The sequence below is a fragment of the Mus musculus genome, chromosome 17 (genome assembly GCF_000001635.26).
Source record: "Mus musculus strain C57BL/6J chromosome 17, GRCm38.p6 C57BL/6J".
Taxonomy (NCBI): Eukaryota; Metazoa; Chordata; class Mammalia; order Rodentia; family Muridae; genus Mus; species Mus musculus.
The window spans coordinates 28584502-28853807 of NC_000083.6; the positions used below are offsets into that span (position 1 = coordinate 28584502).

Here is a 269306-nt window from a genome sequence, read left to right on the forward strand (position 1 = left end):
ATTACTTCTCAGGCACGGAAAATTAGGCCTTGGATCCTTCAGAGATGAAAATCTCCCTCTGGCTTCCTGTTCTCAACTCCTCCAGGCCTGGGCCAGAGTCTCAGCACAGGGCAGAAGCCCTGCAGCAGACAGCTCCTACAGCACTGCAGTGATCCATATGAAGCTGTGTGGCAGGAGACCCAGGTTTCCTTCCCACCGGCAAGCCATTTAACTCTTTGGTGGCTCTCCACTGTTCTCAAGTTGCAGAGCAGTGATGGGGAGAGGAACATAGACCAAACACATGATCAGGAAATTCCTAAGCTCAATTTGACTTCTCATGGGAACCAAAACTCACATTTCCCACAGTGCTCCAGTTGGAACTGGCTCCTAGCTTCAGAAATTTGCCATTTACAGTAACTGTTACGGGATTATGTGGCACTTGTGAGAAACTTGGGGTCTGAAGTATCAGATGGGTCTGCGGGCCTTGGCTTAGGTGACAGTTCACTGTAGCAGATTGGGGCACTACTTCCTGAGGGGCTGTCCTCTCAGGTGACAGAGTATGGGACCTGCCCCACACGTGTATAAGCTACCAACATCCTCAGTACCAGAGGGAAGAATGGCATACAAGCTACTGGAATGGGATCCGATGTCATCACCAGTCCATAGCAGCTGGTTTACAGGAACGACCATAACCACATATTCATTTGCTAATTTTTCAGTTCCTAGTCAGGCCTCCAGGCTAGGCAAGTTTCATGAATGACAACTTGGTACCTGGGCAGCACAGCCCCCTCCCTCACTGTATGTGCCACTCATGGTGGACTCCTAGGGGGTCAGAAGTTTCCAGAAACCGCTCTACTCTCCAGTTCTCTGCAATAATACTGCAGTGATCCAAAGATGCTCCCCCCCCCCTCCCCCCGGTGTGTGGCACACCTGCCTGCAGCCTGCACTGTGTCTGGGGGCAGAACAGTGAATTTCACCAAAACCTTCAGGTTTAGACAATGGCCAGGTAAAGAGAGACTTGCAAGTCAGCTAATCGCTGAGAATTGCCTTTTTGCTCTACAGTAACAGAGACAGAATTCAATCTCAGAACTAACAATTACAGTGCTTACAGCTCTTTAACCAGCTTCACCTTTAAATTCTCAACACCTCTAATATCGCTCATCCTTGAAAATAAGCAGAATAAAAATCAGCGAAACCAATACTCGTCTCACCCTGTTGCATGGTGGCCTTGGACTTGGTGGAATAGACATGGCCATTGTGCCCCAGTCACCTAGTCAATTACCTCTGAGCAGACAAGTACAGGGAGGACCAGGGAGAAGGCTATAGCCCCTGCCCAGCCGTGGATGTGATTCCCAACACTGATAAACAGAAGCCCCTACCCAGGCAGGGTGGTACACACCTAGAACCCTAGCATTTGGTAGATACAGGGTAACTAGGAGTTTCAAGGCCATCTTTGACTGCAAGTGTGACCACCCTAAACGACTGGAGATGCTGTCTCAAAAATTGATCAAAATTCCCCTAAACAGGCCAGAGAGATGGCTCAGAGGTTAAGAGCACTGATTGCTCTCCCTTAAGTCCTGAGTTCAATTCTCAGCACCCACATGGTGGCTCACAACCATCTGTAATGCGATCCGATATCCTCTTTTGGTGTGTCTGAAGACAGCTACATGTACTTACACACACACACAAACTTTAAAAGACAGAGACGAAACCCTAGTATGGCCAGGAGCCGCCTTTAATCCTAGCCCTTGGGAGGCAGAGGCCAGTCTGGTCTACATAGTGAGTTGTAGGACAGCTAGAAAGGAAGACTCTGTCTTAAACCCCTCCAATCCCCCCACAAAGCAAACAAACCTTAAAGTTTCTTTTTTTTTGTTTGTTTTGTTTGTTTGATTGTTTTGTTTGTTTTTTCGAGACAGGGTTTTTCTGTGTAGCCCTGGCTGTCCTGGAACTCACTTTGTAGACCAGGCTGGCCTCGAACTCAGAAATCCACCTGCCTCTGCCTCCCAAATGCTGGGATTAAAGGCGTGTGCCACCACACCCGGCTCAAACCTTAAAGTTTAAAGAGATAATAAAAAGCCTAAATGGCCAATAAATCCACTAAGAAGTTTTGATTTCCCCAGTCCTCCAACATGGTAATTAAAGCAGGACATGGGACATGCCCTCTTCTGGAAACTAATCAGGCACAGCTGGAAACCCAGCACAGTTAGCCAGACCAAGGCTGAGAATGCAGCTCGGAGGCCAAGTTCTAGCCTAGCACATGCCAAGGCCCCAGATGTGATATTGTAGAGATCACTACAGGCCTTTCAAAGCTGTCCTCAACAGCCTACCCCTTCTTGGATGATACCAGAGACCTTAAAGCCACGCTTCCCCTGATTGCTGAGGTGCTCCATCTCTTAGGAATTCACCACAGTGCAAGGAGCAAGTTAGGCATGTAAATAACACACACACACACACACACAACCCCGCAACACTGCCTCCATCCTGCCAGTGGCTCTTAGCTGGAAATTTCTTGTATGTTGGGACCAGTCATTTGTCAGACAGACAGGGTAAACCGAATCCTTCCCAAGCGGATGGACGGCTGTGGGAAGAACGTGGGTCCAAGTGCACACCTGTGAGGAAGCCACATTGGCACTAGCAGTGTTCACTGTCTGGGGCAGGGTCTCCCTGAACCGTAAGCTCCATAGACTCAGCTAAGGGCTAGCCAGCAAGTCTCAGGAATCCTGTTCCCACCCCACAAAGTTGTCACGCTTCTGTATTCTCACACCTGGCCTTTTACGGCAGTGTTCATGTGGTAAATAATCACTGTCTTGAGCCATATCCCCAGCTCCTGAATTGGGGAAAGTTTTCTTACAATTTTTCAAATTACACGTTAATGCCACAATTAAAGAGCTTAGAAACAAGCCGGGCGTGGTGGCACACGCCTTTAATCCCAGCACTAGGGAGGCAGAGGCAGGCGGATTTCTGAGTTCAAGGCCAGCCTGGGCTACACAGAGAAACCCCGTCTCGAAAAACAAAACAAACAAACAAAAAAAAAAAAAGAGAGAAAAGGAAAAAGAGTTAGAGAAACAAAATTACAACCCCCACAAAGGTCAATACCTATGCTACTGTTTCATTGCATATTTAGTTAACTGCTTGGGCAACAAAGAAACCAAACTTGTGGAACCAAGCAGGTTATTAAATACTCTGTTTATTGATCTGCATTTGTGAGGACACAAACATCGCACTCAGTAGAAAGAATATAAAACGTATCAGGGCCTCGGGGGGCCTTATCTTTAACCAGGAGCCAACAGCAGTCCATCAGGGAGACCTGGCCTCTATGGCACCAACTGCTCGGCCAAGCTCAGGAGCCCACAGAAGGGCAGCTTTTGCGCCTGTCTCCTTCCACTCTCCCAGGTTCTCTGGCTCCTCAAGCAGCAAGGAGAAAGCCCTTATCTGGTGGGACTTATGTCTGGAATGAGGTTCCAGGTTCTACCCCCATTAAAATTTCCCATGGAGTCAATGATTAAAACAGACCTGCTGTTGGCTTGTGTTTCTTGGTTAGGTCACCTTAATGTCACTAGGATTTCTATAATCCCACAACTGAGATTTGCTGAGAAGGAGTTTCAGGTAGGTCTGCTATTGCTTTAGATGTCAATACAGTTGACAACCCAGAGTGGATTAAAACTGCTGTAAGATTTCCCTGCCGTTATGTGATGTCATCTGCTCTCTTTATTCTTGATAGGTGCATAGATAACCTGACTTAAAACTCTTTCTACAGGAACAAGTCTGGTTCCAGATAACCAAGCATGAGCCAATGAATGGCTGGCCAGTTCCTCAGGTGAAGTTGATGAGTTACAGGAAGCTGCTTGCTGGTGAGCCAATCATGAGGGTGACTCTCCAGTCTTCCACACAGGAAGGAGGCAGTGGTGCGTTTCAGTGAGCTTGCTTAGGGGAGCCTAGGCTTGCGACTCTGGCTTTCTCCAAGTTAGAAACTGAGCTGTTTCCAGAGTGCTATAATCAAGACCCACTTGGTCCTTGCTAAAATCTGCAAGCAGCTGTCACGTGACCCCAATCCTGTCCTTCTGATGCGTGCACGCTTCACCCCAGGAACATGTAATGTTTAGGTAATCAAGTCTATGAGGGGCCAAGCCTAAAACAAAGTTCACAAAGCCTTTTTGCATTAAGAAGAAAAAGCCTCAAGTACATTTCAATCATCTCAAAATTGATGTTTAAAAACAAAACAGAAACCTTACATTATACAAGGAAATAGCAGCATAGGATGACTCATGTCAAAACCAACAGGAAAACGATTGAGAAAAGTGCCAGCCTCTCCTCCCCTTGGCTCCTCACCCAGGATCTCAAAGGCCTCTGAGAAATGAGAACAGCACAGCCACATGGAGAAACTGAGTCAAGGCCAGAATTCTAGGCAAGGCAGGAAAGCTGTGGATGGAAGCAGAGCTGTCTGGGAAGGCCTTGGAATGTGGGAGGGAACACTCCCTGAACAGGGCAGCTCAGAAACCTTCGTCTCCTGTCTGGATCACCCCAAAGCTCGTTACAAGACAGTCAGTCCATTCAAGCTGAGCAGGCAAAGCTCCAGGAGGGCCTTCTAAATGGGAGGACAGACTGAAATGACTGTTCTTACGGCAACACAGGACACAGAAAAGGACTATTTCACAACACCTGAGGCTCCCAGTAACTGAAATTCACTGGTTCTCTTTTGTCTACATTAAAAACCAGACTCAGCTGGGCGTGGTGGCACACGCCTTTAATCCCAGCACTTGAGAGGCAGAGGCAGGCGGATTTCTGAGTTCGAGGCCAGCCTGGTCTACAAAGTGAGTTCCAGGACAGCCAGGACTACACAGAGAAATCCTGTCTCGAAAAATCAAAACAAAAAAACCAAAAAAAAAAAAAAAAAAAAAAAACAACAAAAAAAACAAAAACCAAAAAAAAAAAAAAAAAAAAAAAAAAAACAAAAACAACAGACTCAAGATTCCAGGAACTTAGTTGTGAGAAGATGAGAGGGATCCAACAATACTTTCAACAGTGATAAAATGGTACCCAAACTGGTTGCTCATCGAAAAATGTAGCATAAAAGTCGCAGGAAAAAAATGTGAGCATAGAAACCACAGATAGAATCCAGGAAGATGATGCAGCCTGGATACAGCGCATTTAATGTCTCTGCTGTTCACAGAATCCACAGCCCTCCCCTCCTCAATCTTGTGCTGGCGGCGGATGTGCACGAGAAAGTGTGACTCTCAGAGTCAGTGAATAAAGAGGATGGATGGGCTCACAGATCTTCACAGCTCTTCTTAGAAAGGGCACTGACAACCTAATAAGATGGCAGGGCAGAGGGTGAGGCTGTTCACACTTTTAGTCTTTGGCAGAGCCCAACCAAGGCCAAATTCACCTAGGATGCCCAATGGCCGTGGGAATTTCCACAGGATCAAGGAAGCAAACCCAAATGAACATGTTGGTTTAAAAAAAAAATAGAAACCCTTGAAAGAAAGAGCTTTGCCCTGAAAAAGGAGAGGGAAGTTTGAGGGGTGGGCTGGAGGGAAGGTCCATATGATGAGCTCTGCTGCAGTGGCAGGACTGGCTTAGGAGTTTAGCCAAGGATGCCGGAGACACTCAGCAGCAGTGGCTCTCTTCTCAGGCATAAGCTCCAACATGGGCAGCAGGAAATCTGTGAAGCCGGCAGCCTCCTCCTGAGGCCACTCATATTTCTCCACCAGAACCTCCAGAAGACCCCAAGGCTTCAACTTGGTGATGTGCTTCAGGTCACCTGTGGGAGACAGCACAGGCTCAGACAGTCCCCACCTCTCATGGTGTGTTCAGGCATCCCAATGGCTCAACCTTCTACAGCTCAATACTCTAGCTGCTTCAAAATGAGGCAATGATTTACAAATAAAAAGCTAACAGCATGACAGACTTGTATAAGATCACCCACACAGCTAGCAGCTTGGCCTCACTCAGAAAGCTCAGTTCAACTGCTCCTTGGGCTGGATCTTTCCCCTTCTACAAATGGTGCTCGGTTCACACCAGCGTTTGTGAGCAAGGCAGCCTCCTAGCACTGAGGTGTGCCTTCAAGCCTGAAGTGACGGTTTTCAGGCTTTTGCTTGGGTCTTGCTTATATTGCCCATATTGACCTTCAAATCCTGGCTTTGGCCTTAGGCAGCTGGGACTGGGTCCTCTTCCCTGCCCGTACAAATAACTTAAAAGCAACCAGTTACTTACTAACAACTTCCCCAGGCAAGTGATAAGAACCTCCAAGTGAGGTGACTGGGGCACCATTGACTTTGCACACAAAAGGACCCTGGAGAGCACCTTTCCACCTTCTAAGGGTGACTCAGCATTGTCACAGCTGAGGAGAAGGCATGAGGCCTGACACACCAGAGCACATAGCTCTCTACATCGAGTGAGATTTATTTTCCATTTCAGTCTCAGCTTTGAGGTGTAAGAAACACAAAACCAAACACAGTTTTAAGTAGGGGTGGGGCACAGATATAAGTTCTAAGACAGCCTGAACACACGGAAGAAACCAACCAAAAGCCAAATAAACCCAAGAGTGTAGCTGAGCGGAGCATTTGTTCACACCATCCAGCACCTGCGAAGCCACACGAGGGTTCAGGGAGTCCTTCCTGCTTTCTGCAGGAGCTAGAGGACATGACCCAGATAGACTTACCTTCTTGTTTTAGACATTTTTATTCCTTTAATGGCTGGGAACAGACAGATTGGTTTTACCTTTTTTGGTGAAAAATTCCTTGGAGTATTTTCCTGCCACAATGAGCTTGCGAGGCACCTTCCCCAGAAGTTCTATGATCAGGGCGATGTGGTCTGCATACAGACATTTCAGAGGAAAGAACAGAGCAGAATGACAGAAGTGACTTTAGACACAGCATACAGAGCGGTGCACATACCATTCTGTAAGGCACTGCATACTTGCTTTCTGACCTAAAGCAGAAGAAACAGACAGTTTATCTAATGCAGGGTCCCCTCCAAAGACAAACACCTCAGCACTGCTCTCTCCACAGTGAGATCAAGAGTCAGCCTTGGTGTGAGAAGCTCTGCTCCCTCAAATTGTGTCCCTGAGCCTGTCTGTCTCTGAGAGCGAGCGAGGAAGTCCTGTGACCATTTCCAACTGTAGCCAAAGGGCCTTGGAAGCCTGCCTATCAGCTCTGCAGCAAGTGCCAGGGGGGCAGAGATAGGGGTGAGACAGCAGTGTCAAGGTGAAGGGAAGCAGCAAACAAGGCTTCCCACGAATAGCTTCAAGGATTAGCTGGTCAACGTGAGACCAAAGCAGAGCACAGTGTTCAGGAAGCCTGAGGCCCACAAGCGTGCTGCCTGACTGTGAGCTTCCTGAGCTTAGCCACACTGCAGCTGCTCTGGAAGCCATAACCAGGATGTAGCAGAGCAAATGCCACGTCAGCATGGCAGACCTCCACAACCGCTAAGTAAAGGACCACCAAGGGAGTGCTGACCAACTGCGAGGAGGGGCAAGCACACCACCGGCACCTTTTACATAGACACTGCACTCCTTAGCTCACACTTTCCCAGGCAAGCACTTCCTTACTGGCTTTGCCTCCTCAGTGCTATGACGACATCCTTGTCCCACCCAGCTTTACGCTGGCTGCATTTCTCCTGTTTTGGGGTCTCATACAAACCTAGAGCAGTACCAGAGGCCTTTGGTGCCAACAAACGATGCCAGTTACAGTGAAAAGCAAAACAGCTACACACAAACAGCTGGCAAACGGGACTCACCTTCATCTCGTGTGTAATCCTCCCCTGAATGAGGCTCAAACAAATAGTCCCCTGTGGCTAGTTCAAAGGCCTAAGGAAGAGACAGCGCATGAAAGTATCAGAGAAACAGAACACAGCTGCAAAGCCTCTGCTATCTGATCCCAAACCTAGACGGCCACTTGAGAAGCATCTCAGATTGCTTCTGAATGACAGCTACAGACCAATAAAATGGGAAAAGGAGAAAAGCCTCCTCAGTCAGCACTGATGTTGGGGCAGCCTGAGGGAAAGGAGAGCACAGAGCACAGCAGAGCGGAGCCGACCAGCAGTGGGCTAACTGCTTCTCACCACACAACACAGCCGCACTTCAACAGACGGAGCGCTCGGAATGCTCTTTAAAACAAATGTTTAGCTGGGCATGGTGGCGCACGCCTTTGATCCCAGCACTCGGGAGGCAGAGGCACGCAGATTTCTGAGTTTGAGGACAGCCTGGTCTACAGAGTGAGTTCCAGGACAGCCAGGACTACACAGAGAAACCCTGTCTCGGCAGGGGAGGGGGGACCCAAACAAAACAAAAAAAAATTTAAAGGAAAGGCGGGAACTTGTTGTGCCTGGCGAGGCAGGACTGCCAAGAATCCGAGTCCACCTTGGGCCGCACAGTCTGGAAAATGTCCTTGTAACCTGGAATGTCTGTAGGATTCTAGCGGGATGCTCTTTACAACAAATGTTTAGCTGCTTGTTTCTTACTAGCTCTCTGGTGACTGTGGGAACAACTTTTAAGAGTTGGCTCTTTCTTTCCCTCCATGTATGTCTCAGGGCTTGGAGTCAGCTTATCAGGTGCCTTTATCCAGAGCTAGGTCATGGGCCTTCAAGACTCTTCTAGCCACCAAGAAATGGTATCTGAGATGAGTCAGATTTCATCATGGCACTCTGTAGCCAGAAATATGTAGCTTGATGACAGTGCTCTCTTCCAGGCCCCAGTTTCTCCCCGTGGCCAGCAGAGGGCGCAGCGGGTGTTGAGAGGCTGCACATAAACCACCCATGAGACAAGCAGCCCCATCCTGCACTGGAATCCTACAGAGTTGGAAACATAATTTACATTCCAGATTACACGGACATTTTCCAGACTATGCAGCCCAAGGTGGACTTGGATTCTTGGCAATCCTTCTGCCTCACCAGGCTTAACAAGTTCCCACCTCTCCTCTGTAAGCCTCTCCTCTTGGCTTACTGCTGGGACTAATAAAACAGCAATTAAAGTGTAAGTGTGCAAACCTGACACACAGGGGAGCTTCCCTGGGAGTGACACTTTCAGCAAGTGTGACACCCCCATGCCCACCAAGCTGTCTTCTCTATGTCTGGTCTTGAATTTGTACAAAGGTATAAAGGGTAACAAAATACCAAGCTAGTGCTTGTAGCCAGTTTGAGTGTGAGTTGACTTGGAAAAGCAGGAACCCAAGGCCACTGTGTAAAACCAAGTGAAGGGACTATGTCCCCAACCTGTGTGGCCTGAGCAGTCAGGGTCTTTCTGAGCACAGAAAGCTTCAACTCAAACTCAAAGCCTAGGTCCACAGGAAAGCACGCCCACTGGCTGATGTTGACAAGCACAGACTGTAACAAAGGGGAAAACTAAATCAAGGCATAAACTCCCCAGCGTAAAGCAGCGACGTGTGGATTCACAGGTGCCCGGGCTTCACACCTGACTGACCCAGACATCTGAGGAGTGGCCCCACTGCAGAGGACAGCATCCTTCCAGTGGCATCCCAAGTCTGCAAACAGGTCAAGGCTATAAGCTCAAGGACAATAGTAACCAATACAGGAAAAAGAATGCCTTTGAACAATGGCTTTCAACCCACCCCACCCCTGCCCTCACCCCACCATGCCACGCCCATGGTTTCTGACATAACACTGAGAGCAGCTGTGTGACACTCTGCTCAGTACTGCATTAGCAAACAGGGAAGGCAGTGGGCAGGGCTCACCATGCATGCTGTGCTCCAGATGTCAGCAGGGGTGTTGTAGCCAGATCCTATCAGGACTTCCAAAGACCGATACTGCCGTGTCTGGATATCTTCAGTGAAATGCTTGTGCTGAGTGAGTCAAGGAGTGGAGATCCTTAATACTCATTTATTTAAAACAGGAAGTAACTAAGGCTTACTTAACGATGGAAACTAAAGCAAGCTGTCTGCAAAACTTATTTAACAACCTGTCTTACTGCTACTCCAGATAACTTAAAATTGAGCCTTAATTTAGTTTAGACATACAGACTTAGGAATAACAATAGCTTTATTAAGAAAATAAAAATAGCCCGGCGTGGTAGCACACACCTTTAATCCCAGCACTCGGGAGGCAGAGGCAGGCAGATTTCTGAGTTCAAGGCCAGCCTGGTCTACAAAGTGAGTTCCAGGACAGCCAGGGTTATACAGAGAAACCCTGTCTCGAAAAACCAAAAAAGAAAAGAAAGGAAAGGAAAAGAAAAGAAAAGAAAAGAAAAGAAAAGAAAAGAAAAGAAAACTATTAGAGCCGGTGTGATGGCACATGCCTTCAATCCTAGCACTTGGGAGAGGCAAAGGAAGGCAAATCTCTGAATTCTACACGGCTAATCTGGTCTACATGGCTAACCAGGCCAGCCATGGTTACAATGAGGCTGTTTCAAAAAGCAAAACAAAGAAACCCAAACCAAGCAAGCAAACAAAAAATATATACAAGTAGAGAAAACAAGAGCCATCAGTGATCAGCAGGTAAGAGCCTGCCAGCAAGCAGAGAGAGAGGGGGAGAGAGGAGAGAGAGACAGAGACAAAGACAGAGACAGAGAGAGCTAGCTTACCCACACTGTCTTCTGCAATTGTTCTCTGACCCACATGCATGTTGTGGCACACTGGTGCACACATGCATGCTCCCATACAATGAACGATCAAAAGTAAACAAGCTCAAACGACAATCAAATGTGTAAAATAAGAGTACAAAAGGCAAAGTCTACAGCCCTGTTAAGACAGACAGCCATCAGAAGTGAGGCGGCGTAGCTCAGGCTGAGGCTTGACATGAGGCTTGGCAAGCAGGGCAGAAGTATTCTTAACCTAAATAAACCTTAAACAAACAGGAGGAGGAGCCCGGCCTTCAGGGCTTTGTTGCGTTTTATCCCTGGATCCCACGCCCTAGAGAGGACCAACTCTGGCAGGCTGTCCTCTGACCGCCCATGCACAGCCTCAAGTCATCTCTCCAATCCCTAGAGTTATTCCTGCTGTTGATTTCTAGTCTTTTTTTTTTTTTTTTTTAAAACATACAGTCTTCTTCTTTTAAAAAAAAGATTTGTTTATTTATTACATGTAAGTACACTGTAGCTGTCTTCAGATGCACCAGAAGAGGGCATCAGATCTCATTATAGATGGTTGTGAGCCACCATGTGGTTGCTGGGATTTGAACTCTGGACCTTCGGAAGAGCAGTCGGGTGCTCTTACCCACTGAGCCATCTCACCAGCCCCTGATTTCTAGTCTTAATTCATTGTAATGCATACATAAAAGTATCTCAACTCATCTATATTGTTAAGGCTTGCTTTGTGTCCTAGTATATGGTATATTTTAGGTACTAGTTCCACGGGCTACTAAGCATATTCATTGTCTTAGTATACGGTCTACTTTAGGTACTAGTTCCACAGGCTAAGAATATACCTTCTGCAGGGTTAGATGTCTGTCAACTGGTCAGGGTGACATATACAGTTTCCCATTACTCTTGTGCTGTTGTTCCCTTGGCCAGTATGAAGGGTCCCCTTCCCCTAATTTTTAAAAGACTTATTTTATTTATATGAATACAGGAACCCTTTATGGATAGTTGTGAGCCACCATGTGGTTACTGGTAACTGAACTCAGGGTTTCTGAAGAACACTTTGTGCTCCTAACCCCTGAGCCATCTCTCCAGTCCCAAGATTTTCCTCTCAAAGTCTATTTTGTCAGATGGCAAATTGGTACACCTACATTCTTTGTGAGTGCCCTCTGCCTGGAACCCCTTCCAAATCACCTTACCTAAGACACCTATCTTTATTGCTGAGTGATCTTGAGGAACAAAGTGACAGTTGCTGCTGTTTGGTCCAACCTGTTTCTCTCACTTTTTTTTTTCTCTATGAAATTCATGTTCATCTGCCATGGTAGCACACCTTTTACCCTAGCACTGCAGAGGCAGAAGCAGGCAGATCTCTATGAGTTCTAATCCAGTCTGGTCTACACTATGACTTCCTGGACAGCCAAGGCTATACAGTGAGACTCTGTCTCAAAGAATTCACATTTTAAAAATTATCTATTTAAGGACAGAGAGACGTTCAGTGGTTTAGAGCACTTGCCACTCTTGTTGGGTTTGGACTCACAACCCAAACTTCTTTAAACTCCAGTTCCAGGGGATCTGATGCCCTGTTCTGGCCTCCTCAGTACACAGAGATACACGAGACACACATCCAAATTCTATGCACACATGTAACTGTGAGTACATGTCGGCATGCCCAGGGAGGTGTGAGGGATGTTAATACTCTGGAGATGAAGCTACAGGCAGTTCTGGTTTGTCCAGTGTGGGTGCTGGGAATCAAATTCTGGTTCTCTGTAAGCAATAATTGTTCTTCACTGTTGAGCCATCTCTCTATGATCTGATCCATGTCTCTAAACTGCAGCATTGAGACCATTAATATTCAGAGTACAAGTCTCAAACGCAGAAATCCTCCTGCCTCTGCCTCTGGAGTGCTGGGGTTAAAGGCATGAACCACCATTGCTGAGCTGTGCTGGGACTTTTGCATGTGGGGCGATATTGTTTATAAATAACTCTTACTCTTTCAGAGGGCGTGTCTGCAATGCCCAAGCAGGACCAGGCTGCTCTGGGGCTAAGGTATCGTGTTTTTTCTCCCTCAACACTAGTTTGATTCCCTGGTGCTTCTCTGGAACTATAGTAATGCCTGGAAGCACTCACTGCCAAAGGGCAGGTCGGCAGGAAGTACCTACTTAATATATTCCTGGTACACAGGTAAGAACCCAGCACAGAGAGTGAAAAATCTACTTAAAGTCAAACCCGTACCTTCCCTAAACCACACACAGGTGTGAACTGATACATAAAAGAAAAAAACAAGGAAGCAAATAAACCCCCAAACCAAACAACAACAACAACAAAACAAAACTCAAGGTGTTTAGAGATCATATAAACTCCCATATTGAATACCGGGTGTTGGCAATTTGAATAAATAACTGAAAAATTGAGAAGCGACCAGGGTGTAGCCAGGTGGGACAGCAGTGTCAACATCAAAGTGGAAGCACTTGACAGTACGTCTGTCTGCTGAATGTGAAAGGGTGAAGACCTTACAGACATCTCAGCAGACACAATGGGAAAGGAGGTACCCAGGGCTAGGGAATGGCTACATTAGGCCTGAGTGGGACCCCAGCACCTACATAGAAGACAGGCAAGAAAGGCACACAGGAGGCTCTCTGGAGATCATAGGCAGGTCAAGCTAGCTGAAAAATGGCCAGCCCCAGGTTCAGTAAGAGACTGAGTTAAAGGAGGACTGCCCAGAAAATAATAAGAAAAATTCCGGGGGTCAGGTATGATGGTACACACCTGTAAGTCTAACAGTTGGGAACTGAGGCACAAGAATGATCTCAAGTTGGACGCAAATAGCATACTGAGAACTCAAGGACAGCCTGGTCAACTGTAAGATTTTATACAGTTGAGTGGTGTTATTGCAGCACCCCTTTAGCCCCAGCACTTGGGAGGCAGAGGCAGGCAAATCTCAGAATTAGAGGCCAGCCTGGTCTACAAAGTGAGTTCCAGAACAGCCAGGGCTATACAGAGAAACCCTGTCTTGAAAAACAAAAACACAAACTAAAGAATCCTAAAACATTTGTGCTAGGGGGTGGTGGAACACACCTTTAATCCCAGTACTTGGGAGGCAGAGACAGGCGGATCTGAGGTTTGAAACCAGCTTGGTACAAAACAACAACAACAACAACAACAACAAAATCCCAACCAACCCAAAAACCACAACTCAAAAAAAAAAAAAAAACCACTTGCATAACTACATATATGATACCAAAGAAAATGGTAATAAAAAGTTCTAATTACATGTTTTTTTGAAGGTAAGTAATGTAATACTTCATCAAAAACTTTTGAAACATAAAAAAGCACCAAGTTCTTTTTTTGTTTGTTTGTTTGTTTGTTTGTTTTTTCGAGACAGGGTTTCTCTGTGCAGCCCTGGCTGTCCTGGAACTCACTCTGTAGACCAGGCTGGCCTCGAACTCAGAAATCCGCCTGCCTCTGCCTCACAAGTGCTGGGATTAAAGGCGTGCGCCACCACTGCCCCAGCAGCACCAAGTTCTTGATGCAGCGACTCCTCACATGAGCTGGCCGGCCGCTGGGCAGCAGTCTCAAGGACGTGGCACAGAGACACTTGCCGTGGATCTGTGTCTCATCAATGCACAGCCAACTCAATCTCCTATCAGTTACTGGTAAACCAAATGTTAACTGAATTTAAAAGGATATATCTTTAAAGCCAATGTCCATGTTGAGGCTGGATGCCAAGGTTATCGGTGAGTGTGGGCAAGCAAGCAGACAGACTGAGGCCAAGAACAGGGAACAGGGTGGGGGCAGGGTGCTTTTGACCCCCCCCCCCATATTATACGATACTTTGGTAAATAAATCAAACGTTCCGAGGGCATTAGCGAGTCAGCCTGGAGTGAGTGACTTACCACCCAGCAGGCGTTCCCGAGGTCTGCGATCTTCACTTGGAGCTTCTCTGCATTTTTTGGCTCAAGGGGATTAATAAGAAAATTTCCAGCAGAGAATTTTCCTACAGACAACAGCCATTATCAGTAAAAGAGTTTAAATGAACATAAGACACAAGATACCCAAAGGGCAACCAAGGTCTCCAGGGTGAGAATCTGTCGTCGTCCCTCCCACCCCCCCAAGCAATCTCCAATGAAGCTCTTTCTAAGGCTCGCTCAAGTTTCTAGAGTACAAAGTCCCTGCATACACAACGCTTGGCTGGAGTGCATCTAAAGTTATCCACAGATTTACACACTGGAAGTAACCTGGACAACTGCTACCAGGAGATGTAGCTCAAAGGTAGAGTCCCTGCCCAGAGTAGAGTCTGTCTACCCCATCCCCACCCATCACTGTAAATAAAAAACACCTGTCTCCCCACCAAAACCCTAAACCAGACACCAGCGTAAAAATGCAGTTTTACGAAAATCCTGGCAGTCACTTGTCTAGAAAAGCCCGCACAGTGCAGAGAGGAGCTGGGGGGCCGCTGTGGTACCTTTGCTGTCCAGGGCTCCATTGGGCTCCTGCTCATCCCCAGAAGGTGTATCTGCCCGAATGCTCTCCTCCAGCTGGGTGATGTCCTGTCGGGTGAGTGACTGCTCTGCAGAGGATTGGCACACCATGGTCTCAGAGGCCGTGGGTGTGCAAGAGTCTGTGTCTTGAGATGGACTGCTGTCTCCATTTGAAGAGTTTAGGAAACTAGGTTCCTGCTTCAAAGTGTGGACATCACAGTCATTAGCATTATGCAGATCCTCTTTATGCCTCAGTGTCTCATTATTACTGTTCTCAGGGTAATTAACGACTCCAATCACTCCATTGCAATTAATCTCTGGCGCACCACCCTCTCCACCACGCTCCGTGAGTGTCTGGTCCTGGCCAATGGAATTTGACTCTTCTAAGAACAAACAGAAAAGGATGCATGTGTGTATGTGCTAGTGAGCAGCAGGACAATTCTCACATCATCAAAACACTCTCCTGAGCTTATCCTGAGTGGCAGAAAAACAAGACTAACACAACAGCCCTCTACCACCTCCTGATGGAAGGACAAAGACCTCATCTTTACCCAGTGGCTACAAAGTCTTATCTCCACTTCTGAGGAGAAAGCACCAAGTTACCCTGCAGTGTCTACCAGCTGCCTCCATTAGAGCAATGTGAACTCTTACAGGACACCCCCAGAGATGAGCTGCATACATGAAAGCAAACATTACAAACAAGATAACCCAGTGTCAAGTGTGCCATCAAGTCACTGCTGCAATGCTCTTTTATACCAAGTTTCTCTTGGGTCATTTTATTAGGTGGGTTCTCTGTCAGGGGTCTGTCAACAGGACTCTCTGATTCTTCTTGCTTGTTAGGTCTTTTTTGCCCAGGGCCCGACTCTTTCTCCATTTCCTCAATTTCCTGCATTCGCTTCTCTAGTAATTCTGCCTGGCGCTTCTGCTTCTTCTTCAATTTCTTCTTCTTATTCTTTGACATTTTGTCAGCCTGGGCGGAGATTACAAACAGATAAAGCCTTCAGGTGGCTAATCCATTAACCCTGGTTGGAGACAACTGTTAACTTTAATTATTTCCTAATCAAATTCCACTCTTTCCCTAGTATTTCATTAATGTAAAATCATCAGATTTTCTATGAAACTCAACACAAAGGACAGTAACAACAGGCCTTCATCTTCTGTGGTCTGTGGGCCTGGTACTCAGACGCCTCGCTTACAGAAGCCTCAGCAGCACAAACTCGCTGAAGACATGAGGACATTTATTGGAGAAAAATCACAGAAGCGCAGGAAATAGTCTTTTTTTTGTTTGGTTTCCAAACTCTAAACAAGCTATGACTTCACATCACCCCGTGCCCGGCGCCCAGAGAGCAGAAGTGAACACAGGAGCACTGTGTCATACTTACTGGCTTAGGCTGTGGAGCAGTGCTGACTGAAAAGGAAGGAGACAAAGCAGGTGAGAGTGCTGACAGGCAGGAGGAAGGCGGCAGGCTCAGAAAGACACTGCCAGAAGAGGGTGTCCCTCCCCACACAGCCTACATTCTCTCTAAGTGACACCCAGGAAGCTGCATTATTTTTAAAGAAAACAATCAATATACAGGAAGTAGCTAAACTTTAAGTGGTTTTGTGTTCTAAAGACAGTCTCAGGGGGTGGGTATGGGGGACTTTTGGGATAGCATTGAAAATGTAAACGAGGAAAATACCTAATTAAAAAAAAAAAAAAGATAGTCTCGATGGGCAGTGGTGGTGCACGCCTTTAATCCCAGCACTTGGGAGGCAGAGGCAGGTGGATTTCTGAGTTTGAGGCCAGCCTGGTCTACAGAGTGAGTTCCAGGACAGGCAGGGCTACACAGAGAAACCCTGTCTCAACCCCCACTGCTCCCTGCTTTAAAAAAAAAAAAAAAAAGACAGGGTCTCAATATGTGGAGCTGGCTGGCCTCAATCTCAGAATCACTTGCCTCTGCTGAAATGAAAGCATGTGCCGTCCTCCCAGTTGAGGGCAGAACGTTCTCTCCACCCGCACGGTCTATCATGGGTCTCACAGCTATGCCAGCCCCGAGAGAGGATTCCCACCTCTCCACCATGCCCTTTGGCACCCATGTGGCTTTGTGCACACTGTGCATGTATGTTGAGAACTGAGAACCTCTGTGGAGTTGGCTCTACTTCCAACTTTACCTGGGTTCTAGGGATCAAATGCTGCTCACCACTTTGCACAGCAATGCCTTTACCTGCTAGCTTACTGCCAGCTTTAAAGGGGAAGGTAGGTGATAGATATAAAGAGCTAAACAGTCACCACGTGGCATGTTGTGGGGAACAGTTTATCGTAGATGTTTCATCATCCCTCCAAAAGCACTAACTGTGGTTTAAAGCATGATATAAAAACCCACCCTCTTCTCATCTTACAAAACTGAACTCTAGTCACCACCTTTCATCTCCTGTGTTCTTTCAATGAAGTACCAATTAAAGGCCCAATAATTAAGGACTGCACTGCCGAGGGAAAGCAGCACAGCAGCTGTCAGAACCACTGAGCATAGCGCCACTTGCTTCGCCCGGCTGCACCACGGGAGTCCAACTCCCACAGTTCCTAACTGGGCCAAGGTCTCCTCGATAAACACAATCCAGCAGCACTTGCTACTTGACAGTGTCAGTAGGTGAGCATGTGTGAGCACCAAGAGGCAAACCACAGCCAGCCACCCAGGGAGCACCCAGTGTCATACAGCTACAATCTAGGCCCCGGGGAGCCTAAGACAGAAAGATCAGGCATTCAAATTCAGCCTGGCCTACATACTGTATAAGAAGACATCCTAAAAAATGAAAATGACAGTGGTCAGAAGCCTGGTTTAGCAGGCAAAGACAGATGCTGCCTCAGTACCTTGGTCTGACCCCCAGGAACCACGTGGCAGAGAAAACTAACTCCTGAAAGCTGTCCTAACACCCACATATACTGAGCTACATGCCCCTACAAAGGAGTCAATCAAATGGAAAAGCCCATCAAATAAAAACACTCTAAAACAATAATGTAAGTCAGCTATTTTACTATATCGAATACTTTTTATCTAAAAAAATAACAACTGTTCATTTTCTTCCCATTTGGAAGAAATACCAGTCTCTTTAATGTTGTTACTATCTCTAAAATAATCAGTGAGTACAATTCTGCTGTTTTGTGAACAAATGAAAACAGAAATTCCTCCTGAGGGTCTGACTCAAGCAAAGCACCCCATGTACCTGCAGACCCCGATGGTGGGGGAGCTCCTGAGCGCTGCCACTCTGTGGCCTCTGCAGCCAGCCTTCGAATGTACTGCTCATTCACAGACAACAAGATGTTCTCTGGTTTGATGTCCGTGTGGATGATCCGGCACTTGGTGTGTAAGTAATCCAGGCCCTGTAGCACCTAAGTGAGAATAAAGCAGGAGCTTCAGTAACACACGGTCCAAGCCTGCTGGGAAAGGAAGAGTCACAACGCACAGAGAGAGGGTTCGCAGGTGCAGCTGGCCCAGCAGCGAAGAGCATTGGGTTCTTCTTCCAGAAGACCCAGGCTCAATTCCCAGCAACCATATGACAGCTCACAAGCACCTTAAACTCCAGCTTAAGGGAATGCTCATCTGGACTCTGCCTATGCATGACGTAGACATGGAGGCAAACACCACACAGACATAAGAAAAAAACAAACTAAAACAAAAGCCCACAATGCCAAGTTTTCTTGTCTCCACACTCGCATGCAGACAATTTCCAAGTGAGTCACTTCCCAGCCCGATCCTCAGTCTGTGTTTTGTCAGGAGAAAACACCGGAGGTTTTTAAATAAAGATACCATCAGCCAGGTGTAGTGGTGAAACCCTCTAATCCCAGCACCCAGGAGGCAGAAGCAAACTTAAGTTCTGGGGCAGCGTGGTCTACATAACATAGTTAGATACTTCTCAAAGAGGCAGGCAATAGAGGGGAGGGGTATCCCACATAGCAATAACCAACATACATACTTGCTGAATAATTTTTTTGACACAAGGCAGCGGAAGCCCCTGATAGTTGGACTTGATGATCCACTTGAGTAGATGATGCCCCAAAACCTCAAACACCATGCAGATATCTAGGAGTTCATTAAGGAAAAAAAAAAAAAAAAAAAAAAAAGAGGCCCAAGGAAGCAGGTAGACTCCAGCATCAACAGTCTTTTCAGTCACAGAACTACTTTAAAAAAGTTGGTTTAGGGGGCTGGTGAGATGGCTCAGTGGGTAAGAGCACCCGACTGCTCTTCCAAAGGTCCGAAGTTCAAATCCCAGCAACCACATGGCGGCTCACAACCACCCATAATGAGATCTGGTGCCCTCTTCTGGTGCGTCTGAAGACAGCTACAGTGTACTTACATATAATAAATAAATAAATAAATAAATAAATCTTTAAAAAAAAAAAAGAAAAGAAAATTTAAAAAAAAAAAAAAAGTTGGTTTAGGAGGAGAAAACACACTCAGAAGGTGGAAGGAAAGATCAGTCTAGTCGTCCCCTCAGAGTCAGGTTCCCCTCAGAATATCGGGCTTGTGTGTGTGTGTAACATGACCACTCACACAGGCTCAACATGAAGAACAAAGAAGATGCAAAACTTAACTGAAAGGTGAAGGTGGCAAGCTCTCTGCCTGTGGTAGAGTGGAACATACCTAGTGTTTGCGAGGGAAGTACCTCGGCACTGGACTAACCCTCCCTGAGAATTTAAAAACAGATCCCTGACTCGCTTTATACAGACACTCCATGCATCGATCTTAATGCCTGCGTGCTGCCTACCCACGGTCTCTTCATGTGGCCCAGACTGGGTGGAGAAGCACCACCACTCTGCAGGCCATTGGGTTAGCATCCTACTTTAGGGTCAAAGTTAACATAAAGAGTTTGAGGAGAGGCAGCACACGTTTACTAGAGAACACCAAGGCCAAGTAATAAACTGCCACAGTGGGAGAACATGGCGCCTGTGGACTCAGCCTCCGGAGAGACCTGTAGGCGACCTATGAGACCAGTGTCATACAAAGCATGTCACCTTCACAGCGGGCAGCATCTCAGTGATAAGCCTGATGGATCTGCTCACAGGTGCTGATACAGCACGATAAAGAACACACATCCCTCAAGGTACAATAGACAAAACTGACAAACCCGAGAAAGCAACCACAGACCTAAATTAAGGGATCCGACAGGTGGGCTCTTTTTTTTGAGACAGGGTTTCTCTGTGTAGCCCTGGCAGTCTTGGAACTCCCTCTGTAGACCAGGCTGGCCTCGAACTCAGAAATCCGGCTGCCTCTGCCTCCCAAGTGCTGGGATTAAAGGCGTGCGCCATCACTGCCTAGTGGGCTCTTATTTGCCTGATTCAAACAGACAAACTTAAACAGATGATGGCAGGCACTGGGCAACAGGGGCAGGAGTCCCTCAGGAGGAAGGTCTTGAGACTCTAGGTAGACTCTCAGTTGTGAATCTAGGCATCCCAGGTGGAAAAACAACAAGGTACCAAAGGGAAAGCTAGACCACCATGGTGGATATTTGCCGATGTCCCTTTTAAGTATTCACGAGTGCCCACGTACCAGGCACAGAAGCATCAGGAAGGATGGGAAGAGGACAGTAACCAGCTTCTGCTCAAGGGCTGCAACTATGCACTCACGCACGCAAAACCAGAGAGAAAGCCAGGCGGGGTGACGCACGCCTTTAATCCCAGCAGTAGGGAGGCAGAGGCAGCAGACGTCTGAGTTTTGAGGCCAGCCTGGTCTACAGAGTGAGTTCCAGGACAGCCAGGGCTACACAGAGAAACCCTGTCTCGAGAAAACAAAACAAAACAAACAGCAGCAACAACAAAAAAGCTCTTAAAGGATACGTGTTCCATTAACGCCTGATATTTTAAAGTCATCTAGTAGTTGAACAACCATTTCTCCATTTGGATCATTCGGGTCTGAGTTGCGAACCTGTGTTGGGAGGAAGCCATATTTTAGCACAAGTGAAGTAGTACAGTCAGTCCTCAAGTAAACAGGGAGGAGCAGGCTGTCTGAGCCTCTTTCCCACACTGCTGTTACTACAACCCACCATAAAAAATGAAAAGAAAGGCTTTGGGTAAGATAAACTTGTGTTGAGGTATATTTATGACTCCTAATAGCAGCAAAATTAGTCATGAAGTAGAAACAAAAATAACTGCATTGTTGGGGAGGGTCAGCACACCATAAGGAACTGCGTTCAAGGACCGCTGTGTTAGGAAAGCTGAGAACTACTGCTCTATGCTGTGTCTTTTTTTTTTGTTGTTGTTGTTTTTTTCCCCCCTTTTATTGGCTATTTTCTTTATTTACATTTCAAATGTTATCCCCTTTCCCAGTTTCCCCCCAGGAAACCCCCATCCCTTCCTCCCCCTCATGCTATGTCTCCTTATAGACAGTTTCAACTATGTAGCCTTGACTAGCCTTGAGTTTGCTACATAAATCTGGCTGGCTTCAAACTCAGAGATTCACATATCTCTGCCTCCCAAGTGCTGGGACTAAAGGTGTACACCAATTACCACGCCAGGCAGGCTACATTTTAAAAAAATAAAGTAGGTATCACAAACTTGCATAACTTCTCTTGACCAGAGTGTGAAAGTCATTCATAGTATTGTATGTGGCACATAAAACATACTCAATAAAGTCCTGCCTTCCTTGAAATAATAGTGTATGCAGATTGTAAGACAGATCTAACTACTAAATATATCAATCCCTACAAGATGAAGGAAACATATAAATAACTTCACTTTCCTTTGTGGCCCAAAGAAGCCTCTAAGCCTGCAGGAACCCTACTCTATGTGATGCTGAGATCCAACGCCTGGCCAGGGCACCACATCCAAGGGTGACCTTAAACTCACCGATTTCAGCAGCCGGATTTCATCTAGTGCTGTTTCTGTGTAATGCTCAGCACTTTTAACTACTTTCATTGCTACAAACTTCTTTCCCCTAAAAAAAGACAGTTCAGATTAAATTATCCAACCTTTACCCTCATAGTTAAGACTTAGTATTGAATGGAGACATTCCTTGTGGCTACCTTGTGGCCAAATGGAGCCACTTCCAGCGGACACTGCACACCTAGGAGTGGCAAAAACCAGACAGATGGAGCTAACAGAACCTGTGCCAGGTAAACTCAGACACTGAATGTCTTCTATGAATTAAATGTCCACCTTCTGTCCATGGAGACAGAACTTTATACCACATGGTTAAGAAAATGGTATAATAAAATAAATTTGCATTAGTTGGTCTAATTACCTGGAAATTTAATGCTATTCTAGACAATTCTGAGTTTCTATTATATGCCATTAATTAAATATTTGTGCAGCCTTGAGCTTGGCAGTTCATGTGCTTTACTGACACTATATTCAGTCCCTGGACTCTGGGGCAGAGATGTAACTCATCAGTAGTACAGCACTGGACAGCCAACCATGCTTCTGTTAGGAAGTCATGTCATAATGAGACCCATTCTGTACAATTAGCATGTAAATGCTAATTACTAAGAAAGAAAGAAAGAAAGAAAGAAAGAAAGAGAGAGAGAGAGAGAAATTTTTAAAAAGGTAATCAGACAGAGCTAACAGGTTGAAATTTAGACAAAACATCAAGGATCATCCATTTTCCCCCAGGCCATGTAAACTTACTGAATATCCCATGATAACCACACTGTGGAAAAGTGTCCCCAGCCCAATTTTCGAATCACATGGTATCTCCCGTTAAATAGATCTCCAATTTTCACAAGATGATAACCTCCTGAAAGAAATAGGGAGAGAGACAGCTAATAATGCAGTCAGAGGAACCAAGAGAAGAAGCCCCCACTCACCCTGCATCCTGTCTGTCAGCAGGCATGCACCATGTACAATAAATACCCTCTTTCTTGTAAGATCAGTTCAATGGGAGCCTCTTCCAGGGTCACTCAGCTTGGTGAGGAATGACTTGGTGAGGAGTTACACAGGGTACGTGATATTCTGAGTTAGCCTGTGGTCATAGGTTACCACAATGCTGGCCTCTCAAAACCCAAAACATCCACTATCAAAACCAAACAATCTACACTTGTTATCTCAAAAATTCAGACAAAATAATAGCCAATACAATTATAAAAAGATCTGTTTTGGGCTGGTGAGATGGCTCAGTGGGTAAGAGTACCTGACTGCTCTTCTAAAGGTTCGGAGTTCAAATCCCAGCAACCACATGATGGCTCACAACCATCTGTAACAAGATCTGATGCCCTCTTCTGGAGTGTCTGAAGACAGCTACAGTGTACTTACATATAATAAATAAATCTTTAAAAAAAAAAAAAGATCTGTTCTTCTCAATGTAGGTAGCACAGTGAGCTCTTGGCCAGCCACACAGTGACACCCATCCCCCAACCACCCCGAAAAAGAAAAAGGAAAAAAAAAAAAGAAGCAAACAGAAAGTCTGCCTCAGGTACATAGACAATGCATGTCAACATTTATCTATGCCTGTAGGGGAAAAGGTCCAAGCTCGACTAGACGGCAAAGCAGAACCTCTACAAGTCTGTCCTGAAAACTCACTGCAACAGGAAGACAGCTGGGGCCTGCTGGCCCAGTTATACATATCTCAGTAGCCATCACCAGGACAAAAAGGGATTACAATGGCTAAAAACAAAAAACACAACACCTCTCCCTGATAGCCAGGGCTGTTACACAGAGACCAAAACCAAATCTGTATGCCAGCTGAGTGTGGTAACACACACCTGTTATCCCAACACACTCACAGACTGTGCTTACACAGCAAGCTCTGGTAGCTGTTCACCATACCTCTGAAATGTTCATAAGTGAACATATACTTTCAACTTCCAAAGAGGAAAAAGGATTTTTCTTTCCTTCTTTTTTTTAATGAATTTTAGTTAGTTACTACATAGCTCATAGCTCTGGCTGTTCTGAAACTCACTCTATAGATCAGAATGGCCTCGAACTTATATAGATCTACCTGTCTCTGACTCCTAAGTGCTACGATTGAACGTGTAAGTCACCCTGGTCAGTCTGGAAAAAGGGACTGAGTGCAGGGTAGTAACTCCAGGCTCTGGTGAGACCTAGCACTGTCAACAAGTTTAAAACCTTAATATAACCCAACTAAGAGCAAACCCCATTTCCTGCATTTTGATCACAGGACAGAGCTGACAGGTAGCATCAGAGCCGCGCTACTGGTGATGATGACCATGCACTGAACGGGAAGCACACACCTTTACAGTAGTCATTGGGGTCTTCCTGCTCGTCATCGTCAGACCCTAGAATCTCCTCCTCCTGCTCTGGGATGTCGCTCTCGGAGTGGGGTGCAGAGCCTCGGTGCTGAGTTTCAGGCCTAAGAAACAATAACATGTTCACTCCATATAGACAGGGGAAAAAAAAGAAGAGCTTAAGAAAAGTTATTGGCAGACCCCAACATCAATATCAGAGGTAGCCTCAGAAAGTGGTAGTTAGTATGCCCATAATAACTGAGAGCTGATAAATATATTAAAGTATCAATATTCAAACATAATTGCTGAGAAAACCACTATTTTCTTCACCTTGCAGTTTAAAAAAAAATATTTATTTTTACACACTCCAGAAACAAATTTGTTTCCTGACAGTGCCTGTTAGTGCACGCGCTCCCCTGTGCTGTGCTCAGATGGTGTGCATGCTCTCCTCTCCTGTCCTGTGTAGAGGGCTCCCTGTACTGTGCTCAGATGGTGTGCACTCTCCTCTCCTCCCCTGTGTAGAGGGCTCCCTGTGCTGTGCTCAGATGGTGTGCATGCTCTCCTCTCCTCCCCTGTGTAGAGGGCTCCCTGTGCTGTGCTCAGATGGTGTGCACGCTCTCCTCTCCTCTCCTGTCCTGTGTAGAGGGCTCCCTGTGCTGTGCTCAGATGGTGTGCACGCTCTCCTCTCCTCTCCTGTCTTGTGTAGAGGGCTCCCTGTGCTGTGCTCAGATGGTGTGCACACTCTCCTCTCCTGTGTAGAGGGCTCCCTGTGCTGTGCTCAGATGGTGTGCACGCTCTCCTCTCCTGTCCTGTGTAGAGGGCTCCCTGTGCTGTGCTCAGATGGTGTGCACACTCTCCTCTCCTGTGTAGAGGGCTCCCTGTGCTGTGCTCACTGACAGACATGCACACACTCCCCCTCCTTTCACTCAGTCATCTGCATCTACACACTTTTTAAAAAAGATTTATTTATTTATTTATTTATTACATGTAAGTACACTGTAGCTGTCTTCAGACACCAGAAGAGGGAGTCAGATCTCAACGGGTGGTTGTGAGCCACCATGTGGTTGCTGGGATTTGAACTTCGGACCTTCAGGAAAGCAGTCACCCACTGAGCCATCTCACCAGCCCGAATCTACACTCTTTATCAGTCATGTTTCAAAAACAGGAACTAAATGAAGATCCCCTCAAATCTTTATTTTAGCTTTTTACTTGACTGTCAGTATACAAAATGTATTGATCTGTGACCTTGTAGCCTCCTGAGTCTAAAAGAGGGAGGGCTAAACCTGGAAATCTTAATAATCTTGCCTCAGCCTCCCTCCAGAGTGCTGGGAATATAGGACTCATGGAAGTCTAGGTGCTAAATGTTTTGTGAGCTTATCTCACTAAGTACTTGGGCCCCTTTGAGAGCTGGACACTGTTCAGTTTGGGGGAATTGTTTATATTTCATTAAGAGTTCAATCCTCAGCCAGGCGTGGTGGCGCACGCCTTTAATCCCAGCACTCGGGAGGCAGAGGCAGGCGGATTTCTGAGTTCGAGGTCAGCCTGGCCTACAAGGTGAGCTCCAGGACAGCCAGGGCTACACAGAGAAACCCTGTCTCGAAAAACAAACAAACAAACAAACAAACAAACAAACAGTTCAATCCTCTTAGTTGTGTGACTCTCCAGGAGCTGTCTTGCTAGACTGAGCTCTCACTACATCCTCTTTAGCTTCCTGCTTCTCCTCCTTAGAGCTGTCTCCCTATATTCCAGTTACAAATCTCACAGCTCCTTCACTGTTTCTATGATACCCACTGCCTCCCATCTCCTTTCTATCACATGATATACATTCTCCATCCATCCATCCATCCATCCATCCATCCATCCATCCATCCACCCACCCACCCACCCACCTACCTATCATGTATACAGCATTCTTTATCCATCCATTCATCTACCTACCTACCTACCTACCTACCTACCTACCTATCTATCATGTATACAGTGTTCTGCCTGCATGTACGCCTGCAGGTCAGAAGAAGGCAACCTACCTACCTACCTACCTACCTACCTACCTATCTATCATGTATACAGTGTTCTGCCTGCATGTACGCCTGCAGGTCAGAAGAAGGCAACAGATCTCATCACTGCCATGGTTGTGAGTCACCATGTGGTTGCTGGGAATTGAATTCAGGACCACTTAACCGCCGAGCAACCTCTGCAGCTCCTGTCTTAAATTCTAAAACCACTCATGATTTTTAATAATGCCTCCACATTACACCAAAGAACACCACACAATTAAGAAAAGCTCACACATACCACATACCCAAACAGTGGTAATGAAGTATATTAAACAACAAACCCGCTCCATTTTTTTTGTTTGTTTTTGTTTTTTGAGACAGGGTTTCTGTGTGTAGCCCTGGCTGTCCTCGAACTCAGAAATCCATCTGCTCTGCCTCCCAAGTGCTGGGATTAAAGGCATGCGCCACCACTGCCAGGTCCCACTCCATTTTCTTTTTTTTTTTTTTTTCTTTTTTTTTTTTTTAAATATTTATTTATTTATTATACATAAGTACACTGTAGCTGTCCTCAGACACTCCAGAAGAGGGAGTCAGATCTCGTTACGGATGGTTGTGAGCCACCATGTGGTTGCTGGGATTTGAACTCCGGACCTTTGGAAGAGCAGTCGGGTGCTCTTACCCACTGAGCCATCTCACCAGCCCCCACTCCATTTTCTTATTACTTCGAAACAATAACCAGAGAGAATAAAACAGTTCCCTTTCAGGAGTGGAGGGCAGGCTGGGGAAGGCTTGGGAAGGAGGATCTGAGCACTTTACTACTTCCTTCAGCTAATTCCCAACGACATTCTACATACATATCCTAATTCCCACAAATAAATATAGTTTCTCTCAAAGAAACTTCTCTGTGGAACAGATAGAGACCATTTCAGAATTGGAACTGATGGACCGGCAGACTGAGTGGAGAGCAGCCCACCCAAGATCCACAACACAAGACTTGCACCTATGGCTCAAGTGGAGACCATGGCTCAAGTGGAGAAAAGGAGTCTGCTGTGAAACTGCATCTCCTAAAATGCCAGTTATAACCATGAAGTCTCATCAACATGGTACCTAAACAAGACTTGACAAAGACATCACCATGCTAACATGGAAGGGGGACGTCTCACGGGGCCTCACCCCTTAACAAGAATGGTAGGCAACTAAGGAATGCAGAGCCCTTCTCCACTGATAGCCCTTTGACTGGCTACTTAATATCAACCATCAGCCCTGAAACCTTAACATACATATACATACATATGAGTAACACTGTATGTATATATGTAGTGTGTATGTGCAACAACAACTAAAGAGAAAGGACATGAATTTAAGATAGTAAGGGCAGAGTGTACATGGGAGGAGTTGGAGGAAGAAAACGGAAGGGGAAAAATCATATTTCAGATTTCTTTTTTTTAAAAAAAGATTTATTTATTATATGTAAGTACACTGTGGCTGCCTTCAGACCCACCAAAAGAGGGCATTAGATCTCATTACAGATGGTTGCTAGCCACCATTTGGTTGCTGGGATTTGAACTCAGGACCTCTGGAAGAGCAGTCAGTGCTCTTAACCGATGAGCCATCTCTCCAGCCCATATTTCAGATTTCAAAAATAAAAACTCTTGAGCTGGTCGTGGTGGCACACACCTTTAATCCCAGCACTCGGGAGGCAGAGGCAGGCGGATTTCTGAGTTCAAGGCCAGCCTGATCTACAAAGTGAGTTCCAGGACAGCCAGGGCTACACAGAAAAACCCTGTCTTGAAAAAAAAAAAAAAAAAAAAAAAAAAAAAAAAACCAAACCAAAAAACCTCTTAAAGTAATCAAGAACATATTAATTCAATTAATTTGGGGTACAATTCTCCAACTGTACACTCCCAAGTCGAATATAACCTGAGGACTACTGAAAACCATGGAGCCTTGCACTCAGGCTATCTGGTGCTGGTACTTACAATAAGTAATCTAATGAAATAAGCAAACGACAATTTGGATTGGAAACACCACACATTATAGACATATTGTTTTTAAAGGAAGTAGGTGCACACCCAGTATGTCTATCTTCCAGGCCCACTGAAAGAGCCTAGAGACAACAGAGCTCTGGTTTCTGTATCAGTAAGGCAGTTCTTTAGAGATCTGAGAGATTACTATCTGGGCCAGGAAAGGCATGCGGTGAGCTAAGACAGCTAGTTAAGAAGAGTTGAAAGGCTAGAGAAACAGGACTAAATTGAAGGTTTGAATCATGCACATAGAAATACTGTGAAGGATGTGGGCATGCCATGCTCTGTGCCCACTTACTCTGACAAGGCTTTGAGCTTAATCTTGTCAATTCTTGCAGTAATGATAGTATCATGGTCCTGAAAGGGTGACACCATTCTGCTTAAGTCGTTAAGAGTGCTGTCATGACCTCTACAACTTTTAAATGATACAACAACAACAAAAAATTACCACATAGTCAACTTTACTCATTTAAGACACAGAACAGGGCCGGGCAGTGGTGGCAGACGCCTTTAATCCCAGCACTTGGGAGGCAGAGGCAGACGGATTTCTGAGTTGGAGGCCAGCCTGGTCTACAAAGTGAGTTCCAGGACAGCCAGGATAAACCAAAAAAAAAAAAAAAAAAAAAAGACACAGAACAGGAAACCACCCAAATGATCACGAAAAGGTGAATCAGGGCAACAAAAGATACCAATGTCAGGGTCTCTGTTCACTAAAAGACAGCAAACATATTACACGAGGTTACAGAACCTGCCGTAAGCTACTGCCCTAGAGAAAGATGGGGGCATTCCAAAGAATGAGGAAAACTCCTGAAGCCTTTGTTCTTCTTTGTCATAGGTGTTCATAGATGCATGTGCTGACAAAAACTTTTTATACTTCACACACATACACCCACATCCACATATCCAGAGAGAGAGAGATGGTAGGGAAAATGTCAGCAATTAGTTTGAATATGAGAAATTATAGGCATTCATAATCAAGAAATTTAAATACTGAGATGCTATTTTTCACATATCAGAATGTAAAAATGAGCAACATTTTCTTTTGTATGCATGCCAACACCCAAGTGTGACTGGGGACATCCATAGCAGATGTGTAGAGATCAGAAGGCAGCTTTCAGGAGCTGGGTCTCTATGGGGACAGATCTCAGGCCAGCATGGATGGCATAAGTGCTTTCACCTGCTGAGCCATCTTCCCAGCCCAAACAGGTTTTCACAGGAAGCATGCACTGACTCAGGCTATACTTCAAAACATGACAATCCTTAATCAATCACAAATATTAGTGTGATGGTTTGTATATGTTTGGCCCAGGGAGTGGCACTATTAGAAGGTGTGGCCCTATTGGAGTAGGTGTGTCACTGTGGGCATGGGAGTAGCCCTCATCCTAGCTATATGGAAGGCAGAACTCTCAGCTCCTCCTGCACCATGCCTGCCTGGTTGCTGTCCCGTTCCCATCTTGATGATAATGGACTGACCCTCTGAACCTGTAAGCCAACCCCAATGAAATGTTGTCCTTTATAAGATTTGCATTGGTCATGGTGTCTGTTCACAGCAGTACAACTCTAACTAAGACAATTAGACATAGGGCTGGCGAGATGGCTCAGTGGATAAGAACGCCGACTAATATTCCGAAGGTCCCCCGGAGTTCAAATCCCAGCAACCACATGGTGGCTCACAACCATCCGTAACAAAATCTGATGCCCTCTTCTAGAGTATCTGAGGACAGCTACAGTGTACTTACATATAATAAATAAATACATCTTTAAAAAATAAAACAATTAGACATTACGCTAAGACAGTTAGACATTATGCTCAATTGAGGATCAATCACAGTGGCCATTGCTCACAACGTCTTACCCAGCTTCACTTCACTGGTGAGTAAACCCATCTCTCTGCACTCTACTACACAGGCCTGTGTGTGTGGAGTCAGCTTTGCCACGTGCCTCCGACAATTCCTCTCCCATTCGCTCTTTCCTCCGCACTTGCTCTCCCCACATCTAGAATCTTGGTCTCAGGAGGGAAGGCCTGGCTTTGCTGGCTGTCATGCCTGTGTGACCAGACCAGCACTACTGTACAGGAGGCACTGTGTTCGCCTCTTCAGCTGCTCCATCCATACCAATCTTTTATTGAAGCAGGGTCTCATTAGGTAGTGCCCCCACCCCCCACCCCGTGTGTGTGTGTGTGTGTCTGTCTGTCTGTCTGGAACTCACCATGTAGACCAGGTTATTCTCAGATTCAGGAGGTTGCGGCCCCTGTGTTCTGAATATGAGGCCTATCATCCTCTTATCCAAGTCCATCCTGTTCAGCCCTCACCTAGCTTCCCCATGGTGCCTGACTGTGAGGGTGGCTGAGCCATCAGCAGAGCTCTCAAGAGTAGTGTTTTTTTAGAAGGACCAGGTTTAGCCGAGTGTGGTGGCGCTCGCCTTTAATCCCAGCACTCGGGAGGCAGAGGCAGGCGGATTTCTGAGTTCGAGGCCAGCCTGGTCTACAAAGTGAGCTCCAGGACAGCCAGGGCTATACAGAGAAACCCTGTCTTGAAAAAACCAAAAAAAAAAAAAAAAAGAGTAGTGTTTTTTTAGAAGGACCAGGTTTAGCCGGGCGTGGTGGCGCACGCCTTTAATCCCAGCACTCGGGAGGCAGAGGCAGGCGGATTTCTGAGTTCGAGGCCAGCCTGGTCTACAAAGTGAGTGCCAGGACAGCCAGGGCTACACAGAGAAACCCTGTCTCAAAAAAACCAAAAAAAAAAAAAAGGAAAAAAAAAAAAAAAAAAAAAAGAAGGACCAGGTTTGCTAAAGCACAGTAGCTAAAAGGCAGATGCAGGAGCACCGCAGGGGGGGCTTGGTGTTACAGGCAGGCCTCAGCTCACAAGCCGCAGTCCTGGTCCTAGTTTATCAGAACCCCACGACTTGGGCAAAGTCCACTTTATGAATTTCTCTGTTGACCTGAGGATATGGCTCAGTTAACAGAGTCATCTTAACCTGTACAAAGTCCTGGATTCCATCTCCAACACTACATAAAACCAGGCATGATGGATGCATGTAGTTTTCACGCCAGCCTGGGATACAGGAAGCCATTTCAAAATACAAACACAAAGTTCTCTGTCCCGGTCATCTTAGGCAGAAATACCCATCTCTCACTGAATTTATGAAAAAGTGATAATCAAGCTATGGTTTAATAGGTTTGGCCCCTACAGACTCATGCTTGAATGCTTGGCCCATCTCATAGGGAGTGGCACTACTAGGAGGTGTGGCCTTGTTTGAAGGAAATGTCACTGTGGGGGCAGGCTTTGAGATCCCCCAGTGCTCAAGCTCCAAATGAGCGGCAGTCTCCTGCTGCCTTTGGATCAGCTCCTGCTGCAGCACCATGTCTGCCTGCACGCTTCTCACGATGATGATGATACTCAGAACCTCTAAAACTGTAAGCCAGCCCCATTTAAATATTTTCCTTTGTGAGAGTTGTCTTGGTCATGGCGTTTCTTCATAGCAATAGAATCCTAAGAGACAGTCAGTGTGCAAACAACCTGTAGCAGTGTGTGTAGGAAATAGGAAAGGGAATATGCAAACATTCATCCACTCACTCTTAGTAGTGTACACAGCTATGCCAGCACTTTTCTAGACACAGAAGCTACAGCCAGGAACAGAAGAGAGTGTGCTTCACTGTGTGCACAACTCCCCATGAGAAGAACTAAGAAGCCCTCATGTATCTGAAGCCACCATCTCCTATCTTGACTTCCACAGGCAAAGTGCAGATTCCCATTAAGGTCCTACTGTCCAGAAAAATCCACGTTCTTGTAGGATAGTGGCCAAGATGGGCTACAGAGGCGGGCTGAGTGGGTGAAGGACAAGCATGCACACACTATTTTAACAGCATTGCAACATTTAAGGAAGGAAGTGCTGAATTTTACCTGAATAATTTCAAAATGGAGGTTCTATAGGGGAAGCTGACATTCAGACCAAGGAGCTGATTTAGAGTGTGCTTTGGAGGTCACAGTAATTCCCTGAGGTTTCAAAAGACAGGCTACAAATTTAGAAGGAAGCTGGAGAGGTGGCTTTGTAGTTAAACACTGGCTGCTCTTGCAGAAGACCTCGATTTTTCCCCCAGTACCTACATGGTGGCTCACAACCATCTGTAACTCCAGTTCCAGGGGATCCGATCCCTTTCTTCTGGCCTCTACGGGTGAATGCACATGATGTGCAGATATAATGCAGGCAAAACACCCTTACATAATACAATAATACACATGTCTCCAGCTCAGTGCTGGGCAGGCTTCCTTGTACATGCCACCTACAGACCTGAGCACCCACATTTGACACTGCATTGGAAGCAGACAGGTGGTAACTTCCAGTTACTCTACAAAACCCAGATTCTAGCTGTCACCTTTCATTGTTTCCTTTCTAACAGGAGAAAATCTTATTTACTTTGGCATTTTAACAGGTTGGGGCTTCAGTTAATTTGACAAGCCTGGATCTCATATAGAAACATCCATGTAAGCAAAATGTGCTAACATATTAACCTGTTAAATAAGGAAACATTTCTGACAAGAGTTCTTGAGATGCAATTTAAAAGCACACACTTAAATTTAATAAACCCATACAATTAAAATTACAAGTCAACCCTGAAAACTTCAGAAATGAAAACGGGGTGGGCCTAGTAATCGCAAGGCCCTCAGCTCTGCAAGGGCAGAGGGGGAAAAGAGAGAAAGAGAGAAAGAAAAAGACTAAAAAACAAGCAAACAAACCAAAACCAAATAAATAAATAAATAAATAAATAAATGAGCAAGGTAATTGGCAGAAGTGAAAATTAGCCAATTGGGGGAAGGAGGATCACTTTGTGTTAAAAACTTAAGTTCAAAAGCCTTTAAGTAGATGAGAAATATAAATTATTCCACATGACAAAGAACATACCATTTACAAACAGCTCTTAAGAGCAAGAAAAAGAGCTAAGTAGAGCATGCCTTTAGTCCCAGCACTTGGCAGGCAGAGGCAAAGGAATCTCTTGAGTTCAAGGCCCAGCCTGGTCTACAAAGCAAGTTCCAGGACAGCCAGGGCCACTGTCTCAAAAAACCAAAACCAAGTAAATAAATACACAAATGAAACTCATGTTTGCTAACAGATACGAAGCTAGAGCGGCCCACTTCCTGGAACTCCGGGGGCTACTGCCACGTCTCAGTCCACATGTAAAACTTAATGAAGAAAGCCCACTGTAAAGCACACAGGAAGGAGGCAGCGCGCGCACTGACAGCACCGACTTGCAGGGGCGCGTGAATGGCTCTACTTCCTACTAGGCAGTGCTAGGAACCTTTATGCATTCTTCCTTTATAAAGCTTCAGTGCAGCAATTTATACTAAAGAAAATAAAAAATGTCACTCCCAGCTTGGAGCTTCCTAGCTCAATCACACAATCAGATCTGCACAACAACTATAAGATTATTTAATCACAAGCATCGAGAAAACTGCAGTCCCAGCTAACCTCCAAGCTAACTATTGACATGAGTGTTCGATGCTGGACTCCATACCATCTAAAAGTCATGAGCTGCTGGAGTCTAGAAGCTTAGGGCAGACAGGAAGGCGGCAGGCCCTGCTGCACACACTGGGATCAGAATGCTCACAGGCGAGGTGCGTCACAGGTGGACCTCGAAGAAGCCCCTCCCCTCAGGCTCTAGCTTATCTGTCCCAACACAACAGGACGCACCATCTAGCCATGTGGCCACAGAGCACAGGACAGCACGCCCAACCCAGGTCCCAGTCCTAGCTTCACAGACCTCTTAATCACCCAAAGCAAAACTGATCACTATACAACTAGTTAACATCAGAATAAATAGAAAATGTCTATTTTCTATTAGGATATGGTGGTACACACCTTCAGTCCCAGCACAGAAGCAGGCCTGAGGTCAAGGAAAGCCTAATTTACACAGTAAATTCCAGGACAGCCAGGCCTATAAGAGAACCTGACCACCCTTACCCAAAACAAACAAATAAACAAACAGAAAACAAAAACAGAAAGGACAGAAGGATCTAAAACAGTAGGGTGGAGAAGAAATTGTTCAAGTTAGGCAAGGTCACTTCCCTTAACCTCACAGCACAAAGACCCAAAGGGACTGTGTTGTGGAGGCAGGAGCCCTAGAAGCCAGCTCTAGGACTATGGCACACTGCTCCAAGTGCCTAGGTTCTGGTTTTACAGGCAATCCACAGCATTGAGACAACCCACCCCTTTATAATACACATGGCTATATTATAGTGGAGCCCTTGAGAAGACTCTATGCCTGTACCAGTCAACACTTTCTTGTACTGCTCAGTCCTGACTACCTGTCATTGTGGCTGAGTGACTCAACATAGATATGAAGTCCAAGTCAGCCTACAATCAGAACTCAAAGTCAGACCTGCCTTACTCACAAGACCACACTATGGAAGGCCTTCCTAACAACCGCATGGGAACCTACACCTTTGTCAGAAAAATAGCAAATAAGTTGTCAGGAATGCAGTCAGGAACAGAGTCAAGATGGGGCTTCTGACACAATTTTTCTTTTTTGTTTGGTTTTTTTAAAAGGGTTTCTCTGTGTAGCCTTTGCTGTCCAGGAACTCACTCTGTAGACCAGTGTCTTAGTCAGGGTTTCTATTCCTGCACAAACATTGTGACTAAGAAGCAGTTGGGGAGGAAAGGGTTTATTCAGCTTACAACTCCACATTGCTGTTCATCACCAAAGGAAGTCAGGACTGGAACTCAGGCAGGTCAGGAAGCAGGAGCTGATGCAGAGACCATGGAGGGATGTTCTTTACTGGCTTGCTTCCCCTGGCTTGCTCAGCTTGCTTTCTTTAGAACCAATACTACCAGCCCAGAGATGGTCCCACCCACAAGGGGCCTTTCCCCCTTGATCACTAATTGAGAAAATGCCTTCCAGCTGGATCTCTTGGAGGCATTTCCCCAACTGATGCTCCTTTCTCTGTGATAACTCCAGCGGTGTCAAGTTGACACAAAACTAGCCAGTACAACCAGGTTGGCCTCAAACTCAAAAATCCACCTGCCTCTGCCTCTCAAGGGCTGGGATTAAAGGTGTGTGCCACCACTGCCCGGCTTCTGGCACAAAACTCTTAACAAATTAATTAATCAGAAAATTCAACTACTTGAAAAGCGGTTGGAGAAACGAGGGGGAAGTAAAATTATATTCAGTAAAATAAGGGTAAGAACAGAAATAACTAAGAACACAGACAACTCTAAGCTACCTGCAGTAGTGAGCAGAAGAGTACCTAACACTAAGGACGTTTGTCTGCTTTTAAAACAAGTATATGCAGGCAGGTGAGATGGCTCGGTAGGTCTGGGCTCTTGCTACCAGGCTTGAGGCACCAAGTTCAATGCCTGGAACCTACACGGGGAAGGACAGAGCTAACTTCTAAATGTTGATCTCTGACATATACATTCACATGCACAGTGTATGTTCACCCTAGACCATATGAAGCATTGAATATCTGCTAAGTATGTGACATCTACACATATTCACCTGCCACACAACAGTCCGATTCACCCTAATATCTAAATAAGATTCCATGTCTTACATCAGACAGACCAAAATACAGGTGATTAGCCAGCTGAGCGTGATAGCACAAGACCAGTAATCGTGTCACTGTGGAGGCTGAGGCAGGAAGATCACCCCAAGCTCAAGACCAGCGTAGGCTACATAGTGAGACTCTTATCAAAACCCTTTTAACCAAGTGTGACGGTGCAGGCCTTCAATCCCAGCACTCCAGAGACAGAGGCAGGCAGATCTCTAGTCCACAGAGGGCGTTCCAGGAGAGCCAGGGCTACATGGAGAAAAACCAAAATTAAAATAAGAGGGGAAAAAAACCCTTTTAAGTGTTATTAATAAAACCATTTCCTCCTTCCATCAGAAAATGTAAAACACTCATATGGCTTCCCCACGGAGTGCTGAAATCCCAGCTGCTGCTAGGACAGCTCTGCCGTTTCTATCAACCATTCAACAGAGGATTCAAACCGAGTTCTAGACATCCCTAAATGGATAACCATCCCAGGAACCTGCGCACTCTCACACCTGCCCACACCTCAGCGCTCACTCACACACACTAGAAAATGGAGAAGAGGAGAAGTCGGCACTTTATCAAAGAAGTCACTGCACGGCCTCCCCCAAAAAACTTCAGGGAGTCTCCTAAGCAACACCACCCACTCCACCCCGGTACAGTCGCGCAGCAGGGTGACCTAGGAAGACTTCTAATGTGTGGCAGAGCAGTGCAGACCCAGCTTGATAATACAAAACACCAAATAAATGGGAAAACACAGAAAACAGTTCCTCTGAAACAGAGTGCTAAGCAGAGAACTCTCTAAGTCCACCCGGAGGAACCTCTGCAACTAAATGTTAGTACAAGATCCTTCGTAAAGCTAACTTCTAAGCTCACAATGGCAGTGAGCCTGCAGTGGTGGCACATGCCCCTTAATCCCAGGATTCTCAGAGCCAAAAACAAGAGGATAAATTCAAGGCCAACCTGGTCTACATAGGGAGTTCCAGGTCAGCCAAGGCTATCTCAAAAAACAAAGACGTTGGTGGGAATGGTAGCAGCTAAGCTCACTTGAATAAGCCTCCACCCAGCGTTTCTATCAGACTGTGCCCTCTTTTGTGCACACACACCCCCAACACCACTAAACCACTATTACACATCAAATCGGGCAAGTGTAGCACTAGGCCCACCAAGCCGGAATCACCCAACCGGCACCAGCAATTTGACTCTGGACATTACTCCGACGTTACTGCTCTGAGGACCTGATAGTACGGCCCGCCGGTAATGCATAACTTAGCCGGCACACCGAGTGGACAGCAACGCCACAGAGTCTCCCAGACTTAGGAAGCAGAGTAATCAGGCGCGAGGAAGACTCCCGGCCGTCCTCCTCTACCCAAGCGAGCGTGTGGTTGGCAGGGCCAAGGGTAAACAGGGAAAATTCATTCAACAATTTCCCGATGGCGTAGCGTGCGGACAGACGTAGGAGGCAAGTTAAGACGCTGCGGAGCACGGAAGGAAGAGCAGAGTTCACAGACAGGCAGGTAATGATTGCCAGCTCCGGCTGCCGGGCCACACCTGGGCCTCCTCGATGGAGTTGGCGAGTGGTGCCGGGCAGGCTCCGGGTCTTTCCAGCAGACCCGAGCCTGGAGACCCAGCTACCTTCCACATGATTCCCGGAGGGCGAATCACACAGCGGCCCAGTAACCATGTGGCGGGGAGGGGTTGGGGGGGAACCGCCCGAAGCGCACAACCCGGTAGGGGGAGGAGGTCCCCGAGGAAACGCAAAGGGCGGGATGTTGGGGTACAAGACTCACTTCCTTTGGGCTTTGTCCTTCTTGGCCTTGGTCCTTTTCTTTCGGGCCTGGAGCGCGAGCACTGCGGGAGAGAGGGATGGATGAAGGGCCGATGTAAGTGGGAGGCGGGGAGCGGCGCGAGCACGCAGGGCGACCGGGCCTGAGGCTGCGGGCCGAGCGCGGGGCGGGCTGCTCGGGGTGCACAGCGGCTGCCAGGCCCGGCGCGCCCAAAGAGGCTCGGGCCGGCCATGAGGCCTCGCCGCCCCGGCCTGGGGGCTGCGGAGCGAGGGGCGGGGACGGCGGGCGCCGGAGGACGCCGCAGCCGAGGGGCGAGAGGCAAGAGTGACGCCGCTTCAGGGGGCCGCGACAGTGGCCAGAGAGGCGCCTGGCGCCCAGTCGGGGACCGCCGTGGCTCCTCGTGGCGGAGGCCGCTCCGCCGCTCACCTTTCCGCTCCATGGCGAGACCGGTAACCGCCAGGCGCCTGCGCACTCGAGTGACGCCGACTCGGGCTCCCGCCGCGGCCCAAATCCCAGCTCTTCCTCCCGGCGCGCGCCGGCCCCGCCTCCGGGCCCGCCCGACCACGCCCCACACGGCGTCGCGCGCCTGCGTGGTGAACACAGAGCCTACCACCTGCTCCGGGGTGTACGAGAGTGGAGGGCAAGGGACCGAGGGATCCTGAATGGGAAGCTGGTTTTAGTGTCCCGCCATAAAGCGCGCGGCTTGAAGTTCTTACCTCCTGAGGAAAGGCAGGGCTCCGCAGTCAGTCGGGATTTGCCTCAGTTTCCCCGGCCTGCAAAACTGCTTAACCCAAACATATCCCAGTTCCTGTCTGAGCTGTTGTAAGGGCCAATTAAGACATTAAAGAAAATGGGAAATTAAATTGTATGTGGATACACACAGAACAAAGGCTGGAAGGAGGGAACGTGTGCCTCTGTCCTCTTCTAAAGATAAAACCTTGGGCCAGCAGCCCATGCCTTTAATCCCAGCACTCCAGAAGCAGGTGTATCTTTATGAGTTCCAGGCCAGCAAGGCATATATAATGAGATCCTGACCCAAAATAAATCAATAAGAACTGGATGGGGGGGCGGTATGGGGGACTTTTGGGATAGCATTGGAAATGTAACTGAGGAAAATACGTAATAAAAAAATATTAAAAAAAAAAAAAAGAACTGGATCAGAAGCTGGGCAGTGGTGGTGCACGCCTTTAATCCCAGCACTTGGAAAGCAGAGGCAGGCAGATTTCTGAGTTCGAGGCCAGCCTGGTCTACAGAGTGAGTTCCAAGACAGCCAGGGCTACACAGAGACACCCTGTCTCGAAAAACCAAAAAAGAAAAAAGAAAAAAAGAAAAGAACTGGACCAGAAGACAGCTCAGCAAGTAAAGGTGCCTTAAGGACCTGAATTCAAATCCAAATAGGGCCAATTCCCACAGGTCTCTCTCTGACTTGCACACAGGACCCATGGCACATGCAACAACCCCTCACCCATAAGTAAGCTAAACAATTATTTTAAGTAAAAGCAAACACTTCTAAAGGGAATTTTCTAGCTGCAAGTTGAAAGCCTTAAAGGAAGGGTGTGAATGGGAATTCTGTTTTCTCCTTGAAGAACTCTCTTCATCGTAGGACTTACCGGGTGTTTCCATACTGTCAAGTGCATGATCTTATTAGATGCTGATGTCAACTTCAGGCCAAGGTAGTTATTATCCCCATTACAGAAAGATGAGAACGTGGAAAGGATTGTGTGCTCAGAATCTTGCTGTCCCAACCCAATGATTCAGGCATCAAAACTCCTATAGTAAAGTAGAATCAGCAGGCATTTATGAGAGAGATGGGGGAGGAACATGAGGCTCTCTAGACCCCAGTATTTCTTCCAAAACATAGACTGTGGGTACTGCTGTGGAGATTTATAGTAGGCACTGAAATTCGCAATTGGAATTGTATACTTTTCATGTGTTTCAGAACTCTCCTTTAGATCTTTTTTGTGATTTTCTTTTTGTTGTTTTGTTTGTCTGTTTGGGGGGTTTTTGGTTTGTTTTGTTTTGTTTTTGTTTTGAGACAGGGTTTCTCTGTGTAGTCCTGGCTGTCCTAGAACTCACTCTGTAGACCAGGCTGGCCTGGAACTCAGAAATCGGCCTGCCTCTGCCTCCTAAGTGCTGGGATTAAAGGCGTGCGCTACCAACACCCGGCTCCACTGAAGCCTTTTCAAGTGGCGTGCATATGTCTATATTCCAGCTGGCTAGGGTAGGGGCTCAAAAACCCAGCTCTATAAGAAGTGGGACTTGGGGGCTGGTGAGATGGCTCAGCAGGTAAGATGTCTCTAAGAGCACCCAACTGCTCTTCTGAAGGTCCTGAGTTCAAATCCCAACAACCACATTGTGGCTCACATCCATCCGTAAGGAGATCCGACTCCCTCTTCTGGAGTGTCTGAAGACAGCTACAGTGTACTTACATAAAATAAATAAATAAATCTTTTAAAAAAAAGAAGAAGAAGAAGAAGAAGTGGGACTTGGGCTGGGGAGTTGGCTCAGTGCGTAAAGTTCTAGCCTGGCATTTGGATCCCCAGAACCCATATAACTGCTGTGTAGGCGAGGTGGCGTGCTGGAGACAAAGGATCTTGGAGCAAGCTGGCTAAATGAGCTGGCAAGCTCCTGGTTCAGTGAGAGACCCTACCTCAATGATCTAGAGAATGCTTAAGGAAGATGTCCAGTGTAAAAGCTCAGGCCTTCGCCGGCACAGGCACAGAGACACACTGTGCTTGCACACACAAGGGAACACATACATGCAAAACGGAGGAAGAGGAGGAGGTTGGAGGGAAGACAGGTCAGTAATCAATTGGTTGGGAAAGGAGGGTGAGCACACAGGAGCACAGACCAAGCCTGGGGGCCCAGGCACAACCTCCTTAGCAAAGCAGGAAAATCTGTCCCAGCAAGGAGGAGGCCACCACACTTGGTTTGATGTAGGTGTTGAGAAATGTGTAGGATTTTCATAGGTGGGGAAGGAGATGTCAAGCATTCCTGAAAGAAAAAATCAATTGAGCAAAAGGGCCCAGGTTGGAAAACTGTGGGTGGAGACTGGGGCCAAGAGTGACTGCGAGTATGAAGTAGGCAGGGGTGGGAGGATGGGTTTGCTAAGTTGGAGATTCAGATCACAGCATCTGCTGTACAGAACCTGAATGATGGCATTGCTGGGTTTATTGTGAAAGAGGCAGGCACTTGTTAGCCAAAGAAAACTGCTTTCTACTTTAAACTTGGGACTCAACGGGTAATAGGATCAGAAAACACCTGATGTCCTAGAGTATGAGACTGTGCTAGCCTGGGGAACTCACCCCTGGCTGGGGGGAGCCAATGAAATTCTGAGTAACTGTGTTGTTGACATGGGTCCAGCCATATCAAAGGGTTCTGATGTCTCAGACCTATGGAAACAGCAAAGCCTTCCCCAGATGGGGTTTTTAAAGGGATGGCAAAGGTATACACATGCACACATGCTCGAGTGCACGCGCGCGCGCGCGCGCGCACGCACACGCACACACACACACACACACACACACACACATTACACGTTCCAATTTTACTATAGTTACATCAGAAAAGAAACAGTCAACTTGCTGTGACTCAGCCTTCCCTTCCTCTGGTCGTACAAGTGTGCTGGATTGACCAGTGTCTGGAACAACAGAAAGCCACAAGGTGGTATCACCTTGAACCACAGCTTCCTCCGCCCCAGTGTTTATACCCCAAGACTGCTCCCTTACAGAGCTCTTCCCTGAGACTAGCTAACTAACCCTGGCTGTTCAAAATTAGCACTCTTTGTTTTCAGTTGCATAGTAGATGCCTTCCATCCTAATGAACACAGCCTGCCTGATCCCAGTTTTTCTTTGTGTGGGTGCCTGTCATTTCTTCATTGCTAAGTCACCCCAGTCAGGTTTTCAGGATCAAGCCAATCCCTAGAGTGGGTGGGTAAAATGATGACCAGGGGGCTAGAAAGATGGCTCAGAGGTTAAGGGCCCTTGCTGCTCCTGCAGAGATCCGGAGTTTGGTTCCCAGCATCCTGTAGGGCAGCTCATGCCTGCCACCAGTTTCAGGTGCTGCCCCCTGGCCGCCTCACACACATGAATACTCCAAGTGCTTGCTGCATCAGCAAGGAAAGTCCTTGCATCGTGTGGTGACTTGGTCACCTCTCGTTGCCCTTCGAGTCTTGCTGACCACCTGTTCAGCAAGAACAACTCAGTTCAGAATCTCTTCCAGTGGCCGTATAAAAGTCACTGAACTGGGGGCTGAAGAGATGGCTCAGTGGTTAAGAGCACCAATTGCTCTTCCAAAGGTCCTGAGTTCAAATCCTAGCAACCACATGGAAAAAGTCACTGAACTGATTTTTCAGAATTGGTCATCTTCTCACACACACACACACACACACACACACACACACACATTTTTCCCTATTCCCTCAGCATAATTAGGGTCTTGGTGTCTGTGTCTCCAGACTTTTTCTGACATTTTTATGAATGTTCATGTAAGTTTCTACCTTCATCTCCTATCCTAAATAAAGCTGGTTCCATCTCTGCCTTTTTTTTTTTTTTTTTTTTTTGAGACAGAGTTTCTCTATGTAGCCCTGGATGTCCTAGAATTCACTCTGTAGACCAGGCTGGCCCTTGAACTCCGAGATCCACCAGCTTCTGCCTCCCAAATGTTGGGATTAAAGGCATACACTGCCACCCACCTGGCTTCTGCTTCTTAATTTATATAAGTAAACCATCATAGATTCCTGTTCTCTTCACCACCAATTCAGAAAGGTTGCCTTTTCTGGAGTTGACCTCTCTGGAAAAGATTCAACAGTAGTAGCTATGGGGGCTGAGGAGGTGTTTCTGTGGATAAAGTACCTAGCAAGCAGGATGACCTGAGTTCCTTAGAATTGAGGTGGTGCCTGTAAGCCCAGCCTTGGGCAGGGAAGGACAGGAAGACGAGAAGTTCAAGGTCATCCTTGGCCACAGAGCCATTCAAGGCTAGCCTGTGCTACTTGAAACCCTGTCTCAAAGAGTGGTGGCTCTCTCTCTCTCTCTCTCTCTCTCTCTCTCTTTTCTTTTTTTGGTATCCATTGCCTCTTGGGTCCACGTGCTTCCTCCCCCTTTTTTTCTGCAAGTCTTTTTAAGAGTGGAATTATTCAGACAGCAAAAGCCATCATATTTTTGGCTGCTCATGGGCGGTGTCAGAATTTAATTTCTGAAAAACATCCCATTCTTCTTGAAGTAACACACTTGCAAAGGCTGTTCTTGTAGTCTTCCCCCAATACTGCTGAGGCAGTTTCTAAATCTGATCACTTAAACCTGAAGGTGTGTCCTCCAGTCTAACCCTGTCCTTTTCCTTGTTCCTGCTCTCTTGAGATAGGGTCCTGATAGGGCTATGAAGCCCAGGCTGGCCTCAAACTCCTCACCATCCTCCTGCCTGTGCTTCATGGCTGTGCTTCTGCAGTACTAGGGTTATAAGTGTGTGCCACCACACCCAGCTACATTTTCTATCTCTTTTTGTTTTGCGTTTTGACTGAGGATCTTACTAACTAGCCTTGTTTGGCCTTGAACTCACAGAGTCTGCCTCTTCCTATTCAGGGCTGAGACTAAGGCAAAAGCCATGCCTGGCTTGCGTTCTTTCATCTTGAAGGTGACAGAATATTACACTAAATACAAACTAAATCCAAAGTGGCAAGTCCCCTACGGCGTCCCTCCATCCTACTAGATAACAAAAGCAACAAAGAAACCAAAGCTATACCAAGATGCTTTCTGCTGACAGGAAAGACTCACTGCGTAGATGGAGGTCCCTAAAGGAAACTTTTCTTGCCTTTGTGATAGTTTTGTGAACATAAGGATAACAGAAGATAAATAAATCAATGGAGGGATGGAGGTTCGGATAGGGTTAAGGAAGCCAACAAGAGATGCTGAGGTGTCAAGGGCCCAGCATCAACTTGAGTTTTCACCCCACACAGATCTAGAGGGACAGGGGAAAGGGCCATCTCTAGAACCCCGAGGAAGCCTGTGTTAGTTTGCTGGAGTCACTAGAGTAAGCCAGGGCTATGGTGTCGGCAGCAGAAGAGTCCTGAAGCTACACCCATGGGAAGCTCTTTCTGAAGCAGGTGCTGACAGGGTTGGGTCCGCCAGAGAGCTGGGTAGGAGAGTCTCTCAGCTCCTTCCCTTCCCTCCTCTGTCTCAATCCAGGACAGAGCTGTGATAGTAAGAAAGGGCCCCTGATTACAAAAAAGATATGCTAAACACATTCCTGTGGGAATGTAGCCTAACAGAGCTCTGGGTTTCATCCCCATGAGCCCGGTGTGGTGGTACATGCCTGTGAGCCCAGCACGTGCAGCTGGAGGCAGCAGGCTCATCAATTCAAGGTTGCCCTCTGCTACATAGCACATTTGAGGTCAGCTTGGGCTACGTGAAATCCTGGGAGTGGGTGTGGGTGTGTGCACAGAGAGGCGGAGAGAGAGAGAGATAAAGTCTTGTGCCCCTCCCTTTGCCCATCCTGACTACTGAAACGGTAGTCCCCAAGGAACTGGAATTTCCCCAGGAATCTGATGCTGGGAGAAGGAACCACCTGGTAACAGCTAGAGGGGAATTTATTTCCCCGGAAAACATTTTCACAGGGTCCTGACAACCTTGCAGGAGAGACTGGAGCCCAGACAGCACTGGGTCAGTGATGGGCGGGGCCAAGCTCTAACCTGACTATACTCTGACCTGGCCACATTCTGACCTGGACTGCTTAGCTATGCAGCTATGTGTACCCCATGACCTCCATTAAGCCTCACATCAGAGCCCCAAAGATGGACTTGGGGGTCACTGGGCCTCTCTGTTTCTCGTTTCAGTGTGGCCACATTGAATGAACCTTCCCTTTTCTGTTTTTCACTTGGCTTATCTCTTTTCATTGGCTGTTGAGGATGGGTAGCTGAGACTGGCTTGCTGGGGCTGCCAGTGCCTGGCTCTGTTCTAACAACTCCAGGAATGATAACAGCTGTGCCCTTTTATAAGCACCGCAGGGGAGCGAACATCCAGTGTCTTTCTCCTCTCCTGCTCTCCAGAACTGGCTCCCACTGCTGAAACCCATCTAAAGTTAGGAGGGGGTGTACCCTATTACCAGGGTGGAGAGCAGTGTAGGCTAGGGGAGACTAGCCAGTCAAGCCTGTCCTGGAGGTGGCTACACCCAAAGCAGCTCATGGGGAATGAGCTTTGGTGAAGGGTTGGAGGCATGGAAGAGGGGAAGATGGAGGAATAAAGGCCTTGGTCCGGTGGGGTGGGAGTGGAGGGACAAGAAGAGACAGTAGAAAGGGGTGCGGAGGCTGCAGACTGTGGTGCCCCACAGCACCTCTGGGAGGCAGCAGAGGGTGTTGCCCAGTTACCTGAGCTAACCACACCCTGCTCTTAGGGTTTTCACGTTTGTTTTGATTGGGAATGAAGCCTGCTAGGGAAGTGAGGTCCAAGGTTCCATCTCCAATTACAGATGGAATGAGGCCTCCCTAGTGGGAGGAGTTGCCTGGTAATCTAGATGGTGGGTGTTAGAAAGGTCTATCACTGGGCTGACAAGATTGCTGCTGAGCCTGACCACCCAGGAATCCATACGGTAGGAGAGAACCAACTCCCACAAGTTGTTCTCTGAGCCCTACATACCATGGTGTATGTCCCCTCAATATATATATATATATATAAACTGAAAAGGGCCACTAGGGAACTCTGCAGGACTGATCGGCAACCACTTTGCTGTCAATACGTTCTGGTTTTTTGTTTGTTTGTTTTGTTTTGTTTTTCGAGACAGGGTTTCTCTGTATAGCCCTGGCTGTCCTGGAACTCACTTTGTAGACCAGGCTGGCCTCGAACTCAGAAATCCACCTGCCTCTGCCTCCCGAGTGCTGGGATTAAAGGCGTGTGCCACCATGCCCGGCAATTTTGTTTTTGTTTTTGTTTTGTTTTTTTTGTCAATGCGTTCTGATCAGATTTGCTCCTTATCTTGGCTTGGGAATAACTGACCAGAGAGCAAGCTGAACCTGTTTATCTTCCAGGGAGGAGAGCCCCCCTTTGTTTGACGATGCTTGGGATGGTCCTGAAGCTTGTGTTCAGTGTGGAGGGTCAACCAAGGACTTTACACATACTATACCGATGAGAAGCACACCCACATTCCAATCATTTCCATGTTGTTGTTTTATAAGACAGAGTTTCTCTGTGTAGTCCCAGCTGTATAGTCCTAGAACCCCCCTCTTGCTTTGTAGAGCAGGCTAGCCTCAAGCTCACAGAAATCTGCCTGCCTCTGCTTTCCTAGCGCTGAGATTAAAGATGTGCCCCATTGGGCTTTAATTCCTTCAGTAGTCGCAGGGGCATTGTCAAGTCAGCTTAGGACACTCACAGAGATGTCCCACCTGGCTTGCATATTTGGGCTCTGAGTTCTACCTGCTATGCAATGTTAGATTTATTTTCCTTTTTTTTTTTTTTTTTTTATGGTTTTTCGAGACAGGGTTTCTCTATATAGCCCTGGCTGTCCTGGAACTCAGTTTGTAGACCAGGCTGACCTCAAATTATTTTCCTTTCTTATTTTCAAATCATTTCTGCCATGTGTCAAATGTTTAAACTCCAGGCATTGGACTAAGGGCTGTGAGCAGCTGACAAGAAAAGCATGATGATGGTGCCTGCCCTTAGTCCCAGCTTGGGAGGCAGAGGCAGAGGCAGAGGGATCTCTGAGTTCAATCAAGACCAGCCTGATCTGTGGAGTGAGTTCCAGGATAGCCAGGGTTACACAGAGACACCCTGTCTGGAAAAACTGCAAAGAGAAAAACAGAAAAACACGGTGGCCTATCTCTGCTTCTCAACATCTTTTTTACTAAACTCTTTTTTCTTTGTTTTTTTTTTTGTTTTGTTTTGTTTTGTTTTTTTCTTTTGGTTTTTCGAGACAGGGTTTCTCTGTGTAGCTCTGGCTGTCCTAGAACTCACTCTGTAGACCAGGCTGGCCTCAAACTCAGAAATCTGCCTGCCTCTGCCTCCCAAGTGCTGGGACTAAAGGCGTGCGCCACCACCACCCAGCATCAGTACTAGTTTTTTAATGTGTGTGTGTGTGTGTGTGTGTGTGTGTGTGTGTTCAGAGGGCAGATTGTGGGAATTGGTTGTCTTCTTCCACCATGCAGGTCTTGGGAATTGAACTCAAACCTTCAGGCTTGGTGACAAACTTCTCTACCCTCTAAGCCACATTGTCAACCCCTACCTATTCTAGTTCTTTTAGGACTCTAGCTGGGTATTGTGCCCCAAGTCACAATCTTCTAAAACAGGTTTCAGTGACCATCACCTGACAACTCCAAGAGGCCCTTGTTGAATTGTGTTGCAAATCCATGACTAGGAGCCCCAGACTTGTAAACAGGATTTACCCAGTTACCAAAACTCGTTTTCCCAACCCAGTCACCAGTCCTGTGTTCCTGCACTGAGCAGTCTTGTTGTTTTCACCATCCTAGGAGGCCTTCGGTGAGCACTGTGGAGATGAAAGACGAGGGCGTGTGCCCCAGTAGCTGCTCGTGTGCACTGGGGCCACACAGGTACCTATGTACTGATTTAAGATTGGGGGATGGTTTTGTCAGTAACATGTTTGCCTTGCAAGCAGAAGGATCTGTGTTCAATCCCATCCCCAGAATCCACGTTTTGTTTGTCTGTTTGAGTGTTGAAGGAATACCTCAGTCCATAAGAGTGTGGCTGCTCGGGCTGGTGAGATGGCTCAGGGGGTAAGAGCACCTGACTGCTCTTCCAAAGGTCTGAAGTTCAAATCCCAGCAACCACATGGTGGCTCACAACCACCTGTAACAGAGATCTGATGCCCTCTTCTGGTGTGTCTGAAGACAGCTACAGTGTACTTACATATAATAAATAAATAAGTTTAAAAAAAAAAAAAGGACCTGAGTTCAAATCCCAGCAACCACATGGTGGCTCACAACCATCCGTAATGAGATCTGATGCCCTCTTCTGGTGCATCTGATGAAATAATAATAAATAAATCTAAAAAAAAACGCTGTTCTTCCAGGAGACCTGGGTTTGATTCCCACACCTCTACTCACAACCATCAAGGACTCTAGTTTCAGGGAATCCAATGCCCTCTCCTGACCTCCATGGTTTTCAGCCACACATGTGGTGCACAGACATATATGCAGCTAAAAGACCCATACACATAAAATAAGAAGAAAGAGGGAGGGAGGGGGAAGGAGGATGAGGAGGATAAAAAGGAGGAGGAAGAAGATGGAAAGGAGGAGGAAGAGGAGGAGGAGGAAGAGGAGGAGAAGAAGAAAAAGGGAGATGGTTCAGCAGTGAAGAGCACTGACTTTGTGGGGGCTGTTGACTGTTCTTCCAGAGGTCCTGAGTTCAATTCCCAGCAACCACATGGTGGCTCACAACCATCTGTAATGGGATCTGATGTCCTCTTCTGGTGTGTCTGAAGACAGCTACAGTGTACTCATATTTATAAATAAATAAATCTTAAGCAGAAGAAGAGGAGGAGGAGGAGGAAGAAAGCTGGAAGTGATACACACTTGTAATGCCAGCTCTAGGAAGGAAGAGACAGATGAACTCCTGGGGCCCACAGGCCGGCCAGCTGCACCTACTTAATGAATTCCAGGCCAGTGAGAAAATCTGTCTCAAGCAAACAGGGTTGGAAAGTACCTGTGGCCAGAGGTATCAAAGGCATCTTTTCCCAAAAGGAGAAGTCTCACAGAGTGAGGCTCTAATAGTTGGAGTACAAACTAAGTAGAAATTCTTAGTGACATTTGCGCACAGTCCTGTCTGAGACTCTTCCTCTGGATAAAAGGACAGTTGCCTTCATAGCCCTGACTCACGGACAGGCAGTGGGCAGTGAGCATACACAGTGTCTATACAGAGTCTATGCCATCCTATGCAAACAGGACCTGTCTTTAGTCCCAACCCTTCCCCTTCCCCTCTTGGTGACACAAGCCTTCATTTTTACCTGCCCAGAAGTGTGGACTCACCTTGAACCCCTGCTACAGTAAACAGTGGGTCAGATGGAGGGCTGCGGAGGCAGTGTTTACCCCTTAGAAGGAAGGCTTGGGGATACTCACCCTAAGTCACTGTAGTTTTGTATGCCTTGCACTCAGTCTTAGAAAAGTGTTTACTCCAGAGCTTGGCATGTGGTAAAGGGTCATTGTTTTGGCCTGCACGTAAGTCTTAGGAGAGGGCTGTGGGGGAAACTAGTGCACCAGCAGAGTGGGGGTAGGGGGAGCATCCTTTCCAACACTGTCTTGTGTGTATCCTGTATAACATGTGCAAGGCCATCACAGAGGCTCAGCTTCTGAGAAAGAATGGAAACCAGTGGATGCACCTCAGTGTATGTGGTCTTTAAGGACTTCACTGGTATCTGTGGTCCCCATTCCACATTTTCTGTAAGTCTTTTACAGAAGAGGCTTCTCCAGCAAGGGGCCCCAGAGTCCTGTCCTACCTCCCTGGTTCCTCATTCCCCTTCTCTTTGACACTTGTCAAATGCACTTGTCAGGGCATCCAGCAGCCTAGTCCGAGTGCTATGCTGTCCCTCCCCCAGAGCATGACCTCCTCCAGAGAAAACATTCACTCTGGGAAACCCCAGAAAAGTGTACAGCTCTGCACATGCCCAGCGCCAACATGTACCTTGGGTGAAGACATCTGATGTCACAGCTGGGCCGGGAGGGGAGATGCAGACTGGGGAGTCCTAAGAAGCTGGAGAGAGTTAAGAGGATGCCACAGTTTCTGCTGACTCCCTGGCATCTTAAATTCACTAGGGGAGGAGAGGATTTTGGGAAAAGCCTGCAGACCTGGAGCTGCAGAGAGAGCTTAGGGTAGGTGCAGCAGGTTCCCAGGTGGCTTTTCTTAACCTCTATGAGAGAAATGTATATAGGGTGAGTACTCACTTGTTTTTAAGTGTGTGTGTGTGTGTGTGTGTGTGTACGTGTACATATGACTTGTTCCATCCACCCTCTTTGCTTTTTTTGAGACAGGGTCTCTCATTAGCCTGAAAGTCTCAGGCAGGTTAAGACTAGCTAGTCAGACCCAGGAATCCTCCTGTTTCCTCTTCCCGGCATTGGGATCAAATGTGAGCCACCTTTTTTTTTTTTTTTTTTTTCCAACATGGATTCTGGAAATCAAACTCGGGACCTTGTGCTGACTGGGCCATTTCCTTAGCTCGTTTGTTACTATCCATAAAGATAACTGTGTACATAGGTATCTGTACACCGGTGTGTAGGTGCATTTGTGTGCTTGGGTGTGTGTAGAGGCAGGAAGACAACTGTGGCTGTCCTACTGTAAGTACCATCCATGCACCTTCACTCTCACTGGCCTGGAACTCACTGAGTAGGGCTAGGCTGGCGGGCCAGGACATCCCAGAAAAGCAGCCTACTATGTATGCCTCCTTGGGGCTGGGATGACAGGCCCGGGGCCACCACTCCCAGGAAGCCCTTCCTTCGCTGCCATTTGTAACTGTTGCCAGTTCTCTCTATCCTGTATCTCTAATTCTAGGGGTAGTACCTAGCACACAGTAGGGGTTCAGGATGCTGAGAGAACATGATAAAAGAAGGAATCTGGTGACTTGGGCTCTGCTGTGGTGTGGCTGTTCTCTGAGAGACAGAGAAACATGGGCTCATGTGTTGGGTTCTGCTGTGGTGTGGCTGTTCTCTGAGAGACAGAGAAACATGGGCTCATGTGTTGGGTTCTGCTGTGGTGTGGCTGTTCTCTGAGAGACAGAGAAACATGGGCTCATGTGTTGGGTTCTGCTGTGGTGTGGCTGTTCTCTGAGAGACAGAGAAACATGGGCTCATGTGTTGGAAGCTTGTTCCCTGTGGTGGTTTGAATATATTTGGCCTATGGCAAGTAGCACTATTAGAATGTGAGGCCTTGTTGGAGGAAGTGCATCACTCTGGGGGTGGCTTTCAGGTCTCCTATGCTCAAGGTGTTGCCCAGTGTGGCTCACAGTCACCTCCTGCTGCCTGTGGGTTGAGATATAGAACTCTCAGCTCCTTCTCCAGCACCATGCCTGCCTGCGTGTTGCCATGCTTCCCACCTTGATGACAATGGACTAAACCTCTGAACCTATAAGCCAGCCCCAATTAAATGTTGCTTTGGTTATGGTGTCTGTTCATAGCAATAAATCCCAAACTAAGACAGTCCCCAAGATAAAGATAGAGTGGACCCTTTAAAACAGTTGGATGCCAACCTTCCTAACCTGCAGCCCTTAAATACAGTACCTCATGTTGTGTTGACCCCAACCATAACATTATCTTGTTGCTTCATAACTTCATAGCTGTAATTTTGCTACTGTTACGAATTGTAAGGTAAATATCCAGTATGAAGGGCATCTAATATGCGACCCTGTGAAAGGACCAGTCAACACTCCCTGAAAAGGGCTTGCAACCCACAAGTTGAAAACCTTCCCTTTAGGAATTAGGATAGTTCTCAAGGGACCTGAACTTCTTCAAGAGTGAGTTGTTGTGAGGGCTGGTGAGATGGCTCAGTGGGTAAGAGTACTGACTGCTCTTCCAAAGGCCATGAGTTCAAATCCAAGCAACCTCATGGTGCTCACAAACATCTGTAATGAGATCTGACGGCCTCTTCTGGTGTGTCTGAGGACAGCTACAGTGTACTTATATAGCCGGGCGTGGTGGTACACACCTTTAATTCCAGCACTTGGGAGGCAGAGGCAGGCGGATTTCTGAGTTTGAGGCCAGCCTGGTCTACAACGTGTGTTCCAGGACAGCCAGGGCTATACAGAGAAACCCTGTCTCAGAAAAACAATAAATAAATAAATAAATAAATAAACCTTTTTAAAAAACGAGTGAGTTCTCTGTCTTCTTTCTGGAGATGTGGCTCTTCCTTCCACACAAGATCCCTCTAAAGTGGCATCCCATACATATAGACCCTCCTCAGACAGCAGGGCAGTGAAGGTACCCAATCTTAGGACTGTGACCCCCCCAACCCCCGTATCACTAGCTAAGTAAATGTCCCTAGAAAACCTGCTTCAGATATGACATTACAGAAACGTAAAACTAATATATATCCTACCTCCTCAGAGTGATTATCTTTTTTAGGCAGGCTTTCTGTATTAGGTAGGGTTCTCTAGAACGGAACTGATAGAGCACGTGCATACACACACACACACACACACACACACACACACACACACACACACACACACACAGAGGACTTATTAGATTGGCTTGGCTTTCCTGGCAGGGCAGGGTGGGCTAACAGTGGCTGTGTATCTGCTGGTGCTGTTTAGTTCAGAATCCGGGGCTGAAGGCCTGAGAATTCCTAGAGTCTGTCCCTGTGGGAAGCCAAGGAAGCTGGAGTCTGGAGGTGACAGAGGCTGGCGGCACAGCCCATAGACTCGCCCAGGAGGTGAAAAGCAGGCAGCAACACCTCTTGGCATCTGGGCTGTCGGCTGTAGGCTTCTGTGCACTCTAAGGGTAGGGCTCCCCTCAGTTAGTTCTCTCTGGAGAAGCCCCAGAGGCGCATTCCTAGATTCTCTCACGTTGACAATCAACATTGTGTAACCAGGGTAGCCTACAACCAGCCAAGTGGTCTGGGCTGTTTCCCAACAGACCCTCCTGAGAGTTAGGATCACTGGGGTATGTATGTTCAGGGAGACACTAGACGTGACTTCTAGTCACAGGGTGGCCTTCTGAGTCACCACAGCTGGAGGTACAGTGCGTGGAATAGATGCCCACCAAGCACTTGTGTAACAACTGAACACATATGTTGTGTCTGTGATCAGGGATGTGTGTGTGACTGTATGTCTACAAATGCATGTGACCACATCCATGGAGGTCAGAGGAAGGTCCTGGGTGTCTCACCTCCCTCAATCTGAAACTTGTCATGTTTTGGCTAGGCTGGTGGCCCGTCTAAGGAGTACCACCAATCTTCCTGTCTCCCAGGGCTGGGGTTTCATGTGTAAGGTGGCATGCCCAGCTTTTTTCACGGGTGCTGGGGGATCTGAACTTAGGCCTTGGTGCTTGGGTAGCAGCTCTCTTCTCTGAGCCACCTCCATAGCCCAAGGCATCTTTCATCTGACAATAAGAGAAACAGAGAACCCAGCCATGAGGAGTCATGTTTATCGACTGGAAGTAAAATGTAAGGTTTGGTATGTCTGTATATCATAGGTCTGTAATTCTCTTCTCGGCTTAAGTTATTTTTAATAGAGAAACAAGAAAACTTTAGATGGATTTGAATAAAACTAGGATGGCCTTTCCTAGTCCTCAGGTAGGTTTGTATCTATCAGTTTTAAACTTTTATCTATTTCTTCTCGATGTGTATGTATGCCTGCTTGTCTGAATGAATAGCAGCTGTGTGGAGTGCCGCTGGAGAGCGCATCAGATTCTCTGGGATTGGAGTTACATGCACTGCGAGCCACCCAATGTGGGTGCTGGGAACTGAACCTGGGTCCTCTGCAAGAGCAGTCAGTGTTCTAAACTGCTGAGCTGTCCATCTCTCCACCCATCACACACTTTAAGTCTGGCTCACCAGAAATCCTGGCTTCAGGTTGGCTTGGGATGCCTGTAAGAAAGAGCAGCTGTAGACATACTAGAGAGAGTCTAGTCATGTCGCCATTCCTTCCTGTTAGTGCCACCAAATAACCGTGACACCAGCAGAAGGGAAGAGTGGCAGTAAAAGCCCTCTGCTCAACAGGTGCCAGGGTCCCAGGCCTGCAACCTGGCTGCATCTGGATGGTGAGAACTCTTCCATGTCAGCTCCAACTCACCTGGGTTTCCTTTTGCTGGCTCCCTTGAAGAGTCCCTCCCATCTGACATTTCCACAGGGTGAGGGATACAAAGAAAAGCAGGTGAGATCTCAGTGTTAAGTACAGTCCCATATTTTATTCAAGTCTCATGTCTCTGGAGAAAGGGAGGCAGAGCTGAGAGGAGGAACTCAGAGACAAGCTGGCACAGTTCCCAGAGAGTACGTGCAGGGAGGCCTTCACTGGAAATCTGTTGAAGATGCAATCTGCAAAGCCTGAAGACAGAACCCAGAGACAACTGCCAACCTTGAGTCACATAGCCTGGGCATATGATGGGCATGTGATCCCAGAATCCAATAAGAAGGAAGTCAGCAAGTGGAGGGGTCACAGAGCCAGGACCGGTGGCTTGTACCCAGTCTAGATGTCATGCCAAGTAGGGCAGGAGGGATTTGCCAAGATACTCAGCCTGCATTTTGCAGTCACCTACCAAGGATCCTTATTGTTTTAGGGAGAATTGGGGTAATTATGTGGCTTTCTCTTTTCTGGGCGTGTCTGAGGTGGAGCTCTAGACTGGGAGTTTGAAGAACCAAAGCGATAAGCAGTGAAGTAGTTCCGCCAGGGGCTCTGAGACCTTGTCCTGGTCTTCCTCTCTCTCTCTGGCTCTGGCTCTGGCTCTGTCTCTGGCTCTGGCTCTGGCTCTGGCTCCAGCTCTGGCTCTTCCTCTGTCTCTGGCTCTGTCTGGGCATCTGTCTCAAGCTCCGACTCTAGTTCCAGCTCAGGTTTGGCTTGGATCTCAGAATCCAGCTCAGATCCAGGGTCCAGCTCTGACTGGTCCAAGTCCAAGTCTAGGTCCAGATTGAGGTCCATCCCACTGCTCTGTTCAAAAGACAGCATGGGATCCAGTTCCAGGTCAAACTCCAAGTCATCCTTACCAGGCTTCAGGTTCTTGGTGAAGCCTGGACTTGCATGCTGGGAGCCTTCTATGATGGCCTTCCCCGTTTTGAGTCTTAGGTTGCTCAGATTGCCATTCTGAAACACACACACACACATTTGGAAGGGTTAAAACCTAAAAATTGCCAGGTGTGGTGGCACACGCCTTTAATCCCAGCACTTGTGAGGCAGAGGCAGGCAGATTTCTGAGTCCGTGGCCAGCCTGGTCTACAGAGTGAGTTCCAGGACAGTCAGGGCTACACAGAGAAACCCTGTCTTGGAAAAAAAAAAAAACCCTAAAAACTTCACTTCCAAGTAGGCAAGCCTGACAACCATGGGTTATTGTTGCCTCGTCTGCTGCAGGTCTGCTCCGGGCCTTAGTCATTCGCTCTTCTTTGGGTTTAGTCAAAGCCTAACTTCTGCTCTCTTGGGCCTTTCTAGCTAGACTGGGTATTACAAGATATCTTGTCTTTTTGATCTCAGTTGCCAACCCCCAACACAATCCTGACATCTAAGGCGCTGTAAGGCTGTGCGTGTAGCCTGGCCTCTCTGCCTTCACTAGTATCTCTCCAGCTGCGGTGCCCACTCTTGATTCCAGCCTTCCTGAGGCCAGGAACGGCCTGACTACACTCGTCTCTTGAGCTTTGCCTCCCTCATTCATCTCCATCTTGTCCGTGTACACGTGTTCTAGATGCAGAGCAAAGATGGACAGCAGGGCTCCCAGCTTCCTCTGTGAGCCGACTGCCCCCTCACATACAAACCTATCCCTAGCTAGACTCTAAGTTCCTTGATATAGAGCACAGCCTGTTCTACATGTCCCCAGTATCGGATATGTGAGTCTCACATAGCAGGTGCCCCCAAGACATGAAGTCATATTGCAGGAACAGTGTGCAATGTTCCCTCCTTCTCCCTTCTGAAATACCTGTCCTTCTTCCTTCTGTTATTTTGTGGGGTCTTTGCTGTCTCTTCGGCCTCGGCTGGCTTTTTAAACATCACAAGCATTGATCCTAGGCTCATTTCCTTTCCACCTATACTTTCCCTATAGGGCATTCTATATAGGTCCCTAATTTTGTTGCCATCTGTATGGCCCTGAGTCTCAGGCTCCCAAGCTTCCTGGATGTGCAGGTCCATCTATCCTTCCACCGTCTCAAATTCATCTGTATGTTTGTCAGTAACTTGAGCTTAATATAAAATAAAGCTTACTTTTCCTCGAGTCTCCTCCTTAATTGTCGGGCTGGGGGACAGTTTAATGTAAGTCCTGAAAGGAATGTCAGGTGAGCAGAAGGGTGCTTGTTAGAGACCCCTGGCCATATGTCCACTGGAAGCCACAGTAATGCCTGTCCTTAGTGCCCATACACCAGAAGCTTCTCCCATCCACCCAGGAACAAGGCCACAGCCGTCACTCAGCTCACCTGGTCCTGGGGACTCTGACTTACATAACAGGAAATAATAGGAAAGAAAGAGTTGTAACATAGAAAACAGTGGATGAGTGTTAGTTTCATGAATTACAGAAACTATTACACCTATTGGTGATCATGAGTTAGGGATCATGAGCTGATGTCACTGGACTCCTTAACCAAATGTTCAGATGTATTATAGTAATGCTACTCAGAACAGTGGGGTACTGAGGGAAAAACAAAGCAACAGCAACCCCAAGCCACATGCGTTTTCATTAAATACTTCTATGAAAAGAGTTTCTCAAGCCCGAAAAAGGGGAACTTACTCAAAGGAGCGTGTATATGTGTGTGACCTTCAAGACTGATTTTGGAATTGATAACCAGCTGTCAAGAGGATTCTTAAATTTATTTTTTTCCATCTAAGTTTTGTGTGTGTGTGCACACACACACACAGTCCAGTGTAGGTCAGAATACAACTTCTGGGAGTATGTTGGTTGGTTCTCTCCTTCCACCATGTGGAGTTGGGCAGTGGTGGCGCACGCCTTTAATCCCAGCACTTGGGAGGCAGAGGCAGGTGGATTTCTGAGTTCGAGGCCAGCCTGGTCTACAAAGTGAGTTCCAGGACAGCCAGGGCTATACAGAGAAACCCTGTCTTGAAAAACCAAAAAAGAAAGAAAGAAAGAAAGAAAGAAAGAAAGAAAGAAAGAAAGAAAGAAAGAAAGAAAGAAAGAAAGAAAGAAAGAAAGAGAAAAAGAAAAGGAAAAAGAAAAAGGGAGAGAAAAAGAAAAGGAAGAGGAAAAGGACGTCCACCTTCTTTACACCCTTTCCTTTAGCCCCCTTAGGCATGCCATGGCGTTAGGCTCTAAGGCTCGCTCCCTTATGCTAGCAGTGGGCATCAATTCATTTAACCTGAATTTGAATCATGTCTAAGTCTTTCCCTGGGGAGTCAAGCATCACAACAGTGCCTGTATCCACTGAGGCATCTTGCCTGACCTCAGGAGAATTCTTGCTTTCAGGTGGGGGTGAGGCTGAACAGCCCTGAGGTTTATAAACAAGAGTAGATTATAGAGCAGACCAGAAGCACCATGTTCAATTCTTATTGAAAGGGAGAAAACTGTTCTAGGAGAACAAAGGCGCATAACCTGTAACACATCTCATCAAAGCCAGGGAAGGAGATCATGAAGAAGAGCTGTGTTCTGTAAGTCTGTATTGTTCACTACTCTGAGTAGTTTAAAAACACATATTATGGTAGCACTTTTCTTCTTCCTCTTCCTTCTCCTCCTCCTCCTCCTTCTTCTTCTTTTTCTGAGACATGGTTTCTCTGCATAGCCCTGGCTGTCCTGGAACTCACTCTGTAGACCAGGCTGGCCTCGAACTCAGAAATCTGCCTGCCTCTGCCCGAGTGCTGGGATTAAAGGAGTGCGCCACTACGCCCGGCTTGGTAGCACTTTTCTTGTTGTAAAAATGCAAACAGTATTAAAATCTAGTAGGTCAAAAACAAAAGAGTTGACTGAGAAGCGATTTCTGACTGTTGGGTACCACTGGGTGCCTTTCTGTGTTTCACTTTCTTGTAGACTCTCATCTGGGAAGCCCAGAGCCCATCAAGTCTTTACTCAGGGTAAGGAATGGTTCAAACTGCTGATGTGTGTGTCTCCCTCTTTAGCATGATCATAAGTGAGTCTTTTTTTTTTTTGAGACAGGGTTTCTCTGTGTAGCCCCCTGGCTGTCCTGGAACTCACTCTGTAGGCCAGGCTGGCCTCGAACTCAGAAATCTGCCTGCCTCTGCCTCCTGAGTGCTGGAATTAAAGGCGTGCGCCACCACTGCCAGGGCAAGTGAGTCCTTCTTTACAGTGTAAATAATAGCCAAAGGCCTGGGAGAGCAGATGTGTCTTAGAAGACTCATCAGACTTAGGACTCAATCCAGAGGTGCTGGTTGGGGATGCTCTAAAGTCTGTCTAGCGGAGAATTTCATATGCCTAGTAACTGGTGTGACACTAACCATAGGACGAGGTGCCTGAGGCATCTGCTGGCTGGGGATGGGTCCTGGATGGGACACCCAGACACTGTAGCATAGGGGGGCCCTTGAACGCTCAGGTCTCTGCTGTTTAGCAGCTGATCCCAGGACAAGCTTACAGATTCAGGCACAGGTGCAGCCCAGCCTTTCTTGGACATCCTTCATCTGCACATCAGACACTCCCCTCTCCCTACTTCTCCCCAAGCCCTGACAGTCCACATTATCCAACCTTGTCTGACTCTGAGTAGGTTTCCTGTATCACTGTCTCGGTCTCATCCATACTTAAGTCTGAAGGCTCAGAGAACTTCCTGGACAAGGCAAACAGCACGGCGTCATGGAGGCTGAGGAAGAGCTGGGCCTTCGTGATGCCTTCATCAAAGAAATCATTCTTCTCAAACGACTTGACCACAGAGGCTACAGACCAAGCCCAAACACACAGGTGTCAGCGCCTGAGAGGAGAGCCCCTGGGACACAAGACACACACTCACTTCCAGGGTAAAGGGCAACTCACTGTGACACCCTGAAATGAGGACCAAAATGTTGGCATTGTAGAAAGCATTGCACATCTGCAGGGAGAGCGAGAGAGGGTGGAGTCAGAGAGCTACATGCATGCCAGAAACAGCCACCAACTAGCAGCAGGGGTGGGGGTGAGGGGTGGTGGTGGTGGTGTCTGACTCCTCATCAGGTGTTCACTGCTGGGGGGGGAGGTGTTGTATTTCTTCCTGCTTCTGAGTACTACGGCTGGGGACACAGAAACCGAGCAGGGCATCTCACAGTGAGTGGGAAGTGACGGGGAAGGCTGCTCACAATTCCAAGCCGGGGAGACTTTTTCCATGATGAGAGTGTCTGCATGAGGAAGCCTCTGGGTAGATGGGCAATGATACTCTTGGGAACAGTCTAGAGAGTGGATACAAAGAGCTATCCTCCCTAAAAAGTTGTATATTTACTCATGTACATGTGTGAGAGTCTGTGTGTCTGCAATGTGTGCCTGGTACCCATAAAGGCTAGAGAGGGTATTAAATCCCCTGGAGTTGCAGACAGGTGTGAGCCAGATCCTCTGTAAGAGAAGCCACCAGTGCTGAAAACTGCTGAGCCATCTCTCCAGTCCATGTTTATTATTTTAGGGTAAGTGGAATATAATAATTTCCTCCAACAGGAGTATACAGAACCATTACAGAAGAATGAGGAAGCCTGGACCTTTAGGACATAGATGCAGACCATGAGTCTCATAGCTGTAAGACAAAGGATCCTGGTTTGCCTCCATCAGAAAGCCATCTGTACAGGCCAAGTGTAGGTGCCAGAATTCAAGGTTCCTCTGTAAGAATGGGAGGCAAGAGACGGGTGCTGGGCACTGTTCTACAGAGCAGGTGAGAGCCAGGAAAAGCCAGATGCCAGATGTTCTGAAGCACCAAGTCTTCAACACAGGGGCTGTTCTTGGGGCTGCTGGGAGAACTGAAGGCAAAGGTGTGTGTGCTCAGCATGGTCCTGCAGGGAGCGTTTGAGAATGTGGGTTAAGCAACTCTAAAGTTACTATAGTACAAGACTAGAAGGCGGCAATGCAGCCCAGCTGAATGGCCTGGGTGAAAAGTTCCCAGAAGGAAACAGCATCAAATACGTCTGAATTTAAACTGTGGGTGTGAGCCAGGCAGTGTGGGGCACACATAGATCCCAGCACTTGGAAGACTGAGGCAGGTAGATCTCTGTGTGAGTTCCAAGCCAGCTGCTATGTCTACATAGTAAGTTCCAGACCAGAAAAAAAGAGGAGCCAGATGCCCTTAAGAAAAGCCTACTTCTTCAGGAGTGTGAAGGCTTCAAGTCAGAAGAGGACATGACCATCAAAGGAGCAGGGCAGGTCCCTGAGAGCTGGGAGGGAGTGTCCCACATGTTTAAACTGGGCCATCATGAACAGGGGTGGAACCAAGGTGTGTCTGACAGAAGAAGGCATTAAACAGCAAAGCCAGCTCAGTAACCATGCGGCTCTGCTTCTACTCTGTAGCAGAAGCAGAGACTTCTGAGGGAACCGCCAGAGTCACAGCAACAAAGAAGAGACCGGGAGGAGGGGAGACCCTGCTGGTGCCTGACAGATCTACAGGGTCAGATTTGAAGTGTCATTTCTTCTAACTTCCAGGCTGAGCACTGCCTGAAGCAGAGCAGCTGACTAGTGGAAGAAATCTTGGTGACCATTTCGTTTTCTGTAGAGCTTTGTCACTGCAAAGGTCTGTAGCTGTCCTGGGAGTTCCACAGTGGGCGGGACATAGCCACTGCCTCTGCGATGTTAAGAAGCACCTCCTCTGTCCCCAGTTTCTTGAGAAATGATGAATGACTCAGGACTAGGGAACTAACTGCTCTGGTTCAACAAATCAGAGCTGGCTTATTTCCTTCTCATTCTGATTGATTTTAAACTACCTTCAGTGTCCCCATCTCTAGAGACTGAGCAATCCCACGATGCAAAGAACCACACTGGTGTGTGTGTGTGGGGGGGGGGGGGTTAGTGTAAGTTGTAGGAGGAGTCAGAGCCTAGAGCCAGGCCTCCTTGGTACTTACCTGCCTTAGTATAACCAAAGCCCGATTATCCACATAGTGCACCATGGAAAAGTCCAGAATGATGGTATGGGTGTTGTTCTGCACACTCGTATCCGAGTAAGGCATGATAATGGATCTGGATCGGCTCTGTGCTAAGCTTTCTGAGGCCTCGGGCGGTGGCAGTGGACTGTTTCTTGGGGGGCTGTTGGGTAGCCAGGCTTTCTCTGTGTCCTCGTAGCTCTGCACTATATTTCTCTGTGATGTGGAAGACACTGTGTAGGGAATCTGTTCCTCAGAAGTGACTTGGCTGCTGTCCCCGCTGCCCAGGTAGGAGCAGCGGATCAGGTTGATGGATGAGTCCTGCTCCTGTCTGTTTTCATATCGCTCTGTGTAGACAACCTGGGACATCAGAGGAGAGTGGGACCTTGATGAAGCTCAGGCAGGGCTGTAGTCCCTGTCCTCCTAGCCTGCTGTGTTCCCTCTGAAGCTCTACCTCATCGTTCCTTATGCGCTTGGCTGTCCCACTAGCACTTGAAGCAACAGAGATTGGAGTTTCTCATCTTCCCTACTCCCTGGTACCTTCCTACCAACTGTGTGTCACATTAGTCTGTGAGCCAGACTTGAAATCACCTTCACTCTATTCACATCCATTACTCCTGGGTCCCAATGAGTCTCTAGTATTTATTACTACTTCCTGTAAAGTGCTTTCTCTCTTCTTTTTACATGTATGTATGTATGTATGTATGTATGTATGTGCCTATATGCATTATACAGTATATACAATCAGGCCAAATACATCACATGTATATAGGAGGCCAAAAAAGGATGACAGATCACTTTGAATTGTAGTTATAGGTAGTTGAGCCTCCTTCTGTGGACTTCAGCAGCATGTAGCCATTCACCATGTGGTGCCTCTGGCTTTCTAAGTTCATGCCACTCTCTCGATCCAAAGTTTTATGTGCTGTTAGAAGCCAGACATATTCTTCTGAGTATAATCAGAAGATGGTGCTACTCATACTCTATGGTACATTACTATTCCTATTAATAACTTCAAGTTGGGCTGGAGAGACAGCTCAGTAGTTACGAGCACCTGCTACTCTTGCAGAGGATTGGAGTTTAGTTCCTAGCATCCATCTCAGGTGCTTCACAGTCACCTAAAACTCCAGCTCCAGGGGATCTGATGCTCTTCTAACCTGTGTGAGCATCTGCAGACACTCACACACACATGCACACATAGACATGCATGCATACATATACATTTATACACATTATATATATATTTATACACATACATACACAAATATGTATGTACATATACACACATACATATACAAATAAAAAATCTAAAAAATCAAATGGTACCATTATTTACCATCTTGAAAGGAAAAAAAATTAAAATTATAATATGCTTGGATATTATACAAAGATCAGAAATGTAAAAGATAGTTACTTTTTTTTTTCCGAGACAGGGTTTCTCTGTGCAGTCCTGGCTGTCCTGGGACTCACTCTTTAGACTAGGCTGACCTTGAACTCAGAAATCCACCTGCCTCTGCTTCCCAAGTGCTGGGATACAGGCTTGCGCCACCACCGCCCGGCTAGATAGTTATTTTATTATTGAAACTATGCATTATATTTATGTCACATTAATGGAGAGCTGCCTCCCTAATTTGAGTTAAACCCCATGAAGTTTCAAAACCATCTTACACATTCTGGGTGCTGAGGAGGCAAGCAGCACAAGCTTACTTAGCATGGCATGGCAATTCCAGGATTTGGGGTGGGAAAGAGGATGTACTCTGAGCTTGAGGCCAGCCTAGACTAGATTATGATACATTGTCTCAAACAAGTTGGGTGTGATGGCATCCCAGAATCTGGGAGGCAGAGCCAATCGAGTTCAAAGGCAGAGTCAGGAGGGTCAAGAGTTCAAGGTCAGAGAGGTATGTTGTACAGGCCTTTGCTTCCAGCGCTTAAGAGGAGAAAGCAGACGGATCTCAGTGAGTTCATGGCCAACCTGGGTTACATAGTGAGTTCCAGGCCAGCCAGAGCTACATAGTGAGACCCTGCAAAATATATATATATATATATGTGTGTGTGTGTGTGTGTGTGTGTGTGTGTGTATACATATATATATATATATATACATACAACACACAAATGTGCCTGCAGATATATATATATATATAAAAGATGTATATGTGTTTCAATCAAACCCACTCCAGATTCTTACCTCTTCAATTCCCCTTCTATCCCTCACATCAATCTTAAACTCAAATGGCTCTCTCATTCTTTCCATATTAAGAGTCTAAGCCGGGCGTGGTGGCACATGCCTTTAATCCCAACACTTGGGAGGCAGAGGCAGAGGCAGGTGGATTTCTGAGTTCGAGGCCAGCCTGGTCTTCAGAGTGAGTTCCAGGACAGCCAGGGCTACACAGAGAAACCCTGTCTCGAAAAAAACCAAAAAAAAAAAAAAAAAAAGTCTATCTAGGGTTATATCTGCATGTGTGTGACCCTCACAGTTTACCTAGTGTTAATATCTACATATGCATGCCTCTCACAGTCTAACTAGTGTTATATCTGCATGTGTGTGGCCCTCACAGTCTAACTAGTATTGTGTCTGTATGTGCATTGGTGTATGTGGAATGGACTGGGTTTTTTTGTTTGTTTATTTGTTTTTGTAAAGGGATAGCTAGTTGATTTTAAAGAAAAGGGGCGGTGGAAAGCCAGGTGGTAGTGGTACATGCCTTTAATCCCAAAACTCATGAAGCAGAGACAGGCAGATCTCTGTGAATTTGAAACCAGGCTGGGGGTTGCGGTATAGGGGACTTTCCGGATAGTATTTGAAATGTAAATGAAGAAAATATCTAATAAAAAATTAAAAAAAAAAAAAGCCAGGCGTGGTGGCACACACCTTTAATCCCAGCACTCGGGAGGCAGAGGCAGGCAGATTTCTGAGTTCAAGGCCAGCCTGGTCTACAAAGTGAGCTCCAGGACAGCCAGGGCTATACAGAGAAATCCTGTCTCAAACAAAACAAAACAAAAAAAAATTGAAAAAAACAAAACCAAAACCAGGCTGACTTATATAGTGAGTTCTGGACAGCCAGGGCTACATGGAGACTTAAAAACAAACAAACAGAAAAAAAGAAGGAAGGAAGGAAGGAAGGAAGGAAGGAAAGAAAGAGAGAGAGAGAAAGAAGAGAAAGGAAGGAAGGGAGAAAGGGAGGGAGGGAGGGAGGAAGGAAGAAAGGAAAAAAGGAAGGAAGGGAGGGAAGGAGGGAGGAAGGAAGAAGGGAAAGAAGGAAGGGAGGGAGGGAGGGAGGGAGGGAGGGAGGAAGGAGAAGAACGGGACAGGAGAGATGTGGAGACGAGGCTCACCCTGATCTCTGGCTCCAGTTCTTCACAGTCACAGAAACACCTACAAAGTTTGTTTTCTGCTATACTGGTCTCACTTTCATGAAACAGAGTATAAATTTCTTCTTCTTTAAGGGGCAACTTCACCATATTGACCTGGGAGACAGAAGAGGGGTCTCACACAAAGACAGGGCAGAAAGGGAAACCCAAGGATGTAGAGGATGCCTGGGGGGCAAGTAGGCCCTCACCTCTTTTAACACCTTTTGCTTTAGATGGTACACGTTAACAAACGTGATGGAGCTGCAACACTGAAAGATTTTCACCCCAGGGATGAGAATCACCTGCAAGACACGGTACAAGGCCCCCGCTCTTTTACGGAGAAAGAACCACACAGCCTTATCATTTTTTAAATTGTTTGTTTGTATGTTTGTTTTGTTTTCTGAGACAGGGTCTCACTATGTAGCCCTGACTGCCCTGGAACTTGCTCTTGCTCTGTAGACCAGGCTGGCCTCAAACTCACAGAAATCTGCCTGCCTCTACTTCCCATGCTGGGATTAAAAGTGTGAGCCACCTCCACCACCAGAACTACACTGCTTTCATGGTTCCTCAAGAACCTCTGTCCTTAGTGGGTTGAAGTCTAGAAAAATAGCTTGCTCTCCATCCCACCCCTGCTCTGTGTGTGTGTGTGTGTTATCTGTCTCTGTCTGTCTGTCTGTCTATCTGTGTCTCTCTTTCTTTCCAGGGTTTTACTATGTGCTTTAGCTAGCTTGGAACTGGAGTTAGATCTCTGGCCTTGAACCTGGAGATGCATAGGTCCCTGCTTAGCCCTGCCTGCAGAGTGCTGTGGTGAGAGGTGAACACACCCACACACCTGGCACCCCTTCTTTTTGTACTCTTCCATTCCTCACTCTATCTTCTGAGTCACAGTGAGAGGTTGGAGGGCCCTCTGCTGGCTGCAGGGGTGTAAGGAACCTGTCCCTTGGAGCCTCAAGTCTCCTATCCCCTGTGGAGTGGGCTGCAGTGCTTCAAAGTGGCTGCTTCTCTAACCCCAATTCCCATGAGTATGTATGTATGTTTTATGTATGTTTGTATGTATGTGCATGTACTGCATGTGTGTGGGCACCCGGGTGTGCAAGCACACTGAGGTGTAAGAGGTGCATGTGGAAAGTCAGAGGATAAGGTCAAGTGTCTTCCTCAATTGTTGTCACTGTTTACCGAAGCAGGGCCTCTCACTGAAACCCAGCGATCTATGACTCATTTCGTCCAGATACCCAGCTTGTCCTGGGATGTCTTCTCTCTGCCTCCCAAGTACTGAGACTCCAGGGGTTCTGAGGAGGTGGACTGCTCACACATGCATGGAATGGCTTTATCCACTGAGTCATCTTCCCCATCCCTGGGCTGGCTCTTACCTCCCGGTAGTCATTAACATTTCTGTAAATGTTGGTATTGGGGATCTGACCCAAGACGAGGATCTTGGTTCTGGAAGGAAATGTACTTGTCTTAGGTCCCTGTGCCCTTGCCTTGCACGGCTGTCCAGCACCGACCAGAGGCTGAGTACCTGTGCGAGCGAATAGTGATGACAAAGAAAGTGAAGGCCAGTGAGATGAGCAGTCCAACGTCGAGTCCCAGGAGAATCGCAGAGGAGAATGTCACCATCCAAATGATCTTGTGGGAAAGGGATGGAGGGGGGAAAAGACCTTGAAAATGAGCAGAATGGAGAGGTGCCAGGCCCACCTCAGACAGCTGGGCCTAGAGGCTGCCTACATGTTCTCTGATGGATTCTTTTTTTTTTTTTAATTTATTTATTTTGGTGTTTCAAGACAGGGTTTCTCTGTGTAGCCCTTGCTGTCCTGGAACTCACTCTGTAGACCAGGCTGCCCTGGAACTCAGAAATCCACCTGCCTCTGCCTCCCAAGTACTGGGATTAAAGGCTTGCACCACCACTGCCCGGCTCTCTGATGAATTCTTGATCATCTCTCCCTTTATTTCTTTCTCACAATATCAATGTCCCCGTGTACAAAATAGAGACAATGTTATCTACCTTGTCAGATGGCAGGTGGGTTGACATGAGGACTCAGAACTCACTGAATGATAGTCAAACATTTGTAATAGTTAGTATAACTATTTATTTATTTTATAATAAAGGCAGGTTTATTGGGAAGCTGTTCTCAGGTAGGCAAGTTCACTGGCCCCACGGATCAAGGCCAGGGAACTGGCCATGGGGAAGGGTGTGTGTGTGAGCTTCTGCTCCCCTCACACCCAGATTGCAGCCACTCGAGGCGTCTGTACTCACACATTCGTACTGGTCCTGCCTCCACAAACTGGGTAAGTTGTAAATGGCTTCAAGGTAGGGCACCACATTGCTTAAGATGATCCCAGCCAGCACAGCCTGTAGGGGAAAGACAAACTGCCTCATTCTCCCTTCATGGACAAATTTCCCAAGTCCTCTCAAAGGAACCACAAAAACTAGCCTTGCCTCTAGAAATCCCCATGGGTTTGTCTCCTATGAACAGCACACCCAGACCCTGACACACTGCACTAATAAAAGCTCTTCCCACTTTTCTCCACTACTCTAGTGTGTCAAGTCTAACAGGCAGGGCTTTGCCAAGGTCAGAGCTGATTGAGCCAGGACACTAGCTGAGCCTGTTTGTGCTTGCTTTCCGAATGCCCAGTACAACAATACAGACACAGAGGGTCAGTAGAAGCCAGCCCAGCAGCGTAGACAAAGTCAGGCGTGACTTCTTCTCACCATTTTTTTTTAAATAAATTAATTTTACCTAATCTTTTAAAAAAAGATTTGTTTATTCATGTGTTTTTACATAGACAAGCACTTTGTCCTTCAGACACAGTAGAAGAGGGAATTAGATCCTATTACAGAGGAGCCACCATGTGGTTGCAGGGACCTGAACAGGACTTGTAAGAGCAGCCAGTGCTCCTGACCACTGAGCCATCTCTCTAGACACCCTGCAGCCAAACTTTAAACAATGTTAGAAAGGTGTGGTGGGACAGACAACACCTCAATTTCATGGGGGTTTGGAGAATCCTCCCACCCCACCCCGACTTCCCACTTCTCTCTCTCTCTCTCTCCCTCCCTCCCTCCCCTCCTCCTCCTTCTCTCTCTCTCCCTCCTCCTCCTCCTCCTCCTCCTCCTCCTCTTCCTCCTCCTCCTCCTCTTCCTCCTCCTCCTCCTCCTCCTCCTCCTCCTTCTTCTTCTCTCTCTCTCTCTCTCTCTCTCTCTCTCTCTCTCTCTCTCGCTCTCTCTCTCTCTCTCGCTCTCTCTTTCTTTCCTCTTCGTTTTGTTATGGTTCTTGTTTTTCCAAACAAACAAGGTTTTCCTCTGTAGCCCTGGCTGTCTCGGAATTCACACCATATACCAGGCTGGCCTCACACTGAGACCTGCTTTTGCCTCCCAGGTGCTGGGATTAAAAGCATGCACCAAGGGCTGGAGAGATGGCTCAGCAGTTAAGAGCACTGACTGCTCTTCCAAAGGTCCTGCGTTCAAATCCCAGCAACCACATGGTGGCTCACAACCATCTGCAATGAGATCTGACTCCCTCTTCTGGAGTGTCTGAAGACAGCAACAGTGTACTTACATATAATAAATAAATAAATCTTAAAAAAAAAAAAAGCATGCACCACCACCTGACTGGATTTTCCTGAGGCAGGAAATATCTACAGGGAACACATCTCATCATAAAGCCATGTACAATAGAGCTGTTCTTTCTAAATATTAAGGTAAGACATTCATTTTATTAAAAAATAATTACAGGGGCTGGAGAGATAACTCAGTGGTTAAGAGCACTGACTGCTCTTCCAGAGGTCCTGAGTTCAATTCCCAGCAACCACATGGTGGCTCACAGCCATCTGTAATGGAATTCGATGCCCTCTTCTGTTATGTCTGAAGGCAGCTATAGTGTACTCATATAAATAAAATAAACAAATAAAAATACAATAATTACAATCCTACATAATTTTATTTTACTTTTTTAAAGATTTATTTTCATGTAGCTGTCAGCAGGCTCCAGCAATCCTCTAGCCTCTGGCCACCTCCTTGCAGCCCTGGGTCACAGGTGCGTGTAGCCACAGCTGGCTCTTACATGGGGGCTGGGTATCTGAACTTGGGTTCCCATGCTTCTACAATAGGCACTCTGTTTGTTTGTTTGTTTGTTTTTTGAGACAGGGTTTCTCTGTGTAGCCCTGACTGTCCTGGAACTCACTCTGTAGACCAGGCTGGCCTCGAACTCAGAAATCCACCTGCCTCTGCCTCCCAAGTGCTGGGATTAAAGGCGTGCAGCACCACGCCCAGCCCATCTTTCTTTTAAGATTTATTCATTTTTATGTATATGAGTGTTTGCCTGCATGTATGTATATCACATGTATGCAGTGCCTGAGAGGCCAGAAGAGGGCCCCAAATCCCTTGGAACTAGAGTCATAGACTGTTGTGAGCCCCAATAGGTACTGGTACTCAATCCTCGGGGCTCCCCTGGAGAGCAGCCGGTGCCCTTAAGCACTGACCCACTTCTCCAGCCCTGCCCACCTCATGCTGTCTGTCCCGACTCCCTCCCTCCCACTTACGTTAGGCAGATTGTGGAAGAAGCTTTCCATCTTCACCATCAGCAGCAGCATCACACCTGCGCCTACCAGAGAGGCAAACTGAGGAGACAGAGCTGGTTGAGGAGACGTCAGACACGTGCTGGTCCCTGTCTGCAGCTGTGGCCATCTGCATGCTGAGACGCCTTTTTTTTTTCTCTCTCTCTCAAGAAGAGTTGGGGGTTCAGCACATGTGCCTTTTAGGATCTTAGTGAAGTATTCGACACACAGTAGGTACTTCATGAGTGTCATTTGAATGCTGTCTGGGGTGGGGGTGGGGTCAGTTTTCCCTAGAATCCTTATTGTCACAGTTTGGGACTTTGAATCTCCTAAGATATAGCTTATGCGTCTCAGCTTTCAAACCTTTAGCCTCTCCTCACACAAGTCAGAAGCTCTACCGGCAAGCAGACACCTTGCTGACAGCCCCAAGTCCCTTCCATTCTACTTCCTGTGTAATAAACGTCCCCACCTGTTTGTGTGTCGCTGGCACTTTGACAGCTTCCTATCTTCAGTGGGGTTTCATCTTTTCCTTGTTTGGTATTCGAGACAGGATCTCATAATGTAGCCCTGGCAGTCCTAGAACTCATCTACTATGTACACCAGCTTGGTCTTGAACTCATACACATCTGCTTGGCTCTGCTTCCTGAGTGTGCTGGGATTTAAGGCCTGTATACCTATGCCTGATTTATATATATATACATACACACATATATGTATATATTTCATCTTTTTAAAGGTTATATCTATTTTATGTGTATGACTACCTGCCTGCCTGTGTGTCTGCACACTATGCCCATGCCCATGCCTGGCGCCTAAGAAGCCCTGAGCTGGAGTTACAGATGGTTGTGAGCTACCTGACATGGGTACAAGGAATCAAGCCCACATCCTCCACGAGAGCAGCAAGTGCTCTTAACCACCGAGCCACCTCCCCAGCCCCACAGGAGAGCTGGAGGTAAGTGCTGGGATTACAGGATGGCTACCACATACCCCCTACTTTTAAAAACAGAAATCTGAGCAAAAACTAAGATGAGCACAGAATCTAAACTCTTCCCAGAGGCTCCTGACTAACTAGAACATTACAAGTTCAATCCAGATGGAGAGCTTCTACAAACAGACATGAGACAGCCATTTGGACAGATGTGCATCTCTCTCCTTATGTTTCTTTTTTTCTTTCTTTCTTTTTTTTTTTCTCTTTTCTTTTTTTTTGGTTTTTTGAGACAGGGTTTCTCTGTATAGCCCTGGCTGTCCTGGAACTCACTTTGTAGACCAGGCTGGCCTCGAACTCAGAAATCCGCCTGCCTCTGCCTCCCGAGTGCTGGGATTAAAGGTGTGCGCCACCACTGCCCGGCAGGATTCCTTTTCAACACACCTGCTGTCTTCCTCCAGATTTGTCCTGGATAGTCGTCCTGGACAAACTACCGGTGAACACACAGCATTTGAAAAAGGAGCTGAGCAAGTTGCAAAGACCGATGGCTATTAAATCCTGCAAAGAAACAGCAGAGCCTTTGAGCCCCCTTTTTGTTGAGGAAGCTGATTTTGAACTGCAAGTACACTGTTTTTGAAGTGACATTAGGGTTCTTACACCCTTCTAATAATACTTGGATGTAGCCTCGAGGAGTACCCAGGGAGGGCCAATCCGATTTTCCAAATTAAATTGCATCTCTGCCCTCAATTCTGGTAAGGGACATTCCTTCTGAAAGTAATAAAACTGACTCTTGCCTTATTCCTTTCTCATGACCCCTTAGACTCAGAGAGAGCCCAATGCTGGCCTTCTCTTCCCCCCACACTAACCTAAATGTCTGGCTAGAATACCGCTTGGTCCTGTGTCCCTCTTGAGTTCTAGGGAAAGGACCACTTTCAGAGTAGTTAGAGATTTTTTTTTTCTAAAAAATAAACGCAAAAACCAAAAGGCAAGGCATTATGGTAAAGCCTGTCATAAGCAGCCTGGTTTGTATGTACTGTTTCATGTGACCTGTGTCCCAGCATTCATCTGGCTTCTGAGGCCATAGGGACGGAAGACAGAGGCTCTGCTAGCTTGGCAGCACCATGCCATATGTTATCATTCGCTATCATCATTGTTTGAGACAGGGTCTCTTGTAGCCCAGGCTGGTCTTTAACTCCTGAGCCTGCCTCTACTTGCTGAGTTCTGGGATAACAAGCATGTGTCACCCCACCTGGTTATCCCTTCACCTCTCCGCACCACATCCATTCTAGGGGAATAATACTTGTGTGAACTCAAGAAGGTTCAAGGTTACACATACTCCACGTCTCGTGTGATTACAGCACAAGTCATGGTCCGACAACTCTGTTGAAAGAGGGATGTTGGTGGGAGGTTCACATCAGAGAACAGTCATATCAGTTAACAAGACACATGGCCCTCACCTGGTTGGAATTGGTTCTGTAGTTATGGAAGTTGGCAATCTTCTTGCCCAGAGATATAAGCAGAAAGGAGCTCACAAAAGATAAAGACAAGGCTTGTAAAACAACTCTGCTAAGAATGCCGAACTCTGGATTCTCAGGGAACACGAAGCTGTAACATTAGAGTGGAATCACTGCTGGCATAGGATGTCACATACTGCACCTCTCCCTCTCAGTCCTTATGCCAGGCTGACCTCACATCCCTCCCCCACCTTTTTTATCCCTTCTTAACAAATAAAGGGCAAACAGAGCAATGGAGGCAGCAGCTTGTCAAAACAGCCAACGAACCAAGCCAAGTGAACATCCTTGGTGGTTCTCTGCTCCTTGTTCCCACCTTAGAGTCCTCTCTGTAAAGTACCAGGTGTGAGTGGAGAAAACTGCTTCTGCTGCTGAGGACATTCTGGAGTGTGTGCTCCAGGCCCACCCTACACCTACAATGCTTTAGAGCTGAAAGGCTCACAAGTCCCCGTCTAGTTCCACTTTCAGGACAGGGTCTCCTCAGGGCCCTTCACTCAGGCACACACAAATTCCACACACACTTTCTCCCTTACAGGTTTTGCTCGTTTGCTTGGTTTTTGTTTTTTACTTTTTGGATCAGAATCTCAGGTAGCCCAGGCTGATCTGGAGTTCTAGACCTCCCCAAGGCTGGCCCTACAGCTGTATGCCATCTTGCCTGGCCCACTGAACTGTCCACTTTAAAGAATGAATTTTGTGGTATGTTACCAAGATAATAAAAGGGTGTTACAGATAACTTTATACTAATATATTTGATAATTCCAAATAAATGGATAAATACTTTGAATGATTCAAATTAACCAAGTGTTCTCCTGGAGAGAGAGATCACCTAAAGCAGATAGACACAATGGTCACACCGTGTGATGGTGGTGATGTCAACTTCAATGATCTGGAGTCACCTGGGAGATGAGCCTCTGGGCATCCCTGAGGGTTGCCTTCATTGCATTAACAAAGGTGGGCAGACTTGCCCACTGTGGTGCTGCTGTTCCCGCGTGGGGACCCAGGACTGTGAGTGCAGAAGGGAGCTAAGCATGATGCACTCCTCAGCCTCTGCTTCCTGACACAGAATGCTGTGCCCAGGTGCTTCAAGCCCTGCCACCTTGACCCCCCTCCAGCATGAGACACTGGATGCTTGCAGTGTGAGCTGGAGGACAAGCTGGGTATAAAATGGGTATAAACATTTGCCAGGAGGATCAGGAGTCAATGCCAGGCTTAAAGCTTTGGCTACCTAAGATCACATCTCAAAAACAAACTAAAAAAATAGCACAATAAAAACAGAGTTATGGGCTGGAGAGATGGCTCAGTGGTTAAGAGCACTGACTGCTCTTTCAGAGGTCCTGAGTTCAAATCCCAGCAACCACATGGTGGCTCACAACTATCTGTAATGAGATCTGACTCCCTCTTCTGGGGTGTCTGAAGACAGCTACAGTGTACTCACATATAATAAATAAATAAATCTTTAAAGAAAACAACAACAACAAAAACCCCACCAGAGTTATAGTTAAGAACCTGCCCACAGTGGTACCTTCAGGCCTATATAACTTCACTGGTAGATTCAAGTACATAAGGAAGAAATTAGGCCAGTTTTCTAGAAACGTCCTGAAACTGAAGATTCTAAGGAAAAGACCACCCCAGGCCAAGGTTTCTCTCACTAAAACAGAAGAAATCTGATAAAGGCGCATAATGACAATGACCAGCACTGCACTGGCTTCATCTCGGGACTTAACCTTCAAATGTCACGCATGCACGGTAGGAGGAGACCAAAAAGGAAAGGAAATGCTGATGGTTTGGGAGGGAGCGTCTATAAATATATCTTATCTGTAAGATGTCTTATATATATCTTCATGCTAACACAATCCTTTAAAGCTATTTCAGAAGTATGCTCCATCTTTCATTCCTTTGGATAACTTTCTAAGTCTTGGGAATGTCTTCTAAGGTTTTTACAGATTGTTTGCTATTTGCAATTCCTATCTTTCGAATTCCACTTCTGCTTCCCCATCATCAACCATGTGTGCCTGTGTGTGTCTTTCTGTGTATGTATGTGTGTGTAGTGTGTACCAGTGTGTATGTACAAGTGTGTGTATGTACGTGTAGTGTGGATGTGTGTGTTGTGTGCATGTGGTGTGGCTATATGTTTGTATGTAATGTGTGTGTCTATGTGTGCAAGTGTATATGTTTATGTATATATGTGCATTGTGTGTACATGTATATATGTATCTGTCTATATTGTATGTGTGTGTACATGTGACTGTGTATGTGCATATGTGTATGTGTATATGTGTCGTGTGTGTGTGTGTTCAAAATGCTTGTTTTCATTATTTTTTATCATTTCACTAAACAGACAAATGCACATGACTGCATGTTTGGATGCCATTCCAGAAAACAATAAAAAGATCCACAATGAGACCAGCTCTATACTAACACATGTAGGAATGCTGTTGTTGTGGTAGACTTTCCTATAGAGCAAATAATAGCTTAACTAATTTAAGAGACAATAGCTTATCTAATTGCTCAGTGGTTAAGGACACTGACTGCTCTTCCAGAGGTCCTGAGTCCAATCCCAGCAACCACATGGTGGCTCACGACCATCTGTAATGGGATCTGATACCCTCTTCTGCTGTGTCTGAAGACAGCCACAGTGTACTCATATACATAAAATAAGTAAATTCTTGGGAGGCAGAGGCAGGCAGATCTCTGTGAGTCTGAGGCCAGCCTGGTCTACAGAGGGAGTTCCAGGACAGCCAGGGCTACAAAGAGAAACCCTGTCTTGAAAGAGAGAGAGAGAGAAAGAAAGAGAGAGAGAGAGAGAGAGAGAGAGAGAGAGAGAGAGAAAACACACACACATTGCCACCAGACTTTTCCTTGTACCCTGCCCCCCCCAAATTGTATAGAGGTGGTATCTGAGCATGTCTCTGTTATTGTATAGCCCCCCCAACATTGTATAGAGGTGGTATCTGATCACATCTCTGCTATTAAATAGAATGCCAGATGCATTCTTCGGCTCTCACTGCATTTCACAGGAAACAGTTAGGATACAGGCACGGTTCAACATGATCATATCAAACAGCCCCCCTGTTATCTTGGAGCTCAGCCAACATCCCCAAGGCTTTGGGACTCCCCTGTGTGCAGTGTGGAGTCATAAGCAGTATTCTTCAGAAGTCTGCTTGTGGGTTATAACACTGCTGTCTAGTCCTTTCTAATTAAACTCAAAATTGGCAACTGTCCAGCGGTAGCAAGAGTCATGTGACAGATGAAACAGAATGCAGAGGAACCGTGAGTTCCTCAGAGCTGCCTCTCAAAGATAACCTACCCAATTAAGAGGAAAATGGTGTTCAATGGCAGAGTGCTTGCTTAACCTGCATGAGGCCCTAGCTTCAATCCCAGCACAGTCTAAAGACGAAGAAAAGGAGGGAGAGGGATGGGGGAGCAGCTGAAACCCACAATCAAGTAGGCAACGCAAAGCAACAGTTCTCTTCTGAACACCGAATCCTGTGTTTCCTAGCAGGGGCACTAGAGAACATCTCTCATCCCATCTCTTTGTTGTTTTACTTGGGGTCGGGGTATCTCATTCAGCCCAGGCTAGCCTCATGATTGATATGTAGCCAGGGCTAGCCTTTTAACTCCTGATCCTCTTGCTTCCACCCCCAAATGCTGGGATTACATGTGGGCACTACATGCCTGGCCTTGTTATTCTGCTCTTGAAAGTTAACCAGAAAGGGGGGGGGGGCCTCTGTGATACCCATAATACCTACAGAAAAAAAGAATCAAGTCTCTGGTGTTATGGGTACTCAGCAGATGTCTGACAAGCTGGCAGGCCCGTGTAAGGAAGTGACAGAGGGTGAGTGTCATGGTTTGTATACTCTTGGACCAGGGAGTGGCACCATTTGGAGGTGTGGCCTTGTTGGAATAGGTGTGACCAGTTTGGAATAAGTGTGTCACTGTGGGTGTGGGCTTAAGACCCTCACCCTAGGTGCCTGGGAAGTCAGTCTTAGCAGCCTTTGGATGAGGACGTAGAACTCTCCTCAGCTCTGCCTGCACCAGGCCTGTCTGGATGCTGCCATGCTCCCACCTTGATGATAATGGACTGAACCTCTGAACGTGTAAGCCAGCCCCAATTAAATGTTGTTTTTTATAAGATTTGCCTTGGTCATGGTGTCTGTTCACAGCAGTAAAACCCTAACTAAGACAGTGAATAAGGAAGAGACAAGGCGCCGTGGCAGCCGCTTCGTGGTCACAAACCTCTGGGTTCTATACTTGATCCTACCCACAAAGCTAGGAACTGGACCTGTGTGCTGAGTGAACTTTGCAGTAGCCAAACAGTCCTAGAAAAGACTGTGAGCCAGGTTGTGTGGGGAGAGGCTGAGAGAGAACAACTGGTAGTCATGCGGGCACATGCCTGTCCCCCCAGCCCTGGGGAAGCCGAGCCAGGAGATTGAGGCTGAGCCACCTACAGCAAGACCCTGCTACAAAAATAAAGGAAAAGCAATATTGAAAAGTGGAGTGATGCCCCGTGGTGATGCACACCTTTAAATCCCAGCATTTGGGAGGCAGAGGAAGGTAGATCTCTGAGTTCAGGGCCAGCCTGGTCTAGAGAGTGAGTCCAGGACAGTTAGAGCTGCACAGAGAAATCCTGTCTTGAAAAAACAAAAAGCAAACCAAACCCAAAAGCAACAGAGGAGGGAAGTGTGACGGCTGACCTGTATGGAATCATGTTCATCAGCATCTTGCTGTTTTCTGTGGCCATGGTTATCTTGCTTGTAAGTAAGCTGAAGCCAAGAATCTGACAGGAGACAAAAGGAAACGAGTGAGATTAATACAGAGCGAGGGCTCAGAGGCTCTCGCATGACAGTAAATGAAATGAGGGCCGTCCTGACAAGAGAGGGACCATCTGTTTCCATTCTCCAAACTCCTTTTGGCATTGGAACCAAAGCCATAGCTGCTTTGGTCTCTGATACATGGTTGGGATCAGAGGGATGCGGGTGTGTGTGTGTGTGGGGTGATGTCCAGGAGCCCACAGGACAGCTGGCCAATCAGAGCTCTAGGTTCAGTGAGAGTCTCTGTCTCCAAAGAACAAAGAGACACAGAGGAGGCCAGGGCTACAGGGAAGCTTAGGGTTTAAGAGCACCTGTTTGTTCTTCTAGAGGACCCAAATTCCGTTCCCAGCACCCACATCAGGTGGCTCAGAACCACCTGTGACTGCTGCTCCAGGGGACCCAAATCCTCCTCTGGCCTCTGAAGGCATTCATATGTACATACTCCTCTCATGCCTACATACGCAGAGGATTTTTGAAAATCTTTTAAAATTCAAAAGAAAAGTCAAGGTAGAGAGCAACAGAGGAGGAGACCTGATGTCTGCCTCTGGTCTCGACATGTACCTACATGGGCAAGCTCTCTCTAACATACATGTGTCCACACAGCCACTCCATACACAATACATGTGTAAAAAGTAAACATTTGGGTAGAGACCACTGGTACAGCCCAGTGACTACATTTAGTAATAGTTTACTGCAGACTTGGAAACTGGGAAAGCAATAGATCTTCAATGTTCACAATGAAAAGATAATCACTAGGCTATGTGTTTGTGGGCTGGCCACGGGCTTTGTATCTGCAATCCCAGAATTTGTGGGTAGGTTGAGAGTTAGAGGCCAGCTTGAGCTGTCTAGTGAGACTCTGTTTCAAAACTAAACCAAAACAAAGGAACAACAACAAAAAAAAAGATATTCCTGTGTGGTAACAGGTGTTGACTAGCTTAATGGACTATAACTATGGCATGCCAAAGATCTCCTTGTACAAGCAAATATATAACATCCCAATTGTCAAGCTTACTTGAGCAAACCCCAAATTTTTATAAAACAAAAACATATGACTGGCCGGACGGTGGTGGCGCACGCCTTTAATCCCAGCACTTGGGGGCCAGGGGTAGGCGGATTTCTGAGTTCAAGACCAGTCTGATCTACAGAGTGAGTTCCAGGACAGCCAGGGCTACACAGAGAAACCCTGTCTTGAAAAACAAACAAACCAACCCATATGACTGACTCAGCAGGTCAAACATTTGCTGAGTGCTGGGCTAACAACCTGATCTGCCCCCTGGACCCACAGAGGAGGGAGAGGGGCAACATCACCAAATCCTTCTCTGACTTTCACATGTACACTCTAGAACTTATGCTTTTGTCTGTGGCATACACATATGAATAATAAATTAAATTTAAAAATAAAATATAAACAAAAGCATTTCATAGTCACATGACTGAAGCTCCACTACTTAAGAAGCAAAGGCAGGAGGATTGTCATGAATTTGAGGACAGTCTGGGCTATATAGTGAGACTCCATCTTAAAATACCAGTGAGAGACAGAGAGAGAGACAGAGACACACAGAATTTTATCAAATCGTTTAATTCGTAATACTGTATTCTGGGAACTGGACAGCGCGCTCAGTGGGTAAGAGCACTGCTGATCTTGCAGAGGACCTGGGTTCAATTCCCAGCACCCATGCGGCAGCTCAAGACCATCTGTAACTCTGTTTCCAGGGGACCTGACCTCTTCTGACTCCTCGGGTACTAGGCATGCATGTGGTATCATACATACATGCAAGAAAATACCATTCACATAAAATTAAATAACTCTTTAACAAAAACATTCTATCAGTTTTGATCTGATTCACTGTTTCCTTACATTTCTGTTTGAAGAGGTTTATGTTATTTTTGTTTACGTGTCTGTGTGCATGCCATATGTGTGGAGGTGTGTCCATGGAGCCAGGAAAGGGCATCTGATGCCTAAGCTGATGCTGGGTTATGAGCCTCCAAGGTAGGTCCTGGGAACTGAACTCAGATCCTCTGGAAGTAGCAACCACATCCCCCAAGACAGAGTCCCTGGCTGTCCTGGAACGCTGTAGACCAGGCAGGCCTCTGCCTTCCATGTGCTACCCTCAGTACTTGGATAGTGCTCTCTGTCGTCCTAGGTCCCACCTACCAGCAGCAGCTCCATGGGGAACTCGATAGGGTAGCGGTTGAAGGTAATGCGGATGCACTTGTTGATTCTCAGAGCCACCACAGAGGTGATGAACAGCAGGATGCTGGTAGAGTTCGCTTTGGGGAGAGCTATGCAGTAGTTAATTATGTTCTGAAAGAAGAAAATATTGCAGAGGCTTCCTTAGGGATGTCACAGCTGCTGAAATCTAGAATAGGACATTCTTCTCAGATTAAAGAGTGAAGAAGAGCTTCAGGCCCAACTGCATCCCAGCTGGATTCCACTAGAACACTGAGTGCAGGTGTGGGGGCCATGCGTGAGGGGCATGTGGTTTTTATTCATATTAGGAATCAAACCTAGGGTTTCACTCATGTTAGGAAAGTGCTCTTCCACTGAACGACATCCCCAGCCCTTTTCTAGTTTTTTCTTTTGAAACAAGCTCTCATTAAGTTGCCCAGACTGTGTCTGTAGCTTCCATTCCCCTACCTGGGCGGCCTTGTCTGGTCTCAGTGAGGATGTGCCTAGCCCTGCAGTCTTGCTGTGCTACAGTGAGGGGGTACCTTGGGGGGTGGGGGGACTTCACCCTCTCAAAAGGGAAGGGATGGGGAGGCTATGTGAGGAGTGGCTGGGAGGAGGGAGGGGGCCGTGATCAGGATCATGAATGAGGGAAAAAGTTGCCTTGGCTGGCGCTGAGCTCATCTCAGAGCCCAAACAGGCTTTGAACCTGAGACCTTCCTGCCTCAGCCTCCCAGGTAGGTTAGATTACCAGTATGAGTCACCAAACTTGGCTTAATACGTTTTGTTTTTTAAATAAGGCAGTAATGTTGAATAAGGAGAGAATAGACCCTATATGTTTTATTGTAAGAGAAAGGACCCAAGAATCTGTTACGGGGGTTGGAGGTTGAAACAGTCTCCTATATAGTCCTGGCTGGCCTGGAACTCACTATATAGAACAGACTGGCCTCAAAATTCCCGATTCACCTGCCTTGCCCCTGAGGTAAGGGTCTGTCTTACTTACTGTCTACTCTTCCTTTCAGGCCACGCACGTCCTTTAGTGAACTTCTGTTGCATTTTTGCATTCAGGGGCTATTACACCCTCTGTATATTTAGGACACAAGCTTGCTATCTGGCATGTGATAGGGAGAATTATGAAATAGTAACTTTATAACAAAATTTAATTTAGTATGTGTGTGTATACACAACTTTTGGGAGTCCATTCCCTCCTAGCAGGCAGGCTACAGGGATGGGGCTTATCATAGCACACAAGCTGGTAGTCAACTTCACTAGCTGAGCCATGGCCCTGGCTCTGTTGCTAAATTTTTGTTTGTTTTGTTTTGTTTTGTTTTGTTTTTTTCAGACAGGATTTCTCTGTGTAGCCCTAGCTGTCCTGGAACTCACTGGCCTCAAACTCAGAGATCCACCTGCCTCTGCCTCCTGAGTGCTAGGATTTAAATTTGGCCCCATGACCAAATTTTAATGTAAGCCATCTAGTTTAAAAGGCTAAACTGAAGTGATCATTACATCTGAGCACAAGCTCCAACTGGCTTCTGCTGTTGACTAAGACCCTACATTTATAGGAGATGGAGTTCCTTCTAGGACCTCTTATCCTTCTGCATCAGGGAGAATTGTGTCCACTTGGGCCCACTTTTCTTTGAAGGCCAGAGGAGTGTGTAAACTCTGGGAGAGGCTTGAGGTTACTCACGTAGATGAAGGAGATGGGCCCAGCATGGAAACTGACCATAATCCCCAAGATGCATGTCATCTGGGCCAGTATGATGTGCAGGGCCACAGCTGCTAGATAAGCGCTGGTTGCAGCCTCTGGAAGATATGTGGCCATGAAGCCCATGCCCAACATACCCATTGACAGCTGTGGGGGGTTGGGAAGAAAAGAAAAAACAAAGAGGTGGGGCATTATGTTGGCTAGCTTTATGTCAGCTTGACACAGGCTCCAGTCACTTGAGAGACGGGAGCCTCAATTGAGAAAATGACTCCATAAGATCAGGTTGTAGGCAAGTCTGTGGGGCATTTTCTTAGTTAATGATTGATAGGGGAGGGCCCAGGTTACTGTGGATGGTGCCACCTTGGATGGTGGTGCTGAGTTCTATAGGAAAGCAGGCTGAGCAAGCCATGAGGAGCAAGCCAGTAAGCAGCACCCCTCCATGGCCTCTGCATCAGCTCCTGCCCCCAGGTTCCTGCTCTGCTTGAGTTCCTGCCTTTCACTGCTTTTAATGATGAATATGGGACTGTGAGTGAAACAAACCCTGCCCTCCCAAAGTTACAGCTGTCATGGTGTTTTATCATTTTATCATTGTTGGGGTCACCACTCTCAGTCAATCAGGGCTGTTTTTGTTTTGTTTTGTTTTGTTTTTTTCTGGGACAGGGTTTCTCTGTGTAGCCCTGGCTGTCCTGGAACTCACTTTGTAGACCAGGCTGGCCTCGAACTAAAAAATCTGCCTGCCTCTGCCTCCCAAGTGCTAGGATTAAAGGCGTGCGCCACCACCGCCCTGCTAAATTAGTTTGTCCTTTTTTTTTTTTTTTTGAGACATTGTTTCTCTGTATTGGGCTGGTTTTTTCTTTCTTTCTTTCTTTCTTTCTTTCTTTTTTTTTTTTTGCACAACTTTTATTTTTTTTAATATTTATTTACTTATTTATTATATGTAAATACACTGTAGCTGTCTTCAGACACTCCAGAAGAGGGCATCAGGGTTGTGAGCCACCATGTGGTTGCTGGGATTTGAACTCAGGACCTTTGGAAGAGCAGTCGGCGCTCTTAACTGCTGAGCCATCTCACCAGCTCCGGACTGGTTTTTTCAATGCATACCTCAAGACTGATCAATCAAGGATGTAGTTCAGACTCGGGAGCTGAACTGAAATGTCCAAGTAGAATCCTATAGAGCCTTTTCAGCCTGAAATCCATAAACATCTATGCCAAGTTAGATCTACCGATCAGGATTTAGGGCTGGGGACATCCTTAGGACCAGGACTTTGTTGTACATTTACCCTGCTCTCAGTGGTTGGAGTGTCCATGTCTTAACTTGCCAACCAGGATATAAATGTCAGCTTGGTAAGTAGGATGTCAACTCCAAGGGAGGTCTGGGATCTTAAACTTTACTTAGCCCCTACTCAAAATTGAAGTTTTACTCCAAATGGCTTATGTTGGTTCGGGTGTCTCTCTTGTCGGAGCCCACCCTGGGGCAGCCTATCATATACACAGGTGCAGAAAGTGCTACCTGGCAGGTGGTTCAGATTCAAGCTTATTGTAGCCAAAAGTACTGACTTTAATTGTGATTGGTTTCCAAGAACACCAAAGACCAGAACACAACAGAATATGCAATCACCAGGGCCTGAGACATTTTCCTAGTAACAGCACATGAAAAAAACTCCTTATAACATTAGTAACAGCACAAGATGCCTGACTAGTCAGGCAACAGTTACCTAGGCCTTAACAATCACAGCAGTAGTAACCCTAGGTCAGCAGTCGCACCAACTGGACTCTCCAGCCACCTTATAGCCTCTGTTCAAAAAAGATCCCCAAGCAGAAGGTCAGAGGCACCGACACCATCTTCCCAGGCTCTCTTCCCCAGGGAATCGGGCTCCTTGGGTGCTGAGTCAGAAGCTCCCAACATGCCCCACCCCACATCTTTCTTTCTCTTCTGAAACACCAGCAGCTATTAGGTGGCTTCACTCTCAGTCCTCTAGAGGGACACAGAGGAAACAGCCACAGAAGGCTGAAAGGGATACAGAAGGCTCGTTTTGAGTTGGAGCCCTTCTCATCACAGTGGAAAAGACAACATGGAGGAGCTAAGATGCAGAATATGGTGTGACGGTGCCCACCTGCAGCTCCAGCACGCAGGAGGACCAGGAGTTCAAGATCATCTCTGATTACATAGTGGGTTTAAGAGTAGCCCATTCCAAATGCTGACACCATTGCATACACTAACAAGATTTTGCTGAAAGGACCCAGATATAGCTCTCTCTTGTGAGACTATGCCGGGGCCTAGCAAACACAGAAGTGGATACTCACAGTCAGCTATTGGATGGGTCACACGGCCCCTAATGGAGGAGCTAGAGAAATTACCCAAGGAGCTATAGGGAACTGCAACCCTATAGGTGGAACAACATTATGAACTAACCAGTACCCCGGAGCTCTTAACTCTAGCTGCATATGTATCAAAAGATGGCCTAGTCGGCCATCACTGCAAAGAGAGGCCCATTGGACTTGCAAACTTTATATGCCCCAGTACAGGGGAATGCCAGGGCCAAAAAGGGGGAGTGGGTGGGTAGGGGATTGGGGGGGTGGGTATGCGGGACCTTTGGGATAGCATTGAAAATGTAAACGAGGAAAATACCAAATAATAATAATAATAAAAAAAAGAGTAGCCCAGGCCACGTGAGACCCATAACAACCACGTATGCAAACAAATGCCACACCAGTCTTCCTGGCCTCATGACTCCTGTGTACTAAGAGTGATACAAGAACCACCAGGTGGTGGTGGCACACGCCTTTAATCCCAGCACTAGGGAGGCAGAGGCAGGCTGATCTTTTTAGTTTGAGGCCAGCCTGGTCTACAAAGGTTACAGGACATCCAAGGCTATACAGAAAAACCTTGTTTCAAAAAACAAAACAAAGAGAAACCCTGTCTCATAAAACCAAAAGAAGGAGGAGGAGGAAGAGGAAGGGGAAGAAGAAGAGGAGGAGGTGAAGAAGAAAAAGATGAAGACAATGAAGATGATGAAGACAAAGAAGACAAAGAGGATGAAGATGAAGACTATGATGAAGATAATGAAGATAAAGAAGATGAAAAAGACTGTGAAGATGAAGACTAAGGTGAAGAAGATGAAGACAAAGATGACAAAGATGAAGATGTGAAGATGATGAAGACCAAGATAAAGACAAAGAAGACAAAGATGAAGAAAACAAAGAAGATGTTGAAGATAGAGAAAAAAGACAAGACAAAGAAGGAGGAGGAGGAGGGAAGGAAGGAATAAAAGAAAGAAAGATAGATTGATTCAATGTGGCAAGCAGAGGCAGGTGGATCTCTGTGAGTTCAAGGCCAGCTTGTTCTACGTATGGAGTTCCAAGACAGAGACCTTGTGATTCTGTGGAACTTTAAGTCTTTGGCATACCACTGACTCATCTTTCCAGTCCAAATCTCCCTTTCTGTTCTTAACATTTTTCAAAAGACACTTTTGTGTGTGTGTGTGTGTGTGTGTGTGTGTGTGTGTGTATGTGTATCTGTGTGTGTATGTGTCCAAGCATACACCGGGTTGAGGAAGCCAGAAGAAGGTATCAGAACCCAGGAACTGGAATCACAGCTGGCTGAGAGCTGCCTGCCATGGGTGCTGGGAACTGAACTCTTAGCCTCTGCGAGAACAGCAGCACTTTTACCTGCTGAGCACCTCCTGTACTTTCAGGGTTTTTTTGTTTTTGTTTTTTGTGTTTTTGTTTTTTTGAGACAGGGTTTCTCTGTATAGCCCTGGCTGTCCTGGAACTCACTTTGTAGACCAGGCTGGCCTTGAACTCAGAAATCCGCCTGCCTCTGCCTCCCGAGTGCTGGGATTAAAGGCGTGCACCACCACGCCCGGCTACAGGCTTTCAGTTTTGAAGGGTCTTTCTAGGTTTCTCAGTTTGCCTTTGAACTCACTCTGTAGGCTGCGTAGGCCTTGGGCTGTGTACCATGTATGTGCCTAGTGCCTGATGTGGGCAGAAGTGGGCTTCAGTTCTCCTGGAGCTAGAGATACACATGGCTGGGAGCCGCCATGTGGGTGCTGGCAATTGAACCTGGATCTTCTGCAAGAGCAGCCAGTGCTCTCAGCAGCTGAGCCACCTCTCCAGTCTCTGGACTGATTTTGTTGCTGTGTATTTAAGGTGTGGTTCTGTATGTGTGCAATGGATGCAGGTGGCTTGTAGCCATGGAGCATACAAGAGGACATGATCCCACGAAAATGGTGTCACGGGCTGGGCCTCAGTCACTCTCATTATTTCGCTGCCAAGGTGTTCTTGTGTACACAGAACCAGGCCCTCTGGTTACGGTTCATGGGCTGTCTGTGCTCATTCATAAGCCCCTCTTTTCCACTGGAATTTCCAAGAAGAAACCTGCTGTTGTTTGAGGTGCTTTCCCTTTGTAGGGAAAATGCTTTTCTTTCCTGCTTAAGAGATATTTTCTCCTCCTTGCCTTTCATTTTCCTAAGTTTATCATTTATCTCCATATGGGTTTTTACTGTTTTTCTACTTAGAGTTTTGTCAGCCTGTGAAATCTGCACATTTGTGTATATTAATGTGGGGGTTATATAGTTATCATTTTATAAAATACTTCAACTAGGTCCTCATCTATTCATATAAAGTCTCATTATGTGACCCAGGCTGGTCTCCAACTCTTGGGCTCAGGTTATCCTCCTGTCTTGGTCTCCCTAGTAGCTAGGACCAGAGACATGTGGCCCTCTGAGAGGGATGTTAAGGTGCCAGCCTATTTTGTACACAGAGATTACCTCCATGACGTGTACAGTGTAGTAGGCTCTTGCTGAGTATTCCACGTCAAGTTTTTCATTTAATCCTCTCAAGAGCACTATTTCCACCTTATACACTGAGAGCTGAGGCTCACTGACGTGTAATCATTTCCCTCTGCACTCAGCCCGTAGGGGTTAGCGCCATCCATGGGGGCAGCTTGTCCTTTGTGGACTTGCAGGAGAGCCTGCTGATGAAAGGTAGTCCCGGAGGGATCAGTGAGAATCAGTTGAGAGGACAGGGAAGTCAGCCTGAGAGAACGGCTTGGGTGTGATAGGGGAGCTTGAGGAGGTGAGCTCTCAAAGGATGCTAAGGACACCACTGAGAAAATGTGGAGATTTGTGAGCTGCTATATTCCTGTCCTCTCATTATTGTAGGATCTAACTCTACCCAGGCTCTCTGATGCTTATCAAGCCCAAACTCAGCTTGTGAGGCCACAAGTCTTTCACCTTCTTCTCCAAAGACCAGAAAAGGTGATTTTGTTTGATTGGTTTGTTTGTTTGTTTTTGTTTTTGTTTTCTGAGACAGGGTTTTTCTGTGTAGAGAGACTCTGTCTCAGAAGCTGTCCTGGAACTCACTCTGTAGACCAGGCTGGCCTCCAACTCAGAAATCCGCCTGCCTCTGCCTCCCAAGTGCTGGGATTAAAGGCGTTCACCACCTCTTGGCTTGAATAAATGATTTTTGGAAGGCAAAATTGAGGAATGGAAGAAGCGCTGATGAGGAAGCTCAGAGGTGAATTCTAAGTCAGTGCTCAGAGAGGAACCTATGCCAGTCCAGACCCATCAGCTGCAGGAGGGGCCTCTTCCGTCTGCTGCCAGTTCTTGGGGCAGGAGTGGGCAGATGGCTCCGCGCCTGTCTACACCCAGCAAAGCAGCAGCAGAGAGCAGAAAGCAGGCATGGCTGCCCCCATGGCACATCATTCTTGCGGGCTGTCTTCTAAATCTTCCACAGCCTTCCCAAACAGTGCCATCAGCTGGGGACCTGGCGTTCACTCACAGGAGTCAAAGCAATTCAGAGGCTCAGTTCCTACCTGTGGGAAGCCACATGTGCCGTTGCAGAGTGGCACTGACTACTGCTGGCCACCACGCATAAGAATGGACAAACAACCAATGTGTACATATGCAGTAAAGTTTTTTGCAAAGACACTGCCTGGCCCAGGCATGATAATGAGGTTCTGTAAGGTACTGAGAGTATAACCAATCAGATGTGAGACATGCAAATGAGGTATGATAATGAGGTTCTGTAAGGTACTGAGAGTATAACCAATCAGATGTGAGACATGCAAATGAGGTATGATAATGAGGTTCTGTAAGGTACTGAGAGAGAGTAGCCAATCAGATGAGGAACATGCAAATGAGGCTTAGTGCATAACCAATCCGGGTGTGAGACACGCCCCTCCTAGGCCTATAAAAGCAGCACCAGTTCTGGGCTCGAAGTCTTTTCGCCTCTACAATCAAGCTCTCCCAATAAACGTGTGCAGAAGGATCTTGTTGCAGCGTCGTTCTTCCTGGCCAGTTGAGCGCGCGCAAGACCTACCTGAATAATCCCAGTCAGGAAAGTTGTAGATGCCACCATACTTAAGGATCTGTTGTAGCTCAAGTAGAATGTGGGGACAGAGAAGTCATCTTTGACAAAAGTTCCCAAGATCAGGTGACCATTGTTGAAGGGTCTATCCTTCAGGACATTGATCATCAGAGCACTCACAAGGAAGAAGGGGCCTAGGAAGAAGTGCAGGAAACAGATTTCAAGTTTAGAGAACCAAAGCACTCTTATGCTCTATTATTATGAATACTATTACCATTACATTACTTGGGTATTACATTACCCAAGTCATCACTGAGAAGGAAGAGAAAGGAGGGACAAGAATGGGGTATCACAGAACTCAGAGCTGGTAGGTCAGGGGTCACACCCCTGTGGGCACAGAGGCTGACACTCATGCACAGATGGCCTGGAGATTACTGTCAGGCTTAGCCACTGTGCCTGCACTTAGACTCTAAGTTACAAGAGGGAGGCAGCCAGGTGTGGTCTACATGGCAAGTTCCAGGCCAGCCAGAGCTGCACAGTGAGACTCTGCTCCTCCCAAAAGAGGGAGGATGGTGAAAGTGCCACCAGAACATCGGAAGACGATAACACCGAATGCTTGCTCCAGCCTAGCCAAATGTATGGTGAGATGCGAGTGGCCTTGAGCAGTGTTTCGTTTTGTCCTCGTGTAACAGGCACACAGGAACAAAGGTGAGCCCTCCCCGTGAGGCTCCCTAGGAATTCGGGAATATGGGAGTAAAACTGTTTTCTTCACATTCAAATGCAAGTCAACACGTGGCATGTTTGAGCCAAGCACGTGAAGATGCCCTCACTGAAGCTGAGCAATACCCCAAGTCTAGAGGTTGGGGATGGTGGCCAGGCTGCAGCCAGTGCTGGAAAAGACATTGAAAAGAACACTTAGTGGTCACTTCAGAGAAGGGAGGAGTAGGGAGCGTCTCAAACAGCCATAAGTCTTCTGATACATGAGCTGTACCTATTCTAGTCACCTCTAAGTTCGTGTGTGGATGGACTCCTGAGTCAGGGAAGTGTCCGTCCTGTGGGTGAGTGTTTCTTTGTTTGTTTGTTTTTTTATTTCTTTTGAGACAGGGTTTCTCTGTGTAGCCCTGGCTGTCCTGGAACTCACTTTGTAGACCAGGCTGACCTCGAACTCAGAAATCCACCTGCCTCTGCCTCCCAAGTGCTAGGATTAAAAGCGTGCACTACCACGTTCTTAACTATTGAACCATTTCATCAGCCCCACAGTTTGAGTTTTAGAGATATTCAAAGAGGAGGATTATCGTGATCAGATTTGGACTTCTGAGCAGTGCTAGACTTGTAAAGACTATGGGGAGACTCTGAGAAAGAATGAATGTACTTTGCACTGTGGGACAGATGTCGGTTTTGGGGGCCAAGGGTTTATTTTAAATGCACTCTAAAAGCTCATGTGGTGAAGCCTTGGCATTCAATGGATGAAGTAGGGGCTTGAGAACATGCCCTTGAGTACATCTTGTCCTTTGCTGTGTCACTCGAGCTAGTGTGCATGCATACATGTGTACATGAGTGCATACATCTGCACGTACATGTGTGCATTCATGGATGTATGTATAAATGTCTGTTCATGTGCATCTTGTGTGTGTGCACATGTATGTTTGCGTGTGTGTGTATATACAAATGTGTCTATTTGTATGTATCTGTATATGTTTGTGTGTGTATGTACACATGTGTCTTGTGGGCGTAGCTCTGTGTGCATGTATACATGGATTGTGTATATGATGTGTATGAATGTGTACATGCACATTTGGATGTGTTTGAGTATGTGTCTGCATGTATGTGCATGTATATATGTGGTGGGTTTTTTTTGGGGGGGGGTTAGAGTTTAGAGACAGGGTTTCTCTGTGTAACTCTGGCTGTCCTGGAACTCACTCTGTAGACCAGGCTGGCCTAGAACTCAGAAATCCACCTGCCTCTGCCTCCCAAGTGCTGGGATTAAAGGCGTGCGCCACCACGCCCGGCTTATATGTGTGTTTTTTTTAAGATTTATTTATTATATGTAAGTACACTGTAGCTGTCCTCAGATACTCCAGAAGAGGGCATCAGATTTTGTTACGGATAGTTGTGAGCCACCATGTGGTTGCTGGGATTTGAACTCGGGACCTTCGGAAGAGCAGTTGGCACTCTTAACCACTGAGCCATCTCTCCAGCCCCTATATGTGGTTTTGTATGTGCATATATATACATGTTTGTCTGTGTGTAAGCATGTACTTGTGTGTTTGTGTGAGCTGCTTTGCTCCACCATGCACTTTAGATCTGTGCCTTGAGACAGGCACAGAAACAATGGATACAAGTGACATGGACTGAAACCTCAAATACTATGTGTGATAGTTTGTATATGCTTGGCCCAAGGAGTGGCCAAGGTGTGGCACTGTTGGAGTAGGTGTGGCACTGTGGGTGTGAGCTTTAAGACCCTCGTTCTAGCTGCCTGGAAGCCAGTCTTCCTAGCAACCTTCAGATGAAGATGTAGAATTCTCAGCTCCTCTTGTGCCATGCTTGCCTGGATGCTGCCAGGTTCCTGCCTGGACGATAATGAACTGAACCTGTGAACCTGTAAGCCAGCCCCAGTTAACTGTTGTCCTTATGAGAGTTGCCTTGGTCATGGTGTCTGTTCACATGGTGTCTGTTCGCAGTAACTCCCTAACTGAGACACCACGAGTCTATGTAAGCTTTCCTCATTTAGGCTGATGGTCTGGGCATTTCCTTACGATGACTGAAAGCTGCCTGGCACTGACTGCTAACAACAAGTGATAACAATGACTCATCTGGCTCCCATGGCTCCAGGGCTGAACTCACCGATGGACATTTGATGACATGATCCAAAAATGACATAAATGACTGAAGAGCAGAAGGCGGCGTAAGTGACGTTGAGGGGAGGAATCAGCTGCCTTGTCAGTAAACTAAGTATCAGGCCTGAAAAGCAAAATCACTTAGTTAAGCAAGGACCATTTGGCTTTAAAAGTTACCTTAAAGGAAAACTGCTAAGAGTGATCAGGTATATGTAGAGACTCCTGGCTTCCAAAGTGCTTTTGTGTTTTAGCTTTGGTTTAAGATGGAGACGCAGATAACCCCGGATGGCTTCAGACTCACTGTGTATCAGAGAGTGACTCTGACCCTTGACCTTCCCTCTCCACCTCCTGACTGCTGGGATTATAGGTGTTGGCCAGTGTGTTGGTTTATGAGTGCTGGAGACTGAGCTCGGGGCTTGTGAAGGCTCCAGACACTTTACCAACCAAGACACAAACCTAGCTCTACACCATAGCTCTCTGACAGACTCACAGACAGGGAAAGGACACAATGCAGCTGTGGGGTCTCTAGCTCCAGATCTTCAAATCGTGCTTATTGCTCTGCAGTCTAAAAGGCCTGAGGACAGACAGACGGGCAAGCAGTGCAGAACATTTGCTGTTCTTTCAGAGGACATAGGTTGGTTCCTAGCACCAATGTTTGGTGGCAGACATCCGCCTTTGACTCCAGTTCCAGGGAATTGAATGTCTCTGGCCTGTAAGGGCACCTGCACTATCATGTACCTTCCCACATATACATACACAGACACACACAGACACACACGCGTACATAAATGAAAGTAATAAAAATAAAATAGGTGACCTTGGGATCTTCTAGGGCCAAAAGCAGAGAAGGGCAGAATCATTTAACTTCAGGTTGCCAGATGCAGTTTGTCTTCTATATGCTAACTACCCCATCTCTTTTTTTTTTTTTTTTTTTTTTTCCCGAGACAGGGTTTCTCTGTGTAGCCCTGGCTGTCCTGGAGCTCACTTTGTAGACCAGGCTGGCCTCGAACTCAGAAATCCGCCTGCCTCTGCCTCCCGAGTGCCGGGATTAAAAGCGTGTGCCACCACACCCGGCAATTTTTTTTTAATATTTATTTATATTATGCATGTGAGTATACTGTCACTCTCTTCAGACACATTGGAAGAGGGCATCAGGTCCCATGACAGATGGTTGCGAGCCCACCATGTGGTTCTGGGAATTGAACTCAGGTCCTCTGGAAGAGCAGTCAATGCTCTTAACTGCCAAGCCATCTCCTCAATCTCTTTTCTAAGTTAGTATTCCTTTATGAGGCCTTAAAACCTACTTCACCATGCTCAACCATTTACCTCTAAGCCCAGCACTGGGGAGGCACAGGCAGATGGATCTCTGTGAGTTCAAAGCCAGCCTGTTCTATATAGTGAGTTCCAGGTCTCTATGTAGAGAGACTTTGTTTAAGAGAAAAACAAACAAACAAACAAACAAACAAACAAACAAACAGAAAACCTACCAAAATACTTACTTATTATTATGGGGTATGTGTCCATGTGTATCTGCATGTGTGTGTGCCATAACATGTATGTGTGTGTAGGTCAGAGGACACCTTCATGGAGCTGGGTCTCTCCTTGAATCTCTCCATGGGTTGTGGGTTGAGCTCAGGTCAGGCAGCAGGCACTCTCCTGTCTTACTGACTGAGCTATATCCCCAGCTCCTCCCCCCTTTTTTAAATCAAGGTTCTATTGATTACAAAAAGTAGAAACTATGCTTAAATTACTTTGTGCAAAATAGTAAACTTATTATGAAGGCTCGAGGGATACTCAACCTCATCAGAAACTAGAATTAAACTAAAAAGGCATCCATCCCGGTCTGTAGTGGCCATTTCCTTCATTCTTGTCTCCAGGATTTCACAAGGCTCAGCCTCTGATTCCAGGAGAAGACGAAGCTATGGATAGATATTCTCACATGTCTCCTGGTCCACAGACATGCAAATTCCTCAAGATTACATATCCTTCATGAAAACTCCAGGGGTGTGCTCACTAGATCCTGGCAAACTGCCTGCCAGATAGATGTTCCCTAGAGACTAGGGCTGAGGTAAGCGTAGTGACTGGGCACTTCCCCAGTGTGCACAGGGCCTGAGTTCAACCTCCTGCATGACTATGTGAGAACGCTAGGCTAGTTGGAACCCAGGAGTAATGAAGCCCAGTGTCTTCACATGGACATATTTCATCTTTGGTTGACTCTCTAGCCTGTTTCCCTGTAGACAGGGAAACATTAGAGCAGCAGTGCTGCCGGGGAGTACTGGTTGTGGTAAAAAGGAGGCCTGTTAGCACATCCATCTTCGGAAAGCCAGAGGCACACCCTGGCTGTGGGGTTCTCTGAGCACAGGGACTCCCACACTTGATTGGTCATTAGTGGAGAAAGAACACTTCAGGGACATTTAAGAGAGGTGCTGACTCCAGAAGCCCAGTGTCCAGTGACAGAGGAATAGGCAAAGGAAGTATGGGTACCTACAGTGGAGGCTTTTCAGCCATCAGGAGTCAAGCTGTGTCATCTGCAGGAAAATGGAGGTCATCAGAGGAAGTGAATTATTACTGTCTCAGAAACACAAATGTGGGCTGTCTACTCTCATGTGTGGTTCCTCGATCTTACATAGGCACATGAAATCATGTATGTACATATGACATGCAAGCACAAGGAGGGCAAGGGGCAAAATGGAGGAGATGTGGGGTCATGGCCAATGAATGGTATGCACTTACATCAAATGTCAGTGTAACACAGTGCCACATACAATCACCACACACAATGAAAGGTTGCAAGAGAGAAAGCTGAACTTTCTTTAAAAAGATATAGCTAGTACACAGTATGGAACCCTTAATAACTTCAGTCTCTCTCTCTCTCTCTCTCTCTCTCTCTCGCTCACACTGTCTCTCTCTCTCCTCTCTCTCTCTCCTCTCTCTCTCTCTCTCCTCTCTCTGTCTCTCTCTGTGTGTGTGTGTTTAAAGAAAGGTGGGGCTGGAGTGAGATTTCCAGGACACAAATCATGATGGAAGGTGAGAGCAGACTCCCTTAGTCATCCTCTAACCTCTTTACAAACAGAATGAGTGAATGAATGAATGAATGAATGAATAAATAAACATTAAGAAAGAAAATTAGGCCAGGCGTGGTGGCGCAAGCCTTTAATCCCAGCACTCGGGAGGCAGAGGCAGGCGGATTTCTGAGTTTGAGGCCAGCCTGGTCTACGGCAGACAGGCAGCTCCTTTGTTGTCCTTCTGTTCACCCAGCACTACTGTTTGCCCCTGAGAGCAGCTGAGGCCCAGTAGGTCAGCTCTGGGCTAAGGCAGCTTGAGATTTGCTCTTACCTTGGGGAACTTGAACAAGACCAACACTTAAACCAGCAAGTAAGTCTCCAAGAAGCCAGTCCTTGAATCGATACAAACATATCCACTCCAGGAAGGGGAAGACTGTGAGCATGCATCTCAGGAACTTGTGCCAGGAGCAGCTGGGAGAAGGAAGAACAGAGACTCAGCAAGGCTCTCCACAGAGACCCCCGACCCCCGGCTAAGGAAAGGTGCAGGGTGTAACCCGCACTCCCTTACAACACATTTCCCATTAGCACAAAGGACGTTTTGACATGTTGGATCAAAATATCCTTTGCTGGAAGACTGATGGTCTTACAAATTGAATTTCAGGATGTTTAGCATCCTGGCTTCTTTCTACCCAATAGAAGATGGTAGCCTGTCTACCCCTGGCCTGGAGAACAAGATACCTCTACATGTTAAGAAATATTCCTGGAGGACAAAACCACCAGCAAGAACCAGCAAGGTATAGCTGGAAAGAACTGAGACGCAATGTCCAGTGTCCAGTTAGTTCTGTGTTTTTGCTGGCAGTTTGGAGAGAGTCAAACCAACTAACCTCTGGTAGAGAATGAACTAGTATCACTGAGTCTTTAATAAGAACAGTGTTTTGGAGATGGGGGAGATGGGTCAGTGGTTAGGGACACTTGTTGCTCTTCCAAGGATAAGTTCATAACACCCACATGGTAGCTTACAACCATCTGTATGTAACTCTAGTCCCAGGGAATCCAATTCTTCTCCTAAAGATTTATTTATTTATTTTATGTATGTGATTACACTGTTGCTGTCTTCAGACACACAAGAAGAGGGCATCAGATCTCCATTACAGATGGTTGTGAGCCACCATGTGGTCATGGGATTTGAGCTCATGACCTCTGAAAGAGCATTCAGTGTTCTTAACCACTGAGCCATCTCTCCAGCCCCAATGCCTTAGTTTTTATATTTATTTATTTATTTATTTATTTATTTGTTTGTTTGCACGTGGGGATATATAGAGGTCAGAGGACAACTTTTAGGAGTCAGTCAGTTCTCTCCTTCTACCATGTGAGTCACTGGGGTTGAACTCCAGGAATTTAAGTACAGTGCTTGTGCGGCATGTGCAGCAAGCGCGGCAAACACTCTACTTGGTAGCTTGTGTCTCCTCTAGGAGCCATCCTGTCCTGCTTCAGGTAACACCTGCATATCATTCTCACATACGCTAATCTAACCAAACACTAACCAGCTGTCTGAATTTGCCTAGGACAGCTAGACTGTTACAGAAACAGAGTTTTGTACTTGAAGAGTTAGCCATATAAAGAAAAGACCGCAGATTTTAAAGGCTATATTATCTGTGGGTCTGTCCTAGGAGCAGTTCTGTTTCCCAGAAGGCAGCTGGGTTGTGTCTGGAGGTGCTTTGGTTCTTATGACTAGCACCCAGTGGTAGAGTCTGCAAGTGACAGACCATTTCTCTATCAGAAGGAAATTTGGGAGTGGGGGACTGGGAATGTGGCTCAGTTGGTAAAGCACACATGAAGCCCCTGGTTAAGTCTCCAGCACCACATATACCAGGCATGCCGTGTATGTGGTGCATGCCTATAATCGCAAACCTCAGGAGGTGGAGGCAGGAGGAGCTCTTCAATATCATCTCTGGATATACAGTGTCTGAAAGAAAGGAAGGGTGGAGGGAGGGAGGGAGGGAGGGAGGGAGGAAGGAAGGAAGGAAGGAAGGAAGGAAGGAAGGAAGGAAGCACCGAAAAGTATGACAATACACTTTGACTCCAGCTCCACAGTCAGAGGCTGGCAATCTCTGAGTTCAAAGCCAGACTGGTTCACAAAGGGTCACAAAGTAAGGATCAAGCAACAAACAAACCCCAGCATGCTGGTGGGAAAAGCAGAGTACAGTAGCACATACCTGCAGTGCCATCGACTAGGGAGGCCGAGGCGGAAGGATCACGGGAGCCCATGCATCAGCCTGGACAGCATAATGACACCCTATCTCAAAACCAGACCAAAATGGAGTCGCTTCAGATCATCTCTGCCAGTGGTTCTCAAGCTCCCTAATGCTGAGGCCCTTTAATATATACAGTTCTTCGTGTGGGCGTAACCCCAACCATAAAACTATTTTGTTGTTGTTTCACAACTGTGATTTGCTACTGTTGTGAATTCTAAAATATCCATGTTTTCTGATGATCTCAGGTGATGCCTGTGAAAGATCAACTATGGGTAGAGGACAACTGACAGAGGGAGACCACACTCTATAGATGCATGAAACCAGTTTGGCTTTAAGTTACATTTTCCCATTCCTAGTTTGGCAGGAACTGGCAGCGGACTAGGATTTTTTTTTTTTTAAAGATTTATTTATTTATTATTATATGTAAGTACACTGTAGGGAGGGAGTCAGATCTCATTACGGATGGTTGTGAGCCACCATGTGGTTGCTGGGATTTGAACTCCAGACCTTCGGAAGAGCAGTCGGGTGCTCTTACCCACTGAGCCATCTCACCAGCCCCTCGGACTAGGATTTTCTTCACAGATGTGTTGGGTTAGATAAGAGATTTGACTATAACAACAAATATAACTGTAGCATGTGCACTGCTAAAGTGTATGATCAGAGAGGAAGTGGTTTCATGTATTTCAACATTTTTAGACTTATTTTATGTGTATAAAAGTATTTTACTTGAATGTGTTTTACCTGTATGTGTAGCATGTGCGTGTAGTGCCCAAGGAGGCCAGAAGAGGGCATTTGGTCCCCTGGACCTGGAGTTATGGATGGTTATGAACCACGGTATGGGTGCTGGGAATTGAACTCAGAGCCTATTTAAGAGTAGCCAGTGCTAGCTGGGCATGGTGGCACACGCCTTTAATCCCAGTACTCGGGAGGCAGAGGCAGGCGGATTTCTGAGTTCAAGGCCAGCCAGGGCTATACAGAGAAACCCTGTCTCGAAAAACCACAAAAAAAAAAAAAAAAGAACAGCCAGTGCTTTTAACTGCTGAGCCACCTGTCCAGCCCCAATCTCGTGTATTCTGTCTGGCATGACCACAAGGATCACTAAGGTACATGAGGCCACATAATTACGAATACCTTCCCCAAGGTCAGAGTCACCTATAGGAGCAGAGCAGAGTTGGGGCGGGAAGCCATGCCTTCTGGTACCGAGCTCAGCATTTTGGCTTCTCTACAATGCTGGGCTTACTGTGGACAGATGCTCCCTTCTGCTCAGAGGTTTGGGAGGAATGCTGGACTGCGATTCAAGGGACTTGCTGGGTTTGAGGAAGGTGTAGAGTCAGAATTAGAGAGAGCAAGCTTGATGCTCCCACCTCAAACCCGGAGCGTGGCACTAGGACAATCTGTTCCTTCACCTGATGCTGCACCCCCTCCTCCACAAGTGCCACTTGGCTAACCCTGTGCAGTCATCGAGGTCTTTGGCATTGGGGAAAATTGGGTCTGAGCTGCACAGGACCAAGAAGGGAGTCAGAGAGACAGGAAACTGGTGCCAATGGGCGAAATGGGAAAGCTTTTAGAGAAAAATTCTGATTTACTGAAGGCATCTTAAGTGAGAACTGTGGGCTGGGGCTCAGCTCAGTATAAGGACCTGGGTCTGCATTCCCAGGACTAGTATAAGAGCCAGATGCACAGTGAACCTGTAACGCCAAGGATCCTTGGGGAGATGCAAAGAAGACACAGGATTCTCAGGAGCCGACCAGACAGCAAGGCTGCATATGCAGTAGCAAACAACAAGGACAGTATCTCTAACAAGGTGGAAGGCAAGATCCAACACCCAAGGTTATTCACACACACACACACATACACACACACACACACACATACACACACACACACACACACACACGTCCAAGGTCTACATTAGACTGTCTCAATTAAAAGACTGAAGAGTGTCAGAGTTGGTGAAAAGATGCAGGGGTGTTTGACATCAAAGAGGGAACAGGGAGTTGCCAAACAACAGGAAGAAAACAAGGAATGAGATAAGATGTTTTTCTGTAGAAAGGAAGAGATGGACTTAAAAGATTATTTTATTTACTAAAAATCTTCCTCAACCAGAAACCCAAAGCCAGTTATCTAGTGTTTACTATTCCTAGACATAAAAAAGAAATCCTTCCTAATCAGGACCAAGGCAGGTGCCACTCTCCTCCCCAGTGTTCAGAGGAGACAGCACAGGCTGGCTGAATAAGTCACCTGTGGCCACACCGCTGGGCAAGAGCGGACACTGGCCTCCAGAGGAAACATCCTGGAAGCAGAACCATGCTTTCAGTGCCCTACTGGCCTACATTTCTGGTTAAAATTCAGAAAAGGCTGGAATGATGCTTTTGAAGTAGAGATATGAAGAGAAAGGAAAATGTAAGCAGTTAAAAGCAAAGATTTCTTTAAAATGTAAGCTGAGCCTTAGAACATCTATAACATTTGTCTCACTTAGACTTTAAATTAAAAAGGAAAAGGGAAAGAGAAAGAACAGAAAGGCCACATGAAGCAGAGTTGGTGACTTGTGTCTCGAGAGGATGCTGGAGCAGGCAGAGGCCAGAGGGGGAAATCGCCTTGGTAATACTTGCTTCTAGGGTAGAGTTACAGAAGATGATCATCTTGCCTGCTTGCACGTGATTCTGAGGATAGAACCCTCAGCCTTGTCCCTGCCTGGGGCCTGGCACCTGTTCTGGTAAGACATTCACTCTTGTTGCCCGAGGCAGAAGGTGGTAGGCAGTGCCATAGAAGCAGAGGGGTCATCAATTTGCACAAGGCAGGACATGAATAAAGGGCACAGAGCAGCTGAAGGCGAGATAGAACTTGGCTATCGACAGTCGCAGGCAAGATGGTGGCAGAGGCCAGGTTTGGGCAAGGACAACTGCAGTAATGACAGCTACTGTCACAATGTCCATCCCATGATTCCTAACCTTAGGTTATTGGAATCTGGAAGTCTTAGGCAGAATTTGAGGTGAATGTGAATTTGGGGGCAAAGAGTCATTATTTCCACTAAATTCTGCCAATGTTTCATATTTTCTTTAGTAAAGGTTGTTTGATTGTTTGTTTAGAGAGATCTTGCTCTGTAGCTGTCTGGCATTCTATGGAGTTTAGGAAGAACTCAGACTTGTGACAATCCTTCTGCCTCATCCTTGATGGTGTTACAGGAATGTGCCACCATTCTTGGCTCCTTCAATTAGGAATATTGATTATAAACTGAATTAGAAGCAATAGAACTGGACATTATAACCAGAATGTTACTACTCCTAGAGGTATCTTGAAATATTGTTTACATTCATTACTTCCTTGAAACTATGGTGGTTACTAGACCCATGTGAAAATTGGGCCTTAAACTCAGAGATCCACCTGTCTTGGCCTCCCAGTAATAGAACTAAAGGCATCTACCACTACTACCTGGCTAACTATATTTTAATATAAGTGTTTTTCCTTCTAATTACATCTATTTTATATATTATGAGATTATTGAGCAGAGAACATGAGTTCAGCTCTCTGCATTCATGTCAATGGCTCACTATCACCTCCATCAATGGCTCCAACTTCGAGGGATCAGAGACCTCTGGCTTCTCCAGGCACCCAAACTCTCTTGCACATACCCATACTCACATATACACAATTATAACTAACTCCGGGCATGCTTTTAGCCCCATTAACATGGGAGGTAGAGTTTGAGGCTAGCCTAGTCTACAAAGTGAGTTCCAGGATAGCCAGGGCTACACAGAGAAACCCTGTCTCGAAAAACCAAAACAAACAAATAAATGAGTACTTCTTTTTTGTTTTTGTTTTTGTTCTTGTTTTCCGAGACAGGGTTTCTCTGTGCAGCCCTGGCTATCCTGGAACTCACTCTGTAGACCAGGCTGGTCTCAAACTCAAAAATCTGCCTGCCTCTGCCTTCCAAGTGCTGGGATTAAAGGCGTGCGCCACGACCGCCCAACAATAAATACTATTCTTGATGTGACATTTAATGGGAAAGTATCCATTCTCTTTAATGGACCATGTGGCTAATGTGGACTATCCATATATTAAAAAATACAGTTGAACCTGACTTTACACAAGGTACTAAACTTAAGTTTAACTTAAATTTAAGAGTGAAAAATGATAGGCCTAGTGGCTCAGGACTGTTAATCTCAGTTAGTTGGAATTCTGAGGCAAGAGGATCACAAGTTCAAAGTCAGCCTAGGCTATAGAGTGAGTTTAAGACCAGCCTGGGCAACTTAGCAAGATCTTGTTTCAATATAAAAAGTAAGAAGAGATTTGTATATAGCTCAGTGGTAGATCATGTGTCATGTGGGTGAGGCCCCAGGATCAATCTCTGACAAAGAGAGAGAAAAAGAACAGCCAAACTATAAAATTCTCAGACTAAAACAGATTGATTTTTTTTTTAAATCAAAGCTAAGACTTTGCAGGAGCTAGGTGTGGCTCAGTGTTAAGAGCACTGGCCATTCTTCCTGAGGCCCAGAGTTTGGTTCCCAGCATACACACGGCAGCTCAGAGCTGCACAAAGAACTGCCATATGACCTGGGAATTCTACCCTTACTCAGGGTCCTGAGAGAATTCAACACCGGGATTGAAATAGATCTGTGTCAGTGATCACAGCAACATTACTCTCAGAGGCCAAAGGAAGGGGACAACCGAGTGTTCGTTAATATGCGGACGGACAGGCAGAGCAGAGCGGGTAGACAGACGCACACCGGATTACTACTCAGCCACAGAAGAGAGGCAGTGTGCCGGCACTTGTTATAATGCCGATGGACTTTGAAAGCAGTGCTAAGTGGAACAAGGCCGACACAGAAGGCAAATGTTGCATGGTTCTGCTGGAATCCAAAGGGCAGGCTCAGAGCTCTGTCTAGAGGAGGCAGACTCACTCAAGGGGACTTCTGTAAGGGTGGGGCGAGAGGTGGGGAGCTGATTGCTTAATGAGTACAGAGTTTCTGTTTGAGGTGATGAAAACTTTTTTTGCAAACCAACTGTGGTGGTAGTTGCATAACAACAATTATGCCACAAAATCCCCACTTAAAATGGTCAAAACAACCAGCTGGATATCATATATACTTTACTACAACCAACAATGACAACAAAGCCCCCCAGCAGCTTGGGGACACAGCTAGTGACAGAGTGCTTCCCTAGTGTATGTCAAATGTGGGTTCAATCCCCAGAACTGGAGAGAAGAAAGTAAAGGAGCTTGACGAGGTGGAGGCAGGAGGCTCAGGACTTCAAGGCTAGCCTGTGCTACACCGTGAGGGCTAGCCTATACTACACCGTGAGCACAAGGCCAGACCCTGTCTCAAGGAAAAAACAAAACGATAAGGCATAGAAATGACCCTATAAAGAAGCACTTCTACCCGTCAGTTTGCTGAGAGGTTCAGAGCCCCACGACAGTGGGGTGGGACTGAGAGGTGATGTGTCACCTTTGTACAAGAGTCTCTCTGTCACCACTGTCTACTCGGTCAGAACTGTCTAAATCTCTGCTGGACGAGTAACAGCAGTTGGCGCTTTATTACATTTATTTAGCGTGGAGAAGACCAGGTGACAACCCTGTAAAGTCAGTTCTCTCCTTCTACCATGTGGGTCCCAGGGGTAGAACTCAGATCCTTAGGCTTTGCAGCAAGCTCCTTTACCCACTGAGCCATTTTGCCTGCCCCAATTGAACAATGGGTTCATTAGGTATCCTCCCCAGATATTGTGTCTATGTTAAGCAGATGTGGCAAGTCTCCCAAAGGTTCAAGTGCAAAGGGCTTGGCTCCACTGGAGGCAATGTTTACAGGTAGTGAGTGAGTAGTGAGGCCTGGGCTGCAGGAGTTCTTCCTCATGCCTGGAGCTAGCTCCTGTGGGGCTAAATTAGCACCAGGAGAACAGGGTTTTGGTTTTTCCTTTAATATATTAACTAACTAATTAATCCATTCATCCATTTCGAGGCAGGGTTTCTCTGTGTGGCCTTTGTCCCCTGGAACTCAATCTGCAGACCAGGCTGAGATCTGCCTGCTTTTGTCTGCTGAGTGCTGGGACCAAAGCTGTGTACCACCACTACATGCGAAGAGCTGGTTCTATAAAGTGAGGCTTTCCTTCCCACTTCTCAGCTAGGTTGTGACACAGCAGGGTGTCCTCACCAGGACACAGGAACCCATAGTCTTTGGACCCAGTGGCTATCAGAATCATAAGCCCAGCAAACCTCCTCATTTAGAAATTACTCAGTCTTGGGTCTTTTGATAGTGCAATATCAGAAAACAGTCTAAAAGTAAATGCCCAAGAAGTTTATAATCAGGGAACCTTGCAAGACACACACACACACACACACACACACACACACACACACACACACACACATATACACACACACACATACATATACACACTGATACACAGAGAGAGAGATACACAAATTCCAGCACTCAGGAGGCAGAGGCAGGCGGATTTCTGAGGTCGAGGCCAGCCTGGTCTACAGAGTGAGTTCCAGGACAGCCAGGGCTACACAGAGAAACCCTGTCTCGAAAAACCAAAAAAAAAAAAAAAAAAAAAAAAAGAGAGAGACACACACACACACAAACTGACACATACACACAGCCAATAAACACACACACACACACAATGGCAAGGTTCTTACAGCAGGAATTCAGAGAAAGAAGACAAAAACAGAGGTGGGCAGCAGAGAGAGGCTGGGTGCATGCGCGCGCGAGCACACGCACCCGCACTGGACGTGGTGCTTGAAAGTGGTGATATCGATGTCCACGTTCCCAGAGGTGGGGCCCTTCTTCCTGTGCTCCTGCTGGAAATTCTCCTCGTTGTACACGCTCCGCTTAACATCGTACACAAAAGGGATTTGTGTGTATCTGTTGCTGAAACTCTGGAGGCTCCTCTCTGTTTGCATTGTTCCTGGATTAGCTGGGAAGACATCAGGGAAAAACAGGTAGCTCCGGGCAGTGGTGGCGCACGTCTTTAATCCCAGCACTTGGGAGGCGAGGCAGGCGGATTTCTGAGTTCGAGGTCAGCCTGGTCTACAGAGTGAGTTTCAGGACAGCCAGGGCTGCACAGAGAAATCTTGAGAAAGCCAAACCAAACTGAACCGGACCAAACGAAACGAACCAAACATGTATTAGGGTCGGTGAGATGGCTCAGTGGTGAAAGCCCGAGGATGCCTACAGGTTGTCCTCTGACTTTACATAGAATATATGATAATGCTTGGCACACACTCTCCCCTCCCCCCAAAACCAATAAATATAAAAAAATATTTAGGGCTGAGTGTGGTAGCATGTGTATATTTAATCCTAGCTCCTGGTAGGCAAAACCAGGTGAATCCCTGTGAGGTCCAGGACAGCTTAGTCTACATAGCAAGTTCCAGGCCAGCCAGCCAGGGCTACATAGAGTGACCCTGTCTTAAAAGAGCTTTAAAACAAAATAAACAAATTTTTAGAAATTTAAATCAATTAGCACTTTTCTTGATTTTTAAAAAAAAATATAATTTTTAAAAAAGATTTATTTATTTATTTATTTATTTATTTATTTATTATATGTAAGTACACTGTAGCTGTCCTCAGACACTCCAGAAGAGGGAGTCAGATCTCGTTACAGATGGTTGTGAGCCACCATGTGGTTGCTGGGATTTGAACTCCTGACCTTCGGAAGAGCAGTCGGGTGCTCTTACCCACTGAGCCATCTCACCAGCCCCAAAAAATATATTTTTATTATTTGTTTTTGTGTATGTGGACAAGTATTGTGTGTGTGTGTCTTTCTGTGGGTATGTTCTTTTTTTTCTTTTTCTTTTTGGTTTTTCAAGACAGGGTTTCTCTGTGCAGGCCTGGCTGTCCTGGAACTCACTCTGTAGACCAGGCTGGCCTTGAACTCAGAAATCTGCCTGCCTCTGCCTCCTGAGTGCTGGGATTAAAGGCATGTGCCACCACTGCCCGGTATGTGGGTATGTTCTTATGTGTGTTTACTGGTGTTCTACAAGGCCAGAAATAGGAGCTGGCATTGGTGGCTGTGAGCTGCCCAGTGCGGTTCCTAGGAGCCACTCTCAGGTCCTCTGCAAGAGCAGTGGGCACTTTTGTCAGCTGAGCCATCTCTCTAGCACCCTTGCCTTTTTTTGAGGTAGGGTGTCTTGTAGTCCAGGTCGGCCTCAAATTCACAATGTCGGCAAGGATAACCTTGAGATCACGGTCTCCCAGCTTCCAGTGCCCCGAGTGGTGGGGCTGCACGCGTGGTCTGCTCTTCCTGCTTTCTTTGTTGCTCAGTCTGGCTCAGACTGATGAGCTCCTGACTGTCTTCCTGACTCAGGTCCCCGGGACGGGAGTCAGAGCTGTGGGCCAACTGTCTGCCCTCAGTATATTTTGAAGGTAAGATAATTCACATATACTGATGATATCTTTGCACAGTTTTTCCGAGACCCTTCCTCACAACCGTTCTGTCTCAGAGTCAAGGGACATGTTATTCTCATTTTCCTAATGGACACAGGTATGGTGGCCTGGCCTGTAATCCCAGTACCATAGCAGCACAAGGATGACAAGTTTGAGATCAGCCTGGCCTACATGGTCAAGACCCTGTCAGAACAATCACGTGAACAAGCAAACCCCAACCCAACTGAACAAACCTCAGAAGTTCTGACAACTTCAGTGTTTACTGTTTACTTAGTGTGTGTGTGTGTGTGTGTGTCCGGTAGGGGTGTATATCTGGTAGGGATTTTTAAGGGGATTCAATCCGTAGCTCTGGCTGGTCTGGAACTTGTTGTGTAGAGCAGGCTGGCCTTGAATACCTCAGAAATCCACCTGCCTCTAACACCCAAGGGCTAGGGTTCAAGGCATTTGCCATCACACCTGGCTTTTATTATTATTATTATTATTGCTTTTAGTACAGGCAACCAGAGCTCACTTTTGCATCAGAGGACCCGCTGGCCTCCTGTTCTTCCTGCCCCACCTTGGAGTACAGTAAATAAGTACCTACCACCATGTCTGAGTAACAATCCCAAATAGGGGACTCAAGAGCTGGCTCAGTTGTTGTTCTGCAAACAAGAAGACCAGGGTTGGCTCCTAGCCCTGACATGGCTGCTCACAGCCATCTGTAATGTCTGTTTCACAGAATCTGATGCTCTCCTCTGACCTCTGCATGTACCAGGCATACATTCATGCATATAGATTAATAAACATAAATAAGTACAGGTTTTCAACAATCCTTTGAATTGGGATCAGCACTGAGGCATCCTGAAGGCAGTCCAGCTGACTTCCTTTATAGCCCACAGCGTGGCCATGTTGGTGCACCCTGACCATTCCCTCCACAGTGCTAAAGGTTGAGGGCGAGGTTGTCTTCTAACTTCTCCATGGAATACAGCAGGAAGATAGCAGCATCTCCCCAGTGGGGAGCCTGGTGTAGGGCGGGGGGGGGGGGGCAGGAAGGACCACCCACGGTCAGCCTACAACCCCCTTCCCCTCACCCCTGGTATCTTCCTGATAACCATCACCTTGTCCTTTCTGACAGGCATAAGGAGTTCCTCAGTGTACCACAGTGATTCAGCATGGCCACAATTCAGGCCCTAGCTCCTCCACGGTAAAACAGAGTCCTGTCTTAAAAGTCACATGACCTAGAGAGATACTGAGGGTCCCAGCCTGGGGAATGGAGAACTCCCTGAGAAGGTGAATTGAGACCGAGTTCAAGTGGGGGGAGGGGAGAATAGGTATTTCAGGGACAGAATTTAGAGATGATATAAGGGAAATAAAATATCTGAGTGACATCAACTTTAAACTGAGAGAGGGAAGGAGGAGGGGGTGGGGGAGGAGAAAGGGGGTAGGTTTAAAAGTGTTCCTAGAGGAGGGCTGGTGAGATGGCTCTGCAGGTTAAGGCCCCTGCCAGCAAGCCTGACAACCGTGGGACCCATGAGGTGAAAGGAGAGACACCAACTTCCACAAGTTTTCCTGGGACCTGCACCGGGCAGTGTGGCCCACATCTATGACCACACACACAAAATAAACAAACTTCAAAAACAAAAACAAAAACCTGTTCCTAGAGGGAGCTGAGTGTGGTGGCACATGCCTCTACCCTCAGCACTTGGGACACAGAGGCAGTGAAGATCAGGGGTTCAAGACCAGCCTGATACACAGAAAGCTTTCAGTCATGAGCTCCTACTTCAAAATAAACAAACAAAACCACAAACCAAATAAAAATAATTTCCTGAGTCAGAATTTCTGGGGCAGTACAAAAGTATGTTTTAAGACGGGGGGGGGGGGGGGGGGGGCGGGGGGGAGCTCAGTATAGTGGCAGCACAGGCGCCTTTAATCCCCGCACTCCAGAGACAGAGGCAGGTGGATCTCTGTGAGTTCCAGGCCAGCCTGGTCTACAGAGTGAGTTCCAGGCCAGCCATAGTGAGAGCCTGTGTACACAGAAAGAGAAGCAGGGGCACAGCAGAGCTGGGGAGCCTGATGTGGAGCAGTCAGTAGGGTGGAGCAGCCTGGAGGCTCCCTGCACTACCCGCTACTTCTCTTACTTGTCTTTATTGTGAGACAGGCTCCCCACAAAGGTGGAGTGTAGTGGGCTTTGGCATCCTCCTCCTCCTGTCCCCAGCTAGCCAATGCTGGGTTATAGGTGTAAGCCACCATCCATGCCTTAATTCTTTTTGATTCTTCCTTCCTGGGCTGGGGACCCATCTGAGGGCCTAACACATGCAGGGCTACTCTACCCTGAGCTGTAGTCCCAGCCTTTATCTTTAAGCAGGCTTTCATTGCTAAAAAACACTTAAAAAAAAATACAAGCACGTTAACACAGCTCTTTTTGCTTCTGCTACCCTCAGCCATCTGTCCATCCATCCATTCACCCACTCACTGATTCGTTTAAAATCTCTATTTGGGATATTTTAAATGCAAAAAAATGTAACCCGATTTATAAAATTTTGACTCAAAGGACCAGAAACCCTCAAAATTAGTTAAGGTACAAGAATATCTTTTACCTAATTAAGTCATCTTTCACATGCTTTCTAAAACCATAAGACAAAATTCACTTCCAATTAAAAAAAAAAAAAAAAAAAAGCACTTGTATTTCCCAACCAAAAACCTCATTGCCTGTGACTCTCAGTTTTGGTGGAGAATGTATTGGGGATGGTCTAGTGGCAGGAGATGCTTGAAGGTGGCAGCCCTCCAGCTGCTGACAGGTCACATAAACACCTTCCCTTAATGCTAGTCAGTGTGATACCAAGCAGGTGTGGTAGAGAGATCCTCATTACTGGGCTGAACAGTGGAGACTTCATGGGGGGACCCAAAGTCCAGCAATAAGGACTAGAAGACAGAGAAGGAGGAGAGGGGACAGAGGGTGGGCTTAAGGCAGAGAGAACAAAATGAGCAGAACAGTAAAGTCTGGAAGCAAAGGGGGCCCTGAGCTGCGGCCTGATGAGGACACAGAGAGTGGAAGTGTGGGGGGCCCACAGTCCAGTTCCTTCAGCTGTGGACATCACAGAGATGCGAATTTTTGAAAGGATCCAGTATGCAAATTCCATGTTGTCTCTTGCCATTTCGGTTTCACGCAGCCTTTCTATAAGGAGAGAGAAGTTCCAGGGACCACCGCTATTCATTCATTCATTCATTCATTCATTCACCCACTCCTTGTGCCTGGGACACTCCTGGCTCTGCAGGTGACCCAAGCAGCCACGCTCTGGGACGCGAGCGGGCTGTCAGCTCCCAGGCGGCAGCCAGAGCTCCGGACCGCTCCCGACCCAGGCTCACCTGGTTTCCGGTGGCCCGCAGGAGCGCAGACGCTGGGGACAGACTCGGCTCCAGCCTGGCTGGCGGCAGCGCTGCGGACGCGGAGGCCGGCAGTTCCGGAGCCGTTGCTGCAGAACCCGCGGGCGTTCCGGCTGTGCGGGTGACGGGCGAGGATGGCATCTGGGCCGAGGAGAAGGGGTCCCTGCTGCCCTCCACATACCCGGATCTTCTAGAAATAGCCACGAGAATAAGATTTCCCCTTTCTCCTGCTCGGTGTAGGCATGGGTGGATGTGGGTTCTTACGGGTCTAACTTTCCCCATTCACTTTTATTAGCTTTCTCGGCTTCTACGGAAGATTCCACTAGGTGGGAATGCAGGGTCGCATTGATCTTGTAGAGACTAGAACCAGGGCCTAAGAAAGCTCAACAGACTTACCTAAATGAGATGCGGTCAGAATGCTCGCCCTAGTAGTTCTCCATACTCTCAGAGGCATGAATTAAGTCTTTAATACCCACCCCCCAATTTTCTTTTAAATTTCTAAACTTTGGATGGCTCTAAAGGGCAAGAGTCGGTCTCAAACCCGAGTGATGGTTTTTGGGGTGTTGCACATACGGTCTCATCACTACACAGCAGAGGCTTGGTCTCCTGGTTTTTCCAAATGCTAGAATTACAGGATTTGTAAATACAAATAAACAAATAAATAAATAAACAAATAAATAAATAAGAAGGGTCCCCTGGTCTTTCCAAATGCTGGAATTACAGGTTGTGTATAAATAAATAAATAAGAGAAAGGTCTCTTGGTCTTTTCAAATGCTGGAATTACAGGTTCTGTACATATAAATAAATAGTATGAAAGGGTCTCCTGGTCTTTCTAAATGCTGGAATTACAGGCTGTGTAAATAGATATATATGTATGCATGTATATGAAGGGTTTTCTGGTCTTTCCAAATGCCGGAATTGCAGGTGGTGTAAATATAAATAAATAAATGAGAAGACCTTCCTGAAATGGAATGACCTACTTGCAGTGTGTGTGTGTACCTTCCCCTTCCAGTAGTGGGTATTGAACCCAGGGCCTTGCAAATGCTGGTCCCCAGCCTGGAAGTGGCCATTCATGATGTCTACCTCTGACCTCGTGCATTGGAACTCCCTGTGGGTCCCTGGAACCTCCTTCTGCCACTTCTGCCTGAAAACATGTAGGAGCGCCTGGAGGGAGAGCCTGGGCTTTGAGGCAAGACTAATATTTGCCTAGGGGGCAGGTTTCACCAGCATCCCGAGGTGAGCCACTTGTCCTTGAGCAGACCGGAATGCGACAGCTTTCTGGACAGGGCCTGTCTGTTCTTTCAAGTTGTTCTTGGAAATTGACGACTCTAGTGAGCAGGTTGCTCGGAGTTCAAAGATCATTTGGCTCTCTTCCCCGACGCTGTCACAGCGGCTTTCCGCCATGGCGCCAGGCATTCGCCCGTGCGACCACAGAGAGGCGCGCGCGCCCCGCGCTGCGGCCTCCACCCTTGGCGCCCCGGGGAGCCCAGTCCCCGAGAGTTCCTGCCTCGGCTCCCCAAGCCGCGTCCCTCTTCTCGCGAGATCTGCCGGCCCTGCGCGCTCTTCTCGCGACCCCCCGCCCCGTGGGCAGGTTCCATATTGGGTAAGATCTGGATTCAGAGCGGGGCCTCCTTGGAGCTGTTCTCGCGAGAGTTCCGCGAGAGGCTCCCGGCCGCTGCCTGTGGGATCGCCGCCACTGGAGCCCAAGCGGGGCGCTGAAGCGCGAGCGGGTGTCTTGCGGCGTCGGCGTGCGCTCCCTCCCCGGGGAGCGGCTGCAGGAGGACCGCGGCGGGAGCAGCCTCGAGCCGTGCAGCCGGCTCCGGCACCTTGCCGACGCTCGTAGGAGCCGCCGCGGCTGACAGGGGCGGCGGGTCGCAGCCTCCACACCTGCGCGGGTGGCGGGCGCGGGGTCCGGTCTGCCGCGGGCGGGCGCAGAGGAGAGCGTGCGGCTGCAGGCAGGAGCCCCCGCTCGGCCACCTCCTCGCCCCGCTGCTGCCGCTGGAAGATGTCGCAGGAGAGGCCCACGTTCTACCGGCAGGAGCTGAACAAGACCATCTGGGAGGTGCCCGAACGATACCAGAACCTGTCCCCGGTGGGCTCGGGCGCCTATGGCTCGGTGTGGTGAGTGTCGCCGGGCCTCGGGTTAGGGGTGGGGTGGGGGGACGCGGTGGAGCAAGCAGGGTGGCCCTGCATGCCTGAGGGCCAGGCCTGTCCCCACAGCTCAGCGATGCGCCCAGCGGCAGGAATTCTCCTCCGGGCGTGTCTGGGGGTGCAGGGGGCAGCTGGAGCGGGACGTGTCCTGCACCCCTCGCCCTGCATACGCAGGTCGGGGGCGAGCCGTGTGCGGGAGCGGGTCAGCTGCGGACGCGGTGGGATGCTTCTCTACCCTGCGCTCTCCCTGCTCCCAAGACTGGCCCTCCCGGGGGTCCTCTGCTGCAGCGCGGCCTCAGGACCCTGCCTCCGGGTACCGCCACTCGGGACGCGGGAGCCCTGCCCCGGGGAGCAGACGAGCTGGGCGGAGCTCCAGCGAGGAGCTGTAGGGCAAAGCCTGACCCGGGGACTGCGGTCACCTGAACGAAACTTGCAAGAGAAAGCGCTCCTTTCCCGGAATTTTTTTTTTTTTCCTTTTTTCTCCCCCTTTTCCCATTTTTGCAAGCCTCCATCGAAAAATCCTGTCTCAGGAAACGTTCCTTTGGGATTCGCACTTGAATTAGCAGCACCCCGAAGAGCTTAAAATACCGACTTTATCTCGGGGACCACGGTGCCAGCTTGCGTGGTGTGTTTCCGATTCGGTTGAAAGCGTATTTCCTTTTCGGGGAGGGAGGGTGGCAGCGCCTTGCAAGGACGCTCCAGCTCGCCGCTTAGTCACATACCACTGCTCATTTCAGTATTGTTTGACAAAACAGTTTTCCATACCGAGCAGAGGGGCGCCCCTCAAGATCAAGAAGGTAGGACTAGAGCTGGAGGTGTAGATAGCTTTTAATTGAAGTAATTCATGGGGGTGCTTTTCTTTTTTTTAAGTCCCTTAGAAGATTTGCGGAGTTTTATCAGCTTGTAAGTACCGAGGTACGTGGTGGTTTTCGGGAGATCCTGGAACATAGGAAACGATGCTTTTTAGCTTTCCTTAACACCGGGTGGGGGAGGGGGGTAGGAGTGGGGGGGGGCCTATTTTAGTTCCACTATGGCTCTCCCTGTCTTGCCTGGAACTCAACAAATTTTGTCTGCCAGCTCTGAGAATAAAGGCTTTTGCTACCATGCATGGCCCTGGGAGCAGGTTTCAGATTAAATTTCTACCATAAAACTTCCACTCCAGAAATGTTCTAAGGAACTTTGAAGGATTCACGCAGTATCTTTTACTATATCTTTTAGAGCTCCCTATCTGATAGTAATCTGATAGATTCAGTAGATGAGCCCTTCCTGTGTTTTAGTGACTTACATGCATTCATGGTTTCCGAAGGAGTCTGGGAAATGGTTTTTGTTTTGGAACAAATTCCAGGCTTCTGGATGTGCTAACCTTTAAGTATGAGTCCTGTGTTACTTAAAGTCATATCGTGAATTTCCTGTTTGGTAGAATCTTCTGGGTAATTGAGATTGTGCAATTGTGTCCAGCAACAGATCACATTGCATTTGCTGGCTCAAGCTGCTTAAGCTATGTTGCAGATGATACCAACTTGGACATCTTTCTCACGAGTCTACAGAATGGCAGTTTACACTTTAAAGGAAATGTCAATAATATCTCTCATGTATTTGTGATTGATCTGTTGCATCATTGTTTCTCTAATAGTTACCAGCTCCTTAAGTATCTCCATTCTTCGTTCCTAATTGGTACAGTACCAGGCGTTTGTTTCCATTTGAATGCTCAGGGAGTGAAGCTCAGGGGCTTCTGGGATGGTGAATTTGCAAGGTTTCCTGTGGACACCACTGTCCTGGCAGAAGAGCCAGCTTCACAGTGAAGTGCCACAGTGAAACCAACTCCACTTCCTCTAGTGCTGCTGTTTTCTGTGTAATATAATTGAGCACAACCTCACAATTAAATAGACTTCTACCAAACAGCTTCTTAAACATAGGTAGTGCTGGCCCAGTGATGGAACGCAGTGGGACAGCCCTGGCCTTGCCTGTGGGAGGCCCTGCATTCCAGCCCCAGCAGCAGTGCACCACACAAAGCAGGTTGCTTGAAATAAGGGCCCAAAAGGTATGCAGCAAAAATCCTGTTTCTGCTCTCAGCCCTGCATGCTGGTCTTCCAGAGACAACCACTGTTTAGTTCCTTGCCTGACATTCCAGAGAGGTGTAGTTTCTAGCGTAGAGATTTACTATGTAGCCTATTGATGAGGAAAAGATAGCTGAAATTGTGTGTGACCCAGCAAATGTCACCTTCAGTTAGATTTGCAAGTGTTAACTTCTCTCAAGTTATTTGAAATTGTGTTTTCAATTAGCTTTTTAGGTGTGACTGAAAAATACTTTTTTGTTTGTTTTTTGAGATGAGCTGTCCTAGAATTCACATTGTAGACCAGACTGGCCTCCAACTCCGATCAGCTGGACTTTGCCTCTCAGAGTGCCTGGATTAAAGACTTGCAACACTACACCTGACTTCTTGAATTTCTTTTTTAATCCACTTTGAGGCCTGTGTTCCCTTTCTTCACCTTCGTTCTCTGAGATAGTTTGATGTTGGGGAATAATGAAGTCCATTTGAATGGATATAATTGAGGGGGATTTAAACTGAGCTCTTGAGAAGAGAGGAGGCTGTTCTACTGGTGACAGTGGAATAAGTCAGGAGGGACCTGAAGTCTCTTCAAAAAAGGAATCTCTGAATTGGACATGATACACTTTGATTTGTAACTTAATTTTTTTCTTTTAAGTTTAAGATTAATTTTAATTTGTATTATGCAGTGAGCGACAGTAACAAAAAACAAGCAGCAAACTGTAGTATTACCAACTGTGACTCAAAGTTGAATGAGAGTCTAGAAATTGAGAATTGGCTTGTTTTTACAAATATCTTTCTTTTTAAAAGTGTAAAGGGAACTAAACTAAGTTCTCTAAGTTTTAAGGAACTGTATTTACTGCCTGAAAAGGGAAACAAGCAAAATCATTAAGACCACATTGTTGCAAAGCATTGATTGTGTGGTTTGGGACATAGGGGAAAATCTTTGTGGTGAATTTAAGGAAATACAAACGGGAACGTCAGTGTCTTTCCTCTGGGGAAAGGGGCTCTCCAGCCCCTTGCTGGACACACTTGGGTACCATGCCTTGGGAGTGAGAATTAAGAATTACTTCTAGATCATTCACAGCTATTTATTCATTAGTCTGGATTACATAACACCAAACTCTGGCTAGAATCAAGGCTAGATTCTTGAGCTAAAAGTACAGAACGAGACAGCTCATTTTGTCATTGGGCTTGTAGAAGAATGGATGGATTTAATGGCTGCATTTTATGGGTTGCTTGCTGTGTTGTAGGCATGGAGATGCTTAGTTTATGATCGGCATGTAGACATGTAACAAACTTGTAGCTAAACATGGTAATTTCTTCTAACTAAATCTGATTTAGCATGCTATATAGGACAAGATTATTCCAGTAAATATAACAAAAATAAATGAAGCTTTTTTTTTTTAAGTATTAATAGCCATTCACCATTAGTTTTAATTAGCCAGGGAAAAAAAATAAAACTCCACAATTAGGTATGACTTTTCACTCTTGACGACCGAGAAGGCTGGGCCTTTACTATTAGTTGTAATAATAGCCGGTCTCTCTTCCTTCCCTTCCTGCCTTTCTTCCTACTTTCCTTCAGGACACAGCCTTCTGGTCTTGAACTCTTGATCCACTTGTCTGAGGCTCTCTAATGCTAGGGTCATAGGAGTGGGCCACCAAGCTGCTTTAGCTGACCTATCTCCCATTTACTGTTTTGTGACTAAAAGTAGACTAGTTAACTGGATGTTACCAGTCTTAATAAGCATTTAGGTTTGAGGCCAACCTAGCCTCACTCAGCAGAGTGAACTCAGTGCCCTTTCTCAAGAAAAACAATAAATAAACAAAAAGTGCCCACCAAATATGATTGGCAAGAGGGTGTGTGTGTGTGTGTGTGTGTGTGTGTGTGTGTGTATGTATGTGTGTGTGTGTGTGTATGTGTTTAGATTTATTTATTGTTATTTGTATGAATGTTTTGTTTGAATGTGTATTTCTACACCACAAAGTGCTTGGTGCCTCTGGAGCCCAGAAGGGGGTATTGGATCCTCTGGACTTGGAGTTACAGAAGGTTGTGAGCCACCAGAAGCCCTTGCCAGTGCTCATAACCACTAAGCATCTCTTCCCCAGCTCCCGGCAATGGTTTGTATGGATGGAGGAGAGTTCAGCTGAGCTAGCTGTAGAGTTTATTTTGTTGAGTTCCGTTTCCCACTCATGATGAGCACTACACCCCAGGCCTCTGAGTTCTGCCACTTTTCAGTTTTGAATATTGAGGAGTATTCTTTTGATTTCTCTTTAATTCAGCCTCAGAGATGATATGTGTTGGCTTTGCCTTCTGTGGACAATGTTGGGAATTGTGCTAAACCCTTAAAGCTTAGGACTCAAATGTCGAGGAGTTCCCTGGATGCTGTCACTTTCGTATTAACTGGCATCTTAATGTGATTCTTTGGTTTATCATGATCTTCATTTAAGGCATTATCAGTCCCTCTCTTTCTAGAGTAGGTGGGTTGCTTTTCCTTCTCTCTCTCTTCTGCATCTTTAGTAACGGAACCCTGGGGGCTGGTGCACACTAACCATGGGATCCAGTGAGCTGCACTCCAGCCTCCAGGCTGGCGTTTTAGCCTAGTTCTGTGGATGAGCTGGGGTTAACAGAAGACCCTGTGCTGTATGACCATCAGCTAGAGCTGAATGGATCTGGGAGCAATCAGAAGGGGGAGGGTTTGCAGCTGCTAGGAATCCTACCTGGTCATATTTGCCTTTGTAAAGACCAACTTCTGTGCTGAAAAAGTAAGCCAAGGTGGGTTGCAGACAGAGCAGAGCTGGGGTCTAGCTCCCTAGCTTTTCATTTCTGTTCCTTAACTGATCGAGGCACTAACTAAACTGTTTGTGGTTTATGTAAGCACAAGAGAGATAAATCATGGCAGGGACTTGACCTATGCCCTGTACTCTTCATCCACAAGTCCAAAAGTGCCAGAGCCAGAATTTTTGTTGAGCTCGGAAATTCAGGGTACTCCACTTCAGCTCTCTAAATAACATGCTTACTTCAAAATTTTTTTTTGTTTTTTTTTTTTGTTTGTTTGTTTGTTGTTGAAGGGTTTTGCTGCCAAAAGGAAGGGATCAAAGAGATTAGCTGCTGAGTTCAGCTGAAAAAGAAAGAGGAGCTGCTGGCAGGCTGAGTGTTTTCTAACATCTTTGACTTCCAGGCTTTTTCTTAATACTTGCTCATATTTTAAGTCACTTGTATCTTCCTCAGAGTATCCGAGCATTTAAAATCACATTTATCTTAATCTTTGGTTCTGTGTCTGTTTTCCATTCCTGCCTTTCCCTCATTGTGTTACTTGGCACTGATGTTTTTGTCTGTAAGACTCCAAGGAATGTTAACTTGAATAGATGTGACCAATACCTGTCTACAGATACCTTGTAACAGCTCTGCTCTGTCCTGTCTTGGCTGTCTTCATGTGCTGCACACTCTCTGGCTCTCTTGCTCTCGCTCGCTCGCTCTCTCTCTCTCTCTCTCGCTCGCTCTATACACGCACACACACATACACACACACACACACATCCCGCCTACACACACTGCTTTATCATCTGGTTGCAGAAAGTAAGTTCCTGAAAACAGGTTCCCATGGCAACATAACAGAAAGGTAATAGAACAAATGTTTATTCTGTCTAGACCTGTTGTCTGACTAACTGTAGACCCTGAACATGTTTGCTCCTGTCACACTGAACAATGTGATTACAGATTTCCTTGTTTCCCTCAAAACCTCCTCCTTGTAGATCTTAGTGGGGTTGCCACTGTGCTTGTGACGTGAAGGAAGCTGTGTGTGTGCCCTACTGCAGGTGTATACTGGTTGTGTCCCCAAGCTTGCAGGCCACAGCTTACCTAAAACAGCAGCAGTTGCTCCTTTGTTGTCATAAGTTCTTTAGCTTAGTATTGGTAGTGTTAAGCGTTGTTTATAAAGTCCAAAGAAAGCAAGGGACCTGGGGAGGTGCCATAGTGCTTGCCGTGAAAGCATGGGGCCGTGACTTGGATCTAGACAGCATGTGAAAGCCGGACACAGCACATGTGTGAGCTCAGTGCTGGGGTGCAGAGACAGGAGGATGGGTGGAGCCTTTGGACTAGCTGGCCAGCTAGCCTAGCCAAGTTAGTGAGGTCCAGATTCAGTGAGAAACCCTTTCTCAAAACACGGTGGAAGGCACCTAAGGTCAACCTCTGACCTACACACATGCACACACAAAAGCAGGAAGAGACCTAGGTTGCTTTGGAAGTCTTTGTAGCTTTTCTTTCTTTCATATTGTTCAGTGTCATCATCTCAAAACTACCTTTATATTTCTAAAGACAGCCCTTCCCCTTTCAAGTGACATTCTAGTAGCTTGTCAAATCTAGGGCAGCTTGATGCCAGGGTATGTATTGGAAATCTGTGTCAGAGAACCATTTCCATCTGGTGATTCAGATCTGGAAAGGATGACATCAGCGTGTGCCCACAAGAGGTCAGAAAACAAAACAAAACCTCTTTTGATGTGTGAAGGCTCTGGGAGGCTGTTTTAGTTAAATGGGGTGTGAGAGTAATTGGTCTTGATCTTGAGCCCTTTGCTCGGATCCACTTGGACCATTGTCATGCTCATAATCAGGCCTTTGCTCTTTCCTGTAACACGCAGCTTGGGGTGTCTGGCTTGTGCGAGTACTGAGTTCATCTTGTATTACTGCATTCCTGTAGCAGATCTAATTTAATTCCCAGAAATAATTTTTTTATTCTTAGTATCTTCAGTAGGTGACTCCTCTTTACCCTTCCCCCTTAAACTTCACTTAGGGCTTTTGCTAGCTCTAACTTCCTTGAACCTAGGTTTAGAAATACATCGTTTAATCTACCAGTTGCCAGTGAAGACTTTAGTTCTTTCTCATCTGTAAAAAAAGAAAGAAAAATCCAACTCCCTAGTAATCATTGTGCAATTCTGATGTTGACATCTTGTGTTGACATAGTTGTGATTACCTGATTGTGTGTGTGTGTATGTGTGTGTGTGTGTGTGTGTGTAAATGTTCTTGCATGTGTGTTTGCATATATGCAAAGACCAGAGGTTAACTTCAGTTATTGTCGACTATCACTTTCTACTTTATTTTTTGATAGTATCTCTCACTGGATCTGGAGTGCATGGATTGCTTAGACTAGCTGGCCAGAGGTCCTCAGGAATCTTCCTGTTTCCAGGCACATCGTCTCCTACCTGTTTTTTGTTGCTGATGTTGTTTGGTTTATGTTGATACTGGGATCAAACTCAGCCTTCATACTTGCTGCTGGAGCACTTTTCTGACTGAACTGTCTCCCCAGTTCTGCCCTTGTGTGATGCTGCAGTCTGGCTTGCTTAGGTTTCTGATTCCTTATGTCGTGTTCTGAGTGCCCTATGGTTGGGTGATCTCTTTTGAAATGAGCGACTCAATGTTAAATGATACTGATACCAGGCAAAAGGTTTAAAAAGTAACAGTGTTATCTGAGATGTTGGAAAAATAGTTGCCTGGTTAAGAACACTGGCTGTTCTTCCAGAGGATCTGGGTTCAATTCCCAGGACCCACATGGCAGCTCACAACTGTCTCTAATTGTAGTCCCAGGGGATCCAACACCCCACACAGACTTACATGCAATACACATGAGAGTTTTAAAAATTGTGATCTGTTTTTTTTTTTTTTTTTTTTTTTTTTTTTTTTTTTTTGGTATCTCTGAACTTCTTTACATCCCCAAACATGGTGTAACATAGGGTTCTTGGTTTGTGCCTGTTCTGAGCAGAGGGTGATACTTTGTTGTGGGTCTGACTGGGTATTATATATTTAACAGCAGTGTTGTCCCCTAATCTTAAGATTTATGACAATTTCCCATTGTGACAGCCAGATTTGTCTTATAAGTGGTGCCTTATGTTGGGGGAGGGTTGGAAATTAGTCACCTTTAATTGAAAACGTTTTACACAACAGTACATATCTAGAATAATTGGTCTTGACTAAAACCTATAGGCTAACTTGAACACTGTACCTGTCAGCAGAGAGGAATGCTACACATGGGGCTTCCTTCAGCATGACCGTCATTATCTTCAGGAGAACATGAGAAAGCATTATCGAGGTCCCAAGCTTACTGTGGTTAGAACCGCTTGCACAGATCGTGTGTTGGCCACGTGGGTAGCTGTATAGTGCTGTGAAGAAACAATGAATGTGAATAACTTTGTTTTCCTTTTGTCGTGATTCCTCTTAGGACTTGTAAATGTTTCTGGAAAGGAAAGCTTATTGAGTATGTTAGCATTAAGTCCAAATCTGAAGGTAGTGCTTTTCCCAGCATCTCTGGTTTTCTTTTCTTGACTTTTTTTTTTTTTTTTTTTTTTTTTTTTGGTTTTTCGAGACAGGGTTTCTCTGTGTAGCCCTGGCTGTCCTGGAAACTTACTCTGTAGAACAGGCTGGGCTCGAACTCAGAAATTCGCCTGCCTCAGCCTCCCGAGTGCTGGGATTGAAGGCGTGTGCCATCATGCCCGGCTATCTCTGGTTTTCTCGCCCTTTTTCTCCTACTGTAATCTTTCAGTAGGTAGCTCTTTTCAGAGTTCAAATATACAGTGTTCAGGCCAGCCAGGACTATATAGTGAGACCCTATCTCAAATAAAATAAAAATGTTAGAAAAGCAAGAGAATTTCATGTGAACACAGAACAAGAAGTAGCAGTGTTACCCATTGACGTGACCAGCTTATGCTTGACACAGTCCAGATATATAAGCCATCCCTGGCTTGGAGCATACCATGCACACTAGCCTGGCTGCAGATCATGGTAGTCTCCTTCTTTCTACCTCTGTCTCTGCTGGGATTACAGGTGTGCACCACTGCTCTTATTTTGAAGGTTCTTGTTAGCATTTTAGTCTTTAAAGTATTAGACAGTTACAGAGGGTGAGTTTTTAGTAATCTGTGGATTCCAGCAGTAACAAAAAAATTAGCTTTATTCTTGACTCAGAGCCTTCCATTTACACTCATATTTTGGTGTTTCCTGAATTAACCATGGTAATGCGTGAAAGGTTCTGGCATGGTAATAAATAATTCTGTATTAGAATTTGTAACTTTTAATATTTAATGCTGTGCTTTATATCTTTATTTCTATGTATATGTGTGCCTGTTCACAAGTTTGTGTGGAAGCTAGAGGTGCAGTCTATCTTCCCTCAGACAGAGTGTCATCAGCCTGGATCTCTAGTTAGGCTAACTGGCCAACAAGTCCCAGGAATCCTCCTCTTCTGTCTCTACACAGTCCTGGAGTTACAGGTACACACCACCACACCCAGCACTTAAGTGTGGTTCTGGGGATAGAACTTGGGTTCTGACAGCCCCACTTTGTGTCGTCCTCATACTTCAAAGTGCTCTGTTGTTCTGATATCCTGTGTTTATCTTTGGGCAGTTTTACTCATCATCGCCATCATCATTTTGCATCATGACTCATTTTTAAGTTTTCTTTTTCTATATATATCCATTTTGGGCACATTGCCGTACAAAAGTACTCTTGGTGGTTGGCACTCCTCTGTTGTGCTAGGAGTGGTGGTACAGACCAGTAATTCCAGTAGTCAAGAGGTTGAGGCAGGATGATTTTGAGTTTGAGGTCAGCGTGGGGCACCTTGTGATAATCTTATATCAAAAGAACTAGGGACATCTAATCTTGTAAATTCCGAGTCCACTGAGATGTACAAGATTTTGTAGCACCCTACCTTCCCTGATTAGTTTTTATTTTTTTAATGATTTGTTTGCTTTCTGTGCAATGGTGTTCTGTTTGCATCATGTGTGTCTTTCTTTCTTTTCCTTTGCTTTGATGAAGTACCCTGACAAAAGTAACGTGCAGGAAAAAGGTTTCTCTTGGCTCACCTCTGAAGAATACAGTCCTTTATGGTGGTGGTGGTGGTGGTGGTGGTGGTGGTGGTGGTGGTGGGGTTAAGGCAACAGGAGCCTAAAGCAGCTGGTCCCAGCCAGTCCACAGTCAGGAAGCAGAGAGTGATGAGGTCATGCTGCTGTTCAGCTCCCTGTTCAGGATCCCAGCCAGGGAATGACTGGGTGTTCCCAGCCCAGTCAGTGTAATAAAGATAATCCCTCACGCCCAGAGGCCTGTCTCCCAGGTGAGTCTAGATCCTGCTCAGTTAACAGCACTAACCATTATAGTGTGTGTGTTTATACACACTTAGGTTTAAGTTTTCGATTTACTGTAGTGAAGAAAATTTGTTGATACCTATCAGACAGTGTTCCAGACTCACCAGCATGTGGAACAGACTGCTTAGAAATAAAGAAACTGATTAGGGAACTATATTCACATAGTGTGGACATAAACCCAGAAGTGGTGGTTGTCTGTGCACTATAGTATTTAGGATGGTTTCATGGAGGAAAAAAGTATTGAGAGTTATTTTGAGAGCTGAGTAGACTAATCAGTACAGCAGGAGAGAATATCATGTAAGTGAACAGATGCCAAGAGGACCAGCCTGACCCCGCTGCGGCTCTCAGCTGTGTTTCACAGTCACTCGGGAGTCAAGATGTAGGTCTACAATTGGACTCAGGTAACTGCTTTCCCTAATAGTTGACTTGTGTTCCTGACTAGCAGAACTTCTGTACAAAGCAGAGAGCTGTTATCTTCACTTATACAGTGGAAGAAACAGTATGCCTTTAATCCCAGCACTCGGGAGGCAGAGGCAGGCGGATTTCTGAGTTGTTCCAGGACAGCCAGGGCTACACAGAGAAACCCTGTCTCAAAAAACCAAAAAAAAAAAAACAAAAACAAAAACAAACCAAAAAACCAAAAAACTTCCTGTTTGAAGTGTTGGCTTGGACTGATTGGAGGAAGAAAGGGCTGCTCTTGTACAGTCGGCTGCAGTTTGTCTGCAGGCACCCCTGTCTTTTTGACTCCCCAGCCTTCTCTATTCTTGAGGTCAGCAGTGATCTGGTTTTGGTATGTGTTTGTTATTTTTGTTTTATGATCAGGTCATGGCTAGGTGCCAAGGATAAAAGATAAACCACAGCTTCTGCTCTCTCACAGACTGGAGTAGGAAACAAGTATGCAGAGGAAAGGTGGTTCTGAGTTCCGTCTTTAAAGGATTAGTTACAATGTACTGCCAACTGTAGTAGTTCTCAGGTTCCATCTAAGGGTTGTAGAATCCATGTACACTTCTAACTTGTAGAAACTACAGGTATCCATAGATTGACAAATCATGGAGGATTTCAAGGACTCTCAGTTACATTTTAATAATCTTCTCTTTTTACTATTACTTCAGAGATATGCTCAACTTGCAGTGTGAGAGAAAGATCTAAAAATACTGAGAGTTTACTACATGGGAAGCCCCATGCTAGAGACTGCAGGCACAGACTTATTTTATAGTTGGATATTCATTTCAACTTGGAGTATTTAAAACTACCTTCTGGGGCTGGAGAGGTGGCTTAGTTGTTCAGAGTTTGAACTGTTCTTGCAGAGGATCCAAGTTTTATTCCAGTAGCTTATAACTGCCTGTGACCTCAGATTCAGACATGGCCTCTACAGACATGGTACTCACATGCACAAGCCCCCACACAGACACAAACAACAGTTTTGGGGTTTTTTGTTTTTTTGTTTTTTGTTTGGAGAGGAAAGGATTTATTCAGCTTACACTTCCACATTGCTGTTCATCACCAAAAGAAGTCAGGACAGGAACTCACACAGGGTAGGAACCTGGAGGCAGAAGCTGATGCAGAGGCCATGGACTGATGCTGCTTACTGGCTTGCTTCCCCTGGCTTGCTCAGCTTGCTTTCTTTTCCTTCTTTTTTTTTATTTTTTTATTTTTTTAATTAGGTATTTTCTTCATTTACATTTCAAATGCTATCCCAAAGGTCCCCCATACCCTCCTCCCCACTTTAGTTTTTAATATAAAGCACATTCAACATACTTACTTGAGCCTCTTCACAGCGTTTTAGGCTAGGCGGGGCTGGTGATTCCTTGTTTTATTCCTTTGGAAACAGATGCGTTAAAGCTTTGTTTGGGATCATCTCCTAGTAAGTGCCAAACTAGAACTCATATTTTGACTACTGGTTTGTTTTTTGTTTGTTTGTTTGTGTGTTTGTTTTTTGTATTGCATGGGGTACATTTAAATTTGCTAATTGGAAATTTCTAGATCAATAAAAGATTTTTTTTTTTTTAAGAAAAAGATTTCTTTTATGTGCATTGATGTTTTGCCTGCATGTATGTCTGTGTGAAGATGTCAGTTCCCCTGGAACTGAAGTTATAGACAATTGTGAGCTACCATGTGGCTGCTGAGAATAGAACCCAGATCCTCTGGAATAGCAGCCAGTGCTCTTAACTGCTGAGCCATCTCTCCAGCCCAATAAAAAGGTTTTTATTATTATTATTATTATTATTTATTTTTTGTATATGAGTACACTGTAGCTATCTTCAGACACACCAGAAGAGGGCATTGGATGGCTGTGAGCCACCACTTGGTTGCTGGGAATTGAACTCAGGACCTCAGGAAGAGCAGTCAGTACTCTTAACCGCTGAGCCATCTCTCCAGCCCAAAAGATTTTTTTAATGTAGAGAAATACATTAGAAATACCAGCTTTGGGCTGGCAAGATGGCTTAGAGGGTAAGAGCACTGACTGCTCTTCCAAAGGTCTTGAGTTCAATTCCCAGCAACCACATGATGGCTCAACTACCCATAATGAGATTTGATGCCCTCTTCTGGTGCATCTGAAGACAGCTACAGTGTACAGTGTATAATAATAAATAAACCTTAAAAAAGAAAAAAAAAAGAAAAAGAAATACTAACTTTGACTTAACATTGGTTATGGAGGTTTGTTTGTTTGTTTGTTTGGGTTTTTGTTTTGTTGTTTTGTTTTTTTTTTTTTGCCCAAAAGAAATCCAAACCAAAAAACCCGGTAAGTTGGAATATTAAGTCATAGTGCTTCTAACACATCTATCCACCCCAGTGTCCTGCCTTAGCAACAGATTACACTGTAGTGTGTGAACACCCGGCTTCCTGGGACAGATGCTGTTGCTGAGCATTGGGAGAGCATCTGCCTGCTTATCATCAGCCTGGAGACGCTCACGTCAGAATTCCAAGTAATTTGGTACTGAGTGCTTGCCATCTTCTCAGTCTTAAAGGTGTATAGAACAAAGTTGGAGAGCAAATTAGAGAACATCTGTAGTCTGAATAAAGAATTAAGATGTCCTGTTGAGGCAGAGCTTAGTTCCTTCCCCTCTACTGAGGACTGTACTTGGTGGCTCAGTTTTCTACTGTGTAGAATGTGGCAGGAATGAGTGGCTGCAGAAGGAATGCTGTAAATGAGATTGTACCTCCTGTGGTGCTTTTTCCCTGGGAACACTGCTGAAGGAGTAGGATATCCAACATCTTGCTTACAGGCTGCTTTGCAGGCCATGTGCATCAGGATAGCTATGAATTCCACCCAACACATGCATAGATGACATCATTCTATCACAGTTCAGGAGGTTGGACACCCCTATTCTAGAGCATAGTTTCTCAGCTCTGATACACTTTGGCATTTGGGGTCAAATAGTTGTTCATAATTCTTGGCTGTTGTATCTCCTGTAGGATGCTTAGCAAGCAGCATCTCTGGACACCACCTACTTGGTGCCAGGAACATTCTTCTCTAAGACTTGGTTGTGACAGTCCAGAATGACTTTTGGATGTCCTCTAGGGAACAAAATCACCCTTTCTTTTCTTTTTTAAAATAGTATTTATTTCATGTATATGAGTACACTGAAGCTCTCTTCAGACACACTAGAAGAGGGTATCAGATCTCATTATAGATGGCTGTGAGCCACCATGTGGTTGCTGGGAATTGAACTCAGGACCTCTGGAAGAGCAGTCAGTGCTCTTAACCACTGAGCCATCTCTCCAGCCCTAAATCACCCTTTCTAAAGAACTTCTAGGGGAAGCCTGCAAAGCAGCCCTGTGGAGAGCCCAAGATGGCAAGCACTACAGCTAAGAGAACCCTTGGAAAAGGATCCTCCAGCCTCAGCAGGTATAAAAGTGACTGTTGGGCTGGAGAGATGTTCAGCAGTTAAGAGCACTGGTTGCTTTTCCAGAGGACCTAAGTTTGGTTCTCCGGGCCCACATGGTAGCTCACACCCATTTGTAACTCCAATTCCAAGGCATGTGACTTCCTCTTTTGACTACTGCATGAACATGGTACACAGATATACATGTAGGTAAAACACGCCTTCCCATGATGAAAATGTAAAAACAATTAGAAGAGACTTGCTATGGTCCATCTCTTCACTGCAGCTTTCGGGGAAATAGCCAGAGCCACCTTGCTAAATAGCTTCCTAGTTCTTGATCCACAACAATAGGAGATAATAAATCAGGTTTAAAGCTCCACATTTTGGGAATATTTGTTACCCAGCACTAGATAATACCCTAAGTGCTATCATAAAATGTCCAGATATTGTATAAGGTAGAAAGTTCTGTACTTCGGGAAGTTAGCTTGTGGAGACATCAGTCCTTGTGTTTACCCATAGTTAGGTTTGTAGCTCAGATTTATACAGAGATGGAGCCTAGGAACTATTGCTATGAAAGCTTTTTCCATGCTGGTAGCTAGACCATAGTAACTTGAGTGTAATATGGTTAGTCTGATATTTTAGATTTATTTGAAGTGAGTTAATTATGATTACTTAAAGAAATATTTGCTATTGAGATTTTGAAACAGCAAAATGGAGAAATGTTTCTAGTGGTACACTGTAATGAGGCTTTGGAAAATAGCCCCTTTTATAAAAGAAGGCACAGTGGGAGGGACATAACACTCAAAAATGCGGTTTATACCTGTGTGGAAATGACCTTATAAAACCCCTGATTGTGCTGGAGTGGTAAAATAAGGGCCTTTACATTTGTCTGAGGCTAGAGGATCCTCTAAAGGCACCTTACCCGTGTGGCTATTGACAGAAGGCCTGGTTACTATCTAGATCTCTGCACAGGGCTGCTACAGTCTTCTCTAGATCAGTGGTTTTCAACAGAGGGGACATTTTGTTCCCTTGGAAACCACATTTTGAAAGGGAGGGGGAATCTGGGTGTCATGGCATGCACTTGTAATCTGAGCACTGGGGCAGCACAGAAGGGCAGATCTTGGGCTTGCCCAGTCCAGCCTACTTGGTAAGTTCTAGGCCAGTGAGAGAAGAGACCCTTTCTCAAGGTACCTTTTCAATTTAAATGAACTAGACAGTGCCAGAATAGTAGTATGTGGCATAGTCACTTGTTGAGTGGATTGTAGATTCCTTTCCTCTGGGCTTTCAGTTTGTTTTTTAGATGGTTTAAGGCTTTTCTAGGAGTGTCTGCTTTTGGAAATTTATAATTTAGAGCAGAATGCATGATTTCTGTTCTTTCCAAATACTGCTCTGATAGGGAGAGGAAGCAGCATGTTAGTGCATAGAGCTCTAGGGCATTAGCAGCCTTTGCTGGAGGGTTTCCAACCCACAAGAACTATGTCTGAGTAACTCCTGCCTGTCTTGTACATGTAAGGTGTATTTTCATGGGAGTGTGTGTCCTCTATGGTAAGAATTAGTATGTTGTAATGAGAGCATGTGATTAGGGAGGAAGCATTAGACGGTCACTGAGCTGGTGCTGCGTTATATGTGCGGACATCTGGTGTGACTGCATCAGTGAGAATATCACAAAAGGCAGATTTGAAAATTACTTGGTAAAATGAAAAATGATTGTGATTTAGGAATGTAGGTTTCAGATTTACATATGGTGATTATGTCCGTGTAAGTATCATTAGAAGGAAATGTAATTGCTACTAACTAGTAGTTTGCACTAAGTTGAAAACACCACTAAGTGACAGAGCAGCAGTGTGAGTCACGTATCTCACTCTACTAATGGCCTCCATGAGAAATGAAAGCTTGTTTTAAGAAAAAAAGAGAGAGAGAAAATGGAAACATACACTGTTCAAAAGAGTGTAACAAGTTTAGGATATATTAGATATTTATGCTGTATGAATACAGTATTTCCCTATGATAGAATCATTTTCTGCTTCTGAAACTTGTTCTTTTGCCCTCAGTACATGAAAGAGTCTTGCTCTTTGCTCCATGTGTGTGAACGGAGAATGTACTAGAATTTTAAAGTCCTGTTGTTGGAATTTCAAGTAGTTTCTAGTTTTCCTGTGACCAGGCTGCAACAGATATGTACTTTGAACCCTATTTTGTTTGTATCTGTGCCGATGTTTTGAGATATGATTTTACTCTGTAGTAGACTGGCTTCTACCATGTCCCATCTGCCTCTGTCTTCCAAGCAGAAGGATTATAGGCATGAACCACTCACTACTACTCCCAGCTTCAGTGTGTGTGTGTGTGTGTGTGTGAGAGAGAGAGAGAGAGAGAGAGAGAGAGAGAGAGAGGAAGGAGATCCTTTTTTAAAGATTTATTTATATGAGTACACTGTCACTATCTTCAGACACACCAGAAGAGAGCATCAGATCCCATTAGAGATGGTTGTGAGCCATGCAGTTGCTGGGAATTGAACTCAGGACCTCTGGAAGAACAAGAAGTCAGGAAAAGAATGAGAGAATGAGAATGAATAAATGAATGAGTATGCATCATTACAGACTTAGACTTGTGGATGTCGGAGGACAACTTGCAGGAGTCAGTTCTCTCTCCTTCCACTGTGTAGGTTTCCGGGGCTGTATTCTCAGGCCTGGCAGTAAGTGCCTTTACCCTCTCATCTTTTCTTTACCTGCTGAACCATTTCACAGGCCTCGGTATATATGGTTTTTTAATCCAGGATTTGGAGAAATGTTTAACTGTCTGTTGGCTGTTTAATTGGTCATTCCTGGTATCTTGTGCATTTTGTTATCCCAGGTAGATAGTAAGTTTTGTGACATCAGCTACCATATTTACTGTTTTCTTTTGTATTCATAAAATAAAATAACATCGCTTGGTGGTAGGGGCACTCACCTTTAATCCAAGGACTGGAGAGGCAGAGGCAGGCGGATCTGTGTGTCCAAGGTTAGCCTGGTCTGCAGAGTGAGTTCCAGGATAGCCAGGGCTACACAGAGAAACCCTGTCCCCCAAAAACAAAACCACAAAAAAAGAAAAAAGAAAGAAGCCCTATAAACCAGGAGTGGTGGCATGTGTCTCTAATCCCAACACACAGTAACTGACAAGAAGGTCATACATTCAAGCCAGTGTAGAAAATTTAGCCAGACACTGTCTCAAAATAAAACAAACATTAGTAAAGGGTATGCGGCTCAGCTTACTGACCAGTATTTGTCTGGTGTGTGTCCAACCCTGAGGGAACTGGGAAGTGCTAATTGAGGAAACTGGGGTTTTGAGCCCTTTGTATCACGATGGTGAGGGAAACAGATGGACTTCTTGTCCTCAACTTGCCCAGGGCAGGTGGCAGTAGGAGTCATTATTAATGTCTGATAATTGAGTTTTACAAAATTTGCTAAACCTGCCATAAAAACTAGTACCTTAGGTTAGATACAGACATTATATTTGTTTTATATATGAGGTTGGTAGAATTTAATTAACTTCCTCAAGAGTTATTAAGTGGCAAAGCTAGTATTAAAACCCTGATAGTCCTCTTCCAGAGCCCAGCCCTTGTTTAACTACCTGGTGGGTGGTAAATAAACATATACTAATCATTGTGATTATTGGGGACTGTAGGGTCCCTGTGCGGCATCTGTCCTCCACTGAGTGGCTAGTGAAGTCAGAGGGTGGAACCTGCCCCTCTTGCTCTGGAGCTGGCTGCAAAAGAGCCTGGGTAGTGATCATAATGGGCAGCTGTTCTGCTATCCAGCTGAGCTGAACTTGTAGGTGTGGCCACATCCTGCTGGCCCTCCCTGCTCCCCACAGGTTCATCCCCAAGGAGAGGACAGAGTTACAAAGGCTGCATGAGGCATGACACTCAGAGTGGAAGTTGAAGAAGCCACATTGTGTGGGGGCCATGGCCATTTCCTCAGTTTCTAACCACACACTGGTAAAGGGAAGGTTGTCTTATGGTCTTATGGAGATAAAGGGTGAAAGACGGAGAGTGCTTGCCTCAGGTGGGTAGGAACCCCTGTGGAGGGGTGACTCTGCCTATATATACTTGAAGAATAAAGATTTAGTTGTGGGGTGGGTGCGGGTAGGCGAGAAGGAACTAGCAGCAGCAGATCCAAATAGTTTACAGAACTGAAAGAAGCCAGCACACCAGAGCAGGCCTGTGGTGGGGGACTACTGATTGGGTGAGCCCTGGGATTGGGTCAACTCATCTGAAACTTAGACAGCGGTAGGAAATGTGCATTTTTATTCTGTATTACAAGAAAATTCCTTGAGTTTAAAATAGTCATTTATTATTTTGAAATTGCACGTCGGAGGGCAGCTTGTAGGACGGATCTTTTCACCTTGTCAAGTTCTTAAGAATTAGGTATCTTCTGGACCGCCCACAGTCCTGCTGCCCAGAAAAGAGATTTCAAGAAAGGATAGGCTTTGGGGGTTTTGTGTTTATAGATGGAATTTAACCCGAAATGACCAGTTGTGTAGTTTTCTCATCCCTGCAACCAAACACCTGAGAGGAGAAAGGAGCCAGGGCTTACGGTCTCCATTTCACAGGGCTCCCCCGTGCTTGCCTCCATCCATACCCTCGAGCAGAGCACGTGGGAGGGCATACCGTGGGCTGTTCTGTACACCTGAGCTGGCAGGAATGGGACAGAAGAGAGGGTGCCCAACCAAACTATCTCCTTCCAGCTAAGCTCTACCACCATAGTGAAAACACTGAAGCTTTTCTCTTTTGTTTAGTATGAGGTGATGTACTGTGTGTTCTTGTGTCGTGGTGTGCGTGTATAGGACAGAGGACATTTTCAAGTTGGTTTTCGCCTTTTACCATTTGAGTTCCTGGAATCAAACTTAGGTTGTCAGGCTTGTACCCTCATCCACTGAGCTATCTGCTTGGGCCCTCCCACCTCCAAAGATTTTAGAATTCTCTCAATCTGGAAATGGCACATCTGTTGTTCCAGTGTTCAGAAGGTGGAGGCAGAAGGATCAGGAATTTAGGATTATCTTCAGCTTGAGAGTGAGTGTAAGGCCAACCTGGATTTACCTAACAGCAAAGTGGTGCTACCAGCTGGGAACCAAGTGTTTAACCCATGCGCCTGTGGAGGATAGTTCACGCTGAACTGTAACACAGCTGTAAAGGAGGTTATAAAGATGAGAAGATGAAAGCCGCCCAGGACCCTCCCCTGAAGAACTCCATCATCAGGAGCTTATGTAGTACAAGTATGTGATGCAGAGAAAGTCCCAGAAAGCCCCATGTCCATTGTAGGATTGACAGGAGGAAGGGGGAGTCTGACCATGCCAAATGCTAGGCCAGAACACTGGCCGTCTGACGTGCTTACCGAGCCCGAGCCCGGTAGTGGGCTTGAGAAGAGCAGCTCCAGCAGGCTGGATTGAAGGATGAATGGAGCTGAGAAGAGCATTGTCTGTCTAGCTGTGCTTCTCAAACTTAGGAACTGTGTGAATCACATTGTCACAATGCAGACTCTGCTCTGTGGGTCAAGATCCTGCCTTCTCAGGGAGCTCCCAGGCAGAGCCAGGACCACTGGTCTACAGAGTGCACTTTGAACAGCATAGGTGTAGGTTAACAGCTCTTGTTTTAGTTAGTGCATGAAGGCTTTGAGAATTGCGCTCTCTTCAGTTTCTGATTTGTAGCTCTAGGATGGTGTGTCCAGGAGTTTCCTTACTAATTAATCCTTGGGTGAAGCTGACGTGAATGGTTCCCATACCTTGAGAATTTGGAGATTATTAAGTTTTGGAGAATTTTTTAAACTGTGAGGAAGATCATCAAAACTAGTTAATGAATATGGAAACTTTCTAGAGCACATTCTGAGACAAGTGAGACATCAGTGTGTAAATAACTCAGTGGTAGAGCACTCGCCTACCCAGGGTTCAGTTCCGTGTGTGTGTGTGTGTGTGTGTGTGTGTGTGTGTGTGTGTGCGTGCGCGCACGCGCGCTCGATGTGTGTCCATGTGTATGTCCCACGTCCCCCTACGTCCCCCTCCTCCCCTTTGTGAGTCAGCAACACGCAGGAGGAATGTTGTTGAGAAGATGTGGGACGGCTCCAAAGCACAGTCTTGGGTTTGATCAGAGGGCATGTGTTCCTTAGAGTAAGAGAGACTATGGAGAGTGTTGGCTGAGGGCATCTGGGGTGCACAGATCCACAGAAGAGATGGAGCTATATGGATCTCCCTTTGCTAGCTTCTGTTCTCTCAAGGAAAGGGAGGGAGAGAAGGGATTGGAAGTTTGAGAGGTGGAAAAGTCATGAGATCTTTTTTCAGAGTAGAGAATGACCTTGTGAGTGGAGTCACTGTTTCAGTGTTTGCAATTATGTTCAGAAGTAAAAACTTAGAAGCAGTCTGATTGTACTTTTTTTTTTTTTTTCAACCGTAGCTAGCCTTGGGTAATTAGGTGGTTGTGGTCACCTAAGGTTAGACTTGATCCAAGGAGAGGGTACAAGGGAGCAGTTAGGAGGTTGAAGACAGGAGAGCTGGAGACACAATTGATGAGGTCAGCAGCCTCGATGCACTCAAGGTAGAGTAGTGAAAGCAAGCCGAACGGTTGGAGGGGCAGTCGGTGCTGGAGAGAGATGGCTGAAATATGGCCCTGCATGAGGTGGAGTTTCCGGAGAGGTCAGGAAACGGGATGTTGGATATGCCCTCCAGCTGGATGATATAGTTGCCAAGAATGTTATCAAAAGTTGGGAGTGGAGGGGTACTTTTCTGATAGGACAGACTTTTGGAGGGTGATGGAAAATTCTAGTCCATAGATAATAGCAACCCTGAAGAAGGGTTGCTAGCAAGGGCTTTTAGAAAACAAATAGAAAGTGATGTCTTGAAGTGCCGTTACCGCGAAGTGCCTGTTCTGTGAGAGAAATGTCTGTGGTATAGCCTCAGAAAGGAGGCTGGGAAATTCCAAGAGTGTTACCACAAATCAAATTGATGGCGAGGATATGTGTAGGTTTGGGGGTAAAAGGAGGACTCCTGAGCAGGACAGACTGGTGTGCAATTGTTCTGCACTAGCCACTGCGATGCTGCACTGGCGTCATGTTGCTGCTCATCCCACCTGTGTTCATTCAGTGGTCACTGTGTGCATCACTGTTGTGAGTGCTTATTCTCCTCTGTCACTCTTCCCACACTTGAGGACTTCCTACTGTTTGTGCTTCAGTCTCTGGGAATTGTCCAGCACTTGGAAGGCTATTCTCCTGGAAGCACCGTAATTTCTGGGGCCTTTACTTTGACCAGCACATAGTCTTTAAGATTATCAGTGTGTTGGCTCCTTGGACAGGCTGCTGCCTGGTTTCATGAAATTTACTAGAAAACAGCCATACCCATTTTATAGGTTCCTATTATTTGGCTGCTTTCAGGCAACAACTACAAGCTGAGGAGTTGTGTCAGGGACCTTACCTGGGCTTTGGAGAGTAAAATGCTACTGTCTGCGCCTCTCTGGAAAATGCTTACCAACTGCTGATATAGACAAAAGAGGCAGAAAGAAGCATCTCAAATAAATAGGTGCCTTCTCTGGGTGGTGGGTGATGAGTCATTATAGTCTTTCTTTTTGTGTCTTGCCACAAATTTAATTTGGAAATGAAATAGCCTGAAAAGTACTAAAAATAGTATTTGGAACACTCTTTTTTTTTGTTTTTGTTTTTGTTTTTTTTGTTTGTTTTTCCAGACAGGGTTTCTCTGTATAGCCCTAGCTGTCCTGGAACTCACTTTGTAGACCAGGCTGGCCTTGAACTCAGAAATTTGCCTGCCTCTGCCTCCCAGGAGGCAGAGGATTAAAGGCATGTGCCACCATGCCCGGCTTAAAATAGTATTTGGAACACTCTTAATGGTGGGTTCTGTTGTTTTCCTTACATCAGTGCTGCTTTTGATACAAAGACGGGGCATCGTGTGGCAGTTAAGAAGCTGTCGAGACCGTTTCAGTCCATCATTCACGCCAAAAGGACCTACCGAGAGTTGCGTCTGCTGAAGCACATGAAACACGAAAATGTGAGTAATTCCTTTTCCTGCACACACTGAAGGCTTTGTATGCAATCCTGCCGGTGGATGCATGTCACACTGTCAGAGTTGGGTTCATGCCGCATGAGGGCTGCAGCTTTGGTGCCATGGGGCTGTCAGATCATCGCGAGGATGACCGAGTGCCTCTTCCCAGAGTTGTACTTTTACTACAGGATCTCAAGAAGCATTTAATTTTCTATTTTTATTTAGTTAGTTTCTGTGTATGTTTGCCTGCTGGGGTTTATGTGAATCATGAGATGCAGTACCCTTGGAGACCAGAAGATGTCAGATCTTTGGAACTGGACTCACAGATGCTTGTGAGCCCCACTGTGGGTGCTGAGAACCAAACCTGGAGGCTCTGCAAGAGTAACCCCCACTCTTTGCTTAGATATTAGTGTTTGGTGTGTTTTGTTTGTTTTGTTTTTTTCTAGACACAGGGTTTTTCTCTGTATAGCCCTGGCTGTCCTGCAACTCACTTTGTAGACCAGGCTGGCATCGAACTCATAGAGACCCACCTGCCTCTGAACTTCAAGTGTTTGAATTAAAGGTGTGAGCCACCACAACTGGCTGTGATTTGTATTTTTAACATGTATGTTTGTTTGTTTGTTTGTTTGTTTGTTTGTTTAAGACAGGGTCCCAGTATGTAGCCCTGATTGGGTTGGAATTACGGAGCCACTCTCCAGCCCTGTATTGCTTTGTATTTTTGAACAAAGCAGGCACGGGGGGAATGAGAAAAGATCAGAATACTTACACTTAATGTAGAAATTATCTCACCTTTCAGTCTATCAATATTATGCAGTGAAGAACAAAGACTTGGGACTGAAGAGATGTCTCAGTGCCTATGCGCATTTGCTGCTCTTGTAGAGGACCCAAGATTGGTTCCCAGCACCTACATTGGGTGATTCACACCTGCCTGTAACTCTGGCTTCATGGGTTCAGTGCCTTCTTCCTCTTCATCCAGGGATACACACACACACACACACACACACACACACGCACTCACGCACACACATGCAGGCACATAGGGGCAGGGGAGAGAAAGACAGACACACACAGAGAAAGAGACACAAAATAAATATTACATAAGGCAGGAATCCCAATTCTTTTTTCTGTCTGATACACTACTGGCTATGTTAACAAATTCTAAAAAGATAGACGGTTTTTTCATGGTATTATGTGACGTGATAAGCAGGTGTTGTGGCACACATCTGTATGAACTTGGGAGGTGGCAGCAGGAAGATCAGGAGTCCAAGTTAGCCTGGGCCATATGAAATGCTATCTGCAAACACCCAAACCCCAGAAAGAAATGATGTTAGCAAATATAAGACAGAAACACAGTCTGGGTAGAAAATCAGGACACTGAGCACATGGGTGTGGCTGCACTTGGAGTTAGTTCTAACTAAAACACTGGAGTGGTACTGTAAGAAGACCACTACTTTCCCACTGTTTGATTTTTATGTGTTCTTGCAGGTGATTGGTCTGTTGGATGTGTTCACACCCGCAAGGTCACTGGAGGAATTCAATGACGTGTGAGTGAATCTTCTGTGTTTGCAGGCTCAGCAAGAGGATGGGGATGAGCAGCCCATGGAACTGCTCAGCAGTATCCAACCTCAGAAGATTATTCTCCACCTATTCTGGTTTCTTGGGGGAGGGATACATAAAGTGAATATTATGTATGGTGCATTAGGACACAGTGTGGCCCATTCAGAGCCAATGATGAGTCCTTACAAAAGTTACACAGAGAGGGAGTATAGGGAATTTTGGTTATAATTGTTTTTCCATAAATGCAAGTCCACATAGGTGTTTCCTTCTTTGATCCCTCCTGATGCCAGGTGATACTGAGGCTACATACTGATACTTAATGACATCTTCCAGTCTGATGCCTTCTAGAAAGCAGAGCCTGGAAGTCCCAGGAACCACAAGTAGAGGCCAGGAGAAATAAAACAGGGACAAAGGGGATGGTAATGCATGGATGTGTTAGTGAGAGCACCTGGCTGGGAACTGCCAGGGTGTAGGAGCCCTACAGAATGCACCTCGGATGGGGCTGTTCTTCTGATTGCAACTAAGGTTTGCTCCATTGTTCATGAATGCTTTGCATGCTGACACACATGTGATGCAAGACAGCAGGTGTCTTGTGCAAATCCAGCCTTCTCACCACCATAGCTTTCCTAGTATGATTAACACCCGTATTAATTATCATCTTGACAGAAGCCAGAATCACCTGATGGGCCTCTGGGCATGCGGGGGGGGGGGGGGGGGGCGGTTGTCTTGACTATTAATTGACAAGGGAAGAGCCATCTAAACTGTGGTTGTGACTGTTCCCTAGGCAGGGCATCTGCAGTTGTGTAAGACAGAAAAGGCAGCAGAGCAGTAGCATCTAGTTCATCTTGCTTGCTGGTGCAGTGTGATGACTGTGTACAGCTGTTTCCCTTAAAATGCTTATGTCAGCTTGTTTATCAAAAGAAGAGGAAAAGACACAGCCCCACCCCACCTAAGTAAGAGACACACTGCGCTGCAGAAGGGGAAACATCTTAAGCACAGCTGTACGTTTGGTCTTGTTAGGATTCTCGAATTCCTAAGTGCAAAGGATGTTTATTGTAAAAGCTAAACTGTAGGTCATCACTGCTCTTCCCTAACTTCTTGTATTACTAAGCCACCTTTCTCTACGACATGACCAAAGAAACTAGCTTATGTAAAGAGAAAAATGGGTTCCTTACCTCCTGGTTTTAAATGTTTCACATCATAGTCAGATGAGCCCATGGCTTCTAGGCTTCTGGTAGAGGTGCCAGGTAGTGGTAGAGAGTGTTGGTATAACAGAAACCACTCATCTCATGGCTAAGAAGCAAAAGAAAGGACGGACCAGGATTTCACAGTCTGCAGTCACACCCCTGATGACTTAAGCCTTGCCATGTTGTGGGAATTTGGAATTTTGGTTTCCTCAAGAAATGCTGTGCTTCACAGAAGTAGTGTATGACTGTTTTTGTTTTAGTCCCGGGTATGGGGATATGGTGCTGCCGTGCAGCAGCTGACTGTGATTTGCCTTGTCCTCTAGCACAGTTTTTTTCCAGCTATAGATAGTTTCTGCAATTGTGTAATGTTTGGAATTCTGGAAACTTTTTACAAAGTATGTAAGTGCTAGGGCCTCAATGCTAGGTTGATGGTGAGTGGTTGTTTAGGAGGGCTGGTTGCAGTTGCTAGTGGCAGTGCTCAAGAAAAACCAGAAGAAAGAAATTAGATTCAGGGATCTCTCTCTCTCCCTCCCACCTTCCCTCTCTCTATCTAGTGATGGGGGTGAGCCCAGGGGATAAAGGGTGGGAAAAAGAACCCACAAAGTAGCAAAGACCGGCTACATTACAAAGACCGGCTACATTATTGCCCAGAGGTTTGGCTGCTTTTGTAGCACCCTTGGAAAGGAAGCCATTGACATGGGGTTGTGTGGGGTTATTGCTCACCATCCACACTATACCAACCTCACTCCTGATGCTCCCAGTGCAAAACCTGCTTCTCTCCATTCTTTCTTTGGAATGTATGCCCACACCATTTGTCTTTTCCAACAGAACAAGCAGACAGATACATTTGCTCTCTTGTGTCATGTCTATAGAAAAGGGAAAAACAAGTGAATGCCAAAGATGGAGCAGGAGAGGAGAGGTGGCAGCGGGAGGGAAGGCAGCTTGGCCCCTGTACAGGAGCTCAACCACATTAGCTCACCTGCAAATGCAAGTTTAGGAAGCAAGTGAAAGGAAGACTGGCAGTGAGTAAGAACAGTGTCCGCCTGTCCTGCAGTCCTGTCTCAGCAGCAGAACAGAGGCTCCACCCACACAGGCTGAGCAGACTACAGAGCCCTGCTGCAGCCGGTGCTTGGAAAAGAGAATGTGGTGGAGTCTAAATGAGAAACAAATGCTGCTGCAGTCTTTTGTGAATTACTTTGAAAAACATTGGAGTTAGGTCTGAGTGTTAACCTAAGTTTTAGTGAGGGTAGACTCTAACAGAAAAAAAAAAAGATTTGTGGACTCCAAGTATTGGGTTTTGCTTTGATTGAGCATTCTGGAATCAAAAGTGGACCTATTTTTGCTACATTAAAAGGGCACTAATGAAGGCTGATGTCTATTTGAATGGTTAAATTTTATTGTCTAGGTTTAACCCACCCACTACCAGCATTTACCCCAGTAAATAAAGTTGTATTCATTTATTACAACTTTAAAGTTAGTCTTTTCAACAAGAGCAGAGGCTTCTGTTTTTACCTCTAGCTGGTTTTTAACAACTTTTTAAAAGATTTATTTTTTTATTGTGTATATCTGTCTGTACACATATGTATGTATGTATGTATGTATCTGGCATGTACATACCTGATGTCTGTGTAGGTCAGGAAAGTATGTCATATCTTCTGCTAGAGTTATAGGTGGTTGTGAGCCACAGTGTGGAGTCCTGTGCAAGAGTAGCCAGTGCTCCTAACCCCTGAGCCCTCCCCAGTCCTAGCTCTTGTTTGAGCAAAGCAGCTCTCAAGTGCTGTCTGGTAGGTACTGTGCCCTAAGTGCTGAGTACCTGCAAGTCAGTTAACATGCTTTCCATGAGAACAGTGGAGAGCCTGTTTCAGTAGGGAGTGTTTCATTGCTGACTGTTTGTGATGTTGATACCAGTGAAAAGGTTAGCACCCTTCCAGAACAGAGCTTATCTCTGTGTTCTCCACATACTATACGTCTTCACACAGGTAACAAGAATAGTGAGTGTAGTGTTGCCGATTGAGCCTCGAAACCATTTGTGTTCACTAAGAAAAAATTGTCGTGCAAACAGCATACTAAGGATTAGAGACTAAGGCTGCCAGATGCATAGCAGGCTCCAGGTCTGCATCTGCACTTCCCATGCTAGTGAGCAAGGTGTGCCACTGGCTTTCCTGTGCTTTCCCGAGCCTGTGCGTTTATGTTTCAGTTACTGCTTTTCCTTTCATCAGATGGCTCACATTTTTGCTTCATCTGAAAGACCACGCGTGTCTTTAAGAAAGGAGCAATGGACTGGCAGTGGACTGTTTTTGCTTGCAAGTCATGGAGGTGGCTTGGGAAGTGAGCACATGGAATTCTGACTGCTGTATAACAGCAGTTGCAGGACAGGTTGCACATTACAGAGACACAAATGGGAGATCATTTGAGCACTTCTCCTGTTGTTCTTAGTTCTTGCCTGTACTGGTCAGTGTACAGGTATCATTGTGTATCCTGAATATTTACAAATGCAGAAAGTTTCAAAAGACTATATTACTTTTTTTTTTTTTTTTTTTTTTTTGGTTTTTTCTGAGACAGGGTTTCTCTGTGTAGCCCTGGCTGTCCTGGAACTCACTCTGTAGACCAGGCTGGCCTCAAACTCAGAAATCTACCTGCCTCTGCCTCCCAAGTGCTGGCATTAAAGGCGTGCACCACCACTGCCTCACAGTCTCCCAAACATTCTTAACCAAGCTGTCTTAGCTGAGTAGGCAGGGGGTACTTTTAGGACTTTTTGGAAATACTTTCTTCAACTTTCAGGAAAGCCAGCTTATATCAGAGTAAGTGGAAATGGGACTTCCTTCCCAACTTACAACTTTTCCTCCTTGATTTTTTTTTCCCTTCCTTTTTTCCTTTTCTTTCTTTGTTTCCTTCACTCATTTATTTGAGACAGGATCTCTCTGTATCCCTGGCTGACCTGGGATTCCCAGAGATCTGCCAGCCTCTGCATCTCTGCTTCATTCACTCTTTATATTTGTTAGTTTATCTTTGTGATGGAATCTCCTGCATCCCAGGATGGCTTCAAAATGACTGTGTAACCAAAAATAGCCTTGAACTCCAGATCCTCATGCATTTTCCTACCTAGTTTATGCAGTGCCGGGAATAGAGCCCTGGGCTGCATGCCGCTGAGCAAGCACTCTACCTCCACCAGCTTAGCCATGCTCATTCCTCTGCTCAGTCCTGAAGAGACAGGAGGAGTCTCGAAGTCTGCTGTGATCTAGCGGATGCACTGCGGGGCACTTAGCAGCTCTCATTTTAATAAAGCTGGAGAGCAGTTGGTCACCAAGCTGGCCTTGCTCCTGTGCAGAGTAAGCTTGGGCACTGTGGTTCAGTTAACTAGAACTGAGGGCATCGAGTCAGCGAATACATTCTGCCAAACACGGTCCTCATCCTTGAGGAAGACAGCAAACATGTTCTCTAATCATTGAGTTTAAATGGCCACATAGTGTGCAGTGTGGTAGGTTTGGGAGACCCAGCATGGTCTGGCTCTGTGCACTCTGACCTTGTGTAACCCACTTTCCACTTGTGTCTCTCTGTCTTTGTATTCTTTCTAATACAGACAACCAGCCACATCCCAGCAAGGCCTCTGCCTGCTCTCCTCACAGCCTGGCCTCTCCACACTTGCTGATTGGTTCCCCTCAGTCCCATACAAGGTTCTCTGGATCAGAACCTTTATTCCTCTCTTGTGCCCTAGCTGGGCTGTGATCTCCAGGCACTATCTGTGCCTTGCTCTGCCTGGTACTTTGCAAATATTGTCACCATATATTTCTGTCTGTTTTCTCCCTTGCCTTGTAACCTCTGTTAGAGTAGGGTGCTTTCCTTTATTCCTAATTGTTAGTGTTTGGAGCAGTAGCAGGCCTACCTGCAGATATTATTTGTAGAAGAAATGAGTGCAAGAACTAACAAGTTCTAGGACAGCCAGGGTTACACAGAGAGAGAGACCTTGTCTTTAAAACACAGAACAGTCAATCAAAAAGCATGTCCCACTCAAGTGGCTAGAACTGTAAAACATGCAGATGGTCTGTGCTATCAGCTGGGTTGTTAGCAGCATCTCAAACTTACAGAGGACTTGAGTGTCAGTCTTGTCAACTGACACAACACTGTGATGTAGACTTAGCATCTCAGGTTGTCAGATGAGGGAACAGATCGAAACCTTTATTGAATAAGAATGTGAACAAAACTGCTTCCTTCTTGGTACTCTGGCTCCATTTCCTGTTACATATCCAAGGCCATACCTGCACCACTGTGTTCTATTGTATTTAAAGCCCAGTGTGCAACTGAGAGCCAATAAGGAAGTAGCCAGTAGGTCAGAGGTCACTGGGGAAAGTAAGGGGCTGGAAGGATTCTCTCTCACTGTGAATGAGGGAGAAGTGTGATCATTGGTTAATTGTCAGCTCCTGCCGCTGTTTTAAGCCCTGTTTAAATCTGGAAGACATGCTCTGCCTTTTCTTAATTACTTTTGGATAGAGCCCATAGTGGTGGAGATGCCAAGCTATAACAAGAGGTTTTTGTTTTGTTTTGAACCTTCTTTGTATTCTGATTTTAAAAAGCCTGGGATGGTGGGAATCTTAACAGTTGGTTGTCACCCAAGTGTGGCTCTGGAGCAGGGCAGTTTGGAGCTCTGAAAATCGTCAATCCTGAGTCCTACTTAGTGCTGGTTAAGAGACAGGTTATTTGTCTCACTTAAGTTTAGAGGATGCCACATCCCAAGTGAGAAGCAAACTGGAATCCAGTCGGGAACGTCGTCGTTTTGGCCTTGAGCTTACAATATAATCTCACTTAATCTTTTAAAGATGAGGTATTGGATAGCTTTCCCACTGCAGTGCACTCCAGCCTTCCTTAAATTATTTTAAGAATTTACTATTTAGTCCAGTGATAATAGCAAGCATGTCTTCTCAAATGCCATTAAGTACACTCACCAGGATCAGATACTGAAGAGACAGACAAGTGGCTCTCTAGTGGTGCCCTTTTCAGATTATCCATTCTGCTTTTATGGTACTGGGGTAGAACATGTGAGGTCATCTGCGTTGTGCTTCTGTATCCTGCTGATTTGAGAAGTGGCTTGCCTCCCATAGACAGTAACTGTGGTGCTTGCTCCTGTCCTATGATGTATGACTTGCTTTTGAACTCCTCCTATATATGAGCTGAAATTTGATACTTTGGTAATAGACTGATCTTGGATCTTGTGGGACCAGCATGGAATTATTAGCTGAAAGAACTCCACCATAAATACTGCTTTCGGTCAACTAGTAGCCCAGGAGGGGAGTGGTGTCTATTTCTGTGCAAGTGACTAATTGTACGTACACGATGGTTTGACCGTCTCATCCTGCTCTTACAAATGTCTGTGATAAAATGGATCAGGAGTGCAGGATCCACCACTTATGTCTCCTAGCTCATCAGAGACAGTTGTGTGTGATAGGAAGGGGGCTGGGAGTGAGTTACATAGGGGCTGTGGAGTCTAACCATTTGCTGGGCCTGTGTGTTTGTGTGATGGTTGCAGATGCGTGTGCACTGTGGTATGGAGGTCAGAGGACAACTTTAGGAATTGAGCTCAGGCTTTCATGGTGAGTGTTACCACCCACAGAGTTCATCTTAGTAGCCCTGCTCTGCATTCCTACATTTATCAGATTATATGCCACTTTGAAGCTAAAAATGCACAGTCCTGAAGCAGGTGTTGGGTTGGCTGCCTCTAAGCCCAGCACTCAGGAGGGAGGCAAAAGAATGTCAAGGGCAGCTCAGGTAAATAGTGAGACCCTGTCTCACTAGCTCCAGGCATGCGGGACCTCAGTTGTAAGAGTTGCTGCCTCACATGCACAAGACACTGGTTCCTCAGCACCACCAAAAAACAAATGACTGGGATAAGGAAAGACAGTCTTACTTCATTCAATTTTGAGGAACTGTTAGGGAAATTGTCCAACTATGGTGACATCTGTAAAATGTTAAACTTGTATGAGTTTATGTATGCATGCCACAGCATGCACGTGGAGGCCAGAGAACACCCTACAGGAGCCATTTCTCTCCTTCCATAGTGTGGGTCCTAGCATGGGCCTCAGGCCATTAGGCTTGGCAGCTGCCTTTGATTATGTTCTTTGGGGGCTTGGAACACCACTCAAATCAAAACTACTTTGATAAAAACACTTCAAAGAGTCTAGTTTACTCTTTGTTTTGTTTTTTGTTTTGGGGGTTTCTCTTTGTATCCCTGGCTGTCCTGGAACCGCTCTGTAGACCAGGCTGGCCTCAAACTCACAAGAGATCTGCCTGCCTCTGCCTCCTGAGAGCTGGGTTTAAAGGAGTGCACCACCACTGCATGGCTACTCTTTATTTTTCTAAAGAAGGTTTTGTGTGTATGATAGAGTATGTGTCTGTATGCACATGAGTGTAGTGCCCACAGAGGCCAGAAAAGAGCATTAGGTCTTCTGGAGCAGGCAGCTCTGAGCTGCCCAACATGGTTTCTGGGAACTGAACTCAAGTCCCCTCAACAGCAGGAAGCACTTTCACTGATAAGCCATTTCTCCAGCCTCTTAATTTACTCTTAAATTATGTGTGAAGTTCACCTTTTCCTTAAGACAAAATTTAGGAAAATGGCTAAAATCTCATTTTTAAAGTCAAAACTAGGCCAAGTCCCTCTAATCTTCATATAGCAGTCAGTCCTCCTGAGCCTCGTGAGGAGAGGACCCCTGCCTGCCCTCACTTACACATGCAGCCCTGGTGCTCTGCTATGCTCTGTCCCATGCTGCTGCTGCAGTAGTAGTGAGAGTTTGTGTGGCTTGAGTTTGAGAGCCTGTTGTCCTGAGTGTACTCATACCCTCATCTCACTCCATAAAGCAGGACGGACACTCAGCATCACACCTGCGGGAGCTCTGGACTGCCTTGCTCCTCCTTCCTTTAAGGGAGAGCAGGATAGTACTCATAAGCCTTTTGCTAGTCATTTTTGAAAGGATTCCACTTTGAAAATCTTAAAACAGCCTGGGGTTTAATGAGGTAAACATAGGATGATGGGATTGCAGATACGTGATCCTTTATTATGTGAGTACAGTTAATCATACTGCAAAAATGAGACAATTGAAGGGCAGGGGGTGTGGCTTAGAGGCCTGAAGCATCAGGTTTGATCTCAAGCACTGTTGTCTTGCTGTGAAAAAACAACTTAGAGAGGAGAGCATTTAATTTGGGGCTTGGTTACAGCTTTAGAGGTAGGATGCTTTCATGGGGTGCAGGGGCTGGGCCTGGTTGGGGTTTTGAAACCTCACAGTTTATCCCAACGACCCCCTCCAATCTTAGTTATGGTTACCATTGCTGTGATGACATGCCATGACCCAAAAGTAAGTTGGGAAGGAAAGGATTTCACTTATAATTTCATATATAAAGCACTGAGGGCAGCGACTTGGAAGCCATGGAGGAATGCTGCTGCTTACTGGCTTGCTCTTCATGGTTTGTTTAGCCTGCTTTCTTACAGAACCCAGAACTACCACTCCAGGGGAGCATGACCCCTGTGGGCTGGGCTCTCCCCGATCAATCACTAATTAAGAAAATGCCTTACATCTAGATCATGTGGAGGCATTTTCTCAACTGAGGCTCCCTCCTCTCTGATGACTCTTGCTTGTGTCAAATTGACACAAAAGTAGCTAATACACCTACTACTCCTTCTCAAACAGTTCCATAACTGAGGACCAAACAAATCTATGAACCATGGGGGCCATTCTCATTCAGACCACCACAGTGGTGCATAGTCCATCATACTAGCACTCAGGAAGTAGAGGCTGGAATCAGAAAGCCAAGGTCATCTTTGACTAAGTTTGAGGTGACCTGGGCCACATAAGACTTGCCTTAGAAAAGAGAAGACAGAGAGAAAGAAGGCACTTACAGTGCACGTGCTTTCTGATAGCGTCCATCCAGGTGTCTCTTCACCTCCGTGCTTTCTTTACAGATCAGGAAAAGGACATAGCAAGTAGGAGTGGTATAAATGTGGAGAGGATAGTGCATGTAGGAAGGCAAGGCTGGTGTGGTACTTCTTAGGCAGTCTTTCCTGCATCGGTATATAACATACATACACACACACACACACACACCCCTTGTGTTTCCAGGTACCTGGTGACCCATCTCATGGGGGCGGACCTGAACAACATCGTGAAGTGCCAGAAGCTGACCGACGACCACGTTCAGTTTCTCATCTACCAGATCCTCCGAGGGCTGAAGGTACAGGCAGTAGCTTTGTCATTTGGGGAAGTGAGTTATCTCTCCCGTGTAGTAAGAACTTAGAAAAGACAGTTTTTCTTATGAAAAACTTTTAAAAGAGTTACAGAATCAACCAACCCTGCTGCTCTTGTATTTCCCAGGCCAGTTTACTAGAAAGCAAATATTGTCCTTCCCTTTGATCCTTTAGTCTGAATATCCAAGAGACTTTTAGCCACATTGAAAAGTTAGTAGCATCCTGATACAACCTGGTATCCAGTCAGTGTGATACTGAGGCTTTAAAATATTCTTCGGGGCTATGAGCTGCTTTTATATTCCTTCTCAGGACTTGAGAGGTAGAAAAAAGAAGGACCACTGTGTGCAGCCTGAGTGCCAGCCACCAAGGCTGTCTGGGGCGGGGGGACCTCTTCAGAACCACCTTTGATGTTTAGCACATTGGAGCCCTTACTGAAGTCATCCTCTAGAAAGAAAATAGGCTGACAACTCCAGTAGGTGGAGTGGGAATTAGAGTTTGTGTAATGGCCCGCTGTGAGCGCGCACAGTGCTTGACTGAGGGGAGAGCACTGCAAGCACTCTAGAGGATATGACACCAAAAAGCTGAAGATGGCTTTCATTCAACCTACTTTCTTCTCTTTTGCAGTATATACATTCGGCTGACATAATTCACAGGGTATGTATTATACCTGACGTGGTAATTATTTTGGTAGTGTGGGTGGGGCTAGAAGAGTGACATCTAGTTCAGATCTCAGCCTTGTAACTGAAATAGTGATTTTCTGCAACCTTGTTCTCAGTGTAGACCTGGTAAAGGAACACTTGCCATTTGCCTGCTCAAGGCTTGGAGTCTGCCTTTCTCTCTGAGAGCTCTTCCACATGTGTGCATCTTTAGGACCTGTAGGGAGCAGACTCTGTGCATTGTTGATAAGCTCTCTCTGCTTGCTTTCCAGGACCTAAAGCCCAGCAACCTAGCTGTGAACGAAGACTGTGAGCTCAAGGTAAGAAAGAAGAGATGGACTGTTTGCTTCTCTTAAGTGTTCCCCAGAATCGTGACCAACCACACTTAAGCCACGACTTGCTATCTAAAAAGTCATTTGTCCTTAGGAATATCAGACTGTGAGACTTGAACTAGGCTGAACAAGCTGTTTAAGTAACTTTGGAAGTAGATGTCGGTATCTTGTTTTCATTTTTAAAAGATAATTAAATTAGAAATGCAACACATTAATTGTAATAAAGGGATATTATAGTCTAAATGTCAGTTAAGCCTTCCTGGAACACTGATAATTAGATAGGTTCCTAAAAGGAAAAATTGCAGATCTCAGAATGATCTAAATAAAACCTAAGTAAATTAAAATTAAGTCTTTAAAAAGTAAGTAGAGGCTGCCCCCTGCCCAGACTGACGAGTCAGCCCTGCTGTCCCGAGCGCCATGTTGGGTTCTTCTAGCGTTGCCGCCATGAAGAAGGTGGTTCAGCAGCTCCGGCTGGAGGCCGGGCTGAACCGCGTGAAGGTTTCCCTGGCAGCTGCAGGCTTGAAGCAGTTCTGTCTGCAGAATGCTCAACATGACCCTCTGCTGACTGGAGGGTCTTCAAGTACAAATCCCTTCAGACCCCAGAAAGTCTGCTCCTTTTTGTAGTCATCTATCTTGAGGTTTCTCAAACCACTTTTCATGAACCAGTGACTATTCAAGAGAGCTAAGTTTGAAGTCTGTACAAAAGCTTCTCTTTAACACGTGCCATAATACACTATCTTCTGCTCGTCAGTCCTTAACATCTACCTCTCTGAATTCCATGGGTTTCTGTCTCACAAGGTTTAACTATTTTATATACACTGGCTGTAGCATACAATAAAGCAGCATACAAAAAAAAAAAAAAAAAGTAAGTAGCTGCCCAAGGAGCTAAAGAGGTCAGCAACCCTATAAGAGGAACAACAATATGTACTAACCAGTACCCCCCAGAGCTTGTGTCGCTAGCTGCATATGTAGCAGAGGATGGCCTAGTCAGCCATCAGTGGGAGGAGAGGCCCCTGGTCTTTCGAAGATTCTATGCCCCAGTACAGGGGAATGCCAGGGCCAGGAAGCGGGAGTGGGTGGGTTGTGGAGCAGGGCAGGGGGAGGATATAGGGAACTTTCGGGATAGCATTTGAAATGTAAATGAAGAAAATATCTAATAAAAAAGAAAAAGAAAAAAAGGAAGTAGCACTATGCTTTTTTATGATTTTATTTATTTATTTATTTATTTATTTATTTATTTATTTATTTATTTATTTATTTATTTTGGATTTGGGTTTTTCAAGGCAGCAGTTCTCTGTGTATCCCTGACTGTCCTAGAACTCACTCTGTAGACCAGGCTGGCCTCAGAAATCCACCTGCCTCTGCCTCCCAAGTGCTGGGATTAAAGGCGTGCGCCACCACTGCCCAGCAATGAATTTTTTGAAATGTCTGCAGGGGGCTAGAGAGATGGCTCATTTCCCAGCAGCTACATGGCTGCTCACAGCCATCTGCATCTAGAGCATCTGATGCCCACTCTTCGTCTCTGTGGACACTGCACAGACTTGGTGCACAGATATCCATGCAGGCAAAACACCCATGTACATGAAATGGAAAAGGAAAAGAAATGTACTTCTTTGTAGAGTGTTGCGGCCGCCAGCAGCTCGCAACATGAACGGTTCGACTGAGAAGGCTACTCGAGCTGTAAGAGAGGAATCTAGACGGGGCGAAAGAAGAAACGGAGCCAAGATAAATTCATTCTGATCAAAGCTCAAATTTTATTGTTGGGACACTAGTTATAAAAGAAGGGGGAGGGGACCCGATTTCCGCCAAATAATCTCTGGTCCAGTAAAAAGGTGCACGTGTGTGGCTCCGCAGGTTCTAGCAGTGGGCGTGACAGAACAGATGAGCGGGAAGCTCCACCCCTGAGCAAGCAGGTTTCAGGCTGGGGGAGGAGAGACTACAGTAGAGTTGTAATGTCCATGTAACCACAGTGATGACATAGTAACCTCCATAGTTTCAAAAGGTTTGAGTGTCCCCTCCTAGTGACCCATGACTCTCACCCTTCATTCAATGCAGGCAGCCACTGACCCAATTCTGACTCTGGATTAATCTTGTTTCGTATAAATGGAACTGTCGAGGGTCATGCACATTACTGAATTGTGTGCTCATCTGTATTGTGTGCTCCAGCATTCCCAGTTGTTCAGCAGTTTCCTTTTCATAAGCACACCAAAGTTTGTACGCTGCTGTCCTATTAGTGAGCACTTGTGGTTCGGAATATAAACCTATTGTGAACATTCCTGTGCACACCCGTGTGGGCATATGTTTTTATCCTTGAGTAAATGGGGGGGGGGGTTGCTTTGCTTGAAGCTTTATTTTTAAAGTTTCTTGGAGTGTTTTATCATGTCATGCATTCTAAGTGAAAACTGGGGTGCCCTCTTTCTGAAAGTGACTTTTCTGCTTTCCTGGTTGTGAGGTAGCAGAACTTGCTGCTCCCATGCCTGACTTCTGCTCTTGCCCTTAGATTCTGGATTTTGGGCTGGCTCGGCACACTGATGATGAGATGACAGGCTACGTGGCTACCAGGTGGTACCGAGCCCCAGAGATCATGCTGAATTGGATGCACTATAACCAGACAGGTACTGACTGCTTCAGTCGCCTCCCCAGATGGGGAAGGGGTGCTCCCTAACATGGCTTTCAGGTGACTTAGCAGCTGGGGCCTTACTTCTTACGTCTTCCGTGTCATTCTTTCTGTGACACTACCTGAGGGGAGTGGTCTCTTAATCCTAACACCTATGTTTCCTGGGAGGATTCACCATTTACCAGTAACAAAGTTTTGCCCCTTTGTGAGTTGCTTATTTCTTTTATCTTAATTATATTCTGAGTTGCACGACCTGTGGAGTCTTTTCTTGAGTGACAATTTTAATAAGTTTGTTTCTATATAAAAAAGATTGTCAAACCTTGGGTGTCTTAAATCCTGACTTGAATCTCTCACTCATAGTTAGAGTCATTTGTGTCCATGAATATGAATAGAAACCATGTCGGTGCTTGTATCCTCTTTACTGTTCCAGTGGATATTTGGTCCGTGGGCTGCATCATGGCTGAGCTGTTGACCGGAAGAACGTTGTTTCCTGGTACAGACCGTATCCTTTAACACGTTTTGGCCCTGTTTCTCATGTGTGTGCTGTGGTAGATGTGTGCTTCCCTAACTCATTGGTGGGGAAGACTCAGTTCTTTGCAGTTCCAGCGTGGCTTTTGAGGTCTGTCCTCTTGTTGAGTTGCTCACCTTGCCAAGAAAAGGCTTTGGGGTTGAGAAAACAAGCTTAGAACTCACCTGTCATATTTTTGCAGCAAGTCCCTTTATTAATGAGTTTAGTCTATTCCTGAAAATCCTTGGTGAGTGTACACGGCCACCTGTATTCAGAGGTATCTGGTTCTCACATTTGCTTATGTACTAAACAGACTGTGGGTCCCTCTGCTGACACGCCCGCTGAGTCCTGTCCTATTTGCTGCTTAACAACCAACAAAAGAAGCAGGAAGAGAGAGGCCCTGCTGTGTGCTCTTGTTCTCTACACCTTGTTGTCCCTGTTTAGAGCCAGCCCCACTTTAGTCCCATACTTAGCACCATCTGGGTTTTGGGCACTAAGCACTCGTTCCTATCTGTTGGGCACTTGTCCCATGGCTTAGGAATAATATCATTTAATGTGATTGTGAGAACGCCCACCAGCTCTGCTTAAGGAGGGTGTTAGGTGAAAATGTTAAAACGGATGCTTAAAATCCATCTTCAGGAGGAGTTTTGTAAAACTCTAGTAGCCTGCAACTGGTTTTGGTTGGGCTTTTAGAAATACCATAGCGACACATGCTTCACCTTCTAACTGCAGGGTGAGCTCTTGCCTAACACATTGAGACTGTAAGCTCAGTTGCTGTCCACTTAGGCTGCCCTTCTCCAGGGACTGCCATGCCACTGTGTCTGTCGTGACAGTTTTCTGCTAGACAATCTTTTATGGAGTGGAATCCTCTGCTCCCCGGATAATGCTGTCTGCTCCTGTGCGTGCTGCTTGGTGCAGCTCACTCTGTTATTCTCCACTCCAGGATGTCATCACCTGACCATCTCTATTCCCTTGAGATTTTGGCTTGCTTACAGTCCGAGCTCAGAGGGTTAGGCAGGGTTTATGATGCACCTTGTGCTGTACTCTGGGACCATCCTGAAGCTGATCTCTCTTCTCTTCCTTTTCCCCTGCTGTCTCTTCAGCTGTCCTTTGGCTAGTCCCAGAGACACATGCCTTCATAGGCAGACAGACTAACAGAACTATCCTTAGGGAAGTGTCTCAGTTCATTGCTTTTGTAGTCCATGTATGCACAGTTAGATGCTAAGGCCTTGGAATTTCGATTTTAGATTTTAGCTTTTTTTACTTTTGAACTATGTGGCTTTGATCAAGTTTTCTAATATCCACATCTCTCTATTTCCTTAACTGTATACAGCTCAGTGATTGTGACTTTACTGAGTCCAGAGCCATCAGGAAGTGCTAGCTTCACCAGTGGCTGTATCAGTAGCTTGTCATGGCCACAGACAGATAGATACCTGAGAGAAATACTTATTTTGGGCTCATGGGTTCAGAAGTCTCGGTCCATGATGAGATAGAGCATCAGGGTAGCAGGAGCGTGTGGCAGAGGAGGCTGCTCACTTCATGGTGGCCAGGAAGCAGAGAGGGAACGAGAGAAGGTTGGGGAGAGGAAAGCATCCAAGAACAAAGTACCTTCTAGGACACATTCCCAGTGGCCTGCTTCCTCTCCCAGACCCCACCTCCTAATGTTCCCAGCATAAAAAAATAGCAGCGCCAGCTGGGGTCAGACGCGCAGTAGGAGACATTTGAGGTCCATACTGTTAATACTCCATCCCTACCTTCTGAAGGCCATATACTTAGCTTGTAGTATAAAACACACTCAGTCCATGTCCAAGAATCCAGATCCTCATTAGTCTCCCGATACTCAAGGCAAACTCTCAGCTGTAGCCCCTGTTACAGTCAACAGATTATATGCTTCTCCTTTTCAGTGGCATAAACATTCTCATCCAAAGGTAAGGAAGGGCCAGACCAAAGCAAGGTGAGATGGAGCATTAAAGTCCCATAGTTTGACATCCATCCTCCAAGGCTTGGGTGGCATGAGCTGAGTTCCAAAGAGCTTGGGCAGCCCAGCTCCTGTCACCCTGCTGGATGGATCCATATGCCTTCTCTCTTGGCTCACTGCCTGTAACTGTCCACAGCCCACATTCTGGGGACTCACTGGGACATCCCCCTCACAGCTTCATGGATCACACTGTCAGGCCACTCACAGTGATTCCAACCCTGGTGTACACTGCCCTGCTTATGCCACCCCATAATCCTTGGGTTCTGCGTGCCTCGAAAAACTAGCATCGTGCTGCCAGGCTGAGCAGTAGCTGGGTCTTTTTGGACCGTGGCTTCAGAGACCTCAGAGTAGCTAAGCACTATGACCAGGTCCTAACCAGCCCTCAGTGGGCAGGGGGCTCTGAGGTACCTGTTCTCTAGGGTGTTTTGGACGAGTTTATACTTTGCATCTGGGCCTACAGTAGTTAGGGGTCTCTCCAATATCCAGCATATTTGGTATCTTTCCTATTTTTTCAGTACAAATTTTTCTGTTTGTTGTTATTGGTGGTAGACATTTGTTTTGTTTTGTTTTGTTTGAGACAGGCTTTCTTCGTAGCCCACGCTCACCTGGAACTATTGTGTATTTCATGATAGCCATAGCCTCCCAGTGCTCCTCTTGCCTTGGTCTCCTGAGCTACCGTGCCTTTTTTTTATGCTGTGTTGGGTCTGGATCCCAGGGCCTTATGCATGCTAGAAAACCACTTTACCAGCTGAGTCACATCGCTAAGCAGTTCTGACAGGTGTTTTGAGTAAAAGTAGGAGTTTACCTGTGTGCGTTTAGTTTTAACTGGGTGAACTGGAAATCATTAGTCTAGTGGGCCTATCCATTTTTCTTAAGGTCCCAAGGAGTTCTAAAGTTCTCTTCACTACTCTGTCCTGTGGTTTCTAGAACTCTTTTCAACGCCTCTAAAGAACATACGGACCCCACTCCAGCCAGCCTAGAAGGCCTGAGGCTGTAGCCTGTGTGGTTTGTAAATGGAACACTGATGAGACATTTTGCAGACTGCTCTTTCGTGGAGTTCAATTTTCTCCATGGGTTTCTGTTTACCTCACTTTTAGTCATTGTGCCTTTGAACTAGTGATCTTAGCTTCTAAGAGCTGCCTAATAAGACTTTTTGAGGCATCATAGATCTGTTAGGTGTGTGCTGTCCTGTGTATGGCTCATAGTTGAGGAGCCCGTGTGGTTAATGTAACTTGATGATTGATTGACTTAACCTCTACAATTTTAAAGTTTATAACCTATCAGTATCAATTAGGTTCATGGTGTTGGACAGTCGTTGCCACTGATGACTGTGCTGTGACTTAGAAAACCCTTCCATCCAGCTTAATAAGAGTGGTTGGTGTTCTAGTGGTTGTGTAAAGAACAAAGCTCTTCTCTAGAAGCCTGGTCGGCTATAAGTATCAAGTGAATTCAGCTGATAGAGATTAATAGCAAAAGAGGGAGCAGGGAGCCCCAGACTGTCTCTCCGGGTGGAACCCTTACTTACTTTGATTTTGAAATGTGTGGTTAGCTAGGTATGGAGTCACTGATGCCAGCACGTCAGCTTCAGCTCAAGGACCGTAAGCTGTGTGGCCTTTTCTTTGCTGTATCCAATATAGACAATACATTTTCATACCAGAGATCGCAGACTTGACTTGTTATTTTCCTGTGTAATCAAGTATAAATTTCCTTCACGCATAAAAGACCTTTCCCCCATTGTAGTGGATGTGGTACTCCTAAGACGTGACCTATGGTCAGGAGAGGCAACTCAGCAGTTAAAGAGCATAGCTGCTCTTCCAGTCTCCAGGCTGGTGTTCAGATTCTAGCACCTGCAAGATAGTTCATCTGTAACTCCAGTCTCGGGGACCCAGTGTCTTCTTTTGGTCTCTGTGGGCACCAGGCACGCACATAGTACAGATAAGCACACAGGCAAAACGCTCGTACACATAAAAATAAATGATTTTTTACAGATGTGAACAGAGGGTGGAGGGCTTCTGGATTACACTGCTGCTGCTGCACTGATCTGCGTACTGTCCTGGGTATATTAGAACAGTCTCAGAGCAGTTCGTCCTTCTTCAAACATGCTACGGAACATCACAGATAGACAGTACCGTGCTCTAGTGAACCCTGTGTCTGCTCTGCCCAGAGGGTGAAGTAAAATGTGGGTGGTTGAGCAAACGCACTGGAGTGCACAGCATATCTAGCTACCCATTGCTCTCCATTGTTAAGTTTCCGGTCTTTTCCTCATTTTTAGTTTTTTCTTTCCTTAAACTCAGGGAGGGCTTATGTATGCCAGGCAGATACTGTACCATTGAGCTGCATCTCTAGAAGTTGGTCTCAGTTTTGAAAAGAAGTTGGACCGGGCGTGGTGGCGCACGCCTTTAATCCCAGCACTCGGGAGGCAGAGGCAGGCGGATTTCTGAGTTCCAGGACAGCCTGGGCTACACAGAGAAACCCTGTCTCGAAAACCAGAAAGAAAGAAAGGGAAAAAAAAAGAAGAGAAAAGAAGTTGCACTGCTGATACTAAAGCCAGTGCCTTAGGGTTGGAAAGATGGCTCAGATAATTTCTGAATTAAAATTTGGTATTATCGGGGCTGGTGAGATGGCTCAGTGGGTAAGAGCACCCGACTGCTCTTCCAAAGGTCCGGAGTTCAAATCCCAGCAACCACATGGTGGCTCACAACCATCCGTAACAAGATCTGATGCCCTCTTCTGGTGTGTCTGAAGACAGCTACAGTGTACTTACATATAATAATAAATAAATAAATCTTTAAAAAAAAAAAAAAAAAAAAAAAAAAAAAAAAAAAAATTTGGTATTATCATCTTACTTGAAATACATTTTTTTTAAGATTTATTTATTAATATATACACTGTAGCTGTCTTCAGACACTCTAGAAGAGGGAGTCAGATCTTGTTGCAGATGGCTGTGAGCCACCATGTCGTTGCTGGGATTTGAACTCTGGACCTTCGGAAGAGCAGTCAGGTGCTCTTACCCACTGAGCCATCTCACCAGCCCCCTTGAAATACATTTTAAACTGATGATAAACTTACTTCTTTGTGGGGAAGGAAAAGCTATCCCAGTTGTGAAGGATAGCTCACTGTGGAAATAGCAGGCTGTACTAAGTCTTGCTGTGCACTGTCACATAGCTGGGTGGCAGCTTTGCCTTAGCTCCTAAGGAGGGTTTTCTTCCATAATGTGTTTATTACCTTCCAATTCCCAGGTTTGCTGTAGCAGCTCCAGCCACAGCCCTCCTCGCTGTGCACGATGTTCATTCATCCTTTTTACTACTTTTTTTTTTTTTTAAATAAACTGCATAGAATGTTTTTCTGGGTTTTGAGGATAGGTCAGAACAGTGAGTCAAGTGTTTGGATCAGTCGGTGTTTGCCAGGCTGGCTGCACTGGGCAAGGCTGGAGAGATGCTGCTGCCACCCTCAAAACCAGGGTAGTCAGTCTGAACCAACCAGAGTGGTGGGGTGACTGGGACAGAAGTCTTCCTCCGGTGGAAAAGCAGAATGGAATGAGGAGTGAGAGGTGCAGGTAAGTTACTTCAGAGAGAAGTCCAACATGGAGTAAAACCCCAGGTCATTATGGAGAGGAGACGGAGACTCAGGAGTCCAGGTCACCTCAGCCACATAGTAAGTTTGAGGCCATCTCAAAAAAGCTTGTCCAGAAAGACTTCTTGTTAGAACAGCCCTTGGAAGGGACAGTGGGAAAGGAAAAGGCTTAATACAGGAAGAGTGGAGGCTTCCCTTACAACTGCATAAAGAGGCATAGAAGTGCCTGAGACCTTTGCCTTGAGTTGAAGCTTTGAGCCTATTCAAGAATAGTAGTTTGAGGCAAGCAGATAAAAGTTGAGTGACAGGTGTCAGAAAGGCGTGGATGTGAGGGTGAGGAGCTGGTTGTGATTTAGTCTGAGAATGCTCACCCCTGCAGACAAGGGAGAAAGGTATGGATGAGCCCTGCCTGCTGATAGATGCATGTTCTTCAGGCAGCTTGGAGGTGAAGCTAAGTCAGTTAGGAAACAACCCAGACTTCACTTTTCCCAAAGGGAATATGAAACTTGCCTCTTTAGAAAGTCCAGCTGGGCCGGGCGTGGTGGCGCACACCTTTAATCCCAGCACTCCGGAGGCAGAGGCAGGTGGATTTCTGAGTTCAAGGCCAGCCTGGTCTACAGAGTGAGTGCCAGGACAGCCAGGGCTACACAGAGAAACCCTGTCTCGAAAACAAACAAACAAAAAAAAAAAAGAAAGAAAGAAAGAAAGTCCAGCTGGTTAATAAACTACTTTGGAGTCGTACATGGTAAAATCACCTCTTGGAGGGCTGGAAGAGTCTAATTTTTTTCTATTAACATACATCCTCTTGAAGTGGCTAATCAGATATTCCTGGGGAGTAGAAATGTGAATGGAGCTAGATTTATATAAACTGAGTAGCTTCTTCCTGTCTGCAAGGAAGATGCTCAACTGTCACCATTAGCATGTCGGCAGTGTTACGGCCTGAGTGAGTCAGTGCCAGTCTCAGTCCACCCACTGTCCGCACCTGGAGCATCTCCTCTTTTCCATTTTCAGTAGCAGGGGTTTTGTTTTGTTTTGTTTTTTCTTTTACCATTCTAACTTCAGAAATATCTTGTGTGAGTGGACTTCCTTCTGGGTTAACTCGGTTTTCTGTAGGATGCCATTTTTGGGCACTGGCTCATCTTATCTTAAAAATTATTGACTGTTGCAGGCCTGTGAAAACTGGTGTGTAAATACACGAATGCACGGCCTTGTTGCATTCCAGGAAAACTCCATGTATAAGACAGGCACCAGGCTGTATCTTCCTGTCACCTTTCTAGAATTTTCTTCTGTTTTAGCAAAAAAAAAAAATGTTCAGAGGCAAAATGGCCATCTTGTTGCATAAGCAGTTCCTGTGACTAGGCAACTGTGGCTTGCAGACACTGTTCTCTTGACTGACTCATGCTTATTTTGCCTCTCTATATGCAAGCTAAATCTTCTCTATCTGTTCTTTAAATATTGTATGTGCCTTTTATGTATCAGATAATCTAAAATAAGGGATGGGGTTCAGCCATACATTGTAGTCCCAGCACTTGGATAGATGAGGCACAAGGACTCTGAGTTAAGAGGCTGCTGGGGGATTTTAGGTGACACAGGAAGGACGGCTAATGATCCTGCAGAACCTGACGGGCTCACACAGTCTCCCTATCTCACCATCAGCTGAGGTATGGAGCAGCTGTTCAGATGCTCAAAAGGGGCTGACTGAAGGCAGTGAGAGTAAATGGCCTCTGATCCTCCGGTGAACACATGCTCATTTGTTCTGAGGTTTTGGATGGCAGAATGACTATTCCGGGCCCTTTGCCTTTCTGCTTTTCAAGTCTTTAGTGAGTAGACTTTGGTTACTTTACATCCGTTATGGTTGCAGCCTGGTGTCTCCCATAGTGGGGTAGCACCCTCTGCCAGCTGGCTGTCCCTCACATGTTCTGTCTCCTAGAGGGGAGAGGGGAAGGTCTCCAGAGGGCACACTCAAGTGAACGAATGGTGTCTGGGAGGAGAGCAGGCCTCCCAACTGTCAGATTACAAGTTCCTTAGGTCAGGCCTTAGGGGGATAGTCACAAATAGATGCATAGAGTGTGCTCCGCCTCTGCTTGCCAGCACACTCTGCTTAGCTACCTCCTAGTGCCTTGGTGGAAGGGGAGGTGGAGGTGGAGGCTGGGCTCATGGACTGAGTGGCGTGGCCTCTTGTCTAAGACCCAACCACAGTGACTTTACTTCCTGCTGCATGGTGGTGACAAATGTGTGTGTGTGTGGCGGTTTTTTGAACCTTTCTACAGGAGGAGCAAGTCATGCTGAAAGTGGCCACCCTACAGAAGCCTTCCACCCAGAATCTTCCACCATGTTGGCCTTGTTTGGGGGAGGGGGGGACTCATTTCCATTATTGAGATTTTTTTTGTTTGTTGTGTTTTATTTTGCTCATTATTGTTTTGTTTTGCTTTTCACTTTTATTTTGTCCCGACATTTTCCTTTATAGTCCACCGTTAGATATTGATCAGTTGAAGCTCATTTTAAGACTCGTTGGAACCCCAGGGGCTGAGCTTCTGAAGAAAATCTCCTCAGAGTCTGTGAGTTGACGCTTTGATTGAATTACTACCCTCGGGGGCCTCTGCCACTTGCCTTCCGTCACTCTGCACTCTGACTTTGGAATGCATGTGTGACGTGTGCTGTGTGTGATGTGTGCACACATGTGAGCCTGCATGAGCCCGCTTGCATGCATGAGTGTGTTTTATTCTAAACTATCCTTATCTGGGTGTGGACTTAAGATCATGGGAACCCCTTTGGGGCAATTGTATGCTAATAAAACTGAGAGTTGAGATTCCAGTTCATTCCAAGAGATTAATGGGAAATTTGTGTGTGTGTCCTCCTGAGCCCTGACTTCTCTCTGAAGTTGCCCACGTGCTTAAGAGCCCTCTCACTTTCTGCTGAGCATCCTAATCTCTGACACTGTGTGCTAGTCTGACCTTCCCTCTCAGTGGTGGGTGATGTGTGCCTTGTCCCTAGAGGGGCTCCTCCTGGGCGGGGTCTTTCCATGGGCTCCTCTCCCACCCTCAGACCACACAGAACAGCTTCCTCCCCTCATGACAGTCTGCAGATGGCTCTGAACTCCTCCAGGAACCTTGGTCAATACAGTGAATAGCATGAGGGGCCACTTGGAACTTGTGCTTTCTCCATGGAGGCCATAAGAAGGTGACTCTGTTTTACTTTAGCCATGGTTGGTTGGTTTTTTGTTGTTGTTGTTGGTTTTTTGTTTTTTGTTGTTGTTGTTTTTGTTTTTTGGTTTTTTTTTGTTTTTTTTGTTTTTTTTTTTTGTTTTTTTGAGACAGGGTTTCTCTATGTAGCCCTGGTTGTCCTGGAACTCACTTTGTAGACCAGGCTGGCCTCGAACTCAGAAATCCCCCTGCCTCTGCCTCCCAAGTGCTGGGATTGAAGGCTTGTGCCACCATTGCCCAGCCTTGTTGTTGTTGTTTTTGTTGTTGTTGGAGGATTTTTTTTTTGTTTTTGTTTTTGTTTTTTAAGCTGTTGTCACTTTCTGGGGCCAGAAACTTTGAGGAAGCTAGGAAAGCCCCTCCTTCCTCTCATTTCCGCTTAGGGAAATAAATGGAGGAGCTAAGCCCCAGCTGTGCACGCCTAGGTTCCCCTCCTACCACTTCCAATAGAAGAGCCTTCTGCTCAGCTAAGAAGGAAGTTAAGTAGCTGTAGGCAACCAGCAACACACGAGTCACCTCCCCTGACAAAATCAGGACCCCGAATCTGCAGTGTAGCTATACATAAAGGACCCTGGAGCTTTTGAATGGGCCTATTTTATTTTATTTCCTTTACTCCTTTAAGATAAGAAAGCAAGCCAGGCATGGTGGCGTACGCCTTTAATCCCAGCACTTGGGAGGCAGAGGCAGGCGGATTTCTGAGTTCGAGGACAGCCTGGGCTATACAAAGAAAGCCTGTCTCGTCAAAAAGGAAAAAGAGAGAGAGAGAGAGAGAGAGAGAGAGAGAGAGAGAGAGAGCAAGCAAGCAAGCTGGATACATGGCCTAATAATGAGATGTCTTTTATCTTAACATGAAGTGGGCACATCAGATATTTGAACAGTTCTAGTGCAGCAATGGACAGAATCAGGTACCAAGACAAACATCCTCTCAGTGATAACTCAGTTGTGTACAGTAGTGAGAAAAGAGCTTCCCTGCATAATCGTCAGAAATGGGTAATGGCAGTCTAAATGTTGGAAAAGTATGGGCAAGGTTAAGTTAGTGTTGATGACACCACCCAGTACTTTTGAAATCTCCAAAGCACCAGCTGTGATGGTGCAGGTCTCTAACCCCAGCACTTAAAAGGCAGAGGCAGAAAGCCTGGGCTTAATTTGTAAGACACCTTTTTAAATAAACAAACAACTATTGTAGATGTAGCTCAGTGACGTCAACATGGCCATGGGTCTAACCCCAGACCCCCTGGGGGTGGGGAGCATACAGTACCTACATCCGGGTGAGATAAAGCTGACTGAGTAAAAGTAGTCAGAAAAATTTACTAAAGAATTGTAGTCAACAGAACACTGAATAACTCATTCCTTCTGGAAAGAACAGAACAGGGAAGCCAGTGTAGACAAGGACACGGGGTCTGAATACAGAGAATGCAGGACAGGGAGAACAGGACAGAAAGCTGGCAGAGGCCCGAGGACAGCTCACTGCTTAGTGTGCTGGCACCTGGGTTAACCAGCCAAGGAAACAAAGGCATGGCTCCTGCCCTCTTCTTCAGAGATACATCTTCTTGACTCCCAGATGACAAATGGCTGATCCTGTACGTGCTGCCCGCAAGGAGAGCATGACAGTTGAGCGTGTGAGCTCACCTGAATCCTGCGTGTCTAGTTCACCCTGTTTGTCCCCTCTCTCAGTATGCAGAGCATTGTTGAGTGTGGAGTTTTCAGAGGGAAGTCCAAAGTCTGTACAGAGTGAGTCAGCCCATCTCTGCACTCAGGTAGAAGAAGGGCAAATGCATAGCAGTAGTCACCTTCCAGCAGGGTTCGTGCTGATGTGCAAGGAAAGGACGCCATTGGCTTGTCTATTAAAGATGAGATTCCAGCTGAAGGATGACTTGATACTTAGGTGAGGAGAAAGGAAGCTCACTAAATCATGTTAAGGTTTAGTTTAAAATACTATCATCACCTTGAGAGGGAGCGTGGGATAAACTGGCAGTGGGTTTCCATTTCAGAAGCTGTGGCCTGTACCTGGTGAATTGGTGGCCTGGCTGAGGGAAGTTAGTAGTCCTGTCGTTTGAGTAAGGACACTGAGATGGCTTAGCAGCAGAGACCTGAGTTCTCTCCTAGGGCCCACACAGTGGGCAGAGAATTCTACAACTTGGAGATCAATCCTCTGATCTCCATTCATTAGTGGTACGTGTGACCTGCCCCTCCCTACCACACAAATGAACGTGAAAATGGAATAACGGAAACTTCATGTAACTTTGCCCCGTCAGATAAACACAGTGTTTTAAACTTTTTGTTCATTGAAGTTAGTGTCTTCCCTCACTACAGGTGTGATTGTGGCATGTTCTGAAGCTGTCAACCAGACTGTAGCTTCGGTTTTGCCTTCGCCATCACTCCTAAAGTACCCTTCTTCACCAACCTATATATTTGTGGCATGCATTTTAAGTATATCACTGCCAACGTCTTTGAGACTTGGTGTAGCTCAGCACCCACACTCCAAGTTTCTCAGCCTGTAGGGGTGTGTCTCGTAGAGCCTGTGCCATCAACACTGAACCTCCTCCCCAGATAGATCTGTTAGATGTGTTAGGTTTCCAGAGTTTCATCACCATTATCTCCATCTTCTACTTTTGCCACTGCAGCAAACAGGTTTTAGCCATTGGGACTTGAAAATGGTTCTCTGGCTGGCATCCTGGATCAAGGCACAGTCTGCTTCCAGAGAACCTAAACTATTTAACATTAAAGTTGATACTTAAGCAAAAGTTTGTTTTCATGTGTGTGTGGCCACTCACTGGCTACATGCCTAATAGCTCCTGCCATTCTCCACAGAATGTTACAACACGCAGCCTTAGGCGCTGGCCTGGTGTGGTTGGGAGTTGCTTTGCTTGGGATGGCTTTTGACTTAAACAACTGGAGTTGATTTTTACACCGTGTCTTAACAATGCCCTTGACTAGGCATCTTAAGATATTAACCAGCTTCAGCAGATAATGCGTCTGACGGGGACACCCCCTGCTTATCTCATTAACAGGATGCCAAGCCATGAGGTGAGAACAAACAGCATGCACAGGGAAGTCTACCTCGGAGGCCACCTTCTCGTGGTAGTGTCTGTGTATAGCCAGCAGTTTCTAATGTCACCGAATGCTTGCATGTGCCCCAAGAACCGTTAAAGCAGTACTGGCTGTGTGCTAGCGGAGTGTTGGCATTTAGGATGCAGTCTCCTGAGCCTGCGAGGCAGCGATGCAGTGTAGGGCAGTGTTCCCTAGTGTTTGGCTTTCTGATCTTGTGCTTGAGGTAACAAGTGTCGTTGCAGTTGTATGTAGTTAGGGTGTGCTACAGCCGTGTCATGGGTGCATGGAACAGAGTTCATTAGTGTGCTTTGCTCTCCACCCATTTTACAACCAAGAGAAGACTGCATGCAAGCACGCACTATAAAATTCCTTGTGCTAATAGGTGTGCTGGGTTTTTTTTAAACAAGACAAGTAATTCATAGTAAGTATGAACACCTGGGGAATCGAGCTCTTGACCAGGTCATAACTAACCTAACTCCAGTTTATGATCAGACGTGACAGACAAACCCTTGTAGAGCATTGTGTGCATTTCAGCTCTTGTCTGTATTGAAAAATGGCTTTTCTTACCTCTATTCCTTTTTCCATTCTACGTGGTTAAGTAGGAAGGGATTGCAGCCATGTCTGTGTCTGGTTCCTACAACTTCAAATTGCAGTGAGTTCGTCTGCTTCAGTACCAACTCTTCTTCATGACTTACCTGATTAGGAAAATGGTCCTGGAAAAGACTGCTTGGTCTCAATTCTGGTTTTAAGCTTCTGACCCTTTGACCAGAAAGCTAGTAAAGAGTAGCTGATTGATTATCACTCTCATCCACAGGAAACAGAACTCTGGGGAGACCGCAAGAATAAAGTCAGTGGTCACAAATAGAGGGGGTCAGTGGCTAGAAGAAGAGTAAGCCTGAATTGAGCATCCCAGACAGTGGTCCATACGGGCCTCAGCCTAGCTCATTCCCTGAGATCACTAACACTACTGAACATAGTCATTCTGAAAGTCTGTGTTTTTACAGGCAAGAAACTACATTCAGTCTCTGGCCCAGATGCCGAAGATGAACTTCGCAAATGTATTTATTGGTGCCAATCCCCTGGGTGAGTTGATCGTACTTTGATTTTGTGGTATAAATTAGAAATTTGAAGTTTTGGTTTTGACTAAAAAGAGTACCTTTTTTTTTTAAGATTTATTTATTATTATACATAAGTTCACTGTAGCTGACTTCAAACACACCAAAAGAGGGCGTCAGATCTCACTACAGATGGTTGTGAGCCACCATGTGGTTGCTGGGATTTGAACTCCGGACCTTTGGAAGAGCAGCCCTTACCCGCTGAGCCATCTCACCAGCCCAAAAGAGTACTATCTTTAAGTAACTTTTGGGTCTTAATAAATATAGCTGTTACTGTCTGTCTGTATTGTCACATAAGGAAATATCATACAGTGATAGGCTTGTATGCTTATATGCTTGCAGAATATGGTGGAGAGGCTAAGGGAAGTGAGGAATGGGGAACAGGGAATTATGGGGACTTGGGGGAGAAGGAAGGAGGTGTGAACCTTACAGCTGCTAGTGGTAGGTGGAGCCCAGCTGAGGACAGAAAACAGGCACAGACACATGGTTAATGCCCAGCAGTGGGTCCTGATGTCCTCTACACTCACAGACTCGTCCCCCTTTCCTCCCCTCTCTGCCCTTCAGGGTGTAAGCAGCTGCCTTTGCAGCATTGATTTGGTGGCTGGCTCCTTGCCTTCCTGCCTCCATTACCTCCAGGATCACCTGGCAGAGGAAGTGACAGTGGTAGCTCAGATTGTGTCAGCACAGGACAGTGTGCTAAGGTTCTAATTCCTCTCTCTGGTGTAGTAGGCAGTAGTAGATACAGAGCCATCAGACCACCACCGTCTCCTGCCATGAGAAGGGAACAAGCAGGTGGTGGCTGCTGTCCCCTGCCTCTCCCATTCCTGCAGATGTTACTGTAAAGTCACTGCACTTAAGTCTTCGTGGGTCATGTCCCTTTCTGAGGGTTCTAGAAGCCATGTGCCAGAGTTACTTATCCTTTGAAGGGCTGATGTCTGTGGCAGTGATTTCAAAAGCTGGGAGCGGAAGCTTTCACGAACTCTGTCCATAGCCACAATACTGAGGAGTGGCTGTGGCTGTGGCAATGATTCCTGTAGCAGGAGAGGTGTGTGCATTCTTGGAGGAGGGGGTCCAGCCTATGCTACACCATTCAGGCCTGAGGTGTACATGGTACTGACAGGTTGGGTTAGGTTTGTGGCTTCCCTGTCAGGCTCACTGGGCTCTCTGTAACTTACCTTGAGCTATTGCATCAGATAAGGGTCTGGGGTCTCTGTGATCTCTAATCTTTCCATGTTGATTCCACCCCTGAATCCTCACCAGCAGATGTGCGGTACACAGTGTCTGAGTCTTCTCTGATGGAGCTGGTAGAGATCCCCATTTAGACACTGAGAAGAGCTGCCTTACAGGAGTGAATCCAGGCTGCTGGAGACTAAAAGGAGGCTCTGGCCCATCTGGTGCTCTTCACAGCCTGCTCACATCCAAACGTGCCTGGCAGCCCATTGCCAAGTGCTGGTCAGAAGGAACATGCTGTTACCGATTGCTAGCCTAGCCGTCCCCAACAGGCTGCACACCAGCGATATAAATATTAACAGCCCTGTTGTCGGTCACAGGCTTCGCATCACTGCTAGCCTCAAGACACAGCTGAGAACTTCACATTGCCCTTTGATCTTAGAGTGTCTATTTATGTCTGCCTCCATACTTGAAAAGTCTTGTTCTTACTTCTGACCTTGTTCCTCATCTAAGTGCTTTGATCCTGAGGACGTGGACCTCTTTTTACCCCAGGGTAGCAGGCACCCACTCATTCATGTTCAGTATAAAGTCAGCGGATTTGTAGAACGTGAGGATTTGTATCCAGGAAGTCCACCAGTGCTTCAGTGTTGAAGACAGAGTCATGTGGCCTGTTGTGCCACCATGCTCACTGTCTGCAGTGCTAGGTTTAGATCCAAGGCCTTATGCACACTTTGCAAACTTTACTGGCTATATCCCAGCCCTCCTCCAGCACTCTAAAACTGGAGAGCCAGCGTATGCATGTTTGCTGTTTCCTCTGTACCCTCAAAGCCTGCGTTTCTGTGGATAACTGGTGTTCAGGCTACAGGGTACATAATCACTCAGAGGAGCAGAGGTATAGCATCTCTTCAGGAAGTTCTCCTCGACACCCATGGAGCCTTCCACGCTGAAGAAATCATCTGGAGCTGTAGAGATGGCCAACGGGGCCCTTGGTCTGAGTCCCTGCACCAACAGGATGCCTCACAACTGTCTTTAATTACACTTACAGAGGATCCAGCGCCCTCTGCTGGCTTTTAGATTTTCAGCCAGCAGGCATGCACTGTAGTGGAGACATACTTAAAACTTAAATCTAGCTGGGCGTGGTGGCGCACGCCTTTAGTCCCAGCACTCAGGAGGCAGAGGCAGGCGGATTTCTGAGTTCGAGGCCAGCCTGGTCTACAGAGTGAGTTCCAAGACAGCCAGGGCTACACAGGGAAACACTGTCTCGAAAAACAAACAGAAAAAAAAACCTTAAATCTAAAAACTTGTGGAGTTTATTTCTGTTTTACTTTTGGGAGAGAAAAAACCTGGAAGCCATTATTGAAAGTAACTGATAATCACCAGGAGACAAACCATCTCCCCATATTATTCACTTGGGGAGAAACGGGGAAGAGCTCAAGATGCCAACCACCTTAGCTCAGCATAAATGGAGCTCCTGGCTGTGGTGCCCCAGGTCACAGCATCACCTGTGGCATGGTCTCACCCAGTATGCCTAATTTCACTCTTACCAACAATTGAGGTGGTAAATGTAAAGACTAGAGAGAAATGGGAGAGAGTGCACACAGCATAAGGAGAGGGGAAGGAAGCCTCCATGGTGGTGTGCCACACCTGCAGTGTCCACAAATGAAAACCAAGGTGGATGGAGAAGGAGAGCTGGGGGGTAGGAGGGGGTGTTTGTTTATTATTCTGGGTTTCAAACCCAGAACCTCAGTAATGTTTTTAAAATGTGCCATAGGCATTCAATGCGTACATGGAGGGAAGGGGTTACATGCAGAAGCAGACACCTTAAAGGATGCTTTGTGTGGATGTGAAAGGTGCTTGGAACTTGCACAGTGGTGGCACTGATGTCATGTGTTTTCCTCTTTTCTGGTGTGACAGCTGTCGACCTACTGGAGAAGATGCTCGTTTTGGACTCAGATAAGAGGATCACAGCAGCCCAAGCTCTTGCGCATGCCTACTTTGCTCAGTACCACGACCCTGATGATGAGCCTGTTGCTGACCCTTATGACCAGTCCTTTGAAAGCAGGGACCTTCTCATAGATGAGTGGAAGAGTGAGTCCAGGGCAGGCTAGCGTGGGCTTTGAGCTTGCTTTCATTTTATTCATGTTTTGTTTGTTTTCTGAGCCAGGGTTTTTCTCTGTGTAGCCACTCAGAGGAACTCACTTTGTAGATCAGGCTAGCCTTAAACTCAGAGATCCATCTGTCTGTGCCTTCCGAGTGCTGAGATTAAAAGCATGTGCTACCAAGTCCCGTTTATGTAATATTTTTTAACAGTGCTGGAGATTGGACCTAGGACTCACACATATTTCCAACATACCTATGATCCCAGCACTTGGGAATCAGATTAAAAGTTTAAGGTTAAAAAAAAAAACAGACTGAAGCCGGGCATTGGTGACGCACGCCTTTAATTCCAGCACTGGGGAGGCAGAGGCAGGTAGATTTATGAGTTCGAGACCAGCCTGGTCTACAGAGTGAGTTCCAGGATAGCCAGGGCTACATAGAGAAACCCTGTCTCAAAACAAACAAACAAACAAAAAAAAACCAGGCTGTAAAGTTATTCACAGCTGTGTAGGTAGTTTGAGGCTATCCTGGGCTACATGAGAACCTGTCTGAATAAAACCCTCGTGGATGGTTGCCAGCAGCTTTCTGAGCTCACTGCCAGGGTCTCTGATGCGTATGTTCCCTGATGGGCTGCAGACACAGAGTGCAGAGCCTTCAAACTGACAGAGCTTTGAGGTGCTTGGCGGTTTTACGTTTACAGCATCTTTTCAGGATAAAGAGGGTCTGGCGTATTTCAGCACAGAACTAGGACAGGAGTTTTTTATAGCTTACTTTTGGCCTAGTTAGGGACTGCCAGGAATGGAGCCACATCTCCACCCCCAGTCATACTCCTTCATAAAGCACAAGGTCAGTTCTGCAGTTAGGACTGCCTCGTTGTGTGCAGAGTGCAGTGCTGCTCCAGGGAGCACTCAGAAGGAGCACCGTGCATGATGGAGTGGGGAGACAGTTCTGTCTGTGTCCTTGAACTGGAGCTGCTCTGCTGCAGGGCAGGGCAGGAGCAAGGCAGGTGATGTAGTTCATCAGACCACTGCCAGGAGGGAAGGGCTGAGTGTCTGCCTGCCGGAGTTGTACGCCTCACCCTTCCTTCCTTCTTTCCTTGCCCTAGGCCTGACCTATGATGAAGTCATCAGCTTTGTGCCACCACCCCTTGACCAAGAAGAAATGGAGTCCTGAGCACCTGGTTTCTGTTCTGTCTATCTCACTTCACTGTGAGGGGAAGACCTTCTCATGGGAACTCTCCAAATACCATTCAAGTGCCTCTTGTTGAAAGATTCCTTCATGGTGGAAGGGGGTGCATGTATGTGTTAGTGTTTGTGTGTGTGTGTGTGTCTGTCTGTTCGTCTGTCCACCTATCTTTGTGGAAGTCACTGTGATGGTAGTGACTTTATGAGTTGTGAATGGTCCTTGGCAGTCTGCCTGCTTTCTCAGAGTCTGGGCAGGCCGATGGGAACTGTCATCTCCTTAGGGATGTGTGTGTTCAGTGCAAAGTAAGAAATATGAAAATATCCCTGTTCTTAGTTACCTTGCCACTTTGGCTTCTCCTGTGGCCCTGCCTTTACCATATCAGTGACAGAGAGAGGCTGCTTCAGGTCTGAGGCTATCCCTCAGCCATGCATAAAGTCCAAGAGAACCAACTGGCTCCTGGTCTCTAGCCTGTGACCGGCTTGCTTAATGTCCTCAGAACCTGACAGGTATGTTCAAAACTGTCAGTCTGTTTGTGCCTTAAAAGGGTGAGAAGGGCGCGTAGATAGTTACAGAGTCTCAGCTGCTGACGTTCTGAGCCAGGCAAGTGCACGGGGCTGTTGGATGGCCAGTGGGGAGCTGGAAAAAACAAGGCAGCCTTTAGGAAGGCCATGGTGCATGTGTGTGCATGCGTGTATGTGCAGCCGCCCTCCCTCACTTCAGGAGCAAGCTGTTTGCTGTGCTTACCCTTCACCTCAGTGCAGAGGTCTCCAGTGCCGAGCACAGGCACCTGCCATCAGTAGTTCCTGTGTCATCTTCACATCTAGCAGAGCACGGATGTGTTTGCATGCTGTGCTCTTGGAGCTTGTCCTGTCTTCTGGAAGCCCTGGACAAGGCGTGTGAAGGCTTCCCAGAAGTTCCTGTCCACATTGCCTCCGCCCACCGACGCCATGGGCACACTGCTCCCTCCTCCTCCTCCAGCTACTTTGTGTTGAACACAATTGATTCTCCAGGTGCTCATGGTGCAGGAAAACAGGACAGACAGAGAGCACCTGAACCCTTGCCATCTGATGTCACCAATTCAGGAAAACGAGTCCTCTCCTAGGACTATCCCCGGTTCTGGAAATCATGTTCTCCTCACTCATGGTGACAAGCTAAGAAAGCTGAACAAAGGGAGAGACGAGAGCGCCTGAAGCCAGGAGCTCCTTTACTATCTTTCTCAAAAGGGTTGTTAGACACAAACCAAGTCATCAAGGCCCCGCTCCTCTCCTCGGAAGGGTCCCCCACCCCCCGGCAGCTTGACACTGAATCCAGTGTCAATTTGGGGAGAAAGCAGTTTTGTCTTGGAATTTTGTATGTTGTAGGAATCCTTAGAGAGTGTGGTTCCTTCTGATGGGGAGAAAGGGCAAATTATTTTAATATTTTGTATTTTCACCTTTATAAACATGAATCCTCAGGGGTGAAGAACTGTTTGCATAATTTTCTGAATTTTGAGCACTTTGTGCTATATAAGGACCCATATTTAAGCTTTGTGTGCAGTAAGAAAGTGTAAAGCCAATTCCAGTGTTGGACGTGACAGGTCTTGTGTTTAGGTCAAGGTGTCTCCTCTCAGTGCAGGGACATGCCTGCTCTGTGGGGCAGGCGAGGACCCTGAATCATTTGGAGCCCAGAAGGAGGCAGACTGGCCAGGTCTCACCACCTCAGTGTGCAGTTCAACTCCATGCCATCCCATCAAGATGGGTTAGTAGCAGTGTCTGTTTTTGAATGCCAAGTGTGATTTCCAACAATTCTGCTCTGGTTATTTCATTGAAGACATCTTTGCACATGTGACCATGCTGTGTTAGGGGCTGTGTTCCAGGGACTGGACTCGAAGCTAGAACTGGCAGAAGAGTTCTGGCATCCACAGCGCAATGCTGCCACCACCCAGTTTCTTCATCAGAAGACAAGGGAACGAGAAAACTGCTGTTCGTTTGTATTTGTGAACTTGGCTGTAATCTGGTATGCCATAGGATGTCAGATAATACCACTGGTTAAAATAAAGCCTAGTTTTCAAATTCAGTTGGTTTCTCAGGTTTATTCTGTTCCTCTTCTTGGTTGTGGGACTTTTGTTGTCAGCTGTGACCTAGCACATGTCTGACAGACCCTTTCTAAAGCTGCTTAGGTGGACCTGAGGGGAAGGCAGGTCTTTGCAGTGAGTGAGTTACTGTGCAGAGAGAACCGCATGGGGAGAGTGGCCTAGTGTGCGTCCACACGCACTGTTCTTGTACAGTCTGAAATGAATGTTTTTCACATCTTCAAGTAATTGGTTTGATCAGAGAATATCCACAGAGTTTGTTACGTATCTTCTGTGGCTACTTTCCTGATACCATGACAATTGAAATCCGAGGGGCGAAGACTGCAGGGCTATCCAGGTAGCTGCTTAATGTTTAGCAAAAGTTGCTTTCTGACTAAATACTCTAAAACTTTATACACCATGTATTTTTATCTTTAAGTTGCCAAAGAGAAGGCTAGGTTGTGTGCCTGTGAGTGCAGGATGGGAGGACATCTGTTTGACTCTGCTGTCTTCATGACCCTAAAATTGTTCTTCAGAACTAGTGAGCTGTATCATGCATGAGAAGGCTGCAGGGCCTCACAGCAGGTTCTCAGGCTTTGATGACACGGTCTCCCAGCTAACCTGAGGACACTCACAGAGCTGAGCTTTTTGTCCTGAAGAGACACAAGTGTAGACGCCATTCTTTTCCTGAGCCCCCACAAAGGTGACAGAAAAGGTTTTCAGCTGTCGTGGAGGTGTAGGTAGCTCTAGAGTACAGGAGGGAAGAGGAAAGGGTAGGGCCCTTGTTAGCTACTGTTACCCCAGAATGGTCAACCAAAGTGTGTTCTTCATTTCCAGCTATGATCCCGGGAACAAAGTGATCCTGGGTTTCCATTTTCAAATGGAACATTTAGTGTCCTTCAGTATCCTTATTTGAATTTTGCAACATCACAGAGAACTTTTGTAGAAGCCAAAGGATAGGCTTGGGAGATGGTTGGGTCAACAAAGGGGCTTGCCTTGAAAGCCAGAAACACATGGTTCAATCCCCAAACCCTTGAACAGATACTTAGGTACGGCAACATGCAATCCTAAAGGTGGGGGTATAGCAACAGATAGACTCTCAGGCTCAATGGCTAGCCGGCATAGTCTACTTCAGGACACAGCCTCCTCAGAAGGTGGGGCCTGGAGAAATGGCTCAGCAGTTAAGCACACTGGCTGTTCTTGCAGAAGGCCCAGGTTCACAACTTTCTGTAACTTCAGTTTCAGGCGATTTGATGCCCACTTCTGGCTCCTGTGGGCACCAGGGACATAGTCCAGAGACATGCATACAAAATACATTAAATAAGAAAAAGAATGTAAAGGGTGGATGGTGACTAAGGAATAACGCCTCTGACCTCCATATGCATGCACACACAGACAGAAAGATATACCTCCCTTACTGTGGACTAAGGTTTAACTTGCCACTTTGTAATAACTCTGCTTGAGGTTTTAGTTTTCAGTATCAGCTTCCACCAGGTCAACCATTATGTGCATGACAGGAGACAGTTGCAATCAGACCTACTTGGTCTGCTTTGCTATAGGCTAGCATGCAGTCCAGGTGCCTGCAGTCAAGTGGATCACTTCTCTACTGTCAGGAAACTAGGGGGCTCAGGTAATAATGCAAAGAAGAGGGGTGGTCCTTTATAATCCAAGCGTGTTTTAAAATGGAAACACCTACTTTACACATCCGGAAGTCCTTACAAGTGCACAGGTCGGGGAGGGGACGATGGTTGGGTACCACGTTCTCTATGATAGAAAAACCTGGAGAGAACCTAAGAGGCCGTCTGCAACAGAGCCCCACACAGACACACGTGGGGTCATGTGAGGTGCATGGCGTGAAATAAGGCACTGATAGCCTAGAGTATATCTCCCCACCCCCACCCCGTCACTGACAAATGGTAATGGTTGAAGATTCCCTTTTACCTAGAATGCTTGGGACCAGGATCATTATGAATTTCAGAGTTATCACCATTTGGATGACCCTAAATCAGGAACCCTGAGATCTAAATCATGCTGAGTGACAAATCCATTGGGACACCCCAGGCTTCCAATTGGGGAGTGGCACACTCTGCCTGGCTGTGGCCAAGAGAACCCTAGAGTGACACACACTGAAGCCTCTGCAGCGCCTCTGACTTTTGTCTACAACTGGTTTTTAATCAACCAGGAAGATCTTTAAAATCCACCTGGTCTGGGGACCTATCCCTCATAGCCCTTTGTGGGACAGCCTACATCTAGCTCCCTAGCTGCAGGAGCCTTACCCCGGAGGGGAGGGCGAAGTGGCTTCTTTCCCACAACCAGTGTTCTGAGGGATCTGAAGCAAGAGTTTCCAACTTAGCCACTGATGACATCTCAGCCAGAATATCGTTAGTCATAGAACCCTCCTTTGCAGGCCACCAAGTAGTCCCCACCCATGCTTCCGCCCACTAGATGCCAGCAGCAACCACGCTTCCTTCCCTGATTTGTAACAGCCACAGAGGTCTCTAGATACTACCAGTTGGCAGTAGCATCCCCAGTGTAAAATAAAGTCATGCAGGAGTCCCGTGCCTCTGTTCTTGAGAATACATGGAAGGTCAACATCTTGTAGCCTGCTGTAACTTGGAGAGGTGGCTTGGTATACCAGAAAGAAAGGTTCCCAACTGGACCTAGTGGTGCATGCCAGCACTTGGGAGACAGGGGAAGGCAGTTTAGAGTTCAAGGCCAGCCTCAGTCTACAGAGTGAATTCCACGACAGCCAGAGTTATTTAGTGAGACCTTGCCTTGAATGAATGAATGAATGAATGAATGAATGAATGAATGAACGAACGAATGAATGAGTGATGGATCATGAATGAATGAATGAATGAATGGTCCCTTTAAAAACTTTCATATTTCTTGAAGTCAGACTTTTCAGAAGGATGTCCTCAATGTGCTTCGTACCTGTCATCCCAGGTAATCCATGTGCTCAGGAAGAAGAGATTTACTGCAAATTGGAAACCCTGTCTCAAACATCCTCCCTCCTACACCTGGAGAGATGGCTGAGTTAAGAGTGTTCACTGCTGATTCAGTTTCTAGCACCCACATTGTGCTGACAACGGCCTGTGACTCCAGCTCCAGGGGATCCAACACCACTGGTCTCTGATGTCCAAGAGCATCGGTACACATGTGCACATAACCACACACAGGTTCACATATGTACACATACTTATAAAACCCTCTAAAAGTCTTTTTTTTTTTTTTACTTCAAATCTCTCCCTCACTTTTATAGGGGAGAAGTCAATTGTGAGCAATGACTACCACCCCTAGAGCAGAGCCTCCCAGTACCCATTGCTGGAGGCCATTTCCGGGCTGAATGCACCTATGGACATCTTCCTGACGCATGCTTACAGGCAGTAGGGTTTATGAGGGAAGTCCAAGGCCTTTGTGTCCTGGGTGTTCCCTGGACCTGCTGAGCTGCCTCTTCCACTCCCAGCTACAGTGTTGGTGGCACCCAGATCCATTTCCTCTGAGCCGTTGCTCAGGCATGATGGAGTCTCTGTGAAAGACTTGTCACCCGATGACTATCTGATAGTGGCTGTGGCAGCCCTGTGTGGGGAATGTCCCCACCTACAGATGCAGGACAGAGTGACTGCTCATAAGCCCTGCTCCCAGTGACCACTGCCCTCCAAGCTTCTGTGCTCAATCCCTGGGTTTCTGTGACTCGCTGGAGATTACCAAGATGGAGGACTCCCATAGGACTCTTCCTAACCTTTTAAGGTTTATTTTTATTAGCCGGGTGTGGTGGCACATGCCTTTAATCCTAGCACTTGGGACACGGACAGCAGTAGAATCTCTGTGATTTTCAGTCCAGTCTGATCTATAGAGCATGTTCTAAGACAGCCAGAGCTGCACCAAGAAACCCTGTCTCAAAAAAAAACAAAAACAAAAAACAAAAACAAAAAACAAAAAGAAAGAAGGTCCAGCAGTTAAGAGCACTGACTGCTCTTCCAGGGGTCCTGAGTTCAATTCCCAGCAACCATATGGTGGTTCACAACCATCTGTAATGGGATCTGATTCCTTCTTCTGGCGTGTGGGTATATATACAGACAGGGTACTCATATAAATAAAGTACATGAATAAATAAACCTGATTTTTAAAAAGATGTACTTTTTATTAAGCTGCATATAGTGATGCATGCCTTCAATCCCATCACTTGAGAGGCAGAGGCAGGCAGATCTCTGAGTTCAAGGCCAGCCTGGTCTACAGAGTGAGTTCCAGGAACAGCTAGAGCTACACAGAGAACCCCTGTCTCAAAAATACTTGCGTGTGTGTGTGTGTGTGTGTGTGTGTGTGTGTGTGTGTGTGTGTGTGAGTGTGTGCGTGTGTGTATGTATGCATGCACATATGTGTGGATCCCCAGAGAAGTCAGAAGCAAGTGTTGAAACCCTGGAGTTGGAGTTACAGACAGTTCTGAGCTGCCTGATGTAGGTGCTGGGAATCAAACTTGGGTCCTCTAGAAGAACCAGTAGTGCTCTTAACCACTGAGCCACCTCTCCAATTTTAGAATAATATATATTTTGTTGTTGTTGTTGTTGTTGTTTTGGTTTTTGTTTTGTTTTGTTTTTTGAGATAGGATTTCTCTATAAACCCTGTAGCCCTGGCTGACCTGGAACTCATTCTGTAGACCAAGCTGGCCTCGAACTCAGAAATTACATTTTTAAAGGTCTTTTATTTTATTTTATTGTTGAAAATAGTCATTATAATTTTACACTATACAACCGTATTAAGAGGAAATAAGATACAATGGTTAAGAGTTGATCCTTGGGAGCTGGAGAGATGGCTCAGTGGTTAAGAGCATTGGCTGCTCTTCCAGAGGTCCTGGGTTCAAATACCAGCACACACATGGTGGTTCACAACTGTGTTTAACTCCAGTTCCAGAGAATTCCAGTTGCAACACCTTCATACAGACATACATGCAGGTAAAACACCAGTGCACATGAAAATAAGTACTGACACACACACATGAGTTTGGCCTCTAAAAAGAAAGTTCTGAACAGGTATGACAGTACTCCTGTAATCCCAGCATTCGTGAAATGGAGAAGGAGAGAGACAGATCTCTGTTTTAGCCAAGCTTAGTCTACATAGCAAGTTTCAGGCTACCCAGGGCTAGGTAGCTACATAATGAGATGAGACATTGTACCAAAAAAGAATAAGAAATGAATAAATAAACTAATTAATTAAAACAAAGCCTGGGAGTAGGGAGATGACTCTTTCAGTTAAATACTTGCCATGCAAGGACAAAGACCAGGATTCAATCCCCAGCTCCCACATAAAGCCATGCGTGGTGACTTGAGCTCTTAAGTGTAGTTCTGGGGGCCAGCCACTCACTGGTAGGTCTCCATAGCTCCCAGCCAGCCCAGCCGAATCAAGTTACAGGTCCCACTGAGAGATCCAGTCTCAAAAAAGCAAGGCACGTGGCTGAATTGGTAAGATCACTGGAGAACATGGCTTCGATCCCCAGAACCCACATGATGCTTCCCAACACTCTCTAACGCCAGTTTCAAGGGCTCCAACCATGCCCCTCCCTCTTCAGACCTCTGCAGGCACCAGGCATTCTAGTGATGCCCAGACAGACACATGGGCATAAAATACATCCATACACATAAAATAAATGAATCCAAAAAGGAGAGAAAAGGACAGAGGCAGGTGGCTCACACCTTTAATCCCAGCACTAGGGAGGCAGAGGCAGGTGAATTTCTGAGTTCGAGGCCAGCCTGGTCTACAGAGTGAGTTCCAGGACAGCCAGGGCTACACAGAGAAACCCTGTCTTGAAAAATCCACAGAGACAGACAGACAGACAGACAGACAGCCAGCCATGTATGTCAACTGTGAGAAGTGGGGGGACAGGTCGGTTACCTGTGCAGTCTTAGGTAAGAACTCCATGCTGTGGATGGGGAAAGCTGGGAGAGAGACAGTTCCATGCTGCCACCCTCAGTGGTCTGAGACTTCCCCAATCTCAACTCAGGTAAAACTGGATCTTTGACCTTATTGTAGATGGTAAGGCTGGTATGAAGCAACAGTCGGGGTCAGAGTTGACTTAATGGCTTGAACGTGTGTGTGTGTGTGTGTGTCTAGATATGTGTGTGTATATCTGGGTATGTCTCTGTGTCTGTGTATATCTGAGTGTGTATATGTGTGTGTCTATTCATATGTCTGTGTGTGTATGTCTGGGTATGTCTCTGTGTCTGTCTGTGTTTATTCATGAGTCTGTGTGTGTATGCTATATAAGGCTATGTGTGTTTGTGTGTCTATGTGTCTCTATGTGTATCTGTGTGTGTCTATGTGTGTGTGTCTAGGTATGTCTCTGTGTGTCTCTCTATTCGTGTGTTTATGTATGTTTGCCTGTATGTGTCTATGTGTCTGTGTGTCTGTGTGTATCTGTGTGTATGTCTGTGTGTGTGTCTATGTGTCTGTAGTGTCTGTGTTACTGCACATGCATATATGGGCACATGGAAACCAGAGGCTGTCCTCAGCCTATCTTCTTCTTCTTCTTCTTCTTCTTCTTCTTCTTCTTCTTCTTCTTCTTCTTCTTCTTCTTCTTCTTCTTCTTCTTCTTCTTCTTCTTCTTCTTCTTCTTCTTCTTCTCCTTCTTTTTTGGTTGTTTTTGAGACAGGGTTTCTCTGTGTAGCTCTGGCTGTCCTGGAACTCATTCTGTAGACCAGGCTGGCCTTGAACTCAGAAATCTGCCTGCCTCTGCCTCCCAAGTGATGGTTAGAGGCGTGCACCACCAATGCCTTGGCCTCAGTGTATCTTCTTAAAATGCTCTCTACCTCACATTTTTGACACAGAATCTGCAGTGAACATGGCCATGTCAGCTACTGGCTGGCCTACAAGCCCCATGATCCTCTTGTGTGTACCTTCCCAATGCTAGGGTGATAGGAGCAGGCCTTTATGCCCAGCATTTTCTATAAGTCCTGGAATCTGAATTTATGTACTTATCTTGTTCAGCAAGAAAAATTGAAACACATCCTGGTTCCTAAACGACATTTTTAACATACTTAAGAACAGCTCTGGGGCTGGAGAGATGACTCAGTGGTTAAGAGCACCGACTGCTCTTCCAAAGGTCCGAAGTTCAAATCCCAGCAACCACATGGTGGCTCACAACCATCCATAATGAGATCTGATGCCCTCTTCTGGTGCATCTGAAGACAGCTACAGTGTACTTAGATATAATAATAAATAAATCTTAAAAAAAAAAAAAAAGAACAGCTCTGAGCCGGGCGGTGGTGGCGCACACCTTTAACCCCAGCACTTGGGAGGCAGAGGCAGGCAGATTTCTGAGTTCGAGGCCAGCCTGGTTAACAGAGTGAGTTCCAGGACAGCCAGGGCTATACAGAGAAACCCTGTCTTGAAAAAAAAACAAACAAACAAACAAACAAAAAAACAGAGAGAGAGAGAGAGAGAGAGAGAGAGAGAGAGAGAGAGAGAGAGAGAGAGAGAGAGAGAACAGCTCTGAGCCAGGAGGTGGTGGTGCACACCTTTAATCCCAGCACTTAGGAGGCAGAGGCAGGGGGAATCTCTGAGTTCGAGGCCAGCCTGGTTAACAGAGTGAGTTCCAGGACAGCCAGGGCTATACAGAGAAACCCTGTCTTGAAAAAAAAAAACAAACAAACAAACAAACAAAAAAACAGAGAGAGAAAGAGAGAGAGAGAGAGAGAGAGAGAGAGAGAGAGAGAGAGAGAGAGAGAGAGAGAACAGCTCTGAGCCAGGAGGTGGTGGTGCACACCTTTAATCCCAGCACTTAGGAGGCAGAGGCAGGGGGAATCTCTGAGTTCGAGGCCAGCCTGGTCTACAGAGCAAATTCCGGGACAGCTAGGGCTTCACTGAGAAACCCTGTCTCAAAAACAAACCGAAACAAATAAACAAAACCCTATAAGGACCATCAAAGTGGCTCAGCAGGTGCTTGCCTCCAAGGCTAAGGACCTGAATTTGATTCCTGGGACCCACAGGGTGAAAGGAGAGAATTGTCCTTCTGCACACAGGTGCCCTGACTTGTGTGCTTCCGGAACCACGGAATAAATAACCAAATGTAATAAAAGATGTAGATGGAATGGTAAATGCATTGTGCTACAATACCAGTAAATGGCGTCAGAATGACTGAGCAGCTGCTCCCGCCCTGGGAGCTATGGTCATTTCCACACAGAAGCAAAATGTAAATGGAGAAGGAAATGAAACCCAGAAACCGCACAAGGCAAAGCTAATGAGTTTGTGGAGGGCAAAACAGCAGGATTCAGGGAGTCTGGTTGCAGCCAGGAGCCACACCTTCCGTCCTACCCCTGTGTAACTGTCTTGGAGTGTCCTAGAGTACAGACAGACTGACAGCATCATCTGTAGCAACAGGAAGGTGATTTCAACCTCTGGGGCTATCAACTCCGGAGCAGAAAACAACTCTGTGTTCACATAGAGCCAAGAAAACAAATGAGCTGCAGCCAGGAGGGGCATGACGGCACCGGCTGGAATCCTAGCATTTGGGAGGCTAATGAAGAAGGATCAGGTGTTCAGGGCCAACCTGGGCAACATAGAGAGCCTCGGTCTGAAATACACACAAGAGAATGGAATGGACCAGGGTAGATGAAATGGCTCAGTGGATAAGAGGGCTTGCCACCAAGCCTGACAACCTGAGTTTGATCTCCAGAAGAACCCACATGGTGGATGGAGAGAACTAACTCCCAAAAGTTTATCCTCTGACCCTGCCCCCCAACACTTATACTGTGGCATATACAGACCTCCCACACACACACAAATAAAAATGTAAAAGTGAAAATCTAAATAATAACTTAAATATTTTTTGTCTTCTTTACCCCATATTATCTGTGACCCAGGGACTATTAGCAGTGTCTGGAAATGTTTTAAATTATCACCTGCGAGGTATTCCTAGCACAGAAGGAAACGGTAGGAACTGGGGACTCAGTTAAGCATCCTGTAGTGCAAGGACAAGGGGTCATCTGAGCCAATACACAGTGATGTCCAGGCTGAAGAGCTAATAGTTCAACATGGCAGCTCTCACGATTGAGAAAAAAGGGATAGAGGGGGCGGCAAGATGGCTCAATGTGTAAAGGTGCTTGCTGCCAAGCCTGAGGACCTGAGTTCTGTCCTTGGGACTTACAGGTTGACTTCAAGGTCCCCTGTAATGTAGCATGTCATAGTTTGCAGTTGTTCCCTCTGTAAGACAGACACTACTTGAAAACAAGCACTCTGACACCAGTCCCCACACCCTCGGGTCTTGGCAGGTGCCCAGCCAACTCTGAGTGAACAGCTGAAAGCTTCTCAATTTCTAACTAGTCAGGGAGGGCAGAGACAAACAGGCCATTTCCACCCTCACAGGGGCTGGAGAGATGGCTCAGCAGTTAAGAACTGCTCTTCCAAAGTTCCTGAGTTCAAATCCCAGCAACCATATGATGACTCACAACCATCCGTAATGAGATCTGACTCTGTCTGGCCCTACCCCCAACATCTGAAGACAGCTACAGTTTAGTTATTTATAATAATAAATAAATCTTTGGGCCAGAGCGAGCAGGGGTCCTAAATTCAACTCCCAGCATCTACATGAGGGCTTACAACCATCTCTATAGCTACAGTGTACTCATATACATAAAAATAAAATAAATAAATGTTTTTTAAAAACTCATCTCCTCCTCCTCCTCAAGGATCATTTCTTTTTTTGTGTGTGTGTGTGGGGGGGGGTGAGACAGGGTTTCTCTGTGTAGCCCTGGCTGTCCTGGCAATCACTCTGTAGACCAGGCTGGCCTTGAACTCAGAAATCCTCCTGCCTCTGCCTCCCAAGTGCTGGAATTAAAGGTGTGTGCCACCACGCCTGGCCCGGATCATTTCTAAGTTGGGGCTTAGGGTACCCTAAATCCTCCAGGAATGAGAGGAGGGAGAAACTGTACGTGCAGGCTCTAGAGGCCCATAGTGAGCCAGATTTGGGGAGCCAGCGGTGTCCTGGCCTTAGCAAAGCAAAGCAAGGACATTCCAGACAGGAGCAAACACCCAGGCCTGGTAACAACCCAAGGAATGTGGGAAAGGAAGAGACTCCACAATGAGAGTAAATGATGGTGGGGACTTGCCCTGTGGCGCCTGAGAGATGCGGGTTGCCATCACCAGGCAGGCCACTAATCACTCCACGCTGCTCCTCACACCCAAGTTAGGCTGCCAGGGGCCCAGAGTGAGGCAGGGTGTGGCCTTTGGTGCTAAGAGGGAGGGGTGTGAGGCACTTGGCATTTTAGTTCTGGAGATCCCAAGCCCAGCCCCCATGCTTGAGTGCGCTAACCATTGGGCGATCTCCCTGCTCCTAGTGGCTTATTCTTGAGATGTTCTTGCTGTATTGCCCAGCCTGCCTCAAACTCACTGCATAGCCCAGGCTGGCTCTGAATATCCTGATTTCTCCTGTCTCCGCCTTCTGCATGCAGAGTCGGTAGGGATGTTCCCCTCGCGGGGCCATGGGATGTTCTATTCTGTCTCTTTTCCAGTTTTTTCTTTAAAAATGTATGTTGTATGTGTTAGTGTGTGGAGGGGGAAGTCAGTTCTTTGCTTTCCTTTTGCGGGTTTTGGAGAATGAGCTTGGGTTGTCAGTCTCGGCGGCAAGTACCTTTGTCAGTCTGCCAAGCCTTCTTGCCAGTCCTCCGGGGATCTCTCAGGCCCAGCAACGTGGCTGGGTCTAACGGAGATGATGAGGCAGGGGGATTTTACCACAGCCACTGATACACACTTTACCTTGCTGCTCCCAGGCCCAGAGCTGTCTCCCAGCACACCACTAGCCCTGTCTCCCCACGAGAGAAGGGAGTCAGGTCACAAGATTTGAATACTGGGGAAAAGGGGATCCAAGATTATGAAACCAGGTGGAATCTTCTGGAAAGTGAGCACAGAGCCAAATCAAGTCAGGGGAGCTACTTTTAGAAGGGAGCAGGTTGGCCCTTCCAAGTGTCATCTGATGTGGCTGAGCAGGGGAAGAGGGACGGACTCTGTGCAAGAATGGCTGGACCTAGACCCTGACTGAGTACGGACTATTGTGTGGTTATGAGCTCTTCCAGAGGACCTGGATTCAAATCTCAGTACCCCATTGGGTGGCTCACAACTAATTCCAACTTCGGAGAATCCAGCACTCTCCTCTGTGGGGACACACTCCAAGCAGTGGTGGTGTACTAACACTTGGGCTGGAGAGATGGCTCAGTGTTTGGGATCTCTGACTGCTCTTCCAAAGGTCCTGAGTTCAATTTCCAGCAACCACATGGTGGCTCACAACCATCTGTAATGGGATCTGATGCCTTCTTCTGGTGTGTCTGAGGACAGCTATAGTGTACTCATATGCATTAAATAAATAGATAAATAAATCTTTTTTAAAAATCCTAGCACTCAAGAGGGAGAGGCAGGTGGATCTCTGTGTGTCTGAGGTCAGCCTGGTCTACAGAGTGAGTTCCAGGACAGCCAGGGCTACACAGAGAAACCCTGTCTCGAAAACAAAACAAAACAAAACAAAACAAAACAAAACAAAAAAAAAAAATAGCCGGGCGGTGGTGGCACACGCCTTTAATCCCAGCACTTGGGAGGCAGAGGCAGGTGGATTTCTGAGTTTTAGGCCAGCCTGGTCTACAAAGTGAGTTCCAGGACAGCCAGGGCTATACAGGGAAACCCTGTCTCGAAAAAAAAAAACCAAAAACAAAAAGAAAGGAAGGAAGGAAGGAAGGAAGAAGGAAGAGAGAAAGAAAGACAGAAAGGAAGGAAGGAAGGAAGGAAGGAAGGAAGGAAGGAAGGAAGGAAGGAAGGAAGGAAGAGAAAAGAAAGAAAAATGCAGGATATGTGCAGATGCCAGAAGAAGCAGGAGGTGTCAGATATCCTGGAGCTGGAGTTACAGGTGACTGTGAGCCACCTCCCCTAGGTGCTTGGAACCAACCTTGGGTCCTCTGGATGAGCAACACGTGCCCTTAACTGATAAGTCATCTCTGCAGCCTCTACAACATCTTAAAACTAGAATACCTTTTTCCTTTACTCATTGACAATTTCATATATATGTATGCATATGTGTGTATTAATATATGTGTGTACATATAATATATATTGTCACCTAGCATATATAATATTTTAATATAATATTGTATATTATATTATCATATAATTAATATATTTTCTTATAAATATATATTATATAAAACCATATTACATTACAATATATTTTATGTAATATTATATACAGATGTATATACATATATGTATGTGTATATACATATATGTATGTGTATATGTATACATGTATATGTGTATATATAAATATGTGTATATGTATATATTAAAAAGCCGATGTGGACAGAGAGGCTGTCTGAACTACTGACTTGAATTCAGAGCTTTAATCGGGTTCACAGCTGCTAGACAGGGCCCACTAGGCCTCTGTGACCCCGACAGGTGACAGATATTTACACAGAAGGAGCAGAACAGCCAGACTTAGTAACCTCTGTCCTGGAAATGCATGTTGTCTCTGAGGTGACTGGCAGGGCACTCGGGAGTGTGGGCAGGGTCATGACCCCATCTACATAGCTAGCAGGTCATTTGAGCTGGCACAGCCCCAGACAGGAAGGTAAGCTGGCCTGCACATCAGGTACAAAATGACAGCCACTCGGTGGTACCAAGAGCTCCTGAGAGGCAGCCCCACCCACACCTGCAGTCTTTCCACCACCAACAGGTGCTGCTGGGTTCTGGGTATTGGCATCAAAGACCTGACCCTAGAACAAAATGTTCTAGTCTAGAGGAACAGTCAACACGTTAGCAAGAGACAGACGGGTTTGAGGACAGAGAGGATGGGCGAGGCTGGTGGAACGCAGCTCTGTCCAGTTCTGCAGGGAAGGGAGAGATTACTGCAAGCAAGGCTGGAAACTCCAAGGGCCAGGGTCAACCATCACAACCTCCTCTGACCCTGGCCACGTGGGTGGTGCTGTCCTCATGAACAGCTGACAAAGCTCAGAGATGTTCTCCTATCTTCTCAAGATCACACAGCCATAAATGGTAAGATTGAAATTCAGCTGTGCCCTGGTCCTTGGCTACCTTGACACTGGCTTACAGAAGTGCAAAGGACTTCTTTTCAGGGCAAAGTGGGTGCCATGAGGCCCGGGGATTCAGTGGGGCATGTGGAGCAGGCAGGGTGGTCAGCAGGAAGAATTCTGCTGTAAGATTGCCTTTGAAAGATTCCTAAGTCTGGAGAAATGGCTCAGTGGTTAAGAGCACCGGTTGCTCTTCCAGAGGTCCTGAGTTCAAGTCCCAGCAACCACATGGTGGCTCACAACCATCTGTAATGGGACCTGATGCCCTCTTCTGGTGTGTCTGAAGACAGCTACAGTATACTTATATACATAAAATAAATAAATAATTCTTTTTAAAAAATTATATATTGAGCAGCCATGGGGAACAAGCATGGTCCCTGGAAACAACAGTGACAAAGACAGTGCCCAGACACTCAAAGTCATTGAGGACAGGGGACACAGTGATTTTCACAGGGGACAAAGCTGGTAAAAAAGGCAAGGTTAGACCTGTTTGAGACCACCTCTTCCTTCCCAGGACTGGAAAGTTGACCAAGGAGGAGTCCTGAGGGGAGACTGTTGAGATGAACCTCACAGACTACATGGTCCTTACTGCTTTTTGCCACCAGGGGGCGACACAGCCAAGCAGGCTGGGCAGGGCTTCCTTTTTTTCTTTACCCTCCACTCCCTGTGACTTTACATCTGACTCAATAGCCCAGTTGTTCAACATCAGCGATTTCCATTGCTGTAGCTGTGTGCCTGGTTCCCATCTGTTCCCCCACTAAAATGTTTTATCCCTGCACTCAGATCGGATCCACTACAAAACAGACCCTCAGAAAACTAGTGGGATTTTTGTTGTTGTTGTTGTTTTCGAGAAAGGGTTTCTCTGTATAGCCCTGGCTGTCCTGGAACTCACACTGTAGACCAGGCTGGCCTAGAACTCAGAAATCCACCTGCCTCTGCCTCCCAAGTGCTGGGATTAAAGGCGTGCGCCACCACCGCCCGGCTGGGATTTTTTTTTAAGTGCTTGTGTGTGCATGTGTATGTGTATACCTGTGTTTAGACCAGAAGTCAATGCCTTCTTCAACTCATCTCCACTTTTTTGCTTTGTTTTGTTTTTTTCTGGCCCCACTGGCGCTGGCCCCACTTGCTCTGGTCATATTTATTTCATATATGTGGGCACACTGTCATTGTCTTCAGACACAGCAGAAGAGGGCATCAAATCCCATTACAGATGGTTGTGAGCCACCATGCAGTTGCTTGGAATTGAACTCAGGACCTCTGGAAGAGCAGTTGGTGCTCTTAACCGCTGAGCCATCTCTCCAGCTCCCTGGTTTTGTTTTTTTGGGACAGGGTTTCTCTGTGTAGCCCTGGCTGTCCTAGAACTCACCCTGAACCAGGCTAGCCTCGAACTCAGAAATCTGCCTGCCTCTGACTCCCAAGTGCTGGGATCAAAGGCATGCGCCACCACAGCTGGCTTCACCTTATTTATTTATTTATTTATTTATTTTGTAATAGCATTTCTTTTATATGTGTGTGTGTGCACATGTTCCTCTTGGCTGTATGTGTACCACACACGTGCATGTGCCCATGAAGGCTGCATGAGGGGTGAGATGCATTAGAGCTGAAGTATGTTTGATACGGAAGCTAAGGACTGAACCTAGGTCCCCTGCAAGAAAAAAATGCTCTTAGCTGATCACTGAGCCATCTCTCCAGCGCCTTTTTGTAATTTAAAAAGAGTTACATTCATTTGTGGGTCTGTCTCTGTGTCTGTCTGTGGCAGAGATGCTTGTGACACCGTGTAGAAGCCAGAGGACATTCTTTGAGAGTTGGTTCTCTTCTCTCCCTGTGTGGTTCTCGAGACCCAGCTCCTATCGGAGCCTTTATTGCTGAGATATCGTTATTTATACAAGGTCTCTCACTGAACCTGGTACTCCAGAGTTGGGTCAGACTGGCTGGCCAAGCCCCAGAGAACCTCCTCAGGGCTGGGATTCCAGGGGTGTGCCTTCATAGTTGGCTTTCCTATGTGGGTGCCAGGTCCCCATGCTTGAGTGGCAGGCACATTACCCACAGAGCCACCTCCACAGCAACTCAGAAAACAGGTGTTGAATGAGTGTGTGAGCAGGTCCTCCCATGGGGTTTGGTTCTTGCGTTTAACTCATTGTGAATTAGAAGAGCCCAAAGGGCTGGACCAAACTGCAGCTGCCGCCTGTCCCCCGGAGGGAGCATCTGATGGGTACTTACTGTGCACGTGTACCAAGTTCAGCACTTCTCACATTGTCTCATTCACTGTTATTCTCTGGGAAGAGAACTGGCTTCTGTAAACCCACCCTCAAATGACCTAACCCAGCCCATACCTCCCCCGTAACCTCCTATTCCAGAGCCCACTGGTGTATGCCCTCTCCCCCCCAGTGAGCAGTAAGCTCACCTGTTGACAGCAGTATTGAAAGTCCCCCTCGATTGGCTTCGTGTGATAACCTAGTGTGCCTATACTTGGAATGACATATTCTTTCTTTCTTTCTTTTTTTTTTTCTTTCTTTCTTTCTTTCTTTTCTTTTCTTTTCTTTCTTTTTCGAGACAGGGTTTCTCTGTGTAGCCCTGGCTGTCCTGGAACTCACTCTGTAGACCAGGCTGGCCTCGAACTCAGAAATCCACCTGCCTCTGCCTCCCAAGTGCTGGGATTAAAGGCATGTGCCACCACTGCCTGGCTTACATTTTTTAAGTTTATTTTATTTATGTGAGTACACTGTAGCTATCTTCAGACACACCAGAAGAGGGCATCAGATCCCATTACAGATGGTTGTGAGCCACCATATGGTTGCTGGGAATTGAACTTGGGACCTTTGGAAGAGCCATCAGCGCTCTTAACCATTGAGCCATCTCGCTAGACCCCAAATGACATGTTCTTAAGGCCACTGTGTACAGTGCCCCCCCCCACTTGCTATTTTCCTATTCTGAAACAGAGCTAAAGAGATCCATGTGGTAGCAAGTTCCCAGCTGGTAAGATGGGGGAGGGGCGTGGCATGGCGTCGATGATGCTCTTGACTGATGCTGGAAATGATACCCCCAATACTTGACTCTCAGCCAGGTGACTGAACGTAAGACACTCCCCTCGCACCGTGACTAGCTGTCTACATAGAGAGTTCCAGGCTGGCAAGGGCTACCCTGTCTTAAAAAAACAAAAACATTTAAAAATAAAAACAGGTGCGCCAGGCATGGTGGCGCACGCCTTTAATCCCAGCACTTGGGAGGCAGAGGCAGGTGAATTTCTTAGTTAGAGGCCAGCCTAGTCTACAGAGTGAGTTCCAGGACATCCAGGGCTACACAGAGAAACCCTGTCTCAAAAAAACAAAACAAAAAACAAAAACAAACAAACAAACAAACAAACAAAAAAACCAGGTGCATACCTGGAGGACAGCACACTGCAGAGACACCTGGGCGTCCATGTGCACCGCTTCTCTCTGGTCTTGACAGCCAGGAAGTGGAGCCAGCCCTGGTGCCCATCAACAGATGAATGGTAAAGAAATCATGTTACATATGCACAGTGGAATTTCATGCAGCCATAGAGAGAGATGAAGTCATGAGATCTACAGGATAGCAGATAGAACCGAAGGTCGTTGTGCTAACTGAAGGAGGCCAGACTCAGAAATAGAAATATTGTATATCTCTCTCAGGATCCTAAATGCTAAGTGGTCTCTAACGTGTACGTGTGTGTGATGTCGGGAAAGGTGGGCGGTGAAACTTCTATACAGGGGCCTGAGAGACCAGAAGAGAATATCTTAGGGAGCCAAAGAGAACAGAACACTTTTGGCAGGAAGGTAGAGGGGTCTGTGGGAGAGGGGAGAGCCACAGGGAGGAGGGAGAGGGCACACGGAAGGGTGTGGGATGGGGAGAACCAATAACAACATACTATGTATGAAATGCCATAATGAATCTCATTACCCTGAATGTTAATATCAAAAGCCCAAATAAGTGGGCTGGAGAGATGGCTCAGTGGTTAAGAGCACTGACTGCTCTTCCAGAGGTCCTGACTTCAATTCTCAGCAACCATATGGTGGCTCACAACCATCTGTAATGAGATCTGATGTCCTCTTCTGGTGGGTCTGAAGACAGCTACAGTGTACTGATTTATAATAATAAATAAATCTTTGGGCCGGAGAGAGCAGGGACTGAGCGAGTGGAGTTGACCAGAGTGAGTGGGGCCAACCAAAGTCGAAGTGAGTGGGGGTTGACAGGAGCAAGCAGAGGTCTTAAATATTCAACTCCCAGCCGAGCATGGTGGCACACGCCTTTAATCCCAGCACTTGGGAGGCAGAGGCAGGCAGATTTCTGAGTTTAAGACCAGCCTGGTCTACAGAGTGAGTTCCAGGACAGCCAGGGCTACACAGAGAAACCCTGTCTCAAAAAAAAAAAAAAATTTAAAATAGGGGCGAGGGGAGATGAGATAGGGGGTTTGCAGAGGGGAAACCAGGAAAGGGGGTACAACATTTGAAATGTAAATAAATAAAATAACCAATAAAATAAATAAAATTTAAAGTATTTTCAAATGCACGAGGGAAAGGTACGTTTGTCTGGACACAACCTCACAGGGAAGGAACTTCTACCTTCGCCTTTGTGTCACCTCGTTTTACAAGGACACACAGGTGGATGTGCTGGGACTTTGGTCTAAAGTCACACAGAGGGATGTACCAAAGCTGGGAATTCAGGTTTCCTTTTAAAGTCTTTTGTGTCTCAGAGGGAGAGGGACTGAAGTCTTTAGAGCTAGAGAGAAAATACTCAGCTACCCATGATGCCCTTGGTGACTCCTTCTTCCTCTGTTTCCTTCCTTCCTTCCTTCCTTCCCTCCCTCCTCCTCTCCCCTCTCTTCCTAGCCCTCCTTCCCTCCCTCCTCCTCCCCCTCTGCCTCCAGTGACTCTGCTCACTGGATTGAAGGCAGCTCCCTCCCAGGCTGCCAGGCCACTGAGTCAACCCAAGCCCAGCAAGGCCCAAGGTGAGGGTCATTGCCAGCTGAGTCTAAGGCCCGAGTCATTTCCTGACCCTTGCTCAAGAGGAGCCGAGAGTGGCCAGCTGTGCTGTGCCGAGGGGGGGGGAGTGGGGGGGTGGCTCTCCTGGGCTCCTTACCTTTCTGAGTTCAGCTCTCCCATGTTACAGAGACTCTAGCCCTCTTTCTCCTCTCAAGCCAGGAGAGCGCATCTCTCAGGGCTAACTCTCAGTAGCCCATGACCAGCCATAGAGTCTGGCTTCCAGAAACATGGTTCCTTCATCCAGAACCGTCAACCCAAAGGGTCTCAAACTCCTACTGTCTGCCCCTCCTTTGTCTTCCCATGGGGTCTTGGGACCAGAAGAAAGATGGAGCAGGAAACGGGCTGAACTGAGAAGTCACATTCTTAGCAAGATTCCAACTGATTTGGAGACACCATTAAACCATTGTTCCAGGGACTACCATGCCAGCTTCCTTACCCCACTCTGCCCGTCTCCAGCCTTGTGACCTTTAGCTAATTACTTAAGCCCTCTGTGTCTGTTTGTCACCTCTCTGGCGAGGGTGCTCAGCCTGACTCACTGGCCTTCTGCCCTGGAGTGGAATATGTAAAACACACTAATGGTTGGCACATGGCAAGCACGTATGTTTATTAGATAATTTTTCATACCCAATGGGCTGACTCGGTCATTCTTAGACATTCTTTGATATGTTCTTAAGATGAGTAACACACAGATGCCCCGCCCAGAACATGTCTGTGGGGTTGTTCTCCCCAGTGGTCGCAGACCGTGTGGCTGCGTTTGGGGTCTGCAGACAGCTTGATGGGTCTCCCAGCTAGCACATGGCTCTCTTGTGAGCCTCTGTCCTCTGACCAATGAAGCAAGCTGGCTCCCTTCCCTTTCACAGAGAAGCCAGAGAGGGTGGGACATGTTCCAGGGCATGCATGACTGAAATTGAGAACAAAGTCTCCCTGGGACCACCCAAGACAACGCCATTCACGTGGCCTTAGAAATCAAGCAAAGATCTATACTCAGAATTAGACATTTACTCTGGAGGCAGAATCAGGGCAATATCTATGAGTAAAAGACCAGCCCAGTCTACATAGAAAGTCCCAGGCCAGCTAAGGTACATAGTGAGATACTGTCTTAAAAACCATCACCAGGGAGTGGGTGGGTAGGGGAGTGGGGGTGGGTGGGTAAGGGGGACTTTTGGTATAGCATTGGAAATGTAAATGAGCTAAATACCTAATAAAAAATGGAAAAAAAAAAAAAAAAAAAAAAAAAAAAAAAAAAAAAAAAAAAAACCATCACCAGCCAGGCTTGGTGGCACACACCTTTAATCCCAGCACTCGAGAAGCAGAGGCAGGTGGATTTCTGAGTTCGAGGCCAGCCTGGTCTACAAAGTGAGTTCCAGGACAGCCAGGGCTACACAGAGAAACCCTGCTCGAGAAAACAACAACAACAACAATAAAAACATCACCACCGGGCTGGAGAGATGGCTCAGCGGTTAAGAGAACTATCTGCTCTTCCAGAAGCCCTGAGTTCAATTCCCAGCAACCACTGTAATGGGATCCAATGCCCTCTTCTGGTGTGTCTGAAGACAGCTACAGTGTACTCATATACATAAAATAAATTAATCTTAAAAAGCTAAAAACAAAACAAAACCATCACCACCAGTATCAAACAAACTCCGGTGGATGTTTAAATCTTTGTGAACTCTGGGGACTGTAGAATTAGCAGCCGTCGACTCTGGGTGTAAGACAGCAAATCTCTCATGAGAAGAAGGATTGGATGCCTGGAGTTTGTTTCAGAAAAATGGGGAAGAGGAATAGAGTCTGAGCCCTGGTCAGTCGCTGAGCCTTAGGATCTGAGAGTCCTGCTTACTGAAAAGACAAGAGTCCTGGGGTCACAGGAGCTCATGTAGAACCCCATGAATTGTAGGGTTCTTGTGTTGTTGTTGTTGTTTGGGGATCTCCGGAGGGTTTTCTGGGAGGAGGGGTGTTGAGACAGAGTTTCTCTGTGTAGCCTTGGCTGTCCTGGAACTCTGTAGACCAGGCTGGCCTCAAACTCAGAAATCCACCTGCCTCTGCCTTCCAAGTGCTGGGATTAAAGGCGTGTGCACCACGATGCCTATTTTTGTTTATTTATTTGCTTATTTGTTTTGTTTAACTATGTGCATGATGACCTGGGTGCTGGAAGCCAAACTCAGGTCATCCTCAAGAGCGGTGCAGTCTCTAACCTGCTGAACAACCTCTCCATCTTTCTGTGGGGTCTCACTATGTAACCTATGCTGGTCTCCAGTTTACTGCGTAGTCAAGAATGACGTTATTTCTCTATCCTTCCTTCCTCCCTCCCTTCCTCCCTTCTTCTCCCCTTCCCTCTCTTCCCACCCTCTCTATCTCTCCCTCCTTTCTTCTATCCCTCTCTTCCTTCTCTGTTCATTCTCTGTATCTCTCCTCTCTAGTCTCTCCTCTCCCTTCTTCCTCAGGGTCTCACCTAGTCTGGCATTGAACTATGTACTGAACTGGACTCAAAATCGTAGCAATTCTCCTGTCTCTGCCTCTATCTCCTGTGTTGAGTACAGACCTGAGCCACCACGCCTTACATGTGAAGGGTATATTTCTTAAACTAGCCCAACTAGCAACAAGTTGAGCGCCCCCCCCCCCGCGCCCTAACCCCATTCCCAACTCTTCCTACAGTCTCTAGGCAGCCTCGCAGGCACCCCTTTCCCGCAGGGCACCCCCCTCCTCCCTCAGCACCTGCAGCAGGTGGCTGGTGGGGCCTGGGGCGTTCGCCGGTGATGGGCGGAGTCCGGAGCGCGGGCGAGCGGTGGGCGGGCCGGGGCGGGAACGTACCTGGGCGAGGCGGCAGGTGCGCCGCCCCACGGGGGAGGAGCGGGCGCGGGGCGGGAGGGGACCGCGGCGGGACACCCGGGCCGGGAGCCCGCGGGCAGCCACCGCAACCTCCTCGCAGGACCGCCACCACGGGGTCCGGGATGAGCCTCACTCGGAAAAGGGGCTTCTACAAGCAGGACATCAACAAGACTGCCTGGGAGCTACCCAAGACCTACCTGGCGCCCGCGCACGTCGGCAGCGGGGCCTATGGAGCGGTGTGGTGAGACCCGGGGACCCCAGGAATCAGAGGAGCCACGGGCCACCCCTCGGCAGCCTCCCCGAGTGAGCCCGGTGGCAGTGGGGCCCCTGTGGGTTGAGTCGCTGGCGAATCTGGTTCTCCAAGGCTGTAACTTTTTAAAAGGGATCTCGGAGTTCGTGGGACAGATCCCTGCGGTTGCAGATGAGGCCCCAAGAGGGGAACTTGCCAAATCGCAGAGCAGGGACTCCTGGCCTGCTCTGCATCCTGTCAGCAAGAACTGCTTCTCTCCTTGCTCTGCCGCCCCTTCCTTGGCGTCGCCCCCTACTCACACACACTCTCTCTCTCTCTCTCTCTCTCTCTCTCTCTCTCTCTCTCTCTCTTTCTGCTGGTCTCCGGCCAGCCTGGGGAGCACAGAATGGGGGTGGCCTAGGACAGGGCTGGAGGGATCTCCAGTTTAGGCCCTTTGCGCCGCCCCTCCCCCTCACCTGCCTGTGACCCCGCAGCTCGGCCATCGACAAGCGGACAGGGGAGAAGGTGGCCATCAAGAAGCTGAGCCGGCCCTTCCAGTCGGAGATCTTTGCCAAGCGCGCTTACCGCGAGCTTCTGCTCTTGAAGCACATGCACCATGAGAACGTAGGCTGCCTCGGGGTGTGGATGTGCCGGGGATCGGAGGGCAGGGAGAGGGGCCCAGGAGGGGCCTGCCCAGGGTCGTGCGCGCAGGGCCAGGAGAAAGAACTTCCTCTGCTCCACCCTGGTTTCTCAGCTCTCTAAGGAGAGCCCAATGAGAAGATGCCAGGGCCTGCCCAGCTCGCTTCCCAGAAAACACACAACCTTTTCTTGATTGTGAGGAGGAAGTAGGCACAGGGGAGCTTCGCGATTGGTTCTGTGAGGACTCCAGTCCGATGAGCCTGGGCACTTGAGCTAAAGCTGCCTCCATTCTGGCCACTCTAAGTCTAACAATAAATACTGAGTATTTAATGCATGCGGGGGTGGGGGCTGGCTAACTTTTATAATCCTCTCCGTAACACATGCCAAGGCACAGAAAGGTTTCCCCGGTTCTGCAGCGGCAGAGCTGAGGTTGGAAGGGGCGGGAGGCAGAGCCTGGTGCCTGACCATTTGACCATCCTGTCTGATGGAAACAGACCCCGTGACCCAGCTCTGGGCCAGGCAGAAGGGCTAGGGTCCATTTCAAATAGAGCCTTGTACATCGTGAACCCTAATCCTTTCAGATAACCTTTCCTCAGTGGCCTCCAGCTTCGAGGTGGAGGGGACTTGCCTCTAGCTCTGGACAGACTGACAGATGTGGCTAGAGACCCGGGGTCCAAGGCTAGAGCTGAGGTCCAGAGTCCCAAGGACCTGGAGTTCTCATCCTTCTCTCCTCTTCCCCCCTTGACCCTCAAGATTTGTTAGTTACAAGTGGGACTGTTCACCCCAAACCCCAAATTTGGGATCAAACTTACCTTGTTCTCAGCCATCTCTCCAGCCCAGGCAAATGTCCTCTTCTGCCTGGGCCCCCAAACTGTTCCCATGCCAGCTGGGGCCACCTTCCGTAGCAGAGGGTGACCTGGATGGTGGCCCTGGGTGGCTGAGACCCTCAGGACAGGGAAGAATGGCGTTGGCAGCGCACCCTCACTGGTGGCCTCTCTCCAGGTCATTGGGCTTCTGGATGTCTTCACCCCTGCGTCTTCCCTTCGGAGCTTCCATGATTTGTGAGTCGGGCTGGATTGGGGTGTTGGCAGATCTTAAGGCTGGCTCGGGAATACTTTGGGGCAGGGTAGCTTCCGCGCAGAAAGGGGTCCGTCCCCCCCCACCTAGCAGTTCTTGTGCCTCTGCTTTTACATTGAGATCTTCCCTGGAGAGGTCCCTTGGCTGTGGGTGGAAGGGCTGTAGGGTACCTGCCCCCCCCCCCCAGAGCTGTCTACACAGCTCCTACCCTTGTTATCAGACCCTGGCACCAAGAAGAGCTGCTGGCCCTCACAGGGTGTGTACTGACTCTCCTCACCCATTCCTGGTGGCCAGGTGTGACTTTGGACTTCATGATACCTAGAGGGTTTTTTTTTCCCCTAGAAGGAAGTGAGGATCAGATAGCCCGGACAATCTGGCTGATGGGGTTTGGCTGTTACAAAGTGTCAAAGTGTCCGGTTTTGCTGGCAGGTGCCTGGGCAAGGATGGGTGTTTGGATGTTCCTGAGAATTCCAGGTGTTAGTGGCAGCTTCTGCCAGGCTTCACATCCTAGTCAATGCTACAGAGGCTGCGGGAGTGTTTTGGTACCTTGTGTGTTTATGTGTTTAAATTGGACCTCTCCTGTAGCCCAGTCTGGCCCCCAACTACCTATGTAGACAAGGATTGCCCTTGAACTTCTGATCCTCCTGCCTCTGATTCTCAAGAGCTCGGATTCCAGGCACTGGTGCTGAGAATCAATCTCGGGGTTTTGTGCGTGCTTGGCAAGAGCTCTACCAGCCTAGCTATGTCCCCAGCCCACTAAGAGTGGAAGGTGTTTTGTTTTGTTTTTTTCCAGACAGGGTTTCTCTTTGTAGCCCTGGCTGTCCTGGAACTCACTCTGTAGACCAGGCTGGCCTCAAACTCAGAAATCCGACTGCCTCTGCCTCCCAAGAGCTGGGATTAAAGGCATGTGCCACCACTGCCCAACAAGAGTGGAAATCTTAAGCAGAGTGCTGATACTGTCTGTCAGATTTGGAGGGCATGGCCAGCAGTTCTGAGAAAAGAGCAAGAAGCCCCTGGGAAGAAACAAGTGCTGAGAGCCCCCCCCCACACACACACACCTTGATCTGAGTTACAGTGTGGGGTCCCCAGGGCAGACCTGAGGCCCACTCAAGCCAAGCTGACAGAGCTATGTCATCTGTTTGGACATGGTGGCTGAGGGAGGTTGGGACAGGTGACTAGGAGTCCCAATCCCTGCCTGGAATATAAGTAGGAAGAAGAGACCTCAAGGAAGAGATAATGAACTTGACCTTGGGTCCTTGACTCTTCCAGAGCCTGTGAAATCACAGGAGGGGGGAACATGGATGTAGACCAGGCTAGCATCCTCTCCATGGGTGATGGCTAAACGCTGGGGACTAAACATGGTAAGACAAGATACAAGGATGTTGGTCCAGAGGGCACATCTGTGAGAAGGCAGGAAGGGTGAGCAGGTGAGAACTGGAGAGAGAGGAGGGCTGGCAGGCACCTGGGAGTCAACAGAAGGACACACAGGAGGAGTCACTGTTCTTGACGTGGTGACTGTGACCTTGAGCCCAACATATTAGGACAGACACAGGTACCATGACTAGGTTATGAGAGGCAGTGTATTTAGGTGGTGGAGAAAGTGAGATAAACTGTATATATTGTATATTACACATACACACATGTACACATACATGTACATATACATGCACACACTCTCACACATATATACATATACACATATATAAATATACATATACATACACATATATGTATACATATATGTGTGTGTGTTGGTATGTGCACATGCTTGAAGGAGCCCCTGAAATCAAAGACAGTTGTGAGTTGCCTGATGGGGGTGCTGGGAATTGAACTTGGGTTCTCTAGGAAAACTAGCAGGTGCTCTTAAAAGCTGAGTGATTCTTCCAGTGTCCAGCAATAGCTTTCAGAAGCAAAGTCCACAGCAAGGTAGTATAAATATGTAATCCCAGCGCTCAAGAGGTAGGTGGAGCCCTTTGGGTTCGAGGCCAGCCTTGTGTACATGTTCCAGGCCAGGCAAGGCTACATGATGAGGCCCTGTCTCAAAATAAAGGGAAAAAAATGTGTGCATGCAAGACACATGTGATCGTGTGTGTGTCTATGTGTATGTGAGAGAGAGAGAGAGAGAGAGAGAGACTGTGTGTGTGCAAGTGTGTCTGCACGCGCATGTGCATGTGTGAGTGCTTGTGTGTGTGCACATGTGCATGCGTGTGTATGTGCATGTCTGTGTGCATGTGTGTGAGTGCACAACACACACCTTTTATAATCTATTACTTTTTTTTTTTTTTTTTTTTTTTTGGTTTTTCAAGACAGGGTTTCTCTGTATAGCCCTGGCTGTCCTGGAACTCACAACTCACTTGGTAGACCAGGCTGGGCTCGAACTCAGAAATCCGCCTGCCTCTGCCTCCCGAGTGCTGGGATTAAAGGCATGCGCCACCACGCCCAGCTAATCTATTACTTTTTGTCTTTGTTTTTTTATTTTTTTATTATTTTTATTATTTTTTTACTTTTTGTCTTTAACGTTGCTCTTACCACCTTGAGTCACACTTCCCGGTTGCTGACCCTGACCTGTTTCACTTGAGAACCTAATAGCTCGGGTCCCTTCTTCTCCACCATCTGAAGATTGTTTCCTGCTTCCTTCCTGGCAGGGCATCTGTTTTATAGTTAGCAGAGCCAGCTGGGGTGGGTGTGACCCTCTGCAGGAGAAACTTTTGGTTAGAGGTAGGAATGCTAGCAGATGCTGTGGGCTTGCTGCTGGTCAGCTATGCGAGGAGGGCAGAGCCAGGGTACCTTTGTATGAACGCAGGCGTGTGGTGATACAAAGTGTGACCTAGTCTGTTGTTCACCCTGAGCTCGGCCAGCCAGGTTGCTGTGGCCGACATTGCAGGAGCCCAGGCTGGGCACTGCTCATTTTTCATGTATCCTCTTTGTTTGTTTTCTGTGTTATTGTGTTCATATGTAGGGAGCTGCATATGTGTATGCAGCTATGTGTACATTGTATGTGGGTACTGAGGCTTCAACTCCTGTCTTCCTCATGTCCTATTTACATATGTGTGCTTATATGTGCATTTATCTGGAGGTCAGAGGTCAACCTCTGATGTTGTTATTCCTTAAGTGCTATCTACCTTGATTGTTTTTCTTATGATTGTAGTTGTGTGTATGTGTGCGCGCACGTGTGTGTGTGTGTGTGTGTGTGTGTGTGTGTGTTTGTGTGTGTGTCCCTGCATGAGTTTTGTGCACCATATGTATGCAGTGCCCACAGCAGCCAGAAGAGGGCACCAGATCCTCTGGAACTGGAGTTACAGGTGAGCCTCAAGATTTGGATGCTCGGAGCCGGGCGTGGTGGCACACGCCTTTAATCCCAGCACTTGGGAGGCAGAGGCAGGCGGATTTCTGAGTTCGAGGCCAGCTTGGTCTACAAAGTGAGTTCCAGGACAGCCAGAGCTACACAGAGAAACCCTGTCTCAAAAAACCAAAAAAAAAAAAAAAAAAAAAAAAAAAAAAAGATTTGGATGCTCGGAACTGAACCAGAGTCCTCTGAAAGATTAAAGCCATCTCTTAGTCCCCTTCCATTTTTTTTTTTTTTTTTGAGGCAAGGCCTCTCACTGACTTGCCAACTAAACTAGGCTTGCTGGCTAATGAGCCCTGGGGACCCTTCTGTCTCCTCCCTACCAGCACTGGGGTTACAGCTGAACTCCAATACACCCAGCTTTTATACGTGGGTGCTAAGGGTTGAACTCCAGACCTCCTCATGCATCTGAGCACTGTGTCAGCTGACCCAGCTCTCCAGCCCCGGGACTCACTATGTAGCCCAGGCTGGGTTTAACACGTTGCAATCTCTAAGTGCTGGGATTACAGGCATGAACTATGACACCTGAGTCGTCTTCTGCCTTCTTGCCTGGTGTTGTCTTCAAGGTTACTGTTGTGCCCGACTTCTGTCCCCACCCCACCCTGACCTCTCTGAGGTCACACCTGGGCCTGTGGGAGGCTGGGAACTGTGCTAAAAAACACTCCTGCCTTCCAGCTACCTGGTGATGCCCTTCATGCAGACAGACCTACAGAAGATCATGGGGATGGAATTCAGCGAGGATAAGGTCCAGTACTTGGTGTACCAGATGCTCAAAGGTCTAAAGGTGGGTGGAGCCTACATGGTAGCCAAGGCAACTTCCTTGTTGAGAGCCAGCCCGCTGTTGTGGGGCAGAGGAGGGTTCTCGATGCTGGTGTGGAAGCTGACGTCTCTGATTCACATCTCTCTCTCTCTCTCATTCTCTCTCTCTCTCTCTCTCTCTCTCCCTCCCTCCCTCCCTCCCTCCCTCCCTTTCAGTACATCCACTCCGCTGGCATCGTCCACAGGGTGAGTGCTTTCTCTATCATGGTTCCGGGGAATGAGTTTTGGGGTAGGAACAGGGTACTCTGGTGGCCAAGGGATTGGGAGTGACAGTTCTCAGGAGACAGAGGCTGTGAGTGTTTCAGCCGTGAGAGGGCTGATGTAGAATGTTGAGAGAATGGCTGTGTTGAGAAGTTGGGGAGATGTTTGTGATTGTAGGTGTGTGTGTGTGTGCGCGCGTGCGTGCTGCCCCCAAAACCCCTAGCTGGCACTTCAGGCTCTAAGGACAGGAACATGGTGGAAAAGGATGTGTAGCCCAATGTCATTTTACAGATGAGGAAACTGAGGCCTGAAAGAGAAGTGAGCTGGCCCAGCTCCTGTTGCAGTGTAGTGAAGGATGTGTGTATGTGTGTACACGCGAGTTTGTGTATGCACTCATGTGCGTGTGTGTGTGCGTGCATGTACCCATGTGTTTATGTGTATGCACTTGTGTGTGTGTGTGTGCACGTATGACAGATCTGACACCACCTGCTGGCTCCGCCTCAGTCTGATGTTCCCTTTCCGTCGTCCCCTCCCAGGACCTGAAACCGGGCAACCTGGCTGTGAATGAAGACTGTGAGCTGAAGGTGGGTCACAGCAGGCCCACCAAGGATGGGGAGGTGGATAGAATTGTGGGAGGTAGGCTCTGTCCCTCAGAACCCCTTTCCTCAGACAGCTTGTTATCCCTGTGTCCCTTGAGCCATAGATCCTGGACTTTGGGCTGGCCCGCCACACAGACACTGAGATGACGGGCTATGTGGTGACCCGCTGGTACCGGGCCCCCGAGGTGATCCTCAGCTGGATGCATTACAACCAGACAGGTCAGTGCTTGGCTGCCCTGGCAGCCCTGGTGACCTACACTGGAGGTCTCCAGACAGTTCAGACAACACTTTTCTTTCCTTCCAGTCGACATCTGGTCTGTTGGTTGCATCATGGCAGAAATGCTGACTGGAAAGACACTCTTCAAGGGCAAGGACTGTATCCTTGAAGAATTATTCATTATACGTAGTTTTATTTTTTCGACAGTAGTCCTGGCTGGCCTAGAACTTGTGATGTAGTTCAAGCTCGTCTCTGCCTCCTGAATGCTAGGGTTAAAGGTGTGCACTGCCACACCTGACTTAGTGAGTGTCATTGTGAAACGGGGTCTCCTGTGTGTGTCCCAGAGAGCATCTCAAGCTCATGACGTAGCCAAAGATGACCTTGAACTGCTCCCTTTCTTCCTGACACCTCCCAAGTGCTAGGGTCACAAACGTGTCACTATGCCGGGGATAGAACCCAGGATTTCATGCTTGCTAGGCAAGCACTCTATCCTCTGGAGGCCCAGCCCCTAGAATGGTTTTAAAGATTTATTTTTATTTATGTGTATGTCTGTGTGAGTGCATGGCGTGTGTGCAGGTGCTCTGAGAGGCCAGAAGAGGGCACCAGATCCCCTGGAGTGGGAGTCACAGGGTTTTTTATTTTTGTTTTTTGTTTTTTAAGCACTGGGGCATGGGAACTGAACTTGGGTCCTCTGGAAAAGCATCAAGCACTCTCCAGCCCCTGGAGCAGTTTGAAATGCAGATAATCAAAAGATAATGAGTCCTTTCTGCCCCCACCTCTGCTAGGGAACCCTCAGGAGCCAGGCAGGGGCAGCCCACTCAGCTCAGAATGAAGAAGAACCAGGGGAGGGGAATTAGGCGTCGTAGGTCTAAGTAGCCTCCTTCTGACCTGGGCTGTCTGTCGGGAAGCCCTCCAGGGACCTGCTCCAACCGTGCCAAGAGCCTGCCGTGGTTAGGTGGGGCTGGAGCCAGGAGTGTCTGCCAGGCTGGCTAGAGCCAGGCTAGAGGCAGGGCAGGCAAGCTCAGAACACCGCAGAGAGCAAGGCTGTGCCTTAACTGGCTGCCAAGACCTGGACCAGCTGACCCAGATCCTGAAAGTGACTGGGGTGCCAGGTGCCGAGTTCGTGCAGAAGCTGAAAGACAAGGCGGTGAGTGGCTCTGACTGGCTCTGACTGGCACCTTCTTATGGGCTCCCTCTGCCCTGGCAGACCCTCTTTTCCTCATCTTATCCTGGACTTTCGACAGGGAAGTCATACTTTCTCCCCTAAGGCCAGAACCTGAAGACATTCCATATTTTTCTGTCTTCCAGGCCAAATCCTATATTCAGTCCCTGCCCCAGAGCCCCAAGAAGGATTTCACACAGCTCTTCCCACGCGCCAGTCCGCAAGGTGAGTCCTGGCTGCGATCCCCAGAGTGCTTGCAGCCCTTCCTAGCAGCCCTCTGTCCCATGCCAGGTGTAAGGCTCACCAGGTGCGGGGCTCACTAGGTGCAAGGCTCACCAGGTGCAATGCTCACCGGGTGCAAGGCTCACCAGGTCTGGGGCTCACCAGGTGCAAGGCTCACCAGGTCTGGGGCTCACCAGGTGCAAGGCTCACCGGGTGCAAGGCTCACCAGGTGCAAGGCTCACCGGGTGCAAGGCTCACCATGTGGTCTGTCCCCGCAGCTGCAGACCTGCTCGACAAGATGCTGGAGCTGGATGTGGACAAGCGTCTGACCGCTGCTCAGGCACTGGCTCACCCCTTCTTTGAACCCTTCCGGGACCCTGAGGAGGAGACAGAGGCCCAGCAGCCTTTTGATGATGCCTTAGAACATGAGAAACTCAGCGTGGACGAATGGAAACGTAAGAGATGTTCCCATCTTCCCTCTGCCTGCCCACCCTCCAGGCCTAAGGGGACACACCTGTCCCTGGTAGCTGTCCATCTCCTGTGGGGTTTTCTCCTTGAGCTGGTTTCTACTCTACTATCTGAGGGTGAACTCTCCCAGGCCCATCCTAAAGCGCAGTTACTTTCCACAGAACACATCTACAAAGAGATCTCAAACTTCAGTCCCATAGCCCGGAAGGACTCACGGCGACGAAGTGGCATGAAGCTGCAGTGATTGATGGCTGGCCTCCATGTAGCCCAGGTTGGCCTCCATGTAGCCCAGGCTGGCCTTGAGTCTTCCTCCTCTCCTTTTTTGAGACAGGATCTTACTGTGTAGCCCTGGAGCCCTGGCTAGACCTGCAACTCAAGAGATCCACCCACCTCTGTTACCTGGGTGGTGGGATTAAAGGCATGCACCACTGCGCCCAGCTCAATGCCCCTTTTCTGTTGGTTTTGAGATAGCATCTCTCAAACTCAGGCACTTCAGCACTAGGAAGTCTTGTGGTCTGCAGAAGCTTTCCAGATAAAGTCACATCCTGAGGTTCAGGGGGTTGTGAACTGGGGTGGGGGGTGGCTGGGGACAATAACTTGCTACTGATGGTGCAAAGGAGGCCACTCCTGGACCCCTTGTTCTGTTCTCTGCCCTGTTAGGGAGCCAAGTATGTTAGATCCCAGGGGTTGCAGCGCAGCAGGCTGTTGCTGGCAGGTATTTTGGATGCCTGATAAGCAATGGAGACAGGAGACCAGGGCGGGTCAGTGAGTGCAGCAGCAGACATGGGTTCTTCCTGGCTAAGGTTGCAGACCTCTGTTCTTTCCAAGTTCTTTCCAGTGCTCTGCACTGAGAAGAAGCACCTCAGAGTCAGACGGCAGTGGCAGCCTGACTCCTCCTTCTGCTTTGGTAGAACGAGTTCAGATACCCAGGCTTGTTTGGGTTTCTGCCTTGGGTTTCTGACATCTGGTATCATGTGCACCTTAAGGGAGGAACCTGATTTCAATAACACACAGTGTATCTGAGGGGCCAAAGTAGAACCCTTCTGCTGTCTGTGTTCCCTCTTCCCTGGGTGGCCTGCCATGGGACTCATGAGTCCGAGGATCTACTGTGACACTGACCCCTACATTCAAGGCTGTGACAAGTCCTGCAGAAAAGACCTCTGTTCCCTATCGTTTATTCCAGCGCTTTCCAGTGGGGCTTCACTGTCCCAGAGGCTCAGTGAAGGCAGTTAAGTCGGGTGTTTTGTTAGAATCTGTGCCATATAAAGTAGACACGCTGGTGAATGGCAGGAGGTGAGTTACCCATAATGCACCGTTGTTAGGCCATGTCACGTGTTCATGCAAGACAGTAGCCGGGGGCTGGCTGGGGGCAGAGGGCAGTGTCCTAGGATCTGCTCTACTTTATAAACATGAAGCACCCAGGAAATAAAGCTTATGTGACGGCAACAGAGCTCCTCGGCCTCAGAGATCTGCCACAGATGCCACAGTGGAGGCTGCGGCAGGCAGGATTGGAACCCATGACATCAGCTGCACCTGGATGCCAGGCCCACCTACACACCATCTGTAGTACTGCCTCCCCAAGCCCTGTCACTGCCAGTTGTGTCTGTACTCTGTCCCCCCCAACCCCCATCTGAGTGGCCATGTTGTCATATGGGGAGGAGACTTTGTTTGGGACTGACTGGTGGCCAGCTATCACCCTGACCTTACAGTTAGTTGCAAGGCAGGCTCAAGGTTCCCCGTTTCAAACATCTCGTTTTGAGCCTCCCTCTTGGTCCCAGAGAAGAGGCTTGGTCTTCTGTCTCAACATTCACACCTCAGTCATTTTTCTCAGATTTTAGTTGTCCCTGCTTTCCAGATTCCTGGATTTCCAGATGCCAGGGCGGCCAGCCGAAAGGCCTACCATGGACACTGTCAGCTGAGAGGCTCTGACAAGCCCTGAAGAAAATAAAGGTTTTTTTTAAGCTTTATTTATTATTATATCTAAGTACACTGTAGCTGTCATCAGACACACCAGAAGAGGGCATCAGATCTCATTACGGATGGCTATGAGCCACCATGTGGTTGCTGGGATTTGAACTCAGGACCTTTAGAAGAGCAGTCGGTGCTCTTAACCAATGAGCCATCTCTCCAGTCCCAGTATTTATTTTGAGGCAAGGTCAAATAATGTAGTTTTGGATGGCCTGGAACTTGTTGAATAGACCAGACAGACTAACCAGGAGCTCACAGAGATCCTCCTGCCTCTGTCACCTGAGTGCTGGGATTGAAGGCTTATACCACACACACACTCTCTAGATTTGATCCAGACCCTTCCTAAAGATACTTCACCACAGGGGCCTATTTTCTTGTGGCAGTGCCACACAGCCCTCTGCCTGGTGTAGAGGACCCATTGTCCCCCAGCAGACAATGCAGTACGGACCTTGGTCTCCTCTCCAGTATGAACTCTGTGGGAACAAATGCCCATGAGTGAGTGAATGGAGGCATTATGGGTGTCCCCAAGTCCCAAAGACTATTTCTCTGTCTAGCCAGTCCTGCGGAAGAGAGAGAGCCATGGGAAGCACAGGGGAGATGCAGAAGGTGTGGCCCCAAGCTGCACCCTGGAGATCCACAGCCCCTAAAAAATATTTAAAATAAAACACCCCAGCATCTCACATCTAGGCTATTTCTCCAGCAGACAGGGAGGTGATCTGCCCAAAGGGCTTCATGGCCTTGAGCATCATCCTCTGAGTCCCTGTTGGCTGGCTGGCAGGAATAAAGTAAGTGTAGGCAGGCCTGGTGACCCTGACCTTGGTGGGTGTGTGGTGACTCAGGAAATAAGCAGAGACAAGAAAGCCTCCCTCGGAACCAGGGACAGTCCCCTAACAACAGCTACATCCTCCCTATCCAGCCACTGAGAGGTGTCCTTGCACACTTATCACGGCTCCTCTGCCCGGATGGACCACAGGGCCCCCAGTTATTCCAGCCACTGAGAGGTGTCCTTGCACACTTATCACGGCTCCTCTGCCCGGATGGACCACAGGGCCCCCAGTCATCCCAGGTCAGTCTTTTCCTGGCTTGCTCTAGGTGGATGGATGCTGCTGTCTCTGTCTGTCAGGCAACTATGAGGAGGCCCTGGGGCAGCGACTGTAGTACAGAGTCAGTCGAGCCAGAGCTGAGCTAAGAGGGGAAATGACCCAGCTGTCACCAAAAAGAGAAAGATCCCAGAAGCCCTGCAAACGCAGTGCAGGGAGGAGCCTCTGTTCCACCCTTGGCCTCTGAGTCCTTGTGGCCTGTGACATCGCCCCAGGGCTCACTCCCTCTACCCTTCCTGTGCTCTTCCCTGAGATTTTCACCTGGGGGTTTTTGTCTTCATCTGAATCTGGACCAAGGAAGAAGCGGGGGACCCCCAAACTCAGCAGGCAGCAGAGGCTCAAAGCCCCTCCATAGAACTGTGCAGGCCCCAGGTGGAGGCCCTGGAGCGGGGTGGGGTCAGTGAACAAACGCTTTCAAACAAGACCCAGCCTGAGCACCAACTGGAGCTGCTCACTGGATGTTCCTGGCTTTTCTTTGTGTCTGTTCATCAATGTCCCCCATTTCCTTGCTACACAGTAACCGTCCTCTCTCCCTAGGAGGCCAAACTCTTAAATTGTTACAAGGTTACAGCCAAGCTCTAATCCCTGGGGAGTGCAGGCGCTGAGCCAAGGGACTCAGGACCTTTTCATAAAATCTTTGCCTAGACTTCAGGATTTAAATTTTTACTTAAGTTTCTAAAGATTTACTTTTTTTTTTTTTTTTTTTTTTTAAATTTTGGTTTTTTGAGACAGGGTTTCTCTGTATAGCCCTGGATGTCCTCGAACTCACGTTGTAGATCAGGTTGGCCTTGAACTCAGAAATCCACCTGCCTCTGCCTCCCAAGTGCTAGAAGATTTACTTCTTTAAGCCAGGTAGCAGTGGTGACGCATGCCCCAGCACTCACGAAGCAGAGGCAGGTGAATCTCTGAGTTCGAGGCCAGCCTGGTCTATAGAGTGCATTCCAGGACAGCCAGGGCTACACAGAGAAACCTGCCTTGAAAAAACAAAAACAAAACAATTAAGCCCCCTAATTCCATCTCTTAATCCCATCTCTTACTTACGATTTGAAGCTTAGCATTTTTATGCTGGTTATCTGTAAAACACAGCATGGCTGTCGAGATGGCTCAGTAGATAGAAGCACTTGCTGCACTTCAGAGGACCCAAGTTCAGTTTCCAGCACCCACACCCTAGATCCAGTCTCAGGGGATCTGCTGCCCTCTTCTTAGCTCAGAGGGCATCAGGCACACACGTAGTACACTTACATACATGCAGGCAAAACACCCTCATATATAAAATAATAAAATTCTCTTCAAATTATGTGTAAACCTAAAATATCATTCAAACACTTCACCCCCAGGAATTTATGTAGGAGACATACATCTGTTTAAAGACGTTTTCATGACAGGCCTGGTGATGCACCCCTTTAATGCCAGCAAAGGCAGACAGACCTCCATGAGTTCAAAACCAGCCTTGTTTACATAGTGTCTCAAAATTAAACCTTAAAAAAAAATAAAAAAAGAAAAGAAAAGGCTTTCCATTCATCTGGTATTGACTTTTCCTAAATGACCTTTGACCTAAATATCCGGTGACCTTTATCTGCTCCTATTGTAAAAAGTGGAGGGGGTAGGAGAGATGTCAGTGGTTGGGAACACTGTTTACTCTAGAGGACTAGAGCTCAATTCCCAGCATCTACATAGCAGCTCACAACTGTCTAACTCTAGTTCCGGGGGATATGCATTTGCTTGCAGGCAAAATACCCATACATAAGATAAGTTTTTAAAAATGTAAGTACAGCCGGGGCGAAGTGGTGCAAGCCTTTAATCCCAGCACTCGGGAGGCAGGGGCAGGCGGATTTCTGAGTTTGAGGCCAGCCTGGTCTACAAAGTGAGTTCCAGAATAACCAGGGCTACACAGAGGAAACCCTGTCTCATAGATATATATAAAAGGCCCCCTTGCTGTGGGCCATGTGCTCAGTAGGTCTGTAAAGGTCCATGATTCGCCGAAGAATGACACCCTGGGACTCGAGCAGTATGTAAGCACAGAGTGTTTTATTCTGCAGAAGTCCAGCATGCTGGGGTCTCCCATTACCAGAATAGAGAGAGACATCCAAGTGAGCTTGCAGGCCTGATTTAAAGCATATTAGGGAATTCCAGGGCAGGTGGTCTCTATGTTAATCTGTTGGGTCTGTCTCTAAGGGCGCTCCATTACCAAGATGTCGAGGCTGGGGAGGTCTGGAAGCTGCTGACCCATTGTCCTTGCCTCCGGACAGGTGGTTGGGCAGCTTCTGAGGCCTGGACTTGCCTGGAATCGCCCAGTTCTTGGAAACAGAAATTTAGGCCTAGTCTCCTTAACTGCCAATTTGAAGCCTGTCACGGAATCAGCCTAGCCTTCCCAGGTCTATATGTTTGAGATAAGGTGAAGAAAAAGGCATTTCCAAATCCCAGAATATGAAGATCCTTATTTGAGGTGCCTGATCCAGCAGCTTAGCTTCCTCCAGACCTGTGTATAGCTCCTTCTAGACTTCTCTGTGGTAGACTGGGGTGGAAAAGACTGTCATCCGAACCCTGCTCCTCCATGTCAGCTCAATGTCTACTTCCTTTTCTGGACTATGCAGAGAAAATATCTTGTGTGTTGTATGGATGCATCAGCTGTCAATCAAAAAGTGTATAGAGCCAGGCTCTATCCCAGGAAGATTCACCCAGAAGCCTGTAAAGAGAGAAACGCATGGTACCTGAGCTCAGGTAACCAGCCACAGGGCAGAGTGTAGGTTAAAGTAAATGGGCTTTTTAAAGTTATATTTTCCAGCTCTATGGCCAAGGCATTTATTTATTTTTTTTTTTAAAGATTTATTTATTTATTATATGTAAGTACACTGTAGCTGTCTTCAGACACTCCAGAAGAGGGAGTCAGATCTCGTTACGGATGGTTGTGAGCCACCATGTGGTTGCTGGGATTTGAACTCCGGACCTCTGGAAGAACAGTCGGGTGCTCTTACCCACTAAGCCATCTCACCAGCCCGGCCAAGGCATTTATAACTATATTTTGAGACTGAGTCTTATTTCTAGGAGCATAGGCTGGAAGGAAGAACCAGACATAACTTCTATATTACTATCTGCTGAAGATACTCTGCCTGAGAGCATCTCCCCTACCCTTACCAGAGAAGGCTAAACAACTATAGGAACATCCCAGCATGCTTTAAGAAATCAAAATTTGCCGGGCAGTGGTGGTGCACGCCTGTAATCCCAGCACTTGGGAGGCAGAGGCAGGTGAATCTCTGAGTTCGAGGCCAGCCTGGTCTACAGAGTGAGTTCCAGGACAGCCAGTGTTATACAGAGAAAACCTATCTCAAAAAAACAAACAAGAAGAAGAAGAAGAAGAAGAAGAAGAAGAAGAAGAAGAAGAAGAAGAAGAAGTAGTAGTAGAAGGGAAGGGAAGGGAAGGGAGGAAGGAAGGAAGGAAGGAAGGAAGGAAGGAAGGAAGGAAGAAAGAAAGAAAGAAAGAAAGAAAGAAAGAAAGAAAGAAAGAAAGAGAAAAGAAAAATTCAAGTAAAATTGAGCAGCAGGTTTACATTAAAAGAATAAACAGCGGCTGGAGAGATGGCTCAGTGGTTAAGCCCACTGGCTGCTCTTCCCAGAGGACTTGGGTTCAGTTCCCAGCACCCACAGCAGACGGTTTACAATTTCCTGTAAGTCTTGCTCCAGGGGATCTGATCTCTCCTTTGGGCCTCTGTGGGACCCATACATGCACATAGACAAGTTTGGTGTGGCAGTGCACACCATTAATCCCAGCATTTGGAAGGTAGAGACCGGTGGCTCTCTTGTCATTTTAAGGCCAGCCTAGTCTACATAATGAGTTCCAAGGTAGCCAAGGCTACTCAGTGTTGGGAGTGAGCCTGATGCTGATACAAATGCTAAATACTGCCCCCGCCCCAGATCTGTTTGCCCCCGGGCAAGTGAATTCCCATAGACAGAGCCTTTGTTGTATAAACCTTGCTTCCCAATTTAAAGGTATTGGTTAAATAAATGTGGCTACACCCAGTTACTGGGGAGGCTAGAGATAGGAGGGGTTTCAGTTACTGGGCTGGGGTTGCAGGTGGGAACCTTGAGGAGAGAAAGACAGGAGGGAGAGAGGAGGAGAAAGAAGGAGGCCACCATGAGAGGAGATGGGTCATGAGCATGTGGCCAGAAGTGGACCCTGAAGACAGGCTGTTGGAAAGAAACAGCCAGGTGAGACTTAAACCGCAGGTACTTGGGGAACGAGCGCATCTCGGGATTAATAGTCTAGCATATAGAAAAATAAATTAAAGGTAATTCGCCCAGTAATTGTGCTAAAGCTGCTTTTTAAAAAGAATCCATAGGAGTCCATTATTGGGGGGCTAGCGGGGTCCTATTAGTAACTGAGTTATTATATAACAAAGTTAACACGCACAACTCAGCGAGACTCTCAAAAAAAATAATTTAAAATAAGCAGATAGGGTTTTTTTTTTCCTCTCTAATTTATAGCCAAAGTAGACTTTGTGTCTGCCCACCCAAGGAGGAGAAATGCTTCTATTTTGGAACTAAATTTTCCAGTGTGGATATCCTTGTGGTTTAGTGTCATTGTGCTTGTAGCTGGAACAGTTCGTTAATTACAATGCTGATCCACCCCGGTCTCTATTTAACAATGGACGGTGTGTGTGAGTGTGTGTGTGTCCTTCAGATGCCAGACACACTTTTTTTGTTTTTTTTTTTTTGTTTTTTTTTTTTTTTGATACAGAGTCTCTTAGCTAGCTTGCAGCTTGCCAACTGGGAAAGTCTGGCGGGGCCCTGGAGCCTTGCGGGTCCCGTTTAACTCCACCTCCCCAGAGTGAATTACTAGTGAGTGTTATCACTGCTTGGGCCCTGGAGACCAAACGCAGGTCCCAGGCTTGTTTAGCAAGCACTTACCATCTGAGCTACCTCTCACTCCACAGAGCACTTTTGTATGCGATATGATAGTGGTGATGTGTGTGTCTGTGTCTGTGTGCTTCCTGTCTCTGTCTGCCCATGCCGGGGTTACAGGCGCATACAACCGTACCTGACTGTTTATGTGAGTCCTAGGATTTGAACTCAGGCCCTCCTACTTATACAGCGAGTCCTTCTACCTAGTGAACCATCTCCCCAGCCATGGACCACACTGCTGATGTTCCAGAAGTTTCCTAATATAACACAGAAGGAATTGTCAAGGAAGAAGCAGACATTGCAAGTGTTTCTCCTATGTAACAGACATATGTAACCCTGTGCCTCAGACCTGACTCACTTCATCAAAGACCTGAGGTCTTGATGGACAGTACCATTATCTTTGAAAAGCCACCTCCATGCCTCAGATGCTGTGGGACCGTGGGACTGGGATGGAATGCCTACATTTAATGGGGTTGGGCATTTCTGAGGTGGCAGAGAGACCATAAGAGCAGTATTGTGGGAGTTAGTCTTGTCCATGTGACTGGACTTGGGAGACACACTCCTGGGCTTGTCTGTTAGGGTGTCCCCCACCCTAACTGTAGCTGAGGACAGGAGATCTAGCCTGATTGTGGGTAACATCCTCCCATGGCTGGGGTCCCAATGCCAGCTGAGGACCAACCTTGATCTCTCTCCACCCAGGGGCCAGCATGCATGTCTCTGCCTCTTAACGGTTTGGCCCCATAACTTCCCCACCATGGTGGATTATCCTTACAAACCACCCACTAAAAGAAGCCATTTCTCCCTTTAAGTCACTCTTGCCAGGTTTTTAGTTTGCCACAGCCTGGAGAAAAGATAACTAGAATAATTAGGTAGGGAAATTGCCCCCCTCCAGGGGCCCTCCTTTAACTTACTTAAGCTTGTTTATTTTAAGTGCCTTCTCAAACCTCCTGTCCCTGGCCCGCTGACACCCCACCTCCCTACCCCCATCTCTGGGCTCTGCAAACAGAAGAAAACAGCAAGCTATAAAAGGTTTTTTTGGTTTTTTGTTTTTTTTTTTTTCGTTTTGGTTTTTCGAGACAGGGTTTCTCTGTGTCTCCCTGGCTGTCCTGGAACTCACTTTGTAGACCAGGCTGGCCTCAAACTCAGAAATCTGCCTGCCTCTGCCTCCCAAGTGCTGGGATTAAAGGCGTGTGCCACCTCCAGGCTAAAAGTATCTTTTATTTGCCTGAAGTAATTGTCATCTCCAAGGTTTGCTGCCTCCTTCTGCCCGGTCCAGGAAGCTGGAAGCTTCTAAGCTCCATACAGTTTGATTAAGGCCTAGAATCTTTTCAGCCTCTGAGACCGAAGGGTAAGAATAAGCTCACCCTTCTACAGTTCTCTCTGATCTCTGCTGGCTGATGCAACTCAACTGGGTTATATAGAGAAGAGTCTCTGAGGGAATGGCAGCCCAGCCTCTGGGCTGGAAAGTTCAGGGTTGGGGCAGGGTATGCCCGATAGGGCCTGGGGGATGCTGGGAGAACCTGGAGGTCTGGTCTGCTTTGATATGTAAAATATGCACCTCAGACCCTGGTTCTGAAACCAAACAATGGGAGCTTCCTTGTATAAACTAACTTTGATGCTTGGGATTGAAGATGTGTCTGTGTGTGTGTGTGCGCGCGCGCGCGCGCGCGCGCGTGCTAAGGCTGAGCCACACTACAACTAGAAACAGTGTTTTTTTAGTAAATAACACAATTTCAGGGTTCACAGTGTGATCAAATATCCTGCAACAGCAGCTAAAGAAAATTAAAAACCCTGTGACCTGGAGAACAGCTAAAAAGTAAAAAGTAAGGCATCTTAGGGACTAGAGACATGGCTCAGTGGTTAGGAACACTGGCTGCTTCTCCAGAGGACCCAGATTTGGTTCCCAGCACCTGAATAGAGGCTTGCGAGGTCCCAGAAACTGCTTTTTAATTCAGGTCTCCACGGGCATTGAATATTTACACACAGAAATACTGACAGGCAAAACCACTCATACACATAGATAATTTTTATAATTCTTTTTCATTTTATAGCATTTTAAAGAGTGTGTGTGTGTGTTCACATGTGCGAGCGCGCTGTATGTATATGGGTGCCCTCCCAAACTAGAAGTGGGCATTGGATCCCGTGGAGCTCGGGTTTGAACCAGGGTCCTCTGTAAAAGCCTCAAGTGCTCTTATCTACCCAAGGGTCTCTCCAGCTCAGATGCAATCTTTTCTAAGGGAAGTTTTTATAAAAGGAATTTCCGTTTTACAAAGAGGTTACTATATGTCTTCTCCCACCTTGTAAAAAATGCCTTGTGGGATGGGGGCAGTTTATTCCCAGAACTAACACCAGCGCCATCTCCCAGTGCATCATCTCTGCTGGACATCTGAGAGCTGCCTTTTGGCGGTTGGTCGCTTTGTTTGCTCTCTCAGTCAGGACCCTGCTGTGATCCCTGCTGGATGTCATGAACTCCTGCTTGGATGGTTTGTCTGTTTGTCCTTCTAAGTGCTACTCGCTGTCCTTTCTTCTTGCTACATGCTTAATAAACTCAAACCCCAAAGGTCAGTTATTGCAGGCTGCCGCAGCGTTAGCTGGCATAGCCCACAGGGTCTGCCAGTGCAAGTGCATTAGGAGGGATGCTACAGCCATGAGACAGCTTAAGTCTGATAGAACGCCTCACCCCTTATAGGTGGACACTAGAGCAGGGTGCAGCTAAACCCACGATTCCCCAGTTACTGGCTCAACCTTGGTTGAGATTCAACCTCCTTGCTTACAAACTAATTAGCTCAAGGAGCTCTCTAGTCTCAGCCTGCTCTTGTCCTAAAGTAACTTTCTGGGCGCTGGGGTGATGACTCAGCTGTTAACAACAGGGACTGATCTTCCAGAGGCCCTGGGTTCGACTCCCTGTACCCACACTACAATTGATGACCCTCTGTAACCCGGGGGATCGGTTGCCCTCTCTCTGCCTTTGCAGGCACCAGACACACAGAGGTTTCACAGATGCACCTGCGGGCAAAATATCTGTTCCCATGAAATAAGATTAAAGTACAATTTAAAAGATTTTTTTTTAAAGGTTGAAAAACTTTAAAATCTGTGATTATTTGCACCGTCTTAAAAACGTCCATCAGGCCAGGCAATGGTGGAGCACGCCTTTAACCCCAGCACTTGGGAGGCAGAGGCAGGTGGATTTCTGAGTTCGTGGCCAGCCTGGTCTACAGAGTGAGTTCCAGGACAGCTAGGCCGACACAGAGAAACCCTGTCTCAAAAAACAAAAACAGCCAGGCGGTGGTGGCGCACACCTTTAATCCTAGCACTTGGGAGGCAGAGGCAGGCGGATTTCTGAGTACATGTAGTACATGCCTTCAATCCCAGGAGACTGAGGGAAGCAGATCTCTGAGTTCAAAGCCAGCCTGAGGGGGGGGGGGGGTGCTGGTGAGATGGCTCAGTGGGTGAGAACAACCGACTGCTCTTCCAAAAGTCTGAGTTCAAATCCCAGCAACCACATGGTGGCTCACAACCATCCGTAATGAGATCTGACTCCCTCTTCTGGTGTGTCTGAAGACAGCTACAACTCACATATAATAAATAAATAAATCTTAAAAAATCAAAGCCAGCCTGGGATAAAGCAAGTCCCAGATCCAGACATGGTAGTACACACCTTTAATCTGAGCTGTGCCTTCTGCTAGAGGCCTACATAAGGACACTGGAAGGAAGATTCGCTCTTCTTTGCCTGCTTGCACTTATGTGCCAGCACTTCTGTTGGAACCTACTTCTGCAGAAGACCAGCTGAAACAATTAGCCTTGTGGGACTGAGCAACCACTAGATCCTTGGACTTCCCATCCACAGCTGCCCATTATTGGGTTAGTCAGACTACAGACTGCAAGTCATCACAGTAAATTCCCTTAATATAGAGAGACATTCCATAAGTTCCCCGACTAACACATTCCTGTAGACATTGCGATGTTCAGGACAGTGAATGACTGAGTCACTGCCATACAGTCATTTGTGACCGAGGGAGGCCACCCCACACAGAGATGGGAGAGCAACATAAAGAACCACTTAGATTGAGCTGGAGGGACACTTCGGAGCTTTGCTGTTCCTGTAGAGGGGCCGGGTTCGGTTCCCAGTTACACATGGTAGCTCACAACTGCGTCCATTCCCAGGGAGACAGATGCCCTCTTCTGGACTCTAATGGGGACCAATACATAAGTGACATATATACGAATATAAATAAAAATAACGCTTGAATAAAAGAGTCACCTCTGACAGTACCGACCTCCTGATTATAATGAATCAACAATTCTTTTTTTATACTCCCAATTCACAATATTGTAGCTTAAAAGAGATTTTTTTTTTTTTTTTTTGGTTTTTCGAGACAGTGTTTCTCTGTATAGCCCTGGCTGTCCTGGAACTCACTTTGTAGACCAGGCTGGCCTCGAACTCAGAAATCCACCTGCCTCTGCCTCCCAAGTGCTGGGATTAAAGGCGTGCACCACCACCGCCTGGCAAGATTAATTTTTTAACATTTCTTTGTAAAATTTTATGTGTGGGGGTGTTTTGCTTTTGTGTATGTCTGTATACTGTTTGCATGCAAGTGCCCTTATACATCAGAAGAGGCCTTGTGAGCCACCATGTGGATGCTAAGAATCTCATTCAAGTCCTCTGGAAGAGCCACCTCTGTGGCCCACCTTTAAATTTGTGTGTTTGTTTGCTTGCTTACTCCTTAGTTTTTGTTTGTTTTTTGTTTTTTTGTTTTGTTTGTTTGTTTTTGTTTGTTTGTTTTGTTTTTTTCGAGACAGGGTTTCTCTGTGTAGCCCTGGCTGTCCTGGAACTTACTTTGTAGACCAGGCTACCCTCGAACTCAGAAATCCGCCTACCTCTGCCTCCTGAGTGCTGGGATTAAAGGCGTGTGCCACCACACCCGGCCACTCCTTAGTTTTTTGAGACAGAATTTCTCCGTGTAACAAGCCCTGGCTATCCTGGACTTGCTTTGTAGACCAGGCTGGCCTTGAACTCACAGAAATCCATCTGCCTCTGCTTCCCCAGTGCTGGGATTAAAGGCGTGCACCACCAAGTCCAGCATTCAAAGATTTATTTTTATTATTTTAAATTATGTGTATGTGTGAGCACACCTTTACACGAGGGCAGGTGTCCTTCTAAAGACCAGATGCTGCTGGATAGTCATTACTGTGATATTTGCTGAAATTATGATAGTGTGCTATTTATTTATTTATTTATTTATTTTGGTTTTCCAGACAGGGTTTCTCTGTGTAGCTTTGGCTGTCTTAGAACTCACTCTGTAGACCAGGCTAGCCTCTAACTCAGAAATCTGCCTGCCTCTGCCTCCCGAGTGCTGGGATTAAAGGTGTGCGCCACCACTGCCCGGCAGTGTGTTATTTATTGAAAAAAACTTTCTAGTTGTGTGGCACAGCCCCTTAACACATACCTTTAATCTCAATGAAGGTAAAGTGAGTTTGTAGAGGGAAGCACAGTGTTTGACAGTGATGTCTGAGTGGCAGACAAAGTGACGAATCAGAGAAAGATTTGACAGACTAGGATATGCCCAACTCTCAGGAAGGGGGGTGGAGAGAAGGAGGAGGAGGAGGAGGAAAAGGAAGAAGCAATTTTACTGGGACAGTTATACAGAGACAGAGGGCAGAGAGAGAACAAGCTAGACAGAGGTGAAGATAGAACAAGCCGGAGAATGAGAAGGAGCCAGAAGATTAGAACAAATTGCTGGAGTTAGAGACCAAGCAGAGCAAAAAGTCAGAGGCCAAGAGACAAGCCAGATTGAATCAATCAGATTGGAGATGGAGTTTGAGTCAGAACAGCTGAGTTGAATCAGCCATCCGGAGTTCGGAAAGAATGAGAAAGGGTGAGTTTATTCAGCATTAAGTCGCAGAGCCTGAAAACATCCTAGGCCTAGAGTAGATTGTACTGAGGCTAGAAGCTTCCAGGACTAGACCTAGGTTGGTACACAGAGACCTTGGAGACAACAATATCATCAGGCAAACAAAAGATACTTTTACAGCCAGGGGCCTCAAGTCCCTTAGGAGCTGGAGTTACAGGTAGTTGTAAACCAACTGATGTAGTTACTAGGACCCAAACTCGGGTCCTCTGGAAGAAGAGATATCTCTCTGGCCTCTAGTTTTCAAACTTTTTACGTCATTCAGGGATATTTGAGCTGGGAATTTTTTTTAAATTTTGTATGTATATATGTATGTATATGTATGTATGTATGTATGTATGTATGTATGTATTTGGTAGCAAAAGCATCCTGTGATCCCAGGATGAAGTTTGGGACAGTAGAGCTAAGGGGCACCTATGGAGCCTGCAGGGAGACCTTCCTCTTGATCTATATAGCCCTGCAGGTCCAGCAGTATTCCTTGAATGGGTGGCCACTGAGACCTCAATGTCGAGTCTGGGAGGCCTCGCCAGCAGTTACAGACCACAGCTGAGGTCCCCACCATTGATGCAAAGCCATGGCCTCGCTCATGACAACAGGTGATTATTTTTGTTAGAGAACCTCTTCTAGCCTATGCAAAGGTCCTGGGGAAACTCCAGTTCTGGTGGCCATGTTGCTGTCTATGCTTTTTCTGACCAATGAAGTTTGCTGTCAAACTGTAGCCATTCCTGGAAACATGACAGTTCGGAGGAATGAGTTACTCATACCTGCTCCATTCTAGTCCAGCCACTGGCCTCCGAGTAATGCAGAAAGCCCTGGTGAGGAGAGCTAGGCTTGCGACAGGGACAACACCTCACGAGGCTCAGGTGATGGCATCCAGGGTGCATTCAGTGCTCTGAGTCACCAAGCAATGAATGATTGCAGCTGCTTCTGTAATTAGAATAGATAGGTCTGGCAACAAAGGGGTGGAAATGGGACATCACCTGCTCTGACTAAGCCCTAAGGACTTACTCACCAACTTGAGTGCCTTTCATCTCTGTGACTTGGGGCTCCCCTCCTAGGGATGCAGGGAATATTCCCTCTGGAGCAGGGAGCACTGCCTCTGGAGCAGGGAGCACTGCCTCTGGAGCGGGGAGAACTACCTCTAGTAAAGGATGCAGCAATGTTTTCCTCACGAGTCATTTTGAGATTTTTTTTAAAAGCTTTGTTTTGTGCATGTAGTATGCACACTATGTGCACATGGTAGCCAGACAGGGGCACATGATCCCACACCTTCCAGGACTGGAGTTTCAGGTAGTTTTGAGTCACTCAACATGGCTCCTGCCTGCTGAGTCAAATCTCCACCTCCAATTTTAAATCCTATATCACTCGATTAGTGGAAAAAAGAGGGCTGACCAGGATGACAGATACTGACTAAACTTGCCTGATAATTAGAAGTTTGCTGATTCAGTGAGGAATGTGGATCTTAGCTGACTGGGCTCAGTCTCTCTGGTCTTAGTCTAGGATGTGCAGTGGGAAAAGCTAATGGAACAGACCTGGACCTCTGTGAGGCCAGAGTTACCAGAAGCTAGACCACTTCATTAGAGGGTCTTCTACAGTGTTATCTTGTCCAGTTGGGCCCTGTGTATCCTGGCAGGGTAAAATAAAGGATGAGAAAAGAGGACCTAGCAAGGCTGGTCCTTACTCGTGGGTCACAGTGGAGAGTTCAAGGTTTGGATGTGTTTTAGAAGCTCGGTGTGGTGGTGCACAGGTGTGTGGCACGTGCCTTTCATCTCAGTACTCAGGAGGAAGTGGCTAGTGAATTTCTGAGAGTTGGAGGTCAGCCTGGTTAATATAAGTAAATTCTAGGCCACCTAGGGCTAAATTCTCTTCTCTCCCTCTTTTTATCTATCATCCATCCACCTCTATTTCTCTCTCTCTCTCTTTCTCTCTCTCTTTCTCAACTGGAGGGCCTTCTCCTTTACAGACTGGATGCTATACGCTCTGTGAATCATTAATAAAGTCAGCTAGACGTGTGTTGTTGCGTACACGGCTGTCTTTGCTCCTGCTGATGGCATGTCTGGATCAGGCTCCCTTACTACCTCAATAGTTGGTAGACTTTGCAAGCTTTAGGATGGCGTTAAGTTCTTTCTCCACAGAACCTTCCTCCCGACCTGGATGGCTGCCCTCACTTGCCTCCAGAGATGGCCAGCATCTCTTGAGAGGCTCATACATATTCTACTGCAATATTCAGCATTCAGGAAGCAAAAGCAGGCGGATCCCCATGAGTTAGAGGCCAGCCTGGTCTTCATAGCAAGTCCAGGCAATCAGAGTAACATAGTGAGACCCTATCTCCCAAACCAAAACAATAATAAAATAAAATACTTATTTACTTTGTGTGTGTGTGTGTGTGTGGGGCATGTGGAAGTCAGAGGACAACTTGTTCCTGTTGGTTCTCTCCCTCTAGGATGTGGGATCTGGATATTGAAATCATATCTTCATGTTTGGCAGCAAAAACTTGAAGTTTACCCACTAAACCTTCCCACCAGTCCTGGTTGCTTCATTCTTATGATATGGATTGTAATTACCCTCAAGGCTACAAGCATACCCTTTTCCCTTTTGTGACATTTAGAGAGATAAAATAGAACCAGGCTATCTTGTCACAAGTAATTAGTGACCAAGGTAGCTCCTGTGAACCTGATCAATATTTCTCCACTGTAGCCCAGGAGGGCCTCTAACTGGAGCACACCCTGTGCCAGAGAAAGGGTGGTGAGCTAGTACAATGGGCTACACAGAGCTCTTCAGTAACCCTTTGCTACATCTGAATTTGCTATGTTTGGACAGGCGTTCTTAAAAGGTTTATTTATTTAATGTATGTGAGTACACTGTAGCTGTCTTCAGAGACACCAAAAGAGGGCATCAGATCCCATTACAGATGGTTGTGAGCCACCATGTGGGTGCTGGGAGTTGAACTCAGGACCTCTGGAAGAGCAGTCAGTGCTCTTTAACCGCTGAGCCATATCTCCAGCCCCTGTTTTTGTTATTTTGAATTGTGTGTCTCTGTGTGTGCATATCTGCACATGTTCGCAGGTGCTGTCAGCGACCACAAGAGGACAGCAGATTCCTTAGATTGAGAGTTACAGGTGGTTGTGAGTGCTCATGTGGTGCTGGGAACTGAACCTGAGTCCTTGGAAACATCAGTACATGCTGAGACATATTTCCACTCCACTCCTAGCATTTGAAAACCAACCTCCCATTTGAACTTAGGCTCAGCCTCCTCACTAGAGAGCCATGAAGTGAACACAGTCAGGCCTTGTTTAATCCACATGTTTCTTTTTATTACCGCTGGTTCTCTCTGTGTGGGCATATTCAGCACAGCACCTGTGGGGAGGTCAAAGGACAACGCTCAGAAGTCACTTCTTCCATTTGTCCATGTTGGACCCAGGGTAGCTCAGGTCTTCAGCCTTGGGGTCTGGCACCTTTACCCTTGCGTTAACTCCCCAGCCCTGCCCTAACCTGTCTCTTTGGCCATCACTATCAGCTAGCAAGAGACAGTATCAGTGATGTGATGTGAGTTCCTTGACTTTTCCTAAAGCTAGATTTTGCCCTTAGACTTCATGGTGATGAGAGTCAATAGACTCACTAGTTAACCAGTTAAACTCCCTAAGCTAGTTCAAGACTGAGTGTGGTGGCATGCACTTTTAATCCTAACACTTGGGGTCTCTGTAAAAAGACAGGACTTTTCTATGCCCACCTTCGGTCTGAAATAATAATAATGCACAAACCTTGTATATTTATTAAAAAGCTTCTTGCACTATGAGAGGGGGTTGGTCTGGTGCTGCTTGTATTTACGTGCTAAGTCCTAGCTCCCAAGGTTGCCCCTGACTGCCCATGAGCAGATCCTCATGTACACCAAGTGATGCTATGTAAACCTTGCCCCCCAATTTAACTGGTCAATATTAAAGGCTAGAGCCTGTGATTGGACAGTGGAGAGAGAAAGGTGGGACTTGGGAACTGAGTGAGGGGTTCAGGAGGACAGGAAGGTGGGGGAGGCCACCATGAGAGGAGATGGATCATGAGTACATGTCCAGGAGAAAGAGCAAGTGACAAGGGACATGTGGCTCGGATATGAGTTAGAATAGCTCTAAACCTGTCCCATCTCGGGTTACAGCTTATATATAAAACACCTGGGTTGTATGCCTTTTATACAGGCTAGCTAGAACTATAGCTGGGCAGAGTTCTCATCTATTCTAACTCGAACATATTGGTCTAATGTTCTTCCCAGCAACTTCCCAGCTGTGTGGCATCTCCTGCTGCCTTAGTTAGGGTTTTACTGCTGTGCACAGGCACCATGACCAAGGCAACTCTAATAAGGACAACATTTAATTGGGGATGGCTTGCAGGTTGAGAGGTTCAGTTCATTATCATCAAGGTGGGAGCATGGCAGCATCCAGGCAGGCATGGTGCAGGCAGAGCTGAAAGTTCTACATCTTCATCTGAAGGCTGCTAGGAGAAGACTGGCTTTCAGGCAGCTAGAATGAGGGTCTTAAAGCCCACACCCACACAGACACACTTCTTCCACCAAGGCCACAACCACTCCACCAAGGCCCCACCTTCAAATAGTGCCATTCCCTGGGCCAAGCATATTCAAACCACCACACCTGCCATCCTGTCTCACTCTGGCTGCTCCTCTCATAGCAACTCTCCCATGGTGACTTCTCTTGGCCACTCACCCTCTCTTCACAGGGATCAGACGTCTACCTTAACTCTCTGCCCAGCTATAGGCTAACCAACTCTTTACTAACCAAACAGAGGTGATGGAGAACAATTTTTACCCATCTTTGAGACAGTAGGTGCTGGACAATGCTCAAGTTCTGAATGCAACCAGATCTGTGGGCACAGTAACCAGCATTTGAATACACAGCTCTTGAAACCATCCCCCAGTAGATCTCAGGGAGTTTGTAACTGCACACTATACAAGATAACAGCAACAACCAGGAACAAGCACACAAACCAAACCCAAAGCAAAAACTAGTTCAAGTTGTTTTAAGAAGAACAAAGATCTTTGCATTCCTACAGTGGGAAAGAAATTTTCTTTTCTCTAGTTCCTTAACACCCACGCCACACAACCGTCCTTTAACATCTGCCCACACAGACAGACTAGCTAGGACAATTTCCTAGAAATGCTATTTCTCTGACAGGGTTGCTGTCACCTACCTCTCATCCCACATTGGTCCATACCGAATCAGTTTATGTTCATACAGTTTTCTAGATCTTAATTTTCTTCATAGGTGTGCGTAGCTGTGAATGCACAGGTGCAGGTGCCTGCGGAGGCCAGGAGAGAGCGTGGGATCCCGGGGAGGGGAGCTGGGGGTACCAGTGATGAGCTGCAGGGCAGGAGAGCAGGGAGCAGCTCTGCCAGCTGAGCCATCTCCCCAACAAACCCATCTCAGATCATTTTCCTTGCAACCTGAGTGTGATTTTCACCTCGGACACCCTTCCTGCGTTGCCAGAATTCTTTCAGCCAAGTCCTTAAGGAAGGGATATTTATTAGAAACCATCTAACAATGAGTGAGGGTCCATTTTTCTGATCAAGAGCTCTTTATTAATCCAGGGGTGCAGCACTGAACCATACTTACCTCCTGCCCGAGGCCTCCTGCCATGGTGAGCTGGTGACCATGAAGCAGTAACAGGGATTGTGAGCTGCTTCGGCGTGCAGGGTAGGACCGAGTGTGGGGGTGCAGGGGGCTTTTTTTCTCATGTCTCTTTTAGTTGTTGTCGTTGTTGTTTTTTTAAATATATTTATTTGTTTAAGTGCACTGATTGGTGTTTTGTCTTCATCTGTGTCTGTGAGGGCCAGATCCCCTGAACCTGGAGCTACAGACAATTAATTGTAAGTGGGTGCCCTGAACCACTGAGCCATTTCTGCAGCCACCTCTCTTTTAAATAGTAAAACACTCTCCTTTATAAATAAATTAAGTTTTTCCTGAGTCTTAAAACAAGCCTTGGTGGGGATGGTGAGATGGCTCAGTGGGTAAAGGTACGTGATACCAAGGCTTGAGACCTGAATTAAAGCCTTCACACTCACAAGGTAGGCAACTGAGGCCTGGAAGTTGCCCTTTGACCTATACCCATGGGCACTGTTGAGTACAATAAATAAATAAATAAATAAATAAATAAATAAATAAATAAATTCATGAATAAATTCAAAACATGAAGTAAAAATTGTAGATTGGAAAGACTTAGAATGTGCATTAAGGGAGCTTAGGGTCTCAGAGAAAAAAGTATGTGTTTTTCTTGTTGTGTCTACTCTGATCTCAGCCCTAGTGTGTATGTTCCTAAGTGAACACGTGTTCCCATGGTCAAGGTTAAGGAGCAGAAAGGGGATCAGGGAAGGCTAAAGGTTCAGTGTTAAGGAAGGACAAATACAGATGAAGGAGAGAAGTCAGAAAGACTATACACCGCTAACTGCTTTTCATAAAAGAGTTTCAGCTCGTTTATGGATTTTTCCCTTTTTCTTGTAGTGGAAAATATATTTGACACTGATTGTGTAAAATCCACTGTGAAGCCCCACAGCTCTGGGGTAGCTATTCTAGCTTTAAGAGTCCACCATCTCAGTGAACTTTGGGTCTGGTTAATTTGGTGTGTGTGTGTGTTCACTATGAAGTTTTGTTTTGTTTTATTGGGACAGCCTCTCTCCGTGTGGTGCTGGCTGGCCTGGAACTTGCTATGTACACTAAGATGGTCTGGAACTTACAGAGATCTGCCTCCTGTGTGCTAGGATTAAACGCATGGGTAGAGCTCGTGATAGTTTTAATGAAAAAGAAGAAAAATAATCAAACAAATATTTAGAGTCAAAGGCAGAGTCCTTGTTTTGTTGTACTTAATTTCGCACTGCTTAATGGACAGGCCAGGGACTGATGACTTCAAACTCTTTAAAATAGCTGAAGATTAAGGCGAATTAAATGCAGTGCCTCTGGGATGTCTGATCCAAATTTGTTTTTAATGACATAATTGTCACATATTACATCTGAGATTACATCCCAGTGAACTGGCTATCTGTGAGGTTATGCTACAGAAAACGAATTTCCCGTGTCAAAAGGAAAACAAGGGCGGCGCTAATGTTTTAAGGGCGAGGGTGAAGAGGGGGAGAAAATTTTGTTGAGCCCAGTCTCATAAAGTGACCAGGAATGGCTGGTGACAAGAGGAGGCTGACATGTGCTCTCAATGGATCTTAAATCACTGCAAGGACAAGCTGCGACATCTTCTCAGGGTTTTTATTTGCCTAATTTAGAGGGTAGAGGTCCTTCCCAATCATGCAAATCAGGTCATGCCCAGAAGCAACCGCGAAGAATAAAAGATAAGGAGACACAAGTCCTATGTAAATGTTTATATTTCATTGTAAAAGAACAAGACGTGAAATTCCTATTTGTTCCTCAATTTTTTTAAAGCTAAAAGTAATTGCAATATTTTCTTCCTCTAGGGCCTTCCCTTCCACAATTAATCTTTCCACACCTTCCCTCCTGTGATTATTCCCCCAAGCTTTAACAACAGTTGACTAATTCACAGCATTTCTGCTTCAAAGCTTTCAAAACACTGTGGGGTGGGGGTGCTGGCGGAGGCGATTGCTTGGCTCCACAAGCCACGCCCTTTCCTTCTTAAAAATTGGTTATTTTTGCAGTATGTTATTACCATCTATCAAGAACACACTCCTGTAAGGAAACCCAACTTCCATGCTTCACTCAACTGGTAAATTCTCAACTCTTAGGATGCTGAACACCTATACTTCAATGTAAATAAAAACACAAGGTTTGGGCCGTGAGAAATGTTTATTCTCTACTCTTTCAACTGTAGTACCCAGGTCCTGGATACCAGAGCCAATCGAGCAATTGAAAGTCTCACCAGCCGTTCGTGTAGAGGAAACGCTTTCAAAATATATCATTCATCTTCATCTTCGATAGCAGTTTATCCATATATCCTTTATAAGCATCATTAAGTATTGGTGCTTAAGATCTCTGTCACGAGGTAAGCTTTCAAATTTATAGGTACATGCGCTCGTGGAGGGGCAAAGGGACCTTTTCTTCTATTTATTTTTTCTTTTATTAGAACAAAAGGCAGCTTGAGTACACTTCAAAGTCTGGGAGTTGCTGTTTGACAGGCAGGCTGCCTTTGAGAAAGCCGTTCAGTGCATTAAATTAACCGACTCCTGGCCAAATCAAATTCAAGGGGAAAAGTATTTCCCATGCCTAGAGTGACAAACGGAATTACGAGGCACGCTTAAGCAGACTGTCAAACTTTTATGTTTACTTAAAAAAAAAAAAACTCCACACAGATGGAAAAGTCTGGTCCGTGGCAGCCTTGTGTGCCAGGAGAGGCTCACCTGTACACACACCACAGGCACGGGTCTTTCCCGGGCTGTCCGCACTGGGGGAGGGGATGGGTGGACATCGCTAGACCTTTGTCCCGGGGGCCTGGGGAGGGACGACTTTCTGGAGGCTTCGCAGCCACCTGCACTCTGGGAAGCCACACACAGTGTGGCCCTCCGGGGTCGTCCTGGGGCGAGCTTTGTGGGTGGGTGGGAGCATGGGCGTTCCCACCTCGGGGGCGGCGGGTGGCCCCACGCTCTGGCTGGGATGGGGTGAGCCACCGCTCCGTGGATTCAGAGTGGGAACCCCGACTAGATCAGCTCTGGGACAGGCCCAGGGTGAAGCGGCCCCGCCGCGTCCGCACCGCCACCGTGAGGCCGTGCCGGGGACGGTGCCCCGTGGAGGTGGCGCTGCCGCTTCGCGCTCATCTCCCCGCCCGTCTCCCCGCCGCCGCTGCCGCCGCGCCGGGCTGGGCTCGGGCGGGGGCATCCGCTCCGGTCTCCCCGCGCTTTCGCGCTCCCGCTTCGCGTGCGGCGGCTCGATCCGGGGAGGGAGTGAGGGAAGGGGTGGAGGTGGCGGGGGGAGGCCGAGGGGCGGATCCTGCCTGGGGGCTGATCCCTCCCTCCCCTCGGCCGGGCTCCGTGGCGGGCGGCAGCGGTGGTGGCGGCGGTGGCTCCATTCCCCCTCCTCCCCCGGGAGAGGCGGCCGGGCCCGGGGAGACGGAGCGGAGGGCCGGAGCGGGAGGAGGCCGCGCTCCCTCAGCCGGGCCGCGCACGGAGCTGCTCGCTCGCCCGGCCCGCTCGCCCGGCCGCTCACCCGGCCGGCCGCGCTCGCGCTCAGGGGGCCCCCGAAGCTAGGGGCCCGGCCGGCGGCTGAGGTAAAATGGGGGCGGCGGCGGCGGGGCCGGAGCGAGCGGGGGCGGCGGGGGCCGGCGGGGAGCGAGCGCTGCGCGCGAGGGGGCGGCCGGGGCGCACAGGGGTGTCCCGATGGGGCGTGGGGGTGACGCGCGACCTCTCCCCCGGAGCGAGGGCGGCGACGAGGCCGGGAAAAGCGCGCGGAAGGGAGCTGCAAAGCGAGGACCCCCTCCCGCACCCGCCATCTTGTTTCTCCCCGGTCCTGGCAGCCAAACGGCTAAGCCCCGCCCTCCCCGTGCTCCCCTATTGGCCTGGCTAGACCAGAGTCCCGCCTTCAGGGGCCGCCCTCGGCGCACGGGTTCCCCCTTGACGGGCAGGTTGGGCGGCCAATAAGTGCTTGCATCTCCGCGTCCTCCCCCCCCCTCCCCACCCCTCCGCCGTTCGCTGGCGCTCGCTTTCTCTGTGAGGGTCGGACTCTGCGTCTATCTGTGGTGCGCCTACCCTCTGGGTTGTTTTTTTTAGGGGGAGATATTTCTCTTTTTTCTCCTTCGGGGGGTGTCGTGAAGATTCCACTGGAAGAGGAGTCCCTTTAAAGGGACAGAGACCTTGTCTGGAGTCTTACCTGGTCTCATGAGTCCCTTGTGTGGCGTGCAGGGCGGGTTCCGTCCAATTGTTGAAACTCCTCATTCGGGGGCCAGGGTGAGGTGGTCGAGTTGGGGATCCCGGGTCGCTAAGAACGTCTCTGAAGGGGGCTGTTGGGGGTACTCGGCAGTGTGTGTATGGGAAGAGTTGTGTACGTGAGGAAACTCCCGCCAAAAAAAAAATACCAACCCTGGTCTAGTTGTTAGCTCCTTGTAGGCGAAACTCTTGGTTTCCCCTGGCAGTAGCCCAGCTGGGTCCCATGGGTTTGCCCCCTGTGATCGCATCGCGGGAGCCCCGAATGGGGATGGAGACGACTTCTGAGACTACAGGATGGGGTTCTTGTAGATTCTTCAAAATCGATACTGAAGTGTGTGTTTCCTCTCCAGAGGCTGCTTGCCTTTGGAGAATTGGGGAATGGAATCTGTTGGCTGGGACTACTTTTGAGACCTTGAGGTTGGTACGGGATCTCGTGCCCTCAGGGCTTCGGGTTGAACAGAAGTGCGGTAAAGGTCCTTTAGCTCCAAATGGTGGTGTATGCCTGCCTCAGGTTGCTCCACAGCCAGGTTAACTTAAGTCACACCTTGGGACTGAGAGGCCTTTACACTGTGGTTGTCAATGGTGACTTATTGATCATCCTTAAGAAGTAGATATTTCTGCCCTTGCTTTTATTACATTTTTATTTTTTTTAAATTTTATGTGCCTGGGCATGTTGCCTGATATATGCCGGGTTCCCCAAGAATTCAGAAGAGGGCTTCCAATACCCTGGAACTGGAGTTACTGGAGTTGTGATCCACAGTGTGGGTGCTAGGCATCCTCTTAAATGCTGTTATTTTTCCAGCATGCATATATATATATAATTATTATTATTAAACAATATGTGTATTGGTGTTTTGCCTAGGAATTGAACCTGGGTCCTCTGGAAGAACAGCCAGTGCTCTCAACTGTGCTGAGCCATCTCTCCTATGAACATTTTACATTTTTAGAGGGTCTCGCTATGTGCGTTGCTAGTCTGAAATACTATATAGATCTGCTTGGCCTCAAATTCCACAGAGAAGGCAGTACTTAAGAATAGCGCCTCTGCCTCCAGAGTACTGGGCTGGAAAGTGTGCTAGTACACCCCACCCCACACTGTTTTATTGATGCACTGTGGAGGCAGAGAAATTCAAAGCTTTGTCCAGGTTACACAGGAGCAGGATTAGAACCTAGGTTGGTGCAGAACATCCTCTCTCTAGAGCTCTCCGAGACTCTTGGTGTTTGTAGCCTCTCAGCTTGCTAGGAGATCTGGATTCACACATTTTTCTGAGCTTCTGTTTTCTCGTGGCTGAAATGGAGATGATGTCTGCACAGTCTCTTGAGGTAGTTGTGAGAAAGATTAAAAAGAAAAGGCCATTGTAGTTTGTTAAAGTATGCTGAGTATAGCCATCCTATCTTAGGTCTTCCTGGTGAGGATGGCCTTGGTAACTGCCTGCAGCTGCTCCTTAGGGGCAGAGAATGCTGGGGGAAGCACCCTGGGTAGATTAGATACAAGTATCAAGGGAGAGAGATTTCTGTGGTAATTGTAGGTGGAGAATTCGCCTCAGATAACCCCCCAATCAACTTGTCCTTGAGTTCAATGAAGACCTTAGACAGACTACTTAAAATTTAAAAGATTTCTTAGAGGCATTCCCAGCTTGCAAGGTTTGTGGTTGGAAATGCCCCAAGTAGTATTGCAGTTATCTTAAGTACTGCCTTCTGCCGGAAGTACCTAGCATATTATATTATTTATAGTCTGAAGCATTTCAGATGTCTTTACTTTGGACAGGGCCAAGAGATAGGGCTTCTAGCCATGAGATGTCTCTGGAGATGTTTTAGATCTGTGATTTTGTTTATTTATTTATTTATTTATTTATTTAGATAACAGGTTCTCACTCTGTATCCCTGCCTGGCCTGGAATTCACTCACTGAAGTAAGCACACCTACCTGTTTCCACCTCCCAAGTGCTAGGATTAAAGGCGTGCACCGTTAAAGCCAACACTACACTGGTGATGATCTGGTCCTCTGATGGAACTCATTCATTGTTTATCAAGCTTGAAAGTGGATGATATTCTTAATTGTCACCAATATTGTCTTTGCCTCCCCCTTTTTTTAAAAAAAACAAAAACAAAAGAAAAACAAAGAAAAGAACTATGATGTTAGCCAGGCACAGCCTACATCCTGAGTTCTAGGACAGCCAGGACTATGTAGAGAGACTATGTCTCAAAGGGTCTCAAAGAAACAAACAAACAGCATGGTCTTGTTTTGTTGCTGGCTTTGACCTCAATCATTCTGACCTAGTATCTGTCTTCTGAAACCTTACGCATTATCTTTCCCATAATTAACCTGTTTGATTCACTGCATGGCTCATTATAATACTAGACCTTATCTCGTGTCATATCCTAAAGATCTGTGTGCATTTCTGCTCTCTTAGTGAGATAAGACTCCTTGAGGACAGAGATCTTCAGGGATGGGGAACTGGCCCAGTGAGTGAAGGGCTTACTGTGCAAGCCTGAAATACTGAGCTGGATCCCCAGCACCCACCCGAAAGTCAAGTGCAAAGTGTTTCTCTAACTCTTCAAGTTTTGGGTGTAGTATATTGGCCTCAGACCCACAAGAAACCTAACTATTCTTGTCTTTGTCAAAGGCCTGGCCATGTATCCTTAAACTTATTTATATCAGTTTTTATCTGTTTTTCCCTTGGGAGAGAGAGAGAAGGGTAAAAGGAGAGAGACACCATGGGTTAGGAATCAAGAAAGCACAGCCGTGAGGGCTGGCAATTAGAGTTAAGACCTGCCCAGATAAAATATAGTAATAACTCGGGGTTATAGAGGGTAGATATCTGGCCAGCTATAGTGCTGATTAAGGCTTACTGTACGTAATAAAAGTTGTGTGTCTTTTATCCAAAAACTAAATGATCAAAGGTGGGGTAAAAACCCCAAACTGAACTACATTCTCCAACTGTTGGGGGACAGAGACACATAGCTCTCAGCTGCTCATTGACCAGTGTCTAACTGAAACCCTGTGGCTCATGATCGAGGAAGACACCTGACTTCAGTTTCTGACTTCCACACCTGCTGGAGTGGACAGGTGCACATGCAGAAACCACGCATATATATACACCATGCACACAGACACAGAAGTGTGTGGTTTAATCACTTAGCACTCTCGAGTGCTCGCTTATCTACCTTTTCAGACTCTTCCTAGCGAATGAGATAGGCAACTCCTTCCTCCATGAAGTTCCCATTCAGCTAGAAGTAGAGAATACTAAACCTAGTAAGTAGGTAAATTATGTAGCTTAGAAGATGGTGTCACTAAAAAGTAAATAATAGGATGAACCGCCTATTGCTGGATGATGTAAGGGATTTGTAATTTTTTTTTTCCCCAAGACAGGGATTCTCTGTGTAGGCCTGGTTGTTCTGAACTCCATTCTATATATAGACCAGGCTGGGCTCGAACCTAGAGATCCACCTGTCTCTGCCTCTTGAGAGCTTGGATTTAAAGGTGTGCACCACCACTGTGCAGCTGGGATTTACAATTTTAAAGTAATCAGATGATTATCAGTGATGTTTGTAAAGAGAGGTGCCGTGTGAATGCTTTAGAGCAACTGTTCTCAACCTGTGGGTCTTGACCCGTTTTATAGGGCTCACCTAAGATCATTAGAAAACACAGGTATTTTCATTACCAATCATAACAATAGCAAAATTACAGTTACAAAGTAGCAATGAAAATAAGTGCATGGCTGGGGATCACCACAACAGGAGGAACTGCATTAAAGGGTCGCAGTGTTAGGAAGGTTGAGAACCACGGCTTTAGAGGGATAGTGCTTACACAGGAAACAGATCTTTTGGTGTCCATTCAAATGGACACCATATATGAATGAACGCATATAGCAATGGATATCCAGCTCACACTCCCGTGGCCTTCTCTCCTTAGGTTTGCCTTCGTGGTTTCCAGTTGCCATGAGGAAGCCTCGCCGAAAGTCACGGCAGAATGCCGAGGGCCGGAGATCCCCATCCCCATACAGTCTTAAGTGCTCACCCACACGGGAGACCCTGACTTACGCCCAAGCCCAGAGGATTGTTGAGGTCGACATCGATGGCCGCCTACATCGGATCAGCATTTATGACCCACTTAAGATCATCACTGAAGATGAGCTGACTGCTCAGGATATTACCGAATGCAATAGCAACAAGGAAAACAGTGAGCAGCCCCAATTCCCTGCCAAGTCCAAGAAACCCTCATCAAAGGGCAAGAGGAAGGAGTCCTGTTCCAAGCATGCGTCCGGTACCTCCTTCCACCTCCCCCAGCCCAGCTTTCGTGTGGTGGATACGGGGAGCCAGCCAGAAGCGCCCCCATTGCCTGCTGCTTACTACCGATACATTGAGAAGCCTCCGGAAGACCTGGATGCGGAGGTAGAGTACGACATGGACGAGGAGGACATTGCCTGGCTAGACATGGTCAACGAGAAGCGCCGAGCAGACGGCCACAGCTCGGTGTCGGCAGACACCTTCGAGCTGCTGGTGGACCGGCTTGAGAAGGAATCCTACCTGGAGAGCCGCAGCAGTGGGGCCCAGCAGTCCCTAATCGACGAAGACGCCTTCTGTTGCGTGTGCCTGGACGATGAGTGCCACAATAGCAATGTCATCCTGTTCTGCGACATCTGCAACTTAGCTGTGCACCAGGAGTGCTACGGCGTTCCCTATATCCCAGAGGGCCAGTGGCTATGTCGCTGCTGCCTGCAGTCTCCCTCTCGTCCCGTGGATTGCGTCCTGTGCCCCAATAAAGGTGGGGCCTTCAAACAGACCAGTGATGGCCACTGGGCCCACGTAGTCTGCGCCATCTGGATCCCTGAGGTCTGCTTCGCTAATACCGTGTTCCTGGAGCCTATTGAGGGCATCGACAACATTCCACCCGCCCGCTGGAAGCTAACCTGCTATATCTGCAAGCAGAAAGGGCTGGGCGCGGCCATTCAGTGCCATAAAGTGAACTGCTACACCGCTTTCCACGTGACATGCGCGCAGCGGGCTGGGCTCTTCATGAAGATTGAACCCATGAGAGAAACCAGCCTCAACGGCACCACCTTTACTGTTCGCAAGACTGCGTATTGTGAGGCCCACTCTCCAAGTGTGGCCGTTGCCAGGAGAAAGGGCGACTCCCCAAGGAGCCTCAGTGAAGTCGGGGATGAGGATGGGCCGAAAGAGGGTGGAGGGGAGGAGGAGCAGGAAGAAGCTGAGGAGGAGGGCCAGGAAGGCCAAGGTGGGGTGGGCAGCCCCCTCAAGGGCGTGTCCAAGAAGGGTAAGATGAGTTTGAAGCAGAAGATCAAGAAGGAGCCAGAGGAAGCTGGCCGAGAGGCACCCTCCATCACTCTCCCCATGGTCACTGTCCCACAGATACCCTCTTACAGGTGAGCCTCATGAGACGCTCTCTTGCAGGACTCTTGGTTTGTTCTTCACAGTAGCCCAGGTCTTCCCCACATACGGCTGATGGATGCCTGGTCTCCTCTGCTCCCAAATGGAGCCTGGCCCTGTGTTGTGGTTTTGTCCCTGCCTTCAGAGTAATGTGTCTCCTTTAGTTCTGAGTGACATAAATCATTTAAGTTGCTTGATAACACTGATGACACAGTGTAACTAAAGTGGTAGTTTTCACAGTGGCACTAAATGGCATTGTGAACAGGATAATTCTCGCTGTTAACTCTCCCACGGATTGCTAAATGATTATCATCTCTGGTCTTTGTATGAACATGCTGTGTCCTTATACTGCCTCTGTGACAACCCCAAGGGCTCACACTGGATTCCAGTGGGAAGCCTGCAAGTGTTAACACTGTTCACGAGGGATGTATGTGGGTGGGGCAGCCCTCCTCTTGAGAAGCTTTAGATGTTGGGAAAAGTGGAGTTTTAGAGCCAAGTCTCCAGCCCCTCCCTCAGAGTCCTCAGAGAGAGCACTGCACCTGGGTTAAAAATTGTCAGTTTAGCCGGCGGTGGTGACGCACGCCTTTAATCCCAGCACTTGGGAGGCAGAGGCAGGCAGATTTCTGAGTTTGAGGCCAGCCTGGTCTACAGAGTGAGTTCCAGGACAGCCAGGGCTATACAGAGAAACCCTGTCTTGAAAAACCAAAAAAAAAAAAAAAAAAAAAGAAAAAAGAAAAAAAAAGTCAGTTTAGTAGCTGGGGGGTACGGGGATGGGGTGGGGGGAGCTTAGCAGGGAACATTTTCCAGCAGAGCCCACCTCAAGGCTGATTCCTTTAAAAGGTATACAATGGTAGCTGTGGTGCTACACACCTTTAACCCTAGCATTTGGGAGGCAGAGTCAGATAAATCTCCAGAAGTTTAAGTCCAGCCTGGTATACATAATGAGCTCTAGGCCAGCGAGGGCTGCACAGTGAGCCCATGTCCAGAAACAGCAAAGGAAAGGAAGACAAATGTACAGCCTTAGAGGAGGAGGGAATCTTGGAGGCTTTTCATCTAATGTAGTCCTTGCACCTTCTCCCACATTCCCAGATGAAGAAACCACAGCCACGGGAGGTAAAGTTGCTCTCTCCTTTGTTCATGCGATGAAGTATTTATTGAGCACTTACTACATGCCACATCCTGTTCTAAGGTGGAGAAGGGCAGCTTCTGGGCTGAAAGTGCTAGGCTCTCTTGATTGGAAGGTTATGGGTAAAAGAGCATCTGGCGGCTTGGAGGAAACTGGCACTGTGAGGAGAACCGGCAGCCAGACCTGCCACGCTGGGAAGGTACCCGAGCAAGATCGGGACGGGGGCTCTTATTTCGAGAACTTCAGCAACTCTGTCTTCAAGACAGAGCTGGTCTTGGTTACCTCTTTCTTGAGGTAACTGGGTCAGTGCTTAGTCCCCATTTGTACGGTGGCCTTGCCCTAGGGCTAGCTCTTGGTTGTCTGTCATAGCTGTTTGAGCTGCCTTTCCCAGAAGCCAGATTCGCTGGCTAAGAAGAAACACACCACGTAATACTTGTGTGACCTTTGGTAAGTTATCTAATTGCTCTAAGCCTGAGTTTGTGAGCAAACTCACCAGATAGAGTTAAGAGAAATCTGAGTCAAAGTCTTAGCACAGTACCTGGCAGGTTGTAAGTGCTCAATAAATGGTGGCTACTGCTGCTGCTGCTGTGTTGTTTTATCCCCACCCCACCCGCACAAATGCTGTTGACCCCACCATGGCCAGTAGGCAGAGGGAGGGGCTGGCCTGCAAGTGGGCAGGTGTGCTTGGCATGGGTGCTGGTGGGAAAAGGCCTAGGTAAGCTTGGCTTTGGGCGAGGACATCTGACTAGAGATGGAAGGCAGGGAGTGGCAGCGTCCACCCTGCTTGCCCCATCTTTCTTAGGTTTTATCTCGATTAGCTACAGTTAGCTCTCCTCCCATGGAGTGAGGCAAAGAGATAAAGCAGAGGGGCACTGGGGCCTTGCTTACCTTGGGCGTGGACTATGGTAGTGAAGAGGTCAAGGCGTTGGATCCCAAGTGGAGCCACTTGTCTTCTTAGCTGTGTCAGGAGTTGGCAACCCAGCCTGAGTTCCTCATGTGCCTGTTATTAGTGGGACAGTGGGGGAGGGGACAGTGCTGTTGTCCCTGAGGGCTCATTAGATCCTTTCCTGCCCAGCCCCAGAGCTGTTACATAGCTGTCATAACCCAGAGACCCGCCTGCCTCTGCCTCCCAGGTGCTGGGATCAAAGGCGTGCGTCACCACGCCCGGCTCCTATAACCCAGATCTTAAGACCTCACTTGCTGGCTACTTTTTAAGAGCATCTATCCTGTATATTTATCTATATTTAGATTGTTGTTTTCTCCTTTTCCCTTTGATTGCCTAAAATTTAGGCATTTTTAGGGTGCTAAGAGTTTTTAAATGATAAAAATCAGAGGTCAGGTGGCTATAATCTCAGTTACTTGGGAGGTTGAGGCAGGAGGGTCCTAAGTACAAGGCCAGCCTGAGTAGTACAGTGAGACCCCGTCTCTCACGACCCTGCATCCGCACACAAAACCCCTCAGAGGTCACATTACTCTGAGGGATTACGTTTGGGTACAGAAAGCAGTAACCTGGCACATTTTCTTTGAGCTTGGCTGTGGGCTATCCCAGGGTCTGGCGAGGTCCTCAGCCACAAAAGGCAGGGTCTGGCAACACAGCACACAGCATACTCAAAAGCTTGTTTTCTCTGTGCTGTTGTCAGAAGGAGGCTGTGGGTTCCGGAGCACAGGCCTGTTTCTCAGTACCTTACTGAAAGTTCCTTAACGACAGGCAGTAGGGCTGAGAGAGGGTTCCCTCAGAAGATCAGTTCTCCAAGGCAGCCGGAGAAGCAGGGGAAACATGGCCGCTCGGTCTCTCGTGCCGAGCTGCCTAACTCTGCTGTCTTCTCCCTGCCTTCCCCCAAGCTGAGACATTTGGTCACTTCCTTCTGTTTTCCTCTGTAAGGTTGAGAAATGAACTGAGATCTGAATGGGATGTACAGCGAGCGGCGTGTATCCCGAGCTTCCCACTGACCTGTCTCTCACTCCCCTGTGCCTCTGCCCAAGGTTGAACAAGATCTGTAGTGGTCTCTCCTTTCAGAGGAAGACCCAGTTCATGCAGCGGCTTCACAACTACTGGCTGCTGAAGCGGCAGGCTCGGAACGGTGTCCCCCTCATCAGGCGCCTGCACTCCCACTTACAGTCCCAGAGAAATGCTGAGCAGGTAGGTACGGGTGACTGTTGGCAGCTTGTGAAGAAAACTGGGGGGACAGGAGGAGATGGTGGACGTGAGATGGTGCCACCACTGCCGCCTCCGCCTCCGCCTCCCAGGAAGCCTTTGCCAATAGCAGATCACCCTCTGAGTGATCTGTCCAGAAGAGTTTACCAGCACCGCAGAGATCTTCAGACCTGGCAGGGGTCTCTTCTGAAGGGAGATGTTTTACATAGTTCCTGCACTATAGATAACAATAGAGAACGCTAAACTGTGTCATTAAGGAATGAGAACAAAGCCATTTCCTCTTGAATTCATTTGGTCAAACTTCAGTTTTTCACTTTCCTCCTTGCGTCTTCCATCTCTCTGGCTTATCTGTAGTCTTTCTGTTGCCTGGTGTGTGTGTGTGTGTGTGTGTGTGTGTGTGTGTGTGTGTGTGTGTGTGTGTTTTGTCTGTTGTGCCTGTGAGTTATACCTGTGTCTGATGTCTGCCCTGCCTGTACCTAACAGGGCTTTCCTCTGTATTAATTGAACAGCACAGAAACAATGGGATGGGGACCGAATGAGAGATTCTGGTTGGTTGGTTGGTTGTTAGAGATTTATTTTGTGTGTATGAGTATTTGGCCTGCATGAGTGTTTGTGTACCATGTCCGTGTCTGTTGCTCACAGAGACCAGAAGAGGGTGTTGGCTGGCCTGGGACTGAAATTATAAATGGTTGTTAACTACAGTGTAGGTGTTGGGAACCAAACCCTGTTCCGCTGCAACAGTAGCCCGTGCTCTTAAGTGCTCTGCTGTGTCTCCAGCCCAAGTGAAATGATTCCTTACAGAACAATTAGACAGTTTTATCAGGAAGAAGTCATTATATCTTGACCTAGAAACACTCAATACTGCAGATAGACCTTAACAAGCTATATCCACATGTTGTTTTTAAAATTTATGGATATTTAAGGTCATTTCTTTCTTTTTTTTTTTTTTTTGGTTTCTGGAGACAGGGTTTCTCTGTATAGCTCTGGCTGTCCTGGAACTCACTCTGTAGACCAGGCTGGCCTAGAACTCAGAAATCCGCCCGCCTCTGCCTCCCGAGTGCTGGGATTAAAGGCCGCCACGCCTGGCCCTTAAGGTCATTTCTAACCTGTTGACTGTTTTCAGCAAATGATTATCACAGCACACACACAACTGTGTCAAAGACATGGAACAGAACATAAGATGAAAGCTATGCTTAGGTTATAAAAGTTGATTGCATAGGAAATCCAACAGTGACACTTTGTTCTCTTAAACCTAAACAGGCTAAGTATATAGTAGGACAGCAGATTGAATACATAGACTCAGTGATCTCAAAGCATATTATTCACTGGGCTGTAGAGTTTGCCAAAAGTTTAGTCTCTTTGAGGCCAAAAGATAGCTTTGTTAAAAAACGTATTGTTGCCAGGCGGTGGTGGCGCACGCCTTTAATCCCAGCACTTGGGAGGCAGAGGCAGGCGGATTTCTGAGTTCGAGACCAGCCTGGTCTACAGAGTGAGTTCCAGGACAGCCAGAGCTACACAGAGAAACCCTGTCTCAGAAAACCAAAAAAAAAAAAAAAAAATCCACACAGCTTGACTGAAGGATGAACTCCAGGACAGCCTGAGCAGCCAGCCCAGTGTCATGTCATAGAAGAGGTGGCTGGGTGAGAGCAGAGTGGCCCAATTTCGTAAAATAAGAATAGATGCCCTTTGCCCTTCAGCTTCTCATAGTAAGTATGCAGGCGACGGCCCAGCCCGTGGTCTGTAGCCTGTCCCACGTGGCAGCCACCACATGCTTAGGTAGTGTTTTCTGCTCCTGCTTAGTTCCTTCCCCTTGCCCACAGCACTAGTTAGTTCTTTCTCACCTGCTCCATCCCATCTGCCTTCGGATCCTCCCACGCCGCTGCAGAGAAGCACAAAGTTCACCTGACCCATGCCTCGAGCCTCCCGTTTGCTCACTCTGCCTGAGCCTGAGTCACAGGCCAATCTAATCTATCTGGCCTCTCTTCAACCTCTGCTTCCTGAAGTCTCTACAGCATTAGCAGGCTCCTCCCAGCAAGTCCTCACATTGCCATCATGGATCTCTGTGTCCACAGGTCTCTATGCACCTTTACAGCCTTTTTTGATTTCTTCGAGGTGTGTGAGTGTGTGTGTTTATGTGTGTTTGTGTGAGTGTTTATGTGTGTGTGTTTGTGTGCGCACACACAGTGGACATGCATCTTGTGTGTATGATGACATGCCCACCAGGCGTCTTCCAGGCTCTGTTACTGAATTCAGTGTTTGGCTAGATTGGCTGGCCAGCATGTCTTCTCCTGCATATGCAGCTCTTAGCTTACCCTAGCAAGCCTTCCCAGCCAAACCTCTCCCTATCCAGACGCCTCTCTGTTTTGTATTCTCTCAGCAGTTAAAAATAAAAAGGTTTAGCTGGTGGTGGTGGTAGCACACAGCTTTATCCTATAGCACTGGAGGCAGAGGCAGGAAGGTCTTTGTGAGTTCCAGGCCACCTGGTTTCCAGAGCAAGTTCCAGGACAGCCAGAGCTGTTACACGGAGAAACTCAGTCTAAAAAAACAAACAAACAAACCCCCAAAAAGGTTTATTTTTTTAAATTCTTTTTTTTTTAAGATTTATTTATTTTATGTATGCCAGTACACTGTAGCTATACAGATGGTTCTGAGCCTTCATGTAGTTGTTGGGAATTGAATTTTAGGACCTCTGCTCGCTCTGGTCAACCCCACTGGCTAGGGTCGGCCCTGCTCTCTCAGTCCCTGCCTGCTTTGGCCCAAAGATTTATTTATTATTATACATAAGTACACTGTAGCTGACTTCAGACACACCAGAAGAGGGCGTCAGATCCCATTACAGATGGTTGTGAGCCACCATGTAGTTGCTGGGATTTGAACTCAGAACCCTTTTGAAGCGCAGTCAGTGCTCTAACCCACTGAGCCAGCCCCGTTTATTTTGTTTTTAATTTGTGTGTGTATTATAAATGTGTGGGGAGTGTGTGTCCTGAGACCTGGTACCTCAGAGGCCAGAGGGGGTTCTCTCAGCATTCTCTACTTCTTTTATGGCCCAGGTTTTGGTTCCTTTAAGCTGTCATTTTCCTGTGTTGCAAATCCCTCAGCAACAGTGCCCACTTCTGGAACAGGATTCACTGATTTTTTTTTTTTTAAGGTTTATTTTATTTATTTGTTTTTTTACTTCTCAAGTGTGTGTGCCTGTGTTTAAACACTAAGCAGGTAGTGGCTGCCACTGTGTGCAGGTGCCTGTAGAGACCAGAGGCATATTCCTAGGAGCTGGAGTTAGAGGAAGTTGTAAATCAGTCCTGTGCAAGAGCGGTACCCACCCTCTAGCCCCGCATTTGCTGATTTTCACTGTTTGACCAAACTATTTTTTTTAAAGATTTCTTTATCTTATATATGAGTACACTATCACTGTCCAGACACACCAGAAGAGGGCATCAGATCCCATTACAAATGGTTGTGAGCCACCATGTGGTTGCTGGGAACTGAACTCAGAACCTCTGGAAGAGCAGTCAGTGCTCTAACCTGCAGAGCCATCTCTCCAGCCCTGACCAAACTATTTTAAACCTCCATCTACTAGTAAGAACTTCACTGTTTTCTAGCCAAGGCAAAGCTGTAGGGTGCGATTCCTTCAACCCCTTAGTCTTACTGAGTTTCTTCAGAAATGCTTTCCAGCTGTGAGGGCCATGGCCGGCCAGCGGTGCCCCTGGGGCTGGGGAAGCTGTCAGAAGCCTCTCTTCAGTTTGTTCTTGTAGTACAGTGCTGAAGACTCACTCTAGCACCAGGAAGCCCGGGCCCGGGGCCCTGAGCGGTGCTGGGGAAGGGCCTTCAGCAACCTCAGGGCTGGCGGGAGGCTGAGGCAAAAGGAAGGAGACCACAGCCCCCTTGTTCTTGCCTTGCTTAGCGGGAGCAGGACGAGAAGACTAGTGCAGTGAAGGAGGAGCTCAAATACTGGCAGAAACTTCGCCATGACCTGGAGCGAGCGCGGCTGCTGATCGAGCTCATCCGCAAAAGGGAGAAGCTCAAGCGGGAGCAGGTAAGCAGAGCCCTGCCAGGCCCTCGCTGGCTCCCCTCACTCCTCTGGGGCCAGCATTCTGTGTCCCTCTGGTGCTGAGCACTGTGGGCTCCACGCTCTGCTCGGTTGGTATTGGGTGGAGTGCTCCTGGAGGCATCTGTGTTTCGCGGTTCAACTCATTTGGGCTGGAGCCTGTGCCTAGTCCCACGTGCCTGCGCCCTTGATGGAATGTCTGCTTTAGAAGTGTTTGGAGGGACTCTGACCTGAATGTTCTGAAAGGCTTCTGGCGCACCTCTGTGGCATTGCTAGGTTCTCCTGGCCTGTAAGGAGCTGGAGTCTCAGTCCAAGGACATTCAAAGTCCCCCACCACAGGGCATGGATACAGCATAGCATGTGGTTCAGGAGCATCATGTGTGCTGTTGCTGGACCGGGTCTAAAGCCTGGCCTGTTACTTTCTGTTTCCATAACATTAAACAAACTTTAATCTCTGTATACCTCACTGTTTTCTCATCTTTAATAGAGATAACGACAGAGCTGACATCATAAAGATAGATGAATTTATATTTGTCGAAGTTGAGAATACTTAGTACCTGGCACATAGTCAGGGCTGGAGAGGTTGCTGCTGTTGTTACTAATGGTAGTACTGGTCCTCTGCCCCACTGGGGTGTCTGTGAGAGTTCTCTGCACATGGCACAGAGCAAATATTATTAATTGAACGGATGACAAGCCCAAACTGTTCTCTCTAGTCCAAGAATAGCAGCTGTTACTCGAATGCTTTCGAGGGGTGGGTTAAAATTCTCCCTCCTCCTGCCGTTCAGTTCAACAGCCACACGCCCCTCTCTGCTAGGCCAGCAGCTTGAGCTCCACTCCCTGTCCTGGGCAGCTCTGAACTGCGTCTAGCCTGAGTGGGCAGGGAGGACATCGCAAGACCTTCACAGGTCAAACTGTAATTGTACCCAGGCTTGGTCTTATAGCTTAGATTGTCTTCCTGCCTCGGGTTCATAAAAAAGAGGAGGTTTATGTTGATGTGGCCAAGAGCAGGAGCTTATCTGCCTTACTGGTGGCTGTGTGGTATTTCCTGTCATGCACCCTGTAAGATGACATTGGACAGGGTACCACTGTAGCTCTGCTGAGCCTGGACTCCCCAGTCACCCTGGCCCACAGGGTGAGCTCTCAGTGCTTATGAGATACATGTGTGCTTACATTTGGTCAGTGCGCTTGGACTAAGGCCTGGGCTCAATCACTTCTCAGTTTGTTTTCCAACCAGGTAAATCTGTTAACTCACTCGTGTCACCAAACTCCATGTACCAGATTCTAAAGTGGGAGCACTAATCTCTGCTTCCGTTGCCATGTCATTAACTGAGATAATACAGGGAGAGCAGCAGTGTGGCCTAATAATGGTCAGGAGTTCTGTGGAAACTGACTGGAGCCCCACGCTAACTGTCCTGTTAGCTCTGTGATCTGGAGCCAGTCTCTTGGTCTCTCTGTGACTCCTCTTCCTCTGTGTGAAATGTCTGTCAGGACCTGGACCCTCAGTGTTACAGGAGCTGCTTAGACAGCCCCACACACCCGCCCCCAGGCACACATCTACACAGAACTAAACGGAAATCTTTAGCCGGGTGTGGTGGCGCACGCCTGTAATCCCAGCACTCGGGAGGCAGAGGCAGGCAGATTTCTGAGTTCGAGGCCAGCCTGGTCTACAAAGTGAGTTCCAGGACAGCCAGGGCTACACAGAGAAACCCTGACTTAAAAAACTAAAAAAAAAAAAAAAAAAAAAAAAAAAAAAAAAAAAAAAAACAAGAGATCTTTAAAGGGCTTAGGCTGTTCGTTGCGACCTAGCATGAGTTATTACTGGTGTTAGTTACTACAGTCGATAATTGCTATGACTTCGGTAAGTTGTGGTCTGGTTCGTGATGAGTAGGAAACATTTGTAAGGTGGCTATTCTGATTTGTTCACTGCCACCAGGATAGGTTATCACAGACCCGGCCATTTCCAAAGGGAAGCTGATTTGGCTCCCAGCGCTGGAGGCTGGAAGTAAAGGCATGGTGGCAGGCTGGTGAGAGGGATCCTTCCTGCAGTCTGTCGCGACGGGAAAGCACCCGAGCAAGGGGTCGCACATGGGAGTTGGCCTCAACAGCAGTCACTCCTGGGAGAGCCCACTTGTAGGCCTCCTGATCCGTCCTGGGGGCAAAGCCCCAGGATGCCAGCACCTCTCCACCCTCACACACTGGGAGTTGTGACTGTGACACGGGACCTGCACTGCTTGTGTGAGCTTCAGGTGGGGTGGCGGGTGTCACCCCTTGCAGAGATTTGTTACACCTGATTGACAGCAGGTCTACACTCTGATCACTCCTACTTTCATTGCAGGTCAAAGTACAGCAGGCTGCCATGGAGCTGGAGCTGATGCCGTTTACGGTCCTGTTGAGGACGACTCTGGACCTGCTGCAGGAGAAAGACTCTGCACACATCTTTGCTGAACCTGTCAGCCTGAGTGAGGCAAGTTGCCCCTCTAGGCACGAAGTCTGTTCTGGAAATAGCCTGAGGAGAGCAAGCAAGGGTTGCACTGCGGGCCATTCAGAAATGAGAGTGGGGAGCTGGTCGGCTGGCCGGCTGGTAGACTTGCTCAGGGTGTGGGGTCTGTAGGAGGGCTGGGTGGACCAGGCCCTGAGGCTCGTGGTGAGCCCGACATGGCCACAGCAGAGAGTTGGGAAGCCAAAAGTAGCAGTGAAGGGTGCGCCCGTGAGGCTCATAAATGGTTGTTGTAATTGTACAGGTTTTATATGTTTAGGTTCCAGATTACCTGGAATTCATATCCAAGCCAATGGATTTTTCTACTATGAGGCGGAAGCTGGAATCTCACCTGTACCACACCTTGGAGGAGTTTGAGGAGGACTTTAACCTTATAGTTACCAACTGCATGAAGTATAATGCTAAAGACACAATTTTCCACCGAGCAGCTGTCCGCCTCCGGGACCTGGGAGGGGCCATCCTGCGGCACGCCCGGCGGCAGGCAGAGAACATCGGCTATGATCCTGAGAGGGGCACCCACTTGCCCGAATCACCCAGATTGGAAGACTTTTACCGATTCTCCTGGGAGGATGGTGAGGAGCCTGGATGGGTAGAGAGGAGAAGGACCAGGAAGAGAGGCACAAGGACAGGGCCCAGACAGCCCAGGATCAGGGTGGGCCTTGGGGGTACAAAAGCTGTGGCTGGGAGCACACTCAGTGCTGTGAGACAGGTGTTTCTGTGTATTTGGAAAGCCAAGGCCTCTCCAGGCATCTTCTGGATCCCTGCAGTGTGGCTCTGGAGCCTCGGGTGGGAGGACCAGGAAGTAGAGAACTTCAGAGCACCGCACTCTGCCTGTCCCCTCTTGCTGCATAATCACTCAGGCCAGGGATTGATAAGTCTCTACGTGGCCGCAGGCATAACTGGGACTTGCTTCCTGCACGTTTCCCAAATTCTGCTCTGTCCCTTCTAGGCAGCAGTGTTGTAGGGCCAAGGCCCATACTGACACTGCTGGAAGTCACTGGCCTAGCCCTTCCAGGAGCGTAGTTTACATCCAAAAGATGTCAGCCCTTTTCGCTCACCCTGTGCTGGGCCGGTCCTTCAGCCTCTTTGTCCTCCATTCTCCCTGGCAGTGGACAACATCCTTATCCCAGAGAACCGGGCCCATCTGTCCCCAGAGGCACAGCTGAAGGAACTGCTGGAGAAACTGGATCTGGTGAGCACCATGCGGTCCAGCGGGGCCCGCACCCGTCGTGTCCGCATGCTGCGCAGGGAGATCAATGCCCTTCGGCAAAAGCTAGCACAGCCACCGCCACCACAGCTCCTGTCACTGAACAAGACTGTGCCCAACGGGGAGCTGCCAGCAGGATCTCGGGGGGATACAGCTGTCCTGGAGCAGGCTCAGCAGGAGGAGCCAGAAGAGGAAGGGGACAGAGGTGAGAGAGTCTCAGGCAGGCAGGTGCGGGGTGGTAGGGAGTCAGGAGGAGGAAGAGGCTGAAATCTCTTTAGAGTATCCTCCCTGAGGGTAGGCAAAGCCCTCGGAAGTGGTGGTGGTAGGGGTGTCCCTGTGTTCCCAGGGCTGTGGAGAGGTTCAGAGAGGTTAGGGTGCCCAGCAGCTCCCCAGTACACAGTTACACCTGAAGCATCTTTGCCGCTGATGCATTGCGTCTTCCAGCTAAGCCAGCCTGCTTTCTATCACGTGTGCAGTGCTCTGAGAACAGGCTACCCTTGGCTGTGGGAGGATGAGCAGAGAAGTGAGCACCTTGCTTGTAGCCTTGAATCCCAGCAGAGGAGTCAGATTACCAAAGACCGCATTGAGAAGCAGGTGGCTTTCTCAAGTGGAAGTTGTGGCAGCCAACAGCCAAGCTCTTTCCCACTGGTGCCTGCCCTTGCATCAGCCCCAGGTTTGGGGAGACCTGTCACTCACAGAGCCTAAACATGGGTTTTGGTAGGGCTCAAATTGGAGAAATTGGCCCATTTTATTGTAGGTCCAAGACATGGTAGAGAAGCCACATGACATCAGAAGGCTATGTGGCCATTAACTTTCACGTGGCAGTCAGCATGTCATTTGAATTCCACTGCCTGACCATGGCTAAGCAGGGTCATAATACAGTGGGCCAGTTGCCCTCACATGACCCAGACGGTTTCCTGGTCAAGTCTCAGAGGTTCTTATAGGGATGTCTGGGCTGTGGCTTGTAAAATTTCAAATGGAGCAGACTTGTTTGAGAGCTGCTGAGTTCCTTATGTCTGCAAACACTCTTTCTGCCCGCTGGGTGTTCACAAACCAGAACTGAGGACAGGTGTGAAAACCCCAAAGTCTGTGAGAATTTAATCCTCTAGTCTGACGAGCTGAAGACTCGCCTTATTGGCTACACCAGTGGCTTTCTCAAGCATGAGTGACATTTGAAATACAAACCACCAGGCTCACTTTGTAAGCCCTCTTCCCTTTGTGATTCCCTTTCATTTGGTCTGGTTATAACTTAGGCTTAGAATTCTTACAAAACTTCTAGTTCAGTGCCTAGTTCAGTGTGTCTCAACCTGTGGGTCTCTACCCCGTTAGCAAATCTCTATCTACAAAGATATTTACATTATGATTCAAAACAGCAGCAAAGAGCCAGGCATGGTGGCGCATGTCTTTAATCCCAGCACTTGGGAGGCAGAGGCAGGCAGATTTCTGAGTTTGAGGCCAGCCTGGTCTACAGAGTGAGTTCCAGGACATATACAGAGAGACCCTGTCTTTTTTTTTTTTTTTTTAGTTTTTCGAGACAGGGTTTCTCTGTGTATCCCTGACTGTCCTGGAACTCACTCTGTAGACCAGGCTGGCCTCGAAGACCCTGTCTTGAAAAACAAAAACAAAAAAACAAAAAAACAAAAAAACAAAAAAACCCAGCAGCAAAATTAGAGTTATGAAGTCACAACTTTGTGATTGGGGGCCGCCACAAGAACTGTATTAAAGGGTCGCTGACCAAGCCAGCTCAGTCAGTCAGCAGGGCCTCGGGGAAGGGAGCAAGGATTTAAGAGATAATTAGACAACATTATGGTATGACCTCTGCAAGTGCTGAGGCTGGTTTATTTTTCTCAGTCTGCTTTGATACCATTCTAGTAACATGCAAAGAATAGGGGCAGTCCTAGGCCAAAGACAAAGTAGTCAAAGAACAAAGGAGGCATAAACAAAGATCCCCTGATTACTGTATTCAGGGACTTAATAAGACCATCAGGATCCAAAGAAATCATTCCTCAGCTGTACTCATCCTGAGCCTTGCCCAGTGTCACATTCCTACCTGAGCCTGCTTCCTTGTCCTAGCCTAGTGTCCTCATTATTTATTATTTCACTTTTTATTATTTATTATTTATTCCTTTTTTACTTCCTAAATAAGACGGCATCTGTCTGAGGCTCTTCTGACAAGAATGCCTTCCTTAACATCATTGAAAATGCATTATCCAAAGCAGTGCGCTCCTGTCTTAGTTGGCAAGGCTCTGTGCAGACTCTTAACCATCATTGTCTGCCAGCCCGCCAGCTAGTGGCACTGTCTAGGGATCCATTTATAGTTTCAAGCCATGTATTTTGTCTGCCAACATGTTGATGTTGTTAAAGGCATGTTGTAAATATTCTTGCCAATATCTTAAGTGGCACCAAGGGCTCTCCATAGGTCTCAGCATTGCGCAGGCTGAGAACCACTGTCCTCGTTGATTCAAACGCGCAGCAGGGATTAAGAGCTCTTGGGTCTGAACAGAGCTCACGCCTCGCCTCCTTTTATCTTTGCTTAGATCTGAGGCCTAAGAGGAGTCAAAGCTGTGGTCCTTGCTTATCAGAGATGGTATCTGACTGGTAGGAGCAGACTGTTTCTAGAATGTTCAAGCAGGTTCTCTTTTTCTCTAACAGATGATTCAAAATTGCCTGCCCCACCAACCCTGGAGCCTACCGGGCCTGCGCCTTCCTTGTCAGAACAGGAATCCCCTCCAGATCCCCCAACCCTGAAACCCATCAGCGACAGCAAACCTTCAAGCCGGTTCCTAAAGTCCCGGAAGGTGGAAGATGAGGAGCTCTTAGAAAAATCAGCCCTGCAACTGGGGAGCGAGCCCTTGCAATGCTTGCTTAGTGACAATGGCATTGACAGACTGTCCCTCACAAACCCCGACAGCCATCCTGACACCCCTCTCGGCACCGTGGGCCGCCGAACCTCCGTCCTCTTCAAGAAGGCCAAGAATGGAGTTAAGCTACAGAGGGGTCCCGATGGGACCCTTGAGAATGGCGAGGACCATGGCCCAGAGGACGATCCTGCTTCTCCAGCCAGCACAGAGGATGAACACTATTCCCGGAAGCGGCCAAGGAGCCGGAGCTGTAGTGACAGTGAAGGGGAGAGGTCCCCTCAGCAGGAGGAAGAGACAGGTGACTCTTCCTGCGACTTCTTTTCTTATTTCCCATCTGCTTTGCTGCTTTGCCTTGACAGGGAGCACTCTCCCCTGCCAGCAATCAGGGAGCACTCTCCCCTGCCAGCCATCAGGGAGCACTCTCCCCTGCCAGCCATCAGGGAGCACTCTCCCCTGCCAGCCATCAGGGAGCACTCTCCCCTGCCAGCCATCTCTAGGGTCCTCTGTGAGGATACAAGCTGAGAGCAGTTGTCTTTAGATTGTGTCTTAGGCTGTCCCTGGCCTTAAGGGGAATGCAAGACTTTATGATGTCAAATGGTCTCTAGCTTTCCTTCCGTTCACTCTTGAGATATTTTAGATACTTTCTTTCAGACACTGTCTTAGGCACTGGAGGAAAATTAGTGAACAAACCATGGAACTCTCTTCCAGGGGAAATAGAGACTGCGGGCAAGTGAGGCCTCTCATATTTGAAGCTCGGTGACATCAAAATAAAAACACTGGTCATACCATCAGAGAAGAGGGCAGAGAGTGCTGGGTGGTATGAGACAGAGCGGCCAGGGAAGGGGACATTTGGGTAAAGATCTGAAGAAACCGAAGGACGAGCTGCTTGTGTATCTTGGGGAAGAATATTCTAAAAAGGACAGATGAACAAATACCTTGGAGGTGGGCACACACAAGCCTGTCCCATAGCAGAAAGGAGCCAGCCGCAGCAATGTTGCCGGCGGAAGGGCAGGAGAGGAGGTCACAGAGTAGATCACAGGGCTAGGTCACTGGAGTCCTCACTGCAGGGTCTGGTCTCTGATGGGAGAGGGTAGTCAGACCCAGTGCCGGCTCCACGAGGGTCCCAATGCAGTAGAACACAGAGCATAGGGTGCTCAGAGTGTGGGCTCAGGGAGCTTGACCTGTGCTTGGGAGGGCTTCTCTTGAAGGTGGCTCCTGAAGCTGGGGGCAGCTGGGAAAGGGTAGCTGGTGTGAGGGGCCCCGAGGCACATGGGGGGTTACCTGCCAGGCAGGCCTGTTTGGTTGTGGCAAGGTAGGAAGGCTGCTCTTGACTGTTGTTCTGTCACATGCCCTGTCTGTGGTAGCTGCCATTGTGTGGCCACTGCTTGCTCTCTCCTCTCTTTCTCCCCAGCACAGCCTTGCCTTCCCCTCAGCCATGCTTCTCTGTGTTAGGCCAGCCATTCAGGATGGTAAAGCTGAGTTCTCACCCTGACTTCCTATCGCCTGTCCTGGAGGGATGTACCCTTTCTGAGCTTCTTTCCTTCTTACAGAGGTGGAGCTCGTTACACTTAGGTTGAAGGGCTAAGGTTAGAATCGATTATAGGGAACGCTGCCAACGGTAGCAGCTACTGTCATCTTTTCAGTTGTGTGTGTCTTTTCAGACAGCTGAAGATGATTGTAGCAAAAAATGAAGGAAGCCCACCGACCTGGGGCCTGGCACTCGGAATACAGCTTAGTTGTATACAGCCTGAGCTGCAGCTCAGGAGGCAGGCCTTGATCCTTCACAGGCACGGCACAGTTGTGTCCATGACTCCCACTGAGGTCCTTATGTTAGAGGAAGCATCAGGCCAGGACTGAGGCATCCTGCTCAGGCATCTGCTGTCACAAGCATGGCAGGCCTTGCTGCTTTCTAGCCAATGTGTCTGACAGTTCTTAAATCGGCGGTCTGGTCCTCTGTCAGCCTTGGTTCAGCGATCAGAGCTGTGGGACTCAACAGATGGAGCAGAGGAAGCCTCCCTGGCATGGTGCTCCTGGGACAGTGACACGGCTCACCCCACGTGAGGCTCCTTGCAAAGGGATTCCTACGGAACAGCCTCTCTACTTCACAAAAAGGGGCCAGGATTTGAGAGGCTACCTAGCCTGGAGCCAGGGCTCTGGTGCCCGTGCTACTCTGCTCTGGGCTGCTGTAGTCCTAAGAGTCTGCGCTCTTCAACGCACTGGCTCTGTGAGGTAGCTCTGGGTGTGGCTGACCCTAGGCCCTTATCCTGTCTTAGCTTCTGCTGCCATTGCCAGCTGGGTTGGAGAGGGCTTGAGAGTGGTTATCAGAAGAGGTAAGACTGTGTGTGGCTCTTCAAGAGGCAGAGGACCTCCCTGATAATTGAGGTTTGAAATTAGAGCTGATCCAGGTACTCGTGAGCCTGACCTGGGGGGAGAAGCCATAGTTTCCCTCCGTGGTCAGGCATGTGCTGACTTCATCTTCTTTGTGGGGAGAGTGAGGAGGTACAGTCTGCTCACTAGCTAACCTTGTCTCTGTGAGAGTCCTTCTGCCACCTGTGATACACTCCTTACAGGGACAGCCACCTACCCACTTTGGTCCTCCAAGGCGGCTTCCCACGGGGAGGCATGTGTCAGGGAAGGGAGGTTCTGCACTCAGGGCTCACTGTGTGTGTCCTTGGCAGGCGTGACTAACGGCTTTGGAAAACACACGGAAAGCGGGTCTGACTCGGAATGTAGTTTGGGTCTCAGTGGAGGACTGGCGTTTGAAGCTGGCAGGTAAGGATGCTTATCCCCCAAGCTCGGGCAGCCTTAAGACTTCTTTTCCTTCGTTCTCCATTCAGTGACAGGTCGGGCTTCCTTCTCAGTTCTCCCTACTGTCCCTGTCTCTGGGAGCCCCGAGGGAAAGGGATTGGCCCTTGATTTCTCAGATCTGTCTAGCAGAAGAGCGGTGTTGATGAGTTTGTGTAGCTCAATCTCTTGCCGCCCATTGAAGTTGCCATTTGAGAGGCATGCTCCGGGACGTGCGCATGCACATAACCCAGCTTGTTGCAGATGTGGTGTCATAGGATTGGTCTCTTCAGTTTGTTTTGGCTTCTGTTCAGTGAGGGTTGAACCCTGGGCCACACACCTGCTAGGCAAGTGCTCTACCAGTAAGTTTCAACCAAAGCTTTTTTTATAGGATCTTGTTGTGTAGACGTGGATGGACTGGAATCCAAAGCATCTCTACTGCCTTGGTCTCCCAGGTGCTGAGACTAATGGGCGTATACCAGTATGCCTGGATTTAGCCCTTGGTTTTTGAAACCAAGATGTAGAACTGAATGGCTCAAGGTAGCCTCCAGCTTAACCCTTGTCCCCTTGCGTCCCAGGTGCTGGGCTTACAGGCATGTGTCGGCTACACCCAGTGCCCACAACTGTGGCCTCTGTGGAGGTATTACGTAGGGGCGAGGGAAGACCAAGTACGAGCTTTTAAAGGTCCCCTGGTTTTTAGAGGCCCAAGGTAGCCTGCCATTTCTGAGAAGGGATGGGCTTCTGTTCTCTAGCTGAAGGGAGGATTTCTCCCAAGTTTACTGAGCTTACTGCCCTGCATTTTCTGTTCTCCCAGACTCTGGGTGGAGGGGGTTGCTTGCGTGAAAGGGCCTCGGTGCCACTGCAGAAGGTGACTGCTGAGAGGGTCCCTGTTTAGTAGTACAGAAAAGGCTGGCCTGTGTCTGAAGGCTTCTGCAGCAGGTCTCACTGGTGTGTGTGCTTTGAAATTTCCTGCTGAGCTTCCAGGTGGGCGTGTAGGCCTTCAGTTACACGCTGGCCTGTGCTGGCTTCCCACATCAGTCCCTCCCCCACGAACCTCAAAACTGCTTGGCTCTCTCCCTGTCTATCAAAGCCTCCAGAGACACAAAGCAAGCAGATGCGGGGAGAGAGTTTACTAGGGCTAGGAAATACAGATTTCAAAATATTAGAAAATGCTTCTTGCTTGCTCTCAGGTTGGAGTTCCTGGCTTCCTTCACAGACAGTGGCCCATGTCTGTAACCTCAACACTTAGGTGACTGAGATAGGAGATTCGTGAGGTGGAGACCAGCTTGGGCTTTGTAGTAAAGCCTGTTCAATACAAAACAAAACTCCAATAAAGCTACACAAATATGTAAGTGCCTGGAAGGTCAGTTTACTGGAGCTGGGGTAAGATTGAGGTCAGCCATCTGTCACCTTCCAGCCCTTGCTGAGGTGGAAGGGTACCGTCTGCCCTTACTGAAGGGCAGGCTCCCATCTGAGTCATGGAAACAAGCCAAGCAGCCTGCTGGCTCAGGTGATGCTTGACTTTGTGAAGAACTCCAGACAGCTGCTACTTCTTGCTTTCCCCAGGACTTCTGCCTGGTAGAGGAGCCATGCCCTTGAAAGATATTTCCTCTGTGGTCTGGTGTTCAGAGTTTAAGTGTGAGCGACTAGGACCCAGCAGGCTCAGTCCCCAGAACCACACGGTGAAAGTAGAAAGCCCACTGCACAAGCGGCCTCTCACATCCACACACACAGGTGTGTGCCAGCGTTCCACACCCACACACACGTGATAGTAAACCATAAAAAGTGAGTAAGATGGGAGGCCCAAGTTCTGACTGCAGTGTTCTCCCTCCCTCCTGGAGCCTCTCTCCTCTCCATTCTCCAGCAAGAACAGGAGGGAAGCTCTTATCTGTTAGACTGAAGCCATATTGTCTCTTGTTGTTCTGGGTTGTTGTTGTTGTTGTTTTGAGGCAGGGTCTCTTCATAGCCCTGACTTCCTGGAACTCACTGGATAGACCAGGCTGGCTGGCCTTGAACTCACAGAGATCCGCCTGTCTCCTTGCACTGATCACTCACCTCTTGCCCATTTGCTCCATGGTTGGTCTTTCCAAATAGCTTTTCTGAGCACCTTTCCAATCATTGTGCTCCACAACTGTCTCTTATACGCCAGGTTGTGAACTCATGTGACTGAGGCTTGGCCCCCTTGACCTCTTGATTCTTGATACTCTGGCTCCTCCTTCTGAGTTCTAGGATGGCATTTGTGCCCCACCACACCCAGCTTCGAGTTGTGGTGTGAGTCACTGTTGTTAAATACCTGCAGTTTCCGTAGCTTGTCTTGTAGAGGAGATAGATGGACATTATTGTCTGAAGTGTAGACTGGGCTGGCCTGGGTCTTTGGGGAAGTCTGCAAAGCAAACCCCAGTGGCATCCATCCGCCTCATCAGAACCACACAGAGCTTGTTCTGCTGCTGCAACCTAGTCTGTGATACCTTAAATCTGAAAACACGAAACCATCCATCCACACAGAGTGCGTGGTTGTGTGATCGTGGACTTTTCGAAGCACCATGGGTGGGCCACTGCTCAGGGACACAGAAGGTCACAAGTGGAGGCAGGCTACCTGGCTTGTCTTTCAGCTGCCTCTCCCTGCTCTTCTCTGCCATGTACATGGAGAGGGACTTAGGGGAACCACTAGCATCTTCTGTCTACACAGCCAGGCTCCGAGCTGCATGGGCAGGTGTCATAGGCTCTGCTGGTGTTGCTTGCCAAATAGGTACCGACTGCTTTCCTGAGTGAATGCGAGTTGTGGTTTTGGTTAAGCCAAGTTTTTGCATAAATTGAACCTCAGTTCCACACTCTAGCTATTCCCAGCCCTTGCTGCATCTTGGATTTTCTGTAAAAATTTGACTCATCTTTTAACCACTTCTTCTAGTTGAGAAATTACAGATCAGTGATATTATTTATTTTTGAGACCATCTTACTTTGTAGCTCAGCCACTGCTCTAGCCTCAAGAATCAGAGATCCCTCTGCCTCTGCCTTCCTGCTACTGCTATTAAAAAGTGTGTGCCCATGCCCAGCAGCAGTAGTCAGCAATCGTAGTTCTTAAAGTTTGATGAGTATGGGCGTTCCTAGCCACATCATTTGTTGCCCAGAAACCCGCAGCTCTGAATGTGTGTTAAAACTGCATGAGGAACTATTTTAATGCTAGCGTTCCTGCGGTCTCAGTCCAGCTCTTCCTGCCTTTGTATAATATTCCCTTCCCTCTCTCCCTCTTTCCCTTCCTCTCTCTTTCTTTCTTTCTTCCTTTCTTTATTTCTTTTTCTTTTTTTCGAGGCAGGGTTTCTCTGTGTATCCCTGGCTGTCCTGGAACTTGCTCTGTAGACCAGGCTGGCCTCGAACTCAGAGATCTGACTACTTCTGCTTCTCAAATGCTGGGATTACAGGCATATGCCACCATGCCCAGCACTTCCCCTTTGCATTTGCATGTGTGTTCACCTGTGTCACCATGCTTGTGGAGGTCAGAGGACAACCTGTAGGAGTTAGTCCCCTCCTACCATGTGTGTCTAAGGATCAGACTCACTGCTGATATCAGGTGCCGTTATCCACTGACCCACCTCATCCTCTGGACTTTACCTCTTTGCAGTAGGTTTGTTTACAGAAAGAAGCTCGTTTCCTTTTTAGTTGGGGGGAAACTCTATGCCTACCCAAGAAAACCTTCACTCACAAACCATTGGGAAGTGAGAAGTAGATCTATTTTTCAATTTAGAAATGTCTTTGCTAATTCTGGAAAGATGTGCCTGTTATAGAACATTTGGAAAAGAGGCAGATTTTCAGATCTCAAAAATAAATTGGCTCCTCAAGAAATGTGAAGCACAGAGTGCAGATTCCTGCAGAGGTGAGAGGGCCTCCTGGTGGCAGCCTGTCCTGAGAGGCTGAGGGGACTGGGTGACTGACCCTCCCCGTGTTGCTGTTGTTCTTGCTGGGCTCATGGTGTAGATCTGTGATTAGAGGGTATGCGACACCACGCCCGGCCCCATGGCCTTCTCTCTGGATGAAACCATCCTCTGCGGCCTGGCAGCAATCCCTCCACAAGGATGGACTGGTTTCTGGTAGGAACTCGCAGGTCACATGCGCCATGGGTTAATATCATGTAGGCCTGCAAAGGAAATGGAGATGCCTTTGTCTCTGCCTTTGTGCTTTCGTAGCTCCGTGTCTGTTAGACATGGAAAAGCAAGAGTGGGTTGGTTCCAACTAAAAACTGCTCACTTCACCCTCTACTCTGTGTGCAGTGGCCTGACGCCTCCCAAACGCAGCCGTGGGAAGCCAGCCCTGTCTCGTGTGCCCTTCCTGGAAGGTGTGAATGGAGACTCTGACCACAGTGGCTCAGGTGAGACTATCGAGGCAGAGCTGGGGAAGACATGTTCCAAGGAGCAAGCCGTCCAAGCTGCTCGCATCTTTAGCTTGTGTTGTATTTTGAGTTTATGTTGCTGTGATCGTGATCATGGTAAAAGCAAACCTGAGGGGAAGGGGTTCTCTTCACTTAGAGCCTGCAGTCCATCCACTGTGAAGCAGAGCCGTGGAGGAACGCTGCTTACTGGCTTGCTCCCCGTGGCTTGCTCGGGTTCTTTCTTATATGGTCCTGGACCACCAGCCCGGGGATCTCATCAGCCACAATGGGCTGCGTCCTGCCCTCCCTTATCAGTCTTCTGTTAAAAAGATGCCCACTGACTTGCCATAGGCCAGTGATGGAAGCATTTACTCAATCAATAGTCCCAGAGGACCCGTGTCTAGGTTGATAAAAACTAAATCAAAGCAAAAACACTAGCCAGCACAGTTTGAATAGTTAACATGTGCCCATGGAGGCCGAAAATCCAGAAGCTCTAATGGAAGCCAGCATTCCCCACTGGAACATTGGCTGCTAACTGTGTGGTTGTTTTTTCAGAATTACTTAATGGATATTCAACCTGAAACCTGTGTGTGTGTTTGAGAGAAGTATAGAGGGCCCCCATTCCTTTCTTCTAGGTCATGGTAGACCCTGGAAATCCTTTGCTTTCACCAGCCTGCCCAGCGGCCCTCTGTGTGGGAGGACTTTTCATTGGTTTCACTGAAGCCCTCCACAGGAGAGATTTCAAGTGTCTTCCTTGGTGCTGTGATGAGTATCTGCTTGCACAGGTCGTCCCACCCATGCAGTGTTAGGTTGCAGGAAGCGTGTGTTTGTAGCTCTAGCTGTTGTTGCTTCGCTTTGCTCTCTAGCGTCTCAGTGGTAATGTGTCACTGATAACCTGGCTCTGTCGAGAATGTCTGTTTCGCCTGATAGAAAAGCAGGCAAGGCAGGGCCGCAGGAGGCCTGGGGTGGCTCCCGGATGGAACAGGTCTAGAGCAGCTGCTTCTTACCTCACGGTTGTCTGTCACATCACTCGGGACGGCCCGTCTCTGCCGGTCTCTCTAACACAGGGTTCCTTCCCTGGTCCAGCTGTTTGCTTCCTTCTGCCTTTCTCATGTCTGTTGACAGATGCATGCCTTTGAGTTCTCTTTCTTGTGAGTGTCTGCACACAGACGACAGGTCTCACGTCTAGACTCTGTGCGTCTGAGCGTGAAGTCAGGAAGTGGATCTGACACACTTTGTACTTCTGGTGGTGACATTTTTTTCCCTTTTTAAATCCACATACTAAAAATGATGCCAAACAATATTAAAAAAGACTTGCACTCCCGAAGCCCACCATGGGAACACAGCTGCCCGTTCCTGGGTTGCTTCCGATTCTTTTAGTCACATTTTGACAAGTGCAGATGATACACACACTCTTTTTTTGTTGTTGTTGTTGTTTTCCAAACAGGGTTTCTCTGTATAGCCCTGGCTGTCCTGGAACTCACTTTGTAGACCAGGCTGGCCTCGAACTCAGAAATCGGCCTACCTCTGCTTCCTGAGTGCTGGGATTAAAGGTGTGCGCCACCACGCCCAACTTGATGCACACACTCTTGTGCTCACAGTTTTTGCTTGTATATTTCCTCCTTTTTGGCTCACAGTTTTTCTGTGCACTGTATTACTGGAACCTTCTATCTGACAAGCAGTGCTTTGTGGCTGACGTGACTGGACAATGGGTGACCTCCAGCCTTTAACACAAACAATATGCACACTTTTGCCTGAACTCCTATAGTAAATTTCTTATAATAAATGTCCTAAGCAGTTTACTGGAGCAGATGATGCAGACACGTATTTTAATGTTCCTGGGACATTGGATAGAATCACATTCCAAGAGAACCGGACCAGTCTGTAGTTTCTCCTCTGTGTGGCTCACGGGTTCCTGCTCAGCTGGTCTCGGTGCTGGCTTGTACTGGTTCACTGTCAGCTCACTGGCTCGAAATGGCACCTTTCCTTTTCATCCTAGTTAAGAACTATACATCTCTGCTCTCAGATTTGAGCCCTTTTCCTTAGCTGGGTGAATGGTCACTTCCTGGTCACAGTTTCAGGTGTCCGGGAAAGAATGTGGTTTTCGTGGTGCTCAGAGCATGAGTGAGGCCAAGGAGGTGCAGCCTGTCCGTCCCAGGCCGGATGGATACCCAGGGTCAGGAAATACCTGCCCGGCTGCATGGCACTGCTGGTTTGTGGTGCAGCCAGGTGCTTGGATGGCCCCTCGTGGCCTGGTCAGAGCAGTGTTCAGGTTCTATTGAGATGGCCTTCTCCGAATTTTCCCTCAAAGCTTCCATGAGAGGGACTCCCAACCTGGGGTGCAGACAGTGCTGTCTCTTCTTAAGCTGGGGCATGTCCCCTTCTCCTTAAGAGGCCCTGGAGGTGAAGCCATTATTTTTCCCCCAGGGAAGCTGTCCCAGAATCCAGAGTCAGAGGTTGGTAAACTATAGCCTGCTGTCTGTTTTTATGTGGCTCACAAACTAAAAATGGGCCTACATCTCAAATTACAAAAAAGATGGTCTTTTATAATGTGAAAGTTGTATGAAATTCAAATTTCAGTGTCAGAAACATGAGTTACTGCTGAGGAGACATGCTCATCTGCTTAGACTCTGGTTATACCCATGCTGCAGCCGCAGAGACTGTGCGGCTCCTGAAAGGGTGAAATATGTGCTATTCGGCCATTTACTTTGCTGACCCCTGACCTGGTCTTAGAGTCCCTGAGGAAAGGGTGGAGGGAGTTGTTGCCTCAATCCTGGGCTGCCCCAGTCAGATGGAAGCTGCAGGCAAGGGCTTTGGGGCACCATGCCAAGTCCCCTTTGGGCGCTGTCTCCTCCCCTCCCCCACCCCCCAGGCAGAAGCCTCCTGATGCCCTTTGAAGACCACGGAGACCTGGAGCCCCTGGAGCTGGTGTGGGCCAAGTGCCGAGGCTACCCCTCCTACCCTGCCTTGGTGAGTCTGCCCCAGACGACACCCTCCTGTTCCCTCTCCCCCTGGCGGCTCTGGCCCCTGCCTTGCCTTGGGGGAGTATCTGATTGGATGAATGTGGTGGGAGTCAGCTGCAGAGGGAGGGCCATCTTTACCCTAGCTTTTCTGGGGCACCAGCAACCCACCCCTCTCCACACACAAAAGGCTCTAGTTGTTCAGAGACACCCAGTGCTTAGGGCTTCTGTAGCATTGCTCACTTGCTTCTGAGTAGGAGGAACACTGTTAGTGAGGTTAGCACGCTGATAATGCTTAGTGGCACTATTAAACATCTGCCCTACTAAGTCCTTGAAATGCCAGCGATAGAATTGTTGATCTTGTTTTGTCGGGACGAGGCAGGGTCTGTTAGCTACTGCCAGTAAGCACTGGGGTTGGAATTTGATTTCAGGGCTCATAATATGATGGAAAGAAAGCCTTTGTTTTGAGCCACTGCATTAGGAGTCTTCCCCAGTCCTGGCCTCTCAGGACTGCAGTCGGCCCCTTTCCCCATGCATATGCCTGCGCGTACGAGGCAGAACGCCTTTAGCCTTTTCCCTACCCAGCATTCCATGAACATGCCCATCTTACATGATGAAAACCTGTCATCACGTCCTTGTTACTGATGACATCATCATGTCCTTGTTACTGATGACATCATCTGGCCCTTGTTAATGATGGCATCGTCTTTCAGTTGCTCTCATGTACCACGCTTTGACCATTTCCCAGCTCCCCGGGTAGCTTTCCTCTTTCTCTGAGGTCAGCAGCTGTGAGCGAACATCTTAGCTTTACCTTGGTGCACGATCGTGATTATTTCTCAGGCACGCCCACTAGGGGCAACATCTGTGCAGGATTCTGGCACAAGTTGCCAAGTTGCCTGGAAGTTAGTTCTGGTTTACACTCCCACTGGTAGTGGCTAATAATTCTATCTACCTCCTCGGCTTCTGTCTTTGTCTTAGTCAGGGTTTCATTGCTGTGAAGAGACACCATGACCACGGCAGCTCTTATAAAGTCAAACATTTAATTGGGCCTGGCACACAGTTTTAGAGGTTTAGTCCGTTATCATCATGGCAGGAAGCATGGCAGCATCCAGGCAGACCTGGTGCTAGAGCAGCCAAGAATCCTACATCTTGATCTGAAGGCAGCGGAAGAAGCCTGTGATTCCACACTGGGCAAAGCTTGAGCATAAGAGACCTCAAAGTCCCCTTTCATAGTGACATACTTCCTCCAAGGCCACCTACTCCAATAACACCATACCCTCTAATAGTGCCACTCCCTGTGGCCAAGCATTGAAATACACGACTCCCCAGGGGCTTTTCCTATTCAAACCACCACTGCCTGCTAAAGCTTTCCCGGGTGGGGAGGAACTGACCACAGGCTCTGCAAGATAATACCACCAACTGGAAACCTTTGGATCTTGTGAGACTCATCTGGGGAGATTTTAAAAGATGTGTAAAGTCAGCTCCACCCTGGAACACCAAAGAAGCCTTCTAGAGGCTGAGTCCAGGCATCAGGGTTTTCTCTGGTTATTTCTCAGGGTCTGTAGCACTAGGGGAGGCTATTTAAGACCTCTCCTGCACAGCTCTGGGCTTTTCCCAGCCCTGCCTCTCTGTGACTCTTGAACCTGACAGCAGCCTTCAAAGATAAGGAAGACAGGCTCCTGTTTGTGATGACGAGGAAGCCCTGTTGCAGTGAGATTGTACCACTTCTTGGAGCCACATTGGTTCCTATAGCTTACTTTGTCCCCTCCTGGGCTATGGCAGGTGTGGAAAAGGCACACTTACCTGGAAGCTGGAGACACTGAACTGGGAGCTCTGTACAGATGAGACCACGGGCCAGGTGTGGTGGCGCATGCCTTTAATCCCAGCAGCACTCGGGAGGCAGAGGCAGGCGGATTTCTGAGTTTGAGGCCAGCCTGGTCTACAAAGTGATTTCCAGGACAGCCAGGGCTACACAGAGAAACCCTTTCTCGAAAAACTGAAAAAAAAAAAGAAAAAAATGAGACCACAGACCCAGTTTATTCATTAAGGAAGTGATGGTGCTGGCTGGTTTGGAGCATTGCATTTGGGGTTGGGGGTTTTGTGTTTTAATTGTTTTCAAAACTACAATGAAAGAGAGACAGTCCAAAACTAACCTTTAAAATACAAACATACAAAACACTGAGACCTGGTGGTATACACCATTTATCTCAGCATAGGCAGGTGGATCTCACTGAGTTCGAGGCCAATGAGGTCTATATAGTTCCAGGACAGCTAGGGCTACATAGTGAGACCCTGTCTCAGACCAAACAGGACAAAAGACTGCAGAGAAGAAATTCAGTCACCACTTGAACACAACTTGTGCGTTTCTTCTGCTGCATGGCCTGCATCCCTGTTCCCATGCATGTCCACTGTGCATGTTGTACCGGGAGGTGGTGCGAGTTTTATTTTGCTTCTGCAAAAGTAATGTGCACATTACAGGAGATTTGGAAAAACAGAAAGGGGGGCGGAGCAGAATGCCCACGCCTTTGAAGCACATGGAGTAGTATTCGTACTGTTCCCTTTCGTGTTCACTGTTGCAGTCATGGTGTCTGTGTGCACGTTTGCTGCATGTTGTGTTGGGCCTTACCACGAGCTTCATATCCATGCTCTGTAAACCGGCATCATGCTCATTGGGTGGACGGGCCATGTCCTCAGGGCCCTCATCCTCCAGGTCTTCCCAGTCTCTTCCTGATAGCCGGCAAGTGCTGGTGGAGGCAGCAGAGCAGTGCCACCACCCTCCCACCCCCCACCCCCACCTTCGGGAGCTGGGGAGACTTAGGGCTATTGTATCTTCAGCTTTAGCCCCAGGAAGAGTGGCAGGCAGCTTGGGAGACAGTTTCAACTACTACATAGCTCATGGGTGGGCCGGAAGTCGTCTTTCTTAGCACCTTTTAAGAAATTTGTTTAAGCCGGGTGTGGTGGCGCACGCCTTTAATCCCAGCACTGGGGAGGCAGAGGCAGGCGAATTTCTGAGTTCGAGGCCAGCCTGGTCTACAAAGTGAGTTCCAGGACAGCAGGGATATACAGAGAAACCCTGTCTCGAAAAACCAAAAAGAAAAAAAAGAAATTTGCTTAGATTTATTTATTTAATATGTATGTATATGCGTATTTTGCTTATATATACGTTTGTTTGTGTACCACACGCATGTCTGGGGCCAGGGTGGGGGTGTCAGAAAGTGTCTGTCACTTTGAAATCGAGTTGCAGAAGGATGTGAGCCACCCTGTGGGTACTAGGAGCTGAACTTGGGTTCTTTGCTGAGCCTCCTCTCAGTACCTTAGAGTAGCCGCTCAGCACAGCAACTCTCAGTGGCTTACTTTGGAAGGACATGGGGTGCTGCCAGGGAAATGGGCAGTTTCTCATGAGCAGAGAGCTCTGGGGTGGGACGGACGTGGAGGTTAGATTGCTCTGTCTCTAGAGAAGGCTCTTCCTCAGTCACTTTCCAAGACTCTCTGGCCTTTGTACACAGAGGTCGTTGAGCCAGCTGGGCTGGGTCGGAGGCTGCATGCAACTCAGGCGTAAAGCCAGAGGCTCCAGAGCAGCTGGTCTCCGTCCTCTGCCGCAGTTTCCCTGTCTGCTAACACCTGTCAGGTGCTGCCGGCCTCAGCAGGAGATTGAAGCGAGATGGTGTGTAGATAGTCAAGGACATTGGGAACAGAAAGTGCTGCACAGACCTGGAGAGCTACTGGGCTGTTGATGACAAGCCTGCTCAGAATGAGATGGGGCCTGGCCTTCTGGAGATTAGTTCCTCTGGTGGCTTTGGTTTTTCCCCTCAAACTCCAATCCTTTCAGCTGTCTTTCTGCCTCCTCTCCAATTTTACCAGAGGTATCTGGCCCCACTCGCCTTGGGAAGGTGGCAGGTAGCCAAAGCCTGTTGCACAGAAGTAAAGGTGTTGCCTCTGCTGCCTGGCTGAGCTTTCTCTGTGGTCCAGCCTAGGTGCCCAGTTGAGCAAGGCCCTGAGTCCTGTAGTGGATTACAGAGGTGGTGAAAGCATGCCCAGGGAAGCAGCCCTAGTCCTTTCTAGCAGACATTGTAAGAGAGCTGGCTTCTCTGGCTTCCACGTCCGGACCGCCTGCTCAGCCTGACCACCAGGTCCTTCCGTCTGAAGGATTGATTGCACAAGGCTGGGAGGGGTAGCACAGTGGAGTGGGGGAACAAAGTTAAGATTTCAATTTTAGGGTGGGTGCTGGTGATTGATCCATGCCAGCCTCTCCACCACTGATCATGTGGAGAACGGAACCCTTGTGTGCTGAGGCCAATGTCTTGGTGGTGGGCTCTCCCACCTTCCCCTGCTTAGGGCATGTCTCCTCTTCTGCCTCCAGATCATCGATCCCAAGATGCCCCGGGAGGGCCTCCTGCACAACGGTGTCCCCATCCCTGTCCCTCCACTGGACGTGCTGAAGCTGGGCGAGCAGAAGCAGGCAGAGGCTGGAGAGAGGCTCTTTCTTGTCCTCTTCTTTGACAACAAGAGGACCTGGTGAGTGACAGCTGCTGTAGGAGCCTGGCCAAGGTGCAGGGTCAGCCCACGGGAGGTGGGAGGGCTTCTGCTTGTGGCTGCCCCTAAAGACACTAGAGGAAGGTGGAGTGGGCCTCCTTAGGGGGCTTTTCAGGAGACTTTGCTCAGAAAGCTACAGGATGAGGGCTACAGCCTGGGCCCAGGGAGAAGTCAAGCACAGCACACTTTGAGTGTGGGCCTCAGTGTTCCTCTGTAGAGCTCAGGAGGCCTTAGGAATTGTGGATCTCTGTACCCTTAAGCCGTCAGTCACTAAATGTCACCTGATCCTGGGGATGGACATGACCTTGGGTGGGCAGCTCCGTAGCTAGTTACTGGAGGGAGATCCAGAGGCAGAGGGGAGTCTGGACAGTGTGGTGTCCTTTATGAAGGCTTGGAGGCCTGTGCCTAGTAAAGTGTTGTCCCGAATCTCTGTAGAAAGGAGGTAGAGTGGCTGGTAATGGAGCTGTCCGACTTTGCACTCCTCTACTCCCCTTGAGCTTGCCTGACCTGGAGCTGGGTCCAGAGGCCCCCGTAGGGCCTTCTGCAGCTGCACCTCAGCTCTGCTTGCATTCTAGGCAGTGGCTTCCAAGGGACAAAGTCCTGCCCCTGGGTGTGGAGGACACTGTGGACAAGCTCAAGATGCTAGAAGGCCGCAAGACCAGCATCCGGAAGTCAGTACAAGTGGCCTATGACCGCGCCATGATCCACCTGAGCCGAGTGCGTGGCTCCCATGCCTTTGTCACTTCCAGCTACCTGTGAGAGCCGAGCTGGGCCTGTGTCTGCCTTCTTTGCCTCTCCTCTGTCCCTGAGGCATGAGAACCTCTGCTGCCCCTGCCACGTGTATGGCCGGCAGCTTCTTTCTAATGGCAGGCCCTGACTGGACTGGGTCTCCGAGGGCAAGACCCAATATTGACCAATCATGTGGTTCCCCTGGAGGGCTGCTGTGTGCCAAAAAACTCCCACCCGAGGTCCCTGGGGATATTCCACTGAAGAACCACTTAGAAGTAGAAACAGCTGAGAGTCTTAGCCAGCCAGGGAGATAGACCTGGCCCACAAGGCAAGAGGGCCTAGGCTGCTTTTCTGGGGCCAGCCGGCTCTCTCCATGTCTCTCCCACCTAACCATACCTCAGGGCAGGCAAGGTTCTGACATTGATCCCAGAGATGTGCCAGGGTCCCTCGGGAACCCTCAGAGCTTCCCTTCCCCCACACCGCCCGTGCTTGCACCCCCCTGTCTCATCTCCCACACCCAACCCAGGTTCTCCCTTCCCTCATTGCTCTCTGCTCTCCCTTGTGCCAAACTGACAGCAACATCACCAAATTGATCTTTTTCTTTGATGTCCCATTTCCTTCCTGGCCAGCTGCTACATTAGATGGATGTCTGCCAGGCGCTTGAGTCCCAGGTAGAAGCTACCCCACCTGTAAGGACCCTCCCCCACTCACAGCCCTCCAGCAGGCATGCTGCTGCCCTCCCCTCCTGCAGCAGCCATAAGCCTCACTGCATCAGCATGATCACCGCGGCACGGGCGGCGGGTGGCGGGTGGCGGGTGGCGGGTGGCGTGCGGCATGGCACTGCCCTCCAGCACCCGCCCTCTGGGATTGCTGCCCCTGCCTCCCAGAACAGGGCTCTTTTCTTTCATCTCCTGCCTTCAACCTCTTCTCCACCATCACCTCCTCAATCCCTACCCTCAAAAAGGAAGGAAAACCAAACTGTGAATGAGGAAAGCTGACTGACAAGCCAACGCAGCTCTCAGAGGCTTCTGCTCTTGACATTTCTTTTCACTTCTTTAAGCACCAAAGCCGCAGGCGGGTTTGCAGACCGCCAATTGCCATGTTGACTTCTACCTTGATGTTATTTTTAATTGTTTTCAATTTTTTCATAGGGGAGTTTTGGGCAAAAAACGAAGTCCCTGGGGAGATCACTGCCATTTTTACATACTCAAACTTTTTAAAGAAATACAACCAACCAACCACCAACTTCTTACACTTTTGGGACTCGAGCCAGAGTTTAAAAGGGAACCAACAAAACTCACCAAGAGGGCCAGGTTCTGTCCAGCAAACAGCACAGCCACGCGGGACAGGGCGTGGTGTACATAACTGTAAGATAGCAGGCACACACTCTCCATTACCGGAACCCTCCCTTGTGCATCCATGCTGCACAGCCTAATCAAGGAGCCGACACGTCCCCCTATCCCCAGGTAGCTGGTCAGCTGTGGACTCTGTGACCCTTGTCTAAACCTGTGTCAAGATCTTGGGGCTTCTCCCTTTCTGTCTCCTTCCCCCAACACTATCTCCTCTGTCTCTATTTTTCAGTCTCGGAATCCTTCCCTCTCTCCGAGTCCCACTTTAAAAACTGCTCTTTTAGGACAGGATGCGGCTCGGATCTGCTGTGGCACAGGGCCTCTTCTCTGTCTGGTCTGCTGTGAAGCACATGATGCTCTATTTATTGTAGAAAGTGACTTTATTTGCCTTCTAGAATTGTTTATAACAGATGGTTATAAGAGAGGTAATAAACAGAAAAACCTATGCCTGTAAAGAATACAAGAGTTAATTTTACCTACCATAATATGATGTCTTATTTTCTCTCCGAGAAATAAATGTTCTATGGGCTGTGGTGTGCGGTGCTGTTTGCTGTCCGTGACGGGGCCTCCTGTCCTAACACCACCCGCTTCTCTGAAGGCAGAACCATTAAGAACGGACCTGTCTGTCCTTTAGATCTCATGGATGGCCTGAGGAGGGTCCTGCCAGGTTGCCGCAGGTTGCAGAGAAGTCATTGTTCAAGTCACTGTGTGCTGTATGAGGCCGCTAGAGGCTGATGGTGGGTGCTCTCCTTACAGAAGCAGAGCTCACTGATGGAGCTCCTGTCTGGCCAGCCAGCCATCTTCTCTTCCCGTGCTGAGGTTACAGCTGCCTGTCACCAGGCAGGTTTATTTTTTGTTGTTTTGTTTTTAGACCATCCCTTTAGAAGATCTGAACTCAACTCTTGTCATGTTTACATGACAAGTATTTTGCCAGCTGAACCCAGAAAGGGGTACCTTATTTGTTCATTCATTCATTCATTCATTTTAATTTATTTTACATTTCAAATCCCAGTCACCCCCTCCCGGAAACCCCCATTCCATCCTCCCTCCCCCTGCTTCTATGAGGGTGTTCCTCCACCCACCCACCCACTCCCACCTTCCCACCCTTGATTCCCCTACACTGGAGCATCTGTCCAGCCTTCATTGGATCAAAGACCTCTTCTCCCAATGATGCCTGACAAGGCCATCCTCTGCTATATATGCACCTGGAGCCATGTGTACTCAGTTGGTGGCTTAGTCCCTGGGAGCTCTGGGGGGTCTGGTTGGTTGATACTGTTGTTCTTCCTGTGGTGTTACAAACCCTTTCAGAAAGGGGCATCTTGAAGCATAGACTCAAGAGGCATTCTCAGGAATAGCATGTCTGTGCAAAGAGCCTGTGGGAGTTTGCTACTGTCCTCCCTACTCAGGCCCTCTGATATGGTAGAAGGCACAGCTCTTGGTTACCTTCACAGGGCCTAATTCATATAACATAATAAAGTGCGTCCAGCATGCAGACAACCCTTGTGCTGCATAAACAGTGCAGACACCTTGGCATGTAAGACATTGCTGACGCCTGAGGCCATTGTGAGGGGCCTGGCCTGGAGAAAGGTTTGGAAAGAAGATATGTTTGGCCGGGCAACAGCTAAAGGTTTCAAAAGAAGGAAGCAGTTAATTTAAGCCTTGAAAACAGGTTTAGAAATCCATAATTATGAGCTGGGCAGTTCTTGCGCACGCTCGACTGGCCAGGAAGAACGACGCTGCAACAGGATCCTTCTGCACATGTTTATTGGGAGAGCTTGATTGTAGAGGCGGAAAAACCTGGAGCCCAGAACTGGTGCTGCTTTTATAGGCCTAGGAGGGGCGTGTCTCACACTCGGATTGGTTATGCACTAAGCCTCATTTGCATGTTCCTCATCTGATTGGCTACTCTCAGTACCTTACAGAACCTCATTATCATACCTCATTTGCATGTCTCACATCTGATTGGTTATACTCTCAGTACCTTACAGAACCTCATTATCATGCCTGGGCCAGGCAGTGTCTTTGCAAAAAACTTTACTGCACATGTACACATTGGTTGTTTGTCCAATCTTATGCGTGGTGGCCAGCAGTAGTCAGTGCCACTCAGCAACGGCACATGTGGCTTCCCACAGGCAGTGGTGGTGCACACCTTTAATCCCAGCAGAAGCAGGTAGATTGCAGATTTCAAGACCAGCCTGGTCTACAGAGTGAGTTCCAGGACAGGGAGGGCTACACAGTGAAACCCTGTCTTGAAAAAAAACCAAAAACACAAGCAGTCTTTATTTATGGGTTGTATTTTGAGGTACAGAGGTGACTGTAAAATGCGGAAGGCATGTTCATTACTTCGTCTCCTCCCCCTGGCTGACCTCAAATTCACCACACAGACCAGGCTGGCTTTGAACTCAGGGACTGTTGTGTCTTTGTCTCCTGAGTGCTGAGATTAAAGGTGTGTGCCATCCCATCCAGATTTTTTTTTTCCCTTACACTAGTGAATCCAGTTTGTGTTGGCCACCTCCCCCTGGGCATGGGGCCCGCCCTGGAGTGGGGTCATACAGGATATGCCACTCCACTGAGGAAAACTGACATCCCCTCCCCCAGTGGCAACAAATGCCAGTAGACCCTCAGCTAGGCTGGGACTTCACACTCTCTTCCCCTCCTTCATGCTGAGATTTTTGCCTGGCTGGAGTTTGTGTGGGTCTTGTGCATGCTTCCACGGTCCCTGAGCTCACGTGTGTACCCCCTTTACTGCACAAGTCTGAAAAATGGTGCTTCTTTGAAGTTATCTACCGCCTCTGCTTTTCCCACTCCCTCTTCTGCGTAGATCCTGAGCCCCAAGGAGGATGCTGATATCCACATCCCATCCAAAGCTACCATTCTAATGTCCTGAGTTCTCTGAATATTAGCCAGCGCGTGTCTACATGTTAATAGCCTTCAACTGCAAAAAGAAGGTTCTGTGGCGAGAGTCAAGCAACAGTGCCCCACCCCCCACCCCCGGCCCACAATCTATCTCTCCATGGCTTCCTGGACTCACTGAACTATTAGTAATTAAGTCCCAGGAATGGATTCCCTCTTGTGGAGCCAGTTTCAACCCAATTTTTAAATGCAATTGGTTCCTCTCCTAACAACCATCCTGGTCATTCTTGTCCCAGTGGGCATATCTTGCCAGCAGGTTGTTGTCGCTCACAGGGTTGTCAGCAGGGTGACATTGGTGACCACTTTCTTCTGGGGGTATGCACAGCACCTTACTGCTGGCCTGTGGGTCAAGTACTAGAGGGTAACGGAGAGCACTGGCAATACCCTTTAATGTTTTTGTTTTTGTGTTTTTTTTTTCTGGGGAGGGTATATGGGGCACCACTGGCTAACAATCTACAAAGAGGTAACCCATTTCTGGTTTGGGGTTTCATTTGGTAGCACAGGGCAACATAGTATTCTCTTTTCCCTTCCTTGAAAGATGGCATCCTTCCTCATGACCACCACCTTGCTACCTCACTTCTGTGGATATTTATTCTTTCCTTTTTAAGTTTTTCATGACATGGTGTATGTGTGTGTGTGTGTGTGTGTGTGTGTGTGTGTGTCTAGTCCTGGCTGTCATGGAACTTTCTCCATAGACCAGGCTGACTTCAAACTCAGAGATCCACCTGCCTCTGCCCCCTGAGTATGGGAGTGCACCACACGCACCTTCCATGGACTTTCTGAATGAAGCACACCAATTTTAAATTTTTAAATTCAATTAAAAGCAATTAAAAGAATCTAAAAGCAATGTCCAGGGCCTGGAGCAATGAATGGTCCAGGGGGTTAAGAGCACTTGAAACTCTTGGGTTCAGTTCCCAGCACCCACAGAGCAGCTCATTGTCATAACCGCTAATTCTGTTCCAGGGGATCTGAGTACACACACAGATTAATCCAGCCCAAAGATTTATTTATTATTATATGTACATATACTGTAGCTGTCTTTAGACACACCAGAAGATCTCATTACAGATGGTTGTGAGCCACCATGTGGTTGCTGGGGTTTGAACTCAGGACCTTTGGAAGAACAGTCAGTGCTCTTAACTGCTGAGCCATCTCTCCAGCCCCTAAAACAACTTTCATATATGAGAGAAAATGTGCATTGTGGATCTAGTTTGCCCTCTTCTGGCCTCCAAGGGCACTACACTCACATGCATATACCCACCTTCATATACATAATCACACATAATAAACATATCTTTTTAAAATGCATGTAGGAGCCGGGCAGTGGTCTACACTCTGTAGACCAGGCTGGCCTCAAACTCAGAAATCCACCTGCCTCTGCCTCCCGAGTGCTGGGATTAAAGGCATGCGCCACCACGCCCGGCACATGATCACTACTTTAGAAAATGCCCCACAGCTGGATCTCATGGAGGCACTTCCCCAACTGAAGCTCCTTTCTCTGTGATAACTCCAGCCTGGGTCAAGTTGACACACAAAACCAGGCAGTACAAATGACTTCCCTTCTAGCCTACTGCCCACCAGAGGTAGTGGGAAAAAAAGGCTATGAGGATACAGGGGAAGTGGACCTGTTTAGAAATGGTTCCTTGGAGCAAATCCAGTGTGCATTGTCAGGATATCAGCAGTTCAGCTCACACGAATCAGCAATGGCAGCTCGATTCTGAAGAAGCCATGGGGGTCAGCTGTTTGCTGTTTAGAAGTAGTTCCTTGGAGCGATTTCAATCTCCAGTTGTCAGGATATCAGCAGTCCAGTTCAGTAGTGTCAGGATAGCAAACAGGAATCAGCAGTGGTAGTACTACCCAGCAGAAACAACCAGGCCCAGCCGGGCATGGTGGTGCACGCCTTTAATCCCAGCACTCGGGAGGCAGAGGCAGGTGGATTTCTGAGATGGAGGCCAGCCTGGTCTACAAAGTGAGTTCCAGGACAGCCAAGGATACACAGAGAAACCCTGTCTCGAAAGACAAAAAAAAAAAAAAAAAGAAAGAAACAACCAGGCCTCCACCACCGGCATAAGTCAGCAGGAGCAACAGAACCAGTAGGGACACCAGGAGAAGTTCTCTGCAGTGCATCTCAACAAAGTGAATGAAGATCAGCGAAGACAAGACACACGAGATCAAAGCTAGCTATGAAAGCCCCGCCGTCACTGCTCATCTGGCCCCTATTATACTCCTCTTCCCACAGGTCTTGACTCAGACGTGAGTCTGTATCAGCTGACATATCCAGAAACTTCCACTTTGCTTGGCCAATTGGCTGAGTGGCAGAACACCATCAGAAGTTTTTGTTGTTTCTTTCTGTGAATTCATGACAAATGACGACCAGTAAGAAATGGCCAGGTACCAATACCATCCAGCATTTTCTATCATCTGTTGGGTTATATTTATATTCCTTCTTAACATCACGCATCCTTTCACGTGTTTGCTTTAACAAAATATCTTTTCCTCTGTGTCTGCTTCAGGAAAACATTCTTTCACGTGTCTCCTTTAGCAAGACATCCTTTCACCTGTGTGCCTCAGCAAAACATTTGACATCACTGACTTTCCAAAGAAACCAGAACTTTCTACTTCACCTCAGCCTCCTGGCTCTTCCTGGCTTGTATTGGTAGATGGTACTAAGCCAGACTGCCTATTGCTATTGTGTTAAAATATTAGTAGTCTCTACAGTACTAATATATCCACCTCCAGCAACTAGGCTGTGGGGTACCTTTTTCACGGACACCGGCTGTATTCTTTACTTTCCTGTTGCTGTGAGAAAATGCTCTGACAGAAGTAACTTGAAGGAGAAATGTTTTATTTTGTCTCACAGTCCTGGAGGGACAAAGTCCATCCTGATAAGAGGGCATGGCAGCAGGAACAGGAAGCTGAACTTACCATATCCACAGTCAGGAGGCCGAGAGCAGAGACCAGGAAACAATGCTGGTCTATAAAGCTTTCCTCCAGCGAGACTCCACCTCCTAAAGATCCTGTTGCATCAACTGACTATATGACCACTCTATGGTACAATTATTGGGAAGGTTTTATTGTAAATACAAGAGAATGGCCAGAGGCGCCTGGAAGGGTCTATTGCAGAGACAGCAGTAGGCTGAGCATGGCAAGTGTACTGGACCTGGCCATGAGAAACAGCAGCAAAGCAGAGAGAGGAACAGAGAGAGAGTGCACAGCGGGCAGGGAGTATAATTGAGTAGGGTAATAAAGAGAACTGGCAGCTGTAGGGAGGGAAGCCAGTGAGCTGGAGGATAGGAGGGGCCAGGACTCCGGAAAGTGTAGCAGGTCCTTGTAATGCCGAGGGAGTATGGAGGTCAGTGTGTGCTTTGGGATGCTAACAGACACCACAGATAGCCTTTGTCCCTTCTGCCTTTTAGAATTTGAGGACCAAAGGTTTCCTAGCATGTCTCATGAGTCAGTGGGGGACAATTCACCTTCTGACTAAAACATGGGCCATAGACCAGATTCTTTTCCATGTGCAAATATCTAGAAATGAGTAGTCAACAAATGGCCATATAACTCTTTTGCTAGTTTGGAAAGTTCCTGTCTCTGCTTTGGGGCAGAACTGCCAGCATCAGAGAGAGAGGTCACCCCTAGGTAGACACATCACCTCTGAGGATAAGTTTGGAAGGAAGGTGGTTAGAGAAGCGAACTTATCGCTAAGCTTTGAATAGGATTTTTTTTTTTAGATTTATTTACTTTATATGTAAGTGTACTGGCTAATTTTGTGTCAACTTGACACCGCTGGAGTTATCACAGAGAAAGGAACATCAGTTGAGGAAATGCCTCCATGAGATCCAACTGTAAGGCATGTTCTCAATTAGTGATCAAGGGGGAAAGGCCCCTTGTGGGTGGGACCATCTCTGGGCTGGTAGTCTTGGTTCTATAAGAGAGCAGGCTGAGCAAGCCAGAGGAAGCAAGCCAGTAAAGAACATCCCTCCATGGCCTCTGCATCAGCTCCTGCTTCCTGACCTGCTTGAGTTCCTGTCCTGACTTCCTTGGTGATAAACAGCAATGTGGAAGTGTAAGCCAACCCTTTCCTCCCCATCTTGCTTCTTGGCCATGATGTTTGTGTAGGAATAGAAACCCTGACTAAGACAGTAAGATCTTACTATGGATGGTTGTGATTTGAACTCAGGACCTTTGGAAGAGCAGTCGGGGCTTTTAACCACTGAGCAATCTCTCCAGCCCCCTCCAGGATTGTTTTAGACACAGCTTTACAAACAGTAGCTCAGATATAGCTGCACCTAGTCTCCATGAATTTTATTAGTGGCTCCAGCCACGAACACCCCACCCAGGCCACTCTGTGGCCTTCCCTTCCTGTCCCTCTCTGCTTCACAGGGAGTGCACTTTGGTGAACTTCTCCTGCAAGGAATCATGTGCCATGCGCTCTTCCATGTCTAGCTTCTCTTTCAGCTGTTTTTGATTCTGTCCTGTGGCTCATATAGCCCTTTGCTTTGTCAGGGCTGAATGGAGTTTCATTATATAAACACTGTACGTTTGTCCATTCTGCCGAGGGTGTGTGTGTGTGAGTGTGCGTGAGCATGGATGTGTGAGTGTGTGTGAGTGTGTGAGCATGTGTGTGTATGTGTGTGAGCATGTGTGAGTGTGTGTGAGTGAGAGTGCGTGTGTGAGCATGTGTGTGAGCATGTGTGAGTGTGTGTGTGTGTGTGTGTGTTGCACTTAGAGTTTGGGCATTGGAAATAGCTACTAGGAATGCTTTTGCTTTTATATCTCTCTCTCTTATATGTTTATTTTTATTTTTATTTCTAAGCATAGTCTCATTGTACGGCCAGTGGCTGCCTGAGATCTGCTGTCTCTGCCTCAGAGTCACGGTCTGACAGTCATAGACTAGAGTGTGTACTGCCACAGCTGTCATTACACATGTCATTTGCCTGCCACTAATACCTATTTCCCTTTGGTGTGGTTACAGGAGTGACCTGCTCCATCATGGGGCAGATGCAGTTTAGTAGATTCTGCCATCGCTGATGTGTGTGTATGTGTTTTTGTGAAAGAGAGTGTGTATGGTGTATGTGTGTGAGTGGTGTGTAGTGTGTGTGTATGTGTGTGAGAGCGTGCATGTGTGGTGTCTGGGTATGTGTGGTGTGTGTATGTGAGAGAGTGTGCCTGTATGGTATGTGTATGTGTGTGAGTGAGAGAGTGTGTGTATGTAAGAAAGTGTGTCTATGTGGAATATGTGTGTGTATGGTATATGAGATTGTGTGCAGGGTGTGTGTGTATGTGTGTGAGAGTGCATGTGTGGTGTGTGAGAGAGTGTGTGTGTGTGGGATGGTATATAAGAGTGTATTGTGTGGGGTGTGTGTATGTATATGGGTATATGTGTATGTATGCGAGAGGGTATGTGTGTGGTGTGATGTGTGTGAAAGAGAGTGCATGTGTGGTATCAGTGTGTGAGGTGTGTGCGCATGTGTGGTATGTGTGGTATGTGTATGTGTGTGTGTTTGGTGTGTGTATGTGTGAGAGACAGTGTATGTGGTATGGGTGTGGGTTCATGTGTGGTGTGTGCAAATGTGTGTGTGTATATATGTGTGTGAGAGAGTGTAAGGTGTGTGAGTGAGTGCGTGGGGGTGTTTTTGCAGGCATGTGAGTGCACTACAGGATTGAGGAGGTCAGAGGCCTTGTGAAGTCAGTTCATTCCTTCTACCCTTCCCTGGGTTCCAGGGACGCTTCCATAGCAAGTACTTTTACCCACAGAATCATCACCAGACCACACTTTATGCTTTTACGTCCCAAGGCCAGTAACTCTGGTCAGAGCAGGTCTCTTTTGCTGTCTGTCTGTCTGTCTGTCTGTCTGTCAATCGCAGTGCTGGGGTCAAACCTAGGAACTTGCAGAAGCCAGGCAAGTGCCCTGCCCTAATGCCCCTTTCAGTTGAACAGAGCAGATTCTCATGAGGCAACGGCGCAAGGTTTCTTCCAACCACCCCCCCCACCCCCACCCCACCCCCGCTCCTCCGCCATCCGAGATTAAAAATGGACAAGAGCCCACTAGGCGTTGGCCGACCTTGGTCCGTGTACACACATCTCAGGCAACACGGAGTGGAAGGTGCAGAAGACTCTGAAGTGACTTCAAAGGAACCACTCAGCTCTGGGGCGGGCTGGGGGGTGAGGGTGGGGGTGCTATCAGAGATAAGGGTCAGGGAGGCAGACTCTGACTGGGAGCTTGGTGTGGAAGCCAAGCTCTGGAAACAAGATTACACACCCCTGCTGGGACTGAGGCAGAGGTGTGGTCCAAGGAGTGGGGAGCACGGGGCTGTCCTGGGATGGCCACACTTGGGACCCTGCCTGTGCTCCTTGTTCGAAGGGCACAGTAAAGAAACCACCTGAATGGCCACTCCCTGATTAAGGAGTTTCTGTTGGAGATAAGAGAATTGTTCGAAGCATCTGGGGGAGTCTGTCATAGCTTCCTCTCAGGGGACAGAGAGAGGAGCAGAGTGAACAGGTGGAGAGAGGAGGAGACTGGCAATTGCTCAGCTGTGGGAGCAAAGACAGCAAAAATGGTGGGAGAGTCCTGCCAGTTGTAAGGCGTTACCAGTGGCGGGCGGAGAGCTGGTTAGCTGGAACATTGGAAGGCTCAGAGCTGTTGCAGGCCTGTGAAGAGAGAGCTAGGTGCCCTCTCTGGAGACTGGGGGTGTGGTAGGAGTGGATAAAGTCATGGCCTTTCCTTATAAACAGAACCCCACTTTACAAGGGCTTTACAAGACTGTGTGTGTGTGTGTGTGTGTGTGTGTCTCTATGTGTTGTAAGATTTGTGGTAGCTCAAAATGACCACGGTTGTATAAAGTTAAATAAATGTGTTCTTTTCCCAGAATTTGCCTCACTGCAAGGTGTGCCAAGTCTTCCGATTGTATAGAAAAGCCCACACAATGTCTCCGGTCCTTAAGTCTGCCCCCTTAATGCAGTTAAAGGTTAACCAGTGATAAACTGCCAGCCCTAAACTGTGACTGAGAACTGCTCTAAAAAATGTATAAAAGGTGTGTGCTTTAGCTACTCGGGGTCGCTTCCATCCTGCTTTCAGGACAACCTCAGCATGCTGGATAAATAAACCTCTTGCTTTTTGCATCGATCTCCGTCTCTGTGTCTCTGTGAGCGGGACACCTGGATGTAAGGCTTTTCTGGTCTTACATTTGGTGCATTGGCCGGGAAGGTCCTTCGAGCAGGACCAGTGGCTGGAGACCGGAAGACTGCTCGAGCAGGTACCGAGGCTGTGTTTTCTGTGTTTGTCTTGTCTGTGCCTCTCTACTTTCTCTGACTCTAATCAGCCGCTGCTCAGCTTGGTTTTGGTGAAGGAGTTGTCTGTCAGGAGTTGCCAGAAGCAGCTGGTAGACGTGCCACAAAGCCGCGGCAACCAGAGTCCTGGAGGACGCTCCAGACTCTCAGTGGGAAATCAGATCCAAGAAGGTTCGACTTCACCTGGGGTTAGTGGCAAAGAGACCACTACCAAGTTATTCAGTGTATCTTCTCTGGCGCTCGTGGCAGGAGCATGTTGGTATTTTATTTCCTGTTTCTCTTTTTGTATGTGGACTAGGACTGACATTATTTTTGGACAGAATTGGACATGGACCTTCCACCCCTCTGAGCTTTACTCTAGAACACTGGAGGGAGGTTAAGACTGGAGCTCACAATCTTTCAGTAGATGTGAAGAAAAATAAGTGGATTACTTTTTGCCCCTCAGAGTAGCCTGGCCAGGGGCTGGAGAGATGGTTCAGTGGTTAAGAACATTGACTGCACGCCTTTAATCCCAGCACTTGGGAGGCAGAGGCAGGCAGATATCTGAGTTCGAGGCCAGCCTGGTCTACAGAGTGAGTTCCAGGACAGCCAGGGCTATACAGAGAAACCCTATCTTGAAAAATCAAAACCAAACAACCAACCAAAAACAAACAGAGTGGCCTGGCCCACCTTCCAGATTGGATGGCCTCCTGAGGGTTCGTTCTCACTGCCTCTTATATTGGCCGTCAAGAGGTGCATTCTTGGTGCTGGCTTGAAGAGCCACACTGACCAGGTCCCATATATCATCGTGTGATATATCACCTCCCACATCCTGAGATTGCAGGCACACATCACCAGGTCCAGCTACAGCTTGCTTCTATTGCACCTACAGTAATGGACTTTGGTTAGTGTAGTGGGTGTCTGGCTGTGGTATACGACGTTCATTCCTACGGCCCAGTCTATGGAGACATGATTGCTTCCTTACTGTAGATTGAGGGCATCTAGTGTGTTCAATGATTTGTTTCTAGGAATGCTACTATGAAGATTGGTAATTGTTTCCCTAGGGTATCTGTGCAGTCTGGGTAAGGATTTCCCAGGGTGCAGGCAGAGGCCTGGGGAATGCATTGTTTGCTCAAAGTGCTTGTAACCATTCCCCTACCTGCCAGGAGGTTCCCTTGGGTCTATGTTTGTGTTTTCCGGACTCATCCAGATATGATGTTGACTTGGCCAGGTACTTCCTCCCCACCCTGGCTAGAGAAGGATCTGCCCCAAGGTGGTTTGCACTCACCAGTTGTTCAGTGATGGGTGCCATGTTGGCACCAGTATAATGTCAGCTCTGCCGCAAGCAGCCATGGGGGCAATCAGCAAACACCACTGCTGTTCAAAGGGGTGCACAGGTACCTCTGAGATGTTAAAATAGAGACAGAAGCTGGTGTGTCTCCTCTCTAGCCCCGTGCTGCCTCTTCCCTCTGGCGTCCTGAGGCATGGTTCCTTCCTTCTTGAAACCTATACCCCGATGCTTATTCTTCTAAGGTTTTGGCATGGACCAGATCAATTTTTTTTTCTCTCCGTTTGTTTTTCTGAGACTGGTTCTCGCTGCCTGGAAGGTTCCCTCGTCCACGCCCCTTTTGTACTTGGATTGAGCCTCAGAGAGGGTAAGCACCTTGTCTGAGTCACATAGCCAGGGAATGGCGTGGCAGAGCTGGGGTCTTTAAGTCTGATTCCAGAGCCCTGCACAATGCTGCACCCCCCACCCCTACCCCTGCCCCCACCCCCAGTTTTTATTGTGTGTCTCTTTTTTTCCCCCACCTTAATACATTTTCTATGACATCTGAAAAAGGGGGCCACAAACACTCCAGCCAGCATCCTGACTCCTCTATCAGGTTCCTCCCAGATCACTTCCTCCTCCACCCTTCGGCCATCCATCCAGGTCCAGTCTCGGAATGCTTCTTTTGAGGGAGGGCATGTGTCAGTGCTCAGCACACAGTAGGGCAGCATGAAGCCGGGGTGAGCCCTTTCCTATAACTTCATCTCCCGCAGGAGGCCCAGGATCTGGCTTGGTTGGCCGTGTGAGGGTAACATGCCCATGAGCCCGCTCTCCCTCCTCAGCACCCCAGAAAACTCAGCACAGTGAGTGACGCAGGCCCCCAATCCCAGCCAGGAGGTGGAGGCCGGAGGATCAAAGTCTGAGGCTAGCCTGGTACAGATGAAAAACAAAACCGAGCAAAGCACTTCAGTGTGGTGCCTTAAAAACCTTGCCCAGGGAAGAGGAGCGCTCACTCTTACTGCCAAGGTGAGCAGCAGAGGACTTGAGGTGCCCTGGTCCTCCCAGTGGCAGTCTGAAGGCAGCTAGGCAAGGGAGCGTAATTCCACATATTAGGGGTGGAAGATGAGAACCCGGAGCCTGGTGTTGGGGTATCTGAGCTCATGCTTCTCAGAAGCAGAGCAGGCAGGTGCTGTCCCTGTCCCTGATCTGTGTGGGGCTGGAAAGCAGCAAGGCAGAGCCACCACCTCCTGTGACTCCTACGGCCTTCAGTGACTCATCGACTGGCTTGGGCCCTACTGGCAAGACACTTCTAGCTGACAGCAGAAGGCCCTAATTCTTTTTTGTTTGTTTGTTTGTTTGTTTGTTTTCCAGATAGGGTTTCTCTGTGTAGCCCTGGCTGTCCTGGAACTCACTTTGTGGACCAGGCTGGCCTCGAACTCAGAAATCTGCCTGCCTCTGCCTCCCGAGTGCTGGGATTAAAGGTGAGTGCCACCACCGCCCGGCTCCTAATTCTTTTTTTTTTTTTTTAAAGATTTATTTATTTATTTATTTATTTATTTATTTATTATAGGTAAGTACAACACCGCCCGGCTCCTAATTCTTTTTTTTTTTAAGATTTATTTATTTATTTATTTATTTATTTATTATAGGTAAGTACACTCTAGCTGTCTTCAGACACCCCAGAAGAGGGCATCAGATATCACTATGGATGGTTGTGAGCCACCATGTGGTTGCTGGGATTTGAACTCAGGACCTTTGGAAGAGCAGTCAGTGCTCTTATACGCTGAGCCGTCTCTCCAGCCCCCGGCTCCTAATTCTTAAAAAGCCAGCCGTCCTCTGCCAGCTGACTGCCCTGTGTGCAGCTTTGAGACCCATGGAAAAAGAAAGTTTGTCCCCGGACATTTAAGCCTTGTAACTCTCAAGCCTACTGCCCATGACAATGGCTCCACTCTCCCCCCTTCCGGTCTTATATTTTTATTTTTTTGTTTTGCATGTGTGCACCTGGTGCTCAGGGAAGCCAGAAGAGGGCATCAGACCCCTTGGATCTGGAGTGACAGATGGTTGTGGGCCACCATGTGGGTGCTAGGAACCAAACCCAAATTCTCTGCAAGAGCTTTTAAATCCCACACCATCTCTCCAGTGCCCAGACCCCCATGTACTCTGCTTATAATATCAGACTCCTCCCAGATGTAAACTTGAACTGTGTAGTATTGAAGATGTCTTCATCTGAGCCATCTTAGAGGGATGGGGGTTTTGCCTGACAATCATGGCATAAAGTAGAAAAAGAAAAGAAAAAAACCTGTTCCACACGTGTGGTGTTGCGTACTGAACCTAGGACCCTGCATCCAAGAGGCAGGTGCATTTGTTTTAAGACCAAAAATCGGGGGGCCGGAGAGATGGCTCAGTGGTTAAGAGCATAGACTATTCTTTCAGAGGACCTGGGCTCGGTTCCCAGCATTTGTGTGGTGGCTCACAGCCACCTGTAACTCCAGTCCCAAAGCCTTCCTCCCATTCCCGCAGCCAGCACATTTGTGTACACTCAGGTGAGATACCCATACTCATGAAACAAAAATTTAAAAACCTACAATCAAATTAGTTTTAAATTTTTAAAAACACTTTTCTTTTAAAGACAGAGTTTCATTATATAGCCGCGATTGGCCTGGAACTTGATCATATTCAAACTGGCTCCAAACTCACAGAGAGCTTGTTGCCTCTGTCTCCCGAGTGCTGGATTAAAGCTGGACTCCAGGACACCCAGCTTCCAACTGTTTGCTTTTTGAAAGCCATGGAGATGGTCCAGCAGGTAAACGTGATTGCTGTGAAGTCCGGGTTCATGAGTTCAATCCCTGGAGTCCACATGGTGGAAGAATCAGACCAACCAGCTCCTTCAAGTTGCTCTCTGACCTTTGCATGCAAACTAGCATGTGTAGCCTTGTCCTACACTGAATGAATGAATGAATGAATGAATGAATGAATGAATAAAGATAAAATGTAACACATTTAAGAAATTATTTCATTTCTGAAGCCGGGCGTGGTGGCGCACGCCTTTAATCCCAGCACTGGGGAGGCAGAGGCAGGCGGATTTCTGAGTTTGAGGCCAGCCTGGTCTACAGAGTGAGTTCCAGGACAGTCAGGGCTACACAGAGAAACCCTGTCTCGAAAAACCAAAAAAAAAAAAAAAAAAGAAAGAAAGAAATTATTTCATTTCTGATCAGAAACCTATTCAATTGGTTGGGTATTGAGGGACTCAGTCCCCTTCCCTGGAAGCTGCCCAAGTCTGTGTGCTATTCAGAGGCTTCCTCTTCTATGACTACATGCTTTGCCCTCCTCCTAACCCAGACAGCAGCATATATCACACACACACACACACACACACACACACACACACACACGCACCTCCTATAGTTTGCTTTTTCTCTTAAAATATAGTAAAGCTAGATTCAGGTCCCATCCCCACCATGCTGATGGCTTTTGTTCTGTATACCCTTGCGTGCGCCTCAGTTTCCCTGTAGACTCCCTTCCATCCACCTACTCAGTGTTTCAGTTTTGTGGGGCGGGCGAGTATAACACAGTCTGAGGACAGGTCGGGTCCTGAGCTGTCAGGTCAGCTGTTGCCAGGGTTTCACCGCTTCACAGAACACCACTGTGAGCCTCTACTCACGGAGCAAATATTTGTGAGTTGGGATCTGCGGTGCCCAGGTACCTTCCCTGAGGGGCTTAGAGACAAGCAGGGGAAGCCAGCGCCATCCCAGGGGCCCCTGAGTGCAATATGTGCCAGGTGCAGAGTGAAAGAGAAGAGGGTTAGGAATTTGTTTGTGGATTGTTTGTTTGTTTGTTTGTTTTGCTTTTGTCTCTAAGACAAAGTATGTAGGCAACCCAGGCTGGTCATCTGGGACTCAGTCTCCCTGGTGCTCAGATCACGAGCATTTACCACCACACCCTGTCTAATTCACTTTTTCACAAGTCGACTCCATATTCCAGTACCAAGCACAATAAATTAAGAATAGCTCTCCACCCTGTAAGCCCTGTGCTGTCCACCTTCTAGGTGGGCCTGAGTGCATCTGGAATTACCTGGGAGTCGTACCTCTGGACCTGTCTGCCTGTGAGGGTGTTAGCTGGGAAGGTCCAGCTGGATTGTGGGTGGCACAACCCCATGGCCTGGGGTCCCCAACTGAGTGGAAAGGAGCTGATTGACAGCATTTATCTTCCTGCCTCCTGACTGCGGTGTGACCAGCCATCCCCAGTCCTGCCCATTGCCTTTTCCACTGTAATGGGCCGTACCCTCAAAACACCTCCCTAAGTCATTTTTCTCATGTTGTTGAGAGGCCTCCATCTTAGAAGAAAAATAG

The 269306-nt window shown here is 47.5% G+C and overlaps 5 protein-coding genes, 1 long non-coding RNA gene and 1 pseudogene across 37 annotated transcripts; 4 read left to right on the plus strand and 3 right to left on the minus strand.

Annotated features, from left to right (window-relative positions):
• Positions 1 to 3146: 3146 nt before the first annotated feature.
• Srpk1 (serine/arginine-rich protein specific kinase 1) lies at positions 3147 to 38027 on the minus strand. Of its 4 annotated transcripts, NM_016795.4 has the most exons (16): positions 37899 to 38020; positions 37476 to 37536; positions 24145 to 24263; positions 22583 to 22691; positions 21806 to 21893; positions 20798 to 20885; positions 18937 to 19043; positions 18187 to 18352; positions 16368 to 16393; positions 15742 to 15955; positions 14970 to 15368; positions 14401 to 14501; positions 9669 to 9776; positions 7717 to 7786; positions 6700 to 6792; positions 5087 to 5740 (listed from the first exon to the last, which is right to left on the minus strand). In NM_016795.4, the coding sequence occupies exons 1-16, from the start codon at positions 37909 to 37911 to the stop codon at positions 5556 to 5558; spliced, it is 1947 nt and encodes a 648-aa protein (NP_058075.2). In that variant the 5' UTR covers positions 37912 to 38020; the 3' UTR covers positions 5087 to 5555. The 4 variants fall into 4 exon arrangements, 3 of the variants coding, with proteins under 3 accessions (NP_058075.2, XP_006524021.1, XP_011244639.1); XR_385308.4 differs by lacking the exon at positions 15742 to 15955 and having other exon boundaries at positions 3147 to 5740; positions 37899 to 38027; XM_006523958.4 differs by lacking the exons at positions 5087 to 5740; positions 6700 to 6792 and adding an exon at positions 6807 to 6909 and having other exon boundaries at positions 37899 to 38026.
• Positions 38028 to 53277: 15250 nt separating this feature from the next.
• Slc26a8 (solute carrier family 26, member 8) lies at positions 53278 to 106772 on the minus strand. Of its 12 annotated transcripts, none has more exons than NM_001290320.1 (20): positions 105216 to 105486; positions 100206 to 100401; positions 91563 to 91702; positions 88234 to 88350; positions 85402 to 85583; positions 79063 to 79227; positions 77364 to 77513; positions 75092 to 75174; positions 70344 to 70491; positions 69331 to 69444; positions 67947 to 68024; positions 65665 to 65760; positions 64930 to 65036; positions 64781 to 64850; positions 63620 to 63712; positions 63396 to 63527; positions 60048 to 60425; positions 58015 to 58069; positions 57733 to 57917; positions 53278 to 54191 (listed from the first exon to the last, which is right to left on the minus strand). In NM_001290320.1, exons 2-20 carry the CDS (start codon positions 100385 to 100387, stop codon positions 53667 to 53669), a joined length of 3000 nt encoding a protein of 999 aa, NP_001277249.1. In that variant the 5' UTR covers positions 100388 to 100401; positions 105216 to 105486; the 3' UTR covers positions 53278 to 53666. The 12 variants fall into 12 exon arrangements, 11 of the variants coding, with proteins under 11 accessions (NP_001277249.1, XP_011244687.1, XP_011244686.1 ...); XM_011246385.3 differs by lacking the exon at positions 100206 to 100401 and adding an exon at positions 105630 to 105917 and having other exon boundaries at positions 53282 to 54191; positions 57733 to 57872; positions 105216 to 105423; XM_011246384.3 differs by lacking the exon at positions 100206 to 100401 and adding an exon at positions 105630 to 105917 and having other exon boundaries at positions 53282 to 54191; positions 105216 to 105423.
• A 68-nt stretch (positions 106773 to 106840) lies between these two features.
• Positions 106841 to 163904, plus strand: Mapk14 (mitogen-activated protein kinase 14). 5 transcript variants are annotated; one of them, NM_001168514.1, is made up of 13 exons: positions 106841 to 107354; positions 108255 to 108299; positions 129273 to 129402; positions 130882 to 130940; positions 140243 to 140354; positions 140992 to 141021; positions 141296 to 141343; positions 143856 to 143970; positions 144403 to 144474; positions 152510 to 152589; positions 157287 to 157365; positions 160482 to 160655; positions 161770 to 163904. In NM_001168514.1, exons 3-13 carry the CDS (start codon positions 129388 to 129390, stop codon positions 161835 to 161837), a joined length of 852 nt encoding a protein of 283 aa, NP_001161986.1. In that variant the 5' UTR covers positions 106841 to 107354; positions 108255 to 108299; positions 129273 to 129387; the 3' UTR covers positions 161838 to 163904. The 5 variants fall into 5 exon arrangements, with proteins under 5 accessions (NP_001161986.1, NP_036081.1, NP_001161980.1 ...); NM_011951.3 differs by lacking the exon at positions 108255 to 108299; NM_001168508.1 differs by lacking the exons at positions 108255 to 108299; positions 152510 to 152589 and adding an exon at positions 156179 to 156258.
• Positions 141725 to 142203, plus strand: Gm4356 (predicted gene 4356; annotated as a pseudogene).
• A 20880-nt stretch (positions 163905 to 184784) lies between the features above and the next one.
• On the plus strand, positions 184785 to 194203 carry Mapk13 (mitogen-activated protein kinase 13). 2 transcript variants are annotated; one of them, XM_017317479.2, is made up of 12 exons: positions 184785 to 185089; positions 185510 to 185639; positions 186657 to 186715; positions 190753 to 190861; positions 191053 to 191082; positions 191634 to 191681; positions 191801 to 191915; positions 192001 to 192072; positions 192981 to 193060; positions 193222 to 193300; positions 193576 to 193752; positions 193927 to 194200. In XM_017317479.2, exons 2-12 carry the CDS (start codon positions 185625 to 185627, stop codon positions 194007 to 194009), a joined length of 867 nt encoding a protein of 288 aa, XP_017172968.1. In that variant the 5' UTR covers positions 184785 to 185089; positions 185510 to 185624; the 3' UTR covers positions 194010 to 194200. The 2 variants fall into 2 exon arrangements, with proteins under 2 accessions (XP_017172968.1, NP_036080.2); NM_011950.2 differs by having other exon boundaries at positions 184816 to 185027; positions 193927 to 194203.
• A 22421-nt stretch (positions 194204 to 216624) lies between these two features.
• Brpf3 (bromodomain and PHD finger containing, 3) lies at positions 216625 to 254288 on the plus strand. Of its 13 annotated transcripts, XM_030249830.1 has the most exons (14): positions 217557 to 217932; positions 219373 to 219424; positions 221428 to 222898; positions 226012 to 226168; positions 230085 to 230216; positions 232564 to 232692; positions 232985 to 233297; positions 233835 to 234137; positions 236585 to 237091; positions 239472 to 239565; positions 243843 to 243940; positions 246813 to 246910; positions 251261 to 251415; positions 252009 to 254044. In XM_030249830.1, the coding sequence occupies exons 3-14, from the start codon at positions 221454 to 221456 to the stop codon at positions 252190 to 252192; spliced, it is 3615 nt and encodes a 1204-aa protein (XP_030105690.1). In that variant the 5' UTR covers positions 217557 to 217932; positions 219373 to 219424; positions 221428 to 221453; the 3' UTR covers positions 252193 to 254044. The 13 variants fall into 13 exon arrangements, 8 of the variants coding, with proteins under 8 accessions (NP_001074784.1, XP_006524391.1, XP_006524393.1 ...); XR_003952129.1 differs by lacking the exons at positions 217557 to 217932; positions 219373 to 219424 and adding an exon at positions 216625 to 216860 and having other exon boundaries at positions 244576 to 246910; positions 252009 to 254040; XR_003952130.1 differs by lacking the exons at positions 217557 to 217932; positions 219373 to 219424 and adding an exon at positions 216625 to 216860 and having other exon boundaries at positions 233154 to 233297; positions 252009 to 254040.
• Gm35883 lies at positions 218390 to 238998 on the minus strand. The gene is made up of 4 exons (XR_003952337.1): positions 237729 to 238998; positions 224917 to 225028; positions 219439 to 219597; positions 218390 to 218829 (listed from the first exon to the last, which is right to left on the minus strand). It is a non-coding gene; the product is annotated as a predicted gene, 35883 (long non-coding RNA).
• Positions 254289 to 269306: the final 15018 nt, after the last annotated feature.

What these genes read in the sequence shown, in the direction of transcription:
- Srpk1 (NM_016795.4), bottom strand. An exon ending in AAATCCGGCTGCTGAAATCG is followed by an intron (nt 20,886 to 21,805) that starts GTGAGTTTAAGG and finishes CTCCCAACACAG; the next exon opens with GTTCGCAACTCAGACCCGAA. An exon ending in TCGGGAACGCCTGCTGGGTG is followed by an intron (nt 9,777 to 14,400) that starts GTAAGTCACTCA and finishes TGACTCACTCAG; the next exon opens with CACAAGCATTTCACTGAAGA.
- Slc26a8 (XM_011246384.3), bottom strand. Translation starts at nt 105,687, where the DNA reads ATGCCTCTGAGAGTATGGAGAACTACTAGGGCGAGCATTCTGACCGCA. An exon ending in ATGTTAATGACTACCGGGAG is followed by an intron (nt 63,713 to 64,780) that starts GTAAGAGCCAGC and finishes CGTGTCTTGCAG; the next exon opens with GTGATTCTCATCCCTGGGGT. An exon ending in AGCAAAAGGTGTTAAAAGAG is followed by an intron (nt 63,528 to 63,619) that starts GTGAGGGCCTAC and finishes TCTGTCTCCCAG; the next exon opens with GTCAATATGGTGAAGTTGCC.
- Mapk14 (NM_011951.3), top strand. Translation starts at nt 107,239, where the DNA reads ATGTCGCAGGAGAGGCCCACGTTCTACCGGCAGGAGCTGAACAAGACC. An exon ending in AGCACATGAAACACGAAAAT is followed by an intron (nt 129,403 to 130,881) that starts GTGAGTAATTCC and finishes GTGTTCTTGCAG; the next exon opens with GTGATTGGTCTGTTGGATGT. An exon ending in GATGCACTATAACCAGACAG is followed by an intron (nt 143,971 to 144,402) that starts GTACTGACTGCT and finishes TTACTGTTCCAG; the next exon opens with TGGATATTTGGTCCGTGGGC.
- Mapk13 (NM_011950.2), top strand. Translation starts at nt 184,909, where the DNA reads ATGAGCCTCACTCGGAAAAGGGGCTTCTACAAGCAGGACATCAACAAG. An exon ending in CTTCGGAGCTTCCATGATTT is followed by an intron (nt 186,716 to 190,752) that starts GTGAGTCGGGCT and finishes CCTGCCTTCCAG; the next exon opens with CTACCTGGTGATGCCCTTCA. An exon ending in GATGCATTACAACCAGACAG is followed by an intron (nt 191,916 to 192,000) that starts GTCAGTGCTTGG and finishes CTTTCCTTCCAG; the next exon opens with TCGACATCTGGTCTGTTGGT.
- Brpf3 (NM_001081315.1), top strand. Translation starts at nt 221,454, where the DNA reads ATGAGGAAGCCTCGCCGAAAGTCACGGCAGAATGCCGAGGGCCGGAGA. An exon ending in AGAAGAGGAAGGGGACAGAG is followed by an intron (nt 234,138 to 236,584) that starts GTGAGAGAGTCT and finishes TTTCTCTAACAG; the next exon opens with ATGATTCAAAATTGCCTGCC. An exon ending in ACCCCTCCTACCCTGCCTTG is followed by an intron (nt 246,911 to 251,260) that starts GTGAGTCTGCCC and finishes TTCTGCCTCCAG; the next exon opens with ATCATCGATCCCAAGATGCC.